The 242,378-nt window shown below is 40.9% G+C and overlaps 2 protein-coding genes across 12 annotated transcripts; one reads left to right on the top strand and one right to left on the bottom strand.

Moving 5' to 3' along the window:
* The first annotated feature begins 27,468 nt into the window (after positions 1-27,468).
* Positions 27,469-91,075, top strand: Pik3r3 (phosphoinositide-3-kinase regulatory subunit 3). 6 transcript variants are annotated; one of them, XM_057783881.1, is made up of 11 exons: positions 27,469-27,543; positions 28,399-28,508; positions 51,906-52,014; positions 56,659-56,757; positions 66,954-67,134; positions 69,271-69,396; positions 76,767-76,909; positions 77,928-78,104; positions 86,068-86,142; positions 86,506-86,676; positions 87,756-91,075. In XM_057783881.1, exons 1-11 carry the CDS (start codon positions 27,533-27,535, stop codon positions 87,952-87,954), a joined length of 1,401 nt encoding a protein of 466 aa, XP_057639864.1. In that variant the 5' UTR covers positions 27,469-27,532; the 3' UTR covers positions 87,955-91,075. The 6 variants fall into 6 exon arrangements, with proteins under 6 accessions (XP_057639864.1, XP_057639869.1, XP_057639870.1 ...); XM_057783882.1 differs by lacking the exon at positions 27,469-27,543 and adding an exon at positions 27,703-28,144; XM_057783886.1 differs by lacking the exon at positions 28,399-28,508 and having other exon boundaries at positions 27,471-27,489; positions 87,756-91,074.
* Positions 91,076-91,939: 864 nt separating this feature from the next.
* Positions 91,940-212,290, bottom strand: Mast2 (microtubule associated serine/threonine kinase 2). 6 transcript variants are annotated; one of them, XM_057783551.1, is made up of 30 exons: positions 211,829-212,290; positions 195,724-195,871; positions 190,081-190,223; positions 162,425-162,456; positions 133,904-133,995; positions 120,490-120,565; positions 119,084-119,104; positions 116,694-116,772; positions 114,104-114,258; positions 112,620-112,695; positions 109,934-110,143; positions 104,623-104,724; positions 103,984-104,116; positions 103,218-103,279; positions 102,653-102,738; positions 102,030-102,238; positions 101,024-101,162; positions 99,519-99,651; positions 98,682-98,847; positions 98,125-98,226; positions 97,757-97,879; positions 97,489-97,598; positions 96,995-97,149; positions 96,501-96,775; positions 96,208-96,402; positions 95,243-95,469; positions 94,951-95,073; positions 94,421-94,557; positions 94,102-94,292; positions 91,940-93,824 (listed from the first exon to the last, which is right to left on the bottom strand). In XM_057783551.1, exons 1-30 carry the CDS (start codon positions 212,006-212,008, stop codon positions 92,305-92,307), a joined length of 5,400 nt encoding a protein of 1,799 aa, XP_057639534.1. In that variant the 5' UTR covers positions 212,009-212,290; the 3' UTR covers positions 91,940-92,304. The 6 variants fall into 6 exon arrangements, with proteins under 6 accessions (XP_057639534.1, XP_057639535.1, XP_057639537.1 ...); XM_057783552.1 differs by having other exon boundaries at positions 94,102-94,295; positions 96,516-96,775; XM_057783550.1 differs by having other exon boundaries at positions 91,943-93,824; positions 94,102-94,295.
* Positions 212,291-242,378: the final 30,088 nt, after the last annotated feature.

Here is a 242,378-nt window from a genome sequence, read left to right as displayed (position 1 = left end):
TTTCTCTTTCCTTCAAAGAAGTTGCTTAATTTTTTATTACACTATCTATTGATTGTGTGTGTTTCTGTGCTAGCACACATGTGAAGGACAGAGGACAATTTGCAAAAGTTGTTTCTCTAGCCACCATGTAGGTCCTGGGTATCAAACTCAGATGGCCAAGCTTGGTGGCAAGTACCTCACTTGCTGAGCCACCTTACTGGTCCCTTGTGTAGTTTTCTGATTGAGAGACTGAAGGGGAGTCTTGTGGGCAGACTTCGGAATGGAAGGAGTCTGGGAGGAGGCCCAGGAGCTTGTCACAATAGCCTAGCCGAGATTTTCTTCAGCTCCACAGGCGTTTTTATTTCCACTGGCTAGTTAGCTGACAGCTTGTCCGAGTGGAGATGAGGGATGGAAGGAGGTGGCAAGCTGGTGCCTTATCAAGCTCATGCCTTATCGCAGTTCCAGAGGCTGGAGGACACTGATAACGGAGCTGCAGTACTGGGGCCAGAGTGTTCGCGTGTTTGGACAAGGGCTAATGAATGAACAGGAGCTAATTGATAGGCTCTTGGATCCTGTGCATGATGGTCAGCTGATCTATCTATAACAGTGTGATAAATGTCCCATTCAGTCCAGGGCAGTCACAGCTCAGAGAGACCCAGTCAGACCCTGTTACTGATCTGATGGCAGGTGCATGGGGTAATCACTGCCTCACCACAAATGTGTCCTCCGCAGGGTAGTCTCTGTTCCAGGAGACAGAATGAGATTCTTCCTGGGCAGAAATGTCACATGTGATTCTTTTTTCCACAGAGGAAATCTTCACACTGCAATAGAGCAAGCAACGAATTCTTGCTATTGTTTATTTTTAAAATAACAGCACTAATAATAAAAGACAGCAAGCAAAATGGCTCATGCTTATAATCCCAGTTCTTTGGAGGCTGAGGTAGGAGGATCGCCAGAAGCTCAAAGTCAGTGAGTTTCAGATCAACCTGAACTGAGAATGGGACCTTGTCTCAGAACAGAACAGAGCAGAAAGCAGGGCCTGGAGATATGCTTAGCGGTTAAGAGCACTTGTTTTTGCAGAAGACTGGGCTTTGATTCTCAACACTCACATGGTGGTTCAGAACCACCCATAACTACAGGGGCCCAGACACCTTCTTCTGACCTTTACGTGCACACACCTACACGAAGGCAAAACATTCTGGGGTCTCTGTGCTGTCCTACTGCTCTGTGTTCTATCCTTTATCAAATTCCGCTCTGTCTTAGTTAGAGTTGCTATTGCCGGGATGAAACACCATGACTGAAGGCAACTTAGAGAGGAGAGGGTTTATTTGGCTTACACTTCCACATCACAGTTTGTCATTGAAGGAAGTCAGGATAGGAACTCATCTGAGCAGGAATTTGGAGGCAGGAGCTGGTTGGTGCAGAGGCCATGAAGGAGAGGTGCTTACTGTCTTGCTCCTCATGCTCAACCTGCTTTTTTTTTCCCCCTGAGACAGGGTTTCTCTGTTTAACAGCCCTGGCCATCCTGGAATTCACTCTGTAGATTAGGCTGATCTCGAACTCACAGAGATTCTCCTGCCTCTGTCTCCAGAACACTGGGATTAAAGGTGTGCGCCACCACCACCCAGCTCAGCCTGCTTTCTCAATAGAGGCCAGGACCACCAGGCCAGTGATGGCACCACCTACAATAGGCTGGGCCCCTCCCCATCAGTCACTAGTTAAGAAAATATGGATGGGTGTGGTGGCACATGACTTCTAAACCCAGCACTCGGGATTCAGAGACAGGTGGACCTTTGAGTTCGAGGCCAGCCTGCTTTATAGAGTGAGTTCCAGGACAGTCAGAGCTATGTAGTAAGATCCTGTCTTGGGAAAAACAGTAACAACAAAAACCAACAAGAAAATTTTGCACAAGTTTACTTTCATCCCGATTACATGGAGGCATTTTCTCAACTGAAGCTCTTGTTTCAGATGGTTTTAGCTTGGGTCAGTTGGCATAAAACTATCCAGTACACTGTCTAAATCTCTCACTGTAAAGAAAATATCCAAGAGTTTTTTTTTTTTTTTTTTTTTTTTTTTTTGTGGGGGAAGAGTGCAATAGTAAGTTCTCTGACATGGCGAACCCATTATCAAGAGTATGAAGCAGGGTCAATGAGATGGATCCGTAGGCAAAGACACTTGCTGAGCAAGCCTCATGACCAAAATCCATCCCCAGAACCCATGTTGAGAAGGAAGGAGAGGACCAACTCCAGTATTCTCTTATGGCTTCCACACACCCCCCACCATCATGTACACACATATACACACTAATAAAGACATAACTTGCAGCTGGGCAGTGGTGGCGCACGCCTTTAATCCCAGCACTTGGGAGGCAGAGGCAGGTGGATCTCTGTGAGTTTGAGTCCAGCCCAGTCTACTTAGTGAGTTCCAGGCAGCCAGAACTACACAGAAAACCCTGGCAAAAAAAAAAAAGAAAGAAAGAAAAAGAAAAAAACCCCAAAAACAAAAAAGGCAAAAAAAGAGGTGGAGGCAGGAAGATCAGGAATTCAAGGTCATTCTTGGCTGCATACTAAGTTCCAGGCCAGTTTGGGCTACATGAAAATCGGTCTCAAAAACACAAGCCAACAGGGTCTATTAAAATAGGTCATCTGGTAAAAGCACTTGCCTCAAAGCCTGATGACCTGAGTTCAGTCCCTGGGACTTATATGGTTAGAAGGCGAGAAGTCTACTCCTACAGATCATTCTTTGACCTCCACATGCCTACTGTGTGTGACACTCAAGTTCACACAAATGTATATATAAACAAATTTTAAAAAATTAAACAAAATAAAGTTTAAAATTTTTGTCTTGTTTGAGACAGGGTTTCTCTGTGAAACAGTCCTGGCTGTCCTGGAACTCATAGAGATTCCATCTGCCTCTGTCTCCAAGTACTGGGTTTAAAGGCATGTGCCACCACAGCCCGGATGAAAACTTTATTTTATGTGTATGAGTATTTTGCCTGCATGTATACCACTTGTACACCACTTACCTGCCTTCTGCCTGAGGAGGCCAGAAGAGGGTGTCAAATACCCTGGAACTGGAGGTGCAGACAGCTGTGAGCCACAGTGTAAGTGCTGGGAAGCTCAAGAGCCAGCTAGCCTGGAGTACTCTACTGTATAGCAGCAAAAAGACTGCCCAGGAAATAAATAGCTCAGCAGGTGAGGGCATTGGCTGCTAAGTCTTTAAGTTCAGTCCTCATCATTCACACAGTGGAAGGAGAAACCCAACTCCAGAAAGTTGTCTTTGGGGCCTGGAGAGACTGCTTAGTGGTTAAGGGTACCAGGAATGCACATGGCACACACACACACACATAGATGTAGGCAAAATATTCATACACACAAAATAAATAAATCTAAAACAACAAAAGATGGATAGGACCGGGCATGGTGGTACATACCTTTATTCTCAACACCCAAGGGGCAGGAGGCAGATGGATCTCTGTGAGTTCAAGGCCAGCCTGGTCTGCAAGAGCTAGTTCCAGGACAGGCTCTAAAGCTACAGAGAAATCTTGTTTTAAAAATACAACAACAGCAAAAAGAAGATAGAAAGCAAGACAGCTGACATTGACTGACCTTTGGCCTCTACATACATGCACACATATGCATGTACATCTTCACATTTATATGCACATTCATATTATACATGCACATACCATAACACAATACACATAAATTAAAAGATAGTATACCGCAAGGTTGGAGAAAAGGTTCAGTGGTTAGAAGCACTTGCTGCGTTCTTAGAGGATTTGGGTTCAGTTCCAAATCTTACATGGTGGATAGTTCACAACTGTTTGTAATTCCAGTTTCAGGGGTTCTGATACCCTCTTCTGGACTCTGAGGGCACTAGGCAGGAACACAGTGCACACAAATACATGCAGGAGAAACACACACATAAATAAAAACAATCTTTAGAAAAGTAGGATCCCACAGTAAGAGTTGTGGAGTGCATTGCTTTGCCTGGCAATGCGAGAGAGGACCACTCTGAGGAGATGACATTTGAACTGGGTCTCAACGGAAGGGAAGGATAGATAAAGACACGGGGAAAGGAGCATCCTAGGTAGAGGGATATATAACGGTCCCCAGGCTCTCTATCCTGTTCGCTGACGGAAGAAGCAGAGGCGGGAGGATGGGTGTGTGTGGAAGAGACTGGTTAGAAGGTGAGATGGGAGACAGAAAGGAACCTTTCTGATGAGGCCTCCTCTCGTCTCTCCTCATTTGCTGGCGCTGTCAGCTGCTTACACTCTATTTTTTAGACAAACGTGAACTTTTTTGTTCTTCAAACAAGCTGTTCTCTTTTTATATGAATGAGTTTTGTGCAGATTGTCCCCTCAAGCTGGAATTTATGGCTATAGCCATTTTCTCCTCTCTTTTCAGTAATACAATTAGTTCTGTAACTTGGCACAGTGGTGCACACTTTTAATTCTAGCACTCAGGAGGCAAGGGCAGAGGATCTGTATAACTCTGAGGCCAGTCTGGTTCCTGAATAGCCAGGGTTACATAGAGAGACTTTGTCAAAATAAAATAAAATAAAATAAAATAAAATAAAATAAAATAATCTTGGCAGGGCATCTAGAGCAAGTCTCCTATCTGATATGAACTGCCTGCCTACTTCTGGACTGCTATATGAAAGGAAAAAGGAGTTTCTGTCTTGTTTGACACACTGTTCTCTTGCTTTCTTTTTGGCTTCTTTAGACATGGTCTTTCTGTGTATCTCAGGCTGACATAGGCTCATGCCATCAGGCCTGCTCTCTTGAATGATTACAAGTGTATATCACTATGCTCACCTTGGATATTTTATTGTAGCTTGGCTTCTGTTCTTTCTTTTGTCTGGTAAGTTTTCTGTTTTCCTTCATTCTTTCTTTTATTTTCCTTTCAGACAGGATCTTACTCTGCGCCCCAGGCTGGCCTTGAATTTAGTCCTCATGCCTCAGCCTCCTGATTGCTGTGGTTACAGGTAGGCACTATCATGTTTGACTTGACTTGTGAATTCTTACTTTTATCTGTCAAGGCCAAGCTCTATGTATCACTTTTTCTATGCTCTCCAAGGGAAGTTTCTTCCCTTCATTTAGTTCTCACCAAATGTCTCCAGCAGATGACTTTTTCTATGTCTTTGCTGTACTTTGCAATCTTCAGTGACCAATGACTAGGAGGCTAATAAAATGTCACACCGTGGTATCTGAGGAGTTTGCAGTCTACAAAGAAAGACAGATGTGGAATGAGATAATTGGGTAGTGGCCAAAATACACTCTCTGGAGGGCAGTACAGCCATCCCTCATTCTTCCTTCATTCTCAGCTCCCATGTGTAGTTCTATGAAACAACAAACAGCAAAGCAGCAAAGCAAGGAATGAGAAGTCTGAATAACCCAGCTCCTGAGAAAGTAACACAACGGGAATGAGAGAGGAAGTTAGGTAGTGTCAGGACAGCAGCCATAGTCACACTCACTGGGAAGAGGCACTTTCCAGTCCCCTCAAGACAGAAGGCACTGCTGCTTCTGGAAGCCAGCATCATTGATGCGTGTGGTCACTCTTCAAGATGGGGAAAGCTCCTTGGGGCTTTTGCTACAGAAGGTGAAATGTTGTAGAGCTGCAAGAAGACCAACCATTGCAGGACTCAGTCTTGACCTCAGAATCCCTGGAGAGTTCATTCTTTTTTTTTTTTTTTTTTTTTTTTTTGGTTTTTTGAGACAGGGTCTCTCTGTAGCTTTGGTGCCTGTCCCGGAACTAGCTCTTGTAGACCAGGCTGGCCTCGAACTCCCAGAGATCCGCCTGCCTCTGCCTCCAGAGTGCTGGGATTAAAGGCGTGCGCTACCACCGCCCGGCTTGGAGAGTTCATTCTTACAAGCAGGGAAAGTTTTGTTTGTGCTGGAATAACTTTGGTTTAGAAAAATGTTAAACAGTCTGAGTAGTTATAGAGAAATTGGCCAAGGATATGAAGGCTATATATTGGAAGTTCTACCTGAAAGTTTTTAAAAATACCTATTTTATGTTGTGTGTATGTGTGCGCTGACATATATACACATGAATGCAGGTGCCTGTAGAGGCCAGCGGAGTACGTTGGATCCTCTGGAGCTGGAGTTATGGGCCGTTTTTAGTTGCTTGAAGGTACATATTCAAGCAAGGGGTGAGTCATCTCTCAGCTCCTGTCTGTGTTATTGGAGGTTGTTGAAGATTATATTTGGTCCACAAACTCCTTACTACCTCCAGAAAGAAAGCAAATTAATATTGAAGACGATAACCAAGATAATATTGGGAAATTTATACATGAATATAGATGTAGGCTTCTGGTAGTCTTTATGAATTATAAGATTTATAAAAAACTGAAGACTAAACCTCTGAAACTTTACACCCACTTCAATGAAATGTTTTCCTCTATAAGAGTTGCCATGGAGCTGGGCAGTGGTGGCGCACACCTTTAATCCCAGCAGTCTGAAGGCAGAGGCAGGTGGATCTCTGTGAGTTCGAGGCCAGCCTGGTCTGTAGAGCGAGTTCCAGAACAGCCAGGGCTACACAGAGAAACTGTGCCTCAAAAAAAATACAACACCAAAAAAAAAAAAAAAAAAAAAAAAAAAAAGAGTTGCTATGATCATAGTATTTCATCATAACAATAAAACCCTAGCTAAGGGGCTGGAGAGGTGGCTCAGTGGTTAAGAGCACTGACTGATCTTCCAGAGAACTCAGGTTCAATTCTTAGCCACCACATGCCAACTCATAGCTGTCTGTATCTCCTCTTCCAGGAGATCTGATTCCCCCATACAGACATACTTGCAGGCAAAACACCTATATATATTACTACATGTATAAATACCTATATATATACATATATATAAACTAAGACAAAACCCTTGGTGGATTTGGGATCAGGACACTGTGCAGGCTGGTGGTCAAAAGCCAGGCTCAGGAAACACACTTATTAGCAATCTCTAGCAGGATATTAAAATTTTAAAAATCTCTATATGTATTGGTGATTTGCCTGAATATATGTCTGTGCATTGCCTACAGAAGCCAGAAGAGGGCATTGGATCCCCCTGGGGATGCAGTTACAGACAGTTGTGAGCAGTCATGTGGGTGCTAGAGATGGAATTTAGGTCATCTGGAAGGTCAACCAGTGTCCTTAACCACCAAGCCATCTCTCCAGCCCATGATGGTGTGTAAGACTGATTCTTGAATGTATTCAGCATGCTGAAAGCACATAGTAGCCCCAGACAACACTAGTCTAATTGCTGAGGACAGGTGAGAGGAAAGGCCATTCAGCTAACCTATAGACTTGGGAGGACCTGAAAGGTTGATGGTATTTGGGGGAAAAGTCACTCTGAGTAAGAGGAAAGAGATTCCTTTCTGCGGGCATTCTACTGACTCTGGGAGTGATGAGCACCAGGTATGCAGTGTGAGGGAGGAGCCTCTTCTGTGGCTCTTCTGAGGGAAGTTTCAAGGTTTCAGGGTTGGCTGGCTAAGTGTTGAAAGCTCTGACAGAGCCGGGGAAGGGGGACTTTATAACCACAGGGCTATCCAGGTACTCTGCTCTGTCAGGGAGTGAGGATAAATACACCTACGTATGAACTGGGCCTGAATAAACTCTCATGGAGAAAGAAGGTCCAGTAGTCAGAGGCCCAGTTGATAGTCATTAGATCCTGTTTGTAACACAGGGTATAGACCTGTTCTAGGTAAAGTTCTGGGAGAAAGTTCCAGCTGCCAGGGTAGTTGTCTAAACAACCTAATCGCTGAAAATAAAGACCAGGAAAGGAGAAGCAAAGACCAGTCAGACCACAGGGTAAAGAAAACTCAGTATGTGCTGTGTGCCTGCCTGTAGTCCCAGCTGCTCAGGAGGCTAAGACCATAGGTTCTCTTGAACCCAGGAATTCAGAACCAGATTGGTCAACACAGTGAGACACCAGCTCTTAAAACTGTTAATAAAAAGAGCTAGGCAATGGTGGCACAAGATTTTAATTCCAGCACTTGGGAGGCAGGAGCAGGCAGATCTCTGAGTCTGAGGCTAGCCTGGTCTACAAAGCAAGTTCCAAGATAGCCAGGGCTACTCAGAAAAATCCTGTCTCAAAAAACAAACACACAAATCAAAACAAAACAAAAGCAATTAATAAAAAGGAAGGCAAAATCAGTCAACAGAAGTGATTGCAGGTGCCCATTAAGGATTGTGTGGCCCTGGCTGTCCTGGAACTCACTCTACAGGCCAGGTTGACTTCAAACTCAGAGATCAAACTGCCTCTGCCTCCTGAGTGCTGCTGTGATTACCGCCGCCTGGTTCAATGGATCGTTTCAAATGTTTAATTTTATTATTTCGTTTATATGTGTGTGTGCATGCATGTATGCATATGTACATGTGCAGGTGCCTGCAGAGTCTAGCAGATCCCTTGAATCTGGAGTTATAGGCATTTGTGAAAGGTTTGGATCTGAACTCTGGCCCTCTAATAGGTCAATAAGCACTCTTAACCAATGAGCTATCTTTCTAGCCCCTAATAGTGGATGTAAGAGTAGATCTTTAAGGTCTGGGGAGAGAAGCATGAGAATAGAAACTAAAAGAACACTAGGGTGGTGATGTAGCTTGGTTGCTAGACTGTTTACTTACTAGACAGGAAGGCATGGATTCAATCTCCAATACTGCATAAAGTCGTCATGGGGAATAGAGAGATGGTTTAAGTGGTAAAGTGTTTGCTACACAAACATGAAGACTCCAGAACCCATGTAAAATCTGGGTGCAGTAGCACAGTTTATAACCCCAGTGCTGGAAATAAGTATCTAGAGACAGGTGGAGTCTTAGAGCTCACTGGCCCAACAGTCTAGTTGAACTGGTGAGCTCTAGGTTCAGGTAAAGACACTGTTTCAAAAAATAAGGTAGAAAGCAATATAGGAACACAATAAATGTCAACATCTAACCCCTATTGACATGTGTACAAATATGCACACACACACACACAAATGCATATACACATACTAAAAACAACATTCGGTGTGGCATATGCTCATTATCTCAGTACTAAGGAGGCAGAAGCAGGAAGATCAGAAATTCAGGTCGAATTTGGCTACATAGCAAGTTCTAAGATAGCTTGGAATGCCTGGGATCATATCTTAGAGAGATAAAGAAAGAGAGAAAGAGAGAGAGAGAAAGAGGAGAGAGAGAAAGAAGAGAGAGAGACAGAGAGAGAGAGAGAGAGAGACAGAAAGAGGAGAGAGAGAGAGAGAGAGAGAGAGAGAGAGAGAGAGAGAGAGAGAGAGAGAGAGAGAGAGAGAAAGCTGGGTATTGGTGCATGCCTTAAATACCCAGCACTCAGGAGGCAAAGGATCTCTGTGAGTTTAGGCCAGCCTGGTCTACAGAGCAAGTTTCAGGATAGTCAAAGCTACACAGAGAAACCCTGTCTTGAAAAACAAAAGCCAAAACAAACCACAAAAAAAAAAAAACCCAAATAAATAAACAAAACACCGAAGCAGGTTGTGGGTAAGCAGGACTCCTAGGTAAAAGAGATTCCAGTTATTGCATTCATGGTTGCAGCGCACCAGAGGAAAAGGGTAAAGGATGGGATGGGCTTGGAGCTTCAGCTATGTTTAGCTCTCACAAGAGCAGGCCCCAGTCAGGAAAAGAACTCACCTTTGTCTTGTGGAAGGAGAATCCTGGGAAGAGGGCTGGCAGCCAGAAAATTGCCAGCAGAAAGGGTTTATTTCATTTGATAGGTTACAGACCATTAAGGAGGGGAGCCGGGGTAGGAGCTCAAGCAGGAACTGGAAACCATGGAGGAATGCTGCTTACTGGCTTGACTCAAAACTTCAACGATCTTCCCTTACATAGCCTATGCCTACCTGCCTGGGGATGGTCCTGCCCACAGTGGGCTGGGCCCTCCTACATCAATTACCAATTAAGGAAATACCCACAGACGTGTACACAAACCACTATGATAGGGAAATTCTTCTATTGAGGCTCCCTCTTCCCAGGTGTGTTAAGATGATGACCAAAATTAACTATTGTACATGGTTTGTGCACCTCTATTCTATTCCTGAAGTGAGACTACCCTTTTATTTGGCTTACACTAGGTTTTAGTCATAACTAAAGTCTGGGTAATGACAGTGACATTGGGCCCTATGAAAGACTCAAGTTTGAAGGTGTCACTTTATAACTTCAACAATTTTACTTAATCTCCATAAAAGTTGATGACATGAAATATCACATAAGACATAAACACAGGCTATGAAAAGATGTATATGTTTTTAGTATTACTAGTTCTGGGAACTGGACCCACAGCCGCAGGCATGCTGAGTGTGAAGTCTATATCTGGGCTATACCTCCAGGCCCAGAAGATCCCTAGGTAACTGCTTTCAATGTACCAAGCACAGCAAATTAAAAGTAATCACACCGTTAATGAGCTCCTAAAAGTCTTTGGTGTTCTAACCTTGCATTTAACATTGTCGGGGTGAATCCAAGGTACCAAATCAGAAGCTTAAGACCCACAAGGAAGTCAATGCCCTCATTGCCAAAAATCCCCACTTTTGGTAGACCTCGCATAGTTAGGTTTTATCAAGCAGTTTCTGACTCAACGCTGATGTCAGTTTTCGCTCAAAGCTGGGGGCTCCAGGATATGATCAATGGACTCTTGCTTTGGATAGCAACCATGGGAGAAAGGCATACCAGAGCAAACCACCCAACTCATAACAAGGACACAAAAGGGGAAGGCAGAGGAAGGACTGGTCCCCTGTCCCCTCAGGGGCACCCCTTCAATGACCTCAACACCTCCCACCAGACCCTACCTCTGATATTTCTACTCCTCCAAGTAATGCCAAGAAGGAACCAAGCTTTTAAAACAGGGACTTTTGGGAGACACTTAAGACCCAAACTATAAAATATACTATTAGAAAACTGAAAAAAAAAAAAAAGAAGTGTTCTGTTTTGTTTGTTTGTTTGCTCTTTTATTGAGGCAGGGTTTCTTTATATAACAGCTCTGTCTGTCTTAGAACTCACTTTGTAGACCAGGCTGGCCTTGAATTCACAGAGATCCTTCTGCTTCTGCCTCTTGAGTGCTGGGATTAAAGAGAAACACCACCACTGTATGGCAAAAATGTTTGTCTAGCCGGGCGGTGGTGGCGCACGCCTTTAATCCCAGCACTTGGAAGGCAGAGGCAGGCGGATCTCTGTGAGTTCGAGGCCAGCCTGGTCTACAAGAGCTAGTTCCAGGACAGGAACCAAAAACTACAGAGAAACCTTGTCTCGAAAATTCAAAAAAAAAAAAGTTTGTCTATAGAAGTATACCAGATTATAAGATGTAGCCTTCCTTACAACTGGGAAATCACAAACTCTGGGAAAGCAGATGTGTCAGGTTCTAGGCTACACCTTATTGACTCTCATGCTTCCTAAGCCCAGCTGATGATTTCTGGTAATTGGCCACTGTAGATCATTCTGCTGCTGTCACTCTCTCCCCTCTTCTCCCTTCCCTTCCCTTCTCCTGCCCTTTCCTTTACTTTTCCCTCCCTTCCTTCCCTTCCTTTCTTCCTCTATTTCTTTCTTAAAGAGAGAGGGTGTGGCTACCGTGTTGCCCATGCTCACCTCTAACCACTGGGTTAGGGTGGTCTTCCCATTTCCTGTTGCAGAGCATCTGGGAGCACAGACCATACCAGGAGCACACAGATGCGGGCATTTGGGAGCACAGACCACACCAGAAACACACTGATGCAGGCATCTGGGAGCATAGACCACACCAGGAGCACACAGATGCAGAGCATTTGGGAGCACAGACCACACCAGGAGCACAGATTACACCAGGAGCACAGACCACACCAGGAGCACACAGATGCAGGGCATTTGGGAGCACATACCAGGAGCATAGACCACACCAGGAGCACATTGGTGCATTCTCTTCAGCAGATACACTCACAGGCTTCCTGAGAGGCAAGCTGTGAGGCAGGTCTGGCAGGAAGTTCCTGTCTGTCTTAGACATCATGCTCACGGTGGCATTTGACTGCGTGGTCCAGTGTCATTAGTCAGTCTATGAATGTGGAGTTTAAAGAGTGATAGACAGGACTCAAAACAAGTGTAGGTACAGAGAAAACACTAAAGGCTTTCCAAGGAAGAGGACCAGAAGTTCCCCTAAGGGAGACAGCTTCAAGACCTGATTGATGAGATTATAGAGAACATTTGATATTCTTTGCTGCCTAATAATATCTGAGCATTTTTCCCATTTTGAAGGACTTCCAAGCCAGATGGGAGGCAGAACCCATGAACTCTGATATGGTATTGGATACAGTTCCAGAAGTAAGGTAATAGTTTAGGATTTGGTCTACCTATGAAGTTCAAGCTCTCTAACTAGAGACATAGCATGCATCCTGAAGTGGGGAGAGGACTGTCATAATGATTAATGAAAAACATTTCTCAGAGATGGCAGAACTTATGGCACAAGCCACCTCCTTGCTTCTGGCACATTTGGTAGGCGGTAGGGCTTGAACCAGGCACTACTCTAGTCCACTGGGGAACAGAGAGTAAAAACTGGACAGTGGTTCAGAGTGTAAAGTCAGGGACCTTGGATTCTTGAATTGCAAGTAACAATCTAATTGGATCATACTTTATATAAATATTTATATAAACAGCTCTGTTAGACCTGAAAAAAAGCAGCCTTGATTTGGACCCTGTGCCTAATAGGTGGTGTTTGGGCCCTATTCTGAGACAACTTTTCTCCTTAGGATGAGAAATCTGTTGGGACAAAGGGAATTATTTACCCTAAATGGTCACTTCTTGATCACCCTCAGTGCCTGGAATTTGCTGACCCCAAAGCTTCTGCTTGTTTCCAGAACTGTACAGACCCTGCTCCTTGATGTGTTCTCCTGAGAACAGCAAGCATGGTGTCAGCACCTTTAGATCTAAGCTGTTGGTAAGGGCTGGGGAAGAGTTTGGACATGTGCACTTGGGCACGGTTACAGTGCAGGATGAAGCCATGCTCTTCATGTGTCAGAACTCCATGGACCCTTGAATTTTAAATTTGAATTTACGGCCGGGCGGTGGTGGCGCACGCCTTTAATCCCAGCACTTGGGAGGCAGAGGCAGGCGGATCTCTGTGAGTTCGAGACCAGCCTGGTCTACAAGAGCTAGTTCCAGGACAGGCTCCAAAACCACAGAGAAACCCTGTCTCGAAAAACCAAAATAAATAAATAAATAAAATTTGAACTTACTCTTCTGGGTTTTCATAAAGATGCATTTAATATGATATGGGGACTTAACTTTTTTTTTTAATTTAATGGTGTATTTTATTTAGACCCTTTTATGGATTTTTACAAATAGCATGTGGGTCTCCATAAATACTCTTGGCCTAGGCCCTACCAGTGTTATAGGAACTCAGTTAGGTGTCAGGTAGCTCTAATCTAAACTGACGTCATAATATTATATTGTTATAACAACATACCCAAGGATAGGCATTTTATAAAGAAGATTTACTTTGCCTCATGGTAAGTTCCAGAAGGTTAATACGTTCAAGTTCAGTCAGTCACATCTGATAAAATCTATTTTTAAAAGTTTTTAATTAGCATATTTTAATTATACATGATAGTTTCACTGTGTTATTCTCATGCATGTATATAATGAATTTTGATCTCATTCATCTCTCATTATTCTCTCTTATCCCTTTTACACTCTCCCCAATCTCCTCAACTAGTCCCCTCTACTTTCAGGTCTGTTGATGTGGATTAGGGTTTTTTGTAGGATGAGGGGTTATTTATAGGTGCGTGGGCTGCATCACTGAAGTGACTATGTCTTCCACCACAGCAACACCAATGGCCTATGGCTTTCCGGGAGGGGTGAGGCCTCATGAGTCATTTTTTACAAATAGCACTTAACTGCCCATAAATCCTTAAAGAAGGGTGGGACCTCAAGTGCCCCTCCTACCTTCATGACAGAATGTTGACCGGCCAAAGCTTGTGCAGGCCTTATTCTAGTAGTCCCAACTGCCAGGAGTTCAAGAGTGCAATGGCCAAGTCATGCCCAGAAGACAGCATTCTGCAACACCCCATCCCTTCCTCTGGATCTTACATCCCTTTTGCAACCACTTCTGTGATATTCCCTGAGCCTTGGAGGGGTGATGCAGATGTTCCAGTTTGGACTGAACATTCAATGGTCACTTATTCTCAGAATTTTGACCAGTTAGGAGTCTCTGCGATAACTGCTGCCCACTGAAAAAGAAGCTTCACTACTAGTCTACTGAGATCTTTATAGTAGACCATAACACGACAGAGAGCATTGCATGGGGGAGGTGTGTATGAGAGGAGCAAGCCTACAAGAGAGAAAGCAGTAAACTGAGGTAGCTGTACTCACAATGTATCAACTCACACTCAAGGTAATCTGTCTAATCCCTTGAGACCTTATGAACTCTCTGGAGATGGGCCTTAATCTCTCCCTTAGAGTGGTGCCCTGTGATGCAATTCCCTTCCACTGTACCTTACTCTTAAAGGTGCCACCACCTCTCAGTACCTTTACATTGTGGATCAAGCTTCCAGCCCATGAGCTTGTTTGATTATGATATATACAAGTATATACTATACTGAGCCAGGTGGGTCAATGTCACAACAGGGGAATCCACAGACACAGGTGACCTGATCTCGTGGGAGTGCACTGATTCTGGACCAACAGGGCGCCTGCATGGGACCAACCAAGGCTCTGTGTGTGTGTGTGTGTGAGACAGTTGTATATCTTAGCCTGTTATTGGGGCTCCTAGCAGTAAGATCAGGACCTGTCCCTGCAGCTTGATTTGGCTTTGGGGAATGCATTCTCCACGCTGCATTACCTCGCCCAACCTCGATGCAAGGGGAGGAGCTTGTTCCTGCCCCAACTTGATGTACCAGGCTTTGTTGACACCCATGGGAGGCCTGCCCATTCCTGAAAGGAACCAGAGGAGGATGGTGGGGTAGAAGGGAGGTGGAGGGAGGGAACAGAAGGAAAGGAGGGAGGAGAAACTGTGGTCGGCATGTAAAATAAATGAAAAAAAATTAATAAAAAACAAAGAAAAATAAAAACAACAACAACTAAAACCAAGTATACTATACTCAGTCAAATCCATCTCTCCTCACTCTATTTTTTCCTTTCTCTCCTGTTGGTCTTCTTCCTATTTCAAAAGAGCCCCCTTTTTAATTTCATGTCTTTTTGTAAGACTCTATATTCCATATGAGAAAGGGGGGGAAAATACCTCATATTTTTCTTTCTGATTTTGGATTATTTCCCTTAACAATATAATAATAAATTCCATCCATTTTTCTAAAAAATAATTTTTTAGGAACTTGGGCATAGTGGTATATGCCTTTAATACCAGCACCAGGAAGGCAGAGGCAGGCAGATCTCTGTGAATTTGAGGCCAACGGGGGCTGCATATTGAGACCTTGTCTCAAAAAGTTAAATTTTTGGACTGATTTTTATTTTATGCTTATGAATATTAGCCTGCATGTCTGTTTGTACTTCATATGTCTAGCTGTCACCCAAAGAAGTCAGAAGACGGCATGGACCTCCTGGGACTGGAGTTGAGCTGACTGTTGATATTATCAGGCACCCAGGTTGAGTCCATCATTTGGCTATGAGAATAGTGTCACTATAAACTGGGTGCCAGCAGGAGAACTTTGGAGGAACGGTCGTATTTGGACCATAGCAACTCAGGAAGCTGGTTACCCCTTGTGCTCACCCCACCCTTTAACTCTGTTCCGTTCGGATTACTTCCTTCCATCCTTCATTCCTTTTTTCCTTTCTTCCCTCCTTCCATATTCATTATTGGGGATTGGACCCAGGGCCTTATGTATGTTAGATCAACCTTGAGGATCACTCTGTCATAGAACTATATCTCCAGCCCCCCCTCTTCTTTTTTTGGAGACAGGGTCTCATTTTGCATCCCTGACTGGTCTGGAACTCTCTATGTAGACGAATATGGTATTGACCTTCTAAAGATCTTGCCTCCCAGCCTTCTTTTTACTTTTAATTTTGGGACAGGGTCTCACTCCAGCTGGCTGGAGTCACTCTGTATCCTAGGAACTTGTGATCTCTGCGTCTGGGAATACAGGTTGTACCACCAGGCCCAGTCTTCTTCAGTTTCCTTTGAAGTTCACTGTTAGGGTGAACAGTATCCATAGTCAACGCCAGACGTTAACTCCGTCACAGGTCCAAATCTTTAAAGAATCTAATTTGGGGAGGTGTTATTTCCAAATGTTTTTGAAAGGAACACTAATTAACTTGACCCAGGTGGGGTCACTTGTGACCCAGGTGGGGTCACTTGTGACCAGGAGTAAAGTCCTGTACACGTTGAGGAGGGAAATGTCATTCTGAAGTCACCAGATATATTAGAAGGCATCCACTGCAATAGGACACTTGACTCACCAGCCTAGGACAATGTCTTTACACATTGTTAGACCATAACCCATAAGCAAAGCTCTTTGGGCTGCCTGGTCTAGCCAGTAGGATCCTTGAAAGGAATGAATCACAGAAGAAAATAAGTGAAAACATTCTCCAATAAAAGTGCCCCTCCCAAGGATATCACTATGTAGAACTCGATTAGACCAAGCTGCCCTTAAATTTACAGAGATCCACCTGCTTCTGATAACCAGCACTGGGATTAAAGATGCACGGTAGCGCCGGGCGGTGGTGGCGCACGCCTTTAATCCCAGCACTCGGGAGGCAGAGGCAGGCGATCTCTGTGAGTTCGAGGCCAGCCTGGTCTACAAAGGCAGTTCCAGGACAGGCTCCAAAAAAGCTACAGAGAAACCCTGTCTCGAAAAACAAAACAAAACAAAACAACAAAAAAAAAATGCACGGTAGCATTCCTACATCATAAAGCCTTTTTAAAATAAACGAATGAATAAAATGGGAAAATATGAAAAGAAAATTACATTATGGAGTTGAATATGATGGTTTATCCCTATAATCCCAGCACTTGGAAGACTGACACAGGAAGACTACAGTGAATTTGAGGTCAGTCTAGAATTCTAGGGTTGGCCATCTTGGGCTCCAGAGTAAGAGTTTGTCTCAAAACATAAAAAAAAAAAAAAAGACAAAGATGGTCTGGTATTTGTGGTGTTACTTTCCTAGGATTGCAGTAGTATATTACCACAACTGGCTAGCTTAAAACAATAGAGATTTATTCTTTTTTTTTTTTTTAAGTCATTGGCCCTGTGATTTCTTTTTTTTTTTTTTTATTCTTTTTTACTTAAAAGAGATTTATTCTTTCATAACATTAGAGGGCAGAAGTCCAAAGGTTCAAAGTCAAGATGTTGGCAGGATTAGCACTTTTTGGAGACTCTGGGGAGACTACATGCCCTTCTAGGTTCTGGTAATTTTCAGTGTTCTCTGGCTTGTAGTTGTGTTGCTCTAGTGTCTACCATTGTCTTCAAACAGCCTTCCATGTATGGCTGCCTCAGATCCACCTCTCTCTCTCCCTTTCTCTCTTTCTTTTCTTTCTTTCTTTCTCTCTCTCTCTTTCTCTCTTTCTTTCTTTCTTTCTTTCTTTCTTTCTTTCTTTCTTTCTTTCTTTCTTTCTTTCTTTCTTTCTTGTTTTTCCCTCAGTGTAGCCATGGTTATCTGGAACTCACTCTGTACACCAGGCTGGCCTTTAACTCAGAGATCTGCTGGCTTCTGCCGCCTGAGGGCTGCTGGGCTTAAAGGAATTTGCCACCACCACCTGGCTCTTCATTTATTATAAGGATATTTGTCATTGGGTCTAGAGCCCACTTTTAATTAAAATGATCTCATCACCAGATCTTTAGTTATACCTTTGAAGACTTCTTTTCAAATAAGGTCATATTAGAGCTTCTATATCTAAGAATCTTAGTAGATTCTTAGAACTGACTGAAGTGGTATTAGGGTGTAATCATTCTCCCCAATATATTACTTGGTTGAAAAAAAATGAGAAAAAAACACCAACAAAATAAAACAGAGAAGTCATAGTGGTCTGTTATTGAGTTAAACATTTCATAAATGAAGCAATTCATGGGTGAGATGGGTATTGCCTGGTTCTTATTTGCAGGATTCTAGGAGAACACTGCAGAAGCAGCAACCACAAAGCCCGATAGCAAGCTAGGATACTGGGCTCAATTCTTCCATTGTCTTGGAAAAGAAGACATGCTCCAAGGGATGAGTTTCAGTTGTGGCTGGGGAATAAAGCCTGCAGTCAGTTCCACAAGAACAGAATCATGAGGTTACGACTCAGCAGTCAGAGGTCAGGAAGAGGCTGAGAGAGCGAGACTGTTAGAGAGGATGATGGAGAGGCCCAACAAATGCACTATTTTGCCTGGTTTTAGGGCTGCAGGGAAAATTAGTTTGCAAGCACAGGGGTCAGGGAAACTGTTATTGTTTGTTCTTATAACTCTCTCTTATGAGATAGTGGGCTTATCTTATTTAGGACAAACAGTATCTTACAGAGTGTTCTGCACAGGATTGGGTCACAGGATGGGCTTAGTTGATGTTGAAATGAAAGCTTGTCATTTTGGGCCATTCTCTGTCTCTGTCTCTGTCTCTGTCTCTGTCTGTCTGTCTGTGTGTGTGTGTGTGTGTGTGTGTGTTAGTTTTTTGAGACAAGGTTTCTCTGTGTAGCCCTGGCTGTCCTGGACCTCAATCTGTAGATCAGGGTGTTAGATCAGGGTGTTTTCGAACTCACAGCGATCCGACTGCCTCTGCCTCCCAACTGCTGGGATTAATTTAAAAACATGCGCCACCACACCTGACTGACCAAACTTTATATTTCTTGCTTGTACTTTTTCTTACTCAGAGGTCTTAAAAAAAAAAGATTTTATTTATTTATTTAGATTTGTTTATGCCAGGATAGCCAGAACTGTTACAACAGAGAAACCCTGTCTAGAAAAAAAAAAAAAAAGGCTTACTTACTCAATTTTATTTATTTTTATTCAAGACAAGGTTTCCCCGTAGCTTTGGAGCCTGTCCTGCAACTAGCTCTTGTAGACCAGGCTGGCCTCGAACTCACAAAGATCCGCCTGCCTCTGCCTCCCGAGTGCTGGGATTGAGAGGCATGCGCCACCACCGCCCGGCTATTTACTCAATTTTATGTGTTTAAATGTTTTGACAGCACATATGTATGTTCAGCATGGACATCCCTGGACAGAAGAGGGCGCTAGATACCCTATAACTACAATCGAAGATGGCTGTGAGCTACAACTGGGTGCTGGGAATCTGCAAGAGCAGTAAATGCTAGAAACCACTCACCCTCTTCCCACCCTCTTCCCGCCCCCTCAACGACGAATGTTCAGCCCCGGAAGCTACCTCACCTCCACAGATCTCCAGGACAACGCCCTGTAGTGGTGGCTGCGGAGATAGCAAAGGCTTGTTTAATACACTTACTGTAGCCACCATTTGAGATTTTCTCAAAGCCTGCCAAGAAAACTGCCATTGCCATTTTTAAACTTGGATTGTCCAGTGAGAAGGGTGGACTGATTTTATCCTCAAGCAATGAAACATATAAAATGAATCCCGAATCTGAGACCTGTGGCGTTATAGTGCACTTACATCCTAGGAAGGTGGCACGAAGTACAAATCGCTCAGAATACTGCAGTAATGGCTGCGGGAAGAGAGCTAACTTTAAGGCCCTATATGGAGTTACGTTTCAGAAATGAGCTGGGTTGAAAAACGAAACCAATTCCTTTTCTAGCTGCTGAACTTCCTGAATTTCCTACGAACTGCTTGGAATTTTTCAAACAATTCACAGCTGATAAAATAGAAGGGTGGCGGAACTGAGTGTCTGCAGGGAAAACCCTGGAGGCAGCCAGTGGGAGAAGGTCACTGTGTCTCTCCTGGTTCCTGTAACCAAAGAACTGCACTCCTTTTCTCTTTTTCTTTTCTTCTTCTTTTTCTTTTCATGCTTTCAAATACACCAGGAATGAGCTGAGGAGCTACTGAAAGAATTACTAGGGTAATCTGAACCCAGAACACTCTAGAACCTCCTTGGAGAATGTAGTTAGAACATGTGCTGACCACTCAGTGTGCTCATGGATGACTCGAGGATGTGCTGTCTACCCACAGAAAATTACTATTTTTAAAAAATAGTTTTTGAAACTAAATTTCTCTTGAGTAGTCTTGGCTGTCCTTGAACTCAGACATCTTCCTGCCTCTGCCTCCTGAGTGCTGGGATTAAGGGCCTGCACCACCATGGCAGGCTCCCTCTCTTTCTTTCTCTTTCTCTCTCTCTCTCTCTCTCTCTCTCTCTCTCTCTCTCTCTCTCTCTCTCTCTCTCTCTCTCTCTCTCTCTCTCTCTTGTGTCCTCCTTCCTTTCCTCCCTCCCTTCTTCTCCCCTTTCTCTCTTAAAAGATAAATTAAAGCTGGGTGTCATGGTGCACACCTTTAATCCTAGCACTCAGGATGCAGAGGCCGGTGGATCTCTGTGAGTTCAAGGCCAGTTTGGTCTACAAAGTGAGTTCCAGGACAGCCAGGGCTACTACAGAAAAGCCATGTCTCAAAACTACCCCCCCACACACACACAAAGAAAGAAAACAAAATATTAGTTTGTGTTTATGGTTGTTATTCCTGCATGTATGTCTGTGTACCATGTGCATGCTTGGTGTTCACAGAAGCCAGAAGAGAGCATCGGGTCCCCTGGAACTAGAGTTACAGTCAGTTGTGAGCCACCCTGTGGGTGCTGGGAATCAAAGGTGGAGTCCCTGGAAGAGTCGCTGAAGCTTTCAGCTTCTGAGCCATCTCTCAGCCCCAGGAAAATTTTAAGAATGTTGGAGAGTGAGGTATGTCTAACAACACTTGCTTTAACATATAGCCCAAGGCTGTGCAGAGGGGCTGACATGAACACAGTCCTTGTTTTCTTTTCTTTCTTTTTTTTTTTTTTCAAGACAAGGTTTCTCAGTAGCTATGGAGCCAGTCCATCCTGGAACTCACTCTGTAGACCAGGCTGGCCTCAATCTCACAGAGATCTACCTGCCCCCGCCTCCCGAGTGCTGGGATTAAAGGTATGTACCACCATCGTGGTCTTAAGAATAATTGCAAATAAAGGGAACTTTACTGCTTTATAATGCAGTATGTCATATGGAGGATAACTTTTTACTGTTCCAAGAACGGCAAGTACTTCACTATAGTCAATTCTCTCATTTAGTCCCGGCTGACCTTGAACTCACTACGTAGCTGAGAATGTTCTTGTACTCCACCCTTGAGAAATTCCCTATACAGTAGGCCTATTATTGATAGAAGACGGGAAGAACTATGTGAGAAGAGACTAGAGAGGTTGGTGGGAGCTAGAGCATCAAAGGCCTGAATGCTAGGCTAAGAGAACAGTTTTCCAGAAGGCAAGAGAAACCACCTGAGTTAAAGTAAAGGAATGGCATATAGGTTTGGTTTTGTTTTTCCCCAGTGCTGAGATTGAGCCCAGAACCTTGCCTCTGTTAGGTTACATCTTGGGATTTCTTTATTATTTAGTGCCATACTCTAGCTGCATGGTGTATGGACTAAAGAAGGCAGGAAGATTAGGAAGAAGCTGTTTAAATATGATTCAAGATCAAGGGCGTCTGGGGACTGAGGACAGAGCTCAAGGGGTAGGACACTTTCGTAGTATGTAGAGAGTCCCGGGTTTGGTCCCCAGCACTACAACCAGGTATAGTGGCACATGTCTGTCATCTCAGCATTGAGGAAGTAAAGGGTGAAAGGTCAGACGTCCAAAGTCATCCTTGGCTGTACCATAAATTGGAAGTCAACTGGGCTACATGAGACATTACCCTGTGTAAACAATATAGAACAAAACAAAACAAAAATTAAAGGATTCTGGCAAGTTGCAATCTGGGTTAACTTTTTCAATGAAAACTTTTAAAAGATATATATCTGACTGTCCTAGACCAGGCTAGGCTAAAAACTCAGAGATCTGTCTGTTTCTGTACTGTCTCCTGAGTGCTGTGACTAAAGACACACACCCACCACTTTTTTTAAGATTTTTATTTATTATGTATACAGTGTTCTGTCTGCTTATATGCCTACTCGCCAGAGAGGGCACCAGATCTCATTACAGATGGTTGTGAGCCACCATGTGGTTGCTAGGAATTGAACTCAGGACCTCAGGAAGAGCAGTCAGTGCTCTTAACCTCTGAGCCATCGCTCCAGCCCCACACACCCACCACTTAAGATATATTTTATAACTATTTATTTTATGTGTTTGAGTGCTTTACCTGTATGTATGTCTGTGTACCATGTTCACACCTGGTGCCCATGGAAGCCAGAAAAGGCATCAGATCCCCTCAAAATGGAGGTACAGACAGTTGTGAGCCACCATGGGGTGCTGGGGATCGAACCTTGATCTTCTGCAAGAGTAGCCAGTGCTCTTTTTACTGCTAAGCCATCTCTCCAGCCTCTCAACAAATCTTTTTCAGGCTTGAAATTAATGTATGTATCGGAGAAAACAGAAATAGAGAGACCTCATATTTAAACCATGTATGTAAAAAGTTCAAGTCTGTAAAAATCTAGTCCCAAATAGTATGTCTCCTGGGAAACTTCTACTTACTTGCTTATGTGTCTACATCAGCAGTTCTCAACCTGTGGGTCACAGCCCCTTTGTGGGGGTTGAATGATCCTTTCATGGGGTCACATATCAGACATCCTGAATATGGGATATTTACATTATGATTCATAACAGTAGTGAAATTACAGTTATGGAGTAGCAGTGAAAATAACTTTATGGTGGGTATGAAAGGGTGGCAGCATCAGGTAGGTTAGGTTAGCCTCCGATCTTCACTTCTCTGAAGCTCCCACAGGGTCCTGTCAATCTCACTTTCCATGCCTGCCGTTGTTTATTCCTTTGCTGGCCCTCCTCTATGAGTCTGGAGAACTCAATGTTAGGGGTTCTTCCTTACTCATTTTTATATCTCTAGGTAAAAACATTTACTCACTGAATAAAGAGGTGAGGCTGTGATCTCACAGAAAAGGCAATGAACCTGTGGTGCAGACCTGAGGCTCTGCTGTCAGCTTTGTTACTAAGTTCCTTCACTGATTGGGTCTCAATTTCCTCATCTGTAAAATGAGAATAAAAATGCAACCCTCTTCCCCAGGGTTATGGAGATTAAATGAGGTAACAGAGCTCACCAGCTGCTCGCCCTGTTTGTGCCCTGCCCTAGCAAAACAGCCTGGACTATTGTTTGGATCTCATTTGCTCCGTCTCCTGGTGAGAGCCAAGCTGAAATCTGTTGCCTTGTTGGAGGGGACATTTGTAGAAGCAGCATACATATCATCCAGGTGGCTCTGTGTTGCTAGAAGGACAGATATTAAAAGAGATGGACATGTCAGGCTACAGAGAGATGTACTTTTATGTTCCTTAAAGCTGAAGGAGAACCCAAGGTGGGAGAATGTGGCAGAGCAGACCTCCATCATGTGCTGATGTGTGTAAGCTCGCTAAGCCCAGGGCTTCATCAACATTTGAACAAATGCCATTTCTATAAAGCCCCCTCATTCATCTACTGTCATCGTTTCTCGGTGCTTTAGGCTGATATGATTAACTCTATCATGACTATCCAAGTGTTAAGAAAAGATGAGGGGGAAGTAAAAAAAATTGCAAATGCTATATAAAAAAATGATATTCAGAACTTTAGGCATAGCTATCTCAAGAGATGTCTATCAATTCCCAGGTGAAATATCTTTCTAGAAGATCTACTAATGTTGCTTTTTTTTGCAATATAAGGGAAACTCTTCCATCCAAAAGCACGTGACTTAGGGAGACCTTAGAAGCTGTAGCTGATAATTTTGAGTGTTTTCTTTGCTTTCCTTTTATTAAGTGAATTTATTTGGCTGCATGGACTGGGTCTCAGGAGATAAATGGTCAAGGGAAGGTGATGGGGGCAGGGGGAAGGAAAGTGAGGCCAGGGGAATTCTTCCTCAAAGGCTAAAGTCATTCCTAATGTTAAAGCCAATGACCACAGGAAAAAGGTACGCTTTCATTTTGCCAAGCTTAAAAAGATATTTTGTGTTCAGATGGCACCTTTAATCATGAATAACTTTTGGCTGAGTTCCAGGTAGTCTTTTGCCACAGAAAACTCTGAGATCATACACTATATTCAGAGCACAGAAAAAATTTTCATCCATTTCTGAAATATGGGCGGGGGAATGGAGTATATTTGAATAGTTTCATAACAAAACCATACCAGGGTGAAGAAAAAAGAAGGGCATCCTAGCTATTTGAAGTATAGAAAGCTACGATTCTAATTATTAAGTGGCATTTTTTTTATTCTCAGAGTGTTTCACAATAAATTAAGTAGCTTGCATAAATCCAATGGCAATCTTCTATTTTAAATATATAAACAAAAGCAGATAGATTTTATGATTTACCTAAGGCTAATTTTAATTGAAGAAAGGAGGGAGGTAAAAGAAAAAAAAAAAAACCTCCCAAAGTAGTAGGTTGTGATCCAGGAGTTTGAGCTCTTAAAGCTGAATTTAATCCACACTCAGGCCAAATATAATCCTCCAGTATGGAAGTGGTCCAGGACACCAGAGCTAACATTTTCTCTTTGCCAAAGAGCCAGAGGCAGTTAAATGACAAGCAATCGGAACACTGATTCTGTTTCTCAACTGGAAGAAAAGCCAGCATCATGTGATAGGCACTTCCCACCACGGTAGGACACTGATTTGAGCATCTTAAAGGGAATGTACTGTTCCTAGACATCTCTATGGCCCCTTGTGCCACTCATTCCTTGGAATTCTATTTGACAGTCTATTAAGTTAGAGTTTTGAATCATATAGTTTTTGGTGGCAAGGTTGAATCATTGCTGTCTTATGGTTACTATTGCTGTGATAAAACAGCATGATCAAAAGCAACTTGGGGAGGAAAGGGTTTATTTCACTCACAGTTCCATATATCAGTTAATAATCAAAAACAGTGAGAGCAGGAACTAAAGCAGGGCAGGAACCTGGAGGCAAGAGCTGATGCAGAGCCCATGGAGGAGTGGTGCTTACTGGCTTGTTCAACCTGGTTTGCTCAGACTGGTTCCTATAGAACCCAGGACCACCAGCCCAGAGATGGCAACACCAACAATGGGCACATCAATCACGAATTAAGAAAATGCACTACAGGTTTGCCTACAAAGCTTATGAAAGCATCTCTCTCTCTCTCTCTCTCTCTCTCTCTCTCTCTCTCCTCTCTCCTCCCCCACCCTGTCTCTTTCCTTGCTTCCTTTTTTTTTTTTTTTTGGTTTTCTGAGACAAGTTTTCTCTATATAACAGTTCTGGCTGTACTGGAACTCGTTCTGTAGATCAGGATGACCTCAAACTCTGCCCCCCAAGTACTGGGGATAAAGGCTTACACCACCACTGCCTGTCGAAGTCATTTTCTTAATTGGTTCCTTCTCTTAGATGTCTTCAGCCATTTCAGGCTGGTATAAACCTGTCTGGCACACCTGCTTCATGCCATGTATCAACCTGGAGCACTTGTCTTGCACTCCATCCCCCTAGACCTCAGGTGCGGGGAAGGCCTGGGTGATTCCTCTGTACTTTAAAACTGGAAACCCCATCACTCCCCGTTGAAAAGTGGTCCAGGGAACAGCTGCCTGTTATCTTTTTCACACTTTTGTCCCTTCGCTTTCATTTCCTTTGGGAATGCGCACGGACACCTGTGAACAAAATACACCAACTTGCCCTTCACCGACTGTTCTGCCTTTTGAGTTATCAAATGTGAGTACTTTTGGCACTCAGATATGGTGAAGCAGAGGCTGCTGGGAAGTCAGCCACAAATTAGAGTTGATCTCCAACATCTTCTACCTGAAGGAGCAGTTCAGGAGATTAAAATTAATGAGCCCTGCCCCAGAGCTGCTCTAGCTTTTGAAATACATTTCAACTGGCAAGATAGAAGTAAGCATCTTGAGGATTCTTCTCGAGTGATTTTGAAATTTGTTTCCTTTAAAACTTAACCCTGTCTGTATTTTCTGTATTCTTTACCTCCTTACTTTGTATCTAGTCTGTACACATTTTGATTTTGACTGTTTCTTGGGCCTTTCTCAATACAAGACTTCTTTTTGTTGTTGTTTTGTTTTTTGGAGACAGTTTCACTATGTAGCCCTGGCTGTCCTGGAACTCGCTCTGTAGATCAGGCTGGCCTCACACTCAGAGATCCACCTACCTCTGTCTCCAGAGTGCTGGAACTAAAGGCGTGAGTCACGAAGGCTGGCCTAACTCAGAACACTTTTAAAGACAAGCAGAACCACCTCACGAGAATGAAACGTGGTGACTCTTCCAGAGGCTAATCAATACACAGAGCTACTCAGGGTAGGTTTTGTTAGGGCTTAAATCAGGTTGTCAACTCAAACACAATGGGCTTTGTTACTCCGGTGTAAAGAGGAAACTGCAGTTTTTGGTCTCCTCAGACTGTATTGTGGAGCAGGACGGCAATTCCAGGCACAGGTTAGCTATTCAGCGTTCCCCGGCAAGTTAATTAGCTATTTCTGCAATGCACGGAAATGTTCAGCATTTTTATATTGAAGTTGGTCTCGGAGCTTTAAGCCTGGAGGGAGGGGACTGCATGTGTGGAAAGGGGTCTGTCAGGGAAACAGGAGTAGGAGGTTTTTTTGGCGAGAGAGTCCAACACCTGTGATTTATCGCAGAAATCACAAACTCACTGTAATTCCAGAAAAAAATTTAGGAGTACTAGAACTGGAGGACTTGCTGAGATGCAGTTACTTGAGCGTTGAGTTACTCTGGGTTCAAAAATCCTTCAGTGGGAAGCAGAGTAGGGGCAAAATGACTCCCCAAGAAAGGCCCAAGGTTCAGAAACCCGCAGGGAGTTGCGGGGGGCGATGGGCACCTTGTCTGGACAGGTACTATTATGAAAGTGGGCATGGCGACCTTTGCTGTATCTGACGATTGAACACAGAAGTTGGGGCGGGCGAACGCAGCAAGGTGAAGAGGTTTGTGAGGAGAAACTCTGAGACTTTCAATGGAGCTGAAGAATGTGCGCCCAGCCAAGGGACAGCACGCCCCGCTCCCACCGCTCCCCTCCCCCGCGGCCAGTCTCCAGGCAGAAGAGCCTAGCGTCAGCCCGTCCTCCCCCTCGACATTAGTCCGGGCGGACCGAGCCACAGCGGGAGCCCCGCCAGTCTCCGGGTAGCTCGAGCCCCCGAGCGCTCGTCCAGCCTGTCAGTAACCGCCGTTTGCGCCTTCATTCTTTCTCCACAACCCCACCTCTTCCTCCTCTTTTCTTTTCCCCTTCTGCCTTTGTCCCGCTTAGTAACTGAGGTCCGACCAATCGCCGCCTTACCGGCCGGCGCCGGCTTCCTTCTGATTGGCCCGCTCGGGGCGCGCAGCCGTCTCCGCTCCTCAGCTGGAGCAGGGCAGACAAAAGACGCAGGCTCGGGCTCCGGCAACCGCGAGCAGCCAATCACCGTCCGCCCCCCTTCTCCGGGCCGAGCTCGCGTGCGCCCGGCTCTGGCTCCTGGCGAGCGGCCAGCGCCCGGACTGTACCATTTGGAGGGAGGCAGGGGGGAGAGACAAAGGTCGACTAAAGAGGAGCGCCTGACACGGGGACGGGGAGAGTGCAGAGTCGGAGTGGAGGTCTGTAGTCATCATTTCTTCCCGAGCACTTGACAATCGTCGCATGTCAAGATGGTAGGCGTGGAGAGGACAGTCGTGCCGCCGGCCGTTCCCCCTGCCCCGCGCGGTTGGGTGGCGCCCCAGCGGGGGTGGGGAAGGAGGGCGGGAGAGGAGGTCCCCTCCGCGCAGTTAAAATGAAACTCGAGTGGTTGGAGCCCCAGCAGAGCGTGAAGGGAGCCGGCGCTGACGGGGTTACCTCTGCCAGCCGAGCTCACAGCCGAGCTCCCTGGACTCTCCGGCGGGTCGTCATCCCGAAGCTGCGGGAGCTTGGGTTCCCAACCTGAGGCGAGCAGAGCCCGAGTCCTAGTCCCAGAGGGAATCGCTCTCTGCAGACCAGTGGGACCCCGAAACTTGAACGCAGCTCCCCACCCCCTTTCAAGCCTTTGTCACTTCCCCAGCTTTCTCCCAACGCGTTCTTTTTTTCCTCCTCTCCCATTCTCTCTCCTCCGAAGGATACAAAAGTGGCTTCCGCTGAAAGATTAGGAGGCAGTAGGGAGCTTTTCCCTGTGGAGAGCGATTGTCTAGGAAGGATTTTTCGGGGAGCGGCTTTTTTTTTTTTTTTTTTTTTTAAACACCTCTGCTCTCAGCTTTTCGAGCCTCTCTGTAACCCACTGAGGTAAAACCCCGTAGCTTGAAAGTTCGGGGCATTTTGTTGGGTGCTTGTAGGAGGAGAGAGGGGGAGGACCTTGTCCTCGTCCCAGTAGTTGACTGGACTTGTACTGGCCGTTGGAAACCCCGAAGTACATTTCCGTTTGGAACTTTATCAAATATATATATTTAGATTTTAAAATATCAGATAAAAGATATATATATATATATATATATATATATATGCTTTCTATATATTTCCCGACGACCTGCCCCTGACAGCGCGATGTACAATACGGTGTGGAGTATGGACCGCGATGACGCAGACTGGAGGGAGGTGATGATGCCGTATTCGACAGAACTGATATTTTATATTGAAATGGATCCTCCAGGTATTTGGGAGCAAACTTTTTATTTCTTTGGACGGGTCTGATTTGTGCTTAACAAAACCCTGGTGATGGTTTCAGGCCAGAAGTGTTCCTGGGTGCGCCAGGTTTGAGATGAGGGGCAGATTGCAGTTAAAGCCGCAGTAAAACTGCTTCGGTTTATACCTTTAAAGTTTGCAGTTAGGACCCTGATCCCATTGTCCCGTGAAGGTGGGGGTGGGGGAACTGGAGGGGGGGGAAGATCCGTTTTTGGTTTTGCTTTTGCGTGTCATTCAGGGTTTTGACTGCCCTCCACTTTTTTTTTTAAAAATAATTCAAAATTTCTACCTGCAAGGGATGTTTTATTATAATCCATTCATGAAGACAGTCTTTCCCTTTGTGGGAACTCCTTAAAGCTTATACTTTAATGCAGTGGTCTGGTTTGGTTCGTTGTGTTTTACCTTGGGCAACTTCAGAAACGGAGTTACCTTTGTGATTATTCATTTTAAGACTCCGTGTTTCTCCCACAGAAACCAAATGCCGGTTAGTGATTTTCAGGGACTGGGTGGTTTTATTCATTCATGGCCTTAGTCTGAGGTTCTTTTCTGTCGGTGCATATAGTCTCTTAGGTCTGCATGCAGTGATTTGTTACTCGTTAATTAATTTATGGTGATTTAACTTAATTTGGATGTCAGAATTGATATAATTTTGACTCTTAAAAATACAGAACAAATTCTCTTTCCTGTGAATGGGATATATGAGATATGTGACAGGTTTCTGTACGTGTACATGTGAAATGTATATATAAATATATTTTATTTGAGAGCTTTGTCTGAGGCCATTAGAGTTATTTTGTGTCTCTGATAGGGAAGGAAAAAGAAAGGGAAATGAAAAGTTGTTTTTGTTCTTTAAAGTGTGCCTCATTTTAGGTTATTATAGCTGTCAGATACTCAAACCTTCTTTGCAGTTACCGACAGTGCTTTATGTAATGATTTTGAATAAGCAGGGGGCCTTTGTGATTCCTTGTGTTTACTGAGGATGAATTCGTTGTTTTTTTAAAAATGGGTTATAGTTAAGCCTACAGAATAATGTGTTTGTCATTAGGGAACCTTGCTTATTATAAGACTTTTTATTTTTGGAAACGTTTGAAAAGAATGGAGTCTGTGCAAGTATAATGAAGTATAAATGTCTCGTAGAAGGTATGTAGTAATTATTTCTTGTGTCCTTGTGAATGGAGAATTACCTTCTTTAAAAATTAGTGATAGGGTTAAATGATGCCTTAAAAACTAATATGAATACTGAACCACCCTTCTTTGGAAAGTCTAAATTATCACTAAGAATTTTTCTCTTTTCCTTTGTTTTAGAACTGTCTTGTTTTACTTTTGTAATTGTTGTTGTAATCCACATGCAGCTCTTCAGTGTTTTGTAAAGTTTCTAAGATTTACCACCCATCTATTGTGTGTGTTTTCCCCTTTGTTTCCCCCAATGGTTAAGCATTGCTTCTGTCAGATACATTTGTCATTCATGTGTTCAGAAATACAGCATACCACTGGGATCTCTCCTGTAGAGAGTAAATAATGGCATATATCTGTGTTTATAAGGATTATACATGCACATTGCCTTAGGATCATGCTGGATCATATAGTATCTTGTCTTCCATACATACAAAGGAAATTTGTTGGGTGGGGGAGTTGAACAGGGAGGAGGGTAGAAAATTAAGAAGGCACTAATGATTGAAAACTTTTAATCTTATTGAAAAATATTGGCCAAGTTGAGTTGAATATGTATTTTATTTATTTTTGAGATTGACTCATACAGTATAGCTCAGGCTAGCCTGTAACTCTGTGTGGTCGAGGCTATTCTCTTAAACTTGCATGCCTTCTATCTCATCCTCTGAAGTGCTGAGATTACAGGCATGTGCCACTGTGTTTGGTCCAGAAATTATTTTTCAAAAAGCTGACTATTAAAATTATGCAAAGATGTGGGTTTTAATATGGTTGTATAGAAATTTCTGACCCAGTGAGTTCGAGACCAGCCTGGTCTACAAGAGCTAGTTCCAGGAAAGGCTCCAAAACCACAGAGAAACCCTGTCTCGAAAAACCAAAAAAAAAAAAAAAAAAAAAAAGAAATTTCTGACCCAAACTTTATTTTTTAACGTAGTAAACTTTTGAATTTTAAGATGTCTATCCTTGAATGAAATCTGTATACTAAATATTCAGAACACTAAAAATATGTTTATATTATTATCTTTTGTTTTGCATCCTTACTAAAGAATATGATTATTCCTAATAATATTTTAAAAGAAACTACTTTTAAATATGTTGAAACATTGACTATAAAGTGATTTTTTTTTTTTTTGAGATGACTGGCATGGAACTAACAGAAATCCATCTGCCTCTGCCTCTGCCTCCCTACTACTGGATTAAAGGGGTGAGCCATCACACCTGATCTAAAGTGGGAAAAAATATATATGTATTTGTGTTTCTGTGTGTGTGTGTGTATATATGAATAAAACTTTTTTTGCATGTGCATTCCATTTTCTCTTTAATTTTTTTGTGTGTGCCAGATCATATTTTATTTAAATTATTAGGAAAAAACCTGGCAGTGCTATCACACACCTTTCATCCCAGCACTGGGGAGGCAGAGGCAGTCAGGTCTCTGAGTTCAAGGCCAGCCTGGTCTACACAGAGTGAGTTCTAAAACATCTAGGAGGCTACACAAAGAAACTCTATCTTGAAAAACAAAAACGACACAGACAAACACCAGCTCAATAAGACATCTTTTTTTTTCAAAACTGAGATACAATAATATTTACTTTTTAAAAAATATTTATTTATTATGTATACAATATTCTGTCTGTGTATATGCCTGCAGGCCAGAAGAGGGTACCAGACCCCATTACAGATGGTTGTGAGCCCACCATGTGGTTGCTGGGAATTGAACTCAGGACCTTTGGAAGAGCAGGCAATGCTCTTAACCTCTGAGCCATCTCTCCAGCCCATTTACTTTTTTTCTTTTAGAATTTATACATGTTTTGACTGTATTCAATCTCCCACCAGCTCCTCCCAGTTCCAACCCCCTTTTCTACCTGTGTAACTTCATATCCTTTTTGAATATTTCTTAATGGAATGAATGTAAATACCAACTCTGTTTTATGTGATGAGTTAGGGTTTAGAATATGTTAAACTATGAGTAAATTTTCAATGAAATGATTGACAGAATGTGTCTTTTTCCTAGCCTGCCACTGTAAAGAAATTCCCTCCTTCCTCCTTCCCTCCCTTCCCCCTCCCCCCCTTCTTCCTTCCTGGACTGGGTGAAAGCTTACTGGTTTCCGATTTCTGTTCTGCCTAGTCTATAGTGTTTTTTGTGTGTGTTCTGCCTGGGTGTATGTCTGTGTACCACATGCATGCCTGGTACCCTCTGAGGCCAGAAGAGGACATTGGATTCCCTGGAACTGGAGATACAGTTATGAGCCATGATGTGGGTGCTAGGAATTGAACCCTGGTCCTCTGGATGAGCAAAAAGGTTCTTAACTGATGAGCTGTCTCTCTACTCCCCACTCTACAGTTTTATTCTTAAAATATCATGATGATTTGCCTACAATGATACAATGATAAATCTTCTAATTTACTTAAAAATCTTCTGTTGGCACTGGGTGGCAGTGGTGCAGGCCTTTAATCCCGGTGCTCAGGAGGCAGAGGCAGGTGGATTTCTGAGTTCCAAGCCAAGCCTGGTCTACAGAGGGAGTTCTAAGACAGCCTGGGCTACATAGAGAAAGCTAATCTAGAAAAAACAAAACCTTCAATTGCTTCTTTCGCCTGTATAAAAACAAAAGCACCAGATTGCTTACCCTTGTATATAAATCCAACTATTTTTGCTTCCTAATTTTTTATTCTATTTTTCTTCTGGAGTCCATCATAGCTTCTATAGATTTTTTTTTTTTGCTGTTGCTTTAATGTATGATTTTTGTCTTCCAGTCACTTAATGGTCATTTGTCAAAAGTTTATATTATGTTTCAGACTCACATCAGATGCTTTTTTTTTATCCCCATAACGTATATTCTCTATTGCCCTTTGCTGGAAGATATCCTTCCTTTGTCATTTCTTTTAGAGTACTTCTTAGATGGGATTTCTTCCTCATGCTTTATGATATCACTGCGTTAACCTATGTATATTTTGATCTGTAGAATTATCTTCCTACTTGGTTGGAAGCTTCTTAGCTTGTTTTGGGTCTTGGGAGTAGAAGACAATTAATTAATGTATGTTGAACTAATAAGATAACTAAGGAGGACTGTTTCTTCCTAGATTTATGTGTTTTTGCTTCAGGTCCTTGATCACTTCATTCTTTGCTTATTGCAACATCCTAACTTTTGAGTTAGTATATTTATTAGGGCCCTTAATTGAAATATTATGAATATTTTCGTGTATTTTTAGGTTGATTTTAGTCTGAACTATAAATGTAGAAGTTTTTTTTACCTTTTACTGCATTAAAAACTCTTCCATTTGTGTGGTGGTGGCATACCTCTTCAATCCCAACACTCGGGAAGCAGACGCAGTTGGAGCTTCGTGAGTTTGAGGACAGCCTGGTCTACAAAGAGAGATATCTAGGACAGCCAGATCTACACTGAGAAACCCTATCAAAAAAAAAAAAAAAAAAGAATTTAATCTAAATAGGAGCTTAATATCTTTTTGAAAAATTAATTTATTGGTTGATTTCTTCATTTGTTTTCCCAGTCTTTTCCTCTCAATGTTCTCAGTTTCTTGTGTCTCAGTATTCTGATTCTTAAAAATTATTGAGGACACCAAAGAACATCTGTTTAAATAGATCATGCTTTTGCTGTTTAAGAGTCTATATAGCATAGGCTAGACTTAACTCACTATGTACTCCAGACTGTCTTTAAACTCATGGTAATCTTACTGCTTTAACTTCCTTCGTACTGGGATTAGAGGCGTATACCACTATGTTTTTAAATTAGCTGTTCTCAACCTGTGGGTCATGACTCCTTTGGGGTCGCAAAAAAGATAATCTGCATATCAGATACATACATTTTGATTTATAATGGTAGCAAAATTACAGTTATAGGCTAGCAATGAAGTAGTTTTATGGTTTGGGGGTGAAACTATATTAGGGTCTCAGCATGAGGAAGGTTGAGAACCAATCACTGCTTTAATGAATTATATTTACTATTGTGGAATAAAACTAAATGTAAGAAATACTTCATTCAAGCCAGATGTGGTGGCATGCACCTGAAATCTGAGTGGTGGTGGAGGCAGGAAGATCAGGAATTTGAGAGTATCCTCAGCTACAAAAGAGTTTGAGAGCAGCCTGGGCTATATGAAATCCCATCTCTAAAAACAGAAAAAGAAAAGTATTAATTCAAATAGTAATATGATATGCTTTTTTGGACTCCTTTGAGGGGAGTCTACCATCCAGCTCCCAAATGGATCACATTTTTTTTTTTTTTTTTTTTTTTTTTTGAGACAGGGTTTTTCAGTAGCTAAAGAGCCAGTCCTGGAACTACCTCTGTAGACCAGGCTGGCCTCAAACTCACAGAGATCCCCCTGCCTCTGCCTCCTGAGTGCTGGGATTAAAGATGTATGCCACCACCACCCAGAGTCTTATTCTTATTTATAAAACATCCAGCCTTAGCTTGGTTTGTTTCTTGCCCTTTTTTCTATATTATCCTGTCTACTCTTTGTGTTTTTTCCATTCTCTTCTTTAAATCTTACTCTTTATTCTGTGGATTGATGGGTGGCTGGAGGGACTCTGATGTCCTCCTCCTCTTCAGGCTACTCCAGAACCCCTCCTCCCAGTTTTCTCTTTCCATTTATTCTCTCTGCCTACAAGTCCCACCCTATCCTTCCTCCTGCCTCACTATTGGCTGTTTAGATCTTTATTACACCATCAGGTGGTCAAGATAGACAAAGTATCACAGCTTCATGGAATTAAAAAATGCAACATAAACTTTAAAAGTAACATACCTTAAAATAATATTCCCAAGAAATTCATTTAAAAATAAAAACATAACATATTAACAATTTAAAATAAAAAGCTCGTCTAAAAACAACAGAAATTAGTGAGAAAAATGATGCTATTCTGTGTTTTTGCATGCTTTTACCATGTAGCTTTATAGCCATATAGCTGCATGGTTGCTCTTGTTGTTGGTCCATTGAGGTACCATGTATCATAGCCTATGGAAAATTTTACAGATATGAGGGTGGGAATGAAGAAGACAGTCAGGCAGAGGAGGCTCATGCTTTCAGGAGGCGGAAGCAAGCACATCTCTAATTTCAAGGCCAGTCTGATCTACAGAGTGAGTTTCAGGTTAGCCAGAGCTACGGCAAGAAACCCTGTCCCGAAAAAACAAATCAAAAGTTGTATTTATTTGTTTGGGGTGTGTATGTGTCAGAGCACAGTTTATGGGAGAGTGTTTGATCCTACCATTTGGGTCCTAGGAATTGATCTCAGGTCTTCAAGCTTACTTTAAGAACCTTTAATCTGCTGAGCCACCACACTGGCCTCCTTTTGTTTATTTGCTTTTTTGAGAGGTTTTCTTGATGTAGACAGAGCTGGTTTTGAATTTACAGCCAGCTTTTTGCCTGATCCTGAATGCTGAGATTATAAGCATGAGCCCCAATGCCTGGCTTCTTCTTCCTTTTTAATTTGTTTGAGACAAAGTTTCATGTATGCCATGATGGTTTTAAATCTGACACATACCTGAGGATGACCCCATATCTTCTTTGCTCCATTTGTTTTTTGAGAGGGGGATTTTGTAAGTTCTTTTTATTGAACTATATATTTTTCTCTGCCCCCCCTTCTTCCTCCCCCCTCCCATTCTACCCTCTTCAGTGATCCCCACGCTCCCAATTTACTCAGAAGATCTTGTCTTTTTCTACTTCCCATGTAGATTAGATCCATGCCATGCTGGGAATTTGATCCAGGTTCTCTGGAAGAGCAGCACTGTTTTAACAATTGAACCATCTCTCCAGCCCCTGATTATGCACATTTGTTTTTTATTTTTTTATTTTTTTTATTTTCGAGACAGGGTTTCTCCATAGCTTTTTTGGTTCCTGTCCTGGAACTAGCTCTTGTAGACCAGGCTGGCCTCGAACTTACAGAGATCCGTCTGCCTCTGCCTCCCGAGTGCTGGGATTAAAGGCGTGCGCCACCCCCGCCTGGCTTGCACATTTGTAAGTTTATGTAAAGTAAGAAGATCATCTCTTCTCATAAAAGAGGCAGCAGTAGTTAAGTTCAACCCAAGTCATGCCATTGTGCATGGACCACACACTGTTGAAGAGGAACAATACAGCCAAAGTCAAGTACCATCTACTGTAATCTAGCATTGGGTGACCAGAGCGCATAGCCATGTAATCTTGAATTGTATTAATTTTTAAAATTTATTAAAATTATTATTGTTGTTGTTGTTGTTGAGACAGGCTTGATGACAGCCACCTTGACCCATTGACTGTACATAGTCCTGGCTGTCTTGGAACATTGACTGTGTAGACCAGGCTGTCCTCAAATTCACAGTAATCTGCCTGCCTCTGTTTCCCAAGTGTTGGAATTAAAGGCATGTGTTCACCACTCCCAGCTAAAAATTTTATTTTTAACTTATGCTAAATCTATCATGACTCAAAATTTATGCATTGTTTTTATTGAAACAAATTGCTTTCGAGTCTTGTATTAGTTTTATTTTGTGTATGTGTTCATACATGTAGAGCCCAAAGGACGGCTTTCAGGAGTTGGTTCTCTTCTGCCGTGTGGGTTCTGGGAATGAGATCCAAGTCATCAGGCCTGGTGGCGGGCAACTTGACCATTGAGCCATTTCTCTGTCCCTAGAGTTTGTTTCTGTATTTGACTTTTTTTTTTTTCAGAGAGGGTTTTGCCAATAGTCCTAGTTGGACTAGAGCTTGTTACAAAGCCTAGGCTGTCCTAAACTCACTGAGATTTGCTTATACCCGCCTCCTGAATGCTAGCATAGAGGCTTGTACCACAATGCCAGTCTGTATTAGATTTTTTTGAATTTCAGTTTTATAGTGGGTATAATTTACTAATAAGCATTTTTTTCTGCTATTGGGTTATGTTTCTTAAAAATAGTAACTGTTTTCAGGGGCAGGTTGCACAGCTGATTCAAAATGGTGTAAGAACCAAAAATCTATCTTTCCATATAACAGGCTTCACGGTTTGTTTATTTTAGCAGCTTAACAGTTTCAGTACCAAAAAAACCTCATATTTTGTTCAGTTCATATACTGCTCAAATCTTCCATGCTTGAGATTGGCTTAACCAAGTTTAAACCAATCAAATTTAGTAAAATGGTTTCAGTGATTCTAGAAAAACTCATACACAGCTTCTACAAGAAGACAGACATCTGCTTCTCTGGCTCAGTTTCCAGAGAGGAGACTCCAGAAACTTTTCCCAGACTTCTCTCTTGTCCTTTTGCCCAGAGTCAGGTCATATGCGTGTTTCTGAGCCAATCACTGTAGATTACCCTTACACTAATTGTGTCTCTGAAAGTGGAATGGTGTTGGTTTCCCCTAAGGCATACTGTTGTAACCTGGAGGGATTCTGTTAGGAAGAGAAGGAGGAAATGGGTCTTGGTAAGCTATCAGTGGCTATGATTTGGAAAACCATAGCTTTCTTTAAGATTATTTGTCTTTGCACATAAAAAGTATTAGAAAGTTATTTGTTCCCCTTTTTTAGAACTAAAATTTCGTGATGGGAAACCCATTTTCACTTTCTAAGAGTTCACAAAGCCAGATAGTACATATTAAGAGGTAAATAAAAGGACAGCAAAATGGATCAGTAAAGAAGGGCATTTGCTACCAAACTTGGTCTGAGTTTGGTCCCTGGGATTCACATAGTAGAGTTACTCTCCAGCTTCCACATTTGTGCTGTGGCCTTCGAACACACAAATAAATGAATGAATTAAAGAACACAAATGTGTCCACGTGAAGACTAAAGTTTTTTTCCCTGCTGCGCTTACAACAGTGTCTGGCAGTCAAACATTTATTAAAAATACCAATGAATTAATACACAAAAGTAGGAGCTGGGGAGAGATGGCTCAGTGGGTAACATGTTAGCTGCACAAGCATGAGGACCTTGACTATGGGTCACCAACAACGCATGTGAAAACTGGCATGTCAATGCATGCCTACATCCCAGTACCTGGAGGGAGAGACAGGAGGGATGCTAGAGCTCATTGGCCAACTGGTATTAAAGGTGTGCACCACCACTTCCTGGTCTTTATGACTAACTAGTGGCTTAGCTCCACACTCTGATCTTTAGTCAAGCTCTGTTTGTTAGATCACAAACAAAATATCACCACATCACTTTAAAACTGACTTGTTTTTTTCTAGTTTCTTAGCTTTCTATGAATTAATTAAAGATTAAACAAAAACCATATATTTTTACTATTTTTTTCTCTCTTAAAGTGTTATGATTCTGACCTCTGAAATTTAGTTGCTTAGTAGAGGTATATTTGGCCTTAGTTATTTTAAAAAGACTTAGCATAAGTTATGATTATAAACAATTCAATATAAATCTAATTCGTACTCTAATTTACTTTAAAAGGTAACTTTTAGGGGCTAGAGAGATAGCTCAGATTGGCAGCTTTCCTGGAGGACCTTGGTTTGATTCTCAGCATCTACATGGTAGCTCACAACTATTGGTAACTCCAGTTCCAGGGGATCTGACACCTTCTTTTGACCTCCAAGAGCACTACACTAGGCATGCACATGCTACATAGGCATACATAGAGGAAAAACATTAATATACACAAAAATCTTTTAAAATTATTACTGTTTTTTTTAATATTTATTTATTTATTTATTACGTATACAATATTCTGTCTGTGTGTATGTCTGCAGGCCAGAAGAGGGCACCAGACCTCAATCCAGATGGTTGTGAGCCACCATGTGGTTGCCGGGAATTGAACTCAGGATCTTTGGAAGAGCAGGCAATGCTCTTAACTGCTGAGCCATCTCTCCAGCCCCTGGTTTTTTTTTTTTTTTTTTTTTTTTTTTTGAGACGGGGTTTCTTTGTGTAGCCTTGGCTATCTTGAAACTTGCTATATAGAACAAGCTGCCCTCAAAGATCCATCTACATCTGCCTCCCAAGTGCTAAGGTTAAAAGTGTACACTATTATGCCAGATCCTGTTTCTCTTTAATCCATATATTTATCATTTTGCAACCAGTTAAACAGGCTAAACATCTGCTGATGAGATCAGCAGTTTAACCCTAAATATATTTAGGGCCTTTCTTGATTTGAACCTCATTTGCCTATCTGACACATTTACGACACTTTCCTCTTCACATATGTTTTAACAAAAGTTTAGGTACATTAACACATGATGCACCGAGGCTGTTAATTCTCCGTGATTTTGCCAGTAACACATACAGTCCTCCTGCTACTTATATAATTCTACTATGATCCAAAACATTTGATCCATCACTATTTACTAATAGTATTGGAGATTCAGCAATTATTGAATCAGTCCATATCCTAATGGAATTTATAGCCTAATAATGAATAAAGAAGCTAAACTACTACTAATAAATACAAATAATTTAAATAGGTGGATAAGAAAGATAGGTAAAGGTACAGCATAACAACCTGAGCTCAATCCCAGAGACCCACATACAGTATACAGCAGCACTTTTGTTTCTCTTCCATTTAGCCACATGTTTTGGCTTTTAGAAGCTATCTGCTTAATTTTAAAAGTGCCACTGGGTAATTTAGACTTGTGGGGCATTAATTAAGAACTTGGGGTTTAGTCTTTCTCCAAATAATGATAAACTGTAAGAACAGCTATTACATGTCTTACTGGGACTGCTCTGAGCTGTTCTTTGGTTCAGCAATGGAAATTTAGAGTTGTCAGATAAAATGCATGCCATGTGTCTCATACAATAAATATTTGGGACATACTATACTAAAAATCACTGTTTATTTGAAATTCAAGCTTAGATGGGCATTGTGTATTTGTTAAATCTGAAAGTCCTCTGAAAGGGAGAGGCTGCTGACAGGACCGTGTTTTCTATACAGTGATGTGTGACTTAATGCAGTAGATACTGAGTAGAAAATTCAAAAGGTAGCTGCTGTTGGCTCCTGGGATTACAAGTATCCTCATTCACAGGAGGTAACGATTATGTTACATAGCATACCACAAAAAGCATGATCTTGGCAGTAATTAGACCGTCTCTGTGTTTTAAAGATTACTTTTAAAATCTGGGTAGCTTTCTTGTCTACACAGTGGCTATTAGAACTATTTCAAGGATTTGTTAAAACACATTATTGCTTGGATTTACCTTCAAAGTTTCTGTTTTAGGAGGTCTGGGGTTGAGTTCTAGGAATTTGTAACACGTGCTTAGGTGAAACTGACTTTGCTAGTCACAAACTGCATTGTCAGAACCACTGTTATGATATATCAAGCCTGTTCCTGGAGCCGAGGAACAGCTTCGTCTCACCTAAATTCCTTACCAATGTTGGGAAGGAACAAGGCATTCTGGAGAGATAATAACTATGTCCAGTAAAAAGAAAAAAGAAGACTGCTATTTTTTGGATATCTACTTTCCTTTCCTTTTATTAACTTCTTGATTTTTAAAAGTAATTCCCCCATTCCTTTTTCAATCAGTATAAAATAGGTGGGGATGACCTGATCCATGGTTTAAAGGTGGCTTATGATCCACTCCTGATCAATAAGGGCAGTTGCTGGGTGATTAGCCTACCAGAGAAGAAGGCAGTGATCTTTGTAGTATAATCAATGAAATTCTATTTCCTGTCCTCATTAATGATCTGAAAAGGATAGAAGCCTTGTCTTCAGGGAACTCAGTCTCTAGTTAAGGAGACCTACACATTAACAATTACATGTAGTACTTCCTCCTCTAACTACATGCAGTACTTCCTCTTCTAACTACATGCAGTACTTCCTCCTCTAACTACATGCAGTACTTCCTCCTCTAACTATGTGTAGTACTTCCTCTTATAACTACGTGCAGTACTTCCTTTTATAACTATATGTAGTATTTTCTCTTATAACAACATGTAGTAATTTCTCTTAGAACTATGTGTAGTATTTCCTCTTAGAACTATGTGTAATACTTCCTCTTATAGCTCCTTCCCTTTCTTCTGGAAGTCATCACATGTACAGCTTCATTATATGGATATTGTATTAACTCTTTTACTTTTTAAAATTTTTTTTTCCAAGACAGGTTTTCTCTATGTAACAGTCCTAGCTGTCCTGGAACTCACTTTGTAGACCAGGCTGGTCTCGAACTCTCAGAGATCTCCCTGCCTCTGCCTCCCAAGTGCTGGGATTGAAGCCATGCACCACCACTGCTTGGGTCTCCTTTACATTTTTTAAAAATTTATTATGTATACAGTGTTCTGTCTGCATGCATGACCTACACACCAGAAGAGCATCAGATCTCATTATAGATGGTTGTGAACCACCATGTGGTTGGTGAGAATTGAACTGAGGATCTCTGAAAGAGCAGCTAGTGCTCTTAACCTTTGAGCCATCTCTCTAGCCCTTCTTTACATTTAAAATTACAATTTGGGCTGGAGAAATGGCTCAGTGGTTAAAAGCATCGCCTGCTCTTCCAAAGGTCCTGAGTTCAATTCCCAGCAACCACATGATGGCTCACAACCATCTGTAATGAGGTCTGGTGCCCTCTTCTGGCCTGCAGGCAGACACACAGACAGAATATACATAATAAATAAATTTATAAAAAAAATAAATAAAATTACATTTTATGTATTTATTTATGTGTATGTGTGTGTCTGTAGTGTGTTTTGAAGGTTCAGCCTTGAGGGTGGTGGTATTTCCTATAAAGGGATTTTTACAGAAATCTGCATCTTGGTGATGATTCTATCACAGAAGGCAGACTGGAAAGAAAGATTCCATTTTTGAAAAACAAATGTTACAAAGTATATTTTACATCTTTAATTAGGATTGTATGAACACAGAGAACAATATAAAGTTATATTTTAGGTTATGTACTCAGTGGGATGTAGCAAGGTAACAAACGACCTTTGTGTTGTTTATGGGAGGAGATAAAACAGGATGCAAATAAGAAGTAAATATAGTTTGACAAGTAGAGATAAGTAATATAAAAAACGTAGTTACTGGCTAAGGGAGGTGGAGGGCTGAGAAGGAATTGCTGTTTTATTTTGTGTAGTCAGAGAAGGCCTCACTGATAGAGTAATTTAACCTTATTGTAAAATATATATGGACATATCTAAAACATGAATGTGCAATTTATTGATGTAAGTGAACAACCATGTAACCACTACCTTCATGAAGATGTTGAAGATAGCCAGTGTCTCAGAAGTCTCAGGCACTCCTATTTCCAATTATATCCTTCATCCTGGCAGAGGTCATTACTAACGTGGCTTTTTATAGTAATTACTCCTTGTTTTTCTTTATACTTATATCTCTAAATGATATGTATTATTTCTGTCTGCTTTTGTGTTTGTTATATGTGGAATTTTGCAGAATATATTTTATTCTTTCTATCCAGTATAAAAGCAGTATAGATTATATTGTTTTCATGTAATGGTAGTTTCTTTTTGTTAGTATAAGGTATTTTGTTATATATTAGTTTATCTTTACTTTTTTTCTTGGATAGGGGCTCACTCTAGCCTTGGTTGTCCTGGAACTCCCTGTGTTTATCAGGCTGGCCTCAAACTAACAGAGATCTACCTGCTTCCATCTCCTGAGTTCTGGGACTAAAGGTGTGTGCCACCAAGCCATTCTTCTTCCTTCCAGTGTATAAAAGTTCTTGTCGCCGGGCGGTGGTGGCGCACGCCTTTAATCCCAGCACTCGGGAGGCAGAGGCAGGCGGATCTTTGTGAGTTCGAGACCAGCCTGGTCTACAAGAGCTAGTTCCAGGACAGGCTTCAAAACCACAGAGGAACCCTGTCTCGAAAAACCAAAAAAAAAAAAAAAAAAAAAAAAAAAAAAAGTTCTTGTCAAGACTGGTCGCAGACTTGTGGTCTTCCTTCCCAGCCTCCTGAGTTCTGAAGTTATGGGCATGTGAGGGAAAAAAATCATATAAACCTTCATTTTAATCACCTCTGCAGAGCCCTTTAACCGAGTGATGGAACATGTTCAGAGGTTTCCGGGGATAGCATGTGGACATTTTTTGAGGATAGTTTATTCTACCACTCTCAATTTGAGAATAAAATCCCACGAACCCAGCTGGACATAGTAGTGCACACCTTTAGTCCCAGCATTTGGGATTAAAGTTCAGACTAAAGGCTGGCAGATCTCTGAGTTGGAGGCAAGTCTGGTCTATAGAGCAAGTGCCAGGACTACATAGAGAAGCCCTGTCTTCAAACAAACAAACAAACAAACAAACAGTTGGAAAAGAGAGTGAGATTGAAAAAAGAAGGGGTAAGGTTGGGTGTTGTGTGAAGTATAGGAGCCATGAGAGAGTTGTATGTTTGGATGAGCTGTGGGTATTTTGGTATATTTAGGGTGAAAAGTGCCTGTGGAAGAATACTGGAAAAATGTGCCTGGAGGAGTAGCCAGAGACAAGACTATGTAGGGCTGTGTGTGCTGTGTTGAGATTAGATGTTATCGTGTGTGTATTAGGTAACTTTTAAAATAGTCTGCTAAGCCAGGGTGGTTTGTTTTGAGACTCAGAATAAGCAGAGAAGTTAAGAAAATAACCAGGAAAACCCATGGATGCATTTTCAAACAGAAAAAGATCCTTACCAGTATAAAACCCAAGACAGAGCCGGGCGGTGGTGGCGCACGCCTTTAATCCCAGCACTCAGGAGGCAGAGGCAGGCGGATCAACACCCAAGATGGTTATGTGAATGAAAGAAAGATAGATTCTACTGTACTTTTCTGTAAGGAGGACTGTAATAAGACATGCTTAGTGAGTGGAACAGAAGTCAGAATAACAGACTGGAGTGAATATGAGGTGAGCAAATGGACAGGAAATACAGATCACCTTTTTTTTTTTTTTTTTAGAAAGGGATTTCTTTTTCTTTTTAAGATTTATTTCATGTATATGAGTGCTCTATCTGCATGTATGACATTATGCCAGAAGAGGGCATCAGATCCCACTATAGATGGTTGTGAGCCACCAAGTGGTTGCTGGGAATTGAACTCAGGACCTCTGGAAGAGCAGTCAGCACTCTTAACCACTGTATCATCTCTCCAGCCTAGAAAAACTTTTATGATGTAAACATTAAAGATAACCAGAGAGAGAAGTGGAGCTGAAGAATGGGTTTTTTTTCGTGGATTTTTTTTTTCTGAGCAGGGTTCGCGTAGTTCAAGGTGACCTTGACTTTCAGATCCTCTTGCTTTCCCCTCTTAAGTGCTAGGCAGAGTCTACCAGTCCCCTAGCTCTGCTTTTGTAAACAACTATTTTTCTTTATTTTTTGAGACACGTTCTCAATATAGCTCAGGCTGGCTTCAAATTGACGATTCTCCTGCCTCACCCTGTAGGTGCTGGGTTTTTTTTTCTCCTAATTGTTGAAATTATTGTTCATTTTAAAGTATGAGATAGTCTTTAAAATGTTTTAAAATATTTTATTTATTTTTTATTTCTATGTAAGAGTGAGCCTTTTTAAGTTATATGCGCCTTGTATTCAGGATCCTGTGGAGACCAGAAGAAGGTATAGGTTCCCATGTAGGTGCTGGGAACTAAGTTTTGATTCTCTGTAAGAAAAGTAAGCACATTTATTTATGTATGTATTTATGTATGTGTTTATTTATTTATTTATTTACTTGTTTATTTATTTATTTTAAGCCCTGGCTGTCCCTGAAGTCATCTGTAGAGCAGGCTGGTTGGTCTCGAACTAACAGAGATTGGCCTGCCTCTATTTCCTTAGTGTAAGGATTAAAGGTGCACACTATCACAACTGGCTCAGGGCACTTTTAATCACCAAATCATCTCTTTAACACCATGAAGTAGTCTTTTTTTCTTTTTTTTTTTTTTTAAATATTTATTTATTATGTATACAATATTCTGTCTGCATGTATGTCTGCAGGCCAGAAGAGGGCACCAGACTTCATTATAGATGGTTGTGAGCCACCATGTGGTTGCCAGGAATTGAACTCAGGACCTTTGGAAGAGCAGGCAATGCTCTTAACCACTGAGCCATCTCTCCAGCCCTGAAGTAGTCTTTTAAAAAGACATATATTAAAAGAAAAAATAAGATGTGTTTGATGACATCCATCTTTTAATTTCAGCACTTGGAGGCAGAGGCAGTTGGATCTCTTGAGTGCGAGGCCAACTGTCTGCATAGAGAGTTCTAGGCCAGCTGTGACCACAAAATGAGACCATGTCTCAAAAAAAAAAAAACATGTAAATAAAGATTCTCCTTGGCTATCTGTGTTCAAGGACAGTCTAGGATGTTGAAAGACCCTGTCTCAAAAGAAAAGAAAGAAAAAAATGCAATTTAAAGAAAATAAATGTCGCCTTTAATCCCAGCACTCGGGAGGCAGAGGCAGGTGGATCTCTGTGAGTTCGAGGCCAGCCTGATCTACAAGAGCTAGTTCCAGGATAGGCTCCAAAACCACAAAGAAACCCTGTCTCGAAAAACAAACAAACAAAAAAAGAAAACAAATGTCTTCAAAGATAAAATGAGGGGCTGGAGAGGTGGCTTGACAGTTGAGAGCATTGACTGCTCTTCCAGAGGACCTAGGTTCAATTCCCAGCTCCCACATGGCAGTTTACAACTGTCTGTAACTCCAAGATCTGACACCCTTACACAGACATACATACAGGTGCAAAACATCAATGCACATAAAATAAGAATAAGTAATTTTTTTAAAACAGATAAAATGATACTTTAGTTTTGTTGAGCCAGAAGCTCAACCAAACTGCCTGCCAGAAACCACAGATTTCTGCCTCGAAGTCACTAACCTACAGTACACATTCTGTGTAGTGATTGGCTTTTAATATCTTCACTCTGAGATTAGTGTTACCAGCAACATCTGATGAGGGATTGGGATTTAGTTCACAAAGCAGACTGTTTGGGGCATAAGACAGGTTAGTGTTATGAAGGAGCAGAAATCTTTCCGCCAGGGGGAATTCCATTTGTCCATGCATGAACAACATTGTTCTGTAAGTCATGCTGCATGCCACGTGTTCAGTGAAGTCTGGATTGGATGTGGCAGCTCACTGATGCTGAGGAAGATTGTGTTTAATCATTGTCTTTGTAAAACAAGTTGATTAAAGCTGTCTTTTTTTCTCTTAGAAAGATGAATAGCTGGGCGGTGGTGGCGCACGCCTTTAATCCCAGCACTCGGGAGGCAGAGGCAGGTGGATCTCTGTGAGTTTTGAGGCCAGCCTGGTCTACAAGAGCTAGTTCCAGGACAGGAACCAAAACCACAGAGAAACCCTGTCTCGGAAAACCAAAAAAAAAAAAAAAAAAAAAAAAAAAAAAAGATGAATATTTTTTGTTTCTTCTGTTTCTACAGTTTTGTTTTTCAGCTTTCAAAGAGTTGAAAATTTAATTAAAATAACATATTTTATTTTGCTATAGCTTCCCTTTCTCCCAGAGTAACTTGATTAAGCAGTTTTTTTCTTCTAATTTGTTGGAGTTTTTGTTTTGGTTTAGGGAATGTATTTTAAAAGCTTATTTTAGGGCTGGAGAGATGGCTCAGAGGAAGAGCATTGCCTGCTCTTCCAAAGGTCCTGAGTTCAATTCCCAGCAACCACATGGTGGCTCACAACCATCTATAATGAGATCTGGTGTTCTCTTCTGGCCTGCAGAAATACACACAGACAGAATATTGTATACATAATAATTAAATAAATAAATATTTTTTTTAAAAAAGCTTATTTTATTACTTTTACATTTTGAACCTTTTACAATACCTAATTTTTTGTTTCTTTTTTTTGAGACAGTTTCTCTGTGTAACAGTCCAGATTGTCCTAGAACTTGCTTATTATTATTATTATATTTTATTAAGGTTTTTTTTTTTTTTTTTTTTTAAGACAGGGTTTCTCTGTGGCTTTGGAGCCTGTCCTGGAACTAGCTCTGTAGACCAGGCTGGTCTCGAACTCCCAGAGATCCGCCTGCCTCTGCCTCCCGAGTGCTGGGATTAAAGGCGTGCGCCACCATCGCCCGGCTTTTTTTTTAGTTTTTTGAGACAGAGTTTCTCTGTAGTTTTTAAACCTGTCCTGGAACTAGCTCTTGTAGAACAGGCTGACCTTGAACTCACAGAGATATGCCTGCCTCTGTCTCCCGCGTGCTGGAATTAAAAGCGTGCACTACCACCTCTTGGCTAGAACTTGCTTTTTAGACTAGGCAATATTACCAAGTTATTTACAAATATATGTATGAGGTTTGTTTGTTTGTTTGTTTCTTAACAGTGATTAGTAAAGTTGATGTAATGTTTTCAGAAATTCAGAATATGGTTCTACTAACATGATCAGTCGTAATACCATAACTAAAACTTTCTATTGGAATTTATCATTTGACAAAAACATTTCGGGTTTTCGGTGTGTCTTTTATTGATAATTCATTTGCTTTTGATGAAATTTATACTGGATAATCCTTTAGTTTCTTTATGTTTAAGTAGCCTTAGTATTCTAGTTCTGTACAATCGAGAAGTGAATGGAAAATTTTCTTTCTTTTTTTTTTCTTCTTAATTTTAACATTTTCTTTTTTTTATATTTATTTATTTATTTATTTATTTATTATGTATACAGTATTCTTCCTATGTATATGCCTGAAGACCAGAAGAGGCCACCAAACCTCACTACAGATGGTTGTGAGCCACCATGTGGTTGCTGGGAATTGAACTCAGGACCTTTGGAAGAGCAGGCAATGCTCTTAACCGCTGAGCCATCTCTCCAGCCCCTAATTTTAACATTTTCTTAAGCTGAGGGTTTTTCATATGAAGGACTTTTGTGGGTGAAAGGATTTACTATTTGAAGGGTAAATATGCTTTGCTTTTTAAACAGGCTCTTACTATCTAGTCCAGGCCTGGAATTCTGAATTCTCTTGCTAAAGCCTGTTAAATGCTGGACTACAGGCCTGCATCACCAGGCCTAACTAAGAAATTTTTAAAAACCAAATTTGAGAAACTAAGGAAGGGAAGTATCAAGGGACATTGCAATCTCCTTTAGAAAAGATACTAGGCCATCTTTTCTGCCCTTGTACTTCTTTCAGCCTGTTTTATTGTGTTGTTTTGTTTTCATTCTTTTCTCTTTTTTTGTTTTTTTGAGACAGGGTTTCTCTGTAGCTTTGGAGCCTGTCCTGGAACTTGCTGTGTAGACCAGGCTGGCCTTGAGCTCACAGAGATCCAAGTGCTGGGATGCAAGGTGTGTACCACCACCACCTGGCCCATTCTTTTCTTTTTTTACTTAAAAATTATTTAGCTTATGTGTATAGGTGTTTTGCCTATCTGTGTGTCTGTGCACCACATTGTGTGCCTGTGCCCACGAGGCTAGACGAGGGCATTGGATTCCCTGGAACTGAAGTAACTGAGAGTTGTGAGTTACTGTGTGGGCTGGGAATCAAAACCAGGTCCTCTGGAAAAGCAGCCAGTGTTCTTAACCACTGAGCCATTACTCCAGCACCCCAATTATTTGAGAAGTCTCGTGTATCCTCGTATGGCCTCAAATTCATGAACCTATTTCTTCAGTTCAGTGTCCTGGGTAGTGTGTGCCTATATGCATGGCTTTTATTTAATCTTTGAAGAACATACAGCTTCATACAGATAGCTAACTAGTTGCAAAAAAGTACTATATTTTAATGGTTAATTTAATTAAATTTCTCCTTGATACCACACAAAACTTTCCAAATTATAGTTTTCCTAAAGGTTAGTTGAAATATGGACTCTAAAATTATATTGAGGAACTTTTCATAATGTTGTATTAAAATTGAGTGTTTTGGGGGGCTGGAGAGCTGACTTAACAGTTGAAGACACTTGTTGCTTTTACAGAGGATTTGGTTCAGTTTCCAGCAGTAGCATGTGGCTCACAACCATCTCTAACTCCAGTTCCAGGGATCCAGCATTTCTTCTAACCTGTACAGGCTTCTTTACCACCCATGTGGTACACATATACACTCAGGCACACATGCAAACACAATATTTAAGAAAAATTCATTAGTTTGCTTTGTGAAAACCAAAACTGTGAAAACCCTTCTTACTCATGCATGATTTTAATATTATGCATAAAGCTCTTTGAAAATATTAATACATTGCCTTAGTTACTTTTCTGTTGGTGTGAAAGCATTATGTCCAAGGCAACTTACAGAAGAAAGAGTTTATTTGGGCTTACAGTTTCAGAAGGTAGGTCCATGGTTTTCATGGTGGGGACATGGTAATAGGCAGGCAGCAGGCCTGACACTGGAGCACTAGCTGAGAGCTTGTGTCCCATCTACAAGCAGGACATAGAGCAAGAGCACAAGGGAACAGTGTTAGCTTTTAAAACTTCAACACCTACCCCAGTGTCACACCTCTTCCAACAAGGCCACAACTCTTTATTCTTCCCATGTAGTTCTGCCAACTGGAGGGCCAAGAATTCAAGTATATGAACCTATGGAGGCCAGTTTCATTCAAATACTACAGACATTTTACAACTGTTCTGCCTTTCATTCTTTATTATTAAGCAATCATATTAGTTCAGATTAATTATTTCTAAGTTGAAGATCAAAACTATGAAATATAATTTTTTTCGATTTTTTTTATTGATTTTTATTGAGCTCTACATTTTCTCTGCTCCTCTCCCTGCCTCTCCCCTCCACTTTCAACCCTCCCCCATTGTCTCCATGCTTCCAATTTACTCAGGAGATCTTGTCTTTTTATACTTTCTACTTCCCATGTAGATTAGATCTATGTGAGTCTCTCTTAGTGTCCGCATTGTTGTCTAAGTTCTCTGGGATTGTGGTTTGTGGGCTGGTTTTCTTTGCTTTATGTTCAAAAAACACCTATGAGTGAGTACATGTGATAATTGTCTTTCTGTATCTGGGTTACCTCACTCAAAATAATGCTTTCTAGCTCCATCCATTTTTCTGCAAAATTCAAGCTGTACCACATTTTCCTTATTCATTCTTCGATTGAGGGGCATTTAGGTTGTTTCCAGGTTCTGGCTATGACAAACAAAGCTGCTATGAACATAGCTGAGCATATGTCCTTGTGGCACGATTGAGCATCCTTTAGATATATACCCAAAAGTGGTATTATTGGGCCTTGAGGAAGGTTGTTTCCTAATTTTCTGAGAAATCGCCACACTGACATCCAAAGGGGCTGTACCAGCTTGCATTCCCACCAGCAATGCAGAAGTGTTCCCTTTTCCCCACATCCTCTCCAGCATAAGTTGTCATCAGTGTTTTGATCTTGGCCATTCTTACAGGTATATAAGATGAAATCTCAGAGTTGTTTTGATTTGCTTTTCTCTGATGACTAAGGATGTTGAACATTTCCTTAAATGTCTTTCAGACATTTTAGATTCTTCTGTTGAGAGTTCTCTGTTTAGGTCTGTACTCCATTTTTTTTTATTGGATTATGTATTCTTTTGATGTCCAATTTCTTGAGTTCTTTGTATATTTTGGAACTCAGACCTCTGTCTGATGTGGGGTTAGTGAAGATCTTTTCCCATTCTGTAGGCTGTCATTTTGTCTTGTTTACCATGTCCTTTGCTTTACAGAAACTTCTCCGTTTCAGAAGGTCCCATTTATTAATTGTTTCTCTGTGTCTGTGCTGCTGGGTTATATTTAGGAAGTGGTTCCCTGTGCCAATGCGTTCAAGTGTACTTCCCACTTTCTCTCCTATAAGGTTCAATGTGGCTGGCTTTATGTTGAAGCCTTTGATCCATCTGGACTTGAGTTTTGTGCATGGTGATAGATATGGGTCTATTTTTATTCTTCTACATGTTGATATTCAGTTATGCCAGTACCACTTGTTAAATTTACTTTCTTTTTTCCATTTGATAGTTTTTGCTTCTTTATCAAAGATCAGGCGACACTTAACCTTAGTCCTAGGCAGCTGGAGGGAGGAAGTGGTTGAAGAGGCAGACTCTGAAGTCTGGAGTCCAATATGATGGGAGGCAGAAGATAGCCGACACAAATGACCCAAAGCCAAATTAGCAGTTTGGTTCGGTTAGGAGAGGCTGGGCCCCTTGGGAAGGACCTGCTTATGCCTCCTGGGTGTCTTGGCATGAGATATATAAACGGACGACATGACACTTTATGGCATGGTTAAGTGGAGGGTTTTTATTTTAGATATAAGAGAGAACAGCTAGAGGGACCTAGAAGAGTTCAGAGCAGAGAGAGAAAAACAGTAGATTGAACATGACTAGCAAACTGGACCTGGCCATGAGAGAAGCAGGAACAGATGTATGGGGGGGCAGAGAGAAGGGGAGGAGAGAGACAGCAATGGACGATGGGGAGGTCAAAAAAGAAGAGGGAGCATGGCGGAAATAGCAGGGTTATAAGGAGAATGGGTAGCAGGGAGAGGAAAGCTCTTGAGCTGGAGTGAGTTTGTAGTAGGGGAGCAGGTGAGCTGGGCTAGGAGGCCGGCAGGGACCTTGAAGCACGTGACAGGACTTGTAACACCGAGGGAGCCAGGAAGCCAGCGTGTGCTTTGCTATGCGGATAGACACGGCCCCTTCTTTCTTTTGGAATTCAGGGAAATGGACTTCCCTTTGGACCTAACAATAATGTGATCACGATTAGCTTTTTAAGTTTAAGTTTTTAAGTTTCAACCCATCTATGCTCTATTCTGTAATCACTGCTTCATTACTTTCCCTGTTGAATAATATATAAATTACAACTTGTCTCATCTCCTGATATAAACGCTTGTTATTTCCACTTTTGGTGATTACAGGTTGTTCAGATATGAACATTATATACAGGTTTTTCTGTGGATATATTTCATTTTTCTTGAATATGTAAAATTGTTGAGCCACCAGGTGTCTGCTTAGCTTTTGAGGAAGCCAAGCTGTTCTTTAAGAAGCTCATTGTCTTATATCCCTAGCTGTGCCTTCCTCCTGTCTTCACTCATGTGCTGCTCTGTCTTTTTAGTTAGAATTACCACAAAATAGTGTCTCATGGAATTTTCTTTTTCTTTTCATTTTTCTTTTCTTTTTGGTTTTTCGAGACAGGGTTTCTTTGTAGTTTTGGAGCTGGCCTGGAACTAGCTATTGTAGATCAGGCTGGCCTTGAACTCACAGAGATCTGCCTGCCTCTGCCTCCTAAGTGCTGGGATTAAAGGTGTGCGCCATCACGGCCCAACTGGAGTAGAAGGTATTTTATGAGGAGGAGAAACCTTCACTTTTCAGGCGACTATTCATAGTGTTTCAGAAATCCCCTGGCTAACATTAATATGACAGCTGGGTTGACTGGTAGTTGTTGGAATCTTATTGCATATTGGTTAAGGAGCTGTTCCTGGGTGAGGAAATTAGAAAATGAATCGTAGGCATATACAAAATAACGTACATTTCTCTTCTAGCTCTTCCACCAAAGCCACCGAAGCCAATGACATCTGCAGTTACAAATGGAACGAAGGACAGTTTCATTTCTCTTCAAGATGCAGAATGGTACTGGGGAGACATTTCCAGGTAACTAAGATGCTACCTAATTGAATGCGGTGTTTTTCATTGGTTCTGAGAGTTAGTAGTTAGGCATTTTAATGCTCTACTGGTTTTCTTTTAAAGATTACCATTTTAAGAATTGTGTATAGAACCCTCCAAAAGTGTATTTAGGGGTTGGTAAGATGGCTCAGAGGTTTAAAGGTGCTTGTGGCCAAGCCTCATTACCTGAGTTCAATTCCCTGGATTCTCATGGTGGAAGAAGAAAACTGACTCCACAAATTGTCCCTTGACCTTCTCATACCTATTATTACATGATATCACACGTGCACATGAGCACACACATTTTTTTAAAAAGAGCCTTTCGGGCTAGGCGATGGTGGCACACACCTTTAATCCCAGTACTCGGAAGGCAGAAGTAGGCGGATCTCTGTGCCAGTCTGATCTACGAAGCTACACAGGCAGGCTCTCATTCTGCAGTCCGGTTGGCCCAAACTCCATGTTAGTCAAGGAGATCCACCTCTGCCTCCATGTGTCACCACGCCTGGCCTTCCTTGACTTCTCTTTGTAGCCCAGTCAGACCTTGAATTTGGGGTCCTGCTCAGCCTGTACCACCTGGCTTGGCCCCTTTCCCTTGTTATTTCTAAGGCAGGGGGTCTAAATTTTTTTCATGGGCATCAGTTGAGGTGGAGCCCAAGAATCTTTGAGGCAGAGTCTTGCTTTGTAATCAGTGCTGACCTGATTGACCATCTCAAACTTGATCTCTTGCCCCAGTCTTCTTAGCGCTAGGGTTATGGGAAAGCTCCACCATACCCATCATTAGGTGATTTTGATGCAGTTTTGTTTTTGTTTGTTTGTTTGATTGATTGATTGATTGATTGATTGATTGATTTTTCAAGACAGGTTCTCTCTGTTTAACAGTTCTGGCTGCCCTGAAATTGGCTTCATAGACCAGGCTGGCCTCAAACTCACAGAGATCTGCCTACCTCTGCCTCCCAAGTGCTGTGATTAAAGGCATGCGCCACTAATGTCCAGGGGGATGCAATACTTGTGCTTGTTTTTTGTTTTCATTTTTTTGAGACAGGTCCTGCTATGCAGCCCTGGCTGTCCTGGAACTTGCTCTGTAGACCAAACTATTCTCAAACGCAGAGATCTGCCTGTCTCTGCCTCCCAGGTGCTGGGACTAGAGGTGGACACCACTACACCTGGTTTGAAGCAGCTTTTTAAAAATTATTTCTTTTCATTTTTGAGACTACCTCATTTCCCCTTCCCTTCCCTCCCTCCAGACTCCCATACACCCTTCCATGCTCACTTTCAAGTTCATAGCTTCTTTTTGTCATTTCTTTATATAGCTTATTCTCTGAAATAGACATCCAAGACAGATCTGCTTTTTGTATAAAATGTAAACTTGGGTAATTTTGAATACAGAGAGGGAATATATGTATACTCATACATTTTTTTCCTTTTTCTTTTTCTTTTTTTGGTTTTTTGAGACAGCATTTCTCAGTAGCTATGGAGCCTGTCCTGGAACTAACTCTATAGACCAGGCTGACCTCGAACTCAGAGATCCACCTGCTCTGCCTCCCGAGTGCTGGGATTAAAGACATGTGCCACCACTGCCTGGCGTATTTTTTCTTAATTTTAATATTAATTAAATTAATTAATTTAATCTTTCATTTATATTTTTTTCTCATTAAAGTTTAATGGGTCTCTCTAATGGTTTTGTTGTTGGTTTTTTTGAGACAGAGTCTCTTTGTGTAAGTTCAGTCTGACTAGGAGCATGCGCTGTAGACCCTGTGACTTTGACTTAATTCCCCACCTCAGCCTCCTGAGTGGCCATTTACAGGCTTGCACTATAATACCTAATATCTAGCATATTTCCTTTTTCTTTTTTCAACTCTGACTGTCAAAGCAGGCTCCAGTTTGATACTATAGTGCCTTACTATACCACCAGTCAAATGGTGCCCATTCCGTTTCTTTGTTACTTATACCATCCTAAGTGTATCTTTTCATTGTATTGCGTACATCCACTCTGTTACCCACATAATTACCATCTGTCTTCTCAACACTTGCATCTTTCTAACTTAAACTCTACCTGCTAAAACAAAAACACCCTTCTTTTCCTGAGCTCTTCCTAACCATGCTTTTACTTTGTCTTTGTGAATTCAACTATTATAGGTAGTGGGACTAAATAATAGTCTACATTTATGACCGAGTTCATTTATGTCAGATATCTTCATAGTTATTCATGTGTCAGCATTTCATTTACTTTTTTTTTTTTTTTTTTTTTTTTTTTTGCTTTTTCGAGACAGGGTTTCTCTGTGGTTTTTGGAGCCTGTCCTGGAACTAACTCTTGTAGACCAGGCTGGTCTCGAACTCACAGAGATCCGCCTGCCTCTGCCTCCCGAGTGCTGGGATTAAAGGCGTGCGCCACCACCGCCCGGCTTCATTTACTTTTTTTTTTTTTTTTTTTTTTTTTTTTTTTTTTTTTTTTAAAATATTTATTTTGTATACAATATTCTGTCTATCTATATGCCTGCAGGCCAGAAGAGGGCACCAGACCCCATTACAGATGGTTGTGAGCCACCATGTGGTTGCTGGGAATTGAACTCAGGACCTTTGGAAGAGCAGGCAATGCTCTCAACCTCTGAGCCATCTCTCCAGCCCTTCATTTACTTTTAAGGCTAAATTTATCCCAATACTTGTAAATGTCATATTTGCTCATCATCTACATGTGATGACTTGTGGACATTTGGTAGGCAGTAGTTATTCACGTTAGCTTTTGTGCTGTTGCACATGATGCTGTTATAAATATTATTTATAAATAAATATCTGCTTAAGTTCTTGTTTTTGATAATTTTGGATATTTACTCAGAAGTAGAATTGCTAGATAGTTTGTTACTCTTGTGTTTAACTTTTGAAAAGGACTTAATACATTTCATATTAAAATTCAGTAGACCAATTTTTAGTATTACACAGTGAGTGTATTTTTAAAAACTTATAGGTACAACAGGCTTTCTTTTTTAGGCCACCAATCAGCTCCCAAATCATGTCACAGAAATTGCTTTCTTTAAAAAAAATAATTTATTTTTTAATTTTATGTGCTATGGTGTTTTGTCTGCATGTATGTCTTTATGAGGCTGTCAGATCTTAGGAGTAATAGACAGTTGTGAGCTGCCATATGGGTGCTGGGAATTGAACTGGGTCCTCTGGAAGAATGGTGAGTGCCCTTGACCACTGAGCCATCTCTCCAGCCCCCAAATTAATGTTGGTGTGTAATTATAATTTTTTTTTTTTTTTTTTTTTTCGAAACAGGGTTTCTCCAGTTCCAGCTTTGGAGCCTGGAACTTGCTCTGTAGACCAGCCTTGAACTCAAAGAGATCCACCTACCTCTGCCTCCCCAGTGCTAGGATTAAAGGCATGCACCGCCACCACCCGGCAGACCTCTTAATAGTTACGAATGCTCAGCCTTATCTTTTTGTGGTTTTATTTTTTTGTTTTGTTTTCGATACAAGGTTTGTCTGTAGCTTTGGAGTCTGTTCTGGAACTAGTGTGCCACCACTGCCTGGCTGCTCAGCCTTATCTTTTTTTTTTTGTTGTTTATTTATTTATTATGTATACAACATTCTGCCTCAATGTATGCCCGCACGCCAGAGCAGGGCGCCAGATCTCAGTACAGATGGTTGTGAGCCACCATGTGGTTGCTGGGAATTGAACTCAGGACCTCTGGAAGAGCAGCCAGTGCTCTTTACCTCTGAGCCATCTCTCCAGCCCCTCAGCCTTATCTTATGCTTGTCCCACTGGCTCTTATTATAATTTAACCTATTTCTCTTCATCTCTGTTTTGTCTCTGGGCTTTTTACCTTTCTTCCTTTCTGTACATCTACTTCTACTGCTTCTCATGTCTGTCTGTCTGGTGGCTGCTTGGATTCTGGCCTTCTCATTCTCTTCTCCTCCTTCTCTAGCCTAGATTTCTCCTCCTACTTATTCTCTCTGCCTGCCAGCTTCACCTATCCCTCTTCTGCCCAGCTATTGGCCATTCAACTTTTTATTAGACCAATCAGGTGCTTTGGGCAGGCAAGGTGAAACAAATGCAACACACCTCATAATTAAACAAATACAAGTAAACAAATGTAACACACGTTTCCACAGTTAAAGGAATCTTCCACAGCAGAAAGGCCATCTACACTATAAAGACAGTTCTACTGGTTTTCAAGGATCTTTTATGTCCTACATTCCACTGAATACTGTTCCTGAAATTCCTGAACTGCAGAAGAAATTTGTTAACATTAATTCATATTAGAGGGCATGGTGTTGATAGGCTGTGAATGTCAGCCACAGCTGCCACTGTTGCTTAAAATAATGCCCTTCTTAAACAGCTGTGGGCTTTTCTTGAAACTCTTCATGTACAGACCTGCCTAAAAAGCCCTGAAGGCGTATTGGAAACATGATCTGCACAGACAGTTGAAATCTGAAGGAGTTAAACATCAAGTTGTCTTTCCCTAGATTACAGAATACCAAAGATAAAAACAAAAACTGCTTCCGTGGGGAGGACCTAGGTGAGCACTGGAACTTGAGGGTATTGTAACCTTCCAGTTGATCTTGATAATAATATATAAAGACAACCAGATTTTTTTTTCCTTTTTCAAATGTTTCCTTTAATTTTGTTTTTCAGGGAAGAAGTAAATGACAAATTACGGGACATGCCAGATGGTACCTTCTTAGTGCGTGATGCCTCAACAAAAATGCAGGGAGACTATACATTGACTTTGAGGTAAGTGCCTTGTTGCCTTTGGGTGCTGTCCTCCTAATATGAGTGTATAGAGTTCTGTATTTTACTTAAATATTTATTTATTTCCATATTTTTTATTTAATTTAGATATATAATTTTAGTTTAGCTAACATTTTAACTTTAAAATCCCTTTTCTGTATATAAAATATTTAAACATAAAATGATACCTATTTTATTTTTATATTTTAAATATATTTAGCAATAAAATAAACAGGCGAAAATTTCTAAATTAAATATTTATATATTTTCCATATTTTATTTAACTTAGATATATAATTTTTAGTTTAGCTAACATTTTAACTTTAAAATCCTAAACATAAAATGATGCCTATTTTATCTATATATTTTAAATATATGTAGCAATAAAATAAACAGGCTAAAATTTCTAAATATTTTGGAATAAGAAATATGTTATCTTATTCTCTTATTTCATTAATAAAGTAAATGCCATGGGTATAACCCAAGGTTACTAATGAGTCTAACTCTCTGAAAACTTTATTTTTTCTAATGTGGACTCTAGGGAGTAGAACTCAGCATAATTTTGACAGATGAGGATATGTAGGCAATAAAACAGCCCTCAGCCTGTGCTATGCCTTCCATGGGGACATATTAGTATTTTATAAATGGTAGTGATATGAAATTTTATGCTTAGAAAGATGGGACATTTGTTAAAAACAGGTTAAGAGATCCAGGCGGTGGTGGCACACGCCTTTAATCCCAGCACTTGGGAGGCTGAGGCAGGTGGATCTCTGTGAGTTCGAGGTCTACCAAGTGAGTTCTAGGATAGCTAGGACTGTTACACAGAGAAAACCTGTTTCGAAAAAAACAAGCAAACAAATAAAAGCAGGTTAAGAGAAACTTTGTTAGATATTTCAAGATTTATTTTTAGTCTTTCGAATCCTACAGGCTGGAGAGATGGCTCAGTATTTAAGAGCAGATATGGCTCTTGAGAACCTGATTTTGTGGTTCTCTGCATCCACGTCAGGTGGTCCACCTGCCTATAACTGCAGCTTCAGAGATCTGATGCCCTCTTCTGAACTCCATAAACATATGCATAGTTCAAATAAAAATAAAATATTAAAATCATCTAATTGTAATAAAGTTTAGTTATTTGTTTGTGTAATATTAGTGATTTTCTCATTCATTAAAGGCTTCATATATCCCAGGCAAACATGCTCCCTCTCCCACTGTATCCCCAGTCATTTACTTATTTCTTTATTGAGGCAAAGTCTTACTGTTTAGCTCTGGTTTTAGCTTCACTGGAACTCATTATGTAGACTAAAGCTGGCCTTGACCTCCCTGTACTGGAATTAAAGGATTAGAGTTGTGTGTGAGGTGCCGGTATGGGCACACATCCCACAGCACCCACGTGGGCAGAGGAGAACTCTGTGGAGTCAGTTCTCTGTAAAGCAGACCATGCTACCAGGTTTGTGCAGTAAACGCCTTTACCTATTGAGCCATCTCACTGGACCCCTAGAATTTTCTTTTTTTTCTTTTTCTTCCCAAGGCAGGGTTTCTCTGTGTAGCCCTGGCTGTTCTGGAACTTGCTGTACATAGATCAGGCTGGCCTTGAACTCAGAGATCCACCTGCCTCTGCCTCCCAAGTACATGGTAGCATGTGCTACCAAAAAGGGCTCTAGAATTTTTTCCCCTGAAACTCACTCTGTAGATCAGGCTGGCCTCAAACAAGGAGATACACTTGTTTTTGTCTTCCAAGTGCTGGAATTCAAGACGTGTGCCACCATCACCGGGCTAGAAAATGTGTTTAATCTCACTGAGATGCTAGTCTATCCCCAGATTCCTAGTCATACCTAACTAAAAATAACAGTTATTTGTGTTATGCACAAAAGTAAAGCCTATAAATGTTATGTAACTGGACTGGCAAGCTAGTTCAGCAGGTAAAGGCACTGATGACTTGAGTTTGATCTCCAGGATATACATGGGAGGAGAGAACTGACGCCTCCAACTACAAGTTGTTTTCTAACCTCCACAGACTCAGTAACACACACACACGCACACACACACATACATGCACACAGACACAATACATACATACATACATGGGATAAATTTTTAAAGTTATATAACTTAACTGAAGTTTCAGTATTCTTCAGGAATAAAGAAAGACAAGCGCCTCCTAGTCTAGGACCACCTTTAGGATTTGACATTAAAAGGAATTAGGTTGGAGAGTTGTCTGGGTGGTTAGGGACACTGTTGCAGAAGACCATGGGCAGCTCACATCAACCATCTGAGGTTCCAGTCCCAGGGGATCTGGCACCCTCTTCTGACCTTGGTGGGTACTGGTATGCTGGGGTATACATAAATACATACAAGCAAAACACTTGTACACATATAATAATAAAATTTGTTTTGTTTTTTGAGACAGGATTTCTCTAACTCTCTGGCCATTCTGGAACTTGCTTTGTAGACCAGGCTGGTCTTGAACTTACAGAGATCTGCTTGCCTTTGCCTCCTGAGTGCTGGAATTAAAGGCATGCACCACTATACCCAGCTGTAATAATAAAATAATTTTTCAAAAATTAAAGGAATATTCAATATTTTCTAGTTTACATGGGTTTCTTTAGATGTAGGAATTCCTTGAATAGCTTAGTCTATTTTGAACAGTAATTAAATTTAGAAGATTATCTTTGCATTGGGTATTGTTTCTAGGATTGGGAATATTGACTTAAGACATGACTTTACCCTGAGGAGTTTATAATCCTAGTGTATAATTGTGGAGTAGGAGAAACAATTACACCCTATATCTTAATTGTTTCATTAGAATTCATCCAATTTCCCCATCTTTCTCTTTATTTTTCTTTGGCTTGTTTGTTTGTTTGGAGACAAGGTCTCTCTATATACCCATGGCTGTACTGGAACTTGCTGTGTAGAACAGGCTGTTCTTGAACTCACAGAGATATGCCTGCCTCTGCCTCCCAAGTAGTCAGACTAAATGTGTGTGCCACCATGCCAGCTCCTTCTTTTTAACCCCTGTAACTATTGTTCTACTTTCTATCTCTAAATTTTAATATTTTAGTTCCTCATAAATAAAATCATATAGGATTTATCCTTCTGTGTCTTATCATTCTTCAGTTTAATGTCTTTCAGGCTCATGTATGTTACAGCATGGATTTGAATTAAATTTCCAATAATATTCTGGTATGTGCATATATTTTCATTATTTATTCATTAGTTGATAGATATTGGCAAGAATGCTTTAAGGTTTTTATCTATCTAGAAAAGATTGTCAGATAGTTGGTTTTCAATAAATATTAGATAAAAGATAGATTAAATGAGAGAACAGGGCAGCTTTCTCAGATGAAATGACATTTGAACTGTCCCTTTATTGGTTTTGCTAGGCAGACAAATGATGGACTTAATTCAGTTTAATAAATAATCTCAGTGATACTTAATTATACAGGTCATCAAACAAGTTAAATCTTTTGTCTCTTTTAACTCCCACCCAGGAAACAAAGGCAGAATTATAAATTCACCCTTACCAGGGTAACTTACTGAGACTATCTCAAAATAAGAAGTGAAGGGTAGGGGGACTGGAGAGATGGCTCAGTAGTTAAGAGCACTGGCTGTTCTAGAGAGCCTGAGTTCAGTTCTCATCACCTACATGGCAGCTCACAACCATCTGTAAATCCAGTTCCAGGGTATCTGGTGTTCTCTTCTGGCTTGTATGAGCACACATGGTGCACAGATATACATTCAGGCAAACACCCATACAAATAAAAAAAAATCAGATGGGTTATACAGCTTAGTGGTGGAGTACTTGCTTAATATAAATGAGGACCCTTGGCTGCTTCTCCAGCGCTGACAGACTAGCAAGACAAGTCTTGCCTAAAGGACCGCTTAGGCAGGTGAAGGCGAAAGAAACAAGAAAGCCATATTGAACAAGAGTTAAAGTAATAGAATTTCAAAAAACATGCTTCAGGGAAAGAAAAGAGATCTACCGTTAAGGGCATATTGAAAGCTGACTGTATGGAAGAAATGATATTTTATATGTAGAATCAGGGATATGTGTTGTAAAAGTAGATAACACTAGCAGCAAGGGAAGGTGGAGTGAGAAGTTGGAGCCATTTTTTGTGTGATGCAGCTCCATTTGGCTTGGATTCTGGCAATGGAAAGTTTGTTAAGAGGACGAGTAGGGGATAGAAGGTTTGGGAGCTTAGAGAGCCTTGAATTTTAAAATTTGGAGTTTCTATTTAATATTGTAGGTAAGTGGAGAGAAGTTGTGGCAAGACTATATTTTAAAAGAAGAAACAGGTTAGGGATGTAGCTCAGTTGAGGAGTGCTTGTCTAGCATTTAAGAGACCCAAATTTTATTCTTTTTCTTTCATTTTGCATTTTTTGTTTTTCAAGATGGTTTCTCTGTGTAGCCCTGACTTTCCTGGAACTTACAGAGATATGCCTGCCTCTGCCTTCCGAGTGTGGCACCACCACCCTGCCTGAGTTTGATTCTTGAGATCAGGTGTGCTGATGCATGCCTATAACCTCAGCAGAATCCTATGAGGGTCCTAAATTCAAGGTCAGACCTGGCTACGTAATGAGTATGAGACCAACCTGGGCAATATGAGGCCCAGTCTTAAAACCACAAGATAATAGATATACTTAAGAGGCTTTTAAAAAGTGAAAGGAATTCAGCATTGAATTGAAGATTCAAATCACTTAACATTTGTCGAGTGCTGACAGTGTTCAAGTACTCTTCTAGGCAAAGAAAATGACGACATGATATGTCCTCTTGTTGTGTTTTTATTCTTGGTGAGAGAAAGGGAGTGAACTTAGGAAGACGAAATAAGCTCATTAAAAAAAAGAAGTGAAATGACTTCATAGCCTGTGAAATGCTGCACAGGGGAGCGTGGTGTGCTGGTGAATACGGGAAGGAGTTTAAGGAGGACTTTTGAGGTGATGATCCCTGAGAGCTGAAGGATTAAAAATCACCAGCCAGATAGGTGTCCCCAGGGGAGGGAACAAAAAAACAAACCCAGCAATTTGGGGGAAGATGCAATAACTCTGACAAATGCAAAGACCATACTGTGGTTGACTTCATTGTCAGACAGAGTAATCAGTGAAGGTGAGATTTGAAATTAGAAGGGAAACAAGCTAGAGACAATTATTTACAAGTTTATTTATTATGTATGCCTGCAAGCCAGAAGAGGTCACCAGGTCTCACCATAGATGGTTGTGAACCACTATGTGGCTGCTGGGAATTGAACTCAGGACCTCTGGAAGAGCAGCCAGTGCTCTTAACCTTTGAGATATCTTCCCCACCTGACAATTTTTTTAAAAGAGAATAATTATATAGCCAGAAAACAGACTGAAGAGGAATAGTTTGAGAAAGTAAAAGCATAGAGTAACATCATCAGAGTCATGGGAGAATGATGTATTAAGAAGGAAGAGGCACTGGTGACACACACCTTTAATCCCAGCACTTGTGAGGCAGAGGCAGGCGGATCTCTGAATTCAAGGCCAACCTGGGCTACAGAGAGTCCCAGGCCCGCTGGAGCTGCACAGTGAGAAGCTGTCTTGAAGAAAGAGAAGCAACAGCTGCAACGAGGGCAGGTGGCTGGGGAGACGCTTACTGGGGAAGATGTCTGCTGCCAAGCCTGATTACTTGTTCAGTTCTGGGAACCTCAGGGTGGAAGGAAAGAACTAATCCTGAGCATTGTCTCCTGACCACCATAAACAATGTGATACATGAATATAGTACTTTTTTTTTTGTTTGTTTGTTTTTGGTACAGGGTTACTCTATAATTTTAGAACCTGTCCTAGAACTTGCTCTGTAGATCAGGCTGGCCTAAGATTCACAGAAATCCCATCTCTGCTGTGATCAAAGATACGTGCCACCAAACACGGCCTTATCTGTGGTTCATTTAGTTGGATTTATGAACTTATTGTTGGTTAAAACCTTTTTAGATTTCATTCAAGGTTTTACTTTGCTAGGCCCAATGCTTATTGGATCTGTTGATAATTTTATTTGGAAACTTTATTTTGAAATGCTATTTTCTTTTCTTTTCTTTTTTTTTTTTATAAAGATTTTATTTATTAGCCGGGCGGTGGTGGCACACGCCTTTAATCCCAGCACTTGGGAGGCAGAGGCAGGTGGATCTCTGTGAGTTCGAGACCAGCCTGGTCTACAAGAGCTAGTTCCAGGACAGGCTCCAAAACCACAGAGAAACCCTGTCTCGAAAAACCAAAAAAAAAAAAAAGATTTTATTTATTTATTATGTATACAATATTCTGTCTGTGTGTATGCCTGCAGGCCAGAAGAGGGCACCAGACCTCATTACAGATGGTTGTGAGCCACCATGTGGTTGCTGGGAATTGAACTCAGGACCTTTGGAAGAGCAGGCAATGCTCTTACCCTCTGAACCATATCTCCAGCCCTGTTTCTTTGTTTTTTTAAAGATGGTGTTACTATGTATCCTGGAACTTTATTTGTATTTTTACTTTCTAAAATTTCTTTGTGTGTGCATATGTGTGTGTGTGTGTTTGTCTGTATGCTATAGTGTGCTTGTGAAGGTCAAAGGGCAACTTATGGGTGCTGTTTTGTTTTTCTTCTACTAAGTAGGTTCTGTGGATTGAGCTGAAGTTGTCAGCATTGGTGGCAAGGACCCATACCTGAGGAGCTGTCTCTGTAATCCTTCTTTAATTTTCTATTTTTAGCCTAAGGGAAGAGGATTGCCACAAATTTGAGGCCAACTTTATCTACACAGCACATTTCAAGCCAACCTGGGTGACAGTATAAAACTCTGTCTCAAAAAGCCAAAACCCAAACGACAACAACAAAAATCCTCACAACTCAAAAATCAAAATGCAACCCTCTCCTCCCCAAACCGCAGACATACGGACTTTTAAGTTCTGTGAGAGTATGGGCTGTATATGGCTTGTTTGTCATTGAGTCCATAGCACTTGGTGTAGAACCTGGTACATAGTAGATGTTTGTGGGGTCTGTAAACAACAGGGCCAGCAGAGTAGAGAAACCATCTGAGTGAGGCAGGAAGGAAATTTGGGTCAACATGACTTAGTAGCCAGTGTTGGTTCGAACTTAAAGAGTCTTACCCTGGGCAGTTCGATTTAGACATATTGAAGTACAGCACAATTTTGGAAAAAAAGTTTCTTGATGATAATTGACTCAGCTCTGCATGTACAGTAAAGCTCAAGACACGTTTACATCGAAACTTTTTGTTGTTGTTGTTGTTTTCCAGACAGGGTTTCTCTGTAGCTTTGGAGCCTGTCCTGGAACTAGTTTTGTAGACCAGGCTGGCCTCAAACTCACAGAGATTCGTCTGCCTTTGCCTCCCGAGTGCTGGGATTAAAGGTGTGCACCACCACTGCCTGGCCTTTACATCAAAACTCTTTACAAAGTACAGATGGCCTCTTCCAAACGATGGGGTCCATTGATTTAGAAACAGTGCTCAAGATTAGGGGCTAGGTAGAATAACTGAGGTAAACACAGTGCCTGTGGGAGTCAGGAGTGCCCTGGCCCTAAGATAGCAGAGGTTACTTAGGCTGTTGTAAATTACATGTGAGTCTTCCATAAGGACGGGTTTTATGACTGAGAAGCAATGCTTCTCCGAAATGCTTCTCAGATCTACGAAGAGTCTGTGATAAACAAATATAGTCTGGGGATTCAGGTTAAGACAGACTGTACAGGGGACTGGAGAGACGGCTCAGCAGTTATGAAGACTGGAACCTTTTTCAGAGGTCCTAAGTTCAATTCCCAACAACCACACGGTGACTCACAACCATCTAGAATGGAATCTGATGTCCTGTTATGGTGTGCAGACAAACATTCAGACAGAGCACTCATATACATAAATACATCTTTAAAAAAAAAAGACTGGCCCTACAGATAGCAAAGATTACCAGTTGTTTTAGTCAGTGTTCTGTTGCTGTGAAGAGATACTATGGCCATAGCAACTCTTATAAAGAAAGCATTTAATTGGGGCTTGCTTACAGTTTGAGAGGTTTAGTCTATTATTATGGTTGGGAGCATGGCAGTATGCAGGCAGAGCTGTTGTTGGAGAAGGAGCTGTGAGTTCCACATCTAAATCTGTAGGCAGCAGGAAAAGAGAGGCTTTGGGGTTGACAGAGTCTTGGCAGAGGCTTCTGAAACCTCAGCTCACTCCAGTGACACACTTCCTCTAACAAGACACACCTCTGAATCTTTTCAAATAGCGCCACTCTCTGGTGCAAGCATTCAAATCTGTGAGCCTATGGGGGCCATTCTTATTCAAACCACCACACCAGGTTATTAACATCCATTCCCAGATTTCTGGGTGGAAAACAGGTTATACCTGTTTGTTTAACATTCCTGGTTTCCCTAGTGCTTCTCTGTGAGCATTGGGACCCCATGCCCTCTGCAGATGTTCAGCCAGCTGATTTGAATGAAATTTAATAGAGACCATCCTGGATTTATTTTCAGTATATGTGTGGGTATATATCTATAGTAATCACAAATGATTAGGTAGCCCTTTTAATGTGCATTTTATAGGAATAGTTTATCATCCATCAGATACTGACTTAAGCCTTGGGTGATTTGAGATATAACCAGCCCATAGACCTATCTTGTTTAGTCTTTTGCAAATCCCAGTGTATAATCTTTCATACATAATAAATGCATAGCATAAAGAAACATAAAACCTCTCCTGCATTTCATGGTGCTACTAGAAAATTGGATGGGAGTAGCACAGTATTTTGCTGTTATATAATGAATCAACCTGATGAGAGTTTAGATTATGCTTCCAGGGGCTTATAAAAAACATTGCCATTTTGATTAGAATTTTAATTTTAGTTAGAAATTCTTTTTATCTTCTTCCTTATTTCCCTTTATTTTATTTTCTTCTCTTTGGCTTTCTTTTATGGGGCAAGGTCTTGCCTCGTAGCCCAGACATAGCAGCCTCACGCTTGTGACCCTCCTTCAAAGTATTAGCATTATAGGCATGTGCTACCTCACTTACTCTTAATAATGGTCTTTTAAGGGATTATTTGGGTTTGACTCAATAAAGGTGGTCTGAGCTACTTATGCATCAAATTCTATCTGTAGTAACCTTGAGTGTTTTGGTGATACTGAGACAGACATTTATAGCTCTCTTTATATGGAGCTGACTTCTGCTTCTGCTTGGATAGAGCTGCCCTAAGAGACTGTTTTTATTCTCCATGACAAATTTAAAAAAAGAATTTACAAAATAACCAAAAGAAATAATTTTATGTTTTTATTTTTTAATATTTATTTATTTATTTATTTATTTATTTATTTATTTATTATGTATACAATATTCTGTCTGTGTGTATGCCTGCAGGCCAGAAGAGAGCACCAGACACCATTACAGATGGTTGTGAGCCACCACGTGGTTGCTGGGAATTGAACTCAGGACCTTTGGAAGAACAGGCAATGCTCTTAACCTCTGAGCCATCTCTCCAGCCCTGTTTTTGTTATTTTTAAGTAATATTTTGAGCTAAATTTTTTGATACTGAATGTTGTATACGTTTGGGTTTTTTGTTTGATTTTGTTTTTGAGACAGGGTCTATGTATTCCTGGCTGTCCTGGAACTCGCTGTACAAGGTGGCCTGGGACCCAGAGGCCTACGATAAAAGATATGCACTACCACGTCCAACCTACATGTGTTGGTTTTTAATAACTAAAACCAAAACAAATAGGAAAAAAAACGAAAGAAAGAAAGGCCAAGTGTATTGGCCCTGCACTTGGAAAAGGCAGCTATATCTCTGTTGTTGTTCAAGACAAGTCTGATCCACAGAACAAGTTCAGGACAGCCATTCTTACAGAGAGACTTTGTGTCAAAACGCACAACAAAACAAATCAAAAAAAAAAAAAAAAAAAGAAAAGTAGGTAAGAAAATAATATATACCAGGTGTGCACACCTTTAATCCCAGAACTTGGGAATCAGAGGCAGGTGGATCTCTGGTCTACAAAGTGAGTTCCAGAACAGCCAGGGCTACACAGAGAAATCCTGTCTCAAAAAAACAAACAACAACAAAAAGGAATGTATACTTGCAAACTTATTGTTAATATATGCTGATTTACTACCTTTAACCTTACTAGCATAATAATATTTATTTGATGTGAATTAAAATTTTATATCTTTATATGAAATTGTTTTAAGAGAATTCTGGGGAAAATGCTACAGTTATTGTTTTGTTGTTCACAGGAAGGGAGGAAATAATAAATTGATAAAGATCTATCATCGGGATGGTAAATACGGCTTTTCTGACCCTCTGACATTTAATTCTGTGGTGGAGCTCATTAACCACTATCACCATGAATCTCTTGCTCAGTACAATCCCAAACTCGATGTGAAGCTGATGTACCCAGTATCCAGGTACCAACAGGTATGACCATAGACGATCTCATAGCATTAGTTCATATAATTTTATTCTATTTACCAGGCTTATTGGTTAAAAAGAAGACTAGTTTATATTTATTTTCCTAATTAATCCTGGGTATGGTAGTGCTTGCCTTTAATCCCAGCAGAGGCAGGGGATTTCTGTGAGTTCCAGCCCAGCCAGGGCTATGTGAAACCCTATCTCACCAAAAAAAGAAAAAAAAAAGAGACATATTTCCTAAGTAGCATTTTAGGTATTTAAGTTTAGTGGGTTTTTTTTGTTGTTGTTGTTGTTTCTGTGTTTTGCAGTAGGGTTTTATGTAGTAGGTATGTTGACTTTAAAATCGCCATGTAACTGATGGCGACCTTAAATTTCTGATCATCCTGCCCCTTCTCCTGAGTTCTAGGATTTTAGGTTTTGTTATCATATCTCACCTGTGCGTGCGTATGTGCGTGTGTGAATGAGTGAGTGCAAGAGGTGAGTGAGTTGTGTTTTGTTTTGTTTTTTACTCTTTGGGGGCCCACCACATAGGTCCCAAATAAATACACTGAGTCTTATTTTTAGGCAGCTTTTTAAAATTAGCCTGTCTGCCTTTTGCCTCTGAACTTTTACCTTTCTCTATTCTGTATACCTTTCTTTACTTCTTGCTCCGTGTCTGGCTGTCTGGCTGTCTGGCCGTCTGGCCGTCTGGCCGTCTGGCTGTGTGGCTGTGTGGCTGTGTGGCTGGCCCCTGGTGTCCTCCCCTTCTTTTTTCGTTCCTTCTAGTCTCTTTTTCTCCTGTTTATTTTCTCTGCCTGCCAGTCCTGCCTGTCATCCTTCTGCCTAGCTCTTTGCTGTTCAGCTCTTTATTAGACCAATCAGATGGCTTAGACAGGCAAAGTAACTCAGCTTCACAGAGTTAAACAAATGCAACATAAAAGAATACAACACATCTTTGCATCATTAAACAAATATTTCACAGTATAAATGAATGTAACTTCTTCAACTAATATCCTACAACAGGGGAGGATGTATGTTGACGCCAGTGGTCATCCTTGGGTGTTAGTCCTCAGGAGTTACCACCTTTTTGTTTTGAGTCAGGGTCTCTCATTGGAACCTGGAGTTTACTGATTAGCCTAGATTGGGTGACCCTTGAGCTACAGGGATCTACCAATTTCTACCTCCCTAGCAGTGGGATTTAAGCATGTGGCACAAAACCTAAGTTTATACTTTGGAGCTGAGAATCAGATTCAGGTTTTCATGTTTATGTAAAAAGTACTTTACAGACTGAGCTATCTCTCCAACCCTATACCTATCTTCCTTCCTTCCTTCCTTCCTTCCTTCCTTCCTTCCTTCCTTCCTTCCTTCCTTCCTTCCTTCCTTTAAAACTCTGTGTGTGTGCACGCGCGTGCCCTTGTGCCTGTGTGCCTGTGCCTGCAAAGGCCAGAAGACATGACAGACCTCTCCTGAAGCTAGAGTTACAGATAGTTGTAAACTGCTGGAAGTGGGTGCTGGGAATGAGCTTGGGTCCTCTGAAAGAGCAACAAGTGCTCCCAACCACTGAACCATCTCTCCAATCCCTCCAGTACTATTTCTTTTTTAAAGTTTTGTTATATTTTACTTTGTTTTTGCCTGCCTGTATGTCTGTGCATTTATATATGTGCATGATGCCTATTGAGTCCAGAAGAGGGTATTGGATTCCCTGGAACTGAAGTTAGAGATGGTTGTGAGCCACCATATGGGTACTGGGAATCAAACCCTGGTTCTCTGGAAGAGCAGCCAGTGCTCTAAAGCACTGAGCCATTTCTCTAGCCCCTTATTTCTTAATTTTTAAAATAAAATACTTTTACCTGACTTAAAATCTGACTCATTGTCACTAAAGAGTATTTTTCTTGTCAGATGGGTGGGTGGTGCGTTATCTTTAATTCCAGCATTAGAAAGGCGAGGAATGCTATGAACTCCAGGCCAGCCTGGGTTGCACAGTGAGACTCTGTCTCAAGAAACAGAACAAACCAAAATTCTCATGAAGTCAAAAGTGGTTTTGGTGCTTTGTAATAAACAGTAACTTCTGAAATTGAAATATAATTTGAATGTAAATAAACGTGGAAAAGCATGTCAGAACTAATACTGCTGTTGTTCATTTTGTTTTGTCTGCCTGTGTAGGATCAGCTGGTAAAAGAAGATAACATTGATGCAGTGGGCAGGAGCCTGCAGGAGTTGCACTCGCAGTACCAGGAGAAGAGCAGAGAGTACGACAGGCTGTATGAGGAGTACACTCGGACGTCTCAGGTGAGAGCCCTTGTGAGCAGCCTTCGCTCTCAGTGCTGTCTTCCACCTGAACTGCCGTGGGAGATCTTGGTGACACAGAGACACCCCCACTCATTTTGTTATTGTTGTTAAAGGTAGAATTTTCTAGCTGTGTTAACTAGGGCTGCGGAATGTGGCTTAACTGGTAGAGTGCACACTCTTGGCCTATCGAGTGAGATCCCTGCATCACAGAAAGCAGGGTGTGGTGGTGCATTGGGGGTCTGGAAGCAGGAGGATCAGAAATTCAAGTAGCCAGCTGGAAACTTGTCTGGGATACATGGTAACTGTCTCCAGACTCTTTTTAAAATTAGGTAATACTAAATAAATAGTTGTAAATTATAAAAATTAACAAAATGACAAATTCTTGAGATAGAAATTAATTTTTGTCCATATGGGCAATACAATGCTGTTTGATCATGATTCTTGGGGTTTTCTGTTTTATGCTCTCCTTGAATCTAACATGAGCCATTATCATCATATTTCTAGTAAAAGAAAGGAAGACTAGGAAGGGAAAGGAAGCCCCCTCCCAGGGTTTCTCTGTGTAGCTCTGGCTGACCTGGAACTCACTCTGTAAATCAGGTTGGCCTCAAACTCAGAGATCCGTCTGCTGCTGGGATTAAAGATGTGTGCCATCGCACCTGGCTTGTTTTGTGCTTTTTTTCTTTTTTCTTTCATTTTGTTTTCTTTCTTTTTCCTTTTGGGTTTTCAAGACATGGTTTTTCTGTATAACAGCCCTAGCTGTCCTGGAACTCGCTCTGTAGACTAGGCTGGTCTTGAACTCACATAAAACCACCTGCCTTTGCCTCTCAAGTGCTGGGATTAAAGGCATGTGCCACCACCACCTGGCAGTTTTATGCTTTTTAAGACAAATTTATCAAATGTGTATGAGTGTTTTGCTTGTGTGTTTGTTTTTATACCCTGTGCATGCCTGGTGATAGAGGTCAGAAGAGGCCATCGGAACTGGAGTTATGGATGGCTGCAAGTCATCATGGGTGCTGGGAATCAAATGTAGGTCTTTGTCAAGAACAGTAAATGCTGTTAACCACGTGGCTATCTCTCCAGCCTGAGGTTTTCTGCTTTAAAGTCTTTATTTCTGTTTATTTTATGGGGTTTGTAGTAAACACCCTTCTTTGAGTCTTTTTTTCTTTTTCTTTTTCTTTTCTTGCTTTCTTTTTTTTTTTTTTTTTTTTTTGTTTTTTCGAGTCAGGGTTTCTCTGTAGCTTTGGAGCCTGTCCCGGAACTAGCTCTTGTAGATCAGGCTGGCCTCGAACTCCCAGAGGTCCGCCTGCCTCTGTCTTTTCTTTTTTTTTTAAATGTTTTTGGAGACAGGGTTTCTTTTCCCACCTTTCTTTACTTACTTTCTTCTTTCCTTTTTTGTTTCTGTTTCTTTGAGACCCTGTCTCATTTAGCCCAGTGTAGTTGAAGGTGACACTGAATCCCTGTTCCTTCTGCCTCTGCACTGAGTCCTGGTATTACACGTGTGCCACCATTTCTTGTTTTGCTGCCTTTCTCTAATCTTTATTGTTTCCCTCCTTCTCCTTGCTTTGCATTTTTTCTTTTTTCCTGGTTCCTTAAGTCATCCAGTTAGATTATTGATTTGAGATGCTTCCTCTTTTAAAATAACTTGTAATTGGTGTGTGTGAGGGTCCTAGTGTCACTGTGCTTCTGCAGGTCAGAAATTGCCAGGCTATTTACCCACTGTCAGTTTTGCTCTCTGTTACTCAGATAAAGCGCATGGCCAAAAACAACTTGGGAAGGAAGAGATTGTTTCAGCTTACAGTTGTAGTCCATCCTGAAGGGAAGTCAGCAGGAGCTGAAGCAGAGACCTGCAGGATGCTGCTTTCTGACTTACTCCCCATGGCTTGCTCAGTTAGCTTTCTTTGACAACTCAGGACAACTGTTCAGGGGTGGTACTACTCACAGTGGGCGGGGTCTGCCCATATCAATTATTCATCCAGAAAATGACCCACAGACTTTCCTATAGTTCTGCAGATGGACATTTCTCTCCTGACTGAACCTTTTTCTCCCAACTGCCAGGTCGCAGTGCCTTCTTCCCACATAGTTGACTCAGAGGCTGAATATTACTTGTAAATGCTTGGCCAATAGCTCAGGCTTATTACTCGCTAACTCTTACACTTATATTAACCCATATTTTTATCTATACTTGGCACATGGCTTGGTACCTTTTCTTAACATGGCATTCTCATTTTGCTTCTCTGTGCTTGCCAGCGACTCTCTGACTCTGCCCTTCCTCTTCCTAGCATTCTGTATCAGGCTGGCTTCCCCAGTTTCTTCCTGCCCAGCTATCTGCCAGTTTGCTTTTATTTAACAATTATCTTAATCCACAACACAGGTGAATGTGATGCAAACATTTTCTCAATGAGGTTGTCTTTTCTGAAATGGCCCTACCTTGTGTCAAGCTAATAAAAGGAACCAGCATCCTTTTCACCCCCAGTCTCTCTCTACCCTTTTTAATCATAGGTGTTTATATGTATGAAATTCTCTGAATACTGCTTTTGTCATATCCCATAAACTTTCTAATGAATTGCTTAGGTTTTATTTATCACAAGGCATTTTCTAATATCACCTGTCATCTTAATCCACAACACAGGTGAATGTGATGCAAACATTTTCTCAATGAGGTTGTCTTTTCTGAAATGGCCCTACCTTGTGTCAAGCTAATAAAAGGAACCAGCATCCTTTTCACCCCCAGTCTCTCTCTACCCTTTTTAATCATAGGTGTTTATATGTATGAAATTCTCTGAATACTGCTTTTGTCATATCCCATAAACTTTCTAATGAATTGCTTAGGTTTTATTTATCACAAGGCATTTTCTAATATCACCTGTCTTTTATTATTATTTATTATTATCATTATTATTGTTGTTATTGTATGAGGTGGTCTCACTATGTAGTCCTGGCTAGCCTAGAACAAGGGTAGCCTGGAGCTTACAGAGATCTATCTACTGTTGCCCCACAAGCCTTTTGGGATTAAAGGATGCACCATCACAGCTGGCTGGCCTTTGTCATTTATTTTTTGAGCCATTAGTTGTTTAACAGCATGTTATTTAGTTTCTGAATATTTGTTACTTTTTAGTTTTTCTTCTATGATTGATTTCTACTTTCTTTTCACTGTGGATCATAGGAGATCCTCTGTATGATAAAAACCTGGGGCTAGAGAGATGACTCAACATTTAAGAGCACTTGTTCTTGCAAAGGCTTTAGGTTTGCTTCCCAGCGTCCACATGTTGGTTCACAACCATTTGTAACTATTGTGTAAATCTGATGCTTTCCCCTGACATGAAGGCATCAGGCATGAATGTGGTGCACATACATACATACATGCAAAACAGTCATACATATACAATTAAATAAATCTAAAAAATAAGGTAAAGTTTACTAAAACTTGTTTTATGGCCTAATGTGATATATTTTGGAGAATATTATATTTTTACCTAAGAATTATCTATATTTTAGAGTATTCTTGGGCTGGAGAGATGGCTCAGCGGTTAAGAGCATTGCCTGCTCTTTCAAAGGTCCTGAGTTCAATTCCAGGCAACCACATGGTGGCTCACAACCATCTGTAATGAGGTCTGGTGCCCTCTTCTGGCCTGCAGGCATACATGTAGACAGAATATTGTATACATAATAAATAAATATTTAAAAAAAAGAAATAGAGTATTCTTTATTATGCCTAGTATGTTTATAATTGGGTTAATTTATGGTTAAAAAATCATTGTAATGTTATATAAACACTATTATTATGTATCTCTGCCCCTGCTTGTCTCCTTTTTGAGTCAGTGTCTCACTATATAGTCCTAGATAGCCTGGACCCACTATGTAGACCAGATTAGCCTTGAACTCACAGAGATCTGTGTACCTCTACTTCTGCAAGGCTAACATCAAAGGTTTGTGCCAGCATGCCCTGTCCCTTTGTTATATACTGTCCAAGATTACATTTTTAAATATTTTATGCCTATTAATGATTATTTTTTATATTTTCTTTTCAAATCACATAAAATAAAAGAGACAATACTTGGGGTATAGGTCATTGAGAAAATGCTTATTTATCATATGTAGTTTCCTGGTTTTGCTCTCTAGCCCTGGGAGAAAAATCCCATAATTTACTAACTATAAAACCTTACATTATGAGTGGCTATTTTACCATCCATATAAGTTGATCACGTTAATGGATTCAGTATGTAAAAGTCTTAATAACTTTTTCTCCCTTCTGCCATCACACACTAGCTCATCACAGTTAAGCCGTCTGGAGTGCCAAAGTGAAAGATGTTGAGACTGGAAATTAAGGTCTAGACACCAGGCACACACATGGTAAAAATAAATAAGTGTCCTCAACCCTTTGGCTCCAACAGACTTTCCTCCCCCTCTTCTGTGGGGTTTCCCTGGCTCTGCCTAATGTTTGGCTGTGGGTCTCTGCATCTGCTCCCATCAGTTGCTGGGTGACACCTCTGTGATGACAGTTGGACCAGGTACTGTATTAAGAGTATAGCAGAATATCATCAGGAATCATTTCATTGACTTCTTATTTCTTCTGATAGCCATGTTTTGTTCTGTCCTGGGTCTCTGGGCTGTCCATCCAGGCAGTGTCAGGCGTGGGCTTCCTCTCATGACAGGGCTTCAAATTGGACCAGTCACAAGTTCTGCACCGCCATTGCCCCAGCAGCACATCTTGCAGGCAGGACAGATTGTAGGTCAGAGGTTCTGTGGCTGGGTTGGTGTCCCTGTCCCACTGCTTTCCAGCCTTGTCTGGTTATAGAGAATGGGCAGTTCAGGCTCCATATCCCCCATTCCTGGGAGTCATTGCTAGGATCACTCTCATAGGAGCCAGAGGGCTTGGGGGAAACCAGGAGAGCATGGCCAACAGGATCTGCTAAGCAGGACTCATAAGGGCTCACAGAGACTGTATGCTAGGTTGTCTGCATATGTTATAGTTGTGTAGCTTTGTGTTCTTGTGGAGCTCCTAACAGTGGGAATGGGGATGTGTCTTTTGCCTCCTCTTGGGACCCTTTTCCTTGTACTGGGTTGTCTTGTTCAGCCTTAATAGAAAAGTTTGTACATAGTCTTATTGTAACTTGTAATGCCATGTTCAGTTGATATGCCTGGAAGGTCTGCTCTTTTTATTTTTTTTTAAGGGAAATGGAGGAGGCCAGTCTGGGCTACATGAGAGACCATGTCACAAAACAAAAAAATAAAATTGTAACATATTACTGGGTTTATATTAGTATCACAAGCAATAGGAGACTAAGGCAGGAGGACTTCAGATTAGTGGCCAGCCTGGGCAACTAATAACATAGTGAAAGCTATCTAAAAAACAAAACAAACAAAACCAAACAGCAACAACAAAATTAGTTAAAGGCAAGAGAGATGGCTGAGCAGGTAAAGGTACTTACAGTAATAGCCTGGAGACCTGCATTTGAATTCTGACCCCCATGAAAAAGTGGAAGGAAAGAATCAATTTTACCAAGTTGTCCTCTGACCTCTACATGCATGTCATGGCATGCAACATGCCTCCCCATAATAGAATATTTTTTTTTAAATTATCTTCATTTGGTTTCTTCTCCTGTGACATGAAGCCAAACCTAAGTAGAGTTTAGAAGTCAGTGCGCTCTAAGTCGCGGGGACAGCTTCAATCTCACAAGCCTCTTAATTACCCTTCAGGTAGTACTTGTGTAGTGTGTTCTCAGTGACCATTAATTGAAGTCAGTAAACATGAGGTAGTAGAAAACCTAGCCTACCTGTAAGAGAATTAATAGAATTATAAATATTCAGGAAAGCCATTTTCCTGGAATTTTGTGCACAGTCATTACTTCTCTGAGAAGTACACTGAACCAGAGCTAAGCCCTTTCTGAAGATTTTAGGGTTATTCTGATTCATATGTTAATGTCTTGTATCCTGGGATGGTAAAATGACCCAGCAGGTAAAGCTGCTGGCCTCTAAGCATGATCACCTGAGTTCAATCTCCAGACCCTCATAGTGGAAGGAGAAAACAGTGATATGTGCACACCTTGCTGTGCACATTGGCATAGACACAAAAAAATAAATAGCTGGGTGATGCCTGTTTATGCCTTTAATCCCAGCGCTTGGAAGGCAGAGACAGATGGATCTCTGTGAGTTTGAGGCCAGCCTGGTCTGCAAAGCGAATTCCAGGACTGGACTATTACACAGAGAAACCCTGTCTCGAAAAACAAAAAACAAGAAAAAAACCCCAAACAAAAATAAATATAATAAAGCATAAAATTATTTTTAAAACCTTGCTATCCTCAGAGGTCATCAGAATGTATGAGAGACATTACTCTATCTGAGGCTTTGGAGTTAGTAAGTCTGTTTTGTAGAGCTTTTGGGTTTCATCTTTGTACATCTGATGTTAGCAGATACTCTCTGCCTTTTTTCTTCTAATCAGACTAGTGATGAATCTGGAAATTCTGCATGCAGTTAGTGATGAGAGTGATAATAAATAGGTTCCACAGCCTTCTGGGAATGAGACTGCATGTTGGTGGATGAACTCCTCACTTGTCCAAGTCACTCTTCCAGTTAACTCTTAGGGATTAGTACTGTAATAATTGGCACACAGTAAAACGACCCTTGAAGTTGTGGTCAAGGTCGGTCTCTTGGCAACTCATAGCCACTTCTGTGGTTCTTAATCATATCTCAGGTAATGGTTCTTTTTAATTTATTTTATAATCTGAAATGTTTTACATGAGAAGGGTTGAATAAAGGGCTGTTTTGCCCTGATATAGGGTCTTAATTCATTTTGATTGTTTGAGATAGGGTGTTATACAATCCAGACTGGCCTTGAATTTGCTGTGTAACCAGTCATGACCTTTAATTTCTGGTCCTTGGGATTCTACCTTCTAAGTTCTGGGATTACATGTGCTACCATGCTGGGTACTAGGAATCAAACCCAGCACTTTGTATATGCTAGAAAAGATCTTAACAATTGAGATTCATCTCCAGTTCCCCTACCACCTCTACCCATGCTAGAGACTGAATCCAGGCCCTTTTATTTGCTAGACCCCACCTCTACCCATGCTAGAGACTGAATCCAGGCCCTTTTATTTGCTAGACCTTAATCTTCTACTGAGCCACATCTCTAGTCTGCATGACTGGTCTGATAAGGGATTATAATCAAAATTACATGATTTATTTTAAGATCAAGATTATAAAAATACAAAGTGTTTTGAAATGGAATCTCATTTAGCTAAGCTGCCTTAAGCTTGCTTTGTAGAGGAGGCTGTCCTTGAACTCCTGATCCTCCTACTTCTTGCCTCCTGAGTGCTGGGATTCTAGTCAGAAATGTTATAAAGTATGCACTGTTTCTTTTCCTCATGTAGGAAATACAGATGAAGAGGACTGCAATTGAAGCATTTAATGAAACTATAAAAATATTCGAGGAACAGTGTCATACGCAAGAACAGTACAGTAAAGACTATATTGAGCGATTTCGCAGAGAGGGGAATGAGAAAGAGATTGAACGGTGAGTGTGCTTAATATATCCAAGTGAGTAATGAAATAAAACTTTTTTTTATCTGGTTTCTGTCTTGTTTGTTTACACCCCTCAAGTTGCTCAGCCATGTTGTGTGGAACTGCTGGCTATTCAGAGTAATGAATGTTACCAACTGGCATCTCTTCTTTTTATGTGTTTTCTCTTATCCCTGTAAGTTCTTGTTGTAATAAGGAGCCGTGGGGCTGCGTCCCCGGCACCCAGCCGCCCACATGGCTAGCTTATGCCCCGAAATAATTACACGGAAACTGTATTCTTTTAATCACTGCCTGGCCCATTAGCTCCAGCCTCTTATTGGCTAGCTCTTACATATTGATCTAACCCATTTCTAATATTCTGTGTAGTACCACGAGCTGGCTTACCAGGAAAGATCTTAACGTGCGTCTGTCTGGAGTGGGAGAATCATGGCGACTCAATGACTTGGCTTCTTTCTCCCAGCATTCTGTTCTGTTTACTCCACCCACCTAAGGGTTGGTCTATCAAAGGGCCTAGGCAGTTTCTTTATTAATTAACCAATGAAAGCAACAGATAAATGCAAGACCCACCTCCATCAAGTTCTTAATTCTTACCCATCCTGTAGGACTTAGGCTAGACATAACCTTTTCCAGAAAAGTCTTCCTCAGTGCTTCATTCCATTAAGGGATGTTGTGTAAGTGTTCATGTGGTATCTGTCCTGATCCAGGTATAACATTTCCATTCAATTGCAAACTCACTTAGGATAGACATGGTGGCTTTCCCCCCTAATATAGCCCAACGCCTGTGTCTGTCACAGTCATGCTCTTACGCTAGTAGCTGAGAATGGTGACTCGTACCTATAATTTCAGTTGAGGCAAGAGGTTTGCTTGAGCCCAGGAATTCAAGACCAGTCTGTGTAGCTTGTGAGACCTTGTCTCAGACCAACAAACCCAACAAGATATTAGGACCCTGCTTATGCTTCTTGACTCTTTTGCTTTTGTTGTTATTTTAGCCTTAATATGTCCTACTTTCACAGAATTATGATGAATTTTGATAAGTTGAAGTCACGTCTTGGTGAGATTCATGATAGCAAAGTGCGTCTAGAGCAGGACTTGAAGAAACAAGCTTTGGACAACCGGGAAATAGATAAAAAAATGAATAGCATCAAACCTGACCTGATCCAGCTGCGTAAGATCCGGGATCAGCATCTTGTGTAAGTAACGTGGGCTGGATGCTGAGGGACACACTAGCATCAGGTTATCACTGGAACTAGAAGTGTCATCAGTGGGAGAACTTGAGAACTGGAAAGCAGTGTGTAAGAATTTAGGAATGTGGCCCTGTAGTAAGTAGTGGGCTGTCCCAGAATGACACACATCAAGTCAGAATGTTGTACTCTACTTTATGCAAATACTTGGAAACTTTCAGACTGAATTAGCAAAATGTTATAGAGTACAGAGTACGTGTTGGGGCTGGAGAGATAGCTCAGTGGTCAAGAGTACATGCTGTTCCCCCAGAGGACCTGGGTTTGGTTCCCAGCACTCACATGGTGGCTCTTAACTGTTTGTAACTCCAGTTCCAGGGGATCTGATGTCCTGTTCTGAACTCTGTGGGTATCTGGCACATACCTAATGCACAGACATAACATACATGCAAGCAAAACAATTATAAAATAAATCTAAAAAAATTAGAAGTGTATGTTGATATTTTCTTAAAACGTAAAATCTAGAAACTGTAGTTTTACGGTAGAGTCATAGAATTATTCCTTTAGAGTAAATTCTACAGATAAGTAAATAGAATAGGTGGTTCCTTAAAAGACTTTTTTTTTTAACAATTTGTTTATTTATTTATATATACACTTTCCAGAACATAGTGCCAGATCTCATTACAAATGGTTGTGAGTCACCATGTGGTTGCTGGGAATTGAACTCAGGACCTCTGAGAGCAGTCAGTGCTCTTAACCTCTGAACCATCTCTCCAGCCCCCTTAAAGGACTTTTATGTTTAAGAAATGAAATTTGGTGTGTGGTGACACATGTCTATGATCCCAGAACTCAGGAAGTAAAAGCAGTAGTTCAAGAACTAGGAATTCAAGGCCAGCCTCAGCTACATAGCAAGTTTTTGGCCAGCCTGGGCTACATGAGGCCCTATTTTTAAAAAAGAAATGTGATGCTGGAAAGATGACTCAATAGGGAAAGGCCACCGAGCCTGGCAATCTGCTTTCAGTTAGCCTGGGACCTGCATGATAGGGGAAAGAACCAACTCCTGTAAATTGTTCTCTGACTTCTACTCAGGGCCATGCCTCTTGCCAATGTAAAAACATGGATCTCTAGAAAAATTGAAATTTTGTGTTTAAATAAGAAAAGTGTGTATATAGTAGGCACTTGAGATCCTTTGAGTAGTTAAAACCAATGCTTTTTTGGTATTTTTCTTTGTTTTTATTTTATGTGTATGAGTATTTTGCCTATGTGTATGTATGTATGTATGTATGTGAGCTGTGGTAGATTGAAAGAAAATGACCCCCAAAAGAAGTGGCACTATTAGGAGGTATGACTTTGTTGGAGGAAGTTCACCGTGGGGCCGGCTTTGAGGTCTCTTTCTCCCAAGCTTCACTCAGTGTGACAGTCAGCTGACTTCCTGTTGCCTGTGAGATGTAGCACTCTCAGCTCCTGCACCATGTCTGCCTGCACACTGCCATTGTCCCTGCCATGATGATAATGGACTGAGCCTCTGAAACTATAAGCGAGCCACCCCAATTAAATGTTGTCTTTATAAGAATTGCCATGGTCATGGTGTCTCTACACAGCAATAGGAACCCTGACTAAGGCATGAACTGTATTCCTGAAGAGCTACTCAGTATTAGCTCCTTGAGGACTGGAGTTACAGATAGGTAACTTATGGTGCTGGGAATGAAACCTGGGTAGCTTATAGATGGAGTTTCTCTGTTGTTCCCAAATAACCACAATGAGACTTATTATTAATTATAAATGATCACCCAGTAACTCATTTTCTTTTTTTTTAAAAAATATTTATTATGTATACAGTATTCTGTCTGTGTGTATGCCTGCAGGCCAGAAGAGGGCACCAGACCCCATTACAGATGGTTGTGAGCCACCATGTGGTTGCTGGGAATTGAACTCAGGACCTTTGAAAGAGCAGGCAATGCTCTTAACCTCTGAGCCATCTCTCCAGCCCCTTGACCCATATTTCTTATCTACACTCTGCCACATGCCTTGTTATCTTTTCTTAGTACAGCAAATTCATCTCCTCTCTGCATCTCCTTGTGATTCTGAGACTCCCCTCTTCTTTGCTTGCTCTTTTTGTCTGCGAGTCCTTCCTAACCTCTACCAGTTCAGCTGTTGGCCAGTGAGCTTCTTTTGTTTTGTTTCTTGAGACAGGGTTTCTATGTTTATCCCTGGCTGTCCTGGAACTCACTCTGTAGACCAGGATGGCCTCAAACTCAGTGATTCACCCACCCACCTCTGCCTCCCAAATGCTGGGATTAAAGGCTTGCACCACCACTGCCCAGCTCATCACCACATATTTAATAACATTTTTAATCATTATAACAGAAATCATGTTCTCTTTATCTATCTTACTTATTACCCTTTCTTTCTGACCCTAAGCAGTTACTAAACTACTTTATCTGCCTTTATAGTCTTGCCATTCAGGATATTTCATGCAAATGAAGACTAGAATGTGCCATCTTTTATGCCTGGCTTCCTACACTTGGCAGGGTGGTTTTAGGGTCTTTCATTCTGCAGCACGTTTGGAAGTATTGCACTCCTTTCATGTCAAGTAGTTTCCATTATTTAAACATACATATTTCAGTTATCGGGTTGTCTTTTTGCTGTTACTTATAGTGTGGCTATGAACACTCACATATGTATTTTTGTGAAGAGATGTGTTCTCTTGCAGACCTTAGAGGATTGGAATTGTTGACTTGTATGGTAATTCTGTTTGCAGCTCTCCTACCTGGTTAAAAAGGGACTGCATTATTTTATATTCACACCAGAGGTGATAGTCAGGAATGCCTAATGAATCACTTTTTAATATATTTCTAATATCTCTCAATGTTTATATGAGTGATTTTGCTAATATTTTATAATATTTTATCCATTTTATTTTTTCTTGAAACAGGGTCTTAACTGTGTAGCTCTGGCTGACCTGGAACTCACTATGTAGACAAGACTGGCCTCAAACTCAGAGAAATCCATCTGGCTCTGCCTCCTGAGTGCTGGAATTAAAGGCATGTACTACTCCCAGCCTCATTTTATTCTTATTTGGAGAATATAAAATTCTGCCCACAAATATGTTCTCTTTCTTGGAAAGCAGCATATTTACCACTATCTACCATGTACCTCTTACTTGGGAAAGTATTTAATCTCATTTATTATTGAAGCTTTTTCCATCAGACAGATATACAAATGTGAACATGCGCGCGTGCGCACACACACACACACACACACACACACACACACATACACACAGAGTTATCCTGAGCAAGGCATGGTAGTGCTTATCTTTAACCCTAGCACTTGGAAGGCAGAGACAGGTAGATCTCTGTGAGTTTGAGGTCAGCCTGGTATTCATAGAGAGTTCAGGACAGTCAGAGCTATATAGTGAGACCCTGTCTCAAAACAAGACAAAACAAAAGACCACCAAAAATTCCCATCACTTAGAAAACGAGGGAGTACAAGTTCCTTTGTCCTTGCCTCTTGTTGGTATCATTAGCTACTTCTTTGGTTCTTAGTCATTGATTTTTTTTTTTTTTTCAGAAGTCATTGATTTTTTAAAATTAATAGCTAGCCGGGCAACAGTGGCGCGTGCCTTTAATCCCAGCACTCGGGAGGCAGAGGCAGGCGGATCTCTGTGAGTTCGAGGCCAGCCTGGTCTACAAGAGCTAGTTCCAGGACAGGCTCCAAAGCTACAGAGAAACCCTGTCTCAAAAAACCAAAAAAAAAAAAAAAAAAAATTAAAATTAATTAAAATTAATAACTAAAATATTTTAAGTTAGCTTATAAATAGATGAGTTCTTGCCATTTACTATTCCAGAAAACTCAAAAGTATCTTTCATAGTAATGTGCTAGTAATATACTGTCAACAGACTTGGCATCTTAAAATTTTATTCTTGTCCTCCATTTAGGGTGCCCTGGGTGCAGCACCTTATTTGTTACCCCACATATTCTACAGGAAGCCTACTGTTTTTCCCTATGCCCCTCTGGAACTCTTTCCTATAGTAAGATGATGTTATTATGCTCTTTGGACTCTTGGGGGGACCTGTCACCCAGCTCCCAAATGAATCACACATGGAGTTTTATTTTTAGTTGTAGCCATCCAGCCTTAGCTTGGCTTGTTTCTTGCCTGCTTTTCTTTTTTTCTTCCTCCTCCCTCTTCCCTCCTCCTCCTCCTTCTTTAGCTTTAGGTGTAGCTTTGGAGCCTGTCCTGGAACTTGCTCTGTAGATCAGGCTGGCCTTGAACTCAAAAGAGACCCGCCTGCCTCTGCCCCCCAAGTACTGGAATTAAAGGCGTGCATCACCACTGCTTGGCTACTGCCCGCTTTTTAAAAATTATCCTGTCTAATTTTGCCTTTGGGCTTTTCCTTTTCTCACTCTTACTCCGTGGATTGCCATGTAGCTAGGTGGCTGCCACGATGTCCTTCTTCTCGGCTACTTCTCCAAACCCCTTATCCCAGTTTTTCTCCTTCTATATATTTTCTCCACCTATCCTTTCTCCTGCCTAGCTATTGGCCATTCAGATCTTTATTAGACATCAGGTGTTTTAGACAGACAAAGACTCATAGCTTCACAGAATTAAACATGCAACATAAACAAAAGTAACACCTTTTTTTTTTTTTTTTTTTTTTTTTTTTTTTTTTTTGGTTTTTTGAGACAGGGTTTCTCTGTGGTTTTGGAGCCTGTCCTGGAACTAGCTCTTATAGACCAGGCTGGTCTCGAACTCACAGAGATCCGCCTGTCTCTGCCTCCCGAGTGCTGGGATTAAAGGCGTGCGCCACCACCGCCCGGCCAAAAGTAACACCTTTAAAATAATATTTCCAGCACTTTCCAGCTTCGTCCTCTCCTTCAGTCTGAGATATCATACAGCCAATTGGAATTTCACAATGGATGTTAGATACATTTTTCCCATTGTCCTAAGTGAGGCAAGGCAAGGACATAAAATGAGTTCTTATGTGAGAAGACAGGCAGCTTTGCTAGTGGAACATGAACCAAAACCATTTCCTTTTTTTGTTTCCTGGATTTTCAGAGGTATTCAACTTTCTTCCTAAGAAGGAACACCTCAATTTAAGGAGGTTGGGGGTTAAAGGTAAATGAGGGATTTGAGGAGATGGCTTAGTGGAGTGCTTGTATAGCCATGAGGACCCAAGTTTTAGCCTTCAGCACTCACATAAAGGGTAAATGTGGCCATACAAATCGATAAACACAGTCATGGGAAGCAGAGACAGGTGGGACCCTGGGACTTCACTGAAACGGTAAGCTTCAGTTTTTATGAGAGACCCTCACTGAAGGGAGTAGAGGAAGACATCTGTCATCATCCTTTCTAGCTTCTGTGCTTGCTGTGCACCCTTCACACATGTATGTACCACACACACACCCACACCCATCCAGATACATTCACCCACACATCACCTATACCCTCTCCCGACAGCCACACTGACCCACACACACCACCACAACCAGAGAAACAGAAGAAAGGAAGGAAATGGAGACTCAGGAGAAATTGTGGTGTGACTTACTAAATTTAAGCCTCTTACCCAGTGTGCTTCTTTCTTAGTAAAGAGATCAGTTTCTTTAAGCGAAGAAAAGTTTGTGCTAAAGATGTTTAGAGAAAGGTGTCTGAAGTGATGGTGTAACGGGGTGGGATAGAATGGTTAAGAGAGAAAATGACTAAACCTCATTTCATCTTTTTCCATTTTCACTAAGTGTCAAAAGTGAAATTCAAGTTAAGTGGAGGCCAAGTCTTCTGGCCTTTTAGCTGCGGTGCAGGTTGTATAACATATTTGGGCTCAGTGGCAGATACTTAAAGTGATGCTAGATTGCGAAGATTTTTTTTTTTTTTTTTTTTTTTTTTGGTTTTTCGAGGCAGGGTTTCTCTGTAGCTTTGGTGCCTGTCCCGGAACTAGCTCTTGTAGACCAGGCTGGCCTCGAACTCAGAGATCCGCCTGCCTCTGCCTCCCAAGTGCTGGGATTAAAGGCGTGCGCCACCACTGCCCGGCTCGAAGATTTTCTTAAAAATATCCCACCAGTAAATATTTTCTGCATCTTGATTATCTCTGTGCTTGTATGGTCTAAGACATTGGCAGTAGAGGAATGGAGAGATGGCTCAGAGGTTAAGAACCCTGGCTACTGCTCTTCCAGAGGTCTTGAGTTCAATTCCCAGCACCCACATGGTGACTCACAACCATCTATAATGAGATCTGGTGCACTCTTTTGGTATGTAGGCATATACATGCAGGCAGAATACTGTATACATGATAGATAGATAGATAGATAGATAGATAGATAGATAGATAGATAGATAGATACTTTAAAAAAAGAAATTGGCAGTATTACCATAAGCAGAAGAGAAATTTATTTATTTATTTATTTATTTATTTTTTGGTTTTTCGAGACAGGGTTTCTCTGTGGTTTTGGAGCCTGTCCTGGAACTAGCTCTTGTAGACCAGGCTGGTCTCGAACTCCCAGAGATCCACCTGCCTCTGCCTCCCGAGTGCTGGGATTAAAGGCGTGCGCCACCACCGCCCGGCTGAGAAACTTCTTTAAAACACTAGATGGCCGGGCGGTGGTGGCGCACGCCTTTAATCCCAGCACTCGGGAGGCAGAGGCAGGTGGATCTCTGGGAGTTCGAGACCAGCCTGGTCTACAAGAGCTAGTTCCAGGACAGGCTCCAAAACCACAGAGAAACCCTGTCTCGAAAAACCAAAAAAAAAAAAAAACACTAGATGGTTTTATGGGGGAGGCAAACATAAACATTATAAAATAATGAATTTTGCTGGATCTCTGAAAATTAATAAAGTGGTAAAGAGTAGGTCTTAGTTGGGACACTTAGGGAAGAGAGTCCTGAGATGATGTTTATGATGATATTGAGTGATAAGGAAAGGAGAATTGGTTGTTGATGAACAACTATACTTAAAAAAAAGTTACTTTTAACTTATGAGTGCAGGTGAACAGTGTGGAGGCCAGAGGTACTAGATCCCACTGGAACTGGATTATAGGTGGTTGTTAGCCACCATTTGGATCTTGAGAACTTAACTGGGGCTCTCTGTAAGAGCAATGTGTGCTCTATTTTTAAATAATTATTTATTTTTATTTTATGTACATTGGTGTTTTTGCCTGCAGGTATGTCTGTATGAGGGTATTGGATCTTTTGGAACAGGAGTTACAGTTGAGCTGCATGTGGGTGCTGGGAATTGAAAGCAGGTCCTCTGGAAGAGCAGCCAGCACTCTTTTAACTGCTGAGCCGTCTGTCCAGCCCCAGTGTGCTCTTAAACATTGAGTTGTCTGTCCAGCCCCCATGGAAGTGTTCTGGTTTTCAAGATTTATTTATTTATTATATATAATGTGGGAACTGAACTCAGGACATCTGGAAAGACACCTGGAGCTCTCAGCCTCTGAGCCATCTCTCCAGCCCATGAAAGTGTTTTTTATACTCCACTTTTATATTCCTGCTTTAGACCACAGCTTCTACTATGTTTGAATGAAAGTGTGTGTGTGTGTGTGTGTACACTTATAGAAAAGAGAAGAAGCCGGGCGGTGGTGGCGCACGCCTTTAATCCCAGCACTTGGGAGGCAGAGGCAGGCGGATCTCTGTGAGTTCGAGACCAGCCTGGTCTACAGAGCTAGTTCCAGGACAGGCTCCAAAACCACAGAGAAACCCTGTCTCGAAAAACCAAAAAAAAAAAGAAAAAAAAAGAAAAGAGAAGAAAGAAGAGTAGATACATGCCTAATTTCAAGTAGTTTTTTTTGTGTTTCTTCCTTTTTTCAGGAAAAATTAATTGTGGTATTAATTGAAGGAAAAGTAATAGAGAGATTAATTTAGGGAAAACTCTGGCCACTCTTCTTGAGATGAGGAAAACTAAGAGGTTCCTGGACTTTCAAAGCTTGGCTGATTTCACCAGTGTTCAAGACAGTTCAATTCTGACCAGTGTCTTCCTCTTGGCAGATGGCTCAATCACAAAGGAGTGAGGCAGAAGCGCCTGAACGCCTGGCTGGGAATCAAAAACGAGGATGCTGATGAGTAAGTTCCTCTGCCAGAGGCCTTTTACTCAGTGTAAGGCTCCTCCTTTCAGGGTCAGTAGCAGAAGAGAAAACTCTGCACCTCTTTTGAGCTGAGCTGCCTGAAGAGTATGGCGTCCACACTTGAGTGTAGGAACTCCCCACACGAGACTTGGATGCACCACTACCATTGTTTTGCTTGAAGTTATTGAATGAGTTCTGTAGTTTCTGCACCATAATAAGTAGTAATGTTATTTAAAACTAAACATTGACCTAATTGTAATTTTAATTTGTTATTTTATAAAGATTAAAAATAACATTTTATTAGCTTTTAGATATAACAAAACTGATTGCTAGAATAATATTTCAAATATTTAATTTTTAGAAGCTATTTTATCAATGAGGAAGATGAGAACCTGCCGCATTATGATGAGAAAACCTGGTTTGTGGAGGATATCAACCGAGTACAAGCAGAGGACTTGCTTTATGGGAAACCAGATGGTGCATTCTTAATTCGTGAAAGTAGCAAGAAAGGATGCTATGCTTGTTCTGTGGTGTAAGTCTTCTCTGGGGATGTGGCTTTTTCAAATCTGCATTAATTAATGAAAGTCATGACAATATTGAGATGGAATTAGAGTGTGGTGATAAGGACTTGTGGCTTACTTAGACCATCCGTGTTTATTTAATTTTTTTAGGATGTAATAGATTTGAGTCTGGCCCTTGCTGCTTACTTGCTGTGCGACGTTAGGTACATAACTTCCTGCCCTTGTCTAGTCTCACCAGTCAAGCAAAGGTGGTCATAATATTTGCTCTGAGGTAAATTCTACCTCCTGATGTTATTGTGATAATGCCGCCTGGCTTGCTACTGTTATATAGTGTAAATATCTGTATTTTCTGAGAGTCTTAGGTGACCCCTGTGAAAGGGCCATTCAACCCCAAAGAGGTCATGACCCACAGGTTGAGAACCACTCATCTAGAGGTAGTTTTCCTTTTCTGTTACACTTACTCAGCTCCTTGAAACACAATAGATTTGACTTTCTTTCCTCAAAAATATTTTAAATATCAGTACTTCACAAAATTAATCTACAAAGTTAGCACAATCCAAAGTTTTAGCTGAATATTTACAGAAAATAAGATTTTTCTAAAATTTCTATGAAGTGCAAGAGACCCAAAATAACTAAAACAATCTCAAGAAAGGAAGTTTTTTTTTTTTTTTTTTTTTTTTTTTTTTGGTTTTTCGAGACAGGGTTTCTCTGTGGTTTTGGAGCCTGTCCTGGAACTAGCTCTTGTAGACCAGGCTGGTCTCGAACTCACAGAGATCCGCCTGCCTCTGCCTCCCGAGTGCTGGGATTAAAGGCGTGCGCCACCACCGCCCGGCAAGAAAGGAAGTTGTAGCACTACCACCTTGACTTCAGAACTCATGACTGTAAGCTATAGCAGCGCTGAGGACTTAACAAAGGATAGACATATATGTGGAATGACAGGAACTGAGAACTGGGAAATTAGGTCTACATTTATGGTTAAGTATCTGAAGTCAGGCCTTTAAGAGGCACAGTTATGTCTGATTGACTGATGCATGGGATCCTTCCTGTCTACCCTGACCTGCCTTAGCATTTTCCCATGGTGTCGTTGCAGTGCGGATGGGGAAGTGAAGCACTGTGTGATCTACAGCACTGCTCGAGGATACGGCTTTGCAGAACCCTACAACCTGTACAGCTCGCTGAAGGAGCTGGTGCTCCATTACCAGCAGACATCCCTGGTTCAGCACAATGACTCCCTCAACGTCAGGCTTGCCTACCCTGTCCACGCACAGATGCCCTCGCTCTGCAGATAAGCAGAGTGGGAAGAGACATGGCTCTCCAGCATTTCTTTCCTATGGTTTTAACTAGACTACGATGAGGGCATTCTTTCTCCGTAGACTGCTTGTTTTGCACAAGTGACTCTGTGAATGTGAAGTGGAAAAGCCGTGCAGTAGCTGGCCAGGATTTGGGGGTAAATGAGGGGCCCAGGGTCTCCGGATTCAGCTGTGCTGCACTTGTGTACTAAGCTGGAGCAGATGCTGTTTTCATGGAGTTTTGTTTTGCTGTCAAGCACCTTGAACAGAACAGTTAGACTTGTTGTGGGTGGGGGTGGGGGTTCTATTTGGAAGCCTCTGAAGAGTCCATGTCCTCTTGTCTTCAACTCTGAAAATGCAGCAGGTCATGGTTCTGTTGGGAGTTGCTTTGATAGTCTCTCCCTACAATAAGAATCTAACTTTGATTCTGTCGTAAGATGGGGGGAGGGGGAGAGAGAAGGCAACCAAAGGAATAGGTGTGGGATTTCATTTACAGAATCTAAAAAAGGAGGCAAAAGACCTCTTCAGTTGATGTTATTTCAATTTTACCAACATAATTTAGGCTTCAGCATCTTACCATCTCCTTCCTCTAACTCACTGTGTTCACGAATCAAAAAACAACATTGCTAGACCAAGGTCTAAGGGGAGAAGGTGACACTCAGTAGCTGAACGCACACTTCTGTACTGAAACCTGAACGAGAAATGTGAGTTCTAACAGACACTAGAAATGGTCAGTGTGTTCCTTTCGCCCTGGCCTTGTTTCTGAGATGAAGATAAGAGTTGTCTTGTGGGGATAGTCAGCTTTGAGTCATGGTGAAGTTGGTGCTTGTGTGGTGTTTCTTTAGCCAAAAGAATGATGTTTGAAACCTTTGTAACTAGTTTTATGAGTAAAGGTGCAATCCAGTGCTTTTAGATGGCTTGATATACCAAATAATGATAGAGAACAACATTGTTGTGTGCTTCCCCAGGTTTAAAAGCCTTGCCAAAACTATACAAGGATTAATTTGCCTTCGTCTCCCTTTTTTTGGGTAGGGTTTAGGGAGCCATAGGTAGGTAGCTAAAGGACTCAGCTTGTGGCCAGAGACCTCAGCAGATCTCATGCACATGAGCCCTTCTGTCAGGGTGAAGGGCCCATCTCATCACACATTATTCCATAATGTGGTTGAAGCTTTTGCCAACAGTGAGGATGTAGTGTGGAGTTCAGACTATCTGGGAAAAAAAATTCTACAAGCTTTCCTATTTGTCTTTTTTGTGAGCCTGCCAATAAGGCAGTGTGCAAGCCTCTCCTCATGCTTCAGTAGCTGTGATTTTAGGCCAGAAATCTTCTGCTCCATGTGGTTTAGGCCTTCCAGCTGAGTGAAGTTCATTAGGTAGAGGGCAGACATCTATTCCTGGCTTCACACTCATTTAACAAACAGAGTCCAGCTGCTTCAGAGCCAGTCCTGGAGCCATAACGGCTCAGTATGACTCAGCTGCTTGAGCTCAGTGACATGCAGGCAGGCATTCTAGTTGAACAAGATAAGCAGCCCATACCTGGGTCTTGGCTCATAAGGCTTATGATAAGGGAAGATCAAATTTGGGGGCCAAACTAAAGATGAACATGACTTTCCCTAAGCATTTGGAGTGAACTACAATAGAGAGAGATCAAGACTTTTGGGGAGCTGTCGGCGTTGCAGTAAGCACTGGAAGAAGGGGACATCTCGTTGTTGGCTCCAGTATGGAGCGAGAGGAAACTGACCTCTCAGCCTCTGGTAAAGGTCCTGCCTTTCTCAAAATTGCCAGCTTGAAATCTTGCTCAGTTATCAGGTAATGCCAAGCTATTTGCTGATTAGCATATCTATGTGACTTGTACCTGACTGAACTTGCTGAAGCAGTCACAGGCTCAAGATTAGGTGTAAGGAATTCCTCCTGTCACTAAAACTCTAGTATGTCCTGGAATGTAATATACAACTGGGGTGTTGAAAATGTCATGACTTTGTAGGGCAGATGTGGAGGATATGCAGGAGACAGAAGGCAGCATCTTAGCACCTACAATTGGGCTGAACTGTGGAGAAAGACTGTCTGGCAGTCCTATATTCCTTCCCCAAGTGCTCTAAGACTAGGGGTCATTTAATAAATAGGAAGGTACCTTTTTCTGAGAAGTTGCCACATGATTTACTTGGTCTTGAGCCGTGAAAATGGCATAAGGACACAGTCTCCTAACAGTGGCCCTGGTGTCTGGGGGAGTCAGCATGCTGCTATTGCTTCATGGCTCAGAAGCTAGTCTAGTTTAATCATCTGTTCCCATATCTGGGCCCCGGGACTCTATAGCTCTATTGGCATCTTAACTGCAGTCTCACTGACTGAAGCAGAGGGTAAAGAGACAGATATTAACCAGAGGGGCAGATCAGTCAGCCCCCGACATGAAAGCAGCTTTTGGTTGGCTAGATACACTTGTCTTTTTTATAATGAAACAATGCTGTTTATACCTGGCATCATTCAAGCATAGGTAGGTTGCCTGTTTCTGTCACTGCTCCACCCACAGATGAAGACATCTGCAGCTCCACTCTTCCACATTTACTTCAGACTCCTCGAGCCACTGTGGCGTCTTCCATGTGTCTCATCTTGCTGCAAGGTACCGGCTCCATGCATTCTCCTGAGCTAGAAAAAAAATTCTGAGCAATTTCTGGTTTATAGGATGATCTCTGTTGCCAGGTAAGACCCCAGAGTAGATCTCTGTGAGGTTTCCATGACATCATAAACCAGAGGGTCTGTGCTTGGTCCTTTGCTGCCAGCTGCTCAGTTTTGACTTAGCTCTAGCCATTTGTGACAACCAGCTTTGTTTCTTTACAAATTCTCGCATGTAACTTTGGTACTGTTGTTTCTTGTGAAAAATCTATTCTGTTGTCTTTGGTGTAATAAAAAAAAATTCATGTAGTTTATGTAAAAATACCTGACTCAGAAGGAAGCCAATTGTGTCTTGTGTTGGGACAATTTATAATGTAGTTCCTAGACCACTTTTACAAACTGTTCTTGTCATCAGACATTACTGTGCAGTGGTGGGGACGGGTGGGGGGAAGGCAAGGCAAAAACATTGTTGGGGGTGCTTTTTTTTGTACCTTCTTCAAGACAGGGATGGTCTGGCCGACTTGCTCCAAATGCCAATAAAAATATTGCAGTGAAGCACCTTTCTGTCTTCTTGGCATGGAGGGTGGTGGGCTTGGTAGGGAGGACAGTATGTGGTCCTGCAGTCTTGGAGGCTAAACTGGGACCATTAGAGTTTCTCCCTTCTGTGTGACAAAACCAACACTTAACCAGTCCTATCTACCCCAAGCAGAATAAAACATTGAAAACAATCAATATCCGTTCCTACTAATAAGTGCATTTAATTGGTTCTCATGCCCAGAAATAAGCATTTTTCTCATTCTACTCTGAGGTTAGAAATAGACTTACTAATCTTAGCCTCTTGTCCTCTGTACAGCACTTTATCCACATGGCTTGGTCGGTCAGGGAATGTCTGTTTACTTACCTTGTTTTGTTCATTTATTCCCTGCTATGTCCTAAGTATAAGGCATGAACTGTGCATGCTTAATACCAAGACAGTCAAAAATTACATCCTATTCCTAGTCTGAAGTTCTTTCCTCTCTTGGATCTTGAGTGACCACCAAGCTTTACCTCCTAACCCACTTCCTTTATGCTGCTGTGCACAGGGGTGTCACTGTTGATAAAATATGGCTCTCATTTCCATGTATTTCATTACCTTCTTGATACCCCATATATAGCTCAATATAAATATATCCAAAGTTAAAAGTCGTCACTTCCTTTTACTTTTTCTTGTTTACTTGCTAAGATACAAAGTTAGACGATAAATAAATACAGGTTCTAGAGTCAGAGGCCTGAGTTCTAGTCCCAGCTCTGCCCAAACTGAGTATGATGCCTAGGGCAGGAAAAGCTAATTTCCTTAGCAAGCAGTGGCTATTCAGTGCTCTATTAACTACAGAATCTCAGGCTGGCCCTGCTCTGCTCATTGTCATGTACACTGATGGCTGGCTATGCAGAAGGATGGTAAACCTTGTTTCACTTTGAGTTGTTTTGGGTTCTTTGAACATAGTAGGTATATTGTGTGTACTACATTCTGTCCACTCTTTCCTGAGTCACTTCCTACTCTCAGCTCCTAGATGATCCAAGAAATGCAGCTGGAATGGGTTCTCTTCCCGAGAGTAAAAATTTAATCATTATAATCCCAGGAGCAACAGGCCCCAGACCTAGAGTCCTGTGTACAATGACCAATAGAAAGAAGCAAACAAAGGCCAGGATAGTTTTCAGGAGGATGTATTACACAGGTGAGTGCAAGGAAAGCAAACCCAACTGCTATGTTGGCTTTAAAAGTTCATCTGATGCCAGTGCCAAGTTCTGATGCTTTTGTTGGCCCCCAGGTTCTTGGCTTTTCCAGAGCAGGCTGGGCCCAGTTTCTGGGCTGAGGGGGTAGGTTCTGCATGGAATGTCCTGCCTCCTGTCGCCTGAGGCATCAGGCACTTCCATAATGCTCAGGACTGGCTCCTCTTTCTCCACTTGTTCACATTTAGACTCCCATAGCCAGTTTTGGCTGGGGACCTCATGAAGTGGATAGGTCAGCCCAGGGACACCGAGTGACTGTGACTTCTCTTGCTTAGGAGACAGGTTCTTAGGAAGAGTTGGAACTGTGGTTTCCAAATCTTGGGAGTTAGCTGGCTCACCTATCCTTGTTATCTTCTTATCTGGGGATGCTCTGTCTGGACCTTCAATAAGGAATTTCCAGGACCATGGTCCTGGCTTTCCAGAGGTGGAGGTGGCAGAGCAACTAGTAGAGGCAAGTTCTGCAGAGCTGGGACAAAGTGCAGCTAGTGCCTGTGTGTGGAGGTGCTGGGCTTTCCAGCAGCCTTCAGAGGAGGTGGGGCTTGCGGGCCCAGACCTACTCAGGCTGGAGGCTTCTAAAGAACTGGTAGCTTCCTCAAAGGCTTGTGGCCTCCAGAGCCTCCTCTGAGAGAGCCCAGGAACTTCTATTTGGGGGGAACCTAGTATGACCCCTGTCAATAGGCCTGAGAGTACAGGACCTTCGTTCTTTAGATTCCTGTGCAAGAAAGTGTCCTCTTCCCTACCCTCTCCTGAAACTTTAGGGGGTACATTCTGGCCTGCTTCTGGTTGGGGAGCCAATCTTGGCTCTTGTGTGGCCTGGCTGTTCTCAGGCTCCTCATCAGAGTCATCTTCTGAGGAGTCTACTTCCCGGATAGCTTCTTGTTTTTGCAGTGACTCTCGGCGTTCAGCTCGATCCTGCCGGAGGGTCCCAAGGGCCCTTGAAGGAGCAGGCTGCAGCATCCCTTTTCCTGGAAGTGGCCCTTTCCCGGAGAGCACACTTCTAGTTCCAACCACCTCCAGAGGGCTGACCTCCCTGGGTGGCAGTTCCTTCTTTAGTTCGCCGTGGGTTAGGTCAAGACTATGCTTGCGGGAAGGGGCTAATTTTTTCTCAGATGCTGCCAGTGCAGCTGCCAGCTTTTCAGCAGACTGCACCCTTTTAAGCAGTGGAGAGCGGGGTGGCTCTGCACTCTTGGGCCGAGAGAGCTGCCTACCTAGTGGAGGAGACAAGTGAAGTTTGGTAGGAAAGGCCTGGGCTCCGTGTCCAGACAAAGGCGATGGGGAACGCTGAGGCGAAGCGGCTGCTGCTGGTGGAGAAGGGGTGTGGGCCAGTGGTGACAGTGGGATGCTGCCTGCTGACTTGCGCCGTGGAGAGCGGTATTGGCGTTGGAGCTTGGGTGCTAGACCATGTAGGGAGCTGGGCCGTGTATGTCCAGAGCCAGCAGGGGAACTGGGTACACTGGAGCTGGGAGAGCTGCTCTGCGATGAATTCCCTCCCACTTTGGATAGTGGCATGGATGGAAAGACAGACCAACAGAAAACAGCACATCAGCGTTACTTATTAGAAGTGACTAAGTTGCAAGGCAGAACGTAGCCCTGGAAATGCCCACTTTATATTACTGGTGGACTAGAGTCTACTTAATCCACTCCCCTCCATAAACTCCTCCCAAGACTTCTGGATCTTCAAAGGTGGGCTCAAAAGAGATTTAGAGTGGGGCTCAGGTTCATTCCTATTTCTCAAGGGGTGGTTTCTGATCTGCAGGGAACCCCTTGTACCTGAGTGCACTGCATCAGGGGCTATCCGGTAGCCCTGAGGAGGGGAACGGGGAGAGAGGCTGTGGCTGTGTGTTGGAGACCCTGGACCACTCTCTCCTGATGACAAGGAGCGGTTAAGGGAAGAAAGGCTGCGGCTGGTGTGCAGCAAAGAGGCCTGCTTAGTGATCTTCCGGAAGAGGGAGCTTCTTTTTCTGCTGTAGAGGTAAGGGCAAAGCTGAGCTGCACAGGGCAAAGCATACTGTGGGCCTGGAACCCAGGCCCCAAGCAAATGTGAGCACCCAGGTTCTCAGGGTAGACCTCTGGACCACGTCTGTCTCACCTTTCTTGCCCATCCTTGCCCCTGCTCCGTTTGCTCCTTCGGGCCATTTTGGCTTTGTAGCTGCCTTTCCGAGCTGGCCCCACTTTGATAGACGTATTCTCCAAGGGAGTTGTTGAAATTGATACCTTGTTTCCACTCTGAGAAGCCAAGCAGAAAAAAACATGACACTGGCTAAGGGAGGTGCTATTTTCTTGTCTTGCCCTTTGCCGCACCACAGCTCCAGCTCTTGTTCTTACAAACGAACATTAACAAGTGCTATTTTCCCTTACAGGTTAGAAAGTGGTTTCAAGTGGCACCTCAGAGTGTCCTGCTCATCAGTCTCACCTGCAGTTTAGAAGAGTCACTGGGTCTTGGCCAGCAAAAGCTAATTACCATATGGAGAAAATCTCCTGTACTGCACACATTCTGCATGTCCCTACATCTGTCCTTAATGCAACATGTATGTGTACCTGCCATGCCCACTCCTTACAGCTAGTTCAGGCTCGCAGGTCTAGGGCATACATACCTCACACGACATTTCCCGCACTAACCTTCAGGATCAGCTCCACTACTTCCGTATGGACCAGCCCATGCACAGGCTCACCATTGACATGGGTGATGAGGTCACCCTGACGAAGTCCTGCCTCGCTGGCTGGACCGCCATCCTCCACATGCTGTCTCAGGAAGAGAAGAGTCTTTAGTTTGGACCCTGGTTCTGCTGCTGTGACCCCTTGACCACCACCCTTTGGTTTCTGTGAGTAATGTGGGAGGGCAGATAGGTTCCAGTAAGGGGAGGCGGGAGCAACCACGTTAGAGGACAACGCTCTGCCTGGCCAGACATACCCACACCATGTGGTGTACAGTGTAGACATCTGAGTCACCCATGTAGACACGAATGGCCCTCAGGGTGAAGCCATACTTCTTGCCAGCTCGGTGGATGACGATGGGAGGCCTCAAGCTGCCAAGAGCTGGCAAGAAGTCCCTGCTTGGAGAAGAGTCCCTGGAAGACGGATTAGATGACTGGGAATGCGGAGACATGGGGCTGGCCAGTGGAGAGCAGGTGTGATGTTCTGGAGGAGAAATCAAGACTTAGTGATCAGAGATCTTGACCTGGCCATAATCCCAGCCTGATCCAGGCTGTTGATCCCAGCCCACTCCTAGTCATGGACAGACCTAAAGTTCACCTTCCCTGCAGGACTTGAGTTCACAAAGCACCCCTACCTAGCCCAGAACTTTTTGGGTACAGGTGAACGATGTAGCTAGCACCTATGTGTGTACATTATGGACTATGTAAACATGACATAAGTATGTAAACATCACAGCTATCCTGTGAGCTCATTATTTATATCCACGAAACATTTTAAAAAATGATTTATTTTTGTTTATGTGAATTGATGCTTGCCCACATGTATGTCTGTGTGAGGGTGTTAGATCCCCTGGAACTGGAGTTAGACAGTTGTGAGCTACTATGTGGGTGCTGGGAACCAAACAAACAAACAAAACCCAACACCAAAACCACCCAACCAACCAACTAACCAAACAAAAAACATCAACTTAGGGCTTAAAGATGTCAGACAAGGTATTCAATTCAAGGTCAAGAGCCTTTAACATTGGTGATTTGAATATTAGCTTTTGCATGTACATTACAGCCATCAGCACGAATCTTTAGAGACTTCTACTTGCATGGTAAGGGGCAGTCTCCCAGACACCTGCTTACACACTGCTTATACCTGCTGCACAGACTCCTGCAGACCCACAGCTTCAGTGTCTTTCCTGTGAGTTTGATCTTAGTTCCCTATTGGCCTTACCTGAAGGAATGAGGAGGGAAAGGGCTGTAGCTGAAGCAGACTTGATTACTTTGTTGACAGGGCGAGTGGTGCGTTTCTCTATAGAGTCCCCAGAGAGCAGCCGGTGACGAGCCCTGCGCACAGCTAGGTCGCTGATGGCTTTGGCTGCAGCTTCCTCAGCCAGCTGTGGGGTCCCATGGCCTCGTGCCTCTGTGGCTGTGGACCCAAGTGAATAATGAGACCTGCAATGTGGCTAAGCCTCCCTCCCTGTAGCATACTCCAGCCTATGTATTTCACCGTCCTCTGGGCCACACCTGGACAAGACTCACTGCTTTGGCCAGGAAGCTCCTCATCCAGCTTCAGCTGCCTCTCCAATGGTCGTTCAGTGACAGCCCCAGATGACCCCTCTCCAGATGGGGGTAGGAGGACCCATATACCCTCCTGTTGTTGCCTCCGAGGGGTGCTACTGGTCTCCTCAGGGCAACGAGGCACATCAGGGAGGCCTGAACACCGGTGTCGCACTGTCATTGGAGGACTTGAATCACTCTCTGTGTGGGATGACTCAGACACAGACAACCGCTTCCGTAATCTGAAAAACAGAGGTACTATAGGGTAAAGTGGCCCAGGGTGTCTCCCTCTCCTGCCTCTGCTGAGACTACCTTAGGGGCAAAATTATAGTCACAGACCTTTTCATACATTTTTCCAGACTTTCCTGGCAAATGTCATTTAACTACCAACACCCACCCCCTCCAGCATCTGATGCAACAACCAAGGGATGAACCCAACCTGGTGAGCCCTGGGTGCTTACATCTCGGGGGAACCAATCACCCAGCTGCGATCTCTGCCCTTCAGCCCTGTCAAGCCATCTGAGCGATCTTCCTTCTCCTCACTCAGGCTGCGCTTGGTTGGGGGTGGTGTCCGGCGTTCCTCAAGCAGGGAAAGCCGTTCCATGCTACTGTAAACCTGTGGGCACAGGAGACACGTGGAATGGCTCCGACAACTATATTTCCAAGGAACAAAGGGTCTCCTTGGGATCTGACAGCCAGAGATTTAAGGGGACCCCCCCACACACACTTATGCCCTCCTCCATCCATGTTGCTCATTTGCAGAAGCTGTTCTGTTGACCTGACTCTGGCAGGGACTAGGATGATCCTAGAAGATCCTGCAGTATGTAACCCTAGCCCTCTGATCTCTTTTTATGGAAGTGGTCCTATCAAAATTCCTTGAGCCTGCCCTAAGTATGTCCCTCAACAGGCTCTCCTCTCCCAATCCATTAGCAGCCTGGACTTCCTTAAGTCACACCTTGCTGAACCTTGGAGAGCAGGAAGAAAACTGGCGGATCTCAAGGCAGCCATCCTCACTCACTTCCTCTTCATCCTCAGAGTCTACATGGTGGTATCGTTCTGAACGGGCTAGACCAAATACACAGTTTAATTAACTTGCGCACCCTTGTTGGTCCCATCCTGGTGGCACCAGCAGGGCTCTGAGCAGTTGCTCCTGACCAAGGGATGCATAGGCATTTCCGAACAAATATGGTTCATGTTTCGCTTCACCCCACCAGTAGTCTTACTGTCAAAATAGCTGGTGTCATCCTCTGACTCCAGCTGAGGTATAAATTCAGCCTTTTGGCGAAGAAGTCCTGTCCAGTCCAGACCCATGAAGAATGGGTGCTGCTTCACTTCACAGGCACTACCTGCAGATAGAGGACAGGACGAGATTAGCTGCATAGAGTGTAGGTCACTAAGTCATATGAGAAGCTAGACTGTGAGAAAGTAAGCCTGGAAAGTCTCAGTTCAAGGACTCTTCCTTCTCTGCCTAGAGGAATAGGGCAGTCTCAGAATCAAGAAGAGGGACTTTCCACTGAACCTTAGGGCACACAGACCCCGCCTCCCTGGTCCCTTCCCAAGTGGTGAGAAAGGAGAGAAAAGCCCAACTTACTTGTGCCCAGTCTTTCTAGTGGGTTCTGGTGAAGCAGTTTGGAAGTGAGGTCTTGGGCATCTGGGGGTAGTGCATCATCACCTTCAGGCCACACAATCTCATCTGAAGGATCATGGGTAAGAGAGAAAGGAAAAATTGTGGGTATAGTGCGGAGAGATGCAGAAAAAGAAAAGTATAAGGAAGGAAAAAAGTCAGGTTTAGAGCTCCTCCAAACCTTGCCTGGGACCCCAGTTCCTAAAGTCTTACAGGTTCCCCCCCTCCTAAGGGAGTCTCAACAGTCCCCAGAACATAGCTTGCTCCTTGATTCAGTGTGGGCATTGCAAACAGTGACTTCCTGCTCCTGAAGCTCCAGCTCACCTGCCATTTTACTTTAGACACAGAACTCACACTCACAGACACCACAAGAACGACATGAACACAGGAAACCCCAGGAGGAAACAGCACGTGTATACAAGCAGACATATGCCTACTAGGCACACATTCAGAAAAAAGAGCACAAGAGTCTCCCAGCTGTATGCACACAGCCTGACTCCACACTGATCTGGGACAGTACCTACCACTGATCACTTGCCCAAAGAGCTCCTCCGGAGTGTCTCCAAAGAAAGGGACGCAACCCACCAGGAACTCATACAGGATTATGCCCATGGCCCACCAGTCCACTGGCTTCCCATAGCCCTGACGCAGGATCACCTCAGGTGCTATGTATTCCGGGGTCCCGCATACCTGAGCAGAGAAGGCAGGCTGGCTCAGGATCCTGAGGCAGCTTGCTGGCATGACAGCAGAGGGGTGTTCCTACTGCTGGAGCAGAGAAACCTCGGAATGAAGAGGCAGCTTACCTTAACTATAATTAGGACCAACAGCAATCCCAGGGAACCAGAGTTAAAGTTCTTAGTCAGGTGGGTTTCTCTATTTCCTAATTAACCAAAATATCTAATTCTAGCCTAAAATTGCCACGCTAAACTCTAATTCTCCTTTGGGTCAGGAATTAAGAGTTGGTTCCTACCCCAGAACCTACCAGTTACCTATGCCACCACAACCTGAAATATCAAGTCACAAAACAGCCATGGGTTGCTCTAGAGAAAATGGCACAGCACCCAGTGGAAGCGTGTTCCTGACACACCCAGCAGAGCTGTGCCTCAGGCTGATCTCACAAGAAGATGTATCAACAGTTAAGACAGCTATTTCATCCAAATTCCAGGGAAAATTTTATATCCATTTTCTTAGGGCTCATCCTGTTTTCCAAATATGCTACCTATTCAGTGCTTCCCTGAAACTAAAGGCAAAAACGTGGCGTTCCCATGTTAATACTTAGGCATAGATTATAAGCAAATAGCCCCAAGGTCTTATTCTGAGGCCTGAATTTCAACTCCCAAGGATTTCCCCATGCTTCCTACCTGCTTGTCTAGGAACTCCCGGGCATCCTTTTCAATGTGGCCCTCATACAAGTTGGTTGTCAAACTCATGAGGCCAATTTTAGAAAGTCCAAAGTCAGTAAGTTTGATGTGCCCCATTGATGTAATCAGAAGGCTGTGAGACCACAGAAATAAAATCATGGAGTTATTTCCCAGCTGTTCCTTAGTACTGATTTAGCCTCTGCATGGTACCAAGAAACACAAATGGGAGCTAGGCAGCTATAAAGTACGCAGCAGCCGTGGTTTGTGAGTACCATTTTATGTCCCTCCTTGCAACTCCATTTCTTTGTTGTTCCACTTGCATTCTATACCTGAACAGGTATTGGCAGAAGAGACTGCCTCCAGGGCTGACGTCAGTCATCCTAAAGAAGCTGCTATAATCATTAACTATCCTTCCATAAGCTGAGAGACTTACAAGATCCATCCATCTAAGGGAGAAGGAAAACTGATAAAACCTTTTTCCATGCCCTTGACTTGGGAGGCAGAAACTAGAAACCAGAGACTGCTTTACATACTTTGCTGGAGCCATTCTTCTTGATGCTAAGGGCTTCACCCTGCCACCCCTAATTCTACCATTCCCAAATTACTATCCCCGGTCCCAACTTCACTCATTGATTCATTCATTGAGATGGGGATGCCTTGACTGTCCTGGAACTAGCTCTGTAGGCTGGCCTTGATCTCACAGAAATCCTCTTGACTCTTCCTCCCAAGTCCTAGGACTAAAGGCATACACCACCACTGCCCTGCTTGGTCCTGATTTCTTTCATGGGCTCCATGTCAGCTGCCCAGGCCACAAACTCAAACTATCTGAAACAAAGTCAGGTTTCCTACCTGGTTCATCATCTGAGTAAGAAACATGTTCTGTAAGCTACTAAGTTCTGTGTAAGTGTCTCCAAACTGTTCTGGAACTGGGGATGCTGTACAGTGGTGGAGATCTCACTATCATGCATGAGACCTTGGGTTTGATTCACAGGACCAATGAAGGTAAAGCAGGGGGAGGATTGGGGAAGGCAGGCTGTTTCTAGAATATGCAGCACAGAAAATGTGCTGTTTTCCATTTAAGAAGGAAGTAATTTGAGACTTAAAACTTTTAATTAAAACACTGACTCAGTTAACAAGCATGAGTGGCCATCTGAACATGAGTCTGCATAATATGAAAGCTATTTTCTTTCTTCTTTTTTAAAGACAGGGTTTCTATGTATAGTCCTGGCTACCCTGGAACTCGCTCTGTACACCAGAATAGCTTCAAACTCACAGAGATCCACCTGCCTCTGCCTCCCAAGTGCTGGGATTAAAGGTGTGTGCTACCTCTACCTGGTTCAATGCTATTTTCTATAGTCATTAGATGTGCTAATTCCTTTGTTTTGCTTGGTTTCTTCTGTTTCCTAGTAGCCATTCTAAGATGATCTAAACACGTTATGTTTGTACTAATTATCAAGAGACTTAAGAGAAGGACCCCAGTCAACAGAAATAGACAGTGGACATACTTGTCAGGCTTGAGGTCCCGGTGCACAATGCCATAGTTGTGTAAGTATTCCAAAGCCAGCACAGTTTCTGCAAAGTACAGGCGCACCATGTCCACAGGCAGGGCCCCAATGTTCTTTAGCAGAGTGGCACAGTCTCCCCCTGTAAAAAGCCCAAGCTACCATGAGGAAAGGCTATCATGTTTCAGTACCCTGTTCCAGCCAGTTCTCAGACTTTGCAGTCCCTAAGGAGGCAGCCTCACAGAATAGTCTATTCTGGAGCTTGCGACTCCAGCCCTTCTGCTACTAGTATGGGTAGGAGACAGGTACTAGAAAGCAGGAAATGGATTTAGGTGACAGAAGGAAAGAATCCAAGCCTTCATACCTTCATAAAGACTTGCAGGCCTAACACTAAGTTTTGTAGGAAGCGAATACTGTACTCACCAAATGTATCTGCTAAAACATGTATATGTTCATTTCTGACTAAAGTAACATTTAAACCTCCAACAAACACCCACTGAAGTAAAAGCATGGCTTTGTTCAAGTTCAGCTTTAAGCCTTAGGGAAAATATGTTTGTAGTTGTACAGAGTGAGGGTCAGAGAAAGGGCCACTGCAAAGCTACTGCCTGCCCCTCTCCAAGCTCTGCCTATGTTGTTCTTCTAGTCTATTCCTAGACTATATGACTAGGCTTAGTTAGGATGGCCCCTTCACAAGTTATCAGCAGGGGCAATCTTTGCAGAGCCCTACTTTGGGCTTCTGTGGCTACTATCTAAAGCCTCTATCCCTGTCTACATAGAATTTGGGAAGTAGACTCTCTAGTTGCTGGGTTACTACATCTATCCACCTTTCTAACTATGGAGCTATGTGCTCACTGTGGCCAGTGGTCTTAAGAGTTCCTAAGCAGAAACTGAAAGAGGTCTTGAAAGCTGGAGCCTAAAGCTTCACTACTGGACAAAGAAGCTGGTTCTTATTTAGGCCAAAGGCTCAGACTACACTCTGACTTCCACACAGGCCACGCTCCCACAGTACCTTCAACATATTCCATCACCATGCATAAGTGACGCTTGGTCTCAAAGGAGCAGAACATGCTGACCACAAAGGGGTTTTCAGCGAATGTCAGTATGTCGCGCTCCACAAATGCTTGTTGGATCTGGTTCCGCAGGATCAGGTTCTGCTTATTAATCTTCTTCATAGCAAAGCGTTGTCGAGTGGACTTGTGCCGCACCAGAAAGACGGCCCTGGGGAAGACAGCCAGCCCAGCCTAGCACCTCAACTGTACATTCCATAACCCCAACTGCCTCTTCATCCCACCTAAGTGCACAAAACAACAAAAATCTTGAGGATATGCTTACTCCTAAGAAGAATCTGGGCTTCTGGCCCAATTAACTCTTCAATTTCCTGGCAGAGCAGGTCCTGAGGACCCAGTTCCATGTTTCCAGAACTCAGAGGAGTGCTACCAAGACAGGTGGCCCGGGGAAAGAGCCAATATTCAGATGCCAGAGGAAACTGAACTCTTGACATTCCAGAATTCAAGGAGGGAATGGGTCCACCTTGGGGCATCTTTTCCCCAGGGGATTGGGAATCATACACTTTCAGATGGAAGAGACCTAGGGCTGATTTAGTCCTGGTCACAATCTAACCCATGCCTTTACCCATAGGCGCCATTGCTGATGAGCTTAATGGTTTCAAAGTCCTCTTCAGAGGGGGTTTTTTTGCTTGGCAGAGATGCCCCACGACCCTGGAAGACAAAGGAAAAGGAAATCGGTGTGCTCTTCAGAGCATATATGCTTGGGGAAGCCGTGTACCCAGTCTCAGCTGAGCACCCACGCAGCTCCTGCCTATTCTTTCCCAGAAACCTTTGACTTCTCACTGTTGGAAGCACCAACGACCCATCCCTTTAGCTGTTCCTTTTATTGTTAAAGACTTACATTTTAAATTTATTATTGTTGTTTATGTGTATGAGTATTTGTCCACATGTATGTATGTTTGACTGTATCCATGGAAGTCAGAGGAGGGTACTGATCTCCCAGAACTAATTATAGTTGTTGTTGAGTCACCAATGTACGTGCTGGGAATTGAACCCGGGTCCTCTGGAAGAGCAGCGAGTGCTCAACTGCTGAGCTATTGCTCCAGTTCCCAGATATTCTTTTAAAGCAAACTTATAGGGTTTCACAGAGCTCAGTCTCCAAGATTGCAGCAGAAGCTCAAGATCCTTACCTCCACTGAATCATCTGTCTCTGGAGTATCAGGACTGTCATAGCTGCTCAGCTGGGCCATCTCTGAAACACAGCAAGGAGAGCAGAGGAAACAGCATAGCAGTGATAGGCACTTCGGCAACACCCTCAGATCACACAACACGCGCATGTGGGACAGGTATTGATACTGTAACAGCCGGAAACGTAAACCTAGTTCTGTGGTTCTATCATCAGTAACTAAGGCAAGTGCTATTACTCTAAATTTCTAGAAGGTCAGTGCCACTCACAAGGCCTGGCACAGTCTAGAAAAGCTTCTCTCCAACTTGGAGCATTTCCTGGATAACAGGGCCTAATGAAGCGAGGCTTCTAGTACCCATCGTTTAGGCCAAGACTATTTAACTTATTGGGGCAGGAAAGCAAGCAGATAGGGGTAGAACTGCAGAGCAGGACAGGGAAGCCAAGGTTCATACAGGGGCTCATCATGAAATCCAGAAGAACAGAGCTAAGCTCTAAAGCAAAACTGGACAAAGCTTGTTAGGTGGCCAGTAGGAGAGGCAAGTATGTAGAAAGGTGATCATTTTTTAAAATGTTGATCATGGTCCTTCCTTGTTGACCCTGTTTGATCTGAGGGTCTAAATCCAACCTAGCTGGGCCTAAGGGAAGGTTGTCTAGGCTACAACAGCGATTCCAAAGGAAAGGCTCTGTAATGGCAGAGATCACAGCCTCTCCTGAGAGTCACATTATGTCTACGTCTAAATCTCTTCTTTATAGCCAGTAAGCATGCTCACCCTCTAAGGGATCCCGTGTGAGGCCCAGCTGGCTAACAATGTAGCGGGGAATGTCACATTTAATTCCATGTCCCTCTTTGGCATGACCCTCAGCTGCTTCTAACAGGTGATAGAATTCTTCAGGGTCAAATTCCTGTAGCAGAGAAGAGGTGGTCAGTGGGGAGAGATACAAGTGCATCTGCTGCCTTTTTTGGCATTAAAGCACATATCATAGGGAAAGAAATTAAAGCATTTACACTGGTCCCTAAACATCCAGAAACAGGAGTTACAGACCACAGAACAAAGCTGTCTTATAGGTCACCTCTAGATGGTTTTCTAAGCATAGTGTAGTCTTCTTAGAAATAAGCGCAAGAGCTTTTGACTTTAAGACAGTTTAGCCTAGTCACTCATTACAAGTTGGATTCTATTTGCCAGTATGTTCAGGTGGTCAGCCTGGAGCCCTGCTGGAATATACTCAATCATAGCTGATTTAGCATGGGGATACACAAGATTAATAGTTCTTACTGCTGCCCCCCCCACCAATAGAAATGTTAATGGTACTGCCAGGTTTGTTTTTTGTTTTTTGTCGTTGTTGTTGTTGGCAAGACACTTCCATTACATTCCCTATTCCCCACTTATACATCAACCAAGTTGACTCACCAGGCATTCCAGGAGACGAGCTGGGCGGGCAATGACAATCATCAACTTTTTTACCAGCTGTATCACAAAGGATACATCTGAACTCTCTGAGCGCTCGTGAGCCTACACAGAAAATAAAGGTTGCTTACACCATTATCCTACTGTGGGGTGGGTTAAACAGGACCAGACTGCACAGAGCTAACTACAGGAAGAAATATGGAACTGTATGATGAAGGGTCAACAGCAAATTCTTTGAGACACAGTCTGCACTGAACTTCTCTCCTCTACTGCAAGAGCCTAGTAAATAAGAGCTGGAAGAAATCTGGTAATTGGACAGAACCATTACAGTGGAGGGATTCGGGTCTCTGTATGATAGTATGCTAGATAGTTTAAAAACTGAATGATTAAATGATAACTAATTTAGATGGGATTTATGTAATGTCAATTGTAAACATCATCAGCTTTATCATTTTTGTTTTATCACTAAAAAAGTTGGTTAATCTGAGTGCTAAGATACAGGCCTAATTAAACAGATCAAAGCTATTCAAATCCAGACAGGAATTTAATAGAGAACCAATTTTAGCTTTGCATTATAATAATAGAGAGGATCAGCCTAGGGTTGTAAAACAACCAACCTTAATATGTCCAGTAACCTTACAGGAATTGCCAAATGGCAGAAGTTCTGTTACAGTTAACTGCACTTCTGTGTCAATGTTAGATTTAAGGAGATTCAAGAAAGCAATAGTCTCACATGGCATGCATTACCTTTTGTGAAGCAAATGTTAAACTCATGGTCAGTTTGAAATAGTATTATCACTAAAGACTGAATAGAATTGGTTAAAGGTGTTTTAGAGCCTGGTCCACAATTACAATTGAGTATCTGGTTCAGATAAGAGGCTAAGATTATTGAACAATGGAATAAAGCTAGAGGTCGGGAAATTTCCCAAGATCAACTTCTTGGAGATGAAGATTAGGCTACTATAGAAAGGCAAACCATATATGATGACCACACCCTTTGAATGCTTGGAACAGAAATGGAGAAATAGGAAAGAAAACTGAGTCATTTACTAAAGTTATACAGGGCTGAAAGGAAGCATTCATGGACTTTCTTCAAAGAGTGATATCAGCAGTAAACAGAATGTTACCAAATTAGAAAGCTACACAAATAATAATTGAATCTTTGGCTTTTGAGAATGCCGATTCTTTATGCAAAAGAATGATTAGGCCGTTAAAAGCAAGGTCAGCACCTTTGGAGGAATGGATTTAAGATATGAATAATATAGAATCACGGGCTGGAGAGATGGCTCAGCATTTAAGAGCATTGCCTGCTCTTTCAAAGGTCCTGAGTTCAATTCCCAGCAACCACATGGTGGCTCACAACCATCTGTAATGAGGTCTGGTGCCCTCTTCTGGCCTTCAGGCATGCACACAGACACAATATTGTATACATAATAAATAAGTATAAAAAAATATATAGAATTTTTCCTTTAATCCCAGCACTTGGGAGGCAGAGGCAGGCGGATCTCTGTGAGTTCGAGGCCAGCCTGGTCTACAAGAGCTAGCTCCAGGACAGGAACCAAAAGCTACGGAGAAACCCTGTCTCCAAAAAAAAAAAAAAAAAAAAAAAAAAAAAATATATATATATATATATATATATATAATAATCTCGTAAGCATGATGATATATGATTATTTCAAGAGGTTTGAGGAAAACCCAAAATGTCAAATGTTGCAACTGTGGCAAAACAAGGTCATCTAAAAAAGGGATTGTAGACAGGGCATTCCTAGAAACAATGTTTTTTCTAAGAATAATTCATTTAAAACATCCCTCCCTTCTGGATTATGCAGGTGTAGCAAAGGAAGGCATTGGACTATTGAATGTAGGTCAACGAGGAATATTCAAGATAATCCTTTGCTATCGGGAGACTGTGTGAGGGGCCTCTTACAGGCCCCAGTGCCAAATTCAGTTCAATAGTTTCCTACCATCTTACACAAAATTCCTTTCAAAAGCAATTAATGAACCTAATGCCTATTTTAAGAAACCACATTGCTCTGGATAATAGAACAGATATAAAAGAGAGAACAAAAAATTCAGGAGAAACAATAAAGCAGATATTTTGGCAAATTTCTCTAAATGAACAAAGACCAAAATTAAAAATACGAACAAAGGTCTGGTAGACACAGGTGTGGATGTAACAATAATTTCATCAGAATCTTGGCATCAAAATTTGCCTCTTAAGACATATTCAGTTTTTAGGGATTGGAAGTTTATCTCAGACAAAGCAGAGCACAAACTGAGTCAAATGTATAGGATCAGAAGAACAAGAGGAATATTAAAGCCATATGTGGCTAACAAAGCAATAAATTTGTAGGGATGTGATTTGTTATAGCAATGGAATGCTCAGATTAACATTCCCCAATCTTAGAAACAAACCATAAATTAATGTATGTTTCCAAGAAAAATATTACAAGATATTGTAAAGAACAGTCACCAACCATTCAGGTTGTACAAGAACAGGGCACAACAGCTGCTAATCTTCCAAAGGCACCAACAGCCCTACCTTTAAAATGGTTGACACACAAACCTGTATGGGTCACATACTGGTCTTTAACAACAGAGAAACTGCAGGCTTTAGAACAGTTGGTACAGGAACAACTAAATGCTCAGCATATTGAAGAACCAACCCTTGGAATTCTCCTGTATTTGTTGTTAAAAAGAAATCTGGAAAATGGAGAATGGTAACAGACTTAAGAGCTGTTAAGAAGGTGAATTCAACCAGTGGGCTCTCAACAGTCTGGCATTCCTTTGCCTTCTCTACTGCCTAAAGCATTGCCTCTTAAAGTTACTGATTTAAAAGATTGTTTCCTGCAGGGCGGTGGTGGCGCACGCCTTTAATCCCAGCACTTGGGAGGCAGAGGCTGGCGGATCTCTGTGAGTTCAAGGCCAGCCTGGTCTACAAAGGGAGTTCCAGGACAAGTTCCAAAGCTACAGAGAAACCCTGTCTCGAAAAACCAAAAAAAAAAAAAAAAAAAAAAAAGATTGTTTCCTCATTATACCTTTATAAGGCAGAAAATTTGCCCTCACATTGCTTCCTTATAATTCTCAGCCTGCTAAGAGGTATCAATGGAAGGTTCTCCCACAGGGAATGTAAATAGCCCCACCCTGTGCTAGCATTTTGTAAGTCAGCCATTGGAAATGATAAGCAAGCAATTTCTTGAATTTATAGTTTACAATTATTTGGACGACATTTTACTATCTGATTCAAATGTAGATATTTTACAAAGAATGTTTGAAGAAGCAAAGAACATTTTGACTTGTTGGGGATTACAAATTGCTCCTGAAAAAAAATACAAAGAGAAGATTCTATTAACTATTTAGGTTATAAAATAGGTTTACAAAAAATAAGACCCCAAAAGGAGCAAATTAGAAGAGTTTGATTGTAGACTCTTAATTACTTCCAAAGATTGCTAGGAGACATTTCCCATATACAGCGCACTATTGGGGTAGGTCCTGATGACCTAATTCATTTTAACAAAACTGTAAGCGGTGACAAGGACTTAAATAGTCCCAGGGAATTATCAGCTGAGGCTGGGAGAGAATTGGCTTAGATTGAAGAGAAATTACAGAAGGCACATGTGGATTATGTAGATTTGAATCTTAACTGCATTGTGGTCATATTATCTTCCAAACATTCCCCCTAAAGGAATTTTAATGCAGAGGGAAGATATTATCTTAGAATGGATTTTTTCACTACATAAATCAAATAAAAATTAAAACTTATATGGAAAGGTCTTTGAGTTAATTCTAAAAGGAAAGTTGATGCTTTGTCAACTAGCAGGAATAGACCCAGCAGAAATTATAGTATCTTTCAATAATGATGAAATTGACAAATTATGGGAACAAAGTGAACCCTGAAAAAGAGCTTGTAGTAATTTTTGGGAAGAGATTACCAAAAACTGTTCCAAAAGCAAGAAAATTCAACTTATAAAGAAAACTAACTGGATTCTTCCTAGCATTCCTGTGTCAATAAAATCTCAGTTAACAGACATATTTATAGGAAAAGCTCTACCCCACAGCTGGCAAGTCCCAAAGAAAAATCACACAGAGATCTCCATAAGTTATAAAACTGATTGGCCCATTAGTTCAGGCTTCTTATTAACTCTTGAGAACTGTATGTATTCTGTCAATCATGTTTTGAATAAACACTAATTGGCCAGGCAGGAAGTATAGGCGGGTCAACCAGACAGGAAGTAGAGGTGGGGTGATGAGAACAGAATTCTGGGAAGGAGAAAGCCCATTCCTCCCACTCCTGCCCAGACCACTGAAGAATCAAGATGTAAGCTACCTGGCTGAGAAAGGTACCAAGCCATGTGGCTAACACAGGTAAAAATAATGGGTTAATATAAGTTATAAGAGTTAATAAGAAGCCTGTGCTAATGAGCCAATCAGTTTTATAACTTATGGATATCTCTGTGTGATTTTCTTTGGGACTTGCCAGCTGTGGGGTACTGGGAGGGACAGAAACCCCAACAAGTAGACCCCCATGTGACACCCTGGGTTGAGGATAGTTAGAAAGCTGTGCTGAAATAAATGATTTTCAGTAGAAGACAGTTCATATATCCACTACTGTATTTTGTATTATTATTTGTGTCTGTCTGTTTTGAGATAAGGTCTCACTATGTAGCCTAGGCCGGCCTGACACTTGTCATATGTAGGCAAGACTGGCTTAGAATCACTAGGATCTGACTCAGTTTCTCAAGAGGTAGGATGCAAGCTGTGGGTCATCACATCTGGTCAACCTCTGTTGCACTTTTTGCTTTTGGTAAAAAAGTTAGTTGGTACTGGTAGACTCCAACTGCCAATGTTGGAGTTTAAGGCAGAGTAATAACTGGTTTTAGAAAACTACGCACAGGCGGTCTGGAGAGATGGCTCAGCAATTAAGAGTACTGACTGTTCTTCCAGAGGACCTGGGTTCAATTCCTAGCACCCATATTGCAGCTAACAATTGTTTGTAACTCCAAGATCTGACATCCTTTGCAAGACATACATGAAGGCAAAATACCAATGCAAATAAAATAAAAATAATAAATTATGTAAGAAAAAAAGAAAGAAAAACCATTCATGGAACTGAGTTCCTCTGAAACCAAGCAGGCTTCTTTTAGTGATGGAGAGGCCTACAGAGGGATATGAGCTCATCAGCACCAAATCTGGAAGTTCCTACACACTTGCAAGGAGACCTGGTGGTGGCCAGCAGTGGGGAAGAGTGGGCTCACTGCTAATTCCTGAGATTACCTTGTGGAAGTTTCATCAGTCCCTACATTAATACACTTACATCTTGCAGAAGCTTTTCCAAATTCTCTTGAAGTTCGTAGAAATAGTGTGATGTAATGAGGCCACTCCGAGATTTATCCAGGCAGTCTCGGGCCATCTCAATCACCTGATGGTGAATAAAGCTCAGGGCACCATCTGCCAAGGGCAACACATTGTCTGGAGTGTTACAGGAAATGAATTCGGCTAGGCGCTCTTCCATTTGTGCAGTGGCCTGGGAACAAAAGAAATGATAATTCCCTTCCAGTCCCAGCTTAGCTGCAGCAAATGCTGAAGGATGGGATCTTTGTGTGCCTTATTTCCTCATGCTACCTTGGGAAACCTAATGAGAGAAGGCACGAAGAGGTCACTGCAGGTAACAGCCCCAACACCTTCAAGGACCTCTATGATTTTGGTTTACCTGTCTCTTGCCATACCCTATAATGCAAGATTTCCAGTATTCTGTAAACACACAGGTTTGCTAGTCTCTTACTGGCCGTATTTCATACCATTGACTTTATTACACATTCTCTGGGGTTGGCCCAGAGTTACTGTTGCTCCTTATCTCAATCAAGCATCATCAATCCCCAGACAATTTTACTTCCTGGGAAACAAAAGTTCTCTTTCCTCCCAAGCGAAGAGTGGAGGTCTGGTTTAGAGCTCTCTTGGGCTCCTACCTGTTCTAGAATTTGACGTCTTTGTCACTGGGTGATTTCTGACACAAAAGTATGTGTAGCGTGTGTACAAAGAGGATGAGATATTCGAGATACATTTCTCAACACTGCACACTCTGGAATTTTATTATAAAGCACAACAACATGGCTTCATAGCTGTTTTCCTGCTCTTTTTTTTGTTCTTATTCTTGTGTCTACTTCAAGGCTACCACATGGAGATCAGAGGAAACAGATTAAACAGAATAACAGATTATATTACTGAGTATTTCTAATAGGATTCTATTATTATGAGTAGTCAATGAGGCAAATGAAGCTCGGGGAAGTTAAATAATTTGTCCACAATCTTGTAGAAAAGTGGAGACAAATGCAGGTGGTCTGGGTTCTTGTTATAAGGTTTCGCTGGTACATGTCAAGAAAGAAAAGCAGGAAGCATTTTTGTCATCTTCCTCAGCTGTCATGTGTATGCAAGGGACTAAACAGTTTAAGAGAAGGACTTCTGAGAGCAGCAGGAAGCATGTACCCCAGATACAAACGAACAGACAATCCAGGGAAGCCTGGACAGAGAGAGGATGAGGGAGGCCTGAGCACCTCAGGCCCCTATTATCTCTCGGATATGCTTCTGATTTCTATTTTGGTTGTCATCTAGAATTTACTGAAACCTAAAAATGGTTGGGCACACCTGTGAGGAGTTTTGTTTAATTAAATCATTTGAAGTGGGAGGATCTACTTCTAACCTGGATCTTTGAGGTGGAAATATACACTTTTTTTTTTTTTTTTTTTTTTTTGAGACAGGGTTTCCGTAGCTTTTGGTTCCTGTCCTGGAACTAGCTCTTGTAGACCAGGCTGGCCTCGAATTCACAGAGATCCGCCTGCCTCTGCCTCCCGAGTGCTGGGATTAAAGGCATGTGCCACCACCGCCTGGCGGAAAAATACACTTTTAATCCAGATCTTTTGATGTGAGAAGGCCCACCTCTAATCTGAGCCATACCTTCTGCTGGAACCCTATGTAATAGACACCTTTTTTTTTTTGGTCTGTTTGTTCTTTTTCTTGCTAGCAAGTAAGTCCATTCCTTCACTGGCACCAGAGTCTACTTCCTTGGGATTCTGGTGTATGCTAAAAACCAACTAAGATACCTAGCTGTGGACTGTACAACCACTTAATTACTGGACCTTCTGTTCATAGGCGGCCATTGTTGGATGAGCTGTAAATCAGTCTAATAAATTCTTTTTCTTTTCTTTGTTTTTTGAGACACGATTTCTCTTTGGAGCTCTAGCTGTCCTAAAACTCACTCTGTAGACCAGGTTGGGCTCGAACTCAGAGAAATCTGATCTGCCTCTGATTCCTGAATGCTGGGATTAAAGGCATGCACCACCACTGCTCAACCCATAAATCCTATTTTTATATAGAGAGATTATGTTACTCTAGAGAACTCTGACTAATGCAAGGCTAATTGCTTTCTGTAGGAACAAGTCTATCCTCAGAAGTATATGACTATACAGTGTATGAGTATACAGCAAGTAGTTTTTGATCAGAATTGCAAATTCACTCCAACACTGGGGCAGGATTGAGTTTGAGGCTAGCCTGGGTTAAATATCAATAGTTCCTGCTACAAAGTGAGACTGAATCAAAAAACAAAACAAACAAACCCCTTAACAACAAAAAACACAAACAGGCAAATTTAAAGAAAATAAAGGAGAACAGGGGAAGGGTAGGTGGAGACAGGCCCAGTGGTGTCCTGGTTCTGAACTCAAGGAGGTTTGTAGCAGAAGTGTAAATACTATTTCCCAACTATCTTTGGACAGGATCAATCTTCCTTTCCATTTTGAAAATGCTAACAGAAATGTTAGCAAGCTCCACTTGCCACTGCTCTGGAGTGGACAAACAAACTCTTTCAGTAAAGACCCCAGCCCCTCTAGATGCCTCTAAAGCTGGTGATCTTTCTCACTGCTTCCGCACTCACTCTGGGGTCTTTCTGCTGTGTTGGCTATCAGTAGCCATCCTTGGATATTATTTTCTCCTTTAAAACAAATCCTTACCTTGGGGAATCTTTCTTTGTACACATGATTCATCATTATTATTTCACTGTCGAAAGAAACTGGGGACCGCCCAGGACTGAATAAGAAAGAAACAATCATTATTTTAGTATCACGGAAACATCAAGGAGAAATATGGCAATCTCTGAAGGCCCTGAGTTCCAACTGTCTTCAGTATCTCACATACTCTTACATTAATACGAACTAAGTTCCAGGTTTCCTTTATTTGTAGAGCTCCTAGCACATCTGTTTATATTTTTAAAGTGATATTATGTGGAAATAGGCTACCTTCCTGCAAGAGGTATAGCTTTCACACTGCTCCTTGCCATGGCTGAGAAGAGGGGAATTCACTTGTCAGTCAATCTATGATTGACTTCCCTAGGATAACCTCTTTCAGAGAAGGACTCCCTGTCCTTACAGCTTTGCTTAGTGGGATAAGCACACATGTCCTAGGTATCAAATCAAATAAGCAACCCAAGACTGCATATACCTTTTTCATTTCTAAAACAAGCTACAGCCAGTGGGCTACCTTGACTGTCCAACCTAGAGGATGCAAAAGCTGCCATGAGTCCTAAGTCTAGGCCTTTTTTTGAAAATAGACAGCAATTTTTCAGCCTTTAGTTTTCATAGCAACTTATATCTTTCTATCTAGCATATTTTGTTCATGTCTCCTGAAACATTTCAAATCTTGAGTCAAACAGCTGGATATCCAGTTTAGTGCCTAGACACTTGAGCTCAGTTGTCAGTTGGATTACGTTTTAAACTATCCGTTGGCCTTGTTTTGTTTAGGGACTTCCCTGAATATCACTATGGTCCTCACAATCTCAATTGGCTTATAAGGTACCCATAGTCCCTGTGAGTTGTTCTTTTATAAAATCAGGAAAATCCCTGGGATCCACACTCTCATTGTATTCTTGATCTTTTACATTTACACCCCAGTCACATTTTCAATCTGTGAGTCTGAATTATGTCTTTGTGACCTAGGCAATGATTCCCTGTCACTTGCAGTATCAACGTTACCTGATGGGATTCTTCCTGGGAGGTACAGTTCCTCTGGAATTCCAACCTGTGCTTCAGTGAATTCATCATTTTCCAGGAACCCAAGAAAACCTGAACTTAATGATTAAAAGCCACGCTCATTTTCTGGTATCATGATCCTCCTTTGCTGAATGTAGTTTGGAGGGTAAAAAGAGAGCCAGCTACCTTGTACTTGACACCAAAGTAATTGAGTGTTACTGTACTTGACTCACTAAAGTTTTGACTGTGTCTGACCAGAGTCTGCAAGCTATGGCTTGTGATCTTTTTGTAAATAAAGCTTTAAGGAAGCAACCCGAGGAACTTACCTGTACTGAACAGTTTGGTAGACATGAGCTGACTGCAGAGCCTAAGGCGTTTACCATCATGGCTCTTTGTGGGATACATGCGCTGAACTCTGCACCATGCAGGAGCCTATAGGGACTAGGGCAGTAGGGAAGAGTAGCCCTTACCTGAGGCTGCGGGAGCGGGGCCGCATAGCTGGAGACTGCCGTCCCTCCTCATCTGGTACACTCTCTGTGCTAAAATGCTTTGTCAGAAAGTGCAGCTCATCAGCTGTAGGCTGGAAAGGCAACTGGTGAAGCTTTTCTTGTGAGGAGCATGATGACTAGAAATATAAGCAAACCCCACCAACATTAAGGACACATGAAAGGGATCTGGAGAAACAGTTCAGTATTTAAGAATGCTTGTGGCACTATACTATGGTCCAGGGGTCAGATCTCAGCAGCAATGCAACAAATTGGGTAAGTAAAAAGCAGATTTTTCTATATGAAACTCTTTGCCTTAAAGAAAGTTTCTAGCTAGTTTGAATAGTAATTAACCAATCACACTTTCTGCTCCATAAATATTATAGGTTAACAAAGGTACCCCTTGTTTTCCCTTTCATAACCCTGACCTTGGGGACAGCAGCAATGCTTCCTGTAGTTGCTTGTTATTCAGAGGAGAAATAGTCCTGCTAAGGTTAGGAAGACTGTACTGTGGTAGGATGCCAGGGACACTACAAGTCAAGGTAATCCAGCGGGAAAGAAATCTGCTTTTGGATCTAGACTTAAACATTGAACTTAGTATGAAAAAAAATCTCAAGCTCTCAACACGGCTTAATACTTAAGAATTTCTGACAAGGGCCCACCATTTACATCAGACCATCTGAGGGAACAAGCCTGTGCTATGGTGGGAATTCCACTCTGCAGCAAATCACAAAATTCCAGGACTCCAGAGCTCTTTCTTTACTCAGCAAGACTGGCCCAGAGAACAGGGAAGTCAGACCTTACTGGTCCCATTTTCACATACCAATCAATCAAGGGCTTGGGGTTCAAGCACCTGAATCTATTTAGTGTTCAAGCTTCAGTACCAACTGAGGAAACTACAGCTGTAGGGTCATCCAGTGATAAATGAGCTCTGTCTGGGCCAATAGCACAAGCCTCTCATGAAATGTTATAATGCATGAAGCTTAAAAAAAAATACTAATTTTGTGTGTATACCTGTGTGTGTGTGCTCATATATGCATGAGCTCAGAAGGGGGTGTTGGATCCCCTGGAAACTGAAATTACAGGCAGTTTTGAACTGCCATGTTGGCTCTGAAAACTGAATCCAGATCCTGTGCAAGAACATGACTGAGCCATCTCTTTATCCCCTCATGCATGGAATTGTAAATAGTGTGGTTTTCATAGAGTTTTAATTTGTATCTAAGTTGCAAATATAATACCCACTCAGCTGCATCTAATAAGAATCTAGTGGGCAATACATGTAATAGCACACAAAAGTGGTATTTTCAATTATTTCAATAGCTGAATGTGGTGGTACATGTTTGCAATTGTAGCACTCAGGAGGCTGAAAACTTGGAGCCAGCCTAGACTACATGGTGAGATTGAGATGCTATCTCAAAGTGTATGTATGTGTGTGTGTTTGGGGTGGTAAGTATCCTAATAAACTGGAGTAGTAGGTTGATCTATTAAAGTTGAACGAACAGAAATACTTATGTGCTACATATATACACAAAGACACATAAATAAGACTCTCCCTTAGGGTTTACAAAATAATGTTTGAGCAAAATATTATGAAAAGTGGTGGTTTTTTTTTTTGTTTTTGTGGTTTTTTTTTTTTTGGTTTTTTGAGACAGGGTTTCTCTGTGGTTTTGGAGCCTGTCCTGGAACTAGCTCTTGTAGAACAGGCTGGTCTCGAATTCACAGAGATCCGCCTGCCTCTGCCTCCCGAGTGCTGGGATTAAAGGCGTGCGCTTCCACCGCCCGGCAAAAGTGGTGTTTATTAGGGAAAAAAATCTTAAGCTTAACTACCAAAGACCAATAAGAGCTCTGGATTAATAGTGACTTATAGGTCAATGGAAGAACTATGTACTTTTTCTTGCTTGTGATTCATGACTATAGATAAACCAAGCAGAGAAGACCTAAAGACTGATAGAAAAAACAGGGCTGGGGTCATCAAGTTTACGCTCTGCAAATCCTAAAACACCATGTGGTGCTTTGCCGACAAAATCTGTCAGCTTTGTCGTTCCAGTTGCTCCAAGAGGAAGATGCATTTCAGGATCAGCTGTACATACAATAAGCATACTGGAGGGGTCTACTGTCTAAAATCTGAAACTCTTTAGAGACAGGTCCAGCTTTTTGTTGACATAACAAACTGAGATAACAAATAACCTTCTTGAAAGGTTTTAACAATGAATGATAAAGGCTAGTAAGCCTTGGGGGAAATGGGAAGAATAAGATTCTTGATTGTAATCCTAGAAGTAAGATGGGGAGAGGCCTGGGAACCATGATTAGTAGCTCCCACAACTGACCTCATGGCAGAGAGAGCTCTTCTCTGAGTGCACTAGGGAGAGAACTGGCTAATCCTTCCAAAGGCCTTATATTTAACTATGGCTGTGAAAGTTACCAGGGCTCTTTCCCTCAAAACATCCTCTCTTATCCTCAAGAAAATCTTGCTGAGTTTAGAAGAAAAGCTGAGTATATTTTTGCAGGACTAGATGGACCTATAAGGAATTATTTCCAGAGTGAAGAAGGTATGGTTATTGCTCTGGCTACTTACTGAAACAGTGGAGCTAGGAGTATTGGTTCCATATCCCGAAGAAGGCAGAGAGGCCAAAGACCAGCGCCGTCCATCAGTCCTACATAAAAAAACAAACAAACAGGGTTGGAGAGATGGCTCAGTGGTTAAGAGCATTGCCTGCTCTTCCAAAGGTCCTGAGTTCAATTCCCGGCAACCACATGGTGGCTCACAACCATCTGTAATGAGGTCTGGTGCCCTCTTCTGGCCTGCTGACATACACACAGACAGAATATTGTATGCATAATAAATAAATAAATATTAAAAAAAAAAAAAAAGAACCATAATGTACTCAACCATCTTGTCAGCCCTAAAATATTCTTTCTTTGGAGCTTGGTGGCATATCCTTCCTAAGTTGAAGCTAAATAAAAACATCTTTGCTACTATGCACTGGATATTTTTTAATTTTATTCATTTTTATGTGTATAGATGTTTTGCCTGTGTGTATGTCAGTAAACTATATTTGTGTGGTCCCCATGAAGACCGGAAGAGGGCTTCAGCTAACCTGGGCCTGGAATTACTAAGGTTGAGAGAAAACCATGTGGGTATTTCTAGATCTTCAGGAAGGGCAGCTAGTGCCATTAACCACTAAGACATTCCTCCAGCCCTGACTTACAGATTTTTTTTTTTTTTTTTGATTTTTTGAGACAGGGTTTCTCCGTAGCTTTTGGTTCCTGTCCTGGAACTAGCTCTTGTAGACCAGGCTGGCCTCGAACTCACAGAGATTCGCCTGCCTCTGCCTCCCGAGTGCTGGGATTAAAGGTGTACGCCACAACCGCTCGGCTCTTACTTACAGAATTTTAAAACATCAACAGAGGATCTTTAGAAGTTAAGCTCCGATTACAATTTGCATAGATTTGTCTATTTGTTCAAGGTCTCTGTTATAGCAGAGGATAGATTAAAAAAGAGGAAAACAGAAAGAAATATTGGCAGAACTTTTCTTTTTTAGTTTTTCGACACAGGGTTTCTCTGTAGCTCTGGAGTCTGACCTGGAACTAGCTCTGTAGACCAGGCTGGCCTTGAACTCACAGAGATCCGCCTGCCTCTGCCTGCTGAGTGCTGGAATTAAAGGCATGCGCCACTACCACCCAGTGAGCTTTTCTTTTTCAAGTACTCCTCCAAATTCTCACCAATATTATTTAGCTTTCTTTTTTTTAAGGGCGGGGTGGGTTGGGGGGGCAGATGCGCGCGCACACATCCGCCCGCCCACCCGCCTCATTATTTAGCTTTTCTATCATGATTTGTAAAGGGAAAAGTTGGAGGTTCATGCCACATGCACAGGATTCAAATTTCATGCTACTCAGACAGATAGCTCATGGAAATTAGAATTCTGCTGGAACTCAGTCTCTGAGGCAAAACAGTGTCCAGAAAGGTGATAAACATGATATTCGGGGGCTGGAGAGATGGCTCAGTGGTTAAGAGCATTGCTTACTCTTCCAAAGGTCCTGAGTTCAATTCCCAGCAACCACATGGTGGCTCACAACCATCTGTAATGAGATCTGGTGCCATCTTCTGCCTGCAGGCATACACACAGACAGAATATTGTATACATAATAAATAAATATTTTAAAAAAAAACATGATATTCTTTCTTACTTCTTTGATGGGTCCTGGGTGGTCTATAAGAAAGCCAATCAAGTTCAGGGGAAAAAAAAAGAACTCGACAAAGATTAGTCAAGTATAACTCAAGGACAGATTTCCTGTGACCTTGTCATTAGTTTTTTCACAGGTGATTTTCGATCCTTTATTAGATTAGCAGTTCTCAACCTGTGAATTCCAACTCCTTTGGAAGTTGAAAAATACCCTTCACAGGGGTCACCTAAGACCACTGGAAACACAAATATATACATTATGATTCCTAACAGTATCAAAATTACAGTTATAAAGTAACAATGAAAATAATTTTATGGTTTGGGGTCATCACAACATGCAGAACTGTATTAAAGGGAAGGTTAAGAACCACTGCTCTACAGAAAAAGGAAACCACTTGCAAGACAGCTTCTACTCTATATATACTAAAGAGCAGGGACCAAAGTCAGTATTAGATGTGACCACTGGATGTCTGCTTCCCCTGCTCATTTCACGGGAAGTCTGAGGAAGTGAGAATGAAGGTGACTTGTTCCTAGACTTGAAAGTTTGGAAATTATTCAGCAAATTTTGCCTCCAACTATGAGCCTTCTGAGTCTTGAGTTACAACAGGTAGCACTGAAATCCCATATGGCCTCTTTACCAGAAAGGCTTAATGTTCACAACCACATTCAGAAAAGAAATCATCACAACCAGTTCCCCCACCAAACACAGAAATCACAAGCTACACTGACTGGCCATGCACAGCAGTAGCCCATCCCATGATCCCATCATACCCGTTATTACCTGTCTGCTCTGTGGCCATGGCTGTAGTGAAAAGATGTACACATGTGTATTTTATGGATATTAAACAAGTCCTCTACCAACTGAGCTACAGCCTCAGTTCTCTGCTACACCTTTTAGGAAAGTAACCCTCCTCCCCCATCAACACACCCGAGACAAGGTTTCGCTGTGTACCCCTGGCTACCCTGGAACTCAAATCTGTAGACTAGGCTAGCTTTGAATTCTCCTGAGTGCTGGGATTAAAGACATGCACCACTGCCTCCTTGCTGATGTGTGTGCTTGCCAAATGGCCAAGTCCTTGAACTGATAGTTATCAGCCATCAAAACTCCTTGCTTTTTGTCCTCATTCAAGATTATAATTATATAGTTCAAGTTGATTTCAAAGTGACTGTGTATTTGCAGAACAGAAAAAGATTAATTCTACACATTCCTAAAAACAAGGCACTGAGCCCTATGAATATATTCCGTATCATTCATTAAACCTTAATTGAGTTAGCCTCAGATAGATAAGAAAATGTGCTCCGATCACAGGAAGAATCCAAAGTAACATTCTTACCTTGTATCTCCATCTAGTTCCAAGAAGCTACAAGGACCTGACATACCTTTCTTCTCAGCTTTGTTGTTTTTATTCTTGTTTTTTTTTTTTTTTTAAAAAAAATCAGGGTCTCATATGTAGCCCCGGCTGGCTTAGAACTCACTACACAGAGGATACAGGCTGTCTTATAAAGTGATCTACCTTGTCTCTGCCTTCCAAATGTAAGGTTTATAAATCTCAGCTTTGATCTGGGAGCTCAAGTGTGGGTACAGAAAGATTATAGGTTTACTTATCATCTGAGTTTGGAAGGATTTGATACATCCCATTTCTCTCTTGTTTGCAAGTGATAGAGTATTGTCTCTGGCCTCTCCTAGCAACTCTGACAGCTTCACCCATTGTTAGACCACATTAAGTGGCCTCTGGAGAAATCTAAGCTAACAGAGTCTCTTCAGACCTTTTGCTAAGACTCTATATACACGTGGTTTCTTTTCAGAACGTATTCTAAGATTCTCTCTTAGCCAAAGTTCAAGTTTGTGGGATTTTTGGTTTAAATTAGGGGGTTTGTTTGCTTGTTTGGTTTTGAGTTGTTCTTAGAGTTAGTCTTTAGTTTTAAATGGGAAAGTCCATTAAAAAATAATAAAGCTCCAGCTTTGGACGTAAGAGCATTTCTACTTTAAAGACTACTTCCTTGATTAGTAGTGGTGGTGACGCCTTTAACTCCAGCACTCAGGAGGCAGGCAGTTCTCTGAGTTGAAGACTAGCTTGCTCTATAGAACAAGTTCCAGGACAACCAGGACTACACAGAGAAACAAACAAACAAACAAACAAAAAAGCAGCACATATGCCAATCAGAGGAGGTTCTCAAGCAACTTACCTACGGGCAGGAAGAAAGGAAAAATGAGCAGGAGCATTTGGAGAGAAATTTCGGGGGCTGTCCAAGGGACTGTTACCTGTGGTGGAAAAAGAAAAAGAAACCCCTGTGAGGCTTGCTCTGTGGGTGAGAGGTGAGGGTGGGGTGTAACTGGTGTAATTTTCAGATAAGAAATCTTCCTCTTATATTAAGTTAGTGTATCTAATTATTTTCTCATCATCAGTTTATGACTCTTTATAAAAGCTTGATGGGCCAGAGATTTTTTCTCTTGCTCTCAAGATGCCTGTGACAACCTATATCTCTCTGACACCCATTTTAGATGCAGCAGCAATTTATATACTTCCTGTCCTCCCAGGGAAAGGTTAATTTACAGTATTTCAAAAGTTTAAATATCTTTGTAAAGACAACAGGATGCTTAATCTAAATGTTACTTGCACATGTATCTTTGAACACTGCATCCAAGCGGCTAAGCAGAAATGTACACACTTTAAGGGAAAACAGAAGTTCTCTGGAAGGAATTCAGGATAGAAGCATACCAATAAAATGTCTTGGAAATCCAAACGCTGAGGTCTGAAAAGCATAGTCAACCTTCTCAATTACCATTTACTCAATTAATTTTCATGTGGATCTGTTAACTTCATACTAATAAACTCAGAACCTTTGAACAAAGTAATGTGTTTTCCTTTTATGCTAGTACTGGCATTTTGAGACAGAAGCCCAGGTTGTCTTTGAACTCTCAGTCCTTTTGCATCAGCCTGAGATTTACTCACAACTTGACATTTTGATTTTTGAAGTGAAGTGTGTGTGTCTTACTAAGATATCTAAAATGGCCTAAAACTCTTGAGCTTCAGTGATCCTCCTGCCATAGCCTTCCAAGTAGCTGAGACTATGGGCTGCTAATGAGTCAGGTAAAATAAGCAAATGTCAGATGATGCCAAGAAATAAAGAGAATCTAACCACATTACAAATGCATAAAGCACCAGGTGGTGGTGGCACATACCTTTAATCTCAGCACTTGGGAGGCAAAGACAGTTGGATTTCTGGGTCTGAGGTCAGCCTGGTGTACAGTGTGTTTCCAGACAGCCAAGGCTTTGACAGTGAAACCCTGTCTTGAAATCACCTCTTTGCCCAACCCCCCCCCCGAAAAAAAAACACCAAGCCCACCAACCCCCCCCCAAATCAACAACAACAACAACAACAAAAACCCCAAACAAAACAAATGCATAAAGGAATGTCATTGAAGGAGTGAAGGAAAAACTGTTGACATAAGAAACTTTAGAAATGGAATATATATGACTAAAGGCAAAGGGAACAACAAAAGGAAGTTCTGAATTTCAGTGACAAAAGTTGCTTCCTACAGGAAACAGATGAACAATTCTGGCATTACCACGTGTGTGTACTGTAAACGAATAATTAAATATGTGGATGGCAGATGGTAGGAGCTAGGTTTCTCACTGTTGGAAAGGAAATCTATAGATCAGCAGAGAGAGCAAATGGGAGTGATCCATCATATCATAGTGGATTAGAGTTGGAAATATCAGAAAGAACTCATGTGTCGAATAAATACAGATGTCTGCTTAGGACTATTTACAGATGTGCACACAGGTCAGTGCACAGAACAAAGCTATATCCAACCCGCCAGCTAAGAATGCCTAAAAGACGGGCCGGGCCGTGGTGACGCACGCCTTTAATCCCGGCACTCGGGAGGCAGAGGCAGGCGGATCTCTGTGAGTTCGAGGCCAGCCCGGTCTACAAGAGCTAGTTCCAGGACAGGAACCAAAAAGCTACGAAGAAACCCTGTCTCGAAAAATAAAAAAAAAAAAGAAAGACGGCACTGGCAGCAAAGCTGTCACACAGGTCTTCGCTTCTATACTACCCTCCCCTCTAAAATGAATTTAAGTTTCTTGAAGAAATAGCTGACTCTAAGACTGAGATAAGAAACACAGATGAGCAGGGAGTGTTTCATAGTGTTAGAAGGCAAGGAAGTCACAAATCAACTACAAAGTGAAATCAGAAACAAAACAGCACCATTGGGAGTGTTTCATAGGAGAACAGGAACCAAATGAAGGGACTTCTTTTCAATGGCCATAGTAGAACAACTTAAACAGATATAAATAGGATTCAGACTAAAAGATGAATACCTACTAGTCCATACTGCTCAAATAAATTAACAAATGAGATAAAAAAGTATAGACAACTTAAATAACACTAACAAACAATTTCACCCAATTGACATAGAACATTACAACAGTATAATACAATCTTTTCATGACAGAAAAATATCAGTCTTAACTAAGTTTTTTTTCTTTCTTCCTCCTTTCCTTCCCTCCCTCCTTCCCTTCCTCCCTCCCTCCTTCCCTCCCTCTCTTATGTACACAGTGTTCAGCCTCCATGTATGCCTGCAGGCCAGAAGAGGGCACCAGATCTCATTACAGATGGTTGTGAACCACCATGTGGTTGCTGGGAATTGAACTCAGGACCTCCGGAAAAGCAGTCAGTGCTTTTAGCCTCTGAGTCATCTCTCCAGCCCCCTTAACTAAGTTTCTACTGCTGTAAAAAGACACCATGACCATGGCAACTCTTATAAGGAAGACATTTAAATCAGAGGGCTGGATTACAGTTTCAGAGAATCAGTCCATTATCATTATTACGGGAGCATGGCAGTAAGCAGGCAGGTGTGGTGCTGGATGAACAGCTGAGAGTCCTACATTTTGCAGGCAACAGGAAGTTGAATGACAGTCACACTGAGGAAAGCTTAAGCAGAAGAGACCTCAAAGCCCTCCCCCACAGTGACCCATGTCCTCCAACAAGGCCATACCCACTCCAACAAAGCCACACCACCTGGTAGTGCCACTACTCCCTGTGAGATTATGGGGGCCAATTACATCCAAACCACCACAATCATATTCAGAGTCATAATAAAATGCAATATATTTAAAGGATTCAAATGCTATAAAATATTTTTTTTTTTTTTTGCTCACAATAAAATTTACAATGTTGGGGTTTTTTTGTTTTGTTTTTTTGAGACAGGGTTTCTCTGTAGCTTTGGAGCCTGTCCTGGAACTAGCTCTTGTAGACCAGGCTGGCTTCGAATTCACAAAGATCCTCCTGCCTCTGCCTCCTGAGTGCTGGGATTAAATGCATGCGCCACCACCGCCCAGCTGAAATTTATAATGTTAAGTTAGTAAAAGAAACAATAAGAAATCTTTGGAATTTTTTTTTTGGTTTTTCGAGACAGGGTTTCTCTGTGGTTTTGGAGCCTGTCCTGGAACTAGCTCTTGTAGACCAGGCTGGTCTCGAACTCACAGAGATCCGCCTGCCTCTGCCTACCGAGTGCTGGGATTAAAGGCGTGCGCCACCACCGCCCGGCTGGAATTTGTTTTTAATTAATATATGGGAGGCTATAGTGTGTATATTGTGCTTGTATGGGAGGCCTGTGAAAGTTTAGAAAAAAAAAAGGCTTTTGTAAAGCAAGGAGATACAATGATGGGTTCCTTACAGCCTGGTGGTCTAGGACTATAAATCTGGGCCTGTGCTGCTGCTGGGGCCCAAGTCGGGGTTCATGACTCTGAGGCAGCTGCAGTTTCTGTTGATATCCCAGGCTCCTGATACCACTGAAGGACAAGAGAATGTAGCTGCACAGAGCTGGCCCCAATCCTCACTGTCTGAAGCACTCAGGAGGAAAGCATCCTACACCTCACCTGGGCACCACAATAGAGCTGACCGTGTTCACAGAGCATGGGTGAGTTGGCCCTGAGACTGTGAGAAGGGAAGGGTAGGTTGCACTCCTCTTGTCTGTTATGTGGTGACATGGGTGAAAGAGATATCCTTCTCCCCTTGTCCCTGGACACCTGCAGGAGGTGGGGGGACCTGACTCAACTCCTCACCAGCTGCAGCGCTCAGGAGAATGGAATGGGCCTGGGCCTCAACTGGGCAGCACAGTAGAGTTGACCCTGTAGACAGGAGCACTGGTGAACCAGCCCTGATAGTATGAGAGGGGCAGAGCTAGTACCTCCTCCTTCATCTGTGATGTGGTGGTGGGGGCAAGGGATAGATGCCTCCCTCCCCTCCTGCTGCCTCTAGCTGCTGAGGGAGTTGACCCTCCCCCTTTACTAGCAGCAACACTTGTCTTTCATTTAATGAAGACAGGACAGCACAGTTGATCCTGTTAATGGGAAGGGTTAACCCACAAGTGAGCCAGTGGGAGAAAATAAGCATGGGAAATCTGGCCCCACCTCTCAAATGCCATATGGTGGCATGGGTAGGGGAGAGATGGAGATGCCCCCTCCCCGCACCTCTACAGTGAAGGCAGATGGGAGAGCTGGCCCTGAGGTCACAAGAATGGGAGATCTGTCCCTGTCCTTTACCAGCTGCAACACTAGGGAGAGTGGCTCCTGTATCTTGCCTGGGCAACACAGGAGAGCTGGTCCAGAAGGAGTAGGTGTGGAACAGTCAACCCTGAGGGCATGAAAGCAGGAGAACTGGTCCCACCCCTTGCTCATCACTGCAAGGGGTGAACTAGCCAGGGCAGTGCTGGAGAGCCCACCCTGGTGGTGAAGTGGGGTGGGGAGGATGGCTAACCCTGCAAATAACCAGGCCCACAACAAGGTTATAAGTTGACCTACCCCAGCATCCATCCCATCAATGACCTGTTGAAGCAAGGGAATGGACCAGTTCCACAGAGACAAAGCTGCAGGATCTCCAGAACACAAAGCAAAAACAGGATATCCACCAGTATTTTTTTTTTCCTTCGAGACAGGGTTTCTCTGTGGTTTTGGAGCCTGTCCTGGAACTAGCTCTTGTAGACCAGGCTGGTCTCGAACTCACAGAGATCCGCCTGCCTCTGCCTCCCAAGTGCTGGGATTAAAGGTGTGCGCCACCACCGCCCGGCATCCACCAGTATTGATAGTGCAACAGAAACAAAAGGCCTCAAACCAGACCAACAACTCTTGATAACAAACTCTTGAATGTAGAGATACATGGAGAGAAGGGTTTATGGTGTGGCTCACTATGTGACAGTACTGCTGTGGGACAATGCTCGCAGTCAACACACTACAGCTTCCACAATGAAATTTTTCCTTTTTATTTCTTCTTTTCTCTTAAATTTTATTTTGTGGGGGAGGTTGCAAGGTCAGAGGGCAGATACAAAAGAATGGGAATGATGTGAAAGAAACAAACAGAAAGTTTAATAAAAAGATTTTTTAAAAATATTTATTTATTATGTATACAATATTCTGTTTGTGTGCATGCCTGCAGGCCAGAAGAGGGCACCAGACCCCATTACAGATGGTTGTGAGCCACCATGTGGTGGCTGGGAATTGAACTCAGGACCGCTATTAACCACTGAGCCATCTCTCCAGTCCCATTTAATAAAAATTTAATAAAAGTTATTTTAAAAATATTTTTAAAGTTTAATTAAAATGATCTCTTTTACAACTCTGCCTGTTACAGTAGTTATTCTTTAATCCCCTTTACCTTTGGCAACCAGGAGGCTCCTTTCTGTTCCTAAGGAATGCCTATTCTGGACATGTCATGGAAACAGAATTATATAAGAAGTGACCTTTTAGCCGAGTGGTGTTGGCGCACACCTTTAATCCCAGCACTCGGGAGGCAGAGACAGGCGGATCTCTGTGAGTTCGAGGCCAGCCTGGTCTACAGAGCTAGTTCCAGGACAGGAACCAAAAGCTACGGAGAAACCCTGTCTCGAAAATTAAAAAAAAAAGAAGTGACCTTTTGTGTTCTAGTTTGTTCATTTTCTTCAACTTTATGTAAAAAGCGACAACCTTTATGCAAAATGGTTCTACAAATTTATACTCCCGCTACCAGGACAATGTCCGGTCCGTGTCTCTCTCTCTCTCTCTCTCTCTCTCTCTCTCTCTCTCTCTCTCTCTCTCTCTCTCTCTCTCTCACACACACACACACACATCCTTAGCTGTCTGTCTGTCTGTCTGTCTGTCTGTCTGTCTCTCTCTCTCTCTCTCACACACACACACACACACATCCTTGATCACTTATTAAGTCATTATTGGTGGTCACAGAGGAAAATAACCTTGTAACTTTATTTTAATTTCACAATTACTAATGAAATTAATGCACATTTTTATATATGACTTTAGCTATTTTTCAACCATGCTATTTACAAGGGTTCTAGATCTAGCACCCTTTGCCATGCATGTCATAATTACCTTCTATTTCATGGCTTGTCTTTTCACTCTCTTTGGAGTTTGTTGTTGTTGTTGTTTTGTTTTTTCAATTTCTTTTTGAGACAGGGATTCTCTTCGTAGCTCTTGGGGTATCTTTTAATAACTAGAAATTCTTAATTTTCAAGTAGTCAAATTACTTTACAAGTAACTTCTGTCATAATTCAAGTGTCTATGTGGACTCTAGAAAAAGAGTCCTGAATCTCTTCTTCCTGATATTGATTCCTTGTCTCAATTAATGGCATCTTTACCCATTAATTACCTAAGCAGGAAATATGGAGGCACTGCACACAGTTGATCTGGCCACTTACATTTTCTATGTTCATGTATTTCTCCATTGCTAATAACCTCTTAGACCTTGACAATGATAACGGCCTCTTCAGCTGTGGCCCTCCTTTTAGTAACTTTGAATTTTTTTTTTTTTTTTTAACTTTAAGGGCTTTAGATCCCCTGGAACTAGAGCTACAGATGGTTCTAAGTTACCTTGTGTGTGCTAGGAATCAAGCCCAGGTCTTCGGAAAAGCAGCCAGTGCTTTTATCCACTTAGCCACCACCCCAACCCCAACTTTGATATTTTTAATCAGATAATTATATATACTCATGGCAAAAAGGTAGTGCAAGCTGAAAAGAAGCAACAGCTCTCCTTTAACAACAACAAAAAATTTGTATCTATGTGCACACATCCCCAGTGGCCACAAGAGGGCACTGGCTCCTCTGAAACTGGAATTAGGGGCATTTGTGAGTCAGTCAGCAGGGGTGGTAAGATCTGAACTCCAGTTCACAGGGATTAAACAGCAATGGCTCTTAACCCATCTCTCTAAGGCCTCAAAATCTTTTTTCTGCTGTGGTTAAGTGCTCACTTTAAGAATACTGTGGTCCTAATTTTTCTAGACTTTTATCTACATTCCTATTAAATCTATTTTCTATATTGTTCTAGAAAGAAATTTAAGTATGTAAACTTTTAAACTTTTAGATTAAGAAACAACCTTTGGAAAATTTCATAAACTCTCCTTCCAGGAAAATGAAGAAGTTATATGTGTAAAACTGGCAATACAACTTTTTTTTTTTTTCTTTTCTTTTCAAGACAGGGTTTCTCTGTGGTTTTGGAGCCTGTCCTGGAACTAGCTCTTGTAGACCAGACTGAGATCCACCTGCCTCTGCCTCCCAAGTGCTGGGATTAAAGGCGTGCACCACCATCGCCCGGCCTGGCAATACAACTTTAGGAGACTGACAGACCTCATAAAAACGTTCACAGTCCACAGATCTTAGGTAAAAGAAATAAATGCCACAAGATATTAATTAAAAGAAATAAATGCCAAGAGATATTAATATCTTAACTCTTTATACAACTTTTAGCCCTCCCATGACTTGTTTCCTGTCTTCACCAAGTTTGATTAGCATTTTATAATCTGGAAAGACACACCATGAAGGATGCACATTAAATTTCTTAAATACAGCATCCTATTTGATACTTACAGATCTGTTGCCTCTGCTTGTGCTAACTCTGCAAACACCTTATTACATGACTATCTTAGAAGGTATCACCTTGATTTTTGATAGTATGTATACTATAGTCCTTAACATTTCAGGTTGAACCTTGGCTACCAGCTATGGCAGCTTCCTCTGCAGTTCTTTCATACAGCCCTTATGACACTGGACCTAAATATCTTGCTAGCTTTCCATTTCCTTCCAGGTATTCTCCCTCCTTTGTCATAAAAATACCCAGGTCTGAAATTATGCCATCAGCAACTACTCCTTGCTGAAGTCACCTAAGTGTACAGTACATACACCTTTTCACATGCCTTTCACTGTAAATACTTTTACTCCTGAATTCCTAACATTCTCTTTATGATGACTTTTGACAAGTGATTCCAATGTCCTCATAGATAATCTCTCAGTATCCCAGCCTCAGCGAATTTGTAGGGAATGCCACACAATGAGGCTGACCAGTTGTGAACCTTGGTCTTCTGGAAGAGCAGTAAGTTCTCTTATCCACTAAGTCATCTCTGAAGTCCCATTTTTTTCCTCATTTTTAATTCACTTAACAGATAACTGTATGTTCAAAACAATGACAACAATGGTAAACATTGGCTGTCACTTGATAAAATACAGAATTAATTTATAACGCAAGCCCTCTAGGCATGCTTTTGAGGGATTGACTAGGTTAGGTTAATTGAGGTAGGGAGACCCATCCTTAATATAGGCAGGCCCATTTCAGAAGCTTGGATTCTAGACTGCATAAAAAGGAGAAAACAAACTGAGTATAAGCACTCATCACTCTGTCTCCTGATTATAGACAGAACCCAACTATGTTGTTTACAAGAAAGTACCTTTCAATATAAGGAGACACACAGGTTAAAAGAAAGGGAATGGATATATACCACTAAAATACTAATTAAAAATAAAGTAAAAACAAAAAACCTGGCTAGATCTACTCATTTCAAGTATCAGAGACAAAGAGAAGCATTACATAATAATAAAGGATTAATACCTAGAACTTGTTTAAAAAACAACACACAGCAGGATTTTTAAAATAAAGATTTATTACTATTTTATGTGTATGAGTGGTTTTGTCTGCCTGCATGTATGTATGTGTTCCACATGAATGCCTGGTGCCTGATGAAGCCAGAAAAAAAAGATGTTAGATCCCCAAGAACACCTGAAGCCATCGTGGAGAAGAGCACACCAGGGAACCAAATCTGGATGCTTTCAACCACTGAGTCATCTCTCCAGCTCCACTATGCCAAGTCTTAAAACTGTATTTGCCAAACAACAGAGCATCAAAACACATAAGGCAAAAATCAACAGAATCAGGAGTGATATAAGATGACGTAACAGTTAGAAATTTGAATGTCCATCCAACAGAAATGGCGGCCCCAGGAGGCAGAAAACTACTGAAGACTTAGTCACGCTCATCATAGTAAATCACATGAATATAAAATAACCATTTACATACTTTTTCAATGTTCATATGAAACAATGATCAAAAGAGACACCATATTCTTGGTAACAAAAAATACCTCACCAAGCTAAAAAGAACAGAAATTATTTCATATCTTCTTAGAACAAAATGAACTAAGTTAGAAAACAATAAAAGAAATATATCTGGAAAACTCTCCAAGTATCCATTATCTAACCCTCAAAACCCTTCAAAGTATTTTAAACAAAATAAAAATGAAAGCATAGCCGGGCGGTGGTGGCGCACGCCTTTAATCCCAGCACTTGGGAGACAGGTGGATCTCTGTGAGTTCGAGGCCAGCCTGGTCTACAAGAGCTAGCTCCAGGCCAGGCTCCAAAAGTAAATTCAGACATTTCATAAAAAATTATACCCATTCTTCACAAGCTTTCCAGAAGAGAGAAGTGTAAAGAATACACCTCAGTTCATTCTGAAGCCAGCATTTACCAAATACCCAAATTAGGAAAATCACAAAAATGAAAACCACAGACTATTATCTTTCAGGAACAAATGCAAAGTTACCAATAAATTATTAACAACTTGATCTAGCGATGCTTAAAAAGAACTGTACTCCACGACCAAGGAGGACTTAACTCAGGACTGCAAGCTAGTTCAACACTTGAAGAAAATCAACAAAACAGGTATAGTAGCAGAAATGTTCTAGATGGTACTGTAAGTGTGTTTAATGTGTATCATCAGTAATAAATGCAAAACACTGCTTGGGTAGAAATATGACAGATAGGTTTACCAACTGCAACAAATGTACCATACTGATAGGGAATACTGACAATAGAGTCTCTTCGTGTGTGGTGACAGAGAATATGAGTTTTGCTATCAGCCTAAAACTAATCTAATCACTTTAAAGGATCACTTTAAAAAGACTAGGAAGTATAGTATGAAAAGGTCCTAGGTTTGAACCCCAGTGTCTTGTCTGTTTCTCTCTCACACTGCCCCCCAAATAAAACAAAACTAAGAAATGTCCATTTCCAGAAGTTCCTATAAAACCAGTTTTACTAGAATTATACATGTTTATAAGACATTTAATACTATGGGCTAAAGAGATGGCTCAGCAGTTAAGACCTCATTGCGCTCTCCTAGGTCTAGAGTTCAGTTCACAACACTTGACAACTTTTGTAATCAATTACAACTCTAGCCACAGCAGGAATCTGACATCTTGGGCCTCCATGGGCACCTGTACTCACATGTAAATACTTAAACATAATTTAAAATATAAAAGAGATACTTAATACTAAATTTAACTGTAAACAATTTATTCAGTTACTTTCAAATTAACAAATCTTTACTACTCAAAAGAGCAAAGAAAATAGGACTTAGAATTTTTAGATGTATACGATTTGACAATATAACTGATGTCAAGTTGGATCTGCATGGTACAACCAGGGCAGCTTCTCAACAGCTGATTAAGTCTAGTCTATACTCAACCATGGACTGGGCTTTCATGCCAGTTCTTCTATACATTTTCTGACATGGTTTGCAGAAAGATGACGATGCAAACATTTATGAAGTACTAGGCATGTTATAAATACTAAAGTTAAATATAAATATTAAAGTTCACAGACCCAGGAAGGTAGAAAAGACCATGTGATGTCTTTAATAAAAGCCACTTGAGTAAAGAAGATTTAATCCTAAACTGTCAGAAATCTAGAGATAATAAGAGATAATCATCTCAGAGAGCAGCAGCCAGTAGTAATTACTCCCTAGTACTCACGTTCACAGCTACAGTGCCCTGTACAGACCCTGTACAGTTACAGTACAGGGTCCAGATGAGCTAAATTTATTTTTATGTAATGGAAATAAAGGTCAGACATAAGTTGAAATTCTATAAAGTTCTAGGATAGGAGGGCTATTTCAAAACCACTTGAAACAAAACAAACCAGGGACATATATAAGAAAAAACGAAAGCTCTTCTTTATGAATGTCTAATTCCCGGTACACCCTTTATTGTTGGTGGTACCTTTTAAAGTGACAGTTATTCAAATGAGCCCCTTCCCTAAAGATGAAATTTAAATCAAAATCCCTCTCAGGTTATTGACATCTAATCAAACACTCAGTAAATCATGAGCAAAAAGATAAAAGTACAAGACTGTATCAGTCTTAATGAGTTTGATATCCATCTGTTTCACTACTTAATGTCCCCTTTTATTGTTGAAAGAAAAACAAAAGTCAGGCTTAGGATAACAGTACCAAAGGATTAGGAAATCCAGGAAGTGATCTTCGAATGACTTCCTAGCTTGCCTATCATTCTAAGTCTGTTCCATTTCCGTTAACGCTGTGTTAAGAGGTTCTGTTGTAAACACTCCAACAATGAACTGTGGGGTATCAGAGCAATCTTTTCAGCAAAGGTAGGGCTAACCTTCACGGTACAGGCCTAGAATAAAGTACAGGCTAAGTCAAACGAGGTCTTCTGTCCCTCTCCTAGGAAGGGACAACCTGAGTCGGTGCTAACCTAACTGTAAATATATATTTCCCTTAATCAGAAGCAAATAAATCAGCTGTTACACTATGTATAAAAGTTCATATTCTAGATGGATTTGAGACTGACTACACAAAGTCGTTTGAGTCCTAATAGGTAAAATCAATTTTAAAATGAAGCAAAACTCCCTCACATTTTTCTTTCCTTTGAATTTCAACAGGGATAATTAATAGGAATCTCACAAAGCAAGAAAACCCTGTTTGATCTGATTCTTGGGCATGGTAAGTGTGGTTTAACAGTTTTGTCCAAGATCAAAGCATTCTACCTTGCATGAAGCTTCTTAAGCAGGAAGGTAAACAACTCAAAATAGATTCAGGAAGTCCCTAAAACTGACCAGATCCACAGCCCTCCTTGCCAGAGTAAACAATAAAAGCTGAGAGTCCCTCAAACAAAGCTAAGATACAAAAAAGAAATGACTGCCAAACTAATCAAGCTACAAAGAAAACTCTGAGACCAGACCAGCTGTCTAAAAGAAGCAAAAACCCAGCTGAGCTGTCTGGAAGAGGTTTAGAGCAACCTGGACAGCCTGGTGAATTGCCTGCAGGCTGTCCAATGTGCTCTGGGCTGTCACCTGTGCTGGGGTGCAGCAAGAATCATAAAAACCCAGATACAGACATTGGAGTTCAAACTGAAGATCAGAAAAGCAAAGCAGCCAAGCCACTAGAGATCTTATCTCTACCAAGGCTCAGACAAAGGGGAGAACCTGCAATGCTTTCCTCCAACCTCAGACTCCACACTCCACTGAGTTGCTGTCTCTTCCCCTTTATATTCCTCTCTCTGCCCAGCCACATCGCTCCTGTCTCTACCTCCCTAGTGCAGGGATTAAAGGTGTGTGATCCCAAGTGCTGGGAACACATTTGTGTGAGCTCTATTTCTCATTCAGTCAGATTCAATCTTGTGAAGCCCAAGGTGGCCTTGAACTCACAGATATCTGTGTGCCTCGGTTTCCAGTTTCCAGCGTTCTGGGATTAAAAGTGTGTGCCACTACTGCCGGCCTGTATGACTGACTAGTATGGCTGCTTTGCCCTGTGATCTTCAGGCAAGCTTGCTTTATTTATTTATTTATTTATTTATTTATTTATTTATTTAGTATACAATATTCTGTCTGTGTATGCCTGAAGGCCAGAAGAGGGCGCCAGACCTCTTTACAGATGGTTGTGAGCCACCATGTGGTTGCTGGGAATTGAACTCAGGACCTTTGGAAGAGCAGGCAATGCTCTTAACCGCTGAGCCATCTCTCCAGCCCCGCAAGCTTTATTTATTAAAACACAAATAATATAGTGTTGGTGATGCGGCTATCTTTGAGCCATTTCTGCTCCTGTAAGTAACCCCAATACAACTATGTGGGCTTTGGTGGTACTCATACTTTGGTGGTCATAAGATTCCTATCTGTGATAAGTAGATGTTCTGTCTCTCCAGAAAAAAAAAAAAATGTCATACAATAGTAGAACAAAATGCTACTGGATAATCATCATATGCCAAAGATAACTAAAGCCATATGTGGGAGAAAACATTAGAACAGAGGTCATGGATCAAAAGACACAAGTGGCTTTAAGAGATGTGCAAGATCAAAGGAATGTTGCAAGGACAAGGTGACATAATGAGTCAAAAAACCCCTGTACACATTCTCCCACAGAAAGCAGGAAAGTCTATGAACTCTCTATGCATTAGTCAGATAATGCTGAACCCAAAATGTGAGAAATAGGAAAGGAACCTAGTATCTGTGGACGTGTTTTATTAAACTTTTTAAAACCTGTAACAACTTACCTGTGTGGCCATGGAGTGGGGAGTGTGGTCGTGGTAGTGTAGGTGATGTGCTAGAGGTTACAATCAAGCTCTTGCGGTTACTTGTCCGGCAACTGCAATAGAAACAAAATGTCAGCTTTAACTCCGTCCAGGGCCTTGAGTAGTTGGTTATGGAGGCATGTGAGTAGCATGACTCTCTGGGTTGAACAAATTAGTGCTAATCTTCAGTGTTCAGCAATTACTATGTGAAACACTTAGACTTCATAATTCAGTGTGTTCTGCCTTGGAATAACTTTCGCCACTGCCCTGACTTTTGCCTTGATTAGCATTTTTCCAGTGTTAATTAAGTTTGCTTCCTGAGGAAACTGAAGAACATCTCCAAGGGCAACAATCTTGTTCTAAACTGTAAACTTAAATTTAGAAACTAAACACATGTCAAAATATTATTTTATCATGCAGGGTGGTGGTGGCGCACACCTTTAATCCCAGCACTCAGGAGGCAAAGGCAGGTGGATTTCTGTGAGTTCGAGGCCAGCCTGGTCTACAAGAGCTAGCTCCAGGACAGGCTTGAAAGCTACAGAGAAACCCTGTGTCAAAAAAACAAAACAAAACAAAAAATATTTTATCTAGGTTGGTGTAGGGCACTTGTCAAGCACATGAAAGGCCCAGACTTTGAACCTCAGCATAAATTAATAAACAAACAAATACACAAAAGATCCCAGTTTTATTTTGCAAATTCAGTGTTTTGTTATTAAAAAATGAAGGCAATTAATAGTCTGTTATATTATTATTTTTGGAATGGTTAATTGATGAATTACCTAACATCCTCACTTAGGAGTTGGAAATTCAACAAAACAATTTCCTTACAAGCTAATGACAGACATTTCCTATGATCAGAGAGAGACTCATCATGATTAAAAAGCCATTTTAAGCCACATTTGTTAACTAAAAAGAATTTATGATGTATTTGAAAGTCAACCTATATTTTTAATGATACTAGAAAGAAACATTAAAAACACTGAGAAGGAGAACGAAACAAAAAGGCAGTAAGAACTCTGCTTCCCGCGCCAGCCTCAGGCCATCCACCTCCACTCACCAATGGCTGACAGGATCATCAAGTGAGGCAGAGCAAGATCAAGACCAGCATGGTCAACAATAAAGTAATAAACAAAACAACAAGATAAAAATACTGGAAAAAATGAAAGCTGAAGATGGTAAAAATTATGTCATTTAAAAGCAGTCAGCAATATAGATATGTATTGAATAGACTACTTTTTATATACTAGGCACTGTTTCAGGTGCCAGGAAGACAGTAAGGAATGAAGTCTATAACTTATAACTAGAATAAACACACCTATCGAAAAAGAGAAAACAGGAAAAAAGAGAACGAGAAAGAAGTGAAGAAGAGAAAGAAAAAGGAAATGAGATTGTACTGGGAGTGGGAACAGTTGTACACAGGAAAGATTTGACTCCTGAGAGGAAATCCTGAGATCTGAACGTTACGAAAGATAGAGACACAAGATCCCAGAGAATGGTGAGGGTGTAGAAAAAGAAAGTAATTGCTATGCTTAAATACTTTGGATGTCACTTCCAAAAATTAATTCACACATCGCCCTCAAACAGTCAATCCCCTTTCTCTCATATGCCAACTCTGTTTTTTATTGGACAAATGACAGTCAGCAGAAACAGCATGGTTGAGTTTCTTCCTTTGCTGTGCAGAAGCTTTTCAGTTTGGTGGATTCCTATTCCTCATTTTGCTTTTGTAGGCTGAGCTTTTTCTCTAATACCTAAAAAAGCCCACAGGCAGAACTAAGAGGATCACAAGTTATAGGCAACCTGGGCTACATTACAAGGCTCTGGTGAGATGACACAGTGCTTAAGAGCACTTGCTGTCTGTCCTTCCAGAGTTTCTGAGTTCGGTTCCCAGCACTCACATCATGTGGTTCTGAATTGCCTGTAACTCTAACTCCAAATGAAATCCAATGCCTTCTCTGGGGCCCCTGAAGGAACCTGTGCACCTGTGGCATTATAGACATATAAACAAATTTGTGTGTGTGTGTGGGGGGAGGACTTTTATCAAAAATAAATTAAACCAAACACATAAACAATTAATTAAATAAAGCTCCTTAGGTCAAAGGCAAGTGATAACAGATGAAAATGTGGATAACTACAAAAAGAAACCACTAGGAATATACATACATACCAATCTCCTGTTCCTCTTAAAATACTTTTAATGAACATTTTAAAGGAATTTTGATTATCTTGGGATTCATACCATCAGAGGTAGAGAGAAGAAATAGAGGTATGCTGCTTCAAAGCTCTTACATTAAATATGACATAGTATGAGGGTAAACTATGACAAAGTTCACTTTTATTATACTATAAACTAATGCAACATATTGTAAAAAAAAAAAAAGAAAAAAAGAAAAGAAAGAAAGAGAGTTGGATGAGATGCCTCAGTGGGTAAAAGTGCTTGCTGCTATACCTAACAAGATAACCTGAGTTAAACCCTTGGATTTCATAGGCAAAGGAAAAAACTGACTCTTATAAGTTGTCCTCTGACCTCCACATGTATGATGCGACACAAATATGCTGTGCTCACACACAATAGCAAATGCAATTAGAAATATTTTAAATGAAAAAGTTGTCCACAAAGGAAATAAAATGGACTCACAAAAGAAGTACAGTGTCTAAGTGTCTAAACAGAAAGAATGTAAGACAATAGATAGTAATACTAATCTAAGATAAACCAAAAACTGCATTAAGTATCAGTGTTCTAAATAATGTATTTATTATCAATTAAACAGATATTATCAGAATGGATGAAACAGCAGAACTCAACAATACATTATTATTTGTGATAGCCAAACAAAACAAAAACCCATGCCCACTGATGCCTGAATGATAAACCATAGCTCACAAACCATTTTACTCAATGGAAGATTACTCAGCAATAGCAAGAAAGGAATTGTTGACTCAAACAACAGATGACCCTAAAAAAAAAAAAAATCACTGCTTCAAGGCTGCTACAACTGACATTACCTTTGCTTATAATATAATGTTTTCCTCAGAGAGAACCTGAGCTTAGCCCCTTACCTCCTTTGAGTCTTTGTTCAATACATTCTTAATGTATTTCTCCCTAAGCCAGCCAGTGGTCTCAACTTTTCTAATGCCGCGACCCTTTAATATCTCATATTTTGGTGAACCCCCAGCCATAAAATTATTTTTGTTGGTTCTTCATAACTGTAATTTTGCTACTGTTATGAATTGTAAAGTAAATTTGTGTTTTCTAATAGTCTTAGGTGACCCCTATAAAGGGTCATTTGACCACAAAGGGGTCACAACCCACAGGTTGAGAACTACTGCCCTAAGCATTCCATTTAAAATTGTACCCCTCCCAAACTCTATGCTTCTTTCCTGATACAGTTTTCTCCACAGTACTTACCATTATCACAACACTAGATATTTTACACTTCTATTTTGCTGTATTTCCCAATTAGACTCTGAAACTCTGAAGGACAGTGACTTTTATGTTTGCTTTGCTTACTGTATGTTGCTAAAGGTCTAGAACAATATAAGGTAGGCTCTCAAATAAATAAATAAATGAATAAATTAATGATTATGATTTGTTATAAGTACTAAAGTACTTATTTATTATAAGTACTAAAGACAATGTTTACCTATTACATGTAAATCAAATTATATCCAAACTTATTATGTATAAAAATGAAAATCCTATGAAACTTAAGGGACCCTTAACTGATATGAACTACATCTGCTTCTTTAAACTTTAAAATATAATGCACCAAAGATCATATTTCTAGGCCACACGCCTTTTAACAAAGGTACACATAATCTTACTTGGCTGATCTGTTAACGGCTACAAGAGGGAGAAGAAAGGTCAGACACTCTAGAACTGACGCCACAATCAGCTGAGATCCAAAACAAGAAACGGGCTAACTTTTCCCTTTCAATAGGCTCTAGCTATTTCCCCAGGATCAGAAGAGGATCTTTACTCTTTCATCTCAAGAAAGAAAATACTTGGTGTCTGAAAAATCAGATATACTAACTTGACTGCTGACAAGTAACCTAAAGTTCACCGAGCTAATGTTCTGCTGTTAACTACAAAACTCTGGCCAGTCAAGAAAGAGGCTTATCATTTCATCTTACATGCTTCATTGTGGTCATCTCAATGGACAAGTGGGAGCAGGGTCTCAGGTACCCACAACAGTCGCTGAAACATCACTAAATTGTGAAAAAACACACTGTGGATAGGATGCTTGGTTTCAGATTCCTTAAACACTCCGAATTTCCAATGCTAGAGGTCTAGCTCCTATTTGAGCACTTGGCTAGTTCCTTAGGGTCAGGAAAATACCACTTTTGTTTCATTCAATGTAAACATGGTAGAGAACCAGGAACAATTTCAGGCCAAGCATTTCCAGATATTGTTTCATAGTATAACCAAGATGATGTCCTTGTTAAGACCAAGATACAAGCATAGAAGAAAATACACCTTTTTTTTTTTTTTGCCAATAAAGGGAGATAGTATTACTTAAACATTACATAGTAATAATTATCACTGATGTATTCTATTTCTCTTATACAGATTACTTCAATATTCTCTCTCTCTCATTTATCCTCTTTTCTACTTCTACTCTATACCTAACACAAGCACCACACTAGTGATCTCTTTAAAATATAAATTATATAACTTCACTCCTCCTCTTAAGATCTTCCACAGGCTACTGATTCCAAATAGAAACAAGTAGCTGATAGGTACAATGTGTTAACTAATTGCTCCCTTTACCTAGAATGCCCTTCTTTTTTAGCAATACATGGCAAAATCTCCTCACTCCTTTAAACTACTCAAATGCTATTTTCCCCCATTTCCCTATATGATAACAGGATCTACTCTCCTTTATCTTTACTCCCAGGAGCAGTTACCATCTTCTGACATATTATACAAACAAACAAATACGTTAGGAATTATGTCTATTTCTTCTCCTCTACAATAATCACCAAGGGATATCCCTGTCATGTATAAACAGTGGCTCCAGCATGGCCAATTTTTCTATTTTCTTTTTCAAGACAAGTGTAGGCTTAATTAAGGAAGTCCAAGAGAGCTCAGACTAAAGGATAACAAATATTTATTTGGGAAATACTCACAATAAATGTAGAGAGCCACTGAGGTCCTCTGCTCTGTGGGCACTGGGAGCTACGAATAGAATTCAGACCACGAGACAAGAGAGCGAGTATGCTTCATATCTGTGCTTATCAATCCACACATAGTTCCTTAGAACACACCCTAATGGGCATGTACCCAAAAAGGCTCCCACAACACTGTGCCTTTTGTCTAAATAAGAGGGTTCTAAACCTAATACAAACTAAATACAATAATATCAAGTATTGTCTAGGAGAAAGAAAAGGCAAAAACATACAGAAAAATAGAACTTCAACCAACATGAACATCAAGCAAGAAACACATGCTAAATGTCCAGTCTAAGGTAATTAGCAAAAAACAGAGATTATTTCAATAGCTGTCTTATCCTGAAGAGTCTAAGTCTCATACTAAAAATGTCTTAGCTAAGTTATGAAGGCAAAGTAGCTATGATCATCTAGTTTTCAAATCCCACCAAAGACCCAAGAAGGAAATCAGTATTACCTAAGCAAGCAGGAATTGCTTAGCAAGTGACTTCCAAAAGATGTAAGAAATGACAGAGACAGCTGACTACCTTAAGAATCACCCAAAGTCTCTTTTGCAATGCTGGAGCAACCAACTTTGGCTAAGACCTAGAGAAAGACCATTTTCAGAAGCAAGAAATTTAAAAGACTGTCCTACCCTGTCTTGGCAAGGTTCACAGTTATTTTTGTTTGTACTTGTCCAGTTTGGACAGTGTGCATATTCAGTAGCTGAGGCAAGTGCAGTTCTTTGCCCAAACGAGCTCCATGTGGAGTGTCTTTGGTGCACAACATTCTCTTGTGAATAGATCGGTGCTGCCAGGAGCAATCATGTTTCACATCGACAAAACCCTGAGTTATATGTATATGGAGTACATCTGTGCATCTAGAGAACCTGGCTAACGTAACTAAAAATATGACAAATGTGGCTGACTACTAACCTGTAATTCTTAATTCTTGTATAGCTTAAAGAATAAAGTTTCACATTATAAAATATGAACACTTTTTAAACAGATGTCCAGCAGTGAGGACAATGACCTTGAATTGTAAATATATATATGTATGTATATATATACATATATATACACCTTCATCAAAGGTAGAAATGTATAGTGCGATATGATATATTCTAAAATTACATCAATATACAAAATATCTTTTTTTTTTTTTTTTTTTTGGTTTTTTGAGACAGGGTTTCTCTGTAGCTTTGGTGCCTGTCCTGGAACTCGCTCTTGTAGACCAGGCTGGCCTCGAACTCCCAGAGATCCACCTGCCTCTGCCTCCCAAGTGCTGGGATTAAAGGCGTGCGCCACCACCGCCCGGCTTATACAAAATGTCTTAAACAGAGATAGAAACTTACATAAAATATGACAAAATAACTTTACATTTGTGTACAAATATTATAAATATTAAAAACAGAAATAGGAGCATGCTCAATATAACAAACATAATTTTAATTTGTATCAACATACAAACTATCCTAGAAAGGAATAAAGATAATTTTACATATGTATCAATACACAAGAATCTATACCAATGTAAATTGTTTATAACTAATAGATCACAAGTAGATACACTAATCTATTATCCCATCCTATCCATTCCTCTTTTGCTTTCTTTTCCAAAGAGAGATTCCTGATCCTACTTCATATTCAACCCCCAACCTTATACAACTTATAACCAACCCCTAACAGATGATAATTATTCTCAGCCGTTAAGAGCGCTGCATGCTCTTCCAGAGGTCTGAGTTCAATTCCCAACAACCTCAAGTGGCTAAGTTCTGCCCCACACTGGGTGTCAAAATGTATGCTTAATTAAGAAAGTCCACTAGAACCTGGAATAAAGGATAATAAATATTTATTTGGGAAAAACTCACAGTAAGAGTTGAGCACAACCATGGTCCTCTGCTCTATGGGCGCTGGGAACTGCAAATAGAACACAAACCACGAGCCAAGAGAGCAAGCACGCTTCCCATCTCCGCTTAAAAGTCTGCACATGGTAACTTGGATACTGGTACAGAAAAGGCTATTGGCTAAATAAATCCCCACAACTGACAGGGTTTCTCTGTGTAGCTCTGGCTGTCCTCAAACTCAGAGATCTGCTTGCCTCTGCCGCCTGTCAATTTTTCTAATCATAAACAAACTAATATATATTCATAACAACAGGTAGCCAGAGTCCTCCCCACTCAACAGGCTACCAATCAGAAAGTTGTAGAGGGAAGGGCTTTACTATAGACCCTAAATACCTTTGCTCCAAGACTTGTGGCATCTCTCCTTGAATTAAGCTGTCCATTAGAAATTCTTATTTTAACAAAACTCTGAGGTTAAATAGTCTCTTCATCCTCTTTTTAACAGGGACTGGAAGTATGACTAAGCAGTTAAGAGTGCTAACTGCTTTTGCAGAGGACAACCATTTGGTTCCCAGCACCCGTATCAGGTGTCTTCAGCTCCAGGGGATCTTTCTTCCAGTAATGCCTTCTGTAGGCATCCTCATGTCCATGTACACCCCATCCTCTCCCCAACACACATGATAGGTTTTTTTTTTTATTTTTTTATTGAAAAAAAAAATTTTCCACCTCCTCCCCGCCTCCCATTTCCCTCCCCCTCCTCCCGCCCTCTCCCCCTCCCCCCACTCCTCTTCTCCTCCCTCTCCAGCCCCAAGAGCAGTCAGGGTTCCCTGCCCTGTGGAAAGACCAAGGTCCTCCCCACTCCATCCAGGTCTAGGAAGGTGAACATCCAAACTGTCTAGGCTCCCACAAAGCCAGAACATGAAGTAGGATCAAAACCCCGTGCCATTGTCCTTGGCCTCTCGTCAGCTCTCATTGTTCACCATGTTCAGAGAGTCCGGTTTTATCCCATGTTGGATAAGTGATCAGGGAAGTACATATCTTAGTTAAAGGAGCCACCTAAGGGTTGGCAAGAGACTTGAACCTGGAGTGGCTACCTGGTGCCAGGGCAATGTCCCCAGTTATTTCCTTGGGCAGCTGAGGATAGGGAACCTGAAATGACCCTATCCTATAGCCATACTGATGAATATCTTACATATCACCATAGAACCTTCATCTAGCGATGGATGGAGATAGAGACAGAGGCCCACACTGGAGCACCGGACTGAGCTCCCAAGGTCCTAACGAGGAGCAGGAGGGAGAACATGAGCAAGGAAGGCAGGACCACGAGGGGTACACCCACCCACTGAGACAGTGGGTCTGATCTATTGGGAGCTCACCAAGGCCAGCTGGACTGTGACTGATAGGATTTTTTTTTTTTAAAGATAGGGAACTGTCTGAAAAGGAGGGAGAGAAGACATAAAATAGTATATACAAATTGTCATAGAAACAGCATATGTAATTATGTATAATAATCCTAACTGGACACAATTTGAATGCCTATCAACTGGTGATGACATAAAAATACTATCTATTCAAAAAGGGAATAATGTTCAACATGATTAAACTGTAAAATCATGTAACCCAAATGAATAAAGCCAAAATCAAAGCAGTGCAACTATCACACATATGTGAAATGTATAAACTGAGTGTGGTGGCACATGTCTTCAATCCCAGCTTAGTTTGCATGGTGAGCTCCAGGCCAGCAAAGACTAAATAGTGAAACCCAGCCTCAAAATGAAATATCAGACGAGCTGTTGACTATGGATAAGACTAACACAAAGATTAAATACAAATGGGTAACAGGTAACTTCCTAAGAAAAGGAAACATTTTACACTTAGACCACGGTGACAATTGCTTATTTCTCTAAATTAAAAACTGCCAGATCTCTTATAATTGGTGAGCTATATAATATGCAAATTACATCTTAAAAACTTGAATCTTTCAAGCCCTGTACCACTGAGTCACACATCCCTACTTACTTGTGGTAAATTCAGTGGACTTCTGAATTCTTGCCCCTTCCGTTCCTTCTCTAATAAGTCAGTTTAGAAACCATTAGAAACCTGTGATGGTCATGTGAATGAGGGTAGGTGGTGAGGTACTTGGGAAGAATTGACAGAGATGTTGAGGTGTTAATAAATTAAATGTAATTTAAAAAACTGTTTAAGAGGATTTTTTAAAAAATAACTACACTGAAAATAAGTAGCTATTACCTTATTAATATTATCAAGGTTAATTTCATAATAATGGTATAAAAATGAAGCCTGTGTCACTTGAGTGGATGACATTCCTACTGAATCTAATTCTAACAAAGCATAAAACAAGCATGAATAGATGAATGTTCTATCAAATAATTGGTTGTTGTGGGTTTTTTGTTTTTGTTTTTGGAGACATGATGTCTCTATGTAGCCCTGGCTGTCCTGGAACTCACTCTGTAGACCAGGTTAGCCTTGAATACACAGAGACTCACCTGCTTCTGCTGTCAAGTGCTGGGATTGAAGACATGTTTGGTTGTGATTCTCTAAACTATCAAGGATATAAACACTGAAAACGCAAAGTTGTTCCAGATAAGAGAATACAGAGCTAAAATTCTAACACACGGTCATGGATCAGATTTTTAATACTGTGTGCGTGTGTGTATATTTATTTATTTATTTATTTATTTATTTGTTTGTTTATTATGTATACAATATTCTTTCTGTGTGTATGCCCAAAGGCCAGAAGAGGGCACCAGACCTCTTTACAGATGGTTGTGAGCCACCATGTGGTTGCTGGGAATTGAACTCAGGACCTTTGGAAGAGCAGGCAATGCTCTTAACCACTGAGCCATCTCTCCAGCCCCAACACTGTATATTTCTAAGGTGCAATATGATGTTTTGATATATGCATAAAACTGTGAAATAAATCCTTATGCATACTAAGCAACTGTTCTATCATGGAACTGGGTTAAACCCCCAATCTTCTAAATGATAAGGCATGAGAAGGCCTTATCTGGACCTCACATCAAACTTGCTGTGTAACTGGGGATGATCTTAAACTCCTTTCTGATCTTCCTGCCTCTACCTTCTGAGTTCCAGACTGGCACCGTACCTGTTTTGTGCAGTGCTGAAAAATCAATGCAGGACTTATAATTCATACTAGCTGAAATGGTTTGAATGAGACTAGCCCGAATAGTCTCATTATATTGAGTCCCCAGTGAGTAGAATTGTTTGAGAAGGATCAGAAGGTATGACCTTATCAGAGTAGGTGCATCACTGGGGATGGGTTTTGAGGTTTCAAAAGCGGAAGCCCAGTTAGCTATCTTTCTGCCTCTTGTAGATGTGGGTTCTCAGCTATCACTTCAGTGCCATGCCTGCTTACCTCCTGCCATGTTCCTCACTATGATGGTAATGCACTCTTAACATTCTGGAACTGTAAGCCTCTTATATGTTCCTTGGACTTGGTTCTTTGTTATAGCAGAAGTAACTAATATACTAGCTAAGTACTCTACCAACTGACAGTCTTGTCTCTATTTTCAGTTTTCATAGGGTTTGTTTTAATTAGTTTCCTGAGGGAACTAATGTTTTCCTCTAAAAAAAAAAACATGTTTTTTAATGGACAGTTATGAACCATCATTATTAATACTTGGAATCAAACTCAGGTCCTCTGGAAGAGCAGTCAATGCTCTTAACTACTAAGCCATCTCTCTAGCACAAAACTAGTGTTTTCCAAAATAGCTGATCCAACCAAACATTCCCAACAACAATATACACCAGACTTCTCTTGGTTCTACATTGTTTTTCATCTTTTTTTTGTTTTTCCCTGGAAGTCTTGATTTAATAAAGACTAAGAAAACAGGTTCCAGACAGCAGGCCTGAAATTATAGTATCAATTTTAGAAAACAAAGATTAATACTATTATACGAGTTATTTTTCTAGAAGATGTGTTGAAATACCAACTCATGCCAGGCAATGGTGGAACACACCTTTAAACCCAGCACTTGAGAGGCAGAGGCAGATAGATTTTTTTTTGTGGGTTCAAGGCCAGTCCTGGTCTACAGAGTGAGTTCCAGACAGTCAGGTCTACAGAGAGATACCCAGTCTAGAAAAAACAAACAAACAAAAATATCAACTCATTTACAAAAATTCACCGTGACAATTGTGTTAATCAGGCCCATAAAGTATATAACAAGTATAACAAGTCTCTAACTCAGAGGTCCTCTTTGGAGCTACAATTAAATGAGACTACCGTTTGCAGTCAAGAAAGCAACTACTGAAAATTACGCATGATTAGAAAAAACTTTGTCCTGCATGACAAAAGATTATCTTTGAAATAGTTAATTTAAAATAAAATCTGTTTTACACTAACAGTGAAACATCAAGTCAGGTATGGTGGTATACCGCTGTACTTCCTTCCAACTACTAAGGAGGCTGAAGCTGAAGGATCACTTAATCCATAAGTCTAAGGCCACACTGGGTAACATATCCAAACCCCATTTAAAATAAAATCAGGAAAAATATGTACAACAACATTCAACAGAAGGGAAACTTGCAGAATAAGCACTAAGATTGCTCTAGTTCACTACCTTGAGAATATTTCTAGGAAGCAATGCATGAAGGGGATATACAAAAGAGCCCAAAAATCTGTAAATTGAGGAGACAGAATTTGGAGAGAATAAGTTGGCTAGAATTTTCAAGACAGAGTACCAGAAGGAAGAGAGCTACAGAAAGAACTATGGAAACCTGCAAAGTGAAGTTGGGTACCTCCCAAGGCTTTAACTGAGTACTAATCACTGAAAGAAAATAAGGAAACTGCTAGAGAAATCAAGGAGCTGACATGCTCCTTCTCCTAACACACAGTCACAACACTCCACATTCCCAGGTGATTGTAAAAACTTCAATGCATAGAACTCAAGCAGAATACTCAGAAGTATTACCTCGAAAAAGGGGAAATGCGTCCAAATTCTGTTCAAGTCACACCAAAGATTAAAAGTAATTCCTAAAAAGATCCAATGGTTTAATAAGTACATCCTAGAATCTTAAGACTGTTTAAAGAAACACAAAAATATTCTGTAAACAATCAAAAATCAAGTGTCATCTTGGCACACACTGACCTAGTATTTTACACTGAGTAGAAAAAAAAAAGGAATAAAACACTATTACAGTGAACAAACATGAAACAAGTCTACCAAACACCAGAAAATTTCACATTTCCATTATGTCAATCAATGTAAGATACTGTTAAGGTTGTGTTACCAATCCAAGGGGTGCTAACTAATCCAAGAAGACTAAATCCACGTTATACCGTGTTTGTCATTCAACTCATTGTCTGTGCCAAGCCCACACACAGGAAGAGGTGCCTGAACGAAGGGTAAGGCTCCTGGTACTGTCCAATGTCTAACACTATCCCAAGACCTGAAGATTTTGACCTCCAAAATCAAATTACATCATTTAAATCTGAACACCCTATAAGTAAAAAGTACTTAACCATTTGACTTCTCAGTTAATTTTTCTAGCAGAAAGCTTTGCATATACATTTTGATAACTCAATCTTCCCTTTAGAAACTTTCACCCCCAACTGGCTTCCAAGATACCTTTGTGGTTCTAAGCAATTACTCACCCATCTTTACTCTGCTAGATCTTCATTATCTCCCTGCTCTCTCAAAGTCAGATTACTGACTTAGTCCTTTGACATGTCTTCATTTTCTATCAACAAGAATTCACAGCCGGGCGATGGTGGCGCACGCCTTTAATCCCAGCACTCGGGAGGCAGAGGCAGGCGGATCTCTGTGAGTTCGAGACCAGCCTGATCTACAGAGCTAGTTCCAGGACAGGCTCCAAAACCACAGAGAAACCCTGTCTCGAAAAACCAAAAAAAAAATAAAATAAAATAAAAAAAAAAAAGAATTCACAGATGACTTCATAAATCACTAATATGCTCTTAATTGCTAATTATATTACCTGTTACCCAGATTTTGCTTCTCTCTCGTTGACTACGTAACTATCTATCCTGCAATTTTTTAATCTGTTATTAAACTCCAATTTAATAACAGATCCCTGGATTTCATTCACTGGCCAACCAGCTTAGTTGAATATATAAGCTTGAGGTTAAGCTTATGTCTCAAAACAATGAGAATGGCTGAAGCAGACACCCAACACCTACCTCTGGCATTCACATGAAAGTGCATGTGTGCATATTTGCACACTCATATGCATGGATCCTCACAAACACAAACAACAAAGAACAAGGGTACCTATCTTACCTAGATAATGCCAATAACATTCTAACTATAGCCAGAGTGATAATTTTAATTACATTTATTTTTATTTTACACACTTGTGGTGGTCAAAGGACTATGTTGAATTAGTTTCAACCCTTCCACCATGTGAGTTCTGGGGGGCTGACAATAGGTCTTCAGGGTTGGCTGCAAGTACCTTTACAAACTGAGCCATCTCCCCCACTCTCCTTTAATTACTTTTGAGATAAAGTATCATGTAGTCTAGAATGGCCTGTATGTACATACTCACTATGTACCTAGGTTGACCTGGAACTCCTGACCCTCCTTGCTCCCAATTCCAAGTGCTGAGATTTCAGAATTGTGTCACCATGCCTGTCTCAGACGAACTTACATATACATAAATTCTTGAATTTTAAACACTTCATGTCTACTCACCTTACTCAACATAAAAACAAATACACATACAATGGCTCCACTTAATCTGACCAGCTCCAGATTACTCCTCGGACCTCATTTCACTGTATTTCTCACTTAATTTATGCCACACCAGCTTCATGGAACCCTGCTGCACAAATCACATAGGAAGAGAGCTCTTAGACCAGCAGTTCTTTCTCAACCTGTAGGTCATGACCCCTTTGGGGGTAGAACCACCCTTTTACAGGGGTCGCATTATCAGATATCCTGTATATCACATATTACATTACAATTTATAATCCATAGTTATGAAGTAGCAACTAAATAATTTTATGGTTGGGGATTACTACGACACAAGAAACTGTATTTTTTGTTGTTGTTTTTCAGAAGAAGAGTTTCTCGGTGTAACAGCCCTGGCTGTCCTAGAACTTGCTTTGTAGACCAGGTAGAACTCACAGAGATCTACCTGCTTCTGCCTCTCCCCTGCTGGGATTAAAGGCATGTGATGGAGGAAGGTCATTGGCTAATAAAGAAACTGCCTTGGCCCATTTGATTGGCCAGCCTTTAGGTGGGTGGAGTAAACAGAACAGAATGCTGGGAGGAAGAGGAAGTGAGCTCATATGCCTTAGCTCTGCTCTCTGGGGCAGACACGATGAAGCAAGCTGCCAGGTCAGACATGCTGAATCTTTCCTGGTAAGACTGGTGCTACACAGATTATTAGAGATGGGTTGATTGGGATATGAGAATTAGCCAGTAAGGGCTAGAGCTAATGGGCCAAGCAGTGTTTAAAAGAATACAGTTTGTGTGTTGTTATTTCGGGGCATAAGCTAGCCAGGTGGCCGGGAGCTGGGTGGCAGGAAAACAGCCCACAGCTCCCTTCAATAGGCATGCCCCACCACTGCCTGGCCCTACTTCTTTGAAGTCTTTTCTACTGTCGATACACTGAAGATGGTCAACCCAGGCCCTCATATTTCTACTCCATCTACACTGCTATTATGTTTCATATTCACTCATTAACTCTGTCACCTTCCACTATAACCTAAATTCTCTGAGGATAGGGGACATCATCATTTTGTAGACACTGCTTTGTCTCCTAACCTTAATGCAGTACCTAACAGCATATATTCAAACAGTGCTGGATATATGAAAAGGAAAAAGATAGAAGGAGAGCTATTTTCATCAGTTGGAACAAATCATTTCACCTGTTTTTATTCTTAAGTGTGTGTATTTAATGATTTTTTACTTTATTTTTCTGAATCTTTTGTCTGCATGCTTGCTTGATCCCTTGGAACTAGGGTTAGAGTTGTAAGCTGCCATGTGGGTGCTGGGAATCAAAGTCAGGTCCTCCACACTAACAGTGCTCTTAACTCCTGATCCACCTCTCTAAGTCCTATACTCAGATATTTCTGCTACAAAACATATGGACGAGTTATGAGGTAGTCACAGTCACAGGGTTAGGGTGCCCACAAAACTACTTATTACCTATATGCTACTCTACATTCTTCAGAAATCTGCATATTGTAGAGATCCGTTAAACACTTTTACAGCCTCTTACCAAATTCTTCCCACTTCTAAGAAGCAGAGTACAAACTTTATGAGACCAGAAGCAACTGCCAATAACCAAATCAATTCGTTGCAGGCTTCCTTACCTCCACTGCAGTGTACAGCTGGAACAGGGACTGCAGGGGCTGCTGTGGGCTTGAGGGTTCAAGAAAAAGACAAGAGGAGAAGTAGCCAGCACACAATCAGCACTAAATGGGACTTTAGCCAGGGAGAAGACTGGAGCCGATGAGGGTGAGAACATATGCTGACTTACATCGGCTCCTCGGCAAAGAGTAGAGATTCTGACAGGGTATCATAGTAAAAACAAAAGCAAAAACAGGGTCAGTGTTAATTTCTCCAGCAAAAAGATTCATATTCAAAGTGAATTAAGTTTAAGCAAGAGGCTTAAGAAAAGTAAGTGGTTAAAAATCATTTGCAAATATTGTACATCAGTACCAATGTTGGCAAACAGCACATAGACTAAAACCTAACCCACACAAGGTACCTGTTACAATCTCAGTGCTTGGAAGGCTGATACAGGAAAATCATGAATTTAAAGCCAATCTGGACTACAAAGCAAGCTACTGTCCCGAACAGTAAAATAAATTATAAGCATACCTAAATTTCGACAAATGCAACCTATTTTCCCTTCATATGTAAGCTATAATTTATTAGGCCCGATAATAAACTACTCTATGTTAGTTATCCTGCAAAATAATGCTAAGTTTTTAAACCTTTCTTCTTGAGCCATTCTCATTAAGTTGCTCAAGCTGGTCTCTACCTTGTAGTGTTCTTGAGTCTCCCATAGAGCTAGAATTATAAGAACCCATCACCATACTTAGCAGTCTTAAATCTTATCACATAATGAGAGGTTTAGCTATCTTAACGACTATGTTATCAGGATTATAAAAAAATCTGTAAAAACCTAATCTCATTTTCATTTTGTTCCTAATTACTACTCTGCAAATTAATTATACAATGGGCTATAGTCTACAAAGGATTGTTTGGGGGGAAAAAAAACATGCTTTTAATCCCAACATAGGGGAAGCTGAGGCAGGTGATCTCTGTGAGTTTGAGGCTAGCCTGGACTACTGAGTAAATTCTAGGAAGCCAGGGCTATGCAGAAAATTCCTATGTAAGAGAGAGAGAGAGAGAGGGAGGGAGGGAGGGAGGGAGGGAGGAAGGAAGGGAGGGAGGGAGAAGGGTTAATAAATTACTTATTAGCTCCTTCATCAGGGCCATTTTTCAAATTTACCTCTAAAACAGATACAAGACTCCCAATACAGTGCACTAGTTCAAAAATCTTAGTTGTTGAGCACTTATATTTTGGAAAGTTTACAAACGCCATTTAAAACTCATGCTCATCAAACAAGTCATATTTACTTTAATTACTAATTCAGTTGATTGATTACGTTTCTTTTTGTGATCTTTTTACTCTAGTCTCAGTCTGGTAAATCCTGTTTTGGTATTTTGTTGTTGTTGTTTTCTTCTTCAAAGTATATGAAAATATTTGAATACTTGGAATTCATGAGTGCTATTTTCTAGGAACTAGTGAATTAGTAATTCAATCGATGAACATGCTAAGGTTCTCAACCCACAAAAAGTCACTGTGAGCACCATATGCAGGAAGAAAGTGTGCTCCTTCCACTCTGGGATTTAAGGCATAGCTCAAGACATACTGAGGAGACATGGGCACTAGGATTCTTTCCTTGTCCACGATTTAATCAACAATTAAAAATTTGGTAAATCAGGTTTATTTACCAAATAAACTTGAGGAGATCTTGAGGAAACCACCCTGAAAATAGAACCCTCTTCCTCATTTCACAGCTATGTAATCTTCACCTAATAGTTTCTGTCTTAGGCAAAGGAGAAAGAGAATTTAAAAGATCTGCAAGGGAGGCCTGCAGTTAGGAACTGACAGGCCAAGGGCAGAAATGTATCCCTCCACACCACAAGGCAAAGGAGGAATGCTTTTCATCCACCCCCTCTTTTTTTCTCATATTCTTAAGCCTTTTACTTTCATCTTTGACAATAGCTTTAAAAACTTGCTTTCAAGGCAAAGGGAAAACTAGGTTTACTGTTCACCCAGCTGCCCCAAGCACCTAGGCACACCTAAAATTACATCTGAATTGAAAACACCACAGGTCCCTATAAATGACCATTCTTTTGACCTTGAATGGACAAAGTCAGCTCCACCCTCTTCCTAACAGACATTTCCAAGGCAGAGTCTTCATCCAAGTAAATGAAGTTACTTGGCATTAGTTACTTTTCTTACATCTGCCTGTTTTGAGTCAGAGACCCCAACCTCCTTACTGAATCCGCAGGCACGGTGCTCCCAGTCTCTCTCTCCTCCGTTTCATCATTCTCCTGACTACTCAAGATCTGCCTCTCACGCTGGAATCTCAGCAGACACTTCTCTCACATAAGGGGCGTTTTAGCCAGTGAAAACACAGAAAGATTCCCAAACTCATGGGTAACATTAAGGCATTTTTCTCAAAAAACAAACAAAAAAAAGTAATCAGCATGGCAGTCAGAATCCCCTCACAAAAACTAAGAGCCCAAGAAAGGGAAAAGTTCCAGATCTTAAATGAATCAGCTGTCCTCTGATCTTCCTGACATCATTCACACTCAGCCTGCAGCAAATCAGAGACCCAGAGAGCACCTTGTTCTCTCATAGTCACAAGCACCCTCCCCCACAAATCAGCTGTACCCTCAGACTTGGCAGCAACAAAGGCTCTGGCAGAAATTATACATACCAACTTGAAAACTCGCACTGTGTCAGAAATACTATTAACCCAGGAGCCGTGAGGCAAGATACAAACAGCTGTTGCAAGGAGCGGGGGATTGGATGAAAGCCTCTTACAGATCCCAAATTGGTAAATTAATAGGCTAAGAATAGATATTTCTGCAACATTATTCATTCTCAAACCCAGACCTGGTGGAAGATAAGAGGACTTTAATTTTAAGACTCCAAGCACAGTTATTCAAATTCTAAAACTGACCAATTTAAATAACCTACATCCATAAAATTTTGGCATCAATTTTATTTAATTTCCATTATTCTCTTATCACTTCAATAACCTGTGGTGAGAAATGTAGTAAGAAAAGCTAAGAAAGTAAGCCCAGAGGAGCCAGGCATGGTATACCTAGCCCTGGGAAGTGGAGGCAGAAAGATCAGATTCATGGTCATCTTTACCTACACAGCAAAATAAGACGTGCTTCAATAGCAAGCTCAGAAACTAATGCAATTTGATCCAATAGCCATCATAGAAACCATTTACATAGCCGGGCGATGGTGGCGCACGCCTTTAATCCCAGCACTCGGGAGGCAGAGGCAGGCGGATCTCTGTGAGTTCGAGACCAGCCTGGTCTACAGAGCTAGTTCCAGGACAGGCTCCAAAGCCACAGAGAAACCCTGTCTCGAAAAACCAAAAAAAAAAAAAAAAAAAACAACAACAAAAAAAAACCATTTGCATGAAAGACATGTAAGACTTTCATGTAAACTAATTAAGTTTAGTTTTCCATCTGTAAAATGAAGATAATTAAGGTAGCCAATATAGATGAATAATATGTAAAACAGAAAAGTGCACAGCAGAGAGAAAGAACTGTGGAGATGTTGGCTATTATACATCTTTCTATTTTAAAGGAGAGGCATCTAAGTATTAGTAAATCACCTGAGAAAAACAGCCTAACCTGTAAAAAGATAAGCAATCAAAAAAAACTCTAAGTAAGAGGTATGTATCATCCCTTGCTGCAGAACACCAGTGAACTGTGACAGGCTCTTAACTATCTACACAGCATAGTATCATCAACTGTTTTCAACTCCTAGCACCCACAAGGCAGCTCCCAAACTGTCTGTAACTCCCGTTGCAGTGGATCTGATCTGACACCCTCATACAAATCTGAAGACAAAACACCAATGCACATAAAATAAAAATAAAGGTAAAAAAAAAAAACAGTAATTGTAGAATGGGTTCACTAGGGTCCGTGGAAGAAAACACAGGGCACATCAAGGATGATTTTAGCCTTTCCAGCTGCTGAACTCACCTTCCCTTTGCCAAGGGCCTTTGTTATTGTTCTCTACCTTACACCTTTAGCAAGTTGATTTCCATATCCCCAAAACATCCTAACTAAGCTTCCAAAAGGGACAATGCCAAACGCAAATTTTCTGCTAAGTTTTGCATAAGCTTTGTTGTCTAGGGAAATTCTTAGACAAGATGCACATACGTTAAACAAAAGATGCTTAAGACAAAGGACAGATTAAGACTACATGCTAACATCAGGAGCCAGTTCTGCAGTTCTCCCTACAAGTAATTATATACACATATACACATATATATGTATATATATATATATATATATATATGAAAAATCAATATTAACTAAAACAGAAGCGCCTTTCCCCAGAGATGCTCAAGACCACACCTACCTACAGGGTATTTAAACAGGTCTTTCCTCTTAAGGAAAGACCATGTGGTTCTCTGGTTCCCCCCACCCCCATCTACTCTCTGGGATCGTGAAGAACTTCCAGGAATATTTTACTTTTAAACCTGGACTTTTAGCCAGGCGGTGGTGGCGCACACCTTTAATCCCAGCACTTGGGAGGCAGAGGCAGGCGGATCTCTGTGAGTTCGAGGCCAGCCTGGTCTACAAGAGCTAGTTCCGGGACGGGCACCAAAGCTACAGAGAAACTCTGTCTCGAAAAACCAAAAAAAAAAAAAAAAAAAAACCTGGACTTTTAACTCTCCACCAGACTAGATCAACCACTGGCCCAGTAAGTTGCCAGTTCCAAGTCATTACCTGAGAGGCTCAGGGCCTTTGTGTTTGTGTGTGTGTGTGGGGGGGGGGGGGGGGGTACCTTGCTAAAGACATGGTCATACCAGTACCCCGACACATAACCAGAGCAAAAGCTGCCTCTCTGTTCCGTGGGATCCCTTCTATACATGTCCTGCTCAAGGATACATCCCACACACACTGTCATAATTATAATTATGCTGGTCTGCCTGTCACCTGGGTACCCTGACCCTTTAAAAGACAAGCTTCGCTCATTCCCAGTCTCCCCCTTCCCACTGAGGCAAGCTGGTCCTGCGCCTCTTCTCTATTTCTCTCTCTCTGTCCATTCTTTTTCTGAAGAGGCAACCCCATATTGCCTTACCTTTATACCCTCCGAATGCCCACTAAATACTCTACACCCAAGCTCTCTCCACATGGCATATCTTGTCTGTCTCCCATCCAACGTGTCCTTTCCCGCACCCAGAGCAAAACATGCCAGGGTCACTGGCACCATAAATCTATCATTGGTTTGGTTTGGTGGGTCAGTGGAAAAACCTTATATTGGGGTATGGACTTTTTGTTTTTGTTTTTTTGTTTTGTTTTAAAATTATTAATATTTTTCATTTTCAATATTTTTGTTTTGGTTTTGTTTTTTTCCGAGACAGGGTTTCTCTGTAGCTTTGGAGCCTGTCCTGAAACTAGCTCTTATAGACCTGGTTGGCCTTGAACTCAGAGATCTTCCTGTCTCTGCTGAAATTCAAGGCGTGTGCCACCACTGCCCGGCACGGAAATCTTTCAGGTAGGTTAAAACCTAAGTATAAGTACTTCCCAGGCAATACCCATACTCATAGAAGTCCTATAAAATATGTATTATTAATATTTTCATTATTTCAAACAACAATCCAAATCCAAACAAGAGAATAAGCCATATTAGTAAGGTCAAAATCAACCTCTTCTCAATTCTTGTGATTAGTTAACTTATTATGAATTTTATTAGCCCAAAATATCCCTATCTTCAGCCATATTGCTGAACCAAAACACTCTTGACACTAGAAATAATGGTAGAAATTTCTGAGGTATACTATTCAGTAAGTGTCTGAAAACAATAGCAAATGGATTTTTCTCTAGACTACTTTGCAATAATAACCACAAAAATCGACACATGAAATTTCTTAAAAAATACTGAAGATGAGCTGGGCGGTGGTGGCACGCACCTTTAACCCCAGCACTTGGGAGGCAGAGGCAGGTGGATCTTTGCGAGTTTGTAGCCAGCCTGGTCTACAAGAGTTAGCTAGTTCCAGGACAGGCTTCAAAACTACAGAGAAACCCTGTCTCAGAAAAAAAAAAATACATTGAAAATGAAAAATATTAATAATTAATAATTTTAAGAATATGAAGTCCTATTTTACGTCCTTTATCTAACATCAAAGAAGATACCACTTTTACCTCCAGAGGTTAATACATTACCATACAGAATAGACGAGTGGCAGTGGCGCACGCCTTTAATCCCAGCACTTGGGAGGCAGAGGCAGGCGGATCTCTGTGAGTTCGAGGCCAGCCTGGTCTACAAGAGCTAGTTCCAGGACAGTATCCAAAGCCACAGAGAAATCCTGTCTCGAAAAACCAAAAAACCAAAACAAACAAACAAACAAACAAAAACCCCACATTACCAGACAGAATAAGTTTATTGGCATCAAAGTGCATGTATTAATATCCCTGTGTCTTTGCCAGCATTGGGAGGGCCTAACACTTGGCTGGACTAACCACAGGCCTCAATAGAAGGTAGTACAGCAAATGAAATGTCAAACTTTGCCTATTCATCCACAGAAATATTTGTGGTCTGTGTTATCACACAAGTTAGGTGGAAGGAAAAGGCCTGTGAGATACATAATTTATTTTATAGATCTGCTACATTCTATAAACACAAACTAAGCTCCTTAAAAAAAATGAAGCTAGGGGCTGAAGAGATGGCTCAGTGGTTTAGAGCAGTTGACTACTCTTCCAGAGGTCCTGAGTTCAATTCCCAGCAACCACATGGTGGCTCACAACTATCTGTAATGAGATCATATTCCTTCTTCTGGTGTATATATAAAGTACATGCATAAATAATTTTTTAAAAAAATGACATTTTAGGTTTGTTTCCTCTGTAATAATTATATTCATCACATTTTATAAATCAGATACATCACTATCTCCAGGAAAAGCTATTATATAAACACTGCCCTCAATTCTTGGCTTGGTTTTATTGTTTTGTTTTTCCCTTTTTCTTTCGATGTTTTGTGTGTGTGTGCGGGGTTGTTTGTTTGTTTCAACACATGTTTTCTCTACGTAGTCCTGACTATCCTGAAACTTGTCCTATAGATCAAGGTGACCTTAAACTCAGAGATTCACCTACCTCTGCCTCCTAAGTGCTAGGATTAAATGTAGGTGCCACTACTACCCAGGTGTTTCAACTTTATACAGCATTAACAACTTAATTCATCTGTTAACTGTATCCTCTTAATGGATTTTTACTAGAATATTCACATTTGAAAGTTGACAGTAAAATAGCCATAATTATTTCAAATCTGTTATCTACACAGACCCTCTTTCACAGTGATGCCTCTTTGAAAGCTAAAGAATAAATTAGTAGCCAGTCTGTTCTTATCTCAGCACATGGCAAAGGAGTCAGCAGGTATTTGAAACTATTGACATGTCAAAGAATAGAGTCTTTGGCACAGGCTTCGGGTAGTATCACTAGGACAACTGGAGAACTTCCAGACCATTCCAGTGGACTGAGTCAGAATTTCCAGAACTCTTTTTAGTACAGAGCAGACTGCTAACATTTGAACCAGTAAAATGAAAATTAATATACAGGACTGAATAAGTTGAAAAGGAAAGACTGCAGTTACTTGTTAGAAATATTCATTTAACATTTATTTTCTAATATATAAAAGAAGCCTATTATCTTTCTCCTCAGGCTATTTATAACCCTTCAGTTTGTAGCCTCTACTCCTGTGTATGAAACACAAATAAATCACTTCTCATTCTCTTTGGCCCTCCTCCAACAAGGAGACTTGCTAAGTCTCATCACTTTTTAAAGCAATATAGTTATCTCAATAGGAATAATAAATGCCTACTTTTTTTTTTTTTTTTTTTTGGTTTTTCGAGACAGGGTTTCTCTGTAGCTTTGGTCCCTGTCCCGGAACTAGCTCTTGTATACCAGGCTGGCCTCGAACTCCCAGAGATTCTCCTGCCTCTGCCTCCTGAGTGCTGGGATTAAAGGTGTGCACCACCACTGCCGGGCTTGCCTCCTCTTTTTTAACACTAGATTATAACTAAAAAAAGTTTTGCAACTGAGCATTTGCCTATAATGTCCATAATTAAAATGCCTATAATATATTTGAAAATGATATTAATTCAATCAGGTTTAACAAGACACTTTTAAGAAGTACAGATAATTTTGTATGGCAGTTAAAATCCTTTCTTCCCTGGAAAACTGGCCTGGTATTTAGCTTATAGGATCAAATCTAATGGAAAATATTAAAGATCTATTCCTGAAATGCCCATGGTTTGTAAGATATCTGAGAACTTGAAAGAAGGTGAAACCACCAATTCAATGGAGAATTTCTCAGATGTGGCTTCCTAACCTCAAAGTACAAATAATGAAAATAATGAAAACTTTCAAATTTTCATGAGATTTTTTTGAAGTAAAAACTTTACTTATATTCATTTATGTGCATGTGCTTTATTTTTCTACCTGCATACATGTGCATGCACGTGCCCTCGGAGGCCAGAAGAGTGTCAGGTCCTCTGAAAGTGCAGATACAAGTAGTGGTGAACCACCTGCTGTGGGCGCTGGGAACCTGAGTCTTCTGCTAGAGCAGCCAGTTCTCTTAAGGACTAAGCCATCTACCCAGCCAAACAATCTGAGATTTATTAAGATTTAAAACAAACTTTTAAAAGGACTATGGTAAATTACACCATCCTGCTAATCTATAAAAGGCCTAAATCTATCAGCAATCACCCTAGCCATGGGTGTCTCTGTGTGTATAAGAATCAGGATTTTAGCTTCTGTAAAGCAAAGGACAAGGTCAACAAGACAAAACGACAGCCTACAGAATGGGAAAAGATCTTCACTAGTCCCACATCAGACAGAGGTCTGAGCTCCAAAATATACAAAGAACTCAAGAAATTGGACACAAAAAGAACACATAATCCAATAAAAAAAAATAGAGTACAGACCTAAACAGAGAACTCTCAACAGAGGAATCTAAAATGGCTGAAAGACACTTAAATGTTCAACATCCTTAGTCACCAGAGAAATGCAAATCAAAACAACTCTGAGATTCCGTCTTATACCTGTAAGAATGGCCAAGATCAAAAACACTGATGACAACTTATGCTGGAGAGGTTGTGGGGAAAAGGGAACACTTCTGCATTGCTGGTGGGATGCAAACTGGTACAGCCCCTTTGGATGTCAGTGTGGCAATTTCTCAGAAAATTAGGAAACAACCTTCCTCAAGACCCTGTAATACCACTTTGGGTACATATCAAAAGCATGCTCAATCAAGCCACAAGGACATGTGCTCAACCATGTTCATAGCAGCTTTGTTTGTCATAGCCAGAACCTGGAAACAACCCAAATGCCCCTCAACCGAAGAATGGACAAGGAAAGGGTGGTGGTACATTTACACAATGGAGTACTACACAGCAGAAAATATAACAACAGCTTGAATTTTGGAGGAAAATGGATGGAGCTAGAAAACATTATTTTGAATGAGGTAACCCAGACACAGAAAGACAATTATCACATGTACTCACTCATAAGTGGTTTTTAAACATAAAGCAAAGAAAATCAGCCTACAAATCACAATCCCAGAGAACTTAGACAACAATGAGGACACTAAGAGAGACATACTTAGGTCTAATCTACATGGGAAGTAGAAAAAGACAAGATCTTCTGAGTAAATTGGAAGTATGGGGACTTTGGAGAAGGGTTGAAGGAGAGGGGAAAGGCAGGGAGGGGAGCAGAGAAAAATGTAGAGCTCAATAAAAATCAATTAAAGAAAAGAAATGGGCTAATTTAAAATATAAGAGCTAGCCGGGCGGTGGTGGCGCACGCCTTTAATCCCAGCACTTGGGAGGCAGAGGCAGGCGAATCTCTGTGAGTTCGAGACCAGCCTGGTCTACAAGAGCTAGTTCCAGGACAGGCTCCAAAGCCACAGAGAAACCCTGTCTTGAAAAACCAAAAAAAAAAAATAAATAAATAAAATAAAATATAAGAGCTAGCTAGAAACATGCCTGAACCAAACAGTGTTGTAATTAATATAGTTTTGTGTAATTATTTGAGTCGGATGGCCAGAAAACAAAAGAACAGTCTCTGTCAACCCTTTCTGGCACTTCATAATCATGTTGCATGTACTACATACATGCAGGCAAAATACTTAGATACATAAAATAAAGTCTTTAAAAAGAAATACAGCCTTGAGACAGAACTTATCTAAACTTAACCCAAGATGCTTAATAACAATTTTAAAAATTACACATCTCAGAACAAAATCATAATTAATGAAGCAACGTTACATACTATTAAGTGATCCTTAGAAAGGAAAAGCAAGTGTCATTACCTTCTTTTCAAAGATAGGGAACAAAGATTTAGTAAAAAGGAAATGATCTGTCTAAGTTTACAAAGTCTCTTCTGTGATACAGTCAAGACTGAATCCCAGTTCTGAATCATAGCCAGAATTCCTTTAAATTAAGCTTTAATGAGTTTTTATAACAAAGTTTTTTCTAAAAATTGAGGAAACAACTTAATCACAAGGGTATTAACACAAGTAAAATACTTAAATAGTAGTAACAAAATTACCTGTTTCATACTTTAAAAGAAACAAGTGGATGGGGGACAATGGGGGTAAGCAACAGATAGGGACAGACTAAGCATGCTCGCTCACATCACCTACAGGTGGCAAAAAGAAGTCCTTGAAATAGCCCAAGAAGGTGAATAAGGAAGACAAGGTTTTCAAGTGGAAACAAAGAGGAGCAGAAGACATTTGAGGAGCTAAATGCCAAGGTCATGGGAAAGGATCCCTAGGTCACAAATAGAATTAAGAAATCTGGCAAAAAGTAAGTTGTTCCTGTGACGGTGACTCTCTTCCACTCCTATTTAAACATAAGCATTCTCTGCCACTAACATCTTTTACCACCTACAGGTAGAATGTAGGGTTGCCATAGAGCCTGTTTTACATTAATAAACTTTTGCTTAAAAAAAAAAAAAAAAAATCAGCCAGACGGTGGTGGCGCACACCTTTAGTCCCAGCACTCGGGAGGCAGAGGCAGGCAGATCTCCGCGAGTTGAAGGCCAGCCTGGTCTACAAGAGCTAGTTCCAGGACAGGCTCCAAAGCTATCGAGAAACATTGCCTCAATAAACAAACAAACAAATAAATAATCACAAAGTAGCTATTTTCTATAGTTTTCATTTCAGCTACTACCACCTCAGCTGTGAATTAAAAGCAAATTCAATATGGAATTCTGCCATAGCCTGGACTGAAACAGATCTTTGTTGTACTGTGACTTCTATATCACCTTGAATTAAACCAATTCATTAAAAAGGCAAGCGGAAAGGCATATGGTGTGTCTGTGTAGGGAGGGAGGGAGGGAGGGAGAGAGGGAGGGAGGGAGGGATTTTATTTTATTGAGACAGGGTTCTCTATAGCTTTGGAGCTTGTCCTGGAACTACCTCTTGTAGATCAGGCTGGCCTCGAACTCACAGAGATCCGCCTGCCTCTGCCTCCCTAAAGCTGGGATTAAAGGCATTTGCCACCACCGCCAGGAAAGACAGCAACTTTTAAAGGTCAGCAAACAATTCAAAAGGTAAAGAAAGGCATTTGCCATAGACTCTGATAACCTGAGTTCAAGCCTCAGAATCCACATGATGTAGAGAATGGGTTCCTGCTAGTTGTCTTCTGATTGTACATGTCATAGCATAAGCAGATTCATCCACAAATACACCAAATCTCTTTTGTATACTTAAAAACAAGCAATACCATGTTTCCATGAGAAGAAGTTTCAAAGCCATTGTTTATCATAGTTCTATTTCTTTAATAGTTACCAAAATTGTTTGTGTACATGTGTGTGCTCTCACGGGTGTGTATGTATAGGCATGCATGTTTGTGTAAATGTGAACCACATGTCACAATATGTGTCGAGATAAAGAGGGCAACTTCCAGTTTTTAACAATGCCTCTTTGTTGTTTATTACTGTACATGATCAGCTAGCCAGTCCTTATTTTTCTAGAAATTCTCTTACCTTCACCTCCCATCTCCCCAGAAGAGCACTGATATAGACAGACAGACAGACAGACAGACGATAGATTGATGGTAGATAGATAGATAGATAGATAGATAGATAGACAGACAGACAGACAGACAGACAGACAGACAGACATCTGTACCAATCCCAGTTTTAGGTGGATTTGGGGGATTTGACACCAGGTTTTCATGCTTGTACAGCAAACACACTGTCCACTAAGACATATCCTCAGCCTGGTGTTTTTGAAATTTTGACCCTTACTCAATTATAGTGAATGTTGGTATGAGTGTAAATTACATAAAGTTGAAACAAATAACAAATGATGAGCCTTAGCACAGAAATTCTAATTCAGTAAATTCACATTCTACCTTTCCTTCCTCTGTATCACCAGAGGGGGAACTTCATGCATGAGCCTCGTCCAAGCTAAGCATACATTCTACTGCCACTGAGTTAGTTCTCCAAAATCCAAATTGTGCTTTTAAATACACATTCCAGATTCTAATTAGCCAAATCAGCAATGAATCACCAAAAATTCTTACAAAAAAAGTACCAAACGAAACACAAAAAATTAAAATCTAAGGACAAAAACAACTTTCCAATTTCCACTAACCATAAACACAGAATAAAATAAAGAGAATGAGAACCTGCTTTAATCTACTCTCTTAATGTGGCAACCTTTACTCCAACTTTTCAGAAGAACCATTCCCTTCATCACAGTCAAGTTGTGGAATATGGACACAAAGAATTTCAGATTTAACACCCCAAAATCAGAATATAATTGGCATGGATACGTGACAGCATTTCTATCAAATTGTTATGTAAAATTTGGGCCAGAGAAGGGAATGTGGAACAAGGAGATTATTGAAGAAAAGTCTCTGGCCTAATGAGAAACATAAGCAGAAAACAAAAATAATTTTTTAAGTGGAAATAAATGTTTTGCCTGCATATATGTCTATTACTACACGTATACCTGAGTGTGCCTGTTGCCCATGGAGCTCAGAAGAGGGCATCAGATCCATTGGAACTGGAGTTATGGATGGCTCTAAGTCACCATATGAGTGCTGGGAACTAAGCACAGGTCCTCTGCTCTAAACCAGTCAGCCATCTATCTTTCCAGCACTCAGAAAACAAGACTCTTGAATGGGATTTCTACAATAAATATTAACAATATGTTCTTAAGACAGTTCCCAATCAGGAGATCATCATAGACAAAATCATAATGCCAAGGGCCATCTACTTACAAGCTGCCTCTCCTTGGAAGGCTCAATTCCTTCTGAAAAACAAAACACAATAAAACAAGTTAGACAAAAAGGCATCCATTTGAATCCTGTGAAGCTGCCTCAATGGTCTAAGAAATATATAGCATTATCTTTTTTTTTTTTTTTTTTTTGGTTTTTCGAGACAGGGTTTCTCTGTGGTTTTGGAGTCTGTCCTGGAACTAGCTCTTGTAGACCAGGCTGGTCTCGAACTCACAGAGATCCGCTAGCATTATCTTAATAACAGCACACTTAAATGTTTCTATGCGGTAGTCTTTTCCTTTGCCTCTAAAATTTGATGAAAGTTGGGTGTGGTGGTGCAAACCTTTAACCTCAGCACTCAGAAGGCTGAGACATGCAGATCTCTAAGTTTCAATCAAATCTGATTTATATACTTATTTCTAAGACAGCCAGGGATACACAAGGTTATGATCGTTAACTTATCCATATCAGAAATATTCCTTTATTACCAATATGTTTTACGTTCAGAAGAGATTTTACTGTTATGCTAAAATACAAATAGCAATAGATGACAACAATATATAACACACAAACGTGAGCTTAAAAATTTCAAAGGCGCCGGGCACTGGTGGTGCACGCCCCAGCACTCAGGAGGCAGAGGCAGGCAGATCTCTGTAAGTTCGAGGCCAGCCTGATCTACAAGAGCTAGTTCCAGGACAGGCTCCAAAGCCACAGAGAAACCCTGTCTCGAAAAACAAACAAACAAACAAAATCTCAAAGGCTCTCTGTTTCAACTTAATTGCTAATGCTTAAAATGTGCTGCTCTGAAAGTGTACATTAAATAATTTGATTGTTAAAATCTATCTTTATTAGATAAAACACACCAACTTTCTTCTTTTTATTACTCATTTCCTATACATTACATTCTTTGAAAATGTTATAATTATTTATTTTATCTCTTAATTACTATCAATTACCATATTCTTTCGTTTTTGTAATTTTTCATATTAATTGTTTTCAAAAAAGCTTTAGCAAAAAGTTTATATAATAGGCACAAAAACTATAAAAATTAATAAAATGATAACAGTCAATATGAGCTCTTCATTCTTTCCTCTTAAAAGGAAAATCTCATAGATTATAATGTTCCTACTAAATGCAATCACCCTCCTAGTGTGGATTCTAGAACTCTTTGTACCAGTCTTTAATTGGTGATGAATTACAAAGGATTCATATCATTAGCATCAAGAATATAAAACAAGCCGGGCGGGGTGGTGCACGCCTTTAATCCCAGCACTCGGGAGGCAGGGTCAGGTGGATCTCTGTGAGTTCGAGGCCAGCCTGGTCTACAAGAGCTAGTTCCAGGACAGGAACCAAAAGCTACGGAGAAACCCTGTCTCGAAAAATCAAAAAAAAAATAATATATATATATATAATATATATATATATATAAAACAAGAGAGTAATATGCTTTAAAATATTTTAGTCAAACATTATAATACATAGAATACAAAACAAAAGATGATTATAAAACTAAAGAGATAGTTTAGTAAAGTACTAAAGCATGAGAACCTAACTTCCCCAGGGACAATATAAAAAGCCAGATGATTAATAATTTATTATTAAAAGATCTGGTTATCTCAGCCTCAGTACTATAGACAGATCTCAGGGGCTTGCTGGTCTGCCAGCTTTATCTAGGGGAGTCCCAGTTCCCAGTGAGAGAACCTACCCCCAAAACAAGGTAGATTATTCTGAGAAGTGACACCATGTTGATGCTCACTCTCATCCACATATGAAACCACATACATCTAACTCAAAACATGTAAGGTAAAAACTATGTGTCTGTAATACATAAACAGACACCTATATTAAGGATAATTCTAGTTAAGGTTTTATATACTCCCTTAGAGTAAGATCTGGGACTCCTATAACTTGCTTTCAATGTTTAAAGTCCCAGTTCTTCCCAGTCCTCTTTTATAAAAATCCTCCCTAAAACTCAAGTTTTCTCCAATAAAGTTTAACTGGGTATATAAACCATACTCTAGGGCAGACCCCATGCCCAGGAGTAGTCAGCCAACACAAAACTCCATACTTTTTTTGTCTTACTGTTTTCTGCTTTGATTCTCCAGTTTGCTTTTTTTGTTGTTGTTTTTTGTTTTGTTTTGTTTTTTGTTTTTGAGAGAGAAAATGAGAACATGAGGTTGCCTGGGTAGGGAAAGGGAGAATCTGGAAGAAACTAGAGAAAGGGAAAGAATATGATTAAAATATATTACATTAAAAATGTTTAAATAAAAAATTAAACTATTAAAAAAAAATTCCTCCCTACCCCCTGCAAGTCCAAGAATGGGTAAGTGGCATATCACGAAACTATTTCCTCACCTTGAATTTTACTTTTGATTTCAAGTAGGATCTCATTAAATTGTCCCTGCTAAACTTGAACCCACTCTGTAACATAGGCAGGCTTCAGATTTGCAATCCTCTGCCTCAATCTTCAAAATAGCTAGATTATAGACTTGAGTCATTAGAGGTAACTAGAACTATCTAGAACTATACTTTGTTATATTTGTTTTGTTTTTGTTTTTGGAAACAGGGTTTCTTTGTGTAGCTTTGGAGGCTGTCCTGGAACTTGCTCTGTAGACCAGAGCTAGGCTCAACCTCAGAGATCCACCTGCCCCTGCCTCACGAGTGCTAGGATTAAAGATGTGCGCCACCACTGCCCAGCTTCAAATTTAAAAGATTCTTTACAGAAAAGAGAGCAAAGGAACAACCTGTCCTTTACTCACATTATGCAAATGGGAGAAAATATTCATAATATGTATATTTGACAGAGTTACTATCCAGAGTACATAATGAACTCAACAACAAAACACCAAATGTTATTGGAATCTGAATTAAAATGAATACCACTTGAAAAAGATATGATAGTTGCTTTTGTCAACTTGATACAATCCAGCATTACATAGAAACTGAATCTCAATGAAGAACTGTCTAAATCAAGTTGACCTGTGGGAATGTCTGTGGAGAATTTTCTTGAGCCCATCAATCAATATTGGAAGAGTCAGCTCTCTCTGGTCTGTATCATTCCCTGAGTTTGGGTCCTGGACTATATAACAGTCAAAAAGTGAGCTAAGTAAAAACTACAGGTGTAGATGTAACTAACTTTTAAATTCCTGCCACTCTGGCTTCCCAGACATTATTAAATATCTTGGAACTGTTACCTAAAATAAATCCTTTCTTCCTGAAGTTGCTTTTGGTCCTGGTATTTTATCACAGCAGAATAAAACTAAAACAGAAGTCTTACAAATGGACAACAAGTGCATGAGAAACTGCAATATTATTATCAGAGGCAAATAAAAACCATACTCTAGTTAATACATTACAAAAAAGATAATAGTTGCTAGAAAGGATATAGAGAAAGGTGAACACTTATATACTGTTCACCTGAAAATATATTAATACAGCCACTAGAAAACACTATGACGTTCCCTCTAAAAAAATAATTAAAAAAAAACTACCACATGATCCAGCAATCCCATTTCTAGGTACATAGTATCCAAAAGATACAAAATCAGTATGTCAAAAAGGTATCTGCAGTCTGGCGAGAATGGCTTCAGCTGGTAAAAGCACAAGCCCAATTACATAATTTCAATTCTGGAACTCATATAATAACCAAGATATACATCAAACCTAAGTATCAGTAAATAGAAAAGGAACAAAAAAGCAACTGCCTAGAACGAAAATCGAAAAACTGTAAAGAGATAATATACACAAACACACATATTGATACATGTATGGATGTATAAATCCTTGTATTACATCTATAACCCAGATGGTACAGATACTTTTCTGTATTTGCTTTATTGCATATTTTACCATGTACCTATCTATTTTTAATACATCCTACAGTAGATTGTAGACTTCTATATCCATCAAAAGTAATTCATAAGCAAAACATTCAGTAAGTGCCCATAATTCTGTGTCGTGGCAATATACTAATAGAAAACTGAACAAATGTTAAGTGTGTCAATCAGTAACTTTGATCAAAGCACACACTTTGACGACTAAAATTTCTATTAAAACCCAGAACAAGCTTATCAAATTAGAAAGTTATATCAAGCCCACTCTAGGTAAATAAACCTCCCAGCATTCCCCTGTTCAAAGAAAACACTATTTTTACTATATTTTTTTCTGCCTGCTTGAACATTCTGTATAAATAGAACTACAAAACACCTCCTTTCTCTATAGGACCTTACTATATAAAGCCCAGTCTGGCCTTGACCACATCATCCTCACACCTCAGCTTCTCAATATATGAGTTTTTTTTTTTTATGTAGGTCTTTGTTTTTCACTTAGCACAATATATCTAAAATTCATCTATGGTGCTGCATATAATAGTAACAGATTATAATGCTTTCTCTTACTGATAAGACATTTGAGTTATTTCCAGTTTGGGACTGCTTAACAAGTATTTTCATAAATTATGCTTTGTTTGTCTTAAGAAAATACCTATGAATGTGGAATATGTGAGGTTTTCATACGAGATTAGAAGTATTTTTAAAGAGACTGTATCATATAATACTCTCAATAACAATATGAGTATTAAATCCTCCACATCCTAGCTAAAATCTGTTATACTTAAATTAATAACGTAGGATTCTTGGTGGTAAAATATTTTATATTCAAGCCAATATATTATATAGTCCATTACACTTTTCCTACTCAATTACATATAAAATAGTGTCTAATTGTGGCTTTAATTTGCATTTTCCTGATGGCTGATGGTGCACATGTAAAGTATACATGTAAAAGTACACATATAAAAATACCTTAAAAATCTGTCATGTCTGTAGTGATATTTTCTTTGTGTTTTAACAAATAAAGCTTGACTGAAGATAAGAGTGGAGAGCTAAATCACTGAAGGCCAGGGAGTGGTGGCACACATCTTTAATCCCAGGTGTTGGGAGACAGAGGCAGAGGGATCTCTGTTAGTTCAAGAACATCCTGGGCTACACATAACTGAATCTGTCTAAAAGAGAAACAGAGCTCACACAAAGGTGATCCCACACCTTTATTCTCAGCACTAGGGTGGTGGAGACAGGAGTGATATGGCTGGGTGGAGGGAGGAATATAAGACAGGAGGAGACAGGAGCTCAGTGAAGTCTGAGGATGCAGTCTGAAGCAGTCAGTCAGAGGACATGATCACCCTTTTGGTCCGAGGATTTGGTAGAAGGAAAAGGTCTCTCTAGTGGCTGGTTGCACTGCTTCTCTGATCTCTCAGATTTCACCCCATAATATATGACTCTGGATTTTTATTAAGAATAATTAGAATTTGTGCTACACATGTTTCCTCCACTTTAAACCATGACTGCCCTTTGTTTCTCAGCCATCCACACTCAATCACACAAAAACTTTATTAATTACAACAGTTTGGCTGATGGTTCAGGTGTATTTCTAGCTAGCTCTTACATCTTAAATTAACCCATTTCTATTATTTTATATTTTACCATGAGGATCATGGTCCGTTACCTCCATCTAGCTTCTTGGGCAGCAACATGGCACCTGCATGACCCCACCTTCTTTCCTACTAATCTCTGCTTGGATATCCTGCCTAACTATATTCTGTCCTGCCAAAGCAGCTTCTTATTAACCAATGGCAAGAAAACATATTCACAGCATACAGAGGGGAATCCCACATCACCTCCCCACTTCCAAGACATGGTTTCTCTGTATAACAGTCCTACCTATTTTGGCATTTGCTTTGTAGACTAGGTTAGCTTTGAACTCACAGAGATCTGCCAGCCCTTGCCTCCTGAGTACTGGAATTAAAAGTGTGCTTCATCATTGCCCAGACTGTCTCCTTTTCTTGGGTAGTAGATACAAGTCCTTTGTCATATGTCTTCCCATTATATTGTGAATCTAAGATTATTAATTCAGTCTTTATACCAGAATTCTAATATAACTGTCTCTTGAATGCCATCACAGCTTTCCCTAAAAGTGTGCTGTACTAACCTCCTAGGTGTTTCTCAATTCAATCAAGTGGTAATTAAGATTGAACATCATATAGTCAGGCATTGTGAGCGTCACATACTTGTAAGCCCAGCACTCAGGAAATTGCAGCAGGAAGAATACAAATTTGAAGCTGTTCTGGACTACATAGAAGATTCAAGGCTGGATTAGACAACAAAACAAGGTTAGGAAAAGAAAAAAGAAGAAAGATGAAAAGGATTTTTTGTTTTGTTTTGTTTTTCAAGACAGAGATCCGCCTGCCTCTGCCTCCCGAGTGTTGGGATTAAAGGCATGCACCACCACCGCTCGGCTCATAAAAAACTTTTATTAAATTAATAAAGCTTCCCTCTACTATTACTTTGCTGAAAAATGTTTATTATTTTAGAGATAAGAATTATTTGTAGTCCACAACTGGCTTGACATTCTGTTGCTCTAGTCCCCTAAGTACTGAGATTTTAGGATTGTACCATATACAGCTTCTTTTTTTTTTTTTCATATACAGCTTTTGAAAGCATTTGGAGGAAAAGACTTTGGGAAACAATGAGGTTCTACAAGTACCTAAAGAAAATCATAAGAATACTATAAAATGCCTATAAATATACTTTTGTCTCAGTCAAACTTTGTGAAGAACTAAGTGATCAGTTTAAGACAGTCGTAGGAGTGTTGCAGGGATGCGTCCTCTCACCACTGCTCTTTAATATATTCCTGAAATTAAAAATAGCAACAGCGCTGGAGGATGAGGAGATAGGCATGCAGATAGGTGGTGTGCAAATCAATAACTTATGTTTCACCAATGATATACTTGCTGAAAATCCAAATGAGCTGCAGGTTATGGTAAATAGCGTGGGAAGTAAGTGAAAACCTTGGTATGAAAGTAAACGTTGAGAAGACTGAGATACAACACACAGGAAGGGCACAGAAGGATTTTAACATTCTAATAAAGAATCAAACTTCAAGCAAACAGTCAACTTTGTCTATCTGGGGGGAAATCTCAGTTCAAAAGAGGGAACTATTTCAGATGTCAAGAGATGGATAGCGATAGTGAGGGCTGCATTCCAGGAACTAGGAAAGATTTGGTCAGCAAGAGACATAACGACAACAACAAAATTAGAAGTATATGAGACACTTGTCTTCAGCAGCCTTATTTAAACTCTGAAACCTGGACAATAAAACAGCAAATGAATGTGTTTGACATATTATGTTACAGGAGGATTCTAGGCATCACACGAAGAGATAGCCTGAGCAACAATGACATTAAGAAACAGAAGGAAGAATAAACTACAGGATGCAGCCACAGCCCTTGAGATACTTTGGCCATGTTATGAGAATGAATGATAGCTTGGAAGAGTGCACAAGATAAAGTGGTGTGGGAGAATTGTCTGTATTCTGTCAATCATATTTTAAATAAATGCTGATTGGCCAGGCAGGAAGTATAGGCGGGTCAACCAGACAGAAGTAGAGGCGGGGTGATGAGAACAGGAGAATTCTAGGAAGGAGGAAGCCCATTCCACGGACTCCTGCCCATACCACCAAAGAAGCAGGATGTAACCTGCTCCGCTGAAAAAGGTACTGAGCCATGTGGCTAACAGATAAGAATAATGAGTTAATATGAGTTATAAGAGCTAATACGAAGTCTGAGCTAATGGGCCAATCTGTTTATAATCTTATGGAGATCTCTGTTTGATTTTCTTTGGGACCCTGCAGGCTGTGGGGTACCGGGCAGGACAGAAACCCCAACGAGCAGGCCCTCATGTTATAATAAAGCAAAGAGGAAGGCCACAAAAAACACTGGACAGACAGCATAAAGGAAGACTGTGAAACCTTGGGTATGACAATACCACAAGCATCTAGGACAGCCCAGGATAGGAACAACTGGAGAACCGCTGTAAACGGGCTATTCTGTGCATGCTTAAGCATTGATGGGGCAAAGTGATGATGATCATGACAATGATAACCATATCCAGCTTATACCTTGATTTTCATAACAGATAATAGTATCTACCTTTCTTTAAAGTCTCTGTCACATTTTTATAATTATGGTGGTTTCACAAAAAGTGGTAAGCAGGTAACTCTTCTAGTTTGTGAATGAACTTGTACAATACATATTTGTTAAATCAGAAATATTCCCACAAACAAAATCATCTAGGCCTGGAGGCTTTTATTTAGGATTTTGGCCTCTGTTTTAGTGAGACCCATGATGCATTTCCTCTTCCTCTTCTTGTCCGTACCATAGTTGTACTATCCTCATTTGCTACACTATGAATGTTTGCACCCCTTCATGATTCGTGTTTGAGCTTAAAATCTAATGTGACAATATTATTAATTTGGATCTTCACTTTTTTTAGATATTCCAAGAAAATAGATTTGTTAATTTATTGGTTGTTCTTTTTTTCCCCCCCATTTCTTTTCTTTTTTTCTTTCTTTCTTTTTTTTTTGTTTTGTTTTGTTTTGTTTTGTTTTTTGAGACAGGGTTTCTCTGTAGCTTTGGAGCCTGTCCTGGAACTAGCTCTTGTAGACCAGGCTGGCCTCGAACTCACAGAGATCCGCCTGCCTCTGTGCTGGGATAAAGGTATGCGCCACCACCACCCGGCTTAATTTGGATCTTTAGAGGTGAATAGATCACAGAGGATCGTGCTTTCCTAAATATGATTAATGCCTTTATTTAGAGGCTTCACTTGGCATGTGGCCTTTTTGCCTTTCTAGATTCAGCTACAGAAAGGTGAAACAAAATTGCCCTCACCAGACATAAAATGCCTGGGCATTCACCTTAGAATCTCCAAGATTCAAAATTATGAGAAAATGTCTTTTCTTTACAAATTACCCAGTTGGCAGTATTTTCTTATAACAGCATGAATGGAAAAGGATATTCAGAAAATATGCTTGGGTAGCATATTCCATTTTCTTAGCATCTGAAATAATCGACATAAAATATTAGAAATAGGGATAGAGAGATGGCTCAGAGGTTAAGAACACTGGCTGCTCTTCCAGAGGTCCTGAGTTCAATTCCCAGCAACCACATGGTGGCTCACAACCATCTGTAATGAGATCTGTTGCCCTCTTCTTATGTGCAGGTATACATACAGGAAGAACACTATATATACAATATACAATAAAAAAATAAATCTTTAAAAAGACAGAAAATGTATACGCAGAATGAATGAATGGAAATTGATCTTACTGATCTATTTTCCTTATCACTCCCTATACCATAAAGCCTACATTTCACACCCAAGACTCCAGATTACCACATTCTGTGCCAAAGTCTTTGGTTCTAGTAGAACAAGAAAACCTCTAATCTGGTAAGGACAGTAAAAGGAACAATGATTTCCCAATCTTCCCTATCACTGGGAATATTACTAGAATGTTTGGAAAACAAACAAAAAACCTACACAATCAGAAATCAGGGTTTATGCAAATAACCATAAATTCTCTGATTCATTATCTTCTCTTAGAAACAAAGCCAGTAATATCTGACAATACAGTCTAATATCAAATGAAGCTCATCAGTTTTCTCTGATCCATGTATTGTTACCATTACCTCAAAGTCACTGTCTTCGTTATAAACTTTCAATTAGTGTACCAAACACCTATCCCTCTTAAAATAAGAAAACAAAATTCTCTTAATTACTACATATCCCTTTTCAATTACTACTTCATCAAATGAAATGTTAGTCTCTAAAAACTATTTCTATACCCCTAACTCTATTATATTATATTATATTATATTATATTATATTATATTATATTATATTATATTATTTGAAGAGTATCTGCAATTTCACTAACCACTGTAGGTCCTTCAAACTCATGCATTTGTGTAAGTCCTGTTGAGGATGATTCTGCCCAAAGAAACCAAACAAAGAAAATATTTTCTAATTACATTGAAAAACCAAAAGTCCATGAACTATGTTCTGAAGTTATAGAAAAAGACAACACATACTAAATCCTAGAAATCACTCACTCCCTTTCATTTACCATAAAATAAACTTCTATTGGTATTACAGAAGTTAAATGATGCCATGGAGAAATCACTGTTTATATATGTATAATTCAGTATTTAACTAAACCCATAAAATATTTCCAAAGAAAGGATAAAGTGTCCAAAGCAATAACCACTACCCCCACAAGTAAATATGTAAGCAAGAGTCACAAGGCTTGTTCTTTATGTCCACAGTTGATGTGGGAAGGTGATCTATCTGTTGATTTCATTGGTTAATTAATAAAGAAACTGCTTGGCCTGATAGGTCAGAACATAGGTGGGTGGAGTAGACAAAACAGAATGCTGGGAAGAAGGGAAGTGAGGGCATACGCAATGGAGCCAGTCGCCAGGTCAGACATGCTGAATCTTTTCCGGTAAGCCACCACCTCGTGGTGCTACACAGATTATTAGAAATGGGTTAATCAAGATGTGAGAACTAGCCAATAAGAGGCTAGAACTAATGGGCCAAGCAGTGTTTAAAAGAATACAGTTTCAGCCGGGTGGTGGTGGCGCACGCCTTTAATCCCAGCACTCGGGAGGCAGAGGCAGGTGGATCTCTGTGAGTTTGAGACCAGCCTGGTCTACAAGAGCTAGTTCCAGGACAGGCTCCAAAACCACAGAGAAACCCTGTCTTGAAAAACCAAAAAAAAAAAAAAAAAAAAAAAAAAAAAAAATACAGTTTCCGTGTAATTATTTCGGGGCATAAGCTAGCCAGGCGGCCAGGAGCCAGGTGGCAGGAATGTAGCCCCGCTGTTCCTTCTACACACAGTCACCAGTTAGAGGAAGGGTTGATTTGTACTTTGGTTTAGATTGATTTGAGAACACCCCTCCCGTGCTTATAAATTAAGCTGTTTCTGCCTGAGGGGGTTCCCTCCCTGATCTTTCCATAGGTTTTCTAAGGAAGTCTCAGTGTGCAATCTTGTATGTGTTTGTCACGTTGACAAAATACCTAAAAGAAGAAACAAAAACTTGATAAAGGAAAGATTTACTTTGTTTATGGTTTCAGAGACTTCAGCATCTGAGTAGAAAGGAAGACAAATGCCTGTGCTAGTGGGCTCTCTTCTTCCTTATTTATTCCACCTAGGCTCCCGGATAGAAACTGGTGTCACCCATACTCAAGGTATATCATCCATCCATCCCTTTAACTAAACTCTTCTGGGAATACTACCCCCATTACTCCATTACACCTTGAGGTGTGTTTACTAATCGCCTAGGTCAGTGGTTCTCAACCTGTGAGTCTGGGGGGGCGGGTACATGTCAAATGACCCTTTCACAGAGGGCACATACGATATCCTACATACATATCAGGTATTTTACATTGAAAGGCTCTGTCTAGCAAGTCCAAGAATGGCAAACGGTGCCAACAGGCTTTGCAGTTTACCCTTCTCATCCTTGCTAAAAACAGATTACATTCCTAAAGCTAAGCCTCCAAGGTCTATTCCCCCATTTAACCACTTCCTCCTCCTAAAGCTAACCATGAAGGTCCAGCTATCAAAGTACTGCAAGTCCAGCATTCAAAAGCCACTTTTAGCTACCCTAATTAACATGTCCAATCAAAACAAACCAACTCATTCTAAGATGTAGTTTCCCCCTTTTCCTTTATAAACTGCCATTTGCCTATGGGCCACGTCTGTCTCCTCTCTCTCCAGAGCAGTCCTAAGTCCCTCTGGAGTAAATATCCCTTCCCCCTCTTCCTTGTTTCTTTTCCCTTCTCCCTCCTATCTCCAGTCTTTATCTCTGATTCCTGGCCCTTTGTACCTCTAAGGCAAATAGAACATGGTGCTGAGAACTTTATCGTCTAGAAAACCAAAAAATAAAAAAATCCCAAGTAAATTTTAGCTGCAATAATGCTTCCCAGTATGCCTTAAGTATTAATTACTTCTGAACAATGGCACTTTAAAAACTCTGATTTCTAAGCAGTACAGACAGAAAAGAGGAAAAGAGGGGACACAAATTACTTTTTAACTACAAAATAAAAACTCTCAATTTAGAACCTGACGTTAGAATTTCTATGCAAAGAAGACTTTAAGGGAAAATATCTGATGTGAAAGAATGATGCTGAGAGCTAATAGAAAAATGTGTTTGGTTTATGGTGACTAGTCAGTTGACCTTTCAGAGTTCAAATAAAATTATTTCCAACAAAATGAACTGGGAAAACAGGCACTATAAAAGCACCTTCTTCAATTCACACACACACAAAAAAATTCCAGTGTCAAATGTCTCTCACTGCAGATGTAAGTCTTATGGTAAAACATGACTTTCAGCCAGGCGGTGGTGGAGCACACCTTTAATCTCAGCACTTTGGAGGCAGAGGCAGGCGAATCTCTGTGAGTTTGAGGCCAGCCTGGTCTACAAGAGCTAGTTCCAGGACAGTCAAGGATGTTTCTGTACTGCAAAAAGAAAGGGATTAAAGGTGTGCATTTCTATGTAAATGATCGTCTTTAGAGTTATTGCAATTTTCTCCCAAAAGTTGAGAATCACTTAGTTATTTGTTTCATTGGTCCCTTAAGTAGCCCTGGATGGCCTCAAACTCACATAAATACCTAGTGCAAGGATCAAAGGCTTGTGTGCCACCACAGTATCACGCCATTCTCATCAACTCTAGAAATCAGCATCTTTACAATATTGCTATCTTTACCATTATTTACAATGTATTTTTACTTCTATGTCTCTCATAGCTTTCTTATAATGGGAATGATTCTTTGTAAAGGTTATTTTTTATATCAGGGGAATTCTATTGTTAGTAATGATGACATATCTTCTATGTGTTTTTCTAACTGGCTACTGCTACTGTTAGTATATTAGAATACTAATTTTGACCTCATGTGTGGTAACTTTCCTCAGCTATTTATTTTTAAACCAATCCTGCCTCAAATTCACTACATAGATGAGGCTGGCCATAAACTCTTGATCTTCCTGCCTCTACCTCCCCAGTGTTGACATTACAGACTTGTGCCAACATGCCTATCCTAAAATCCCCATTTTCTGAGAAAGGATGTCATGTATCCTAGACTGATTTCAAAGTCACTCTATAGCTAAGACACCTTGGACACCTGGCATCACTTCCTGATTACAGACATGAGAAATCATGCCTAGTTTATATGTACTTGGATTCAAGCTTAGGCCACATCCATGACTCAAAGGTATTCTACCAACTGAGCTATATATATATATATTTAACCACAACCTAAACTTTTTATTTTAATGACTTTCAGTTAACTCCTTTGGCATTTCCAGCAAACAGCTACCTCAATGCATCTATTAGAATTTTTTTCTATTTTACTCAGTATTTATGCAATTTTTTCACTTACACTGTCTTGAACTTTTAAAACTGAGTAGCAATGGTAAGAAATGATATTCTTTACTTCAGTGTTGTGCTTATTCATACAATCAGCAAAATTAGATTTTTACTTGGTATATATAGTATGGCCAACTGATTATCAGACAAAGTCCCTTCTCTTGGGAATCTATTTACTATATTGCTTCCTCCAAGAAACCTGGTAATAAAGGTTCATAGGATAAAAGGAACTTGTACCTTGGTTTATTTTCTAGAGAACTTTTAGGTAGTTTCACAATTACCTTTGGTATGCTTAGGCACACAAACCTAAATCTTGCTTTGAAAGTTTTATTTCTTTGAATAACTGAACAAACTAAACTACTGCTTTTCAAACACTGCTTCAAAATGTATCAGTGCAGTCTTCTGGAAAATAACCTTAAGGTACTAAAAAAAGAAAGAAGAAGAAAGAAGAAAGAAGAAGAAAGAAGAAAGAAGAAGAAGAAAGAAAGAAAGAAAGAAAGAAAGAAAGAAAGAAAGAAAGAAAGAAAGAAAGAAGCCATTTAGCTATTAAAAACAAAACAAACCACCCTCCAACTATGTAATCTGACAGCTTGGTACTTTTTTTTTTTTTTTTTTGTCCTTAGACAAAAATAGAATCAAAAGAAAGGGCTACAACAAACAAAGTCGCAGATCCTGGAAAATACCTTAGTCAGTAGAGAAAAAAAAAAAGGAGGCTTGATTTAACAAACAACAAGCCAAACAAACAACCCTAAAATCCACCACCAGAGAAACAGGAATCTATTTGTGAATCCCAGCAACGAAAGAGAATACATAGATATTAGGAAACACAAGTAGGCATGCTTGTGGGACCAATCATTCTTCACTAGCAGTTACACTTGCGTATGCACCACTGCTTATGAGGGTCTTCTAGATACTTCTTAAATTAAGTTTTCAAAATTGTCCTGAGACATCAACTGACAAATCACCGAATTAACTGCTGTAGGAGACAATGGAACCCACAGGGGTGCGCAACAATTTTTGAACTGGACAACTGCTGAAGAACTCAGTGGGTGTTCCTATTGGCTTTTAAGTGTTTTCAATACAAAAATATTAATAAAAGGCAAAATCATGAAACTGGAAAGATGGACCAGTGGTTAAGAACACTTACTGGTCCATCAGAGGACTGGAATTTGGATCCTGGCACTCCATCTGGTGGCTCATAAATGCCTATAACTCCAGTTCGGAGGGATCTGACGCTTCCACCACCGCACAATGTCACACATGCACACACACACACACACACACACACACACTCCCTCTCTCTTAATAAAAAGTATAATCGTAACTAAAATACCATTTGTTTCAACTGAAATTTTAAGTTTACTAATCCTATCCTACACATATTCTTTCTGAACACACTAAAGAAATCAAACTAAAATAAATTCACAGGAATTAAGAGGACTTAATGTGCTTTTTGAGGGGTGGAGGGATAGCTTTACAAATGTCAAATAAGCCAAACTAATATTGTTTTTCACAACAAGATCATCATAAGTTGGTTAACTAGCTATGATTAATACTGGAACCATCATTGTGTCAATTCTCAAAAACATTAGTGATGAGCTTTGTTCTTTACAAATAAGAACAGGGTAAAATGATCTGATTTACAGCATATGATAAACATCACCAAATTTGAAAGAATTTGACAAGTTACTTCAATCCTAAAGGTATTCATTAAAATTCAAAGTTGTCTGCCAGTCTCTGTATTTCCTCTCATTCTTAAATACCTTATTTGCCTTTTCAAATATTTTCCAAATATTTAGGAACTGAGGAAACAGAGAACAGACAGATATAGACAGGCAGACATAAATTGATGACATATGCAAAATAAAGGTTTATAAAAGTTCTTAATATTTTATACAGAATCAAATGTTACACACACACACACATATGACTTCATCACGGGGTAGAGACAAGCATAATGGTCAGAAGCTGAATGTTTACATATCTAATGTTAAAAATTAGGTTTGTATCCTACATAGGTTTGATTTAATTGATTCACTCATTATTTAATTCAATGCAAGTAAGCCCAAGCAGCATTTTTCTACCAAAAGTAATAATAGCTAACCAAGGTATAATAATACTCCCTGTAATTCCAGCTATTCAGGAGGTTTGAGAAAAGAGGATCACTTGAGCTCAAAGTTGGAAGACCAACCTGAGCAACACAGCAAGAACCCCTTTCAAAACAAAACGAACAAAAAGGAAATAGAATAACAAGGTCTTAACAAAAATTCTCTAATCTTAAGTATATATGACAAAATAAAGAATTTACTGACATCCCCTACCCCATGCACTGAATATAATTGCAACAATCTGATACATCTTCAAAAGGCACTAATACTATTTTTTTAAAGCTTTCTTTGACTCACCTGTAACCCTCTCCTTCTCAGAATACTGGAATCATCCATATCAAAGATCAGACACAAAAGAAAAAAAAAAGCCACTCCCCAGACACCAAAAACTAGTGCCTTATTATTTATTGTTGGGTAAAGAGGTACAGTCCACTCAGCACAGCAGGTTATGCCCAGTAACCCACCACATTGCTAACCCAGTCAGCACCATGACACAATTATCAGCTAATACTAAAAAATACAGAAAGCTCTCATTAAATCAATGCAGAAACAGAGAAAATACTTGTCATTTGCTTTTCTTTTCTGTAGATAGCTTCCTTTGTTTGAAATTATCTTGAAAACCAAGAAAAGAACAAAGATCCCAGAAAAAGAAATTTCCGTCTTTGCTTTCCAGACTTCACTGCTCATTAAAAAGGGTTGGCAAACAAAACAAAAGTCTCCACCTACAGCTACTAAGCTTATAAAATCCGTGTCACGTCTTCCTTCCTGAAAATAAAACCGATCCACATCCATTTCTTAAGGTAAACAATTCTTCAGGAAAAAAACAAAAAACAACAACAAAAAAAAAAACCATGTTGTTCATGTTATGAGTTTTTCAGGCTCAAACTCATACAAAACCAGTTATTGTTTTGGCTAAGTCGGCAAAATTCCTTTCATCCTTTGTATAGACAAAGCAAATGTCAGATTCTTTCGATACTGTCACAGGCTCTTTTGTTTCTTTATCGCTAAATACGCAGATCTTCCTTTGGACAGTCCTGAAGCCTTTCTCCACCCCCAGAGAAGCTAGATTATTGCTAAGGTTGGTCTCACTGCTCTTTTATGTCATTGTGAGGAGAAAGTACACGTGTTGTGAGTTCTGAGCACGGATGAATTCATTCATCTATTCATTGCTGACAGTGCTGCCACAGCAAATGCTCCCCATTCCTCCAGATGTCTAAAAGGACACAGCAAGCAAAAGCTTAGCTTCACCCAAGCTATAATAAGCTCAGAATTCTTTCTTTGGTCATTGCCTGCCATACTTAAAGTAGGACCTCAGCCATCTTTAAGGATATCTACTCCTTAACTCAAGTATCAAAACACAGTTTTTTAAGATTTCAAGAGCAAAAAGGTTAGCTCTTATGATGGGATTTTGTCGTTTAAATATTCACAAATGTTTAAATTTTTAGCATTTTAGGAATGGTTAAAATCTTAGTAAACACTGGAAAATTGAAGTTGGTAATTTTTCTAATAAATCACAGGAAAATTTGTGAAAGTAGGACTACATAGTCAATACACGATTAGCATATTATCTCCTAATTTTCAACCACTGTTCTTCAAACACACTGCAAAAATTATTAACCCCACAATGGATTCAAGAAATTAGCCCAAGTTTTCTATTTTGACAGAGAAAAAAAAGGTATGTACAGGACACCTAAATCAGCCTTTTTATATTCTCTAATACACAGCCATAGCTATAGGGCAGATTCAGCATGTATCCCCATGGAAGAAAACCTCCCCTCCTATAGCTATAACAGCTGCAACCAAGCCTTGGGCTTAAAAGAAGTTCTATTTAAAAGATCTTTTTCTGATCCTCTGATAAAATGACTACAGGAACAAGAGTTAGCCTCACTGCTGAAAATAGCACAGAAAAAAGGATGCATCTCTTTCCTTTATCAGAAAATTTAAATCCGTTACCACAACCAGTATAGCTGTTCATTGTAAAAGCTAAATAAATCCAATCTCCTTTTTCCATCATCTGCTTTAAACAACTAGTTTGTATCTGTGGGAAAAACAAACAAGAGCAGAAAGTTGATTTGTATAAGGTATACAATATGGTATATTACTATCTGCAAAACTAGACTTTTAAAGCCATAGAATCTATCAAAATAACTTTACTAGCCAAAACATATATGAACAGAAATCAAGTAGGAATAATATCTAATTCATTCAAATCCAATTTGTAAAAATATTTTTAAAGTATTTCGGGTAAGCTGTTCAGATCAAAGATTCAAAACTCCTGTTCATTACTAAAGAATCATTTACTATGCTAACTCTGGATAGGGATGGAAAAGACTATAAAGACCAATTACTAACAAACTTTTGAGTATATTTGAGAAAAGTGCAAATCCACAGTGAAGCCAAAGAGAAATAAGTAGTGGCCAAAAGCAAATTCTGTATCAAATACAAAACAAAGTGTATAGCGGTTAAGAGGAGTCAGTTCATTAAATTAGGAAAGCAGCAAAAAGACTTCCAAGGAAAATGTCATCGGGTTACTGAAATTAATATTATAGAAATACCAGTGTTTGCTTACAACAGGACTTTATACCTAAAGCATGTACAGAACTGAAAACCTTTCAACTGGGAATAGTGGCACAAATTTTTAATCCCATCTGCTCTCAGAAGGCAGTTTGAGGAGGGCAAATCTACAGAGAGTTAGAAGCAAACCAGGACTACATAGTGAAACCCTGTTTTCGTTTAAAAAACAAAACAAACAAACAAATGACTTCAACTCAGCACTATCTAAAAACACTAAATAACAGATCTTTGGAATCTCCATCTTAAAGCCACAATGCAGCCTCCGCCCTAGGCACCCCAGCAGCATCTCCCCTGAAGTAGCCCTCTTCAAACTCTACCCAAGGCCAGGCAGTGGTGGCACACACCTTTAACCACAGCACTCGGGAAGCAGAGGCCAGCCTGGTCTACAGAGCAAATTCCAAGACAGGCTCCAAAGCTACAGAGAGACCCTGTCCCAAAAAACAAAACAAAACAAAAACCCCACAAAACTCTGCTCCAGAGAAAGCCCGCCAAAGGCAGCCCCTCCTTGGGCTGCTCAAGACCATACCTATAGACTCCTTAGGACCTGGTAGCCATATTTGCCATGTGATATCTCTTGTATCCTCCTGAGGATTACCCAGGAGTGCTTTGCTCAGATTAAACCTAGCTTTATTATTTCAGTTTAAGTGGAGGCAGCGAATTCCCATTAACCAGGGATTCAATGGCTCCTTTCCTTGGTATTCAGAACCCCTATAATCTACAAAAGAATGGATTTTATCTCCATCCCATACTGAAACTTAGTCTTCAAATCATAAAGAACAATGCATTGTTTCTGAACATATTCTCCTTCAAATACTTTCTGATTAAGCAGGAATACAACCATTTATTTACCTTATAAGGTTGTTGGAAAGGGCCATTCAAATGATAAATGTCAATTTTTTAAAAGGAAAGCTCTTTTTTGAGACTTGTATTTATGTATGTGTGCCTGTATGAGCTATGTGCACATTTATGCAGGTACCCACAAGGACCAGAGGTGTCAAATACCCTGTAACTAGTTACAGGTGTCTGTGAGCTACCATATGGGTACTGGAAACCAAATCCAAATCTCCATCAACAGGAACAGTTAAGCACTTTTAACCAATAAGCAATCCCAATCTCTCCAGCTCCTTTTTTTTGGTTAACATTTGTTTATTTGAGGAGGGGGATATGCATGCAGTTGTCTGAATAGGTTATCTCCTCTACCATATAGGTTCCAGGGTTAAACTCAGATCACTGTTAGGCTTGACAGCAAGCACCTCTATTTACTGAGTCATCTCACTGGTGCTTCTTTTAGAGTGTACACTCTCCCCAAAATTTCCTTTTACAATTTGGATTCTTTACAATTTAACATTTTATTAAAACTTATTTTTTTAAACTTTGCAACCTCCTAATAAACATTCAGTATTAACATAGTATTTGTATTTAAAATATATTTATAGTATTTACTGATTAAACTACAGAAAACTGAAGATGAGTTGTTAGAAGTAAGAAGAAACCCAACACTGAAGGCTATGGAAAAAAAAACATGGTCAACAGTAAAACAAGCTTCATAAAGGCCCAGTGCCAAAGAAGATCCCCTGAATGTACTGTTTTTGGGATGGTATCTTTTTAATAGTAGTTTAGGGGAAGGGTTCATGGGTAGTAGGAGCCAAAGTCCAGAAACAGTGAGTATGAGATGGGAAAATTGAAAGAGAAACATCTAGACAGCTTCCACTAAATTTTAATTATTAATTAATTTATTATTTTATGTGTATGAGTATTTTGCCTGAATGTACTATGTGTCCTATTTGCAATGCAACACAATTAAAAAGAACCCAGATACTGGGGTTAATTAATTAATAAAGAGACAGATACTGGGGTTCAACCTGAAGGTCAGAATAGCAAAATAGTCACTGGTTTTCACCTCTACCTCAGTTCAAAACAGCAAATTCTGCCTCCAGGAATCCTCAGAATGAGACTGCCTGAGAGCTGTCTCCTTCTGTCTTATATTCCTCTCTAGAGCTGGGAATAAAGGCGTGCACCACTACATCCCGATTTCTACGGCAAACTAGTGTGGCTACTGGGATTAAAGGTGTGTGTCACCACTGCCTAGTCTGTAAGGCTGACCAGTGGAGTTGTTTTACTCTCTGATCTTCAGGCAAGCTTTATTTATTAAAATACAAATGAAATTATCACAACACCGCATGCTTGGTGATAGAAGAGGCTAGAAGACATTGACGGATCCTCTAAAACCGGAGTTACAGGCAGCTATAAACCACGATGTGGAAACAGAACTCAGGTCCTCTGGAAGAAGAGACAGTAATAAGCCATCTCTCCAGCCCTTCCACTGAACTCTTTCCTACCTTCACAACCAAATAAATGTTGAGTAGAAGCAATAAGATCCAGAGCATGAACAGAGACAGAGGAGGAATATTTAAACAAGTACAATTTTAATCTCACAGTAAAGGAGCCAAAGCTTCCAAGTCATAGCAATTTGTTCTGTGAAATAAGAAAATGATCAGCTAGCACAAGAATATTGGAGGTTGAAAATAACTAAGAGAACTAGAAGGCAAAAATAAAAACAAGAAGATTCAGGTTAGTCAGGCAGTGGTGTCACACGTCTTTAATCCCAGCCCTCAGGAGGCAGAGCCAGGCAGATCTCTCTGAGTCTGAGGCCAGCCTGGTCTACAGAGCAAGATCCAGGACAGCCAGGCCTACACAGAGAAACCCTGTCTCAAAAAATTTAAAAAAGGAAGAAAGGGAGAAAAAAAGAAAACAGAATGACAATGATTACTAATTTAAAAAAATTGAAATCTTAACAATTATCATGATTTTATAGAAAACAGTAACTCATATCTCCCTACAACAGAAGGAGCCCATTAAAGAAACTAGAACTGATCAAAACTACAGAAGGCAAGTGACTGTGTGGTACCCAGCTCCAACTACTATATCTACAATGTAACTCCTACATCTAAAGATCAAGCATTATTGCTTAAGAGCAGGTAAAAAGACTGTGAAAAAAACAAGTTTGCTGTGAGATTTTGTCTCCTAGAAATGTCAGAAAAGCTAAGCCCATGAAGTATTATCAACATTTCTGCTTAAGCAAGGATGACATCAACAGTGCTCAACTATGTTTATAGTAGCATTATTTGTAATAACCAGAAACAACCTAGATGACCCTCACCCAAAGAATGAAAAAGGAAATGTGATACATTTGCACAATAAAGTACTACTCAGTGGTAAAAAAATAATGGCAACTTGAAATCTGCAGACAAATGGATAGATCTAGGAAAAGCCATATTGAGTAAGTTAACTCAGATGAAGAAAGACAAATATAATACCTTGCAGCACAATTAATAAAAGTCCAGAGACAGATTGGGGTTCAACCTAAAAGTCAGAAAAGCAAAGCAGCCAGTCGCTGGGTCTTACCTCTACCTCATTCAAAAAATGGTGATCCTACCTCCCCGAATCTCCAAATGAGACTGTGTCTGAGATCTGTCTCCTCCTGTTTGATAATCTTCTCTAGTTTTGGGATTAAAGGCATGCACCTGATTACTATGGCAAACTAGTTTGGCTATTGGGTTTCAAGATGTGTGTTATTGCTTCCTGGTCTGTAAGGCTGGCCAGCGCGGCTGTTTTACTTTTCTGATCCTCACGCAAGCTTTATTTAACACTATTGAAATACCACTACATTTCCCCTTTTGATCTAAAATAAAAAAGGTGGCTATAAGTAATATAAAAAACAATATACAATAATTGCAATAACTATATATAAGATATACAGACAGTAAATATATTAATAATATATAATATAAACAGGCAATGAATATATTAAAAATGTCTGGCCCATCTGTATTTGACAAATTAAGAGAAAATACTCCATATCTATCCTATATCTTGGTGAATCCAAAGTCTTGTACCTAATTTACTTTCGATCATAACTTTCTTTCTGTATCTGGTAGCCATATATTGTAACAGTATCTATAACTGTAACTATCTAATCTTCAACTCCCTTAAGAGACCCAAGAAGAAAATAACAGTAATTGAATAAGGAAGTACAAGCAAGTGACTTCCAAAAAAAGATGTATAATAGCAGAAAGAGCTGATTGCTATTTCTGAGAATGTGGAATTCCCCGATGTATGTTATGAATGTTTTATTATCATTGGTTAATAAAAAAGCTTCTCCGGCCTATGGCAGGGAAGAATATAGATAGGCAGAAAAAACTAAACTGAATGCAGGGAGAAAGAAGGCAGAGTTAGAGAGACATCATGCAAATGGCGAAGGAGAAAGATGACATAATGTTACTGGTAAACCACAGACTCATGGAGATATATAGACTAGTAGAAATGGGCTAATTTAAAATGCAAGAGCTAGTTAGGAATAAGCCTGAACCATCAGCCAAACAGTGTTGTAATTAATGGTTTTTGTGTGATTATTTGGGTCTGGGCAGCCGTGAAAGATAAGCCCAGACTCCGTTTACATTAAGGGTGGCCAAACGTTTGGCAAGAATTTCCACATAAAGCCTGAGAAAGCTTTAAAAAAACAAAAAAGGATTCTAGACAGAAAACAACAGAGTCAAGCACAGCTTCTTGATAGTAGCATTGTCTCAGGTGGACTAAGTTTGCTAGAGGCAAGCAGAGTCGTGGCTCCTTTAAGAGAGGTTTCTTGACTCAGCATTAGCAGCAAAAACTTTGCAGTTAAGAGGCTCTGCCACCAAACACTTACATGGTGTGTTTATAAGCAGCCAGTGGCAGGCTATTGGTGGTGGAATGGACCCTGAAACTCCATAGAGTTGGGTCTATAAGTGTATCTCCCACCAGTTCTTCTGCAATGAACCTAGACTCTCAGGACGCTAAGGAGTGGGATGGAGTCGCCAAAGCTGCAGTTTTAATCCTACCCATGTTGTTTAGCAGATTTAAGACTCAGAAAAAGATAGAGGTATACAATAAGGACAGATTCAGGCAAAAAAAAAAAAAAAAAAAAAAAAAACTATTTACAGTGTGTTTAAAAATATATGTAAGCTCGGAAGACAAAAGAAAAAAGATTTAAAAAAACATACTTTAAAAAAAAGAAATAGAGCCGGGTGGTTGTGCCACATGCCTTTAATCCCAGCACTTGGGAGGCAGAGGCAGGCGGATCTCTGTGAGTTCGAGGCCAGCCTGGGCTACAAGAGCCAATTCCAGGAAATGCTCCAAAGCTACAGAAAAACCCTATCTCGATAAAAAAAAAAATTAAGAACTAGAAATAGTTGGGCAAGACCATAATCCCAGCTTCTAGAAGGCAGAGGCAGGTGGCTCTCTGTGAACTCCTTTGCTTTACAGAAGCTTTTCAGTTTCAGGAGCTCCCATTTATTAATTGTTTCTCTCAGTGTCTGTGCTGCTGGGGTTATATTTAGGAAGTGGTTCCCTTGCCAATGTGTTCAAGTGTGCTTCCCACTCTTCCTTCTATAAAGGGTTCAGTATGGCTGGCTTTATGTTGAGGTCTTTGATCCATTTGGACATGAGTTTTGTGCATGGTGATAAATCTGGGTCTATTTTCATTCTTCTACATGTTGATATCCAGTTATTCCAGCACCACTTGTTAAATATGCTTTCTTTTTTACATTTGATATTTTTTGCTTCTTTATCAAAGATCAGGAGTTTAAAGATGTGTGGATTGATATCCAGGTCTTCTATTCAGTTCCATTGGTCCTCCTGTCTGTTCTTACGCCAATACCAGGCTGTTTTCAGTACTGTAGCTCTGTAGTAGAGTTTGAAGTCAGGGATTGTGATGCCTCCAGAGCTTCTTTTATTGTACAGGATTGTTTTGGCTATCCTGGGTTTTTTGCTTTTCAAAATGAAGTTGAGTACCGTTCTTTTGAGGTCTTTGAAGAATTTTGCTGGGCATTGTGTTGAATCTGTAGATTGCTTTTGGTAAGATTGCCATTTTTACTATGTTAATTTTGCCTACCTAAGAGCATAGGATATGGTTCCACTTTCTGGTGTCTTCTTTGATTTCTTTCTTCAAAGATTTAAAGTTCTTGTCATACAAGTCTTTCATTTGTTTGGTTAGAGTTACTCAAAATATTTTATTCTATTTGTGGCTATTGTGAAGGGCGTTGATTCTCTGATTTCTTCCCCAGCCCTTTTATCATCTGTGTACAGGAGGGCTACTGATTTTTTGAGTTAATCTTGTATCCTGCTACATTGCTGAAAGTGTTTATGAGTTGTAGAAGTTCCTTGGTAGAATTTTTAAGATCACTTATGTAAACTATCAGGTCATCAGCAAACAGAGTTTGACTTCTTCTTTTCCAGTTTGTATCCCCTTGCTCTCCCTTTGGTGTCTTATTGCTCTAGCTAGGACCTTAAGAACTATATTGAATAGATATGGAGAGAGTAGACAGCCTAAACAATCTTAAAATTCTGTACAATCAAGTACTTCTGAATGCATCACAATCTCTGACTTTAAAACTTCACTACAGAGCCACAGTACTGCAAATAGATTAAAAACGGATATGAAGATCAAAGGAACTGATATCAATCCACCTTGGATATGAATCCACATGCCTACAAACAGCAGATTTTTTACAAAGAAGCAAAACTGTGAAATGAAAAAGAAGAATATTTAACCTGCTTGTTTATTTTTAATTGTCCTGAAGCTGTAGTTTTTGGAGGCTACCTCTTTTTAAACCTGCCTTTTAGCTTTTAGCTGAAGCCAGGCCACCACATGGCAGGGGGTAGGACACAGGTCCCTTTGTCTCCCAGCCTGCCATCACAAGCTCTGGTGGGCATAGCTGTGCCAATTTTTAACTATCTTTTTTTATTTTAACTTGTAATCATAAAATTAAGAGAATCCTGAATCCTCTCCTCTTTCTATTAGCTGACTCTGCGGTACTGACTGTGTGGAGTTAAAATTTGTTCTCTAAACTTACTCTTGCTTGACTTCTAGCCACAGATGGCTTAGATTTAACTGGCTACTGCACCTGCATGTGGCACCTCAATCTCAGCAGTAACCTAGGTGATTCTTGGGCCAAAAGCCATATTCCCTTCACTTTTTTTACCCGTTTAGAAAGCAATAAAAGTTTCATTTCTGCGACTATCAAGTTTACAGACTCTAAATATCTGTCTTTGTTTTTGCTCCATCTAACTTCCTTCAGCTATCAACATATATAACTGAATAATCTTTTTTTATCCCATATAACTTATTATTTACAAAGTTTTACTCCCAATTTAAATTTTGTCCTGTTTTTCTACATTTTTTTAAATTTTATTCTCTGTTTTTTAGCATTCCTACCCATGTATCCATCTGTGGTGCAATTTTCTCTCACAGGTTCCTTACATTCTCCTCCATACGTCTGGTCACTTCTTCCGTGTTTTTGGGGGTTCGCAGATCAGCCCCATATTGGGTGCCATTATGTCGTGGTCCAGTGGCAGCCTGGACCATGGGTTATCTCTCTGGACCAGGGTGGAAGCACAGGAATAAAGACACAACTCACATGGCTTTATCAAGAGGGAGATTCTCAGTGATCCCTCATGAAATCCTGAGTTCATATCCTGAAAATATTCCTCTCATTTATTCTCCAAACAGCCTTATATATCAAAACATAAACTGAGGAGAAAATTCATTAGCATTCTGTTTCCTAGGTAACCAGGTAAATGGCTTTTAGTCACGTCCACTTCTACCTATGCCTGCAGTCATGTCTTCCTGCTCTGTATAATAGCTCTGTCACATAGGCCTGAATTAGCATCTCTATTCAGGCATCCTCCAAATTACAAAGGAGCATAACAATATCCTGAACCTTTGTTAGGGTAGCAACAGCTTATCTGGAAGGCTACCTCAGGTGCGAACTATGGCCTGAGAGCCTGGCTGCCATACCATATAGAAATATGGGCCTACATGACTAATTTCTCATTGAGATTTTTTCAAATATATAAAAGTCAGAGCAGAAAGAACATTGAAATACATTTCAATATGCAATAGGAAAGCAGGAAGACTTTTACACAAACTAGAAAATGTGCCACCAAACATAATTTCCAACTGGAAATTTTTAAGCATTGGAATGAAAAAAGCTAGCCTGAAGTTATAGTAGGTAAGTAAATAACTAAGGAAAGAAAAGCATCAGAGAAAATGAAAGGTAGAGAGCTAGGAGAAAATAACTAACTCTTCCCTTTAGGCAACTACGTGGGTCTGGTTACAAAATCTCTCAGTGATATTAAAATCAGAGAACTGTTCAAACTCCTAAAAATGCCACATATTGGGCTGTAGAGATGGCTCAGAAGCTAAGAGCACCTGTGCCACTTTTAGAGGACAGCCTGGGTTCAGTTCCCAGAACCAATATAGTGATTAACAACCATCTATAATTCCAGTTCCAGGGGATCCAAAATCCTCTTCTGATTTCACTGTAATACCAGGCACACATGTTGTACCATATGTATACATATCTTTACCTGCAAACATTTATACACCTAAAATAAAAACATCTAAAAATAAAAAATTCTAAATCCTATATATTTACATATAACCCAACCACATTCCTCTATACACTTTAAATAAGCTCCAGATAGTTTATAATATCTATTGTACTATCAATGCTATGTAACTGCTTATTACTGTATTGTCAGTAAATAAAAACAAAAAAATATCTAAAATATAAAGCACAGGTAAAACAATCAAAGCAAAAAGTACAAATGGTCAGATAAGAACTGGGTGTGCCTACAGCTCATCACTTCACTCAAGGGTTTAGAGTAGTGTACTCAGCAAATTCAAGTTTAACATCTTAAAATTTTCTGAAATATTTTTTACCCTATTTTCAATTAGCAGGATTCCAAACTCTTAAATTCAGAGAGGCAACTATAACAAGAACCAAGTCATGTAAAAAATTAAATAAAGTGATGAAAAGTACTCAGTTTTTAAAATGGGCAAAGAATTGAGACATTTCTTCAAAGATATACAATGTCCAATAACACATAAAAGATGATCAACATTGTTAGTTATTACGAGATGAGATTCAAAATATCAAAAACTACATTTACTTGAATGATTAAAGTCAAAATGACAGCCAAAAATGAAAAGAATGTAAAGAAACCAAAATTCTGCAAATGAATAAATATAGTTATCATATAAACAGCAATTCCATGCCTATATGTATAGGTACACACACACACATTCTCTCTTTCAGGCAAATAAAAACAAATGTTCACATAAAAATCATTACATCAACTTCCTAACATTACTCATAATTGCCAAAAGGTAAAAGCAGACCAAGTATCCAGCAAATGATAAATACACAAAATGATTTATCTATACAAAAGAATTTAAGAAATAAAAATACTGACACATCCAATATGAATAACACTTAAAAGCCATTAGAAATGGGAAGAAAATACCAATCATAAAGGCCACATATCAGCCCAGAGGTGGTAGCACACACTTGTAAACCCAGTACTCAGGAGGCAGAGGCAGGAGAATATCTCTGAGTTTAGGGCCAATCTGATCTATAGGCGGAGTTCAGGGTTACACAAAGAAACAGTATCTTCAAAAACCAAAAGTTATAATCATACTCAATTATTTTCTTGATAATAAGTAATCAGTACAAGTTACAAAGTAAGAGATCAGAGTTTATTTAATAAAAATTCAATCTTATTCATTTGGAAAAGTTAGTAAAATCCTAAAAATGAAAACAGAACACATAACAATGTGATAAATGAGGACCAAGGATTCATTCCTAGAAGAACCCCAAATCTTTACTGAATAAACACTTACCAAACCAGCAGTAAGGGAAGGTGCAGACTGTCCAAGGGATTGATTTCTCATTCGAACCAGGTTTGACGCTTCTCCTGTAGACTGCCAAGTTACCTGTCCCACACTGCTGTGTACACTGCTGGACAAAGGGAGCAGCTGCTTACCTTCAAACACAAGGCAAAAAACATTCATGTAATTTTATGTTTTTAAATGAATTAAAAAATATAAATACAATCTTGTCAAGTGGACTAAAAATTTTGACACAAACCAAGACAGGTTCCTCCTTATCCATTTAGAATCTGAAAGAGCTAAATGCACTGATGAGAAGTGCAAGTAGGATACTGGAGCAAGTGGAGTAAATTCAGTTTTCAGTAACATTCAACCACCACACTAACCTCACACCTGAACCCTTAATCTAGCAGTCTTAAGAGTTTTCTAAGTACTTCTAACTACCCTACTCAAGTGCAATGAGTGATGCAGAAATAGTGTTCAAAACAAGCCTGAGCTGGGTGGTAATGATACACACAGAAGCAGGCAGATCTCTGTGAGTTTAAGGCTAGCCTGGTCTACAAAGCAAGTTACAGGTCAGCCAGGGCTACACAAAAGGAAAAAAGAAATAAATGAAAGCCTGAGCCTTGTAATTTCAAACGGCAAATACTGAATCTATACTGTTCTTACCAGATTCCATGTGCTCAGTCTAGGTTTACCAACTACATTAACTGTACTGAAATGTATCTCAAAATAGACAGTAATGTGGAGATAAGAATTCAAGACCAACTTGGAATACACAGTAAGTGCCAAGCCAGTCAGAAGAAAACCATCTTCGGGAGTAGGAAGGACAAATAAATGAAAGCCACCTATGAAGACTTAGCACCCAGAAGTGCAATGATTTTGGAGCTGATATACTAGTCTCATTTCCCTCTTTTCTTCACATCCTTCATATTGTTGCTATCCAAAAATCAATGTGATTGTATCATTAATTTCCTTTAAAAGACACCCAATGACTTACCAATGTTTAAAGAATTAAGTCAAATTTTTTATTATTCTAAAAAGAACTCCAAAATTCAGGTATCTTCTGGCCTCATTTCCTCTTCCTCATAATCTTCTCTCATTCAACTATACTGCTATGTCCTGCACTTTCCATTGGCTTTATCCTGATTGCTCAGTTCACTTGAAATCTCTTCCTGCACCTGACAAAATCTTATTTATTCAAAGTTTTCTTGTTTTTGTTACAAACAAAATATGATACCAATTCATTTGAATAGCAACCTGGTAAAATCAAATAAAGTTCAGAAGAAAAGATTAAGAATGACTACAGTGTCTGGCATGATGACATATATAGCTGTAATCCCAGTACTCAGGATGAGAAGGCAGAACAACTGTCTGAGGCCAACCTGGGCTGACAGTGAGTTTGGAAGACAATGTAAGCTACACAGCAAAGTCCGGTACAAAACAAACATCACAAACAAAACAAAACCACAATTTAAGAAGAATGACTTCATTTTGACACGAGACTTGCTTCATACGCACTCTCCACCCACCCCACCCCCGCCAAGATAGGGTCTCTCTGTGTAGCCCTGGTGGTCACTGGAACTTGTTCTGTAGGCCAGGCTGGCCTTGAACTCAAAGATTAGTCATCACTGCCTCCTAAGTGCTGGGATTAAAAGTGTGTACCACCACCCGGCATTATGCTCAACCTTTTTATAACTAGTCTGTTTTAGTTTTTTAAAAGAAATATATTAAGAACTAATTATCTTCCTTGACTCTTGTCAAACATCTTTTCTTAAAATGTGTTTTCATAAAGTCTTTAATAAAAATAATAATAAAGTTAAGAACATGACTCAATGGTAGAGTGCTTCCTTAGTTATCTGTGAGGCTTTGACTAAATCTCTAACATTAGAAACAGGATTCTACTCAAAATGTCCAAATGAGGATATTGTCTCAAGAAGGAGGGGTGCTAGATAAGCAATGTGGTTCATGGCTGTAATCCTAGCACTCAGGAGGCTAAAAGACTGTAGGATACAAAGGGTATCTATCCTAGGTTATATATAAGGGGATCGATCCTATCTCACCATGAAAAGTAGGGAAGGAAAAGAAAGGGAAGGGAAGAAAGGGGGAAGGCAAGGGAGAGGAGGAAGGCCTGGTCGAGAGAGATTTATACAGATTTGGGGAAAAAAAAAAGAGCATTTGGGTACACACCAGTAAAGGCTTGAAATTTAAGCATCAAAAACTGTCAAGAAGTTGACTAAAATAAATGCGTAAAATGAAAGGGAAAATATGAACAAACAAAACTAGCTCTTCAGTGAAATAAGTAACACCCCATAAATGGAAAGTTCCGCTCAGTAAAGCACAGTAGAGCGACAGGTGGAGTAGCGTCCACATCTAAAGTGGCTAGCACGTAAAAGCAAGACACTGAGTTAGATCCCCTCCACAAAAAACAAGAATGAGCACGTTTTGATTTCTCTCCTTCAGAAACTGCATAAAAAAAAAGAATGAATAAAATATCAAAGACTGAAAGATATTAACTATAAAGGGACAAAATGATTATGGCAAGAACTAGCTAAAATAGCTTGGAGATACAGTATTTAAATAACATGAATAAAGCCCTGGCTTTAACTTATGGCATAATCCCCTACTCCACAACAGAAAAAATAAACAAACATATAAACAAATAAACAGTAATAAACAAATACATAAACAATAAATAGAGAAATTAAAAGTCTATAGGTGGAATATTACTAACAAAACAAGGAAAACAAAGATGCAAGCTACATAACCATAAAGAAAGCTGCATTAAGAAAAGCATCAGTTAGCCAAGCATGGCATTGCACACTTTTAATCCCAGCACTCAAGAGGCAGAGGCAGGTGGATGGATCTCTGTGAGGTTGAGGCCAGCCTGGTCTACAGAGTGAGTTCCAGGACAGCAAGGTTGTTACATAGAGAAGCCCTGTCTAAAAGTATCAGCTTGAGCAGCAAAATCTTAGGTAACTGCAATACTGACAAATGAAAACACCTTGTATGGTAACACAGGCCTTTAATTCAAACACCTGGGAAGCAGAAGCAAACAAAGCTATCTCCGTAAGTTCTGAGGCAATCCTGGTCTACACAGCAAGTCCCAGGCCAGCCAAGGATATACAGTGAGACACTCAAAAAAACTAAACAGCTGAGGCTATGGTGACACACACCTTTAATACCAGCAGTCAGAGGCAGAAGCAGGTAGATCTCTGTGAATTGGAGTCTAGACTGGTCTAGAGAGCAAGTTCCAGTATAGCGAAATCTACACAAACTCTGGCTCGAAAACACACAGAGACACACGAGAGAGAGAGAGAAACAGAGAGAAGAAAACACCTAAGGCATAAAGCAAAATACAAGGCTGAAAGAATGGAGAGATGGTTCAGCAGTTAACAACACAGTTCAATTCCCAAAAGCCATATGGTGGATAACAAACATTTGAAATTCAATTCCAAGGGTGTCCCACACACTCTTCTGGCCTCCACTGTGCACAGACATAGCTAACAGTCAATACACTCAAAATGAAATAAATAAATCTTTAAAAAAAAATGTGGCAGTCCTAGCCCAGCCACAGAAGAAGCAAGATGTGACTGCCTTGCTGAATAAAGTATTGAGTTATGTGGCTAACACGAATAAGAATAATGGGCTAATATAAGTTTGTTTTTTTTGTTTTTTTTTTTTTTTGGTTTTTCGAGACAGGGTTTCTCTGTAGCTTTGGAGCCTGTCCTGGAACTCCCTTTGTAGACCAGGCTGGTCTCGAACTCACAGAGATCCGCCTGCCTCTGCCTCCTGAGTGCTGGGATTAAAGGCGTGCGCCACCACCACCCGGCTCATATAAGTTTTAAGAGTTAATAAAAAGCTTGAGCTAATGGGCCAATCAGTTTATAACAAAAAAAAAAAAAAAAGATGTAAGACAGGCTGGAGAGATGGCTCAGAGGTTAAGAGCACTGACTGCTCTTCCATAGGTCCTGAGTACAATTCCCAGCAACCATATGGTGGCTCACACCCATCTATAATGAGATCTGGTGCCCTCTTCTGGCATGCAGGCAGAACACTGTATACATAATAAATTAAAAATAAATTTAAAAATTTAAAACAAAAGATGTAAGGCTAAAATCAAGTTATCCAAAAATGACACAGACGGACCAAGCGGTAGTGGCACACGGCTTTAATACCAGCACTCAAGAGGCAAAGACAGGTGGATCTCTGAGTTTGAGGTCAGCCTGCTCTACAAAGCAAGTTCCAAGACAGCAAGAGCTATACAGAGAAACCCTGTCTCAAAAAGTAAAAATAAATAAATAAAAAAGCCACAAGTAGACTGGTCAAACAATTAATGTTCACATCTTAGAACTCTCTACCGCACAGAATGTAATCAATTTAGCACTACAAAGCATAACAAAGTGAAGGGACTAAAGAGATGGCAAGTTAAGAGAACTTGCTGCTCTTGTAAAGAACCCAAGTTTGACTTATTGTGGTATATTATTTGTATTTTAATAAATAAATCTTGCCGGAAGACCAGAGACAAAGCTAAAGCCACTAGAGGCTGGCCTCATCACCTGCTTCTACCTCCCAAGTATTAACTAGGACTAAAAGTATGCACGACCACAATCTAGCTTTTCATTTTAATTCTTAATTCAAACTCTATTTATAGGGCTACTGAAATGGCTGAAGAAGTAAAGGGACTTGTAGTCAAAGCCTGATAACCTCAGTGACCTCCAGATCAGCATGGCGGAGAACTAATTTCTAAAAGTTGTCCTCTAATCTCCACATGCACACCATGGCATACACCACACACATATACAAATCAGTTCTTTTTTAAAGTTCAATTCATCCACAATCAGAAGATAATCCTGTTGTTAAAAGATAAGCAGAGTTCTATGAAAAAAGTAAGAACAGAAGAAGCACAATGAAAATGACAGCACAGTAAGGCAGGAAAGCCAAGGGGAATACCACTAACAGGGAACCGAGAAAAAGAATTGAGAACTGTTTGCTACTGGGAAAGGAGAACAACAGGACATTTTCCTCTCTACCTATCTCCTCTACTGGCCATACACCTTTTTTTCATAGTCTATTGATTGATTAAAATTATACTGTATCTAAACTATTTTCCACCTGAACCAAGACTTCTTTTATAATTTTGTACCTTGGATTTTATAAATGTCTTTTCCTTGGAGGCAGAAAGGCAATTAAGCAATTACAGGATTTTACTAGGGTTATAGCTCAGTGGCAAAGCTTATACAAGGCCCTGAATTTTTTCAGCACAGCTGGGGGGTAAGGTAAGGGTGGAGGTGGGGAACTGGGTAGTGAAGCTGTGAATCTACAAGTTATAAAAGGAGAAAAAAGTCATACTGAAGTAGCCAAGAGTACTAGTTAGTCAACAGATGTTCAGGTAGCTAACATTCAGAGAATCTATACAACAGTACAAAGAAATAACGGCATTCTATACAAGACTATAATAGAAGAGGATCTCAAGATGCTAAGGTAATTGATGTATCATTAAATATTAACAACACAGTCCCACAATTATGCCTCATGCCCTCTTTTCAGTGCTGGAGACTGAAGCCAGAGTCTATGCACGCTAAGCACACTGTCTACTACACACTAACACACGCATTTCCCACATTCCATTAAAAGACCAAGTCTGGTATTTACCTGACAGAGAACTGGCCAGGCTTCCTCTCCGTAATTTACAGTCATCCTGACTAAGTTGTCGATGGAGTTTAGTTTTTCCAGTAGGTGAAAATATGTCAGGATTACTAAGCTTCCTGAAGAGCAGGGGACTAAGTCCAGTAACCACATCCTTCAACAAAAAAAGGAGTAAACATGAAACCTTAGTGTCTTTTCTAAACAACTTTATATTAAACATCTATACAACATTCATTTTAATAAAAAAGTACCATTAGAGCTGGAGAGAAGGCTCATCAGCTGAGAACATTAGCTGCTCTCCCAGAGGACAGAGGTTTAATTCTAGGAATCCAAAAGGCATTTTACAACCATCTCTAACTCCAGTCCCAAAGATATCCTCTTCTGGTCTCAACAGTCACCGCATACACATGGTACACAGATATACATTTAGGCAAAATATCCATGCATATAAAATAGCAATTTTCAGCACTTGGGAGACGGAGGCAGGCAGATCTCTTTGAGTATGAGACCAACCTGGTACGCAAACTGCATTCCAGGACAGCCAATGCTACACAGAGAAGCCCTGTCTCAAAAAAAAAAAAAGGAACATTTTTTTAGAAACATTTATTCAGTTACTAGAGGGGATACGCCTATGGCACAGTACAAGTATAGAGTTCAGAAGACAACTTTCAGGAATCCATCTTCTCTTTCCATTATGTGGAAATTAAATTAGAGCTTGGTCATTGGGCTTGGCAGCAAGTTTCTTTACTTGCAGATCCCTCTTGCTAGCCCAAAAAGTACTGCAATAAACACTGATGTACAAATACCTCTGATAGATTAACTTGAAATATTTTAGGTAAATACCCAGAGTGATAAAGCTGCATCAGAAACATACTTTTTTTTTTAAGATTTATTTATTTATTATTTATACAGCATTCTGTCTGGATGTATGCCTGCAGACCAGAAGAGGGAGCCAAATCTCATTATAGATGGTTGTGAGCCATCATGTGGCCGCTGGGAATTGAACTCAGGACCTCTGGAAGAGCAGCCAGTGCTCTTAACCTCTGAGCCACCTCTCCAGCCCCAGAAATATGTTTCTTATATATAACTTACAGTGCTATTTCAGGACATGAAATATTAACTATGAAATGCCAAAGGAAACAATGAAAGAATCAGATCAGAAGATGATTTAGGACATTTTGATATAATGAGCGCAATTCTGTTTAAGTATTTCTTTCTATTCTCTCTCTCATCACCACTTCTGATCATGAGATACATAGCAATAAGTGCCCTTGTAAGACAAATCAGCCAGTACTTTGAGCTCAGACACCCCAGGCTCCAGAATTGTTAAAAACTTATTTATATTAGCCAGGCAGAGGTGACACATGCCTTTAATTCCAGCACTAGGGAGGCAGAGACAGAAGTTCAATGAGTTCAATGTCAGCCTGGTCTACAAAGTGAGTTTCTGAACATCCAGTCTGTTACAAAGAGAAACCCTGTCTGGAAAAAACAAAAAGCATTTATATTGTTTGTAAGTTAACTGGTTTATGCTATGAGATATGCTCTTATACAATGTAAAGATTTGTCACTCATATTGGTTTAATAAAATGCTGATTGGCCAGTAGTCAGGCAGGAAGTATAGGCATGACAAACAGACTAAGAATTCTGGGAAGAAAAAAGGCAGAGAGAGTTGCAGTCACCAGCCAGATGTTCAGGAAGCAAGATGAGAACACCTCATGCAGTAACTATACCAAGCCACATGGCTAAACATAAGAATTATAGGTTAAGGGCTGGAGAGATGGCTCAGAAGTTAAGAGCATTGCCTGCTCTTCCAAAGGTCCTGAGTTCAATTCCCAGCAACCACATGGTGGCTCACAACCATCTGTAATGAGGTCTGGTGCCCTCTTCTGGCCAGCAGGCATACACACAGAATATTGTATACATAATAAATAAATATTTAAAAAAAAAAAGAATTATAGGTTAAGTTGTAAGAGCTAGTTAATAATAAGCCTGAGCTAATAGCCCAGGCAGTTTATAATTAATATAAGCCTCTGTGTTTATTTGTGACTGAACAGCTGCGAGAACAGGCAGGACAGAAACTTCTGTGTACAGGTTTAAGGTATTTTACGATAGCAAACCAAATACATTAAAACAGAAGGTTTGGGGATATGGAATGATGTCTCAGTTAAGAACAGTTACTGCTCTTGCAGAGGACTTGGGTTCAGTTCCCAGGACTTACATGAAGGCCTGAAGGGGCACACCAATGCCACCGTGAACATGTGTAGGTCAAAGGAAAACGTGCAGGACTCAGTTCTCTCCTTCCACAATAGGAGTCCCAAGAAGCAAACTCAGACCATCAAGCACGGCAGTAAGTACCTTTACTCATGAGGCAGCTCAAGCATGTTATCTGATTTTAAGATTATCTGTTTTCAGAGCATTAAGCTTATTTGCTTGCTTTCAGAACTTTTGGTTTGTTAATCTGCTAATCTTTGTCTTCTGCCACTGCTCTAGCGCCTAATTCTTCATTTTTCTGCAAATTATGCTCACTACAATATTTCTTGGTTGAGGAGTTGAGTACCTGATTATAAGGATGCTGAAGAGACACTTGCCCCATTGATCCCAACAGGGAGAAGGTAACAAAGAGGAACACCTCCATAAGGTGTAATTGCCTCACATCAAAAACAAAACATACCCCACTATTCAAGGGATGGGAGAAACTTTATTGGCTGAGCCAAAAAGATACACATAGGGTTAATTAACGTAGTGTCTTGAGCCTTCTCACGTTCCCAGAATTGTACAGGACAAGCCCAAGTTTCAGTAGTAGGAAGCAACCCTAGGGATCAAGAAATGAGAGATATTCTAAAAGGCAGCACATAAATTTTTCACCCAACACAGAGATCTTGAGTCAGTATAGAAAAGCTAACAACCTTCTTAAGTATAAAACAGAGAAAGAGAAAATTTGGGGGAAAAAATATGCCAGTTGGTACACCAGCTGATTTCCTATACAAAAACTGTATTGATTTGAGTTGTAAATATTTGAGAAAAAAAAAACAAAACAGGATAATCTGGGAAACACTGATATTCCTGAATTGGGTTTTTTAGAGTTTTTCATGTGGGAAACCCTTTTCTGTATTCTGTGAATGTCTTACTACCATTGGTTAATAAAGAAGCTAGCCAGGCAAAATAGAGCCACACAGGAAGACCAAACAAAGATACAGGGAAAAAGAAAGCGGAGTCAGGGTGACACCATGAAGCTGCTGAAGGGGTAAGATGCCAGAACATTACCAGTAAGTGACAGTCACAAGGAAATACACGTAACTATTAAAAAACTAGTAAAAATTAGGAAGCAAGATGTGAGGTAACAAGTCACGAGCCTTGTGGTAAAATATAAAATAACAGACATGGGTTAATTTAAGTTGTAAGAGCTAGGTAATAATAGCCTGAGTTAATAGGTCAAACAGTTTCTAATTAGTATAGGTTTCTGTGTGATTACTCGGGACTGGACTACAGGGAAAGGAAAGTATTACCTCCCAGTTACAGATTTTTATTCCTGCTGCTATTAGTTATCACACCTAGGCAATCGACTTTAATTCAAAAGCATCTAAAAAATCATGAAGCTGGTAATTTACAAGAATAGTTTTTTGCTTAGGTTTTTTTTTATACCTTATTTCTATTTTATGCACACTGATGCATTGCTTGTATGTATGTATGTATGTATGTATGGGGGGGGATACTGGAGCCCCTGGAACTGGAGTTGTGAGCCTCCAAGTGGTTGCTGGGAATATAACCCAGGTTTTCTGGAAGAGCAGCCAGTGCTCTTAACCACTGAGCCATCTCTCCAGCCCCAAGAGATTTTTAAATTTCTTGTAGGTTAAAAGATGTTAAAAAATACCTAGGAAGCCAGCTGTGGTGTAAAGGCATCTTCTTCTCTTTAATTAGCTCTATAATGGAGACAGACTCAAGTCAGTATAACAAGCTACAACTCTTATCTTACTTTGTCTGGTTCTTCTGACCTCTCAGAGACAGATAAGACTTTTCTACTTTGTTTTTACTAAATACATTGATTTGCAGTAATTGTGTCATATATGTTCCTGATAACTGTTTTCATTTATTTGAAGCTTTTTTAATGCATCACCATGAGAGTAAAATAGTATGGGCAGGGACTAGAAAGATAACTCAGTGGTAGTATTTGTCTAAATGGCTCAGCAATTAAGAGCACTAGCTGCTCTCCCAGAGAACTTGGGTTAGATTCCAGACAGTCACTTAGCGATTCAATCATCAGTAACTGAAGTTGCTGGGAATCAGATGCCCTCTTCTGGCATTTTGGACACCAGGCACACTTGTGGTGCACAGAAATACATGTAAGCAAATTCCCATACACATAAAACATTTGATTTTTATTTTATTTATTTGTTTGTTTGTTTTGAAACAGGGTTTCTTTGTGTAGCCCTGGCTGTCCTGGAACTCTTTTGGTAGGCCAGGCTGACCTCAAATTCAGAAATCTGCCTGTCTCTGCCTCTCAGAGCTGGGGATTAAATGTTTGTACAATCATGCCCAAATCTAAAAGAAAAATTAATTAAGAAACACTGTGAACAAAACTGCTGCTAAATTTCCTGAAAATAACTAAGAAAGACAATCTGTGGCTAGTTCACAGGTTTTTTTTTTTATTAATTAATTTAATTATTAAAGATTTCTGCCTCTTCCCCGCCACCACCTCCCATTCCCTCCCCCTCCCCCAATCAAGTCTTTCTTCCTCCTCAGCCCAAAGAGCAAGCAGGTTTCTCTGCCCTGTGGGAGGTCCAAGGACCACCCACCTCCATCCAGGTCTATTAAGGTGAGCATCCAAACTACCTGGGCTCCCACAAAGCCATTACATGCAATAGGATCAAGAACCCATTGCCATTGTTCTTCAGTTCTCAGTAGTCCTCATTGTCCATTATGTTCAGCGAGACCGGTTTTGTCCCATGCTTTTTCAGTCCCCGGCCAGCTGGCCTTGGTGAGTTCCCGATAGATCATCCCCATTGCCTCAGTGTGTGGGTGCACCCCTCGCCGTCCTGAGTTCCTTGCTCGTGCTCACTCTCCTTCTGCAGTTTTTTAAAACAATCCCACCCCCCAAGGCAGATTAGTTCAAGGCCAGCCTACCCTACAGAGGGAGTAGCCAGGACAGGGCTAGAAAGAGGACTCAGAGGTTATATTGTTCTTACAGAGGATCTGAGTTTGGTTCAAAGCACCAATATCAGACAGCTCACGACTGCCTGTAACTCTATAAGCTAATTCATTAGCACTGTGTTAAGTGAATAGTATCACAATCTAACAAAAGATTATAATTAAGGCCTCTTGAGTGTAGAAGTAGACAAGATCTGCTGTACCAAAAACTAAAGGGAAACAAGTTTTTTCAGATTTTCTATCAGGCTTGGGGAGCAAGGCCTTTTCTTGTATTCAAAGTTGTTGTGACTCAAAAGTCTGTGGGCACTGAAGGAATAAACAGAAACTAAAACCCTACCAACTATGCCGAGGTTGGAGATCCACAGCAGAGAACAGCTAGAAGTTGAGAAAATATGACTTTCCTTCCTCCTGAGCATCTACATAATGGTCTCAGCCCTCTAGTAGTTACACAAAGGCCTGTATATAACTGAGTCTGCAAGTACCAGACAACTGAAAGTGACTATGCTGGCCATCATCCAATTTCCTCAGCTGACCTCTGCAAGAACCTGGACAGAGAATGGAAAAGTGTGTATTAGTCTAGGTCATTCTGAATGTATCTGTTACAGCAACCAGTGTATCCTAACTAATATAAAGGCTGAAGCCTGAGCTAGAATAACAATGTCCCTTTCTTTTACTAGTCAAAGGCAGTAACTAAATATCCCAGGTTTACCTGAACAAAATCACATTAACATTCCTTTTAAATAACTTTAAAAAACTATTACCAACTATATCTAAATGCTCTGCTTCATAAATCATTTCTAAATACCTAACAGAAAGCCTAACTACTAGAAAGTAGCTCTACATTGGTAAAACACAGGCAGAGATACTATGTAGTGAATTAATCTCCACTCAATTAAGTATTAAAGAATTTTGCAACAGCTCGATTTCTCCCTAAGGCGAGCTAATACTATAGTTGTCACAGCTGAGAGAATACCTCCGAATTTAGAAATGAGGGCCTCTAGAGCTTTGATCTTAATTACTTTCTCAAACCAAGGGAGACATATTTCATTCTAAGACAATTTCATTTTCTTTTCTTTTTTGGGGAGTGGAGGGTATTTTGAGACAGGCTTTCTCTGTTTATACCTGGCTGTCCTGGAACTCACTATGTAGATCAGGCTGGACTCAAACTCAGAGGTTCTCCTGTCTATGACTCCCGAATGTTGGGATTAAAGGTGTGCACCACCACCACCCAGCATAAAATAGTTTCTTAATAAAGAAATCTGTACATTTCCCTGGAGGGAAAAATGTAGATATTAAAGCCTCCATCAGGTGTGGTACATTCTTGCCACAATGCATCTATGGAGCACAATGTAAATTTTTTTGTTGCTGTTTTTTTTCTTTTGTTTTGCATTTTTATTTTTTGAGACAAGGTTTCTTTGTGTATCTCTGGCTGTCCTGGAATTCACTCTGCAGACCAGGCTGCCCTAAAACTCAGAGATCTTACTGCCTCTACCTCCCTGAGTGCTGGGATTAAAGGCATGCACCACCATCACCCAGAGTAAACTTTCAACAATTGGTTCTCTCCTTCCTTTTCTTTGAGGCAGGGTTTCAAGGTAGAGACCTTTTTTATTTTTTATTTTTATTTTATTTTTTTCGAGACAGGGTTTCTCTTTAGCTTTGGAGCCTGTCCTGGAACTATCCCTTGAAGACCAGGCTGGCCTAGAACTCACAGAGATCCACCTCTTTAAGCCAGGGTCTCTCTTAACTGTTTCTGCTGACCTTCATACTTCAAACTAGACAGATGAGCTTCTGGATGATTGTATTTCCACCTCACCCTGCCCACTACAGTGCTTGAACTACAGATATGCATTTTACACTCGCTCCAGGTATCTAATTTGTAGAAGCCCGGAAATGTGAGCCTATTTCCACACTGACCAAGCGTCAGAGTTTAGAACCCTAGTTCCTCTATCTCAAACATAGATCCCACATCCACGTTAGACAGTTCTGCTCTCAAGGTTATTGTCATTCAAAATATGACCATAATATCAATAGAAGATATGAAATCAAAAGGAGGAATGGTTCAGCCATTAAAAATTAAAAACATTGGCTGCTCTTACAAAAGACCCAGGTTCAATTCCCAGCACCCACATGACAGCTCACAACTGTCTGTAATTCCAGTTCCAGAGGATCCAACACCCTCACACAGACATGAAGGCAGACAAAACACCAATGCATAAAAAAATAAAAATTGAAAATAGAAAGAGAAAAGGAAGTAACCACAAGAATAATTTTGGAAAGGGTACTCCAGAAAGGTTTTTTTGGAGGAGGGGGGGTGTTGAGACAGGGTTTCTCTGGGTAGCTTTAGAGCCTGTCCTGAAACTCTCTCTCTATATATATATAGACCAGGTCAGCCTTAATTCCCAGAGAGAGATATCCACCTGCCTCTGCCTCCCAAGTGCTAGGATTAAAAGCATGTGCAACCACTGCCTGGCCCAGAAAGATTTCTTTAAGAAACATTATCTCAACAGACATGAACAAAATAAGAAAGCCAGTTATATGGATCCATCTGGAAAAGGGCATTTCAGGTACAGAAATCAAGTGAAAAACTACTAAAGTTATAATTTTTTAAAATGTCCTCAAGAAGAAATATAATGCTTAATATACTTGGAGACCACCAAGGTCTGACTAGAACTAGTTAACACAAATGAAGAAATGAAGCCAAGGAAGGCCAAGAGCCAGATTACAGAAAGTCTTTTTTTTAAAGATTTATTTATTATGTATACAACATTCCTTCTGTATACTTGCATGCCAGAAGAGAGCACCAGATCTTATTATAGATGGTTGTGAGCCACCATGTGGTTGCAGGGAACTGAACTCAGGACCTTTGGAAGAGCAGTCAGTTATCTTAACCTCTGAGCCATCTCTCCAGCCCCAGAAAGTCTTTTTTTTTGTTTTGTTTTTTTTGTTTGTTTGTTTGTTTTGTTTTTTGTTTTTCGAGACGGGGTTTCTCTGTGGCTTTGGAGCCTGTCCTGGAACTAGCTCTGTAGACCAGGCTGGTCTCGAACTCACAAAGATCTGCCTGTCTCTGCCTCCCAAGTGCTGGGATTAAAGGCGTGCGCCACCATCGCCTGGCCAGAAAGTCTTATAGGACAAAGTCATCAGCATTTTTAACTTTGATCTAAATTGTGATGGAAATAACTATAAGATTTCTCAGGAGAAAAGTGACAAGTTCTTAATTAAGATTTTATAATGATTTGCCACGCACAAAATATCACAGAAGAAAATAGACTAATGATGATAGGGACTTGAGAGACTGCTCAACAGTTAAGAGAACTGGCTGCTCTTCCAGAGGTCTCAGGTTCAATTCCCAGCACCCACATGGCAGCTCACACCTGTAACTCTGGTTCCAGGGGATCTGACACCCTCACAGATATATATGCAAGCAAAACACCCATGCACATAAAAATAAAACACCGAAAATAAGTGAACAGAACTAGAAGATGAGTTAAGAGATTTATAGTAACTTAAATGAAAGATAAGACAACTCTATAGTCTTGTGGGTGGGGGTTCAAAACTGAGTCTCTCTGTGCATGTAGCCTTGGCTGTCATTGTACTCACTCTGTAGACTAGGTTGGCCTCAAATTCACAGAGATTCATCTGCCTTTCCCTCCCGAATGCTGGAATTAAAGGTATATACCACCATCACTGGCTCTATAGCCTTATAGAGTAATGATGGAAACAAGAAGGGCAGTTTCTTCAATTTGAATGTAGTAACTAACAGACATGTGAAATGAAAGATTAAGAACAGAATCATAGGGCCAACTGTTATGATCTGCTGGCCTGGTCTGTCACCTGTGTACCCTGTCCCTTTAAGAGACAAGCCCCACCCTCTCCAAACCCCTCCCCTTCCACCAAGGGAAGAAGCTGCTTATCTCCCCTTCTCTAGCCTGTGCTTTCTCTCTCCCCTACCCCTTGGCCTTCTCCCAGTCCCTCTCTGCCTCTTTTACTTCTTCCTCTTTTTCCCCTTCCCCCTTTCCTTTTCCCTCCATAACCCACTAAATAAACTCTATACCCATATTCTCTCTGTGTGTGGTATATCTGTCTCTCTGCTGTGGTCTCCCACCTGCCAAGGCCCCATGTGGCCCACCACGGCCCCTCGTGGAATTTGCTGCCCCTCATGGGACTGGCCTTCCCCCCTTATATCTTTAAAAAAGAATAACACCAACAGACTGACTCAGTGGGTAAAGAGCTTGTCATACAGCCTAATTCCTGAGTTCAATTTCAGAATCCACATAGGAGAATCAACTCCTTAAACTTGTCCTGTGACCTCCATATGTCAAGCAGAGATACAAGCATTGCCACACAATACAAAAACACACAGCGAGGTGGTCTTAATGAAAAAGGGTCCCATAGGTTCATACAGGGTGGCACTTTAGGAGGTGTGGGAATAGGTGTGGCTTGGTTGGAATAAGTATATCACTGAGGGGCAGGCTTTGGGGTTTCAGAAGCCCAAGCCAGGCCCAAGGTCACTCTCCCTTCCTGCTGTCTACCCATATGGATTAGAACCCTCAGCTCCAGCACCATGTCTGTCTACAAACCACCATGCTTCCTTTCATGACAATAATAAACTAAATCTCTGAACCTGTAAGCAGCCCCAATTAAACATTTTCCTTTGTAAGAGTAGCCATGGTCATGATGTCTCTTCACAGCAATAAAACCCTAACTAGGACATACAGATATATAATTTTAAAAAGTTTTATAAAAAGAAATGAAACTGATCAAATCAGTACTTGTTAGGTTTAAGCAGAAAGATTGAGTCTAAGGCCATCCTCTGCTATTTAATGAATCCCTGTATAACATGTACTGCTCCCAAATGTAAGAAATAGAGAGCAAACAGGCTGGAAGGATGGCTCAGTCGGATAAAACATCATTGTGCAAGTGGAAAGACTTGAGTTCAACTCCTCAAAACCTGTAGAAAAGCTGGACACTTAAGATAGGTGTCTGTAACCCCAGTATTCTTACTAGATGAAGATCAAAAATCGCCATAAGCTAATGAGGCAATATAGTGGTTTGAGTAAGAATGGCTCCCATAGATTCATATAGATGTAGCCTTGTTTGAGTAGGTGCAGCTTTTTTAGAAGAAGTATGTCACTAGGGGTGGGCTTTGATGTCTCAAGGCGCCTCTCTCTCTCTCTCTGAAACTGTTTCAGCACCATGCTGCCATATCTACCACCATGCTCCCTGCCATGATGATAATGGACCTCTGGAACTGTATGCAAGCCCCAGGTTAAATAAATGCTTTCTTTTATAATAGTTCCTTTGGTCATGGTGTCTAGTCACAGCAACAGAATACTAAGACAGGCTGCTAGCCTGGCTTACACAGTAGGAAAAAAAAACTAACAGACCCTATCTCAAACAAGACAGAGGGCAAGGACAGAAACTCAAAATTGTCTTCTAACCTCCACAAGCAGCATTTAGGTGGTAGAGACTGGAGAATCAGTTCAAAATCAGTCTCAGCTAGCACGGTGTAGTGTGACTGGGCATACGCCTTTAATCCCAGCACTCTGGATGCAGCAGCAGATGGATCTCTGCAAATTCGATGCAAGTCTACAGAGCAAGTTTCAGGACAGCCAGGGTAACACAGAGAAACACTGTCTTGGGAAAAAAAAAAAGAAAAGAAAAAAAGAAAGAAAGAAAAAAAAAAGAAAAAAAGAAAAATCATCCTCAGCTAACTACAGAGTTCCAAGGCCAGCCTAAGCTAAATGAGACCCTGTGGGAGTGGGGGGAGGTATCATTTATTGTATTAATGCATTATGATTCATCTAGCCTTTAAATTTTGGCTTTTCAAACTCTAATGTTAACACAAAGACTAGTGAGATGGGTCAGCACTTGCTGCTGAGCCTGGCAATCTGAATTTTAGCACCAAGCGATGCCTGATAGAACCAACACCCACAAGGTGTCCTCTGACCTTACTCATTCATGCACTATGTAATGCACACATACAGATTGTGGTGTGTGCACAAACGCGCACACTCATGCACATATACATATATACATACAATAAATAAGTTATATTTCTTAAGTCAAAAAAAAAGCCACGAACAGGTATGATGGCACACACCTTTAACCCCAACACTTAGGAGGCAAAGGCAAGCAGGTCTCCAGAGCTCACTGGCCAGCACTGCCCACTTGGTGAGCTCTAGGGTAGTGAGATCCTGTCTCAAAAAGCAAAGAGGGGCTGAAAACTGGCTCAGCTGTTAGAAGTGCTTGCTGCTCTTCCTGGTGACTAATGTGCTTCACAATTACCTCTAACTCTAGTTCTGGGGAGTCCAACACCCTTTCTGATCCTGATGGACACTGAACTCCCATACACAAACCTACATGCAACACACACACGTACACACAATTTTAAAAAATGAAATAAAACCTTTAAAAAAGAAAAAGGTGCATTTAATCCCAACACACCAGAGACAGAAGCAGGTGGATCTCTGTGAGTTAGAGGCCAGCCTGGTCTACAAAGCAAGTTCCAGGTCATCCAGGGCTACACAGAGAAACCCTGTCCAAAAAAAAAAAAAAACCACTACACACACGTTGAGTTTTGATTGAAACATTAAGCACAAAGTTGGCAATACAAATCTAAAAAGAAAGGCAGGCCTAAAGACTTGACTGACTATCAGGAGGTTCTGTAACACAATTATGTGTAGTGATTTTTTGTGTGTGTGTTTTAATAACGCTTGCCTGAAGATCAGAGTGCAGAGCTAAGCCACTAGAGCCCAGGCAGTGGTGGCACACACTTTAATCCCAGGACTCCAGAGACAGAGGCAGAGTCATCTCTCCAGCCTCTTCCCCGTTTTTTAAAGATAATTTCAGCCGGGCAGTGGTGGTGTGCACCTTTAGTCCTAGCACTGGGGAGGCAGAGGTAGCCAGGTCTCTGTGAGTTCAAGGCCACCCTGAGCTACACTACCTTGCTGATCCACCTTTAATCCCAGCACCAGGGAGGTGGAGAGGGAAAGTGATATGGCTGGGCTGAGAGAGGAACATAAGGAGGGAGGAGACAGAAATTCAGTGTCATCTGAGGCAGCAGTCTGAGGAGGTAGTCTAGGAAAGAACAGCATCACCCCTTTGGTCTCAGCATTGGTAGAGGTAAAAACTCGAGTGGCTGGCCACTCGCACCGCTACTCTGATCTCTCAGTTTTCACCCTGACAGCTGACTCCTGAGTTTTTATTACAAGAACAACTAGAAGTCATGCTCCAATCATGTATATATGACAGACTACAGATCTTTGCACTTCCTATGTATGGGCTTGCTACAGTAATGGAGTAAAATAAAGAAACAAGCAAGAACCAGGGAATGTTTTAAGAACAGGAAGAGAAAACAAAAAAAGGAAAGTTGTCAGAGAAACAGCAATGGGATGAGTATGGGGGGAATGGGTAGCGGCAAGAATAGAACACATGGTCAACAGTAGCAAATAGTTCACATAGCTTGAGAAGATGAAGATTAAAGAAAAAATGTAAGATTTAATTATATTAAAAAAAGTTCTCTGAGTCATTCACAGAATTCTTTTTGGAACTCTTATCACAATGAGACTTTTCACAAGTATCCACACCCACCCTATTTTAAGTTGCAAAATAAGTTCTAGTATGGTTACACTATGGAAACAATAAAAAAAGCAAAGTATTTCTATAAGGAACTAACACAGAAGAGATGCTCAGAAATCATTTGACTGCTGGGCAGGGGTGGCGCACTCAGGAGGCAAAGACAGGTGGATCTCTGTGAGTTCAAGACCAGCCTGGTCTACAGAGCTAGTTCCAGGACAGGCTCCAAAGTCACAGGGAAACCCTGTCTCGAAAAAATAATCACAGGAAGGAGGGAGGGAGGGAGGGAGGGAGGGAGGGAGGGAGGGAGGGAGGGAGGGAGGGAAGGAAGGAAGGAAGGAAGGAAGGAAGGAAGGAAGGAAGGAAGGAAGGAAGGAGTCATTTGAATAAGATAATTCAGTAACGAAGACTACAAACTTCATGAAGGGGAGGTGGGGTTCAAGACAGGGTTTCTCTGTAACTTTGGAGCCTGTCCTAGAACTCACGCTATAGACCAGGCTGGCCTCCAACTCAGAGATTCACCCATTTCTGTCTCCCAAGTGCTGGGATTAAAGGTGTGAGCCACCGCTACCTGACCCAGATTTTTATTTACATAGGTATTAGCTAAAAAGCAATCTATGGTTCTAGGGGTGGGAAGTCTGGTTAACTTTGGAGAAGGGAAGTAAGTAGAGGAGTTAGGAAACATTTTGGGAAGTGGAGATGTTCTCCACCTCCATGTGAGTAGTATACATACTGGGTACATTAGTCTATAAAATTCATAGGCTGTGGTCTACAGAGTGAGTTCCAGGACAGGCCCCAAAGTTACAGAGAAACCCTGTCTTGAAAACAAATAAATAAATAACTCATAGGTTGAATGAATCTTAGATCTGTGCACTAAACTAAGTCAAATCTCAATTTCAAAAGCAAGTCAAATCATGACCTTGAAGGCAATTTGGGGAAAGCCCAAGTATACAAACCATAATATCAAGATTATATATATATAAAGTAAAGAAATTGAGACAGAATACAAACTCAGGAAGGTTGTTGGTAAGGCAACAAGATAATGTACATTAGGAGAAAGGAAATCAACACATTTCAAGAAAATTGTGGTTTTTATTTTATTTGAGCTATAAGACAAAACAACATAACTAAGATCTTTAACAGACAAAAGGGTGTATCAAGGATTTAGCCTCAGAGGGAAGGATAAACACTTCTTTCTTTGTGAATGTTATGAATAAATATAGAAAATATCTTTTTTTCTTTCTTAAAGTTTTTCAAGACAGGGTTTCTCTGTGTAACTGCCCTAGCTGTCTTGGAACTAGTTCTTGTAGATCAGGCTGGCCTCGAACTCACAGAGATCCGCCTACCTACCTCTGCCTCCCAAATGCTGGGATTAAAGGTGTGCACCACCACCGCCGCCAGGCTGAAATTATCTTTAAAAACCGGAGAGAAGCTGGAGAGATGGCTCAGCAATTAAGAGTTGTTCTGCTTTTGCAAAGGATTTGGGTTCGATTCCCTGCAGACCCTAGCAGCTCACTACAGTCTGTAACTCTAGTTCCAAGAGATATGACACCCTCTTCTAGTTTCCAAACTATGTGATATACTAACATACATGCAAGCAGACACTCATATACATAAAATAAATAAAAACAAAGGGTGGCAGTTAAGAGCACTGGCTGCTCTTTCAGTGGTCCTGGGTTAAATTCCCAGAAACCACATGGTGGCACACAACTATCTATAGTGGGATCTGATGCCCTCTTCTGGCATAACGGCATACATGCAGATTAAGCACTCATACACATAAAGTAAATAAATAAATAAATCTTTAAATATAAATAATTTTAAAAAAGAAAAAAAATGTTTTTGTTTTTGTTTTTTTTCCAAGATAGGGTTTCTCCATGTATCCCTGGCTGTTGTGGAACTCAAAGATCCACCTGCCTCTGTCTCCCAAGTACTGGGACTAAAGGCAAGCGCCACCACCACCCGGCTTAAAAAATATATATATTTTATATATATTTATTTTATATATATATTATTTAAAATATATATATTTTTTTTTAAAGGAGAGAATTAGAGCTGGAGAGATGGTTCAGCCTCTGGTTGCTTTTACAGGACCTGGGTTTAATTCCCAGCACCCTCATAGCAGCTCACACCTGTCTGTAGCTCCAGTTCCAGGTAATCTGACACCCTAACACAGAGATAAGTGAAGGCAAAATACTAATGCACATAAAAACTAAAAAATCATTAAAATTTACTTAGAAAAAAAAAGGGGAGATCAAGCAGCCTTGAGCACATCACTGAAGCATACAATAAGGTCAACTGCACCAGGTAAACTAAGTCAGTAGAGAAAGCACATTTCAAAAGTTTTGACTAGGTACCAGAAGCTATGGCAAAGCTCCAAAGCTCAGAGAATAAAACGTGGGAAAACAAAATCGGGGGAGGAGGGGTTAAAAACCGTAGGCTAACATAGTATAACTCAAAGAATATAATGATGCCAGAGGAAGCTTATTTTATATGAGGAGCAAGAGGCGGGAGACCTGCAACTGGGGTCTAAAGCAGAGCTATACAAAAGCAATGCTGTCCCTTGGCGTTCATTACTACAGAACGTTTTTCTACAAATCTAACAAGATTACGGATCTTCCAACGTCCCTTTCTCGCCAATCTCCTTTCACTGAACTTCTACCGCTGTGAGTGGCAGTTTATCCTGATAAACTCTAATGACCTTTATTCCCTACTCATAAATACACCTACTGTTGTCTAATAACGTATATAAACATATCCAGTCCACTCGGAAATCTCACAAGGACTTTCACATTTCTATCGCTTTTCCCATTAACGAGAAGGCAGCCTTCATCCACGGGTTCTCTGTCCACAGCACCGGCCTCGAGATTGCACACGTGCACGTATTTTTTTTAAGGTGGTTTGTCATTGAGGAGATGGGTACTGAGGAGAATGTTAATGATTCTGGATACTTGCCTATAAAAGTATAATGACCACCAAATCCAAATGCCCCGTTTTTCTAAGTGTGAGGATAAACTCTAAGAAAGTCAACACTATCAAAGTGGCATCCCTCCCTCAAAGTACTAACTCCTCTAGATAATTTAGTAAGTCTACTCTCTGCTGCTCATTCACCCTGTCTACATTCCAAAACCCCTTCTCTCCACCCAGACCCCGGGACTACAAATGCCCCCAAGAACCATTTTATTCATTCCTCCAACCCGCCCTTCCCCAAGTCCATTGCAACCCCAGGCCCCCACCTTCATTTCTCCACTCCCCTTTCCTCAGGCTCCTCAGACCTCCCACTCCTCCCAACCGACTCAGTCCCCACCCCTCACCGCCGTAGCCCGGTCCTCCCGCGATGTCCCCTCCCCCACATCGCCCACCCTCGCCCGCCGACCCCAGCCCGCCTGACCTGCTCCCTGCCGTCGGGCCCCGCGGGCCTGCTCCGCTCCTCCAGTCGCTGCCTCCCGGGCGGCGCTCGCCGGCGCGGGGGCAAGGGCTGCGGCTGGGGCAACTCGGTCGCCCGCGGAGCCGCATCCTCCCGGCGGGCGGGCGGCGGCTGCGGCCGCTCGCGGCAGCGACTCCGCTTCATGTCCGCGTCAGGGCCCCGCGGGCGTTAGCACCGCGACTGCGCCGGCCTGGCTCGACCCCGGGCCGCAGTGCTGCCGCGGCAAGCCCGGTCTACAGCCACCATGGCCCGGCGGGCGCTCGAAGACACCCGCACTCCGGCCCCGCGGCGTCTCCGCGCTTCCCGAGGACTCAGGCGCCGAGACCTCCTCGGCGCGCCTCACGGAGGCAGCATAGCCACCGGCGCGCCCTCCACACGCTCGGCTGGCCACTCGCCGCCGCCGCGGGCTCCGCAGCCAGCCGCCGGCCCGCCAGCCCGCCCGCCGCCCGGCCCGCCCCTCGCGCGCGCGCACGACCAGCCCGCCTGCCGCCCACAGCGCGCGGCCTGCCGCGCACGCGCTGGCGAACGGTCACGAAGACCCGCCCGCGGCCGCGCCGCGCGGTCTGAGGAGGAAGGGGGCGGGGCTCCCGGTGAGCCCGCGGCGGCTGCGGGTCGCCCTTTAGTTCTTCCATTCATCCGTTTGGTGAAGGACTTGCCGAACCCGGCGCTGTGCGGGCTGAGGGTCCGAAAATGACTTCCAACGGGAAGGGCGAGGCCACCACACTGTTTACCCGCACATGCTCACCTAGTTCGCACCTCACTCCTCAGAGACAAGTTAGTTCGCCCTCGTGAAACAGATAAGGAGGCTGAGGTGTAGGAAGAGGCACCCAGTCACCAGCATATCAACAGGCACATTAGACAGATTCCAGACAGTGTATAAAGTCCTGTAAAAGAATTGATGTATTCCTTCGGGATGCAGGGACTAAAAAGGCTTCCGGAAGATGTGGGCTTCCCACTGACAATGAAGTCATCTTGTTGCCACGGTCCAGCCCACTGCGGCCTGGGCGGCCTGACCTGCCCCTTCCAATGACTCATCTGCCTAACAACACGTGGCAGACAGCTCAGCCATGCCTGGCCTCCTTCTGGCTTCAGCTGGTCTGCCACAACGCTGTTTTTCCTCTTTGACCTAACCAGAGTTCATTCCCAGAAGCCTTTCCTGCTTGTTTCTTCCATTTGTCATCGGCCTCCTCCCTGAATCCTTTCTGAGTAGAAATAATGGATAGCACAATGGCGCCTATTGGGTTTCAGACGCGACATTCAATTCATATACACAGGAAGAAGAGGTCAGTAGTTTCCATTTACAGTTGAGGGAACAGGTTAAGTTATAGTGCAAAGAGGACTCAGTCCTTGGTCTGTGAGAAACCAGAACCCACAAACATAACCAATGTGTTGAAAGACCCATGAAGCATGCTTCTTTCCCTGTCTCACCCAGCTCCTTCCCATCCTTTACCTCAAATGGAAACAGAAAGCCATCCTTGGCTCCTTCTTTCTCCTCATTCCCTCAGAGTGAAGAAGGCCGGTCGCACTATACCCTCACTATCTCTCCAATCAGCCTTCTCTTTCCATCCCATTGGCACTAACTCATATCCAGTTTTACCTTTCCTCACTTGTTGAAGTGGGGAAGTCTCCCAGCTAGTTCCCCTGCATCAAGGCTTGTTCTTGCCCGGCGGTGGTGGCGCACGCCTTTAATCCCAGCACTTGGGAGGCAGAGGCAGGCAGATCTCTGTGAGTTCGAGGCCAACCTGGTCTACAAAAGCTGGTTCCAGAACAGGCTCGTAGCTAGAGAGAAACCCTGTTTCAAAAAAACAAATAAACAAAAAGTCTTACTCTCTTAGGACCATCTTCCCAAAGGCCTTTATAAAAATCGTCATAACGCTTTCTTGTTTGAATAGTAAAATAAATCTCAAGTTAAAGTGTATACTTTCTAAGATCGCAAGGCCATCATCCAAAATCCAACCTCTGCCTACCTCTTCCTTCTATTAGCCCAGGCTGTGACCACTATTTATAGTTATCCCTGCTAGGGGATAGGGGCTGCACATTCTTGTTTACCAACAGAAACGCATGCTGAATCTGGAATGGTCATGCAAGAGAAGGCTAAAATTCCTTTGCCTGGAGTCTGGAGCTATAGCTCAATGCTAGAGTGCTTGGCTATCATGCACAAGGTCTCAAGTTTAATCCTTAGGATCTTTTTTTAAAAAAATGTTTTCGTTTGGGGGCTGGGAAAGTAGCTCCGTTGGTAGCATGTTTGTCCAGCATACACAAAGTCCTGAGGTTGATCCCAGAACTATATAAACAGAGTGTGTCAAGAGAATTCAAGAGAAGCATGAAACAGTCTCAAAACAAAATGCAAAAAACAAATTACTATGCACCCTGTAAAGCATAATTAACTTACATCACATAAGATGGCATCTTGGTAAAAGTCTCACTCTCAAACTCACAATGACCTTAATGATGAAAATGCCCTTCATGGGGGCGCAGGGAATGTAACCCATCCTCCTTCCTCTTCCTCCCAAAGGCTGTCATTACAGGCCTGTGCCATCACACCTAGTTACAAATTTCAATTTTTTACATCGGGTATGGAGAGGTCCATGTAGCAGGAAATAGCATGGCAACCTGCAAGAGATTAGAACAGCCCCTAGCCCAACAGTCAAAACAAAAACAAAACATACTAAAGTAGTCCTTGAAGTGCTTGCTCAGTCCTGTACCTAGGAAGAAATTAATTTTGACCAATATTGAGAGTATATCTCCAAGTGAGAACAAAACCCCGTTATTACTTCAATGGGAGTCTGGCAAGATTCTGAGACACAGAACTCAGCAAAGCCAGGGTTAGACCTGTAACCCACAGAAAATATCAGATAAACACATATTATTTCTGGAGATTGTGCTCATCAGCTTTATTTGTTCTGTTTTTGTCAACTTGACGCAAACTGGAGTCATCTGGAAAGAGAGACCCTTAACGGAAGAATTGCCCCTATCAGACAGGCCTGCAAACCAATCTGTGCAGCATTTTTTTTTTTTTTTGAGTAATGATTGATATGATCCAGTCCAGCACAACCCAGTGCCACCCCTTGGAAAATGGTTCTGGGTTGTAGAAGAAAGCAGGCTGAGCGAGCCATGAACAGCAAGTAAGCAGCATTCCTCTGTGGTCTCTGCTTCTAGTCCTGCCTTGAGTCCCTGCCCGGACTCCCTTTCATGATGGACTGTAACTGGACTTTGTGATGCAAATAAATTCCCTGCCCCTTCCTCCCCGGGTTGCTTTTGATTATGTCTTGTCACAGTAATGGAAAATAAACTAGGGCAGGTCGAGGGAGATGGTGGTATAGGTGAGAACACCTGGTGCACCTGTAAAGGACCCGAGTTTGATTCTCAGCACCAGTCTCAGGAGGTCGACACCCTCCTGTAACACAGTGTAAAGATGTGTCATTAAAAAGATTAATGGCTGCTGGGCGATGATGGCACACACCTTTAATCCCAGCACTCAGGAGGCAGAGGCAGGCGGATCTCTGTGAGTTCGAGGCTAGCCTGGTCTACAAGGGCTAGTTCCAGAACAAGCACCAAAGCTACAGAGAAACCCTGTCTTGAAAAAAAAAACAACAAGAAAAATTTAATGGCCAATAGATAGACAGGAGAAGTTAAGCAGGACTTGTAGGCAGAGAGAGCACCGAGGGGTTGAAACTAGGCGCGTAGCATTAGCCAGCCAAACATGGAGGGAGTCGGATGGATGTACAGAGTGGAGGAAGGTAAAGAGAGCCATGTGGCAGAATGTAGATTAATAGAACTGGGTTAATTAAAGTTGTAAGAGCTAGGAGGAACAAGCCTAAGCTAAAGTCAAGTTTTCATAATTAATAATAAGTTCCCATGTCATTATTTGGGGGTGGATGTTCCAAAAAAAGTTTGACAAGAAAGTCTACCTACACTATTCTGGCTTCCTTGTGTACCCACATGCATGTGTGCACACGCTCACAGATGCAATCACATATATAAGAATTTTTAAAAATGTAACCTGGCATAGTGGCACATGCCTTTAATCTCAGCACTTGGGGTAGACCTGAGCAGGCAGATCTTTCTGAACACACACACACACACACACACAGGCGCGTGCGTGTGCGCTTGCACACAGTTTAAAATAATTGTCTTAAAGCAGCAAACACTCTCTTTTTTTGGCGTGTGTACGATGTTCACATATGAGTGTGTGGGCACACATTTGCATGCAGAGGCCAAAAGAGGACACCAGGAATCTTCCTCTATTACTTTCCCTCTTATTACCAGGAGTTAGGGCCTCTCACTAAATCAGAAGCTTGCAGTTCAGCACTTTCCTGATACCAGCCTATCTTTGTGCCTAAAATGCTAGGTTTATAGGCACATGCCAGTCATTCTTGACTTTTTCCATGAGTGCTAGGGATTCAAATTGAGGTCCTCATATTTTCACAGGAAGTACTCTTACCCACTGAGCCATTTACCCAACCCCCAACAAATATTTGTTTTTGACAACTGTGTGGGCCAACTGTGTGGGTCTTATGGTCTAGAGCAGTCCAGCTGGCCATTGCTGGGCTTGGGCATCCTCTGTAGACAGCTGAGAGTGATCTGTGGTGACTAGATCATCAGGCCACTCTCACACGTCTGGCACTTGGCTCTAGCAATGGAAGCAAACAGGACATAGACACTGCACATTCCATTAGGCATGCATGAACTTCTTCACACGGCAACAGTAGGAGGAATCCCAAGAGGAAAGCAAGACAAGATGAAAGTTCTTTTCAAGTTTTTGTTGGCTCCACATTAGTGACTGTGTCATCGCCGAAGCAAGTCATGAGTCACAAAGCAAGTCAATGTGGGAAGAGACAAAAGTTCCATGTCAAAGAGGGCCAGATTCAGGGAAGGGAAGAATTTGTGGCTGTCCCTGAAATCTAAGTCCAGCCATAATTAAATTAGTCTATTATAACATTTGTTTCCAGATGGATCAAATGTGTGTACTACCTCAATATGTACATATTAAGTCAGGCGTCTCAGCACTTGGGAGAGTGAGTGTGGAAGTGTGATTTCCAAGCCAGCTGAATACCACTTTAGGAAAATCCAGACCCAGAAAAAAATATAAACGTCATCAAACATTTAGATACTATTGCCATGTTACAATAAAACTAAGGAAAGGAAATATGAAGAGTGATGTCATGAAACCAGTATTATTAAGGGTTCTCTAGAGTAACAGAATTTATGGAATGACTCTCCATATATGTATATGTGTGTATGTATGTTTGTATGTATGTATACATATATACTATATATATATATTAGAATGACTTACAGGCTGTGGCCAACAATGACTGATTATGAACAGAAAGTACAAGAACCCAGTAGTTTTTCAGTCCATGGGACTGGATGTCTCAGCTGGTCTTCAGTATATCCTGGAATCCCAAAGAAGTAGGCTCTAATGCCAGTGAAGAAATGGACTACTAGCTAGGTGAAAACAGGCACGAAGAACAAATGTTCCTTCTTCCATGTGCATAGGCTTCCATCAGAAATCATGGCCCACGTTAGAGGTGGGTCTTCTCACCTCAAAAGATCTGGATTAAGGCATATCTTCCCACATCAAATTAAGCACAAATCCTTCACAGATGTACCCCTCCATTTTGGGGTTTTAGTTAATTTCAGATATAATCAAGTTCACAATGATAAATAGTCGTTACAAGGCTAATCCCGTCCCTAATACACCTAATAATTACAGGTGTGTATCGCCATACCAGACCAGATGTGTTTTCCTTTACAGGAATATTCCATGCAAGATGCTGTGTATTTCCCATTGCTCCATATCAAGAACCACATGGTAACAAGAGATTCTACCTTTTATTTTGTTTTTTCTTTTTAAAGATTTATTTATTTATTATATATACAATGGTCTGCCTGCATGTGTCCCTGCAGACAGAAGTTGGCACCAGATCTTATTACCAGTGGTTGTGAGCCACCATGTGGTTGCTGGGAATTGAACTCAGGACCTCTGGAAGAGCAGTCAATGCTCTTAACCACTGAGCCATCTCTCCAGCCCCTATTTTGTTTTTTTCAAGACAGGGTTTCTTGGTAGCTTTGGAGAGTGTCCGGGAACTTGCTCTGTAGACCAGGCTGGCCTTGAACTCACAGAGTTCTGCCTGCCTCTGCCCCTCAAGTCCTGGAATTAAAGGCGTGTGCCACCACTGTCAGATGAGACAGACTTTCTACTTAGCCCAGACTCGCCTAAATCTAATGCCTCCTGCCTCAGCTCCCAAGTACTGAGATTAGACGTATGCACAAACACAGTCTGCCAAACCAGGGCCTGATATCTAAGGTCTATGTTCTGGATTTGAGATTTAGAAGCACTGGAGAGGTGACGTTTGTTTGTTTGATATACTAAGAACAGATCCTTACACTGGCAGGCACGTGCTGTACCACTGAGTCATAGCTCCTGCCCCTCAGCAACCGTTTTTAAAGAATGTATGTCAAAAGGCTATGTTTAATATGTTAATCTGAGCACATGTTTTTACAGTTTCTCTTTCAAACACTCCTTTGGACTTGTGCCAAACATTAATAAAATCAATCTAATTTATGACAAATTCTTAGAAGACAAAAGCTTCTGAATTGTTTCCCCATGGCCATTTCACTGCCAACCATTTGCAGTTTTGTAGTTTCTTTCTTCTTTTTTCTTTCTTTCTTTTTCTTCTTCTTCTTTTTTTTTTTTTTTTTTTTGGTTTTTTTGTTTTTGTTTTTGTTTTTCAAGACATTGAGACAGAGTTTCTCTGTAGCTTTGGAGCCTGTCCTGGAACTCACTCTGAAGACAAGGTTGACCTTGAACTCACAGAGACTCACCTACTTCTGCCACTACCCAGCGCTCGCTCGCTCTCTCTCTCTCTCTCTCTCTCTCTCTCTCTCTCTCTCTCTCAACAACATTTCTCTGTATAGCCCTGGCTGTCCTGGAATTAATTTTGTAGACCAGGCTAGCTTTGAATTCAGAAATCCACCTATCTCTGCCTTCCAAATGCTGGGATTAAAGGTGTGTGCCACTACCACCTGCTACAACTTTTATTATTTTATTACATTTTGAAATTTATTTTAAAGAATGTGGAAATTTGTTTTCTCTGTTGTGTACATATCTGCAAAATATCCTTACTATTTCCTCTTTTTCTATAAAGCAAGAAATATTTACCAAATGGCATTTTTCTATGGACTAGTGAGATGACTCAGCAGGTAAAAGCATTTGCCAACCAAACCTGAGGACCTGAATTAAATTTCCATGACCCATAGAGGAAGGAGAGGACAAACCCCCAAAAGTAATTCTCTGATTTCCACACATCGATATACTCTCACAGAAGTCACACATACACATACACAAACACAAACATATAAATAAACATTTACTATATGACTGCAGAAAAAGTTTGTTAATCTCTGTATTGGGGAGTAATAGCAAAACTGAGGAATTATGCTTTTCTTTTCTTTCTTTTTCTTTTTTTTTTTTTTTTTTTTTTTTTTTTTGGTTTTTCAAGACAGGGTTTCTCTGTGGTTTTGGAGCCTGTCCTGGAACTAGCTCTTGTAGACCAGGCTGGTCTCGAACTCACAGAGATCCGCCTGCCTCTGCCTCCCGAGTGCTGGGATTAAAGGCGTGCGCCACCACCGCCCGGTTTATGCTTTTATTTTCTGCTCTCCACCCAGGATTATGCTTTTGAAAGTCTTACTTCATTTACATACATTCCAAAAAAAAGCAGAAATTAAAAGCAAAGGAACTTTAATCCCACCAGTCAGGAGGCAGAGGCAGCCTGGTCTATAAAGTGTGCTCCCAGACAGCCAGGGCTATATAGTGAGTGAAACCCTGTCTCAAAAGGAAGGAGAGGAGGAAGAGGAAGAAGAGGAGGAGGAGAAAGAAAAAGAGAGGGAGGAGGAAGAAATTCAAGTCCATCTTCAGCTACATAGTAAGTTCAAAGCATGGGCCACCTGAGTGTATCCTCCATACCACTACCATGTGTACTATGTACGGTACTATGCCTGTTGCGCCCCCTTACACTACGGTATGGTTCGCTTGTAGGGCAAGGGGCTGGAGAATGAAACACACATACAGACAGAGACACAATCATCCTGGAAACAAGAATGCCCCTTGAATCAAGAACGCCCACCTTATTATGTTCCAGGGCAGCTTATATAGGGTCTCCTTGACCAATGACCACGCCCTGACTCTCAGCTGCAAGCCCACCAGAAACCACTCCCCTGTCTCGTGTACAGAGCAGCTGCAAGCACAGGAAAACAAGCTGTTTGCTTAGAGCAGCTGTAAGCGTAGGAAAACAAGTTGTTTACAGGAAGTTCAGGGTCTGGGGGTCCACAGTTCCCAACACATGAGACCCTGTTTCAGAAAGCAAAATGAAAACAAGGAAAAGAGGAGGGAAGAAAGGATGAAAGAGCCAGCAGGAGTAGAGAGGTTGCTGGGTCTTTTAGGACAACCTGGAACAGCTGATCTACTCTTAAAATGCTTATCTCTAAGCCTTTGTAGAAAGAATGAATATCTGTATGTTTAACACACTTGCCATAACATCTGCAACTGAGTCAGAGAATTGATTAGAACAAGCCTGCAGTAACTGGCAAATAGCACAAACTGAACTGGAATTCAAAAACTATACTTGGCAGTAGCTGGAACTACATAGTTCGTTCTTCCCTCTCCTATGATTTGACTAGATCTCGTCTCTCTTGCTTTCGTAAGTCTTTCTGTACTCCTCGCTCCATGCGGCATTAAATATGGCCAAAAACTTTAATGTTTTGCATTAAATATACACAGTCAGAAGATATTGCTGAATAGATTGACTGCATTGCCTTCCTAGATATAAAATGGTAAAAAGAAATTCACTGGTCCAGTATGAGCCAGACTAGGATGACCAATCATAGGCAAGTAGGGAAGGTCAAGTGACCTCATATCCACAGCAAGAGCCATGTGGACAAAATTACAGCAGTGGCTGTTCTTACAAGGGGAATGCCTGGCTATGAGGAGCAGAGGAAGCCTGAGTGTGTGAAATCCTGAAATGAGCCAGCCATTTCCAGGACAGTCCCCTCAGACTCATGGAAAATAGCAAAGACTTCCATGGTCTTGGTCCATGTGTGGATGTTGTAGTGTGTGTAGAAATGCCCACCATAACTTTCTCCCTCTTCCCTCCCATATTTAGGGCTTGAAGATTGCTCCCCTACAGAGAACACACCTACAGAGATGATCTAAACCTAGCTCCTTAATTCATCTGTATACCATAAACCTAGTTTCCTTGTTTATTTTATGTGATAACCCCACCCCTTTGTTCAGCTGTATGCAATAACGCAGCCTCTGTTCAACTCTCTATCATAAACTCTGAGCTTGGGGAGGGGTTTGTTTCTTTAGGAGAGAGCCCAGCCCTCCTGACTCCAAGGATTCCTGGGTACCTGGTGTGTCTTTCCTTCATTTGCTCCCAGCTCCACTCACTGCCCCAGGCAGGTCAAGTACCTGGAGCTAAGCCAGGACTCAGCACCTGGCAGATAGAACAACAATATTTACTTCAACAACTAAATTAGGATGTTGGCTCTGGTGTTAAAAGAGGGATTCTAAAGACAACTAGGGGACTAGTTCGTAGGTGGCTGACCTGCTCCTGGGGAGCAATGGAGAAGAAGTTGAGAGGGATTTCAAAGTGTCTTTCCTTTCTCTTTCCCTCTTTCTCTTCTGTGCTTAAGACTGAACTGAGGACCTGGCTCATCCTAGACAAGAGCTCTGCCAGTGAGCTACATCTCTACCCTTGCAGTTTCTGTTTTCTTGTTTAAAAAAAAAAAAGATTAAAAAAAAACAAGAGGGTGGGAAGAGAAGAGATAGATATACTTCACAAGGTTTTGTTGTTGTTTTTGTTTTTTGAGACGTGGTTTCTCCATGTAACCCTAGCCATCCTGGAACTTGCTCTGTAGACCAGGCTGGCCTCAAACTCATAGAGATCCGCCTGCCTCTGCCTCCTGAGTTCTGGGATTAAAGGTGTGCACCACCACTGCCTGGCCAGAATCACAAAGTTTCAATGAATGAAGGAAAAGGCGTCAGGGATAAAGGATAAACTATAGGAATTAATAAACAGGTAAAATCTTGTAACTGACTAATAACCTGCTAGTGACCAAAGAAAAACAAATGGAGGCAAAGAAATGCCTAGATTAAAAGGCTTCCTGTGATATTTAGATTAGCAAATCGGCTGCTGAGGTATGTCGATAGACCTGGCCTCTCACCTGCTTTTCAGTTGGCAGAGGAAATAGGCTCAACCTTTAAGTATTGTGGCTAAAACTATTTGAGAACCACAGAAATGTTCCACTCTAATGACTCCATTGCTAAATAAAGGATTCTAAGCAAATAATTCAAAACATAGAAGAGAGCTTTATGTAAATATATTTTTTCAGTGAGGCAGAGGTGGTACACACTTTATTCCCAGCACTTGGGAGGCAGAGACGGGCGGATCTCAGTGAGTTTGAGGCCAGCCTGGTCTACTGAGTGAGTTCCAGAAGAGCCAAGGCTGTTACACAGAGAAACCCTGTCTCGGGGAGGGAGGTGTTAGGGAGGGGGAGTGTGTTTTCCTCAATCTTACTTAAAATACTTTTAGAAAATGGCCAGCAAGAAAGCACCAAGACTGGCCACTTTAGTTTGATCCCTCAGCTCTACCTAAGGAGAGAGGACCTACACCTCCCAAGTTTTCCTGTGATCCCCATACTCACACTAGAGCACACATACATACACAAAGTAAATAAATATTTTAAAAAACTTAAAAAATGGTAACAATAATATATATAAATACATATGTATGCTAACAAATTATGATACTCTTATAGTATATTATACTTAGCAAATTACGATACTCTTATAAAAACCTCAACATTGGATCAACACCCCAAGACCAAGTTCTCAGCACAAAGGAGATTTATTTGCCCCAGAGGGACAGACGACAGGGAATAAGAAACAAAGACAGGAGATAGAGCACAAGGGAGAAGGGAAAAGGAACAAGGGAGAAGGGAGAAAAAGAAAAGGAGAGAAGGAGAAGGGATGTTGTCTCAGAGGACAAAGGATTGCCTCTGGATAGAGAGGAGACAGGGACAGATGTGGCTTGCAGTCAAATGGCAGTTTATACAGGGGAAGGGGGAAACCCTGTGTTAGGATTAGTTGGTTCATTTTGATTGGGCATGTTAATTAAGGTGGCAAAAGGGGGATCTTTGATTGTTGGACTTCAATAATTCGATAGCTAGATCTTGGTAGTTAGCCTCAGAAGAAGGAAGGGGCTAAATAAAGGAGAAAGTGGCCAAATAAGGGAAGGGACCTTAGGAACGAGCTTTAGGACAGTAATCTAATGGTTTTTAGCAAGGCAGAAGGGATGGGGCAGAAGGAAAAGGCCTGTCAGAGCCATGTTTGCCATGCTCAGGCCTATTAAATCACTTCATTCCTTTCCTCTTATACAAAGTTATGTAATCATTAAAATTACGGCAATTAAAATTATATCAACACTTAAAATGTTCATAAATATCCTTGATTATATTAACTTTAATTATGATTATATTATACTCCACATATAAATAGAATAAAACAAAAGTATATGAAGTAAAATGCTGTAGAATAATCCTTTTGTACTCTCATTGGTTTAATAGAGTGAAGTGACCAGTTGGGCGGTGATGGCACACATATTTAATCCCAGCAGTCAGTAGACAGAGACAGGAGGATCTCTGTGAGTTTAAGGCCAGCCTGGTCTACAGAACGAGTTCCAAGACGGGCTCCAAAGCTACAGAGAAGCCCTGTCTCAAAAAAATAAAATAAAAAAAAAAGAGTAAAATGGCCAATAGCTAGACAGGAAGAGGTATAGGCAGGAAAGTCAGACAGAGAGAACTCTAGGAAGACGTGCAGAGTCTCCAGACAGACAGAGAGGGAACAAGACATGCAAGAGGACAGGTAAATGCCACTGAGTCATGTGACAACATGTATATTGATAATTAAGTTGTAAGAGCTATTTAGTAATAAGCCTAAGCTGTTGGCTAAGCTTTTATAATTAACAAGAAGTCCCTGTGTGGTTATTTGGGAGCTGGCTGGTGGGACAGAATATTCCAACTACAGTAAAAGATGAGGCTGAGGCAGGAGAAGTCTATAGATTCAAAATCATCCTGAGTTATAGAGTAAAATGCTGTCTTGAGTAACAGCATTAAAACAAGGAAAAAACAAAAAGCATTATAGAGATGCTGGAGTGTTTCACAGAGTGTAGCCATGGGAATGTGGGGATTACAAACCACAGAGGAACGCCTAAGGGAGTTATTTTCACCTCTTTCTTTTTGTACTCTCTCTCCACAGCTCTGCCCCATTCTCCTTTTTCTGCAGACTTCATACAGTTCTTTCCATTCAAGATAGCTTAAAACTAAGCCAGAACAGAATTCCTATTTGATAAGCATAATACAACTGATCTAGTTTGATCAATTGTCTATCCCAGTCCAATTGACAAGAGTCAGTGAATCCAAGTTCTATTTACGAGGCTGGAATAAGAGAGGTGGTGAAGAAAATAGGTTCTTTTGATTTTAGAGAAAGGGTGAAGCATTGTGTGATGGAAAAATACACCAAATGACATGTGTGATGACCTCCACGTGCCTACTTCCCTTCTTAGAATGGACAGGTAAGTAAAATCATTAAGTCAAGTGACTCAAGTTTTAGGCTGACTGCTTTCCCACCTTCTCTCTCACTGCGAGTACTTGTGCTATTTTCCTCATTAGCTCTGAGAGAATAAGTGAGCTGATGTTTCACTAATTTGAAAATCAAAAAAAAATGCTACGTGTTGATAGCCAGGGCTATGTAGAGAGACCCTGTCTCAAAAAGCAATTATTTATTCGACTTTGTATATATGAATGTTTTGCCTGCATGCATGCAGGCAGGCACACCACATGCATGGATCCCCTGGAATTGGGGTTATAAATGGTTGTGAGGGTGGTGGAACTTGGAAATGGAACTTGGTTCTTCTTCAAAATCAACAAATGAGCCCGGCAGTGGTGGTGTACACCTTTAATCCCAGCACTCAGGAGGCAGAGGCAGGAGGATCTTTGTGAATTTGAGGTCAGCCTGGTCTACAAGAGCTAGTTCCAGGACAGGCACCAAAGCCACAGAGAAACCCTGTCTCAAAAAACAAAAAACAAACAAACAAAAAAAATCAACAAATGTTCTGAAGCACTGTGACATCTCTCCAGCCTCTAATCTGCACTTTTCAAACCTGTGTAATATTGGATGCTTTCTCAGAAGTTTGTATCTTAGCACTTCTAATGAACAGGAAAGAACTCTTCTTCCAACATGGTTGGTAAAGACAGTAAAGTTCTCCCGTACAAGGCTAAGGAGTTTGACTTTCTGATTGGAGAGATGGCTGGACAGGGTCAGGGAAGGGCCTGTGCATGGTAGATTTTCTGCCCACACCTGCTCTGTGGCCATCACTGGCTCTTGTCTGGTTCCACACCCTACCCTTCCACCTCCACTTCCAGTCTTTCCCACTTCACCAGGAGCCATGGCTTGATTTGTCCTGGTTTCCTAACTCTATTTGCCATTTGTAGGAGTTGAGAACGTAGCCGTTCTATTGTGTAGCACAGAAGCTGAGTTTTTATCTGCAATTCCAGCATCATCCACAGCCTGGAGAACCTATCTATGTTGTCACTGTGAACTCAGACCAAACCTTCATTCCCATGCCCTGCGTCTCTCCATGAAATCCCACCCACCCAGTCAACAGCCTGTAGCCCAGAATCACATCATTACATTTGGTATATTGTATTGTCATTGTGTTTCTGTTTAAACCCCACCCCACCGCAGCCAAGTATCAACATTCTGAGGACAGACACTCTATCTGCCCTGCTTATCTCCTGTGCTCAGTGCTGGGATACTCTTCTACAAAGCTTTTACAGCCAGCACCACTCAGGCCCCTTAGATAACTCTCCAGGCTATCTCCTGGTAGAGAAGAGGAGCCTAAGAAAGACCATTTGTTTTCCAAAACACCAAAGAACAAGTAAGGAAAAATTAACATTTTCTAAGTACCTGCAAAGAGCTATTTATGCTATTCCTTACTCTTCCTCTCCCTTGTGTGATTGTTTTTTGTGTTTTTTTTTTTCTCTGCATATGGGAAAGGGACCAGTGCACCAGGCTTTTTCTTTTGGCCCACCAACCAACTCTCAAATCTTGACATAGAGACTTCTTATTAACTATGAGTGTTCAGCCTAACATAGGCTCATTTCTGGCTAGCACTTTTAACTTAAATTAACCTGTTTCTCTATCTTTTGATCCTGGGCTTTTTTTTTTTTCCCTGTATGTACTTCTTTTCCTCTCATTATTCTCGAACCTAGATTTCTCCTCCTATTTATTCTCTCTGCCTGCCTCCCCGATCCCTCATCTGCCTAGCTACTGATCAGTCAGCTTTGTATTAGACTGATCAGGTACCTTAGGCAGGCAAGATGAAACAAATGCAACACATCTTTGCACAATTAAACACACATCCTTGCATCATTAAACAAATGCAGCATAAACAAATGTAACACACCTTTACACAGTTCAAGTATATTCCGCAACAGAGCGGTCAGGATCCCCCGGCTTACACTCACTCAGAAACGACAGTTAGAAGGGACCGTCTCCTACCCGTGAACCAGATCGACAGCTCCAGACCCCAAGCCTGACACCTTGAGTTCAGTCTCCAGAACCGAGCGTGGTGGAGGACGACAACTGAAAGCTGACTTGTGACTCCGTGTGTTCACTCATGGCTCACGGCTCACCTCCTGGAAAATAGATGTAGAAGGAGGAGAAGGAGGAGGAACAGGGGGAGAAGCAGCCACTCTCAGGCGAAGGGAAAAGCATTTATCTACTATGCTTGCAACCCTGGGTTCAGGTCTTAGGACTGTACAAGCCAATAATAACAACACTAATAATGCTTCTGAGCTTGATTGCATACTCTTGTGATGATAGTCCCTTGGGAGACTGAAGAAGAAAGATCCCTTGAGACCAAGTTTTAGGCCAATGCATGTAACAGAGAGACCCCTGTCTCAAAACAAAAAGAAAAGAAAAAGAGTAGTAGAAAGGAAAGATAGCAAACCTAGGTAGATCTGCTTCTGTTACTAGATCCTCAGAACTGATGTTAGGATAGACAGGAAGTGTCAGGCCCAGACAGAATCATCAGTCCCCAAGCAACTAGGATTGCTTTGACACAAAACACAGTCACACTCCATTTATGTGACCAACTTCCTTCTCACTTCACACACACACACACACACACACACACACACACGATTGCTTGGTCCTTCAAACTGATTCCTCCTCTAACTGTTTTCTCTACTGACTTTTTTGGGGTTTTTTTTTTTGTTTTGTTTTGAGGGTTTTTTTTTTAATTTGGTTTTCTTCAAGACAGGGTTTTTCGGTGTAGCCCTGGTTGTCTTGGAACTTCCTCTGTAGACCAGGCTGGCCTTGAACTCACAGAGATCTGGCTGAGTCTGCTTCCCGAATGCTGTGATTAAAGGCGTGCACTACTACCACCTGGCACTTTACTCATTTTTTAAAAAACATTCATTTATTGTGTATGAGAGAGAATGTGGGGTGGACAGTGGTGGCCCAAATGTCATAGTATATATGAGCCATAATGTGAGTGCTAGGAACTGAACCTGAGTCCTCTGAAAGACCAGCAAGGGTTCTTTACCACTGATCCATCTCTCTAGCTCCCCACTTACTTTTTTGTTTGTTTGTTTTGTTTTTTTGTTTTTGTTTTTCGAGACAGAGTTTCTCTGTAGTAGCTTTGGAGCCTGTCCTGGAACTAGCTCTTGTAGACCAGGCTGGCCCCCCAAACTCCACAAAGATCCACCTGCCTCTGCCTCCAAAGTCCTGGGATTAAAGGCGTGCGCCACCACCACCCGGCTCCCCCACTTACTTTCAAATTCAGAACTGCTGCCAATTGAGATGGCACAAGAATTTAAACTCATCACTCAGAAAACAGAGGCATGTGGAGGTCTGTGAGTTTGAGGGTAGCCTGGTTAATAAGTTCCAGGTCAGCCAGAGCCACACAGTGAGACCCTGTCTTGATGTAAATAAATAAATAATAAGATAGATAGATAGATAGATAGATAGATAGATAGATAGATAGATAGATAGATAGATGATGCTGTATAAACAAGAGACTGTAGATGCACTTGTGGAGGTCAAAGGATAACTTTCAGAAGTCAGTTTTCTCCTACCATGAAATCTAAGGATGGCTCTCAGGTTATCACGCTTGGTTAGTAAGTTCCTCTGTCTCTCTGGAGAGTGTTGACATTATACCACATGACATAGTGTCCTACTGTCTAATCCTTTTTTAATTCAGCCACACAAAAAATACAGAATACTTTTTTCAATCAACAAATAGACCTGCATAACAACTGGGAGCTTGGAAAAGAAGTATTTTTCTGAGTATTCTCTACGTCGAATTTAACACATGTGTATATGGATTTAGCCTCCACTTTGGCCCAAGGTTGGATGATTCTGACTTCAGTAGCTGTCTTTATGGTTGACAGTTTCTTTCTATAACTTAGCAACAGCAGTAATAACAAGGTAGGCCCCAAGCCAGCTGCTAAAGGGTACCTCTGACAACTATGCTACTTAGTAAAGCCAAATAGGCCCCGAGGGCTTCTTTATCTCTGTTCTGTTTCCAGACAAAGTCATAAAATAGATTTCTCCTGGATAGAGTAGTCTCCTCCCTAGCTGCTATGGTACTATATGAATTAAAAAAGCTGATGAGAGTTAGGGGGTCTTGGCTGCTTTGAAAGAAAAGTACAATACTCTCTAGGCTCTCCTAGAACTCAGGGAGAATTCTCAAGCGTGACCTGGATCTCTCTGTGTTACAATATACATATGTAACTGGGTGACCAGCCGGTCTTCAAAATTAAAGCCTTCAGCCAGGCAGTGGTGGCACATGCCTTTATTCCCAGCACTTGGGAGGCAGAGATAGATGGAACTCTGAGTTCAAGCCTGGTTTACAGAGTGAGTTCCACAACAGCCGGGGCTACACAGAGAAACCCTGTCTTAAAAAATAAACATAGTTGGGGGTTGGTGAGGTGACTCAGCCGTTAAGAGCACTGGTGGCTCTTTCAGAGGTCCTGAGTTCAATTCCCAGCAACCACATAATGGTGCACATCCATCTATAATGGGATCTGGTGCCCTCTTCTGGAAAAAAGGTGTGCATGCAGAGTACTCATAGACATTAAATAAATAAACAAATCTTTTTTTAAAAAAGCAAACAAAAAAGAAACACAAGGCATAGCAAAGCAAAACAAAACAAAAAATGGAAAGCCTTCAACCCGTCTAAAACCTTACAAGAATAGACAAAGGATTTAGGAGTTTGTCTTGATGATAGAACACTTGCCTGGCAAACACAAGGTCCTGGGTTCAGTCTCTAGCTCCAAATGGGGGTGGAAGGAGACAAAATCACACATACATACACACACAAAAGAAAAAGAAAGAAAGAAAAAAACAACTGGGCTTGCTAGATGGCACACTGGGTTAAGATACTTGCCCTGATAACTGGAGTCTAACCCCTAACACCCACATGGAAGAAGAAGATAACCAACTCCTGTAAGTAGCTCACTGGCCTCCAATTGACCATAATCCTTTCTCATATTTACAAGATAAGTGCAATAAACATTTTGGGAGGGTGAGTTTTGAGACAGGGTCTCTGTGTAGCCCTGGCTTTCCTGGAAATCGCTTTATATGCCAGTCTAGCCTCAAACTCAGAGATCCACCTGTGTAGGCAGAGATTGCTTTTTCGTTTCCTGCTGTGTAACATGAAGAGCCAAGCCTGCTTGTTGTTGTTGGGGGTTTCTGTTTTGCCTGGTACCCCACAACTGTTTAGCCCCAAAGAAAATCACACATAGGTCTCCATAAATTATAAAGCTGATTGGCCCATTAGCTCTAGCCTCTCACTGGCTAACTCTCACATCTTGATTAACCCATTTCTAATAATCTGTGTAGCACCACGAGGTGGTGGCTTACCGGGAAAAATTCAGCATGTCTGACCTGGCAGCTGGCTCCATGGCGTCTGACCCAGAGAGGAGAGGCATGGCGATTGCCTCACTTCCCTCTTCCTCCCAGCATTCTGTTCTGTCTACTCCACCCACCTAAGGGCTAACCTATCAAATGGCCAAGGCAGTTTCTTTATTAACCAGTGAAATCAACACAAAACAGAAGATCCTCCCACACCACTGCTGCCCAGACCTGAAATAATCACAGAGAAACTGTATTAATTAATTAATTCATTCCTTTTTTCCTTTTGTTTTCTTTTCTTTTTTTCTTCCTTCCTTCCTTTTTTCTTTTCTTTTTTCTTCCTTCTTTTTTCTTTTGTCTTTCTTTCTCTCTTCTCTCTCTCTCTTCTTTCTTTCTTTCTTTCTTTCTTTCTTTCTTTCTTTCTTTCTTTCTTTCTTTCTACCAGTGGGGATTTTCTGTATTTTTAGAGGCTGTCCTAGAACTCACTTGGTAGATCAGGCTAGTCTCAAACTCATGGAGCTCCACCTGTCTCTGCCTCCCGCTCATTTTTGTTTTGTTTTATTTTGTTTGTTTGTTTTTGTTTTATTTTTGAAACAAGGTTTCTCTGTGTAGCCCTGGCTGTCCCAGAACTTACTCTGTAGACCAGGCTTACCTCAAACTCAGAGATTAACTTGCCTCTGCCTTCTGAGTGCTGTAAATAAAGGTATGTGCCTCCACACCTGGCATAATGATCAACATTAAACATTTTGAAGATTGTTTACATTCTGTAATATGAATTATTCAGATAATTTTTAATTTTTTATATATAAACAAACAAACTTGGAACACTCAATCCTAAAATAAATAAACAAACAAACACATTCATTTTATGCACATTTGCTTTCACTTCAAATAAACGGTAAACTTATGTCAAACATTTTGTTTTGCTTTGCTTTTTTAAGACAGGGTTTCTCTGTGTAACAGTTCTGGCTGTCCTGGAACTTGCTTTATTGACCAGGGTGGCATCAAACTCACAGAGATTCACCTGCCTCTACCTCCTGAGTTTGGGGATTAAAGGCATGTGCCACCACCACCCTGCTTGTCAAACTTTTTGTTTTTTTAAACTTATTTTAATCATGGCAGTGGTGGCACATGCCTTTATTCCCAGCACTTGGGAGGCAGAGGCAAGCAGATCTCTGGATTTGAAGCCAGCCTGGTCTATAGAGTGAGTTCCAGAACAGCCAGGGCTACATAGAGAAACCATAAATCAAGAGAAAAAACAAAACATATTTTTATCATTCTTATTTATGTACATATGTACGTATCTGTGTGGATGAATGCCATATGTGTATATGCCTATAGTCTTAGTGTGCTATTGCTGTGAAGAGACATCATGACCATGGCACCTCTTACAAAAGAAAGCATTTAACTGGGGATTGCTTATAGTTTCAGAGATTTAGTCCATTTTCATCATGGCAAGAAGCATGGTGGCAGGCAGGCAGACATGGTTCACGAGAAGTAGCTGAACGTTCTACATCTGGATCTGCAGGCAGCAGGAAAAAAGACAGAGCCACTGGACCTGGCGTGGGCTTTTGAAATCCCAAAGCCGACCCCCAGGGACACACTTACTCCAACAATGTCACATCTACTCCAATACGGTCATACTTCCTAATCCCTCTCGTAGTGCCATTCCCTAATGGCCAGGCATTCAAATATTCAAAAGCCTATGGGTGCCATTCCTATTCAAACTACTATACCTGTGCAGGCCCAACAAGAGGGTAGGATCCCCTGGAGCTAGAGTTACAGGCCATGGGTGCTGGCAACTGAACTTGGGTCTTTTGGAAGAGAAGTAAGTGTTAAGCTACCTCTGCATTTCCAAATAAAAAATTTAAATAAAATTCTTTGTGATTTATTATCAGTAAATGTTTGATTTGCATGTTTATTTTATACAGCTATATACTCAGGTCATGTAAAACTTTCTGTGACTAAAAGAGTTTGCCAGTAAAAATGTTAGGAATCCCTGGTCAGAAAAGTCTTTTGGGGCTGGAGAGATGGCTCAGAGGTTAAGAGCACTGACTGCTCTTTCAGAAGATCCAGGTTTAATTCCCAGCACCCACATGGCAGCTTACACCTGGCTGTAAGGTGTTCCAGAGGATCCAGCATCCTCACACAGATACACATGCAGGCAAAACAGCAGTACACATAAAATAAAAAGTAATAAAAATAAAATTTTTTTAAAAAATTAAAAAAGAAAGAAAGAAAGAAGTCTTCTTAAAGCCCCAGTCTCATGTCAGCATGTTACTGGTATCCATGACAACATTTTAACACCATAACCCATGTAGCATCCACATGTAAATAACTATCCAGGAACAACTATGTAGACAGCCCCTTAGATCCTAACCAAGATCACACGCACCAAACCTCAACATAGATAGACAATTTCCTTCTCACCCCTCAGTTCCTTCCTCTGCTAGATGTAACAGGATGTCTTAGATAAAGCTGAGCTAAATTTGAATCTGAATTATGGCTACATCAATGAGCTGATGTGTGCTCTTTGTGTTTAAGTTAATACATAGGAGGATATTCCTGGAAGGAGACAGAGTGCTAAATGGGAGAGGGAGTATCATGAACTCAGTCCTATGCATGCCCCAGGATCATTTTTTCTCTGGAAAGTGTATACTTTCATTTGGATTCCCTAGAAGTAGACCCTGAAACAAGAATTCAAAAGCAAGTAGTTTAGTAAGAGGGTTGAGACTAGAAGGAAGGAAAGAAGGAAGAAAAGAAGGAAGGAAGGAAGGAAGGGAGGGAGGGAGGGAGGGAGGGAGGGAGGGAGGGAGGGAGAGAGGGAGGAAGGGAGGGAGAGCCCCTCTTTTGGCCTAAAGGCTACATGCAGACAGAATTCTATATACATAGTAAATAAATAAATCTTTTTTTAAAAAAAAAGAAAGAAAGAAAAAGGATGTAGCAGCACCATGTCTGCCTGAACGCTGCCATGCTGCCCACCATGATAAGGGACTGAATCTCTGAAACTGTAAGTGAGCCACCCCAATTAAATGTTTTCCTTGTAAGAGTCATCATGGTCATGGTGTCTCTTCATAGCTCAGTTAGTAGACAGCATTGTTGTGGAATATTATTTTAACTAGGCAAAGATGTGCTACAGTTGTTTATGCTTCAGAATATTACTTTAAAGTATTTTTTAAAGACGCGTTACATTTGTTTAACTATGAAAAGATGTGTTGCTCTTTCACCTTGCCTGCCTAAGACACATGATTGGTTTAGTAAAAAACTGAATGACTAATAACTAGGCAGAAGAGGGATAGGCACAGCTGGTGGGCAGAGAGAATAACTAGGAGGAGAAACCTAGGCTCAAAAGACGAGAACAAGGAGAAGAACACAATAAAGAAAGAGAGGGACATACCCAGACCAAGAAGCCAAGCAAATGCCAGCCAGTCACCAGACAGACAGGAGAAGCAGCGTAAGTAAGATATACAGAAGGAAAGAAAGATAAAAAGGCCCAAGGCAAAGTGGGGAAGAAGAGAAACAGATTAAGTTATAAGAGCTAGTGGGACAAGCATAAAATAAGAGCGAACATTCAAAACTAATAAGAAGTCTCTGTGTCATAATTTGAGAGTTTGGTTAGTGGCCCAAGAGAAAGCCTGGTATACAACATTTCTAATGTGTGTGAAATACTGGGTTTGAGCTCTAGCACAAAATAAACCAGACAGGGTAGTGAATATCTGTAATCCCACCACTCAGGAGGTAGAAACAGGAAGACCAGAAGTCCAAAGTCATCCTCAGCTACATAATGGGCTATGTGAGACCTTCTCTCAAAAAGCATGGAGAGAGAGAGAGAGGCTGGTAGGAAGAAAGAAAAAAAAAAAGAAATATTTGTGTGGTTTATGGCATACTTGGGGAAACATTGGGGTCCAGTGACAGAGTTGGGGAGCTGTTAATTGATTGTTCTCTTTCCCTTCCAACTATATATATATATATATATATATATATATATATATATATATATATATTGCTGTGGCCAGCAGGAGGGTGCCTGTGCCTGCTGGAGAGTTCTGATGAAGCATGCCAGGTAAAGAGAAAGCTCTTAGAAGAGATGCCTAGAGCATAGGAATAGACACAAGTCCCCTTATTACTAGATATGATGGTTAGCCTTAACTGTCAGCCTGACTGAAGAGAGAAATGCCTGGGAGATTATTAAAGCAGACCTCTGAGTAGATCTGTGAAGACATTTCCAGAAGAAGCAATTAAATCATGAAGATTCTAACTTAGCAAGCAGATTAACCCCTTTGACAGACTTCTAATACTGTGGTATATAAGGATTTTTTGTTTTTTTTTGTTTTTGTTTGTTTGGGTTTTTTTTTGTTTTTTTGTTTGTTTGTTTTTTGATTTTTCGAGACAGGGTTTCTCTGTAGCTTCGGAGTCTGTCCTAGAACTTGCTCTGTAGACCAGGCTGGCCTCGGATTCACTGAGATCCACCTGCCTCTGCCTCCTGAGTACTGGGATTAAAGGTATATGCCACCACTACCCAACCATTATAAGGATGTTAACTGTAATGGTCTTGGCAGGAGCAAAGATATTCTAAAGAGACATGCTCTTCCCTTTGCCTATCGGGTTGTTCAAACAATGGACCCCAAAGAACTGGAATTTCTATAGGAATCTCATGCTGTGGCCAGAGAAAATCTGAAAGTCCTGGTGCTAGCCAGAGGGAGGAACTTGTCTTCCAGGAAGTGATTTCACTGTTTTTTGACTACTTAGGAGCTCTCTTTGCAGGACAGGCTGGAGTTGAAGCAGGGATGTGTCAATGATGAGAGTAGAGCCGCACCTTGACCAGGGCATATCTCCTGGCCTCTATTTAAACCTAATCTTAAAGCCCAAAACATGAAGATGGACTTGGGGTCACTGGACCTCCATATTTATTCCTTTTCCCAATGTGGCCTTAAACTTCTTCAAGAGTAAGATGGTACAATTTAGGAGTAGGTCCTTGTTGGAGCAAGTAAGGCCCTGGGGGCATGGCCTGGAGAACTGCCTCTTATCTGGGCCCGTCTCTACATGCCTTTTCTTAACTGCATGGCTGCAATGATGTGAACTGCTCTACTCCACCACGGCCTTCACTCTATGACAAGCTGCCACCTCTAAAACTGTGATATAAAATAAATTCTTCCCCCACCATGTTTCTGTCAGGAATTTAGCCACAGGGACACAATGGTGAGTAAGAACCGAGAGATACTTCTGAGTATATTTTGGACTAGCTGAGAAAGACTGGGGTCCTAGATGACTGGTGGGGACTACACATCCCAGTGACTGGATTTTCATATTAGGGTGGTCTTGCAGTTTGGTAAGGACAAGAATGTTCTCATTGCGCAGAGCTTGGAGAAGACTTGAGGGAGGTAGCATATACCAAAGGGATAAGGCAATATAGGGCACAGAATCACATCAATAAAAGGCATTGGTTTTACTTTTGTGGTCTCAGACTAGTCAAGGGATCAACAACAGAGGGTATATATCCCTCAAATTGCCAAATCTTTCCTGAGGTCTGTCTCAGACTTTGGGGAATAAAAAATAAATTAAAGGGTAGAGATGATGTGGGAAGTCCTTCTGTATATGTGTTGCTTTTATTGGTGAATGAATAAAAGAATCTGCTTGGCCTGTGATAGGGGAGAGTAGAGCTAGGTGGAAAAAACTAACTGAATTCTGGGAGAAAGAAGGTGGAGTCAGTGAGAAACCATGTATCTACCAGAGGGGAAAGATGCAAGCTGCCAGTTGGAATGTTGGCAGTAGGCCACAAGCCTCATGGTAAAATATAAAACAATAGAAATGGTTTGATTTAATATGTAAGAGCTTCCTAGGAATATGCTATAGTGATTAGCCAAGCAGTGGTTTAATTAATACAGTTTCTGTGTGGTTATTTTGGGAGTCTGGGCAGCCTGGAAACAAACAAGCAGCCTCCTACAACATGGAGAGATGGTTCAGCTCTTAAGAGCACCAGAGCACCGGTTGCTCTTTCAGTGAGGTCCTGTGTTCAATTCCCAGCACCCATATGGTAGCTCACAGCCACCTATATGTCCTGATGAGGGTTCTGATCTCCTCATTTGTCATGCAGATGTACAGGAAGACAGAGCACTCATATATACATAAATAAGTAAATCTTTTTAAGAAATGAATCAGAGACAATCACTTTGATTATACACTGAGTGAGACTTTCTGATCAAAGGTGTGTACACCAATGTACACATGTGTGAATATCAGTGTCTGTGACCGTGTCAATGTATATCTGTGTATATCTTTGCTGCATGTGTGTAATGTGTGTGAGTAACGTGAATGTTAAGGGCATAAATGTCAGTCCATGGGTGATGGGTATGATGCCAATATTACCTTGTTTTACTCCATAGTTTCTACCAATTCCAGTGGTTTCTTTTTTTTTTTTTTTTTTTTTTTTTTTGGTTTTTCGAGACAGGGTTTCTCTGTGGTTTTGGAGCCTGTCCTGGATCTAGCTCTTGTAGACCAGGCTGGTCTCGAACTCACAGAGATCCGCCTGCCTCTGCCTCCCGAGTGCTGGGATTAAAGGCGTGCGCCACCACCGCCCGGCTAGTGGTTTCTCCTTTAAGGTTTTCCAGTGGTTTTGTACTGGGATGAAGTTACAGAGGCAAGTTACCCGACAGGCCTTCCTTTTATGACCAGCTAAATAGTGACTAGCTAAATGTCTAGGTGATTGGGTTAAACTGATTTGTGGTCTATGGAGGCCCTGGGCCCGAGCATAAGAGCACATTTATAAGCATCAGCAGGGAAGCAGAAACAGAACACAGGGAAAGCAGTGATAGGTAAGGACAGAAACAGAATGAGGCAGCATAAACACTGGAGGTAAAGGCCAAGAGCAATGAAGCCCTTATCTGTGATGTACAGGATCCAGAGAATGATTTTCCAACTGCTTATCTCAGGACACCCAGATCGACCAGCCGGCACTTCCTGGATGGAATATGTCCAATGCCAGCCCAGGCTGAAGCAACATCAAAACACAAAATAGACTATTTGCATGAAGGATGAAGCTGAACTTGGCTACACAGGACCCCTGCAGTAGTTAGAGCCTGAGCAGACGCATGCTCCACGTGCAGGAAATCCATTAGCCTATTTGGCCATACAGGAAACAATCACACTCAAAGGAACAATGCTGTGTGTTTACACAGGGACAAGCAGAGCATGAGGTCCTTTGACTGCCTTATCATGTTTTCCTTTCTAACTTTTTTAACATGTATTTGTTTATGTGGGGTCACATATGTGTCATAAAGGGCCCGTTGGAGGTCAGAGGACAGCTTCCAGGAGAAAGTTCTCTCTTTCCGTTGTATGGTTTCAAACTCAGGTCATCAAACTTGGTGGTAGGTACCTTTACCCACTAAGTCATCTTGGCAGCCCTATTATCACTTCTGAACCGCATGTAGGTTCCTTGGGGACAATGCCCTATCTGCACATAGATAAAATAATGCGTAAAGGTTAAGTGGTTTCCTGTGTTTATGTAACTGGTTGGGGACAAGCTGAAACTGGAATTTAGATGTGTGTCCAAAACAAGAAAGATCTGTTTCTTTTGTTTCCTTCCCCACACTGATCTTTTCATTGCTCCCTTTGTAAAACACATGGACTCCTCTAGAAAAATACATTTCTCTTTCTTTTTATTTCTTGGTTTTTCAAGACAGGGTTTCCTCTCCCTGGTGGTAAAAAAAGAAAAGAAAAAAAGCAAAAAAGGGGGGGGGGGCTGGAGAGATGGTTCAGTGATTGGGAGCGCTGGCTGCTCTTCCAGAGGACCCAGGTTCAATTCCCAGCAACTACTTGGCAGCTTACAACTGTCTGTAACTTCAGTTCCAGGGGATCAGACAAAAAAAAAAAAAAAAAAAAAAAAAAAAGGACAGGGTTTTTCTGTAGCTTTCCTGGAACTTGCTCTATAGACCACGCTGGCCTCGAACTCACAGAGCTCTGTGAGTTCTTCTTCTGAGTCTCTGCCTTCTGAGTGCTGGGATTAAAGGCATGCACCACCACTGCCTGGCAGAAAAACAAGGTTTTCTCTCTTTCAGCAGAGTCCAGGAACTTAGCTATCCTCACACACAATTCTCTCTCTTTCTGGAAGTTTACCCAGGAAAACTTGTATGAGCTGGGGAAATAAATATTTGTAAGCAGAAAATTTCAGGTAAGAAACCTTGCTATGTATATGCAGTAAGTCCTGGTTCAGCTCAGACAGAAAAGGCAAAAGTAACTCTAGGACTCCCGCCCCATCAGACTCAAGTACTAAGTTCCTCCGCCCAGCAAGAGACCTGGATGTCCTCAGTGCCTGGGTATGAAAATATCAATATTCTTTCTAGAAGACACTTAGATACTAAAATTATTTAACAAATTTATAGGAGAATAAGTGAACTAGACTTTCTCTTTACATTCTAGGCCTTCCTTTCTCCTCTTACACTTCAGTGAACTCATGGCTTCACTTCCTATCTCCAGAAAAAAAATGACATACCCAAAGCTATGGATCTTGGTTTTCAGAGTTAAAACTTTGACTGAAAGAACATATGATGGAGAAGAGCAAGCTTCCTGTGCCTACAACTAGCTTGGGGGTACAGGAAGTAGAAAAGAGTTGAAGGGAAGCAAGGAGGTTGGATTGAGTCCAGACTTGATTGACGGGGCGTGGTTATGGCAGAAACTTCAGTCCTGGAGAGAATCCAATTACAACATGAACCTTGGCATCCTTTTAGATAGAGGATACCAAAGGCAGCAAGTCCAAATAGAGATGTTTTGGTGGTGTTCTTAGGTAAACAAGTCTGTGGCCTCTACACCCTATTCCCAGGGAGGAAGTAACAAGATTCTGCTGTTCCCAGAGTAACATGGAAATATATCAAGTGATTACAGAAAGTTCCAGAGTGTCATGTGACCCTAGCCAGTTATCAGAGCAATAGAAAGGTCTAGATCTCTGAATACAGTACAAATGAGCTGAGACAACTGACCTAAAGAAACCAGGGTGGGTCTGGAGAGATGACTCAGTGGTTAAGAGCAGTGACTGCTCTTCCAGAGGACCCAGGTTCAATTCCTAGCATCCACATGGTGGTTTTCAGTTTTCTGTAATTCCCAGGGATTCCAATGGCTTTAAGGGCACAAGACATGCACTGGTATAACAATAAATATCCAGTCAAACAACCATACACATAAAATAATGGACAAAAATTTAAATTTATGGGACTGTGGTGACCTATGTCTTTAATCCCAGCACTCAGGAGGCAGAAGTAGGCAGATCTCAGTGAGTTTAGGGCTAGCCTGCTCCACAGAAAGATTTCCAGGACAGTTAGGGCTACACAGAGAAATCCTGTCAAGAAAAAAACAAAACAAATAAGAAAGAGAGAAAGTTGTGCTCCGCTCTATACAAATGTAATCAGTAGTTCTGGAGATTGAGTACAGTGTAATTAAAAACCCTGGGTGATTCTGAAAGGCAGCCAGGCTGAGAACAAATACCCATGAAATAGACACTTAATTGTCTTTGGAAAGCACTTTGTGGGAGAAAAGGCTCATTTGGAAAAATATAGCGTTAGGGGATGATTTTCTGGCTAAACCCAGCTCCCGGAAGCACTGGAACTGACCTCTAGAGGAGAAATAATCCAGATCACAAGGTATCCAGGCTGTATTCACTTCTCCCCTGTTCAACCAAAAGAAAACCATGAATCCTAGGTAACAGTCAAAACCAAGCGTCCTCTTTAGCCAGGATTCAAGGAGGTCTGAGGTATGAGGGAAGTAAAGACAATGGCAGACTATGAACTTTGAGTTCAGTTCTGTTCTTGTGCAAATAAACTACTTATCCTTGGCTTTGCTATTGATTTACTTCTAGAACGAATATATACAATGACTCTGCAGAATGAATGAGCCCTTCTGGGCTGAGAACTAAAACCAGGCAGAAGGCACTGTGTATAATAACTTGTGGACTGTTCCTTTTCTTAATCTTCTTCTCTAGGAAACCACCACTGTATTTTCTTTCTTCTTTGCATTTCAGAGTTATACATTTCTTTGGTTAATTCAAACAATTTTGCTTTGCCTCCACCTCCGCCTCTGATAGTTTTACAGCAATTTTTGCATCCAAACCCGAAAACAAGTTCTTTTATTTATACTTATTTTGGTTTTGGTTTTTAATGTTTTTAAAGACATTATTATTTTAATGTTCTTGGAACAATAGCTCGTCAGTTAAGAGCACTTCCTGCTCTTGAGCCTCTCAAGTGTTGAGGTTACAAATATGCATCACCATGCCCTAGGTTAAGCAAGTTTTTTTTTTTTTTTCATTAAATTTTCTTACAGACTCACCACTTCTCCCTCAAACTATTACATTTTCAGGAAAAATGTAATGTTGTAGGGAGGCCATTTGTTGGTTCCTGGCCGCCCTCTGCTTGTTTGTTTCCAGGCTGCTCAGCTCCAAAATAATCACACAGAAACTATATTATTTAAATCACTGCCTGACCAATTACTTAATCATATGGCTAGCTAGCTCTTACATCTAAAATTAACCCATCTCCATTATTTTATATTTTACGATGAGGTTCATGGGCTACTGGCAAGGTTTCACCATGTTTGACTCTGGCCGCAGCTCCATGGCTTCTGACTCTACCTCCTTTCTCCCAGCATTCAGTTTAGTTTTCTCCGACTGTCTAAGTTCTGCCCTGCTATAGATCCAAAGCAGTTTCTTTATTAATCAGTGACAATCACAGCATACAGAGGGAAATTCCACATCAATGTAAGAAAGAGAGAACTTCACTTTTGATTGATGCATTTTTAGAGTAGCTTTTGTGAAATAGAATAATTAGGAAGTCTGCACTCCCTTACTTATTAATATGGTCTTCTAAAACCAAAGATTGTTTTATTTGTTTACTTTTGAGACAGGGTATTTCTGTGTATCCCAGGTTAGCATTGGATTTAGCATTCTCTTGCCAGTAAGCATTATAGGTATATGCCACCACACTCAGCCCAAGAAAATGTTATTATCCAAAAAGTGGACATTACTAACCCAGAATCTTCTGAAGATAATACATATTCTAACTCTAGCTAGCAGTCCTCTGTGGTGCCCAACTCTAAACGCCATTTTCCATTAGAAAAGATGTCTGAGCAATGGATGATTTCAGGTGTGAGATAAGAAACCACAAGGTGAACCTGAAATTTTTTTTTTTTTTTTTTTTTTGGTTATTCGAGACAGGGTTTCTCTGTGGTTTTGGAGCCAGTCCTGGAACTAGCTCTTGTAGACCAGGTTGGTCTCGAACTCACAGAGATCTGCCTGCCTCTGCCTCCCAAGTGCTGGGATTTTACAATATTCTGTCTGTGTGTGTGCCCACAGGTCAGAAGAGGGCACCAGACCTCATTACAGATGGTTGTGAACCACCATGTGGTTGCTGGGAATTGAACTCAGGACCTTTGGAAGAACAGGCAATGCTCTTAACCTCTGAGCCATCGCTCCAGCCCCCTAACCTGAAATATTTTTAATTATTAGTTTTCATTCAGTTTTTAAATTTTAAAATTTGTTCTTTTACATTTATTATTTAATTTTATATTTATGAGTGTCTTGCCTGTTTCCATGCATGTGCACCACATGAAAGCCTGGGGCCCCTGGCGTTAAGAAGAGGGTGTTGGGTCCCCTGGAACTGAAGTTATAGATGGTGTGAGTTACCCTATGGGTGCTGGGAACCAAACTTGGCCCTCAGCAGGAGTAAGTGCTCTCAACTGCTGAGCCATCTCTCTAGACCTTCATTTTTTATTTATTTTCACTTATTTCTTTTTTATTTTGTGAGTATATGGGTATGTGTGAGTGGGTGCCCACATGGCAGCTCATAACCATCTGTAACTCTAGTCCCAAGATATCTGACTTACATGTAGGCAACTCACACGTGAACACCAAAATAAAAATAAACTATTTGATTACCACAACAACTTTAAAGCATGTACTCTGTTTCTATTTTATCAATAAATTTAACCAACTTGACCAAGGGATTGGAGAGAAGGCTCAGCGGTTCAGAGCACTTGCTGCTCTTATAGAGTTCCTAGCTCCTATAACACAGGACTCACCATACCCTGTAGCTTGAATTCCAGGGAAATCCAACATCGTTTTCTGATCTACACAGGTGCCCAAATACACAGTCATATACACATATATAAAAATAAAATCTTCAATTTTTTTTAATAGGCGTACACCTCTAATCTCAGCACTTGGGAGGCAGAGGCAGGGAGATCTCTATGAGTTCAAGTCCAGCCTGGTCTACAGAGCAAGTTCTAGGATAGCCAGGGATACATAGTGAGAACTTGTCTCAAACAAACAATAAAATGAATTAAACAAAATTTGTTTTAATTGTCCAAAGGCATGCAGTGGTATAGCAATATTTGAACCAAAACACTCTAACTCTAGCTTCTACTTTTTTTTTTTCTGTTTTTGTCGAGACAGAGTTCTTTGTGTAGTCCTGGCTGTCCTGGAACTTGATCTGTAGCTCAGGCTGACCTTCAACTCACAGAGACTGACCTGCCTCTGCCTCCAGGGTGCTG

This window comes from Chionomys nivalis, chromosome 11 (assembly GCF_950005125.1).
Source record: "Chionomys nivalis chromosome 11, mChiNiv1.1, whole genome shotgun sequence".
Classification (NCBI taxonomy): domain Eukaryota; kingdom Metazoa; phylum Chordata; class Mammalia; order Rodentia; family Cricetidae; genus Chionomys; species Chionomys nivalis.
The sequence above is the reverse complement of the archived record's forward strand: the minus strand, read 5'-3'. Positions and strand labels throughout refer to the sequence as shown.

Excerpts from the sequence above, each read along its gene's own strand:
- Pik3r3 (XM_057783881.1), top strand. Across the intron at positions 28,509-51,905 it reads TATTGAAATGGATCCTCCAG|CTCTTCCACCAAAGCCACCG; the intron begins GTATTTGGGAGC and ends TTTCTCTTCTAG. Across the intron at positions 52,015-56,658 it reads TACTGGGGAGACATTTCCAG|GGAAGAAGTAAATGACAAAT; the intron begins GTAACTAAGATG and ends TTTGTTTTTCAG.
- Mast2 (XM_057783550.1), bottom strand. The coding sequence starts at position 212,008 with ATGAAGCGGAGTCGCTGCCGCGAGCGGCCGCAGCCGCCGCCCGCCCGC. Across the intron at positions 112,696-114,103 it reads CCCCGCTCCCGCAGCCTCAG|TCCTGGGCGGTCCCCAGTTT; the intron begins GTAAGGGCTACT and ends TTTCTTATTCAG. Across the intron at positions 104,725-109,933 it reads TGGAAAAGCTTCTGCAAGAT|GCTCACGAGCGCTCAGAGAG; the intron begins GTAAGTGTATTA and ends TTTTCTGTGTAG.